Raw genomic sequence first — 281,162 nt, 5'->3', positions numbered from 1 at the left:
TTCCCTGGCGACAGCTGGGCCTCCAAAAGCAGCCTGGTGCCCGAGCTCGAACCAGGGCCCTCGATCCTGCTCTGTGATTCGGGCCTGTCACGTACCGTCTCTGGGTTTCAGACTCCCAAGTCTATACCATAGATAATAATCTGTATCCTGAGGGCTTTGGAGCCAAAGCAGCAAACTTATTCAACCAGTTGAAACCATCCCAGGCTCAAGACAGCCCCCAAAGAGCCGCGGGCCAAGGCGAAGCAGCCGTAGAGAAAGCCGGGGTCCTGGCCCACGATCGCCCAGCGATCACCCAGCGCACAGCCGCGGCTGTCCTGCTTCCTCCTTCCTGCACAGCCTGGCCACCCTGAACTCCGAGCAGAGGGGCAAAGGCCCCGTCTGGAGTGCTGAGTCAGGTTCAGGGCATGAGACAGGGTCCCAGGTTGAGGAGGGGAGCAGGGCAGCAAGGGACTAGGTCAGGCCAGGCCCTGCTGCTGTGGGGGGAGGGGGCGCCTGGCAGGCGCTGGGCAGGCTGGGGTGGGGAGAGGCCTTTGGCGGCCACAGAGAACAAAGAGGCTGGGGTTGCCAGGATATTCTGCGGAGCTGAAGCCGGCGGTGGTGGGGCTGGGAGAGGGGCCGTGGTGGCCGTGGGAACTGTGCCTGCTGCCCCCACGCCAGCTCCCCCACCCAGTCGGGGCCTCAGGGCCAGGCTGGGGTAAGAGAGGCTGCCAGGGGCCTCGACGTCCCCAGAGCTGCATGGCTGTCAGGGCAGAGACCCAAGAAAGGCTGTAGACAAAGACACAGGGCACATCATGTCAGCATCACCGAGGGGGGTCACAGGGCACACGGACACATGACGCCACGAGCACACACCGGGCCGTGTCCCAAGGTCACAGCAGGGTCACAGGCCAGCATCACACACTCACGTAGAATCCCTGATATCCGACCCAGGGCCACACCCACGATGGTCACACAGACACAAGCTCACAAACCACGTGGAATCACCCACCGTCTTGTCACAGGGTCATGCGAGCCACACAGGATTGGCGCGGCCATGCCCAGTGTCACATACTTAGTTGTACGACCGGCTAACACACGGGGTCTGTTACAGGACTGAACAATGTCCCAGGCAATGTCGCAGGACATCCCAAAGCGTGAGGCTGCTGGCACATGCTGGCATGGCCACAGGAGGTCTCAGGGCGGCGGCCTACCCCACCTGGTCGCAGACCCATTTCCATGTCACAGTCAGTGTCACGTACAGCCACACTGCTGCGCAGGGTCTCACGTAGTTGTCAGGGCTTCACACACACCCCTACATGGAAGAGGGCTTGTCTATAGCCCCAGGTACATTCAGTCCCCAACCTCTTCGACCACCCCCTGCCACTCAGGTGGGGCGCTTGAGGGGACGCCTCCCGGGTCACCAGGAGGTCAGGCTCCCCCGCATAGCAGAGGGGAGCTGAGGGCACCCCTCGGGAGGGGAAGTGGACATTTAGCTCCACAGGGGAGCCCGCCTCTCTGTACTTCTCTGTCCGAAGGGACAGCCGCAGGGGTGAGCCTGCCACAGAAAGACACGGAGGCGGGAGAGACAGGAGAGACAGAGCTGGAGACACGAGACACCCGTGGAGGCTGCGGTGTGGACAGATGAGAAAGAGACACACGGAAGAGAGGGACAGGCCAGCAGGGACCACGAAGACAGACCCGGATAAAAAGAAGCAGAGAAGGATGCGCTGGCGCAGGGCCGGCGGGGCTTTGGGTGGGAGGAGGAGGGGGCGGCTTCTTGGTGAGTTTTGGGTGAACAATCGCTTTTAAACAGCCGCACAGGCCCTAGCTGCCCTTGACCGTTAACGCCGAGCCAGGCCCTGCCCTGGCGTGATGTCACTTCATCCTCAGGCAACTTTCTGGGGGAGAGACCGTGAGTGTCCCATTTCCCAGAGGAGGTAACTGAGTCTCATCATGTGTTGGGCCTCAAGGTTCTCCTCACCCCCACCTGCGCCTCCTTCCGCCACAGGGGCTGGCCTACTCTTGCCACAGAGCCCGGTCCGAGGGGCCCAACGTGGAAGAGGTGGGGGGCTTCAAGCTCGGGGCGCCTCTGCGCTGGGGGCTGAGCCCAGGCGCCACGGCTGGGCTGTGGGTTGGCACTCCAAAGGGCACAGGCTGGCTGAGTCACGGCAGCCCCCCTCGGGGCTGGCACCAGAGCTGTCCACCCCACACCTGTAGGCATGCCAGCGAGGGCTGGCCGAGGCCATCTGCGGCCTGTGTGCTGCCAGCAGCCAGGCGGGGGCCTCCTGCCCGGGTGCCCCCTGTTGGCCAGGCTTCCCACTCCCACTCCCCCAGGAGGACCCTCCCCGCCCCCCCGCAAGGTCCTGGAGGTGCTGCAGCTTGCCTCGTGCAGGGGGCGAGGGTGCCCCTGGCTGCAAGCCCCCCTCCCCGCTGGACACCCCCCTTCGGCAGAGCCGCCTGGAGAGATCACAGGCAGCCACATGAAAGGGAATTTTTCCCAGGCAGAGATGAAGTTGAAAGCTGCCTCCCACCGCCCCCGCCTGCCCCTGCTGTGCCAGGCCAGGCTGCTGAGCTCCTGGTGCTCGAAGGGAGCTTGTGACACCCGGCAAGAGCTTGAGGGTCAGAGGCCCCCACCCAACAGGGCTGCTTTTTCTCCTCCCGGGGACAATGGCAGAGATGGCCCGTTTCCCCCACCTCGCCGCCCACTCGGCTTCAGAAGCTGCCCCTCCCCTCGTCCCCGAAGCCCTCACCCACCTGAAGCCAGGCCCCGAGAGCATTAGCAAGCCCCTTCTCAAGTCTAGCTGCATCGTAGCCAGGCTCAAAGCAGCGAGGTGGGGAGAAGGCCTCCCGGTCAAGGGGATGACAGGCCTCGTCCCGCAGGCCGGCCTCTGTGGTGCCCAGGGCTGCCACCTCTTCCTGTTCAGGCTGCCCCGGCCTAGCCCACGCGGACATCTGACCTCGGGGGTCCCAGACAACCTCGTGCTGACAAACGTTCTGGGCGGGTAGGGGCAAGAGTCAAAGCCAAGGACACCTCCAGGAAGGGGCTGTACGTGGGGACAGGGGGGAGCTGTCTGTGTGTGTGTGCCGGGCACAGCCAGGTCCTCGTGAACCTGGCCTAAAACTGCTCCCTGGGAACCCACCGTGCCACAGGACTGCAAGTCTGAAAAAATAAGAACCTGGACAGGTAGCTCCATGCCCCGCCCCGCCCGGACCGTGGGCTGCTTTGCCCTGATCAGACCTGATGAACGGACGGAAAAAGAGGAGGTGGCCCCAGGTGAGTGAAGGTCCCCGGAGGTCCAGGCACTGAAGCAGGGGTGCAATCCAGCAGGTGAGGTGCTCCGGGGCGTGCCAGCTTCCAGATTAAGAGGACTGCCACCCTGCCTGCCAGGCGGGTGGCTCCTGCTCGCCTCCCCTCTGGATCCAGGGCCGTCCCTCTTCCTCCCCAAGAGGAGGGGGGTCCCAGACAACCCCTGCCCAGCAAGAGCCCCCACGCCAGGCCCCCGAGCCGGAGCGCAAGAAGCCAGTGGTGCTTCGTGACACAAACATGCATTCGTTTTATTCACAAAACAGCCTGGTTTTCCTAAAACAATACAAACAGCATGTTCATCAGCAGGAAGCTGGCCATGGGCAAGGAAGGGGGGCCCAGGCCACCGGGGCCCCCTGGGCACCCACGCCCACCAGCAGGGGACCACGCAAAAAAGAAGCCCTTTCTTCTGTCGCCATCAGCAAGGCCAGAAAAAAAGGGGCTTGTATTCTCTAAGGGAAGTAGCCAGGATCAGAACGAGAGACACGGGCCCCCCAGATCTCAGTGGATAAAGGAACAGGACTTTCGTGTTTGCAAAATCTTCCCTGCTGGGGCGGGAGACCCCATCCTGGGGACCGTGGGTGCAGCACAGCTGGCCTGGGCCCGGGTCTGGGCCGGGGGTGGGGTGGGGGGGCTGGGGGGCTGGGCGGGCTGCTCCCTCCCGCGCTGTGAGCCCCTCGTGGCAGCTCCGCACGCGGGGACAGACACAGAGGGGCTTCGACGCGGCGCCATCAACATTCTCCTTATAAACGTGAGTGGCTTCTCCAGGCAAACTATGCACTATTTCATGGTCAGAATCAAAGGAAGTTTAAATGAGGGTGGAGTTAAACTGTGCTAAATTACAGTAGTGCTTATTAGTAACTAGATTTCAAAAGGTTACAGAAAATGTACATTCTCTACACAAAAACTGCATCTCCTGCACAGACAACATCGACAGCGACACGGGGAGGAAACTGATTGTCCATTCTTTGCCCAGGAAGTCTCAGTACTTTATAGATTCGTCGTTACCTCTTTTTTTTTGTTGTTGCTGTTGTGGTGGTTCTTCCGAAAAAGCAGTTACATTTTTTTTTTCTCTTTTCTTTTTCTTTTTATACTAGGGACGTGGAGATGTTAAAACGACAACAAAAAATATATATATAAAAACAGGAATGAAATCTGTGAGAGAATATTTTTGGTTCTAAAGACGGGTGCATCCGTTTTGTCTTCGCCCGAATCCCTTGCCGGAGGCCACACGAGCAGTGACATTGCACGGAGAGGGCAGCTTTGGGTTCCCGCCGCCGTCACTGAAACCACCGGAAGGCGGCTCCCGTCGGAAGCATCACCTTCTGGCGGGGGGGGGGGGCGGGAGACAAAAACAAGGAGAGAGAGTTCCGTCAGGGTCCGGCTGGGCCTGGCGCAAAGACGTTCCCCCGCGGAGCTGGCCGAGGGACAGGCATGGAGGCAAAGCAGCCGCCCCGTGGAGTTCCTGCCAGGCCCGAGGAGGAGCCTGGCCTGCTGGGCCGCCGGAGGGCCGGGAGCACCCTAGGGCCTCCTGAGTCACGGTGCCCAGGAACCCGCCTTCGCACAGGAAGACCCCTCCCCCTGGTCCAAAGGTCACCTGCGCCGGGCAGCTGGGGTGCATCTGGGAGTGGTGTTCCCGTGTCTGTCCGGGGCATGGGTCCGGGCCACACACGAGGATGTGAGCTCTGCTAGAGTGTGGGGTGTTTGGCGCCGTGGTGGAGAGGAAGGATGCTTGCGGGGCTTATTAAGAGGCTGCATCTATAATAAGACTGTACCAGGCAGGATGTGTGTGAGTGTGTGTGTGTGTGTGTGTGTGTATCTGTCTCTAGATGGGAGTGGGTGTGCCTTTACGTGCATACAGGTGTGTTTTCTGGGCAGGAGAGCAGACGTATGAGGTCTGGGGCTCTGGTGAAGTTTGGGGGGCGGCGAGGAGAACCATGGCTGGGAGGCCATTATTGTTATCCAATCATTCTGGACATTTGCGTCAAGCCCACTTGTGGCGGGGGGGACAGGGCAGGGACAGCAGGCTGAAAAGATGCTTTTGTGCCCGGGCCTGGCACCACCGCTAGGCTGTCATGGCTGGGGTCACGAGGACAGGAGGTCCTCCCAGAGGGTGGAGAGAAGACAGCACAGGAACCCTTTGGCCTTCTCAAAGCCAATCCCATAGTGGACAGGCCTGGCCCACAGCCCAGGCTCAAGCCATCCCCTAACCCCAGGCCCACAGGACCTCTGGCCATTAACTATGCAGCCAGACTGAATTCGGAACCCCCCCCAGGCACCCCAAATCTGCCAACTAGGTACCTAGACCCAGGGTTCTTCCAGGCCTCAGAGCAGGGTAGTCAGCACTGGAGCTGCTCTACCCCTGGGTGACCTTGGGGGCAAGGCTGGGTTCTGAAGGGGCAAACGAAGGGCTTATCCCTCAAAGCCACAGGGTCCACTGGACAGAACCCCTCAAATGGGGCAGGGGAGCGTCCCAGGATCTTGGGTCATGGACTGGAAGCTTTACAACACGTCTGAAAGTCGGAGACTCGGGACCTGTGTAGGAGTCTCAACACCTGACCCAGAACTCCAGGAGGGGTTCAGAATGCTGGGGCCGGGTGGGCGTGCGAGGCCCCTGCCTGGAATTCCATGCTTGCCTAGGCGGCAAATTACAACCTAAGGGCATCTCGGGGTGTGGCTGCGACTCTTGGGGGTGGTGATCTGGTGTCTTGGAGCCTGGCCTAGAACCCCAGAGCCCAGGGATGGGCTGGGCATCCCCTCGACACTGGCCCGGGCAGGAAAAGGGGAGGGGGGGATGAGGGCGGGGTGGGTTTGGACTGCCAGACAGACGCAAGAGCCCACACACCTCCCTCTAAGGCGCCGTTACCTCCAGAGCAGCGGAAGGCTTCTTTTTGAGTTCCTCACATTTTCTGAATTTGCAAATCTGATGGCCAGTCTTTCGGTTCCTACAACTGCTGCACTGCTCGCAGTTGATGCGCCGCCGGCAGGGCGCACACATGCCGCAGCGTTTCCGCTTCTTCTTGCCCGAGCTGATGGCCGAGGCCAGCTCGCCCTGCATGGGGTACTCGGCCAGGCCGGCCATGTGCAGCGCGCTCTCGGCCAGGAACACGCCCGCCGGGGTCATGATGAAGAGGCCTGGGTTGATGGGGAAGGCGCCCAGGTAGGGGAAGTCGGACTGGCCATTGAGGGCCTCGGCGCCCGCCACGGCCTCCATGTCGGGCAGGCCGGCGCCCGCCTCGCTCATCAGCGGCAGGTGCTCCTGCACCACGCGCTTGAGCATCTCCGTGGACTGCGCGAACTGCTGCAGTGTCAGCTGTCCCTCGGCGGCCAGCTCCGTGGCCCGCTCTGCCTTGCTCAGCAGGCTGGCCACAGCACCACTTTTGTGCTTTGAGGTAGGGTTGCTTTTGTCCACGGCCATGGCCGCCGCCAGGTCGTGCCCGTTGGCCAACAGGGAGGCAGCGGCTGCAGCCGCCGCCGCCTTCTCGGCAGACTCCCCGCCCAGCACGCTGCCACCGCCACTGCCGCCACTGCCCCCGAAGGAAGAGTAGTGGGAGAGAGGGCGGGAGCGGCGCAGGCTCTTGTTGAGGGGTTCGCTGATGATGCCGCTCTTGTTCCGACGCTCGGGGGGTGGCGCATCATCTGCCACCGAGGCCGGGGTGGCGGCCGCCGCCACCGCCGCACCCTTGTCTGCCACGCCCGCCTTCGGGCCGCTGCCACTGCTGCCGTTGGCGTTGCTGCTGCTACTGCTACTGCCGCCGGTGTCCTGGGGGCCACTGCCGAGGCTCGACATGGTGGGGCCGAGGCCCAGACCCCGCTGCTGGGGGAGCCTGCCAACTGTGGGGGGGTCCCCAGACAAGCACCGGGCCGTGCCGCCCACGACAGAGACGCCTGCTGGGCTTTGCCGCTCAGGGCAGGTACATGGTCAGGTGTCCCCGTGCAAGTATCTTCACTCTGTCGGTTCAAGGAGAGACAGGGTCAGGGCGGCGGTCCCCACCTCCAGCAGCAGCAGCACCACCCCCGCACCCCACTGCTGCCAGCCCGGCCAGGCATTTATTAACTGCCAGCCCCAGTGAGCCATTTCTTTCTTCCTTTTTTCTTTTTTTGGCCACACCCGCAGCATGTGAAAGGTCCCGGCACCACAGCAGCAACCCAAGCACCCAAGCCGCTGCAGCGACGACGCCGGAGCCTTCCTTCATCTGCTGCGCGACAAGGGACAGAAGCTCTCAACTATACTCTCTCACTTCCTGATCTCTCACTGACCCAACTACGGAGAAGAGGGCTGGGGAGCACCTCTGAAGGGCTTGGAGGTGTGGACCCAAAGGTCTGGGGAGCGACCTCGAGATGCTCACCAGGGACTGGGAATACACATCCATTATCTCAAGGCCCTGGCAAGTCCCGCAGGTAAAGGAGACCGGCTCTGCGGAACAGGCTCTGCCAGAGAGCGCACAGAACCCTTATTTCAAGGAGCGTGTACCCTCCTGCTGGAGGGCAGGCCACGCTGGGCCAGGGGACACGCCTTCCCCGTGAGAGGGGGTGGGGACACGCTTGTGCACATGTCAGCACACGCCTCCTCCTCTCTCAAACCCCAGGACCCGCTCTTGTCTCCGCTCAGGCCTCTCTGCCGTGCTCCAGCCTGGCTCCCAGATGGCTGCGGAGGGAGGCCCCAGACAGAGCTGACGGAGCAGCGCGGGCTGTGGGCTGGGGGGACCCCTCGCTGGTGTAAGGTGGGCCCGAGAGGAGGTGCGAGCCTCTAGGGAGCCGAGTCTGTTCTTTGGCCACGTCCAAGGGTCGGAGGTGCCCCTTCCCAGGACAGAGCCTGTTCTGCTCAGGCACCAAGACTAAGGCATGTGAGCAGCCAGGCTCCCCTGGCCCAGAGCTCTGCAAAGAACTGTTCCAGATGGAGCGGAGGGGTCGTTTTCTCATCAGCCCTGGCTCTCCAGCGTCTGCCTGCCGTGGCCCAGCAACCCCCAGGAGAGAGGTGGGAGGACGGGGGCCCAGCCCAAGCAGCTGGCGACTCAAGGCGGAGGAGGCGCACATCTGGCCGGGCCTGTCCCGCCCTGGGCTTGGGGGCGGCACACACTGCATCTTTGTCCCCAGGCAACCCCGCCACCCCCCAGTCACAGGACTCAGCCTGCCCCAGGAAGTCATCGAGTCCAACCCCCTGCCCTTAAAGAAGGGGACATTGAGGCCCCGAGCAGGCAGGGTCCCTGGCTGGCCCAGGACTGCAAGGCAGTGGCCCCGAGCAGGAGGGAGCCCAGGCAGGCATCAGGGGACAGCCAGCCACTCCCTGCCCCTCCCCAGCAGGCACTGCCCACCCAAGTGCCTCCTTAGTGATGGCAGACGGGTGATAAGCAAACTGGCAGATTCTAGGACAAATCCAGGAGGGCCAGGCAGGTGTCCATGGGCTGGGGGTGTCACCGAGGTCAGAGCCATCGTAAGACGAAGGAGGTCACATATGTCCCAGGAGACCTGTGCTCCACCCTCCCTCCTAAAGGGCCAAGCCCGGGCTGGCTCTTGGGCCTCTGTCCTCAGGGATCAACACCCTTCCAGCCATCAGTGGCCCCGCCTAGGTGCTAGGGCCTCTGGTCAGTGAGATGAGGGCCAGATACGGTCATCCCAAGTCACCCAGCCCCTGCCCATCTGAGCCCAACTACCCTGCCCCGGACCACGGCCCCGGCAGCCCCAGACACAGGGTGAAGGGAGAAGACAGGAGAGGCCGGAGCCCTGGGGGCTGGAGGGGGGGCGGGGGGAGCAGGCTGCGCCTCAGCCCCTCCGTGCGCCGCCTCTGCGGCCTGCTGGCTGGTGGCAGCAATCGATAGCAGCATTAACACCGCTCGGGCTCTAGTCCCTCCCCCTCCCAGCTCCGGATCGGGCTCTGCGCATGGGGCGGGCAGGTCAATTAGAAGTCAGCTCCCTCTGACACCGCCCGGCCTGCGTTCAGGGCTGGCGCTCTGGCTAAGTCGCTCTGCTTTTGTCTCCATCCCGCGTCTTGGGGCGGGGGGGGGGGGAACCGACCCTCAGAGGTTCTGTTCGTCTCTGGCCTTCTCTTTGAATCGCTCTGATGGGTCATTTTTCTGTCCTTCCTCACGGACGACCCTCCCCCAGGTCCTGGGACCTGCTGAGCTCGGGACCGGAGGACGTGACATGTCACTGAACAGGTGCTGCACACAGAACACTGGTTTGTCAGCCACAGGAACTGAAAGTGGGGGTACCCAAGGGGGCCTGGCACACAGGGTAACAACTCCGGTCCTCAGACCCATTCTAACATCCAGTCCCCAGCCGGCTCCAAATCTGCCCCGTACCTGGCTCCTCTTCTCCTTCAGACTCTGGGAAAGCTGATGCCCTGGTCTCAGTGGACCACTGACCACAGGGCCTATGGGCCCTACTCACGGAAGGGGAGGACATAAGACATGTTCTCGCGGGCCCCAGCCTTCTACTGCAGGGCACACGGCCACCCCCTCCCAGGGCAGGAAGGGCCTGGCAGTGCCCAGGCGGCAGGGGAGGAGCTGGGGCTGCGTTGAAGCGGAGCGGGAAGGAGCGGGAGGGAAAGCTGGCGGGCAGGCGGGCGGCGGCGGGCGCATCCATCATCGGCCCTGCCAGGAACGCATCCAGCCCCCAAAAAGAAATACTGCGCCTGAGGAGGGACAACAAAGGGCTCCGTTTCATCAGCAATGCGGAGCCAGCGCCCCGCCGCCCCGCCAGCCGCGGTCAGCCCACAAAGGACCCCTTTGTCCATGCAGGAGCCGGGCCGGCCGGGAGCTGGGACCAGGGGCTGACGGGCGGGGACAGAGCCCAGGGGGGCGGGGGGCGAAGCACGCAGGGAGCGCTGGGGGCAGCGGGGGCCAGAAGAATAGAGACAGGTGGTGGGGAGAGAGGATTGGGAGACAGAGACAGGGAGACTGGCAGAGGACAGGGCGAAGGGTCAAGGTCAGAGGACAGAGCAACATGGGGAGCAGAGACTGGGGCGACTGGGCTCAGAGACCCAGGGCACCCAGCCCGGCCTGGAGACTTGAGGGTCTGAGGGACACGAGAACCCTGAGGCGCGTCCCAGGCACAGGGACCTGGGGCGAGAAGGCCGGTGGGCCTGCCGCTGGGAGAGAGTCAGAGAAAGAGGCAGGGGGACGGGTGAGACCAGGCTTGTCTAGCGCCCCAGCCCCCTCCCCGCCGGCCAAGGTCTGGGAGGAAGAGGCGGGAAGGAGGGCCGGGCCCTGGGGCCCCACCTCCTATGGGCTGGAGCTCCTACGGGCTGAGCTGGGAAGTGAGGCCCAGTCAAAGCTGGGGTCCCCCTCTTGACAGTGGGGACCACCTCGACCTCCACCCTTAGGCCAGCCCCGGAAGGCCACCTCGCAAGCCACCAAGCTGTCCTATCCTCAGGCTTCCTAACTGACCAACCCTATCGACTAGCGTCACAGAGAACCTCCTGTCCCAGGCCCTGTACTCGTTTTCCCCCCGCTTTTTTTGGCTGCACCTGCAGCATGTGGCAATTCCCGGGCCAGGGATGGAAGCTGCGCTGCAGCTGCGACCTGGGCCACAGTCGCAGCAGTGCTGGATCCGTAACCGCTGTGCCACAAGGGAACCTCCCCAGGCCCTGGAGTCTTAGGCTTTACACGTCTTCTCTCTGTCCCTGACCCTCCCCAGGACTCAGGAAAATAGGGACTATTTACCAATTTCAGGGCTGAGGATTCGGAGGCTCAGAGAGGTTCAAGGTGTCAGGCCAAGGTCGAACAGCTGGTTCCCAGTAAGGGTAGAACTTGAACCCAGGGCCCAAGTGTTAGTCACCCCACTCTGTGCCACTGTTGTTCTACCAGAGCAAGGTCACCCAGACACCCCGAGGCTGCTCCCGCCCCCCTGCCCCCCGAGGGTTGTTACCATGCCTGCCACCTTTACGTAGTCAGGGGGGCCAAGCTGTCATAGACCCCCAAGGGAGTGTCCCCATCTGGGGGCCTTGGAGATACCCAAGCAGGAACTCGGAATGCTGGGTCAGTGACATCATAATGCCAGCTGCAACAAGGTCACCAGAGAAGGTAGCAGTGTCCTCACCCCACCCTCAGGGCCAGGGAGCCAGGATTCATCCCAAGCAGGGCTCTGTCCTGAGCCCTTCAGGCCACAAGGCAATGGTGGGTGGGAGGGGTGTGGGGCAGACAGGCACGGGGGCCGGGGGGGGGGGGAATGGTGCTGTCTGCACGGGGGCATGCAGAGGTGGCCACAGTGACACGTTCTAGATGTTCGGTTGCACACAGCCTGCACCGTCCACCTGACAGGAGCCCCATGCCCTGTGGTCCTGGGGAGACGGGGCAGGATACAGACCGGGGCCTGCCCTGGAGGAGTTCACAGGAGCTGGGCCTATGGCCACACCAACATTGGGTGTGATACTAGAGAGCGGGAAGGGGACCGAGCGGGGCATCGGGGGCCTTTCTGGAGGAAGGGGCTGCTTAGCCTGTGTGTTAAGGATAAGGAGAGGTTACCAAAGGGGACACAAGCATGAAAAGGGGAAGTGGGTGCGAGGTGTGGCTCTGAGGTTGGCAGAGTCCCAACTGAGCAGGGCCTTGAGGCCAAGGGCAGGATTTTTTTTAACAGCTTTCCTGAGGTATAGTTGACATACTATAAAATCCACCCACTTCTAAGCGTACAAGTCAATGGTTTTTTAGCAAATCTACAGAGCCGTGCAACCATCACCAACACCAAGGGCAGAGTTTGAGTATCCCTCCCCTACTCCTCTGCTGGCGCCAACAGCCTCCCAGCTGTCCCACCTGTCATCAGGGCCTTCGGGCCCCAAGACACTGGCTCAGGAGAGCCTGCCATCAGCGAGGCAGGCCGGGGCCACAGATTTGCACACCCTGGCTCATAGCATCCTCCCCCACACATTCTTGCACACTCCCGACATCCCTGCTACCTCCCCTCACACCCTCCACCCATCGTGATGGGCTGTGTGTCTTAGGGCTCCAAGGGAGGCGGGATGGACAGACTGACGAGAGTGGGCAGGCCGCTGGTGGCGGGGAGGGCAGACCACAGGCTGCAGCGGTTGAAGTGAGTTGAGCTGAGCAACTGGGTGTGTGTGTGGGGGGGGGGGTTTCCATCTCTGATTTCCATGATTCAGCCTGGGGAGTTTCCAGAGGGAAAAAAAGCCCTACTCAGGCCCAAGGAGACACACACAGGGACACTGGTCTTGGCGGTTAGGAGAAATGCCGGCCCTGCCAGGGAGCACAGGGCTCATGTCCAGCTACGGATGGACACACACACACACACACACACACACATACACGCGCACGCGCGCGCGCAAGAGACACGCTGACCACTGGCAGCACCCAGCACATGGCCTGAAGTGGGACATGCCCTCCACACCCCTAGGGTCATCCTAAGACTGGCACCCCAAGGCCAACTGCCACGGACAGAACGGGGAGGGGCCTGCAACATGCTGCTGAGAAAACCTGGGAGCACAGGGGCCTTTAGGTGCGCTTACGGAGCTCCCCAAAATAGCTGGGGGAGATCAGCCCACTTCATGGACAAGAACACTGAGGCCCCAAGCAGAAGGTGTGCTCTGACCTTGGGCTCCAGGGAATGAGATACGACGCCTGAGACACTTCTGATAAAGGCAAGGCCTCCCTCCACAGGCACCTCCTCTGGGCCAGCATCCTTCCCTAGACGAGTCAAAGGCTTCAGAGGGCCCTTTCCTGCTGTGCGACCGCGGCAGGTGACCTCCGAGCCAGTTGCCCCATCTGGACCGCGGCACCATGAGGATGACAGCTACCGTGCGTGGAGGCCTTCTACCATGCCAGACATGCCGCGTAGCTCGTCTCCCGGAGCTCTCGTACCCACTTTCTAAAGGAAGTGCTATTACTGCCCCATGTAGAGCAGGCCATTTGAGAAGCAGTTAGGACCTGGAGAAGACGGCCGTCTCCCCATCTGGGCGCCCCTGGATCTTGGACTGATGTTTTCTACGTGATGCCTGAGCTGACACCAGCCTGGGATCAGAGCCCACACGCTCAGTGAGCACCTTCCTCCCGGAGGGCCTCGCCCCAGGGCAAGCCAGGGAAGCCCAGCTCCGAGATACTTGGGCCAAGGCACAGGACGGAGCGGGGAGGGGTGCAGATCCACAGGACTGGCCAGGAGCCTGGGGTCTGCAGGTCCAGGCATGGGGTTCCATCTCGTTCCTTCCTGTTGACCGTGACTCCTCACCCCACACTGAGCCTCTATTTCTGTCTGTAAAATGGAGCCTGGTTCCTGCCCTGTACCCCAAATTGCATGAGTCATGAACCCAGAGGGGGCCCGTGGGGAAGGAGATGGAGAGATACAGAAAAAAAGACTCCAGGAGCTCCTGCTATGGCACAGTGGGTTAAGAATCTGATTGCAGTGGCCCGGGTCACTGCAGAGGCAGGGGTTGGGTTCCCAGCCCGGAGCAGTGAGGTTGCCATAGACTGTGGTGTAGGTTGCAGCTGCGGCTTGGATTCAATCCCTGGCCCAGGAATTCCCATGTGCCATGGGTGTGACTCCAGAGGGCAACCACCCCCCCGCCCCACCTGCAAATCCCAGGAGGACGGTCCCAGGGGCCTGAACTGCCTCCTGATGTCTGACTTTCAGATGGGGAAACTGAGGCCTGGAGAGAAGGGTTTTGATCAGGCAACAGGGTGGGGACCAAACCCCAGACGATGGGCTTATTGGGGTGAGGGGCAGGCAGCCCCCCTCCCTTTCCTATCTCTCTGGGGGAGGGGGGGGACGACGACATAGCAATAGCAGACCCTAATGGCAGGCACTTACTTTGCCAGGTATTGTGCTAAGCATTTCACACGCATTTCCTCACTGCATTCTCTCTGTAACTCTCCTTTTGTTTGGTGGAGGGGGACTCACCTGTGGCATACTGGAAGTTTCCAGGCCAGGGATGGAATCCAAGCTGCAGTTGTGACCTATGCCACAGCTGCGGCAATGCCAGATCCGTAACCTGCCGCACCACCACAGAAACTCCCTCTCTGTAACCGGCATTAGCCCCATTTACAGGTGAGACTCAGGGAAGTGACGTCACCTGCCTAAGGTCACAAGGTTAGTAAGTGGCAGAGCCAGGATTTGAAATGAGGACACTGACTCCAGGGCCTGGCTCTCCGATACCCATCAAGGGCTCTGAGGCACATGCAGGGAGGGATTCCGGCTGGAGGATGAGGCCCAATTCAGCTCTCAGCCTGGCGGAACCCCCTGGGTTTCTCAGGGGTCCCGGGGGTGGCTCTCAGACTCTGGGCTGCTGTTGCGGATGCAGTCTGCAGCTGGACCCGAAGGCCCAGGAAAAGACAGGGGAAGGGGCTGCGGGTGGGCCGGACGGGCCAGGCTGGGCCAGAGCTCCGGGCATTCCGGCGGCCTCCGCAGGAAGCAGAATGGGACGGAAACCGGCTCCTGCCTCCTCCCCCAGAATCCTGTGGGCAGCCCAGCCGGGCTGCACAGAGGCCCTCTTTGTGCCTGCCCTAACCCGCCACCCGCGGCTGGCCCAGGGTTTTGAGTTTCCTGGGGGGTGGGGACCCCGCCACTGCTCAACCTCCAGCTACCTCCCCCTCTCGGGGGCGGTCACAGCAGTCCACAGCTGGAGGAGGAAGTGAGCCGATGGCCAGGGCTACCCCAGAGACCCTGGGCGGTGTGGGGGGGGGCTGGAGTCTGTCCGCATCTCGTTCCCCCAACATAACACACCCTGATCAGAGGCTCCAAGTGGGGCAGAGGGACCCACAGACAGAGCCGGGGAAGCCACCCCCTGCTCACAGCCCTCAGGCCCATCGTCCCCCACCTGGAAGGCTTCCATCCCACACCATCTCAGTGCTCGTGGGCCCAGGGTGGTGGGCGACCCTGGAGGCCGGCCACGGGGGGCAGGGCAGTTCACCAGTCAACCACCAATTTCGTATCTTCCGGGAGCTCCCCAGACATACAGGGTGCATCAAAGGGGAGGCCTCAAGCTCCCTTTAGCTTTTCAGGGGACAAAAGCCCCTTGCGTGATGCAACTTCTCAAGGAACACGGGGCACCAGGGAGTGTGCATTGTGAGGAGCCGCACTAGAGACAAGCAGATGGGCGTGTGTCCACCTGGAGGGTGCCAGACACCTGTGCATGCTGCATAAACAAGCGTGTGTGTGTGTGTGTGTGTGTGTGTGTGGTCTCAGCTGTCACTCTTTGTGGGTCTGAGCACTGATGCGCACATGGGGCTTAGATCCCAGTGGAGGTCTTGGTGTGACCTCCTTGTGTGTACGAGGGGCGTGTGTGCCATCCACGTCTGTGAATGTACGCAGACACCCGAGGGGGGGGGTGTGTGTGTCCAAGCAGAGCGGTTTACGCGGTGGCTGGATATTTGTGGGTTCTTCTGGTCTGTGAGTGTCAACACATCTTTGCCATGTGTGCACGTGTGTGTGCATGAGCAAGCGTGTGCACTCTGTGAGCTGTATCAGGGCCTCTGGAGGGTGCTGGGGTGTGAGGCTGGGGCCCAAGTGGAGCACGGGGATGGTGCAGACAGGAACTGATGCCCGGTGCTGGGGCCCCTGTGGAAAGAGGAAGCTGCCCACAGGTACGCTTGGGCTGCGGTGGAGGCTGGGCTCTGCCCAGCTCCAGTGTGGCCCCCTGAGAAACCAACCTCGGGTTCCACGAGGCCAGAACCTGCCCTGGCGACGAGCGAGGCACCTGCCTTGTCTGCAGCTCGCAACCCACCAGCTCTGGCCAGCATCGAGCTGCCTGCCTGGTCTGAGCGTGGAAAAAACTGGAAAACAAAAGCCCCCAGACCGCAGGCCCTCCCTGCAGAGGCGTGGGGGAGGCAGGCAAGAGGCGGGAGGCTGAGGGGGAGGGAGGGAGGTGTCGCCGCAGCCCCGGAACACAAAAATAATGAGGCGAGAGGGGCCGTGGGGCCGAGCCGGCTGGTTCCGGAGTCGCTATCTGACCTTGACAGATGCCACAGCTGGGCGCCTGGAGAGGAGCCGCCGCCACAGTGCCGCGGATGGCCCCCACCCGCCACCTCCCCCAGGCCGGGTCGATGGAGGTTCAGGCAGGCCCCGGCCACAGGCAGCCACCCCAGCAGGTGGGAGCTCCAAGTGCAGCCCAGTCAGGCAGTGGGGGGGGGGGCCTGCAGGCAAGAGAGTGGGGGCAGGGCCGCCACAGGGCCTGGGAGGCAGCCGTGGGGTCTCCCGAGGGCACACCGGCCCTCAGGTGTGGCTACGTGTGCGAGAAACACACAGAGTGTGCGATTGTGCTGGGGTAGCTGGGAGGCTGAGGGTGTGTGGCTAAGAGAAGCAAAGTGGGAGTGTGGGCGAGGCAGAGACAAAGATCACACTTGTGTGTGTGTCCGTGGGGGTCACCGATCACTCGCCTGCCCCCTTCCAGACACAGCTGTCCCGGAGGGCACAAGTCACGCCCGAGCCGGGGGTGGGGGCGTGCAAGGAGAGCCACAGGGCCCCCGCGCCACCAAGTTCTGTCACTTGCAGGTGGAGGAGAGGTGTCTGTGGCCAGCCCCGGCCTCTCCTCCCTCCCACCGTGGCGGGGGTGGGGGTGGGGTCCAGGGTACAGTGATGGGTGCGGGGCTGGGCACCACTCCTCTGGGGACACCAGGGAGGGGCTGGGGGGGGTGCGAGCCGCAGGAGGGGATGTCGGGCTGGAGGTGGATTAGCAATTCCGAGCACTGGCTGCATAATTAAAAAATCATTACGGCAGGCGGGCAGGCAGAGCCGAGTGGAGCTCGCGCTCCGAGCGGGTGGGGACACGGCCGTGGTGCTCCCCCGCCCGTCGCCTCCCGGAGGAAAAAGCCCACCTGCTAATATAATTACGGAAAAACACAAGCACAGAAATTCGGTTTCAGCCAACAACATGCCTGAGGGCCCGCTGCTCAGCCCGGGGAGCAGGCGGGTCACCGGTGCCCAGGGCTCCTGGTGGCGAGGCAGGGCCTGCCAGGGTCACATCCCAGACCCCGACCCCCACCCTCTCAACAGCCCCCCCCCCCCGCCCCCGCCGGACATGTAACGCCCAGCGCCCCAAATCCCAACTCCCAAGAGCAAACGGGCCTGTCTGGATGGTTTACAAACGGGGAAACCGAGGCGCAGCGCAAGGTGTTTGTGGCCAAGCTGAGGCAGGGGTGGGGTTCCAGGAACTCGATGGCGCTCTCCCCACTCCCGTGTGTCCCCCCCCCAGCCCCCTCCTCCCCGACTGGGATGCACAGCTCTGCCCTGGCACCGAACGGGGCTGTGCAAGCCGGGGGAGGGGGGGAGGGCCAGGGCGGCGACGCGGGGCCCCGGCCTCCCGTGCAGGGACAGGGCGTCCTGGGCTCGGCTGGGTTAAGCCGGGCCAGCGGGCCTGGCTCCCGCCCCGAGAAAGGCGGCCAGCTCTGGGGCACAGGCCCCAGATCGGCAGGAACAGCCGCCATCACCTCGGGCCTGGGGCGGGCGGCGCGGGGAGCGGAGCCGGGCCTAATGAGTCGGCCTGGGACCCGGGCGGGCGCCGGGGCGGCAGACGCGGCAGCCGGAGCCGCGCGGGCACGTCCGCGGCCCGGAGGCGGCGGGGAGCCGGGAGGCCCCGGCGCCCTGGGACGCGGTGGGACTGGCGGCCTGGGAAGGGCCGGGCAGAGGAGATGCCGCACCGAACAGGCCTGCCTCCCCTCATTCCTCGGTGCCACCAGGCGCAGCAATTAGAGGCTTTCAAAGTTTGTCCTTAATTGGTTTCATTTTTGCCTCATAAATGATTCATGGCCCTGGAGGTCTGCGCGGCGGAGGGAGTGGCAGGGGAAATTTGGGGAGGGTTTCGCCAGGAGCAGGGCCCCCCGACCTGAGGCTGGAGCGCCGGCTGCAGCCTGAGCAGCCTGAGCCCCCCTCGTGACCACGAAAGGGCCTGAGGAAGCTTTGGGCAGGTGGGAACCTCCAGCACAAATCCAAACCCAGGCCCTCTCCTTGGGGCACTGACTAATTAGGAACTGCAACTTCTCTGCAGACCAGAGCTCTGCGTCCAGGCCCAGAGCCACCGCAGCTGCTGGGGCCCTGGGAGGGTGAATAATAATGTAATGATAACAAAATAACTGTGTCAATAGCAATAATAAAGGCGGCGAACACGTCAGGAGTTCTAAGTTTTGAACGTGAAGCTAAGAACAGGGCTTTTTAAACTACACCTCCTCCAAGCACTACCAGGAAGAGCACTACCTGGATACCCATTTTACAGAGAAAGATGCCGAGGCGTGGAGATTAAGGGCCGTTTGTAAAATAAATAAAGCGGGGGCCCATGACCCCGTGCTGACTCTGTGCTGGGCGTGGGAGCTGCGAGATGTCCTGGATCCCGCCCTCAGAGAGCTGCCAGTCTAGGGCGAATACAGACAGACACACACGGAAGGGTTTAATAGAGTCTGTGCAGCAAACTCTGAGCGCTCAGCCAGGGGCCTGCTGGGGGCGGTACCAGGAAGGGCTTCTGGGAGGTCAGATGGGCAGAGGAAGCTTCTCCCCTTTAAGCCCATACACAGCCCACGCAGGATGCTCAGAGAATAGGTGTGGCCCACTTAAACCCAAGACTAGCGGTCAGACCTGAAGTAGCCCAGAGCTACAGACTCCATCAGAGGGATACGGGATGCAAAATGCCCAGCGTGCCCTGCCCAGGGCAGTCGCTTTTATTCTGAACCTCGGGGAGAGAGAGGTGAGGCCTACACAACTCATTGCAGGTCAATAGAGACATCTCGGAGGTAAGGAAATGCACTGAACGAATCGGGGAGTAGATGCCGTACGGACTAACTCCCCCTAGAGGCCCCAGGGCTCTGGGCTGCTCGCTGCTGACTCTTGGGTGTCTCGCAAATCTCACCTCCTCACGTGTCCTCCAGCCCCTGTCCCCACCACGTGTACCAGATTCCCCTCTGAAAACCTGGCTTGCTTGGGCCCTGGCACGCGCACAGTCCCATTGGGCTGCCTGCTCTTCCACCCATCCGGCCTCCACGGGGCAGTGAAACCGTCTGGTACCAAAGTCAGATGCTTCAAGTGGTTATACCTCCCTGTGCCTCACCACAGCCCTGTTTCCCAGATGAGGAAAATGAGGCTCAGAGAAGCTAAAGGACTTGCTCAAGGCCACACAGCTTAGGGGAACCTAGGTCCAAACTTTTTTTTCTTTTTTTCAAATGGCTGCACCTGCAGCATACGGAAGTTGCCAGGCCAGGGACTGAATACAAGATGCAGCTACGAGCTACGCTGAGGCTGCACCAATGACGGATCCTTTAACCCACTGCACCCGTGCCTCTGCAGTGACCCAGGCCACAGTCAGATTCTTAACCCACTGCACCACAGCGGGAACTCCAGGCCCAAACCTCTTGAATGCCCACATTCCTCACCTTGCCGGACTCCTGCAGGCCAGTGGCCAGGGCCTGTCCTAGGTAGGCCCAGCCACCTCTTGCCCTAGTCTCTGTCTAGACAAAGACTGTACAGAATCCACACGGCACACACTAGAATCGAGGCAGGTTGTTGTGGTCCGGGGCCCTGCAGGGAACTCAGGAGGTCACTGGGGTCGCCACCAGGGAGGCCTAGGGGGTGGGGTGTCCAGCCTCAGCCCAACAGGGTCACCCTGAAGATTGGGTGGCGGGGGAGGGAGGTGGGGAAAGCCCCTGCAGGCACACACAGGGGACCACGAATGTCTGGGGCGGGGAGAGGAAGACGCACAGAGGTGCCAGGGTGGAGGGGTTGGCCTTGTTCTCTGGCCCCCTCTGGGTACAGTCAACTTTAAGGCGCCCATCACTCCAACGTGGGAGGGGGTTGCCCGCCGAAGAGTTCCTCCCTTGGGAAGAAGCCGAAGCTTTAGACACTCCCTCCTCCATCCAGCTGGAGAGAACACAGCTGAAGGGCCTGGGCAAATCTCACCCTCTGGGCCTCGGCTGCTTCATCTGCACAGCGGGCCCAAGAGTGTCCCTGGAGCGCGATGGAAAAAGTTTTGAGGTTCAGAGGTTTTCCTTGAGAAAGGGAAGAACGGGACAAAACATTCCGTGGTCTGTGTTGGCTGGGAGCACTGGAGACCCCGAGGCCAGTGTAGACAGTAGGAGCTGGACAGCAGCTTGGTGGAGTTCTCCGGAAGCCGAGGCCACCCCAGCAGGCCCAGGCGACACACCCTTCCCAGGTACCCACTCTGCGCCAGGACACTGGTCTACCCTATGCCCCTCACTGTGCATCTGCCTGTTCCAGGGCTGCCCAGCCAGCTCACTGGGGTCCCTCTCCCCAGCCTGCCCAGGAAGCTGGACGTCTCAGGCGGGTCAGCACTGACGTCAGGAGGACCAGCTGGGCGTGGAGCCCGCCACCTCCGGAACCACCAATTAATTAACTTTTTCAAATTAATTTCCCAAGCAAAATTCCATAATTACATCTGTCTCCATCAGCCTGAGCTGGGCAGGCAAGAGGACCCTGCAATGAGACGGGATGTCACTATACTAGGGGGTGACCCTACCAGCCCCCGGAAGAGGGCAGAGAGGCACTGGGGGTTGGGTTTCACCTGGGCAGCGTGCTTGTCTGGCATCCTTACGGATGCTGAAGGGGAGGAGAGGGGACCAAGAGGCCAGAGCCAGGAGGCGGAGGGCTCAGGGAGATGCACGGCTGCCCAGCTCACCCTGCTCCCCAGCCCCCACCCTGTGCCCCCCAAACCACAGTGGGGCTGGGCAGGGCCCAGTGGCGGCACAGGCACTCAGAGGCTGAGGAGGCCGCGGCTGCGGCGTTCTAATTTCCCAAGGGGGCTGAGATTAATTAGCTCGCACACAGGCGCACAGAGAGAGAGGAGAGTGGGAACAGGGGCGGAGAGCTGGCTGCTGCTCCCCCCTCCCCGCCTGGCAGGCAGTCAGGCGGCCTTGACAGCCTGGGTGCTCTGAAGGTCAGTGGCCAAGCTGGCTGAGCCAGCACACTGGCACCGTCTCCTTCCCAGAAGCCCTGAGACCAAAGTTGAGGGGGGAGGCCAGTGACCAGGAAGACAGCTGGCGGTGGGGCGGTGGGGGGGCCCCCACTGGTCAAGCCTGTGCCACACACCGTCCTGTCTCATTCTCACAGCAGCCCGAAGAGGTTGCTCTGCCCATTGCACAGATGAGAACACTGAGGCTCAGAGCTGCCTCAAGCGTCACCCAAGTGGTGGATGGTGAAGATGAGACGAACATCCAGGTTGGCCCAACTCTAGAGCCCACCCCGGTCCCCCGGAAGCTGTGCTGGCCTGAGGTCTATGGGGGCTCTGGGCCTGTGAGTGTCTGTCTGGCTGTGACTTAGCTCTGCCTCAGACAACATGGGCAGGGCAGACTCTCAGTCATTTCACAGATGCAGAAATGGAGACCAGAAAGGGGAAGTGACCTGCCACACAACACGGGGCCCCAAACCCAGAGATTCTGCTCCTCCATTTAAGGCCAGCGCCAACCTCCAGCAAAACAAACCCGACTCCGTGGCCTTTAGCGAGCCCTGGGCAGGGCCATGTAGCATCCTGGTAGGGGCGGTGTGGGGGCGTCGCTGTGGCTGCCCCTGTGCAGAGAAGAGGAAGCCACCCCCCAGCTCAAGGGTGCTTTCTTCACTCTCCGCAGGGCTCCCCAGAGAGGAAAGGCGTCCCCAGAAAGGTGGACGTGGGGAGGCAGGTGCCCATGAACAGCTCTCACAAGCCTAGCAACTGACTTTTCCAGAACCTGTCTGTCTGCAAGGAGATCCCGGCGAGTCTGAGGTGCCTCCGTCTGCTCCCCGGGGCACCCCGACTCCTCCCCACGGCCAGGCAACCACGTCCCTGCAGAAGCCAAGGGCAACAGGGTTCATCCTCCCCAGGCTGAAAGGGGCAGCAGTCCCAAGGTTCTTGGGTCCAAGATAACGGGGGGGCCCTAGGACAGTCATGGGGCTGGTCATAGGTGGGGAGCGGGCTGGGCCAACTAGGAACATTAGTCCTTGGGTGGGATCATGGGAGATGGGTCAGGAGTCAGTTCCCAGAGGCACGGGTTCAGGCCACGACAGGGGCCAAGATGGGTTTTGGAGTCAGGGTTTCTCTCCTGCTCTGCAGCCTCCCGTCTAGGTGACCTCGGACGGATGGCTTGACCTACCCACGAGGACAGCCCCAGCCCCACCAGGCTCCTGGAGAGGACACAAGGGAGGGTCTCAGCACAAGGCCAGCATGCACAGCGCTCAGGACAAGGAGGGCTGCCTCGTCATTCTCCTTGTCATCATCGGCCAGCACAAGAATGGGCGTCAAGGGCCGCTCAGGCCAGGGCTGTGGGGGAACCTAGGTTGTGGCCCTGGTGCAGGCACTGTTCGCCCTGGAGTCTGAGTCAATCCCTCCTGCCTCAGTTTCCCCAGCCCCTGGTCTGCCCTCTTACTGCAAGAGCACGGGGAGGCGGGCACACAGCAGCCGTCTGAAAGCTACAAGGAGGGTGACACTCGGTTGTCCTGTTCTGGCCACAGAAAAACCCACCTCGACTTCCTGCCAGCCGTTCCTCCCACCTCCCTGGCCCCCCAGCCCTGCCAGCTCTGTGTCAGCACTTTTTGGGTCTCCCACGGTCCCAAAAGCTCTTCCCCGTAGGCGCGTACCCAGGTCCTCACTGCCCTGCAAAAGCTACATTTGCCACCTACAAGTCCCTGCTGGGCTCCAACTTGTGGCCTTGCTGGTGGAAGGTAAGGGACAGAGAAAGTACTGGAACCATGGTTAGCTCTGTTTCCACCCATACTATGAAGCCCCAGGAATGTCCACCCAAGGACCCCAGGTTCCTCTGCCCTGGCTCCAGTCCCAGCCCTCCCCCGCTCTGTGGCCCCAAGGGCAGCCCCTTCACCCCCACACCTCGGCATTCCCATCCAGGCACAGCCCTGGAGAAGGCTAAACCCAAGATAGCGTAATTAAAGAGTCCTGGCTCTGGGGTACCACTCCTAGGGAAATGCCAGCTTTGGTGGAGCAGACAGGTGGGAGAGAGGGCTGGACTCCCTTGTGGCACGGTGAGAACCACACCCCACCATCTCCTGCAGGTCTTGCAGCTTTAAGACACCGCAAAAATGCTCACACCCATTTTTACAGGTAGCAAAACTGAGGTCAGAGGGGTTGGCCGACTGGGCCATGATTACACAGCAGGCAGGGGCCAAGCCGGGTTTGGAGCCCAGGTCCGTTCCACTCCGGAGCGCGTGGCTCAGGGGATATTCGGTCCTTCTGACCGGCCCCTGCTCTTTTGATTGCCTCGGATGCCTAGGCCCCTTCTCCTCTCCCAGACCTCTGTCCAGTGCTTTATGGGGGAGGCGTGTGTGGCCAGGAGATGGAAGCCAGCCTGGACCTGAGTCCTTACAGCCACCTGCCCCTTGACCCCTGCTAGGCTGTCTCAGTCTTATGGGCCCAGACTGATCAGCAGTCTGAGTGTTTGGTGACATCCAAAGCCCTTCATGGCCGCGAAGCATCCCCATTAAACTCAACTCTCCCATCTGCAAAATGGTGTATTTCTCAGTGTGTGAAAAATAGATACACCCCGCTCCAGGGAAGGCAGGCCCCCTCCCCAACGGGCAGCAGGAGCATGGAGGCTCCCTGCGGGCCTCCCTCTAACCCAGCAGCCCAGTCCTTCCTTGTTCTCGGCCAGCTTTGTCCCCATCCTGCAGGCCAGGAGCTAAGTCTGAGTTCTAAGTCTCAGCGTGCTGGTTGCAAGGCAGGAGGGTGGTGACAAGGGGCTTGGACACCGAGAGGACAGAGGAAAGCGGGTGCCAGGGTGAGCAGGGAGGGCGAGCAGACAGACTCCTAGGGCGCAGCCCACCAGACGAAGGCAGTCTCATTTCTCCTGAGCCTCTGGCACCCCCAGCCTCCCAAGGACCCGGCCTCCTGAGTTGGGGGAGCAGCTGGCCACTTGGCGCTCCCAGGAAAATCAATTCTCCATGGCTTTCCTTCTCCAGCCTCTCCTCCTCCCGGCTCCTCTGCATCCCTCCCCCACAGACCTCCAAATGGCTCTGCCTGGGCCAGCGACCCCCACACCGCAGGGCAATGGGGGTTAACTCTTCCGAGCCAGAGACGTGGGCCTCCTTGCCGAGAGGGCCAAGCCAGCCTGAGGGATGGGCAAGTGGCTCCCTTTCCGTGCCCACCTTGCAGAATTCAGCTGACTGCACGACCCAGGGCTGGGCCGCCTCGGTGGGCGCCTACACAGGGAGGCATCTGGGCGAGTGGGGCCCCAACCGTGCTGCAAGTGGGCGAGTGTGTGCCCGGCTGTGTGGGGTCACTGCTCCCGGCCCAGCTCTATCTGGGTGCGTGCTGGGACCGGAGGGCGACTGCCAGAGCCTGTGACAGGACAGAGCAGACATGCAACTGCCTCCCTGGAGCCGTGTGCGGGCTCCCAGGGGCACAGCACGCCCATGTGTGACTGTGCTTGTCCATCTGCCCATGTGTGTTGCCCGTGTGTGTGCCCATGTGTATGTGTGAGCGTCAGAGGCTGGGGCTGTGTGTCCACAGCGAAGGGGACCCAGCCCGGCCTGTGTGTGTCCGCTGTGTGTGCGGGGTCGTGTGGCACGATGTGTGCCAGGGGGCGGTCTGTCCCCAGCCTGTGCCCCCGGGGGTGCCGCGTGGGGCGTGCGTGCGTACGCGCCGCCTGCCAGGCCGCGGGGCCTCGCGGGGCTGCTGGGGATGGGGTGACTCACGTCTCCTGAGCTCATCCCGCCGCCGCCAGCCCGCCCAGCTCACCCGGCTCTGCTGGGCTCAGGGCCGCCAGTGCCGGGCTGGGGGGGGGGAGGCGCAGGCAGATGCGGCGGGGAGGCCGGCTTGATAAATAACCTGCTGCTTCCCCAGGCCTCTGAGAAAGGGAGGCTGCACCCTGTGAGGGGGGGAGGGGGCGGCCCTGGCCCCCCCCCCAGGCTCTGGCTGTCCTGGCCCCCACGGCCCAGGCTGCGGCTCCGGTTCCTGTTTCATCGAAACCTGAGCTGGGAAAAGCCTATCGGGTCATCTTGCCTGTCCCGCCGGCCGCCAGGCCCAGGCAAGCTGCCCCTCAGGGGACAAGCCCGCAGCCTGGCCGCCCAGCCAGTGGGTGGGTGGGTGGGTGGGTGGGGGGAGGATATTTCTGTCCAGACTAAATGCAGCTCTAGGCCTCTGTCTGCCCCCCCCCCCCACCAACAGCTGCTCCCAGGGGCCCCCTGGCTCTGCAGGACTGACTAAATATAGCCCCCCCCACCCCAGCAAACCCCCCATGGTCACCTCTTCCCACTGACCCCACCCACAGGAGGGTAGGGAGAAGGCTGGGGAGCCCACTGTGTGACCCTGGGCCAGTGTCTCCCCGTCTCTGGGCTCTCAGGTATGAGACCTCAAGAATGACTCGGCTCCAGGCCCTGACCTGCCTCACAGGCACCATCAGAGAGAAGATGAAGGTGACTAAACAGGGGTCTTTGTCCAAGGAGGCAGGTGAGGTCCCCTCCTCCAGAATGACTCCAACCTGTTTCAGCAAAAGAATGGCTGGGGGACCCCTTCCCCAGCACCCCAAGTATTTGTAAGCTCATAAACATGGCCCCCTGCACCCTGCCTGTCCCTTGCCCAGGCTGGGCAATACCAGGCTCCTCCAATCTGCCCCAGCCGGACCCTGGCCAGGAAACAAGTGGTGCCAGGCTTGGGGCGGGGGGAGACGCAGAAGCATGACAGCTGCTATTTCCTGGAGGCCACGGTTGGGCACAACCCGGGTTCCTGCCTGGCTCCACACTCCACCAGCCAGCCTCTCCGCGGCTCCGGCCCTCCGCAGGGCACCCCTTCCCCAGTGTGGGCACCGCCAGCAGCCAGAGTCTCAGTCCCACTCCCCCCACTTCACTGGTGCTGGGGGGGGGGGGCGGCAGGAAGAAGGTGCCGGATGCACCTTCTGGCCCCGGGCTGGGGAGAATGGTGGTCTCCGCAGGGCTCAACAGGCGGGGGAGGCAGCCCCAGCTCCCCCTCCTGCCTGCTGCCTGCCCACCCGGCTGCTCCCCCAGCCTCACACGCACCAAATTCCCCACATGCCTGTCTGTCTCTGACAGCTCGCGCAAATACTTGGCTGCGCGGGCACCCGCTGTTCTGAGCCCGCTTCGCCTCCTCCCCTGCCTTCCCCGGGGGGCTCTGCAGACGCAGCCAGGGACGGGAGGGGGGCCAGAGCCAAGACGCTTGGTGGGCAGCGGGGGTGGGGGTGGGGGCGGGAAGCGAAGGCAGGAGGAACCAGTCGCAATGCCAAAGCGCCAGCCTGGCCTGGGGGACCGAGGGAGCCGGGAGGCCGACCCGGGAGGCCACCCGAGCCGGCCCTGGTGGGGCGGCAGCTGCTGACACCCCCGCTGCCCCCCGGAACCTCCCAGGAGGACCTTCCGGAGGCCTCCCACTCGCCTCGGCCGATGAAACAGCATCTGCCACCCCCGCGGCGGCGACAGCCCAGGACGGGGCGGAGGGCACCGCCAGGCCCCTGGGGAGGGCTCTGAAATCTGGACTGTGGCCCGGCCCCCAGCGCGGGGGTGCGTCCCGGCCCTCCTGCCGGGTGAGGGGCACACCCGCCGGGCTGCCACCCGGGCCGGGGACGTGGCCACTCGGACCGGCTGGGGGGCCTCGTCTGCCCCCGGCTCCCTGCTTTCCTGCTCGCCTCGCCTCCCTCCCAGGAGACCAGTGGAGGAAACGCTTCCTGAGAACAGCTGGGATTTTCCGCTGGACACGGCCTCGCTGGCCGGCTCCTTATCTGCCACCCCCACCCTCATTCCTTCTCCCAGAGTCACCCCTTGGGCCAAATCACACTCCCCGCCCTGAAGCCAAGCACCCCCTCCCCTCCCCACTGGCCTCAGCACCCCCAGCGCCCGGCACACACCCCAGCACAGAGCAGACAATGAATGGATGACCTCATGGTGCGACATTCCCCACTTTGCAGATGGGTATGCTGAGGCCAGCACCCCATCCAGGCTCTGCCGGAAGGAGACTCTGACTGCAGGGGGCCCTTCTCTATCAATTTCCACTCGCCAGCCACACTTTCTGCCCCAGGAACCCAGGCTCCTGGAGGCACTGGGGTGGCTCCAAGCAGAACTTCTCAGGGCTCTGGGTCCAGACACCCAGCCGGCTGGTCAGGGCCGCTGGCCCCACTCTCCCACAGCGTAACGGTGGCCTCGAGAAGAATCCCAACTGTACTGTCTTTGTGACGCTAGACTGCGGGGTAGAGCCTCCTCTCCCCATTGCACAGATGGGGCTGCTGAGGCCCCCAGGGGAGGGGGGAGCTGCAGGCGGCCGTGAATCAGAGGGGGAGCTGGGAAGCCGCCCGGCCCTGCCGGCTGTCGCTGGAAGCAACAGCCTGCATTTCCTCCTCACACTGGTGCCTCGGGAAGCGTGGGCAGCGGGCGGGCGGGCGGGCACCGCCGGCAGGACCCCTCCTGTGCCTGCGGGCCAGCCGCATCCCCTCGCTGCCTGCCTGGGCCCACGCGGCCCACTCCCCAGGCCAGCTCGCTCTCCGAAGAAGGGCAGACCAGAGGCCGAACTAGGCTTCTTTGTGCCTAAGGTGCTCATGTCACTCGAGGGCACCAGAGGGAAGCCCCTCCCCCCAGGTCTTCAATGTCTCCCAGCATCAAATGAGATAGAAACGGGACCATTCAGGCCTCCTCGCAGCAGTAAAACCCACAGTGGTGTGATTCTAGACTCCCAACACGACAGGAAGCCCTCAGCTCTACGGAGTCTAGGATTCTACGCTCCTGTGACTACAAATGCCAGACTGCCAAGACCAGACAGACACTGCCTGGAAGAAAGGAGGCCCAGCTCACCCAGTTCCCACCCAGCCTGGGGGGAGCAAGTCAGGAAGCAGAGGGGCTGGGTCTCCCATCTGGGTCAACAGGAACAGGACAGGAGGCCTGTGGGCCTGGCATAGGAGCTGGTCTAGTCCTGGAGGCCAGGCCACCATGTCGTGACAGGCACGGCCACCGAGGCTGCAGCTGTCAGGAAGCCCAGCCCTCAGCAGCACAAGAGGGGAGGAAGGCTTTATAAGCCTGCGTCCCCACCCTGCGGCTCAGGGCGAGGACGGGCGTCAGGTCAGGGCCGGTCTCGCTGCTTCTCGGGTTCCAAGCCAAGCTTCACGCTTCATCTTCCTGCCTCCACCACCCACTGCTTCCCCCTTCCCACCACGACCCCCCTCCCCCGCAGGCTCCCAGGCCAGCCCCCCCAAGCCCATCTGACAGATGGAAAAACCAAGGTCCAGGGAGAAGACATGGCCGGCCCCAAGGGCTCAGCCTCAGCAGCCGACTGGTCTCTGGCGGCATCTCTCAGCCCTGCCCCCTCCACCTCACTGCCCAGAATCCTCCACAGACCAGTCTGAACACCGACACAAGCACATGCCCCATCCTGGTGTCCCCTGAGAGCGCTCATGTCCACAGCTAATGACCTGGTCACTCATTAATTCATTCTTTCATTCACCCGACTGGCCAACCAGCCCATCGCCCCACCAAATGCCAGGCCCTGTGCCAGGGGTATGGGGCCTCGAGAAGGAAAGAGAGCAAGGCCCACACTCCGCAGTCCTTTACAGAGGGCCTGCTGCTTGCCAGGCAGCATGGACCACCCCAGCAACAGCAACCTTGGCCATCCGCATGGTGTTCACAGCCAGACAAGGGCTCTGCCGGGACCCGATCCCACTTGTCAGTGGCAAGTCACAAGCTCTCCAGCCTCGGTTTTCTCATCTGTATATGGGGATGCTAAGAGCCCTCGAATCAGGGAGGATTAAAAAAAGCAAAGGCTAGCAAGCTGTTCACTCAGTGCCTTAGGATGAGTTAGCTGTTGTCATTACCGTTGTTACAACACATTACAATAGTAATAACTGGGGGACAGCAATTGATTCGAGCAGCAGCTAAAGCTCTTCAAACACTTAGCTGGTGCCAGGCACTGGGGGTACGGGAAGGAATCACCGTCACATCCCAGGGCAAGGCTGGCAAGGAGCAGCTTCAAAACTCCCCGAAGCGTCTGATGAGTGAGGGACTCCGTGTCGGGAGGTATGGCCCTGCCTAAAGTAAGGCACACGCCGCGTGTTCACGTGGGCTGCACAGGTATGCATGTGCAAGCATTAGCAATGCACGTGAACGTGTCAATGTGGGAAACCTGGGAGGGTCGTGCAAGTACGCGGGAAGCGGGGCAGCAGTACACGGCGTGGCTCAGCCCCCCTACCCCCACCACTCCTGCCTGTGATCACGACAGACGGGAGGGGACTGTGGCAGGAGCAAGGGCCAGGCCCGGAAAGCTGCTTTGCATCGTTCTGGCCATCAGATCACAAGCCTAGGCCAGGCCCCTGGGTGGGGGGGTGGGGGCTGCCAGGTGCTGTCCCACACGTATCGGGGCACTTGCTGCCTGTCCTGGCAGGGCACACGCGGGTTCCTGCTGGCAGGCAGGGTAAGGCCGCGGAGGTCAGGGGAGGTCACGGGGAAGGGAGGGATGGGTGGGCCCAAGGGCCATGTGGGGTCTGCTGGACGGGGGAGGGTGGGCACAGGGCTCCCCCGGGGCCACCGGGCAGGCCTGGCTCTGCCCTGCTGGGCCAGCAGCTGGAGGGAAGTAAATATAGCGCGGGGCGTCCCGGCCACATTCCTGGGAGGCCAGCACGGCCGCCCGCCCGCTGCTCCAGGCAGAGCGCAGCAGCCAGGGCCCAGAATCGCCGCTGCCCTCTTCCCAAACAAACAGCAAAATAAATAAAACCAGCTCTCACGGCGGCACAGCTGGGGGAGGGGGCAGGAAGGGGTGGACCCAGGAGGGGCGCAGCCGGCGCACCAGTGGCCGCGGTTTCTGTTCTGCTGGGAAGCAGGAGGCCAACAAAAGAGGAAAATGGAGGGAAAGGGCAGGGAGATTGTCAGAGATGAGAGAGACGGGAGAGGACGTGCCAGAGACGGAGGCTGTGACAGGCAGGGGTGCGGGGGAGGCAGGTCAGGAGGGACAGGGACAGCGTCAGGGCCGGCTGGGGGAAGCCAGAGGCAGCCTCGGGGTCCGTAAAGCAGCAATCCAGGGACAGGGATGCCCCCCCTGGCGGGGGGGGGGGCAGCTGGCAGACAAAGGGGGCCTGTAGGCTGGGGCAGGGGGCTGGCTCCAAAGGCCATGAAATATTAAAGAGCCGAGGCCAATGCGTGACAGAGGTCACAGAAGTAAGACGACAAGCCAGGGAGGTACAGGGACCCTGAAGCAGCGCCCCCTCCCCACCCGCGGCTGCGTCCCCCTCGGCCACCTCCAGCAGAGCCGGTCTACCCCAGCTCTGCTCCTGCTGAGGCTGCTTTCCATCCAGACGGAGGATGGGCTGAGGGTGGGAGGGGCCGCGGGGATTAGTGATGGCAGGGGACTCTGCAGTTCCTCTTCCCTCTGGCTGATCTGTGCACAGCCGGCCTTCCAGAGCTGCCAGCCACCCTAGCAAGAAGGCCAGGAGGCCTGTCAGCACAGCCGCTGCCACAGGCGCCTCCTGGGGAAGAAGGGGGTAGACATCCAGCTTCCCCTTTGCAGAAAACAAGCAGCCAAGCCACCACTTTCCACCCAGACCAGCAGGGAGGGCAGGCCATGCCTCACAGCTCAGCTGAGCCAGCGAGTCATCGGGCGAGCCAGTGAGCCAGCAGGCCATCGCCTGGCCCTCCCACCCCACCCGGGCCCCACGAGCGGCCTCATGACCTTGGCCAGTCCTCTGCCCCCCCCCCCCCGCCAGCCCAGGTCTTCCCCAGCCCCCCCCCCATCCCAGGCCTGGTGTGAGGAAGGAAAGATAAGGGCAGGTAATGCCTCGAAAACCTGCAGGGGAGGCTGGGGCGGAGCCTCTGCAAGCAGATAACCGGGCACGGGTCAGGCCCAGGGTTGGTTCCATTTTACAGATGGGGAAGAGAAACCCAGAGAAGCCAAGGGACGTAGCCAAGGTCACACACCTGGCAGTCAGCAGAAGGGACCTAGAAATGCTAACCGGAGCCACGTGTTCTTCTCTTGCTCTTCCCTGGGGGGCCGGGTGGGCGGGGGCAGTGGGACAGGAAATCCTCGTCACCACTCAAGCCAACTTTGATTGACTGCAGGCTGCGGGGTGGCCACCCGAGCCGGGCCCGGCACAGTCTCCCCGTGTCGATCTGAAAATGGCCCTGGGAGCCAGGCGCTCTATGACTTCATTTCAGGGACAAGGGAACGGAGGCTCCCAGCAAGAGCACTGACCAAAAGTCCTCCATCCAGCGAGGCAGCAACCCGGCCGGGATCTGAGCCCGGTCTGACTGGCGAGACAGACGTCACATACACTTGTTGGGTGAGCTCAGGGCAGGTCAGGAGGACCCAGGAGAAGGGAGCTCAGTGACCCAATTGGTCCCTGGTACAGACACTAGGAAAAGGTCAAAAACAAGGTCACAACTGCCATGCCAGGGGGGTGGGCAGCAAGTGCTCTGGGGACAGGAGGTGGGCAGAGCCTGTGGGGTCACTGCCCAGGGGCTGGGCCAGATGATCTGCCTACAGTCTACCCAGAGCCCACGTGCCAGATGACACGAGCCCCTTCCCCAGCACGGGGATACTGAGGCTGGTCCAAAAAAGGTCAGCAGAGCCCTGGCCTACTGTCCCCTAGGGCTGCAGCTGGCACCCCAGAGGTGCCAGGAACTAACCAGCCCCCACCCCCAGAGTCCCCAGTGCTGGCGGAAGGGGGGGCTAGATCCTCTCCCTCCCTCCCAGGCCCTGTAAGCCCAGAGGGAGGCCAGCATCAGAGGCAGGAAATGAAGAAGAATTTGCGATCTAATTGAGCTGGCGGGGGATTAGGCGGCAGAATGCAATTACAGGGGCTGGAGTAGAGCCAGGGGCACTGACACCCCGGGATGTGGCCTAGCCCAGGTGACTGGGCCTAGCCAGTCTCTGGTGAGACACCCTACTGGGGGCGGGGGGTGGGTGGATGGGGTGGGGGGTGACAGGTAGGCACGGAGGAGAGGGGCCAGACGGCGCTTCAGCACACACAGGACTGCAGGGTTCCAGCTCCATGCAACACCCAGAAGCAAGAAGTTTTCCTGAGACTTCTCCCCCAGGGAACAGGCCTGTGGACTCTCCCATAGGGTGCAGGCAGAGAGGAACACACGCCCTCACAGGCGCCACTCACGCATGTACACACGTGTGTGCATGTTCCCAGCAAAGCCCCACAGACGCCTTCGGCCGCATGGGGACAGACTCCCAACCTGCAGACACACAGCTCTGGCCCTCTGCTGCCAATGGCTCCACCAAAGGGGGACAAAGTACAAAACAAAACAAAAAAATACACCCATGACCTTAAAATCCTTTTATTCCCGTAATCACAGGCTGCCATCGCCGTGGATACGCGCTGTCACCCCGGCCCCAGCCTGTCTCCCTCCACGGCTTCCAAAACTCCCAGCAGGCAGGCAGACGGGGAGGCTGCCCAGTTTCTGCCGGGGAGGGCAGGGCAGGGAAGGGCCCGGTGGGAGAGGATCAACGCTACACACGCTCACACACTCGGCCTCCACCGGGGAGAGAGAGACTCTGAAAGAGACTTGCAGACAGAGACACAGAAAAAGAAAGGAACACGGCCACCAGCCATCAAAGACAGACAGAGACCCCTGCCCGCACAGCTCAGATAGGCCCACTTCCAGAGTCATAAGCTTACATAAAACACACAGACACCCACAAATCATCAACATACCCTCTCCAAAATTCTAAGCACACACAACGCAGAATACACACATTCCTAGACTGAGAGACAAATCCAGCTTTCAGACATATACGCTCAGGATCACAAACACACATGTAGACACACGCAACTCCTAGATCCACAGACACACATGTCCTGATTCACAAATACACACATGCGCAGACTCCCACTCCCTAGGATAGACACACACACTCAACACACAGACGCACAGATACGCAGGTCTTGAGTCATTCGCACACACACCGCCCAGATGCCCACATCCCAAACCAACAGAATAGACCCGCACAGCCAGCCACATCTAGCAGCTGACACTGCCCTGGGCTTTAGAGGGCAGGTGGAATGGTTGGAGATGCCTGGGTCTCTGAGGGGGCAGTCCTTTCTCAGTGCCCGCAGCCTGGGAGGTGGGTTCAGAGTTGGGGGGAATAAAGGGAGAAGTAAGAGAATACAAAAAAAAAAAAAAAACTTGAGTGGGATATTCTTGTTGGGCAGTAGCGCGTGAGTAACCGGGGAGGCTTTTTGTGGTCTGGTGAGTTCCAGCTATGAGTGAGAGTTTAACTATTAATACACTTAATCAAGGACACTCCACACACACACACACACACACACACACACACACACACACACAACCACTGCATACACAGGCTAGGACAGGATCAGGTGGTGGGGGTAAGAAAGGGAGAGCCCCAGAAAAAAAAATGGGAAAGCCCCATTCAGGGCCCCAGGGGGTGGAGACAGAGGGCGGAGCTTCTACCCTGGGCCTGCCTCCAAAGCAGGAACAGAGTCAGCGATTGGAGCCGGCACCCCCAGTAGGGTGGGGCTTGACACACAGTAGGGGCTCAATAAATACACACTGGGCCGAGGAATAAGGGAATTAGACATAAAGAGGGGGCAATAATAATACCAACGGGAAGGTTCCCCCCCCATTCTTGGCGCATTAAAGCAGGCTTCAAAGCACAGTGCTGGGGGAGCTCGTCCAGACTTCAGGGTCCAGACAGGCGCTCTAGGAGAGCAGGCCCGGGTCTGGCTCATGGAGATCCTGCCATGCCCCCACCCTATCCCACACCCTGGAAAGTCAGTGGACCTCAGGCCAGCCCACACGCCTCCCTTCCAGAGAGGGCCCCCACTTCTATCCCATTCTTCCCTAAACAGGTGGAGCGCTAAAGAAGGTATCTGATTCCCAGAGACTTGGTCCTCGAGCGAGATGCCAGCCTGCCTCTCACACTCCTATGAGCCTCAGTTTCACACTTGCCAAATGGGTAGAAGGTAGGCACAAAGCTGGAAAGAGCCAGAAAGCGGTGGGGGTCACAGTGGGAACCCAGAGAACACAGGCCTGAGCTGGCCTGGGCCCTGGATGCAGAAGGCTCCCCTCCCCTCCCCTCCCCCCACCTAGCCCAGCCCTGCCGGGTGGACATTCCAGGCCTCACGTGATAAAGACGAGGCCGCTGGCCCACGGGTAAGTCAACAGGCTCTGTCGGGGGAGAGATAGGAGGCCCTGGCCAGGGTCACCTGCTGAGCGGGGGGGGGGGGGGGGGGCAGCCGGGCCCAAATACACACATAAATAAGGCACCAAAGGACAGCAAGTCAGTCGAGGGTCTGCCTTCGGCGGCGGAGGAACCTCTGCCCCCACCCAGGAAAGGGAGGTGGCACGGGAGAGGGAGGGGCAAGCCCAGCTCCTGCCCTCCTGGTAGCGCGGGGCTCCTACCGGGGTTGGAGGGGGGCTTCCACCAGGATCCCCAGGACTCACTGAGCGCTCAGAGGCCAACCTCCCTCAGCTGTTCCCACCCCTTCCCAGGGCAAAAATCACCTCCTCCCCAAGGAGAGAGGACAATTTCCGTTCTGAGAAGGGGGTGAGTTCTGGGAAGGGGGTGACAGCTGCAGAGCGGGCCACTCCCCCCCCCCCCCCCGCAGCTCTTACTTGAGCCTCATCCAGGGAAACTGCTAAATCAACACTACGAAGTAGTAGGTAGCGCGGGCCTCAGTCGCCTCGAATCGCTCTCCAAAGGGCTGTGGAGGAGGAGGCTTCGGGGCGCAGCTCCCGGGTTTCCTCGGTTGGCACCCAAGCTACGGGGGTCCTTCGGGAGCGGGATCAGGGCGCGTTCCGGCCACCCCCTAAGGACGTCTCATTTAAACGCTCTCAGCTGCAGGGACAGCCCCCCCCCCCCCCGCGCCCGCCCGCCCCCGCGAGCCGGGGCAGCTGAGGTGGCGCCGGGCGTTCAAATAGCGCTCCAAACAAGTCCGCAGCCACCGCGCACGCAGCCCCCGCCAGGCGGCCCCAGCGGAAAACTTGAAAGGGACTCTGTTTGCCGGTCGCCCTGGGGCGGCTCCGGCGGGGGCGAGGGCCGAACGACCGCACACGCCCCCTCCCCAGTGCTTCCTGCGCCAACGCGGGGAGGGGACAGCGGGCCCGCCACAAAACCCAGGGCTCGGAACAGCGCCCGCGGCGCAGGGGAGGCGGAGGGCCAGAGGCTGCCTCGCCGGGGCCGCCCCCCCACCCCCGCCCCCGCCCCTTCCATCCCAAGAAGCGACTCTCAGACCACCCAGGGTCAAGGGGGGCCAAGGAGGGTGCGGCTGCCAACCCTTCAGCACCCTCCCCCCCCCGTCGCAGGAGACAAGGGGAGGGCGCGAGTCTTTCCGGATGGGTCCCTACAGAACCCCCCAAATCTGCGGCTGCCTCCTCGCAGCCCGTGGCACCAGCCCAACTCCGCGCACCTTTTCCGATTCCTAAAGCGGGGAGGGGTGGGGGGGAAGGGAGGTAGCAAAAAGCGATCCTAGTCCCTCCTTGGGCGCTTCGGCTCTCCTGACAGGTCCCAGGGGCAGCCCCCCATTTAAAAACCGGGGTCACTCACTTTCTGTTGATCCTACAAATAAACAAAGCCTGGCGCACCCCGCGCTCCCCGCCGGGAAGCAGCCCATTCCGGGCGAGGACAACTTCCCCCGGCAAGAAAATTAACACATTCTTCCCGAGGCGGTGCAGCCCCTCGCTCCGGGGAAGCAAAGGGGAGGGGGGCTGGGGCCCAAACTTCACGGGTAAATTTGGAGCCAGAGCAGCGAGGCAGGCGCCTGGGACACCCGCCTCCCACAGCTCCGCAGCGAGAGGAACACCCCCAGTCTCCCACCCTGGCTTTGCCTGCTGTTTGGCCACGCGGGGCTCGAGAGCCAGCCTGAAAGACTCCCCAGGGCTGGGGAGGATGGGAGAACGAGGCCGCGGGGAGCAGCGGTGGTGGGGGGTGATCCTTTAACGGAAAAAGAAGGTCAAACTTGATCAGCCCGCCAGGCACCCCGCGGGCAGCGGGGGCGAGGAGCCGGAGGGGAAATGTAGAAGTGGCCACCGCCCCCTCAAGTGGAGGGGGAGACTCAGCCACGCGTGGTCCAGGGCATTAAGAGCAGTTACCGTCGCCCCCCAAACACCAGGCTGCGAATGGGGCATGGTGGGGGGAGTGCGCGCCGGAGAGCTCCAATCAGCCGCCCCCGCAGGCGGAGCGCCCGCCCAACACCGAGAGGTGAGGACCCGGGCTCCCGCCGCCCCTGAGCCCTCAGGCTCGAGGACCTGGGGAGGGGACAGGAGCCCCAGCCCCAATCCATGGCGCCCAAGCCGCCGTCCCCGGCCCTAAAACCCCTCTTTTTGTCTGAACTCAGTGATCTGCGACCGAGCTGACTGCGGCTTGGGGAGGCTGGAGTATAGCAGAGGCCACCGAGCGATCCCCGGAGCTCGGGCTCCCAGCCGCCGGGGCTCCCGGGCTCAGGCCACCGGCGCCCCCTGCCCCACCCAAACCCGGACCCCTCCTTCCCCGTCCCTGGCTCTCCGCACCTGAACTTCGGGGGAGCCCGCGCCGCCAAACTTTCCGCCGACTTGCAGCGAACTCCGGCCCCGGCCGCGCACCGGGCCCCGGGGGAGGAGAGGGAGGTAGGCGGGGAAGGGGAGGGGGCCGGCCTCCGGGGGGGTCGGGGGAGGGCCGTGGCCCGACACCTACCGGCTCTCAGAGTCGTCCAAGCCGCCACCGCCGCCGCCGCCGCCGCCGCCGCCGCGAGGCCGAGGGGGAGGGGCGGGGCGGAGAGCTGCGCTCCTCTCTGGGCACAGCCGCCGCGGTGCGCTCCGCTCCAGCCGCGCCGCCCGCCGTGCCCGGGGCCGGAGCCGGAGTCACGCCGCCGCGGCTGGCCGGAGGCGGGGAGGGGGGGGGAGCCTGCAGCACCTGCCCCTCCTCCCCCTCCCCGCGGCCCAAATTAAAAAACAACAAAAAGCAACTAATCACCCCCGAGCGCAGCGCGGCGCGGCTGGCGGAGGGCGCAGCGTGAGGCGCCCGGACTCAGCAGGCGGCGCGCATGGCTGGGCGCGGGCTGGGCAGGGCTGGGACGCGGGGCCCGGCTTCGGGGAACAAGGTCCTGCCGCTCTTCTCGCTCGGCTCCGGCGCCTGCTCTCGCCGCCGCCGCCGCCTCTGCTGCCGCCAGTGCCGCCGCCTCTACATCCCCGCTCAGGCTCCGCCGCCTCTGCCGCCGCCGCCGCCGCCGCGCGCCCGCCGGGGCAGGAGCTCTGAACGCTGCCCGGGGGCTGCCGGCAAAACCCGGACCGGACTCGACGCTCCCTCCCTCCCCCCCCAGCTCCCCTCCCTCCTCCCTCCGCCTCCCTCCCGACGCAGCCCTGGCCACTTGGACGCCGCAGGCTCTGAGGCTGGAGCTGCAGCCACTGCGCCTCCAGCTCTCCGCGCCCTGACCTGGTCGGCCCTGGCTCAGCTCCCCGGCGCGCCCCGTCTTAACCTCTTTTTCCGCAACTTTACAAAAATAAATAAATAAATACATAAGAGGACCTCTCTCGTTTTGTGAGGAGGGCATGCGCTCGGCGACGCACCTGACGAGGAAATCCGCCGCCCCTCTGTCCCCTCTGTTCGGCCGGCCGCCAAGCTGCAAGGACCGGTGGTGCTGAGGGTTTGGCCGCGCCCCGCGGCTCAGCGGCGCGTAGGGTCGGGAACTCCTAGCCGAGCACTCTCGGAATTAGACGCGTGTTCAAGGACTCCTCCCTTCCCAGGGCGCCTTCCCGAACTCGGTGGGCTCTAGTTCTCCGGGAGAAAGGGAGCCGAGGTTCCTGTCCCCATTTCACAGATGAGGAAACCGAGCCGAGGAAGGGCATTTTGTTTCCTGTGCCGGCGCCACCCCAAGCCCTGAGTCCTGGAGCTAAAGCGACTGCATTGTGGCCCTGAGACGGGACCGCGAAGTGTAAACTCAGCCTGAGACAGTGCCCAGCACAGAGCATTGCTCGACAGACAGATACCGGCTGAAAGAGAACAAAAGCCCAGTGGGTATAGATTTGGGCCCGCATATCCTGAGCACCACTCGGTGCCCCTCCATCTGCCCAGCTTGGGCTAATCCTAAGGCTGCAGATGTCCTCTTCTCATCTCTTCAGTGACCCACAGTGCCAGCCCCAGGCCCACTCATATAATCCCAAACTGCCAATAATGCCAGCGTGGAACGTTTCCTTCCCTTCTGTGGAATTCGTGGGGGTGGGTTTGTCTTCCTCTGCTATGCAGAGACAACACAGCCCCCAGACCAACCGGAGACCCTAGTGGAAGAGGGGAAGGACCGTGCAGGAAGTCTGCCTGGGGATACACTTGATAACAGGGAGTTTGCTGCAGAGACCTGGGTGCCACAGGAGTCGCCTCTGTGAAAGAAGTGAAACAAGCTGCCACCTCTCTGCTTCCTCTCCTCTGGGTGGCCTGCCTGGGGAGTGGAGGGCCTGAGGCCTGCGTCTCCCAGGAGCAGCCCGTGGTGCCCACCTTCCGAGCCATCTAAAGGTGGCTTTTGGGACCTTGACCCAGCCAGGGGATAAGGTTGTGAGGCAGGTGTCAGATGGCTCCCCTGACCTCCCAGGCCACAGGGAACGAGCCTCTCGTGGACACTCTGCCCCTTCCACAAATGCCGAGAAGGGTCCTCCCCTCACTGTGTGCCCAGGAATGGCTTCCTAGGGGAGGCCCCAAGCCTCTCCTTCTCCTCACCAGCAGCCTTCCTCAGAGCCACCCCAAACAGACATACCATGCGAGTGAAGCAAGTTACCTTCTCTGGGAACACAGTTTTAAGACAAAGAAACACCTCCAGGCTATTGGCCTCAAACTGCTTAAAGGCAGATATTCTGGGGCCCAGCCCAAGTGTTAGGGACTGTGTTGGGCGCTGACCATACGAGGAAAAGGAGACAGGATCCCAGGCCTAGAAGCTCCAGGATCTCCAAACTCTTGGCCTGCCACCATCTGCTTTTTCTGGGGAAGCTGAGGCCCAGACTGTGACCTGTCCCCCAGGAGTCAGTAGCAGGCCTCAGAGGATTAGGCCCCAAGAGATGAAAGAGTCCTGCAGGGCTGCTGAAGCCTAGGGCGAGGGCAGGATCAGGCCCTGCACCCTGAAAAAAAGCTTCATGGTGAGATCCATGGGTTTGTGTGTGTGTGTGTGTGTGTGTGTGGTTCCTCCCCCCTAGGGAATTACAAGTCCACATTTTCCTCCCAGACCTCTGCCCACCTCCCCAGGTCAGAGGGCAAAGGCCAAGGTTCTGCAGGCGGCCATGGACATGAGTCAGGGGATCCCAGGGGCGACGTTCTCAGGGAAGGGGTGTTGACAGGCGCCTGGCCCGGGTTGGAGGGCAGCTCTTGGAGTCTTCGGCTTCTCCTGGAACTTCAGAAGTGGAAAGAGACCCGGACCCTCACTCCACTCCAGGTCGGAACCACAGAGGAGAGTGGCAGAACCGTCCACACGGAAAATGCAGTAGAACAGGAAATGTCCTGCAAATCATCCACACGGAACTCTCCACCACAACAAGTGAGAGAAGGGGAGACACCCAGGAAGCATTAGGCGGGAGATCTCTGGCCTTGGGGGAGACCATCCCCTCCCCAGCCCCCTTCCATGAGAACTGAAGGGATCCGGGTCCACCACTCCCTCCAAAAAGGAGCAGTGTTGAGTTTCACATTGCTATTCAACCCGTCAGCCTAGATTCAGGAAGCAAGTTCGGTGAGTGTCCAGGCCCCATCCAGGGGAGAAGGGCGGGCCCCCACCTGCCCTGCCTTCTGGGCAGGCCGTGTCTGTCCAGCACCCTAGGTCCTGCTCTCCGGATGGATCCTGGCTCTATTCTCCAGGGTTGGCATTTACAAAGCTCTTACCCTAAGCAGGGCATTGAGCTAAATAGTTAAGGTGCCTTATCTCATTTCATCCTCGCATCGGCCCCAGGAGTACTATCATCCCCCTTTTTTATTTTTTTTAATTAAAAAAATTTTTTTTGGTCTTTCTTTCTTTTAGGGCCACACCCGTGGCATATGGAGGTTCCCAGGCTAGGGGTCCAATCGGAGCTGTAGCCGTTGACCAATGCCACAGCCACAGCCACTCAGGAACTGAGTCGCATCTGCGATCTACACCCCAGCTCACGGCAACGCCAGATCCTTAACCCACTGAGCAAGGCCAGGGATTGAACCCGCATCCTCTTGGATGCTAGTTGGTTTCGCTAACTGTTGAGCCACAACGGAATTCCTCACTCCCATTTTTTAGATGAAGAAATTGAAGTGAGATGAGCACCAAAATCGTTCTCCTGACCCCTGAGAAGTGTTGCTGATCTAGTGAGGCTTCTCACGTAGGACGTGCCCGTGCGTCACTTGTGTCTCATCATGAAGTGACTCCTAAGGGCCCACAGGGCTCAAGTCCGGCCCCATGCCCAGCGTGGCCCGGCTTTCCAAGCGGCCTGTGCCTCCCTGCAGTCCCCAACCTCTGCGGATCAACACCGCTCAACATCACTGGCGCTTCCCTCCCGCGCCCCACAAATCCCCTTGGCGTTTCTCTGGCTTTGCAGGCACTGTTCCCTCCGCCCAGAGGGCCTCCATCGAGCTTACCTTTTTTTTTTTTTTTTTTGTCTTTTCTAGGGCTACTCCCTCGGCATGTGGAGGTTCCCAGGCTAGGGGTCCAATCGGAGCTGTAGCCGCTGGCCTACACCACAGCCACAGCCACACGGGATCCGAGCCGCGTCTGCAACCTACACCACAGCTCACAGCAACGCCGGATCCTTTAACCCACTGAGCAAGGCCAGGGATCAGACCCGCAACCTCAAGGTTCCTAGTCGATTCGTTAACCACTGAGCCACGATGGGAACTCCGAGTTCACCTCTTGAAAAGCTCACCGCCTGAAGGCCTCACGGAAGACCAGGAGGGCGTATCCCTCCGCCTGGAACTTTCTCTGCCGTTTAGTTCCCTGCCTCAGTTTGGCTCCTAACTACAGAGCCGGCACTAGCCTTTGCGCAAATTAGAAAAAGCCACCCCCGGAGTTCCCGCTGTGGAGCAACCGGCTCAGCTGCCTCTCTGCAGTGCCAGGACACAGGTTCCATCTCCGGCCCGGCACAGTGGGTTACAGGATCAGGTGCTGCAGTATTTGGGGTAGGTCACAACTGCAGCTCGGATGTGATCCCCTAGCCCAGGAACTGACCCCTGGCCCAGGAACGCCTTATGTCTCGTCTGGGGGTTGGAACGATAGAAGGAACAAAAGAGAAGGTGAAAGAAAGGAAGAAAAAGCTAGCAGGGGTACCTTTGGGCAGATCTAGGTACCCCCTTTTGGCAGCCGGGCATGAACTGTCAGTCTCCCTAGTTCCCTTGGCCAGGTGCCTTTTCTGCAGTGTATGCTCTGGACGATTGTGCTCTGAGACCTGATTTGGGGGCCTCTCATCTGTCCCCTCCGAGGGCCACACTGACCACACTGCCCAGAATTAGCTCATTTGTCTCCCTGTCCCCTCACTACTACTGCCTATGAAAGAATTTTGAGGGTAAGGGCAAGTCTCCCACCTGCCTTGGGCTGGAAGCCTGGTACTGCATTGGTACCAGTAACAAGGCCTGTGAGCAACTTTTTTCTGAGAACTTTCTATGGGGCTGGCATCACATTAATTGCTTTCTGTGAATATGCTTATTTAAAATCCTGGGACTCAGACAACTGCTTAATGTTATAAAGTAGCAAAACCAGGATTTAAATCCATGCCTTGTCTGAGGGACCACCATGTATTTATCTGCTAAGGTCGGTCGTTGATTAAATACCCAATGACTGGGAATGGCCACCCGGAGAGGAGGGCACAAGTCAGGGTCTCCAGGGGCGACGGCCCAGCCAGAGCCTGGCCTAACATGGTCTCCCCTCTACCCAGACCCCAGTTCCCTGATCTGTATCACAGAAAACGGGAGCCAGGGCATTTGGAGCCCTGCCTCAGGGCAGGGTGCGGGATAGTTTTCAGTGGGGTCACCCTGGACTGTGACCTCGGCCACACTCACAGAGCAGGACTGGGGGTGCAAACACGGGCAGGGGAAGCTTGCCTGCCGGGCGTGGGCCTAAGCCTTTGGGGTCCCAGCCCTGCCCCCACCACCGCCAAAGGGCCAAGAGAACTGTGAAACTACAAGGGAATTTCAAAAAGCCAGGTCTGTTTCTGAGTAGACCAAGGTCTGCCTGTCCCTGAGAAGCCAGTTTGGTGGCCCAGCCTGGTGCTGAGCTGCGTAAACAGGGGGGAAGGGCAGAGGGCAGAAAGGGGCCTGCGGTCCCAGAAGGAGCTCTGGGGTGAGGCTGGGAGGGAGCAGAGACGGGCCAATACAGCCGCTCGCGCTTTGTATCCCCCCTCGCCCAGGTGCAGCCACACTCGTGCCACAGATAACCAGATGTAGCCCCACCCTGGGCCGGGCATGGAAAACTCAGCCCACGTGCGGAGGGGAAAGGGAAGTGGGCACAGTCGGGGGTGTCATGCCCCCTGGCAGCAGCTCTTGACTTTTTCGGGCACGATCACGCTTCACCTGCTTCCCCCGTGGGAGGTGGGCTGTGTGCTCCCAGAGGCTGAAGCTGGGCCTTTCATGGCCTCCAGGGTCAGCAAGAGGGAGGAGGGGCCCCGAATGGAGCCTTGGGGGAGGGGAGGCCCCAGCCTGGCCCAGAGGGAGCGGGGCTCTTGAAAGTGTGCCACCCAAGACCTGCAGGCTAGGCTGGGGTGATACGGAGACAACTTGCTGGCCATGGCGGGCTGGGCTTCGGCCTTTCTCTCACAGATGGAGCCCAAGGAGGCAGAGCACGTCGGTCTTAACGCCCCTCGCACTGACACTTGAAGACAGGACCCCCCCCCCCAAGCCCTGCTTTGCCTTCCCCTTCAGCCTCCGGAAAATGGGGTGCTCAGGCAGTTGCCCGGGGGTAGGCCCAGGACGAACTGCTCTTTGAACTGGCGGGACTGGTTCTGCGTCTAGCCGCCCGGGCGGGCAGTCACGGGTTGCTTGCCTTGCCGGGTCTGTGAGGAGGGAGGCCTCAGGAAGGGGCCCCTCGTAAATCTTTAACTCCCAGAGCTGCCTCCCTGAGCAGCCTAGCGTCCCCGCAGCCCCACCCCCAGTCGTGACTCTGGCACTTAGAGAGCCCACCCTAGATCAGAGTCAGAGGTTAGAGGTCAGAGCCAGAGGTCCCAGCACCTGGACAGATCTCTCCTCCACCTCAGAGGGGTGGGGAGGGGGAGGGTGTCTCTGGGGAAGGGCCTGTCTCTAAGTTCAGAGCTTCTCAGCCTCGTTTGCCCTCCGGCCTTCCTACTGCAGCCCTGACCTTTGCCTCTTGGGGACAGAGTCAGGAGCTCCAGGGGGCCTCCTGGGGCAGCCGCTGGGCAAGCCCCAGCCCCCGCAGCCCCTTACCCTCAGGGAGATAATTATGCCAGTTCCACCCACCTCACTGCGAGGGGGGTCACCAGGACTAGATAATGAATGGGTTGAGGAAGCATCAGATCCGGTTCAGAACTGGGATGGGAACCTCGGCATTGGGTCCCCCAAGGGAAATAATAAAGTCTGCCTTTCTCAAGATACCCTGTCAAACCCTTTACCTCCTGGGAAATCGCCTGAGCGATCCCATTCTTATTGTGCAAATAAGAGGCGGAGTCTCTAAGAGGAGAGGTGACGGACCCAGGCTGTGGCCGCCATGTAGGAGCAGGGCCAGGACTGGAACCAGTTTTGGGCTCTCAAGCTGAACCCTTGCAAGGTTCGGTCTCCTCCTCAAGTTCCTAAGCTACAGGTGAGGAAACACCCTCCAGGCAGGATGGGCTGGATCATCGCAGCAGTGTAACCTGGTGTGGGGGCGGACATAAGGCAGGTAGGCAAGTGTTTGTGGGCAGGAGACTGGCCATGGCCTCCCAACCTCCTCCAGGGGAGCTCCCCTTCAGGTCAAGACGCCCCAGGTGCTGCCACAGGGGAGGCTTGGCTTCTCCTCCCCACAACCCCCAGGAAGAATTCTCCCGACCCAGACAGGCTAAGGAGGGAGGACTGATGGTGCAACACCCTTTTCACTGGGGAGGCATCTCAGAAGCCGAAGAGACGGAGACAAAAAAAAAAAAAAAGAAAAGAAAGAAAAAAAGAAAAAGAAAAAAAAGAAATCAACTTTTAATCGAGATTGCAGATTCAGAAAAGATTCATAAGTGAAATGATTCCCCGAGGAAATATAAAAAGTTACTTACGGCACGGCTAAATTGAGCATGCTTCAATCAGAGGCTGTGGAGAAATCATTAAGATACACAAGACACTTTTTTAGATGTATGCGAACTCCGTCAGGAGGGCCGGCCATCGCTCCAGTTAGAGAGAGAACTGGCCTTGAGCTGGCTCGGCCTGCGGTGCCACCTCCTCAGATCCACGGCTGGGGAAGGAGAGGAAAGGAGAAACCCTACCTGCCAGGCTCCAAGGGCCACTGCCCAGAGGCTGCCACGGCCCCTAGGGGCCCAGAGACTCTGGCCAGGGAGTGGAAGAGAGGAATTATGGTTAGAGCTTCTTCCTGATTGAAGTAGCTTTTCCCCACGTTCCAACCGCATAATGGCACGTGGCAGCCTAGAACTACCTACTTCTCTCGAAAACCTCAAGAGGGGACAGACCCCTCCTTCATATCCCTTTGCCCCTCGCCCTATTGCTCGGGTCAGTCTACCTGGACACAGAGGGACCAGAATGCACTCCCAGACCTATGTCTGAGGGCTTTGCGGTGGGGCAGCGGGCCTTGGAGAAGAGCCTCTCCGCTCCCCATCGCAGCCACAGCCATTTCTGCGCAGGAGGGAGGCTTCTCTGAGGCCTCTCCTGACGCTTGCTTTCCTCATGCCTAGGATCTTTGGGATGAGGCCAGGACACCATCGGTGGAGGGTCTCTGCAGAACACTCATCTCCCTCCCCCTCTGTACTCCACCGGGGCCAGGACTTCTGGGCTTCGAATAGGGTCAAGGCCTTACTCATCTCCATGCTGTCAAGTTCCTGGTCCCTAGTTGGTGTCAAGTACTTACTGAAGAGCAGGGAGGACATCAGGATGCAGCTGGGGCACTCTGTCCCCTGGGGATGGGTGTGGAGAAAGGAGACAGCCAAGGGCCTCATCAGGGGACTATAGTGGGCCTGGAGCCCTTTCCTTAGGCCCATCTGCCTGGGTAACCCCCTCCTCTATCAAATCATCAAGGCAGCCACGAAACCTGAGCTGGACGGTGGTGGCCACAATGCCTTGTGGGTGACCCGAACCCGATCCTGGCCAGGCAGAGGCGCTATTTTAAACCCCAGCTCCAAGCTGCTGCCTCAGACCACTTGGCCCATCTCTGGTTACAAAGTCACTTCCACCTCTCCACCCTGGGACCCCCTAGGCCACTGCCGGGTTCAGGGTGTCTTGGGGCAACCTGCTCTCCGCAGGCCTTGGTCTGTCAGAGGGCACTGATGCCCCTCTGAAAACCCTAGATGTGCCCACTTAGGCAGCCTCATCCCTCCATGCACACAAGGACCAGTGACCTGTACTCTGAAAATTGCCCCGGGGACCAAGGGCACGCCCTGGCCAGAGCATCTGAAATGTTGGTCCCTGACTTTACAGGGGCCAGAGCGTGTAGGCCAGGATAGGGCAGATGCTACAGGAAGAAAGGAAGTAGGTTAGACATAAGTAGGGACTTCCCGGCAGTGAGACTGTGCCCTAGAAAACTTTCCCTTGCCTCGAGGCCTGCTGCCTGCTTGGGCAGGAAGAGGGAGATGAATCCTAGGGGAGTCCCCTCCCCAGTTCTCTGGCTCAAGGGCTTGTTGGGTGGAGCGGGGGGGCGGGGGGGGGGGGTCTTAGGACCATGTAGCGAGCGCCCAGTGTCTTCCGCCCTTCCCTCTTCCTGGGAGAGCTCGGCACTTAGGTGGCCCAGCTGTCAGCTGGCTGGACCCATGGGACTTGTGTCCACAATCTCCTACCCCAGGCTGTAGTCCCCAGTTGGTGGACCCACTCCCGGCCCAGCACTGGCCCAGAGAGGGGCACCAACAGAAGGGAGGAGGCTGATCATTCATGCTGGCTCCCCCCACCTCAAGCTGGCTGGACAGAAGGCTGCCCGGGCAGCCCGAGCACCGCTTCGACTGCCCTCACCCCACCCCCTTCCCATGCCGTGTGGCCTCAGCGGTAAGGTTTTGGCACCAAGCCTGGTGCAGCTGAGCAGTGAGGCCAAAAGCCCTGCCATCTCGGGCAAGCATGGTTCCCCCCAACCTAGCAGTTGGGGCCATGGGGAGGGTGTCGCCTACCCTCCTGGGCCTGAGACCAGCTGGGGACAGAGCCGTTTTGGCAACCTCCCTTTCCGCTACTGAAGAGGATCTCTGGCATCCCCGCAGGGTCCTAGCCCCCCCCAATCCAACCCAGGGGGCTGCTCCTGAGGTCAGACCAGTGGTTCTCAAGTAGGGTCGATTTGGCCTCCCAGGGGACACTGGGCAATGCCTGAAGACCTTTTTGGGTGTCATGTCACAACTGCTGCTACTAGCATCTAATGGGGAGAGACGAGGGAAGATGCTCAGCATCTCACAGTGTCCCGGACAAGGGAATGCATGGCTCCAAATCTCAAGAGTACCGAGGTTGAGAAATCCTGGGAGGAAGTCTCTGACTAATCTGGGAGCCTGGTAAGACGCAGGAGGCGTTCTTCACGTGTACACATAGGGGCCAAGGCTCATCGTCTCCCACACCTACAGGCAGAGAAGGTCCTTGTGCCATTCTGGCTTCAAAGGCCCCTTGTGGCCTGAGGAATGTGGTAAGGCCCTGCCTGCCAACCTGCCCACCCACCTACCCCCTGCCTCCGGGCTTGTTAGAAAAAGCCCCCATGGAGTGGGCGGTGGCCAGAGTCACCTACCCTGGAGGGGAACTTAGACATACCCTACCTACCAAGTAAGCTCTACTGAACCCTCCCCCCAAGAGGCTTCTGAGTCTATGGAAAAGGCAGGGGCTGCCCTGGCCTTCCGGGCCCATCCCCTTGGGCTGGCTGGAAGCTCTGGCCTCCTCCTCCTCATCTCTCCACCCCCTCTCATTGCTATTTAGGAGGCAGCCATGATGGCTCAGCTCCTGTCTCTGGTTTCCTAGGGAGCTCTGCTGAAGCAGCCCAGCCTCCGTGGGTCCATCTGTCAGGGAGGCTGTTCCGCCCCATCGATTGCTGTTCCCAGGGGGCTGTGCTGCTTGAGGGACCCAATGGGGCCGCCAGATAGGAGGGAACCACACTGCTAAGAGGGGGTGGGGGCAGGTTGGCAGCAGGCAGAGAGAAGAAACAAAGCTAGACAGGCATGAGAAATGTAGAGGGCCAGGGGCACCAAGGCAGGAGGCTGGCTGGAGTGACCTCTGAAGCCTGCTGCCACTCTCAGAGTCAGTTCTGCTTTTGGACACACCAAATCCCCACTTACAAAGACAACAACAGTAAGAGCTGACACATGTTGAGCGAGAACTGCGTGTCCAGTACTGGACTGGGGCTGTGCACACCTCTGCTTTCATCTGAGGCTCACACTCATCCAAAGCAGGTGCTGTAATATTTCTCTACAGGGGAGGAAGAGGACCAGAGAGGTTATAGCACTTGTCAGCAGCCACACAGAGGAACTGGGGAGAGGCTTGGAGGCGGGTCAGCCTGGCCAGCGGCTGTGCCCCAGCCCCAGACACCGCCAGGCTGAGGGGGAGGAGGCGTGTCTCACCAGGCAAGAGGCCCTGCCCGTCCTCCCCATGGAGCCGCCTCCTCCCCTGGGCTCTGTGACATCTGCCCTGCTTCCCGGCCAGCCCCAGACAGCTGCCCAAAGCCACGTCAGCACTTCCACTGGGGAGCCTGGAAACTGGCTCTGGCCCCTGGACCAAGGGGGGCCAGGAGGGACGTGAGTCCCCAACAAGGTGGCATTGACAGAGGGTGACCCACTCATCTGGGCAGGCACTGGGTCAGCATGACCTTGGGTTGGGCCTCTCTGAGCCTCAGTTTCCCCTGTTCAGATGTTGGGGGGTGGGTTGAGAAGGTGCTCAGAGGAGGATGCAGCAGCATCTTGGGGGGACAGGGGCAAACATTCCCTTGCAGCCAGAGTTCTGGGGCCACCCCAGGCGTTCTGCGACCTCTGAGGTCCATTCTGGGCGAGGTGGTCTTGCAGCGGGACTCAGAGTGGGGCGAGAGAGGGTGGGGAGGTGTCTGTGCCGGGCTCAGGCCAGCGCACTGGCTGGCTGGGGCCAGAGATAACCGGCGCCTCCCGGAAAATCATTAGCATCTGTTTGGGCCAAGGCAAAGTTGGCCCGCAGGCGCCTCCGCCCGCCGGAAACAGCCCCCACGCCCCCACCCGAGCGCAGAGGCGCACCGACCTGCCCCCCACCTCCACGGCCAGCTCAAACTGGTATAGCGACAATATCCACCCACCCAGGGAAGGGGGGGCCTGGGTGCAGGGCTGCAAGCCCGGCCGGCGGGGGGTCAGGCCTCGCCGTCGGGCGTCCTGGTGCGGTGCGGGCGGTCCGGTCCGCGCTCCGGGCGATCCAGGCCGGCTTTTGGTGGCGTCCGCGCTGGCGGCAGCCCAGGGAGTGTGTGGAAATGACACCGCCAGGGCGGCGGAGATCCCCCCTCCTGACATTGGCTGGAAAGTGGAGCAGCTCGTCAGGGACAATCAATGGCGATCGATCGCTGCACGGCGCGGGCGGGCGGGCTGGCGGGCGGGCGGCGCGGGGGGAGGGGCCGCGGGGCAGGAGCGGGGCGGGGGTGGGGGGTGGGGGGGGGCATCCGCCACTGAGGTCAAACAACACGCAGACCCGAAGAGGGACACAGCGGCCCAGTGGGGTCACACGGACACACAATCTGTACAAGGATGGGCCACTGTCCCCACCAAGGACGCACACTCACCAAAGTTATAGCACACCACCAGGCTGACACAGTTATGACACGAGGTCAAGGGGTCAAACAAATGGTTCCAACGGACACACACAATAGGGTCAGTCACATAACAATACAGTCACACTATCACACAACCAGTCTGCACCACAACCAAAGATCTTACACTAGATACCCACAAAATCACCAAGACACAAAAATGAGTCATAAACTCCACTAGCGGGTCTCAACTACACAACAGAAGGGGGTTACATACTCTGGCTGCAAAACAAAGCCAAAAAGTCACACCGCCAAATGATCTATCAGCCCCATCAATGCAAAGAACATTGTCAAGGTGGGTCTAAGCTTCTAGGACTCCCTTGCATCCGGGGGGCTCCCACTATCCCACTTTCTGAGGGTCCCTCAGAAAGACTTCAAACATTCCCTCATTTTGCCTGGCTGTGTAACACTGGCTAATTCCCCAACCTCTCTGTGCCTAGATTGCAAACTGAGGCATCAGTTCTGAAACTCTTAACACCGCAATGGTGCCCCATATTGGCAACACAACAGGGTAGCGAGCCCAGGTATACAGCAGGCCCCACACCGCCACAAGCTCAACTTGAGCAACTAAGACACGGATGCAGCTGGATCACATCCCCCAACATGAATATAACATGGCACAATAAACACAGTGGCACAGGCAAATCTCGGGGTTCTAACAGAGCCAAAGGAGCTACTGCAGGTTAGGCACTTGGCACAGGGCCAGACACATGGTAAGCACCCAGAATACAGAGGGTACTGGCATCACTTTTAATGTCTGTATACTAGTTAGGTCATATCAATATAATGGTTGTAACTACTTAATAGCAGCACTCTCTCCAGATAGGTCCATTCCTCTCCAGGAACCTGATTCATCCCAGCAGTAAAACTAGCTCTGCCATTACACACACCTGGGAAACACAAGTGTCACAAACAACTCACACTGCTGCACTCACTCAGAGTGGTCACAGACATTACTACCCCTGGTACACTGCCACACCGGCCACATGCTCTGGGACCCTGGTGGGGAAACCACCCCCAGGATCCATCAGGTGCAACTGACCTGGTACAGAGCTACCGGCCCCAGTTCCTGCCACCCTCACAAAGTTGTAGAACCACCCACTCAGCAGAGATTGGCTCAGTTATAACAGGGTCCCAGAACCTTCCACATAAGCTCCCTAAGGACCATCTCTAACCAGTCTCTCTCTCTCCATCCCTCCATTTCTTGTGGAGAAACTGAGGCATCAGTTCTGAAACCCTCAGAGAAGCCCACCCTAGTCCAAATCTAAAGCAGGAAAGAGGGCTGGCCCCTGACCTCAACCGCTGCCTCCACTCCGTCTCCTAGAGGTGCATGTGTGTGGGAACAAGGCTAAGAGCCCTCATTCCTTCAACACACCCCTCTAGGGCACTCGTATGGTTCCAGCATAGGGCCAGCAGCACCTTGACCCCTCATTTCCTCCTGTTAAGGTCTGGGCCCTCCTAGAAGCTTCTAGGACTCCCTTGCATCCGGGGGGCTCCCCACTATCCCACTTTCTGAGGGTCCCTCAGAAAGACTTCAAACATTCCCTCATTTTGCCTGGCTGTGTAACACTGGCTAATTCCCCAACCTCTCTGTGCCTAGATTGCAAAACCTACCTGCTGATCCAAGAGTCCAACACCTCCCTCCTTTCCAGACCTCGTGCAAGCTCACACATGCACAGAGACACTCTTTAGGAGAGCCTGTGAACTGGTACGGGGAAAGCAAGGATCCTGGTCTGTGGGCAGTGCTACCACCACTCAGGTCTCTTCCCTTAGGCAGGGCCAGGAAATAGCTGGGTGAGGTCTGGCCCCCTCCACATCAGCCCCATTCCCAGCTGGCTGGAGGCAGCTCTTCCCAGCAGCCCCCTTCCAGGCTTTTATTTACCAGAAATGGTAGCTGGGTTTCCCTTCTGTCCCCCCCAAAGAAGTAGAGGGACACAAACCTCGTTGTGCAGGGACACACAGGCTGGCCAGGCAGGTCCATCTACCTACCCATTCTGTTTTGGGGCACATTTTCGCAGGCCTTGTGCCCAGGTGGTATGTAAGGCATAGGCCCCAAAGGGGCCCAAGACAGCCTGTCGCCAAGTCCCTGAGTGTCCCAGGAGCCGGTCCTGCTCAAAATCCTCTGGCTCAATGTCCCACTACCCATGCTACTTCCTTGAATGCATAAGTACCCGCAGCCACAACCCTTTAATTTGATAAGCCCATTTTCCAGCACGCATTGACTATGGACCAGGCTGTGGGCCACCTACCCATTTAACAGATGAGAAAACCATGCAAAGTAAAGATAAATTAGAATACACAACTGAGCCCTAAAAGTACACACACACACACACACACACACACACACACTGAAAAGTCATGGGCCTGTGATTCAAATCTGTTTGACTTCTGCTTCTCCAAAAGGCTACACAGCTTAGGCTCACACCCGTATGCATAAGCACTAAGGAATGTTCACGCTCACGATTCTCTCATCCGCTCACAAGTTCCTGCACACATAGGAGCCCTTTCCCGCACAAACTCACACACACAAGCAGACACACACTCTCCCACGCCTGCGGCCTGTCAGCCACATTCTCCATGGCTCCCTCCCTGCAACAGGGACAGGAGCAGGCAGGGAGTCCACATTCCCAGGTTCTGCCCTGACCCTGACCCCCTCTATTTCCCACTCAGAACGTACATTCCTCCTGCAACAGCCAGATAACCAGCCCCAGGGGGAGGCCTGAGAGAAAGCAAGGCATTCTGGGGGCCAGATGCTGGCCCTACCCTGGGCTGCCTAAGCCCTGTGTTATTGCCTGGAAGTCAGCTTTCCCTGCAGAGAGCCCCCACCCCTCTAGCCAGGCTAGACCCCAGGCTTCCCTCCTTACTCCAGGGACTTTCTTAGGCTCAGAGCTTCACAGTCCAAGAAGGGCCCTCAAGGGTGTCCCAACTCACCCTTTGGATGCAAAATCCTTTATATAGTTAGTAACCTGAGCAGGACCTGGGGAGCCTCCAGGACTCCTCTCTCCCACACTCTGAGCCTCTCAGCAGGTGAAATCTGGATTTCAAACACCGGCAGCCCCCAGGCAGTTGTCCCTGTCTGGGGGTAGTGGCGGTTAATTCTCACAGCTCTGCCTGCGGTGCAGCCACTTGGCTGGCTCAGCAAATCTGGAGATATTTGCATACCCAGATGGCCAAGCCTGGAATTTCAAAGAATTCCCCAAGAAGAGGCAGGTGGCTTCCGGGTAGTGGCCCTGGAGGCTCACAGCTGTTGGGCTGAAGACTGGGGCGTCTGGGGCCCCAAAACACAAGATAAGATTGAAGAGGACAGAGGAAGAACATTTTCCAGGCCCTACCACCAGTCCCTAACTCTGTTCCTTCTGTCTTCAGGTTTGAAAAGTCACATTCTGGTTGCCCAGAATAGGTAGGCAGACAAATGAGGCTGGGCTAGCTGGCTAGAGTCACAGGGACTGCCTGCCTTTGGGGAAAGGCAACAGTGGGCAACACAGAGACAGCTGCCTTGTTCACACGAAGCAACAGACAGATCTTTGTCCCTGTGCAACCTGCAGCTAGGTGGGCAAACGCCCTGGCCTGGTCCCTACTAACCTGTCCACACACAGGCATATGACTACTCTACCAGTGGAGAGGGGAAAGGGGAGCTGGTGCCTTGACACTTCTGGCAGGCCTTGGGCAAAAATCCCAACCTGTTCCCTCACTGTGATTAAGGCTATGATGGAGTCCTGACTGAGCTAGGCACCGGGCCATCCAGTTCTGGATAAACAGTAAACAAAGCCAAACCCAAACAGGCCTCTCCACCCCTACAAAAGCCCCTCCCAGGTTCTGTCCAAGCAGATTTACTGACCACCCACCTCATGGCTGTGACAGCTACAGGTCACCACTGCCCTCTGCCGGCCACTCAGGCACTAGCATCCAACTCAAATACTAGCTGACTTGCTACACAAGCAAATGCCTCCTCCATCTGTGGCCAAAGAAACTTAAACCCGTCCAACTGCTACTTAAGTCAGGGAGCAGGAAAAGCAGGGAGGACCTCAGGGAAAAAGTATCTCAGAAGAGAAAATATAAGGAAATTCGCCCCTCTTCCCAAAATTTACATCCAAATCGTCAAAAGAAAATGTCCTTTCCATCCAGCTTAGAGAGTACACCTATACTCATGGAAACAGTACCCAGCCCATAATCTGTTACAAGGCACCAGAACCCCTCTCCTCACCCCTGGTCTTATGCCCTCTGTCCCCTCCAAACAAGGGCCAGGCTTAGATGACTGGGAATCATCCTTTGAAAAAGCACAACTCCTCTGGCAGGTCTGAGAAAGACTTTCTTCCCCTGGTTCCTTCTGTTACACTGCAGCAGGTGCTAAAGGCCCTAGGTGCCCTCTGAAACAAGGCCGGCTCCCCCCAACTCTTAGTGCAACACCCTGCAAGCAGAGCAGCCATACCTTTCACAGATGGCAGTTGCTGTGGACTGGCGGAAGAGGGAAGAAGGACCTCACCAGTATTGCTCCTTCATTAGCCAGGGGAAGCAGCACCAGATGCCCTGATGTCAGGTAGGGTAGCCTAGATTTGCCAGCTGCCTCAAGCATGGAACATCTCATCACTAAGTAGACTCTGAAGCCCAAATGTCAGGCTCTATTTGTGAACTGTTTCTGGAAACCTCTATCTAAGTCAGATGGCATCAGCAGAAGCTTGGGAGCTTCCAAAGCTACCCTCATTTCCTATGGAAAGCTTCAGAGGTAAGAAAGCAGACCAAACCCTTCCTACTCACTCTCATTCTCTAGAGGCCCTACAATTTAGGGCAGGGGAATACCCTTTAAGAGTCAAGATTTTTAAGTACTTAGGAAGAAATTCCAATAGGAGAACAAGTGCTGAGGGCAGAGAGGTGCCTAGGACCCCTCATTTCCTTAGATGTCTGAAAAGGAACACAGCGCACTCACCAAGGCTGGCGCTGCTCTTCTCTGGACGGCAGTCATGGGAGGCTTGGCCTGGGCTACTTGCTAACTTTTTCTTGGCCTTTCTAAAAGATCAACCATTTGCTTTCAGTGTACACAGCAGAGCTATCAGGAGCCCCAGCCCTGAAAAAGACCATTCTACTAATGCCAACTCATATGGGAGGTTAAAAGCAAACAACCTGCAAACCACCCCTGCCCCTGCCACTCAGCTGAAAACTATGAATCGGCTATCCTGGTACAATTCTTCATCTGATAAAAGGCAGATTACATTTTGCCACTGGTTAAGGTGTAACTCCACCAAAAATTCAATGAAAAGTAATCAGTCTGACTGTCTTTTTTTTTTTTTTTTTTTTTGCTACGCCCATGGCCTGTGGAAGTTCTCAGGCCAGGGATGGAACCTATGCCACAGTGGTGCAGTGACAACACCGGAGCCAGAGCAACGCAGAGGAACTTCTCTCCCTCTTCCTTAACCAGCCAGGAGCAGGTAGTCAGAAAGGTCAAAGCTGGCGGGTGATTACGTTACACATACAGCCACCGAGGCCAAAAGTCTTAAAGGCTTTAGTCGGTCCCAACCCTTGAACTTTCCCACTTAAAGAGTAAGGTAAAATGCAGCAAGAATGGAGGACTGTACTTGTTTTAGGTTCACCCTGACAAAGCAATCCCCTGGCCAGTTTTCAAGAAGCTCATCCCAGGAATTGGAATGAAAATATTCAGAGGGGCCTGAATACCAACCATGCATACCAGCTGAGGCTAAGGCTAGAAAAAGGCTATTGGTGGGTACAGAGAACTCAGAGCCACTTTTCATCTAAGTGCACATACAACTTAAGAAAAAATTAAATAGGAGTTCCCTTTGTAGCTCAGTGGGTTAAGAACCTGACGGTGTCAGTGAAGATGTGGGTTTGATCCCTGGCCTTACACATGGGTTAATGATGCGGCATTGCCACAAGCTGCAGTATAGGTCGCAGGCGCGTAACAGATGCGGCTCAGGTACCATGTTGTTGTGGCTGTGGTATAGGTCAGTAGTTGTAGCTCCAATTTGACATTTGGCCTGGGAACTTCCATAGGCTGTAGGTGTGGCCCTAAAAAGGAAAAATAAAATAAAAAGAAACAGGGAACAGGCTCCAGGAGTGTCCCAAAGGAAGTCTATTTTCTCTTCTTGCGTGGATATGACTGTTTATTGATAATTTGCTATTAGTTAGTAGAATCAATTAATTCTCAAGGAATTTTAATTTTTTTGGCCATACTCATGGCATGTGGAAGTTCCTGGGCCAGGGATCTAACCTGTGCCACAGTAGCGACCCAAGCCACTGAAGTGAAAACTCCAGACCCTTAACCCAAGGGAACTCCTGGAGTGGCTTTTTAGTGTTTTCAAAGCTCTGTGTTCAGGATCCACCACATGACAAACTTGACTGGCTGAAAGTTGGACTGACCTCGGGCACCTCCATCTTCCTGGTCTATCTCATCAAACAACATAATGAAGACGTTTTAGAGTATAAAACAAGAGAGGGGTGGGAATAAACTTTTTTATTTTCAGCTGCATCCACAGCATGTGGAAGTCCCCAGGCCAGGGATGAAAACCACACCACAGGAGTGACCCAAGCCCCTGCAGTGACAACACTGGACCCTTAACCTACTGTGCCACAAGAGAACTCCCTCAATAAACTTTTGAAATACTAATAAAATATGCTCCATGTAGTGATTATAAAAGTTCCTCTGGAGTTCCCATCATGGCTCAGCACTATTGAACCCCCCAGTATTCATGAGGATGCAGGTTCAATCTCCAGCCTCGATCAGTGGGTTAAAGGATACAGCATTGCTATGAGCTGTGGTGTAGGTTGCAGACGCAGCTCAGATCCTGCATTGCCCTGGCTGTGGTGTAGGCTGGCAGCTGCAGCTCTGATTCGACTCCTAGCCTGGGAACTCCCACATGCTACAGGTGTGCCCCTAAAAAAAAAAAAAAAAAAAAAAAAGGTTCCTCAGGAGTTGTAAATGTGAGAGAAAAAGTTTTAGGTGAATATATGTTGACTTAGCACTTATGTTTTGCATCATTAAATGAAGGAGAAAAACAAAAACAAAAAACTGCTTTCTCTTATACAAAACATCACACTCACCAAAATAACCCACCATTTGAAATACTGTTTCAAAATGGGAATCAAAAGGAGATGGGTCCCTACCATGAGTGACCACTTCCTGCAGGGGTAATAAAGGATGCTATGCCTCAGTAGGAAGGAAAGGTGTTCATAATTCAGAAAACCTAGGAACTGAAGAAAGCTCTTCCATTAAAACCCAGCCACTGGGTGTTAAGGGGTATGGACAGCAGACTGAAACAAAAGCTACAGTTTCACCTTAACTGCAGATAAGATGCAGTTTATAGGCAATCCAGCCAGTTTAGAAATAACTTATTTCTCCTGATAATCTACCAAGGGCTCAAAATAACTTGAGATAAAAGGAGTGACTCAAAAAGTGGAATACTGTAGCAACTGGAAGCAGACGAATGCCTCAATTGCTAGGTCAGTGCCGAGGACACGGGCCACCCTCTCTGATCACATCCTCTCTAGAGACCTCCCTGCTGCTGCCCACCCTAACAGCCAAGTCTCTGTATTACCCAAAGGGGAGAATCCAGCAGGACAATGCTACCTTTGCCCACTGGCCAATAACTGAGCACACAAGTATCTGAAATCATGTAGTTTTACCAAAAGAGACTACACCAACTATAACTTGATCAAGCATTCATGAATCAAAGCAAAGGGAACCCATGCACTTGACATTGCCTTGAAATCACTGCCTCACCAAGATAATCAAGGCTACTGCAAACAAGATCTCACATGTGATAGAGCCAGAGACACTCCTGTGAAAAGCAACGTGATCCCAGATGAGAACCATCCTGGTGTGCGACTGGGGAAGGTGGCCTCCCTCACCGAGCCTCATTCTGCCCAAGGTACACAGATTGGATTAAATATGCTCCAAACTCAAATGAGCAAGACTCAACTGCATTCCAAGGCCCAATATTATGTGTCATCAGCGAAACCCTTTCATTTGGCACCTGCACATCAGGATGATGATTTTTATGCAGCACTTAAAAATACTTAAAGGCAATCTTGTGAAAATACCTACATTACGACCTAATATACGGTAACGAGCTGGCAGCTCTCTAGGATGACAAAGAATGGGGCTTTCAGGATCTGTGCAACTAATCCATGGTCAACAGTGAAAAACTGATTTATCCCCACTTACCTATGACACTGAGAATTCAGAGTAAATTCAGGTTAGAGCTCAATTCTAACTCCTTCTCCTTCAACTATTAACAGTCAAACCTTTGCAAGGGCAAAGATGCTACAGATGCTAATACTAAGTAGCCAGCAGTTAAAACAGCACTTTAAAAGGTTTCAGGTATCACACTCTGGTTCTGAGATGGGGCAGTAACACTAGAGATAAGACAAATTAAGTTTAAAACCAAAAGCAGCGGACATTTATTCCTCAATTTTGGTGCAAGAGTGTAAAGATGCATTTCAAAGACGCTGATGGTTTACATTTAGATTAGGTGAAGTAGGGGAAAAAAGGAAACTTGCCTAGTTCACATGAACGATGTTTCTGGCAAACACAGTTGTTTACAAGTTTCAAACTACATTTTACTAGAGTCAAGGGAAGACTTCAAAAAGCCACAGACGGTACAATTTAGAACTGGATGAACATCCTGCAATGTGTGTGCAAAGTAATTATAGAGACCCTCCAATACGAGACTGCGTTCATGTTTCCCAGGTTTGGTCAATGTTGCTCTTTTCTACTCACGATCACAGAAGCTCAACTTACCACACAGCAAGGCTTTCGTTTCATGTCCTATGTACCAAAGGAATATCACAAGGTTTTAGTGAAATGCAGCTGAGTTTCAATAATAACGCAAATTTCTTATTTAGTTCAGTAGTCATGTTCCTGGAATACTGCACATATAGGTCTCACGGAAATGCCTTTAAGCTTATGTTCTTATCTTGCTCAGTAAAATTACTTTCAAGATAACCTTTTTACTATGTAAGCTGGAACTGTTTCATGATTTTGAAATGCAACCAATATAAATGAAAACATTTCAGAGGTGGGAAAAAATCCACCACTACACTCAGCTAAACAAAATTCTTAAAAAATCAAAAAGCCTATTCACACAAAATTATATGTAATGACTGTAGTAATCAGTTTATTACACAGATTAATCATTCTTGAACGTACAAGCTCCAGAGGAGCAGTTGGGTCTTTAAATATACACAAGTATTTCCATCAAGTGAATTTTCACCCTTACATCCAGATAGACCTAAGCAGTTAAAAACATAAGAAAAATAAGAGCTATTAGCTATGTATTAACTGAGAAACCACATACAAACCAAAGAATATGGACGAGAGAAAGAGGGGCTGAGGGAGGAAGGGTGAGAGGGGGAGATGTAAAAGAGCTGGGAACAAAGCCCATCACACTTTCTGTACTAATAGCTCCGATCCATTTCAATGTTGACCAGTTAAACTTAGACCTTCAAATACAGGACGTGGGTAGAGTTTAAGCTGGTTGGTCATAACTGTCACCTAAGACGTACGTAGGTCCTTCGGAATAAAAGGAATACAGAAACAGCTTTGTGTTCTTCACCTTGCTTTTCATAACTGTTTTGAGTTTAATAGGATTTCACTTAAAAAACAATCTCCTACAGGTCAGTGGAGCTTTTCTTCCCCATCCAAGCACACACCATACCCACCAACCCTCACCTTGCCGTTATCCAAATTAAGTCAATAAGGAAAGCTTTTAGTCTCACACCTAGGTTATGCCTGGAGAACTGGCTTGTCACACACACACTTCTCTGCTAGGAGGCAATGTTGGTACAGAAGTACAGTATTTCTAGTTTGTGGTTCCAAGTATGTACAACACGCAGCACTGCTGTATCAGGTAAACATGTGCACAGGGGAAGATGAGGCGTGGGCTCATAGAAAGCAGTCAAATGGAAATCAAAAGGACTTTCTCTTTCAGAGTTCCCCTATCTTTATTTGTAGAGGTTATCCAATAATTTCTTTAATTACATCGCATACTTCTGAGTCCATTCCCGAGCTATTCTGTTGTACCTGTACACACAAAAAGAAGCTTGGCTTAACACAGGTGAGGAGTTAGTTCGAAAGCAACAGAATTAATTCATCATCCCATCTAGTAACTTGAGGAGAATAACTTATAGTACACATTCAGGCTAAGACATCTTCCTACTCCAAATTTCCTACAAGCATTTATTCAATAACAGTGGGAAATGTCCTGTAAATGCTACTAAAACAGGACTCTAATTAAATTTTACATTTTCTAGCATTCCCCTTAGTCTAAACCTGATCGATGCATTTCTAGGAGAAGATCTTCAAGCCCTGATTCATTTATTTGGAGCCCTTGAAACAATATAATTCTACATTATATGGTTCTTAAAATCATATAATAATGATTAAACTGACATAATACTTTCCCCGGTATCAATTAAACTATAGGTTCTGGCAGATTTTATTTTAACAATTTGGTTGCTAAAATAAATGGGTTTATCGCTCCAGAAGAAATTCTAGTAGTAAAATAAGCAGGGCAAAAGGTTCTTTTAATTCTTTGATTAAAAATACTCTGCTGGGGAGTTCCCGTTGTGGCTCAGTGGTTAATGAATCCGACTAGGAACGATGAGGTTGCGGGTTCGATCGGTCCCTGGCCTCGCTCAGTGGGTTAAGGATCCGGTGTTGCCGTGACCTGTGGTGTAGGTTGCAGATGTGGCTCAGATCCCGCGTTGCTGTGGCTCTGGTGTAGGCGGGCAGCAACAGCTCCGATTCGACCCCTAGCCTGGGAACCTCCATATGCCGCGGGAGTGGCCCAAGAAATGGCAAAGAGACAAAAATAAAATAAAAAGACTCTGCTGACCACGACCACAATGACTTGAGAAAAACTCTCATAATTGTGGATATTGGACAAAATGGTTCTCTAACCAAAAAATTTTATTTGTAAGGTCACAAATAGAAAAAGGATGATCTAATTTTATTCTAAATGCTGCCAGGAATACACAGCTATAGATACTATTCAGACCTAAATACAGAAAAAACTAAACTAAGAAACAACGGCTGGTAGTGTTCTGCATTCTCAGTGTAGTTCCCTTTAAAACTATTTTATCTATATGCCTAACAAATAATTCAAATTATTATTTACTATATTTTAACTTTAGAAAATTACCCCACTATTTCCTCCCTCAATCTTATTGAGTAATACACAAAAGATACAACTTTCAGTGACTCTCTCTTCTGATACCCTGACCACTCTTCAGTAATTCACAATATAATTTTAAATTATGTCAATTTTATACCAAGTTTTGTTTTAAAGGAAATTTGGGGCTGTCATATCTGTAGCATTTATTCACCTTATTTTTTAGGTTATTCCAAAAGGTAGAAGATCAATTCCCTTTTCCCATTAATTTACAGATACTCACCTAAGACAAATGGGCTCTTGAAGCAAAATGCTTTACATATCAAAAGCCAAGCAGAAGACATAAAGCTGTTAGAAAATATACTGTAGAAAAGTTTTTCAAGACAGTAGGAATTATATGAAACGATCAGAGATAAAATCATCTACTTATGATGATACTCAATGCAAATACTCCTCTCTTCTGTCTCCAGGTGAGTATATTAGGGCTCCATTTTAAGTATCTGATCCATACGCAGCCCTCAGGCTCAAACACCTCTACCCTACCACAGATGCTCTTCTGAATGGAGACTATACTTACTTTTCTCTATCTGTTTTGTAGATCCGAGCAATCTCAGGCACTAAAGGATCATCTGGATTGGGATCACACAACAGAGAACAGATGGACAAGAGTACTAGAATGAAAAAAAAAAAAAAAGTATAAATTAGCAGTGAATAAAAGCAAAAAGGCTGAAAGAAACATGAGATGCCAACACAAGAGAAAACTCTAAGAACCTATTTTATACTGTAGTGCCCAGCAGCTCTGTAAGCTCTAGCTAGCTTTCCAGTAACAGTAATCAACAAAGATTCTAAGATTTCTTTATGCTTAAACCTCTAAGGAAGCTGGCCCAGGCTGGTGAAGTGTCTTGACCAATGTCCCTGGTGAGTGAATAATTAAGAGTGGAATTAGAATCCAGGTCTTTCAAATCCTAGGATAAATGGCTTTCAAAATTCCAAAGACAACCACACTCTGAATGCTTTTAGTCAGAAATGCAACAATCACTGCTTTCTCAATGGCAGGTATTATACTCAGATGCAATGGATCTGTTTCATTTTTAGATGAAAACAATTTAGTTTAAGAACCTAAAGGCCAGTACTTGGCCCCCAAATAGGGCTGGTCACACTTAGCACAAAGGATACAACATATCTCTAACTAAAGTCTCAAATTAATTTCAGTAATGAGTTAGAATCTAAGCCACTTTTTTAGCAACAACCTGGAATGTAGAAGACAAATCTCAGTCGTAGATCTCGACCTCTGTTCCAATTTGTTAAATTATTTTTTAAATGCTTTTCATTTTTTCCATTCATAGCTGGTTTACAGTGTTCTATTTTCTACTGTACAGCAGGGTGACCCAGTCACATATACATATATACCAATTCATTTACTTATTATTATTGTTTTTTTGCCTTTTCTAGGGCCGTTCTCATGGCACATGGAGGTTCCCAGGCTAGGGGTTGAATCGGAGCTGTAGCCACTGGCCTATACCAGAGCCACAGCAACGCTGGATCTTTAACCCACTGAGCGAGGCCAGGGATCAAACCCTCAACCTCATGGTTCCTAGTCGGATTCATTAACCACTGAGCCACAACGGGAACTCCCCAATTAGCTTCTTCTATATACTCCTTATTGAAAGCAAAGAGGAGGCCAAGGCCACTTACTGCATTAAATCCAGTGGCCTCTGATATGCTGAAATAAATTCCAATACTTCTATTCTGATGCTAACAGAACTCAGCTATCTTACTTCTCTCTAATGTTCTGTGGCAAGAGACGATTCAGAAGCTACTTTACTCTCAAAATATCAAATTCAGCACGACAAAGATTTATTCATTTTCCTATCCAATCTATTCTACAGAGATCAAGGGCTTCTGAGAGATAAAGAAAGTTTACATGCCCTTTATCATTCAGTTGTTAACAAAAAAGCTATTTCCTTGCCTTAAGAGTATACGGAAAATAAAAAACATCAGGAAAGATGTTTTCTGACTCTTCATTCCTGTTGCCCACAATTCTGGCAGATGGCATTCCCAAAACATCTTCTCTTCCCATTGTCAGGTGTATCACCTGATGCCCTCTTCAAGCACAGAACATTCTAACAGCAATTAGGAAAGATTTCATGTATTTCCTGGAAATGACAACAGGGATTATAGATTTTTGAATGTTCATGAAAATTATTGACTAAAGAAGAAACTTGTCTTGCCTATTTAGTTGGCAAGAACAGAACTGATTCTTCACCCAAAATTAGACACATTACCAAATTAGTATGTGTTATAAATTCCCTTTACTTATTACTCTTCCAACTACTTTAATAACGCAATTTTTAAAAGACAAAAAAAAATTTTAATTAAACTATAGTGGATTTACAATGTTGTGTTAGTTCAGGCATACAGCAAAGTGATTCAATTATATATGTACATATTCTTTGCATTGTAGTTTATTATAAGATACTGAATATAGGTCCTTGTGCTATACAGTAGCACCTTGTTGTTTATATGTTTCATATATAGTAGTAGGTACCTGTTAATCCCACACTCCTAGTTTACCTCTCCCTGCCCTCTCACCCCTCTCACCTAACCATAAGTTTGTTTTCTATGTCTGTGAGTCTATTTCTGCTCTGTAAATAAGTTCATTTGTACCATTTTAAAAAGACAAATTTTACTTTTTTTAAAATTTTTATTTTTATTTTTTTTTGTCTTTTCTAGGGCCACACCCTTGGCATATGGAGGTTCCCGGGCTAGGGCTCTAATTGGAGCTGTAGCCGCCGGCCTACGCCAGAGCCACAGCAACGCAGGATCCAAGCTGCACCTGCAACCTACACCACAGCTCACGGCAACGCCGGATCTTTAACCCACTGAGCGAGGTCAGGGATCGAACCCGAAACCTCATGGTTCCTAGTCAGAATTGTTAACCACTGCTAAGTCGGGAACGCCTAAAAAGACAAATTTTAAATAAATAACTTTTCTCACTTTCTTTCCAGAAAAGGAAGGTAAGACGGTGGTTATCTGGATCTAGTGAAAGGATTCTTCCTTTCTTTCTTTCTTTCTTTTTTTTTTTATTTTTTAGGGCCGCACCTATGGCATATGGAAGTTCCCAGGCTAGGGGTTAATTCAGCGCTGCAGCTGCTGGCCTACACCACAGCCATAGCAACACCGGATCTGAGCCGAGTGTGACCTACACTCGGACGTTGGATCCTTTAACCCACTGATCGAGGCCAGGGATAGAACGTACATCCTCATGGATACTAGTCAGATCTGTTACATCTGAGCCACGATAGGAATTCCTTTTTTGTTCCTTTAATTAGTAGAATATTGATTTTGGCTCACAATGCATTATGCTTTTCTCTATAAAGAGAATAATTTCTATATGTACAGCCTGCAGAGAGTCCTCACGGAAGTGACTGTATTTTCACCGATACATACATTCTACACCAGTACACACACATTTTCATTAGTGTCGTAACCCACAGTCACTTCCAGTTCTAAGAAGTAACATCAAGTGGCTTTATAGTGTACTTATCTGCTTCCAAGTTTTTTGTGTATTTAGGTCCCTTACCTATATACAATCAAAGTGGAGCAAATTTAAGGTCAAGATCATTACCCTCAAAAACAGACTATGTAAGAGGGATAATTAATATCACACAAAGGATTCAGGCCTGCTTACCCATACATTTAATTTACATAAGAGTCCTTAAAACACTAAATCTAAGTATCTTGATATAACCAAATTCAACAAAATGGCACTGCAGTTATTTTCAAAGATAGCTATTCAGGAAAAAAAAAAAAAAAAAAGATAGCTAATCAAGTCGAATAAATTAACAGCCCTTATGATTCAGAATAACTGAAAAGTCAACACCAGGTACAAAAGGGGAAGGAAAAAAAGCTATGTTAACAATTTCAGCTATCTAGACCTCCCCCCCACTCCCCAACACACACACACACAACCCCACATCTCTTGGCCCCATTTATATCTAGATTAATATCGCCACTGCTATTTAGTAAATAAAAGAAGAGTGACCAGGCCAGGGAATCACAACAGTCATATGAAACTTCCACAAGCAGACTGAATTGCAAAGAGGCCTACAAAAAGAAAAGGGGCCACTTACCTAGAAAATTATTTTAGTCACAATTTTTTTTTGTCTTTTGTCTTTTTAGGGCCACACCTGAGGCATATGGAGGGTCCCAGGCTAGGGGTAAAATTGGAGCTGTAGCTGCCAGCCTACAACAAAGCCACAGCCACACCAGATCCAAGCCACATCTGCAACCTACAGCACAGCTCACAGCAACACTGGATCCTTAACCCACTGAACGAGGCCAGGGATCAAATCCGTGTCCTCATGGATACTAGTTGGGTTCGTTAACCACTGAGCCACGATGGGAACGCCTTTAAGTCACAATTTTAAAAAATGTGGTCCCCTGATTTTTTTGTTTGTATTTTTGCTCAAGACCCCAGAAATTAATTAATTAATTTTAGGGCCACACCTGCGGCATATGGAAGTCCCAGGCTAGCAGTAGAATCAGAGCTACAGCTGCCAGCCTACAGCACAGCTATAACAACGTGGGATCTGAGCCATGTCAGGGTCCTACACACTAACTCATGGCAACGCCAGATCCTTAACCCACTGAGTGAGGCCAGGGATCAATCCTGCATCCTCACAGAGACTATGTAAGGTCTTTAAACTGCTGAGCCACGACAGGAACTCTGAGGGCCCCAGAAATTTAAATTTAATGCCCCAGAGTTTTTGTTTCCTTCACAAAATTAACTTGCTAGTGTATACAAGCCTTGACATGATTATAACATGGCAAATATCTAAAATTTTTTACAAAAATGCCTTTATTCCAATTATTTAGGTGCTTACAAGGAACTTAACTATGCATTTTTGCTTTCAAAGCCAGATCCAAACTGCATCTGCAACCGATACCACAGCCCGTAGCAACTCTGGGTCCTTAACACACTGAGCAGTGGCCAGGGCTCAAAGTCATGTCCTCACAGATACTAGCTGGGTTTGTTACTGCTGAGCCACAACAGGAACTCTCTAAACTATTTCTTTCTAGCTACTTAATGTACTTCCTATACAACTCAAATTACAATGGATAATGTTTTGTCACTTTTATGCTATTTTCACTATACCTTCCGATTTTCCACAATATTTATGAGGATGAATAATACTCTTGAATGCATATGCCAGAACCAATACATTTTTTTTCCTCTACTGTTGAACCTATACATAATTTCTAATTTTCAGAAATAATGTCACAAACGCAGGAGTTCCCGTCGTGGCGCAGTGGTTAACGAATCCGACTAGGAACCATGAGGTTGCGGGTTCGGTACCTGCCCTTGCTCAGTGGGTTAACGATCCGGCGTTGCTGTGAGCTGTGGTGTAGGTTGCAGACTCGGCTCGGATCCTGCGTTGCTGTGGCTCTGGCATTGGTCGGTGGCTATAGCTCCGATTGGACCCCTAGCCTGGGAACCTCCATATGCTGCGGGAGCGGCCCAAGAAATAGCAAAAAAACAAAAAAACAAAAAACAAAAAACAAAAGCAAATGCACTTGCACAGAAAAGTGCTTTTAGCATTTGGGCTTGTTTTCTTAGTACATATGGGTCAAAGGGTATTAAATGATTAAGTCTCTTACTATCTTTAACTGGCAAACTGGACTATACAAATCTATACTTCTATCTATATAAGCATTCATTTTAAAATACTTCATAAACATTTATCTTTGATGGATTAATATCTTTAATATCCAATATTTGTTAATTTAAAAGATGAAGAATGAGAACTTATTTTAATTTTCATTTCCTTGATTATTTTGTTCCTTTCTGGCCGTTCATCCACTGGGATCTAGGTTTTTCCGCTTACTAATTTAAATGTTCTTCATGACTTTTACTTTTTTATTTTTATTTTTTAGGGCTGGCAGCACATGCAGGTTCCCAGGCTAGGGATCTAATCAGAGCTGTAGCTGCCGGCCTACGCCAGAGCCACAACAATGCCAGATCCAAGCCGCATCTGCAACCTACAGCACAGCTCATGGCTATGCCAGATCATTAACCCACTGAGTGAGGCCAGGAATCACCTCATGGTTCCTACACAGATTCGTTTTCACTGCGCCACAATGGGAACTCCTGTTCTTCACAACTTTTAAATATATTAGCCCATTATCATATTTGCACCTATTTCTTGTATTTGTATTTTGACAACATTTAATCCACTTGTGATTTCATTTGGATATGATGTTGAGTGGTTGCACAATCTCAAATCAACAAATAAGATAATGTTTAGTTCAGGGATATAAAAAAATGCCCAACCTATTCATATAAACAGGTCTTATTTAGAATAACTACTGGATCTTTCATCACAAAGTCAGAAACTTTACATGTTTTCAAAAACACATACACAGAGGACAATATACTAAAGATTAAAATAAGCAAACAAAAATTTATATTAAATTGATTATCTTAGAAGATGATTCTGGTCCTGACAGAAACCATAAAGAGTGAATATGAATTCACCTATACTTTATTCTTCAAATGTTTATAGCACAAGCATTCCTCTACAAGAGCTGTTATTTCCAACTCTGGAACATTCATGAATCTCAAGATTGTAAGAGAGATTACTTCTTTTCCACTTTATGCTCTGAAGAAACACTCATACCAAATGGCTATATTCCAACCTATGCCTGAAAAGCAAAAACAACGGACAGAGCAGTCACGACACCAAGGAATACCTAGGCTTGAATATCCACCTCTCACCAGTGGCCTAAAGGCCTACCCACGAATAAGGGTAATTACTACCTCCTCGTAAAAGGAATACCCGAGTAATCTTTTCAAAAGTAAACTTTTTTTTTTTTTAGCCACACCTATAGCATGCAGAAGTTCCAAGGCCAAGGACTGAACCTGCACCACAGCAGTGACCTGAGCCACAGCAGTGACAATGCCGGATCCTTAACCACTAGGCCACCAGGGAACTCCAAAAATAAATAATCTTAAAAAGACAAAAATCACCATTGCTTTATCTTGACATCAAATACTATTCCATTACCTTTTGAAATAGTTAGTGCTGGAGACCACTGTGACCGTAGAATATCAAGACAAATGCTGCCATTACTGTTAATATTTGGATGATAAATTCTTGTTGTAAATGCGACCTATCAAAACAAGGAAAACTTTTGGTAAACTGTTTCATTAGTATTGTAGAAAGCAAATGAAAAAACAATTGCCATATCCCAATTACCTTAGGTGGTTTGAAGGGGTAATCTGTTGGGAAATGAATTGTCAAGAAAAATACTCCACCCTGATAGGGACTGTCATTCTGTTGATAATAAGAAAAGATGGATTAAAATGAGCAAATTACATAAACTACTTATTCTGAAATTAATCTGAATACTTACTGGCCCCATTATTGTAGCTTGCCAATGGAACACTGAAAAAGAAAACAAAACACCACCATGAAGCAATATCCACAAGTGTATCTACACCATAATAATTTGTCATTTCCCATCTACTCTCAGTTCACTTATAACCAATAGGATGAGTGCTGGGCAGGGTGAGGAATCTAAATCAAGCTGAAGTCTGAACAGAGAAAACAGAAATTCATGTCAGGGAGACAAAATTCTTGACATCTGAAGTCTCACTTTTTTTTTTGGTCTTTTTGCCTTTTCTAGGGCCGAACCTGTGGTATATGGAGGTTCCCAGGCTAGGGCTCTAATTGGAGCTGTAGTTGCCAGCCTACGCCAGAGCCACAGCAACTCGGGATCCCAGCCACATCTGCGACCTATACCACAGCTCATGGCAATGCCAGATCCTTAACCCACTGAGCAAGGCCAGGGATTGAACCCGCAATCTCATGGGTCCTAGTCGGATTCATTAACCACATCGCCACAACGGGAACTCCTGAAGTTTCACTTTTAAATCAGCATTTCCTTACCTCAAAGGGTAAAAAAAAACCCCACAAGATTCAACTCTTTGACGTGTTTTATCATTTCCTCAACACACTTAAATTTAATACACTCCTTTTATAATACTGGTATAGAGCAGAACAGTAAATTTTCAACACTTCTCCTGTGTAAGTCTTTAGAATTACCACTACAATAATAATGAAATAAAGAAAACATCAGAGGTCCTGCGGTGGCTCAGTGGTAATGAACTGGACTAGTATCCATGAGGACAGGGATTTGATCCCTGGCCTTGCTCAGTGGGTTAAGAATCTGGCATTGCTGTGGGATCCTGAGCTGCTGTGGCTGTGGCGTAGGCCAGCAGCTGTAGCTCCGATTCCACCCCTAGAATGGGAATTTCCATATGCGTGGGTGTGGCCCTAAAAAGACAAAAAAAGAAAAGAAAACATCATCTGAAAGTCTCAAGGTAGACAAAGATTACAAACTCTAGGGATAATCCAAATAAATTATAAACTCATTTAATAAGGAAATGTTGTTTGTTTGTTTGTTTTGCCACACCTGTAGCACAGAAGTTCCTGGGCTAAGGATCAAATCTGAACTACAGCTGTGACCTATGACCCAGCTGTGACAATGCAGGATCCTTAACTGGCAGCAGGAATTCCTATACCTGCATTCTTCTTAAGGGTTGTTAAGAACCAATTAAGGAATTAAAAAAGAGGACTAAAGCACTTAGATAATAAAAATACACAAATATTGAAGTGTATTTAAAAAAAAAACCCTACGTTAAAATTTTCATTAACTATTTTTATTTATTTATTTATTTATTAGGCCTTTTTTAGGGCTGCACCCGCACCATATGGAGGTTCCCAGGCTAGGAGTCTAACTGGAGCTGTAGCTGCCAGCCTACTCCAGAGCCACAGAAACACCAGATCTGAGCCTCGTCTGCAACCTACACCACAGCTCACGGCAACGCCTGATCTTTAACCCACTGAGCAAGGCCAGGGATAGAGCCCACAACCACATGGTTCCTAGTCGGATTTGTTAATCATTAGCTTTTTTCTAAGTCCTAATTTTATCTGACAAGCTAGTAACTAGAACATTTACAATTATAGAAAGGACACCCTTCCTAAAAGAAGATGTGAAAAGATCAATAAGTAATAATGTAATCTCTTTCATTATCTGGCACTCCAGAAAGTTCAAGATAATCTAGTGTATTTGGACAAGACTCTTGTTGTTGAGAACTCTATAAGCAACATCAACAGACTACTGCATTCAGCTGTAGCTCATCTCTAGGTTAGTAAATCATATTTGCCTAATATTCCCCAATACAATTAAACTTATATAAAGCATTAGCATTCAAAGTTCTAAATAAAAACCAATTAACACTCAAATGCCAGCTTTTATTTACTATTTGTCTTCACCTTTATAAAGGGTCAAATACTGTCCCTGAAAAAAAATGAGCAAGAGGATATTCACAGGGCTGTCATTTTTTGGCCTCGCCCTTGACACATGCAAGTTCTCTGGCCAGAGATCAAACCCATACCACAGCAGTGACCCGAGTCACTGCAGTAACAATGCCAGATCCTTAACCTGCAGCGCCACAAGAGAACTCACATAGGGCTGTCTTTAAAGTAAGAGTGAAAGGAGTTCCCTGTTGGTTTAATGGTTAAGGATCCAGTGTTGTCACTGTTATGTAACTGGTTCAATCCCTGCCCAGGGAACTTCCACACACCTTGGGTATGGCCAAAACAAGTAAAATAAGAGTGAGAGGCAGACACAGAGAACAGACTTGTGGTTGTCAAGGGGGAGGGATGAATTGGGAGTTAGGAATCAACAGATGCAAACTATTATATACAGAATGGATAAACAACAAGGTACTACTGTATAGCACAGGGAACTATATTTGATATTCTGTAATAAACCATAAGGGAAAACAATGTAGAAAAGATTGTATGGGAGTCTGCTGGTGGCTCAGTGGGTTAAGGATTCAGCATTGTCACCACTATCATGTGGTTCAATCTGACTTGGGAACTTCTGTATGGCAAGGGCATAGGCAAAAAAAAAAAAAAAAAGGAAAGAATGTATGTACATTACTGAATCACTTTGCTATACAGCAGAAATTAACACTGTAAATCAACTACACTTTAATAAACTAAAAAAAGTAAGAGGGAAAAGGAAGAATGAAACTGCTAATATAGCAACTGAGATCACTACGTCTCTTGTTAAAATGATCTAGACTGTTCAATACCAACAAAAGGTGAGAAAGACAAAATAAAAATACATTAACTTAATTAGTGAAAATGTCTCAAGACCTACCATTTAAATCTTCCATCACACTGGTTAAATACAATACTCATTAGAATCACTGACTTAGGTCTTCCTCTGGAGCTCTCCTAGACTCCTAGCTCTCTTAAGTGGAAGTAAGTGTTTGTTAAATTTAGTCTTTTGTCGTTTGAGGGCCATACCGAGGCATATGGAGGTTCCCAGGCTGGGGGTCTAATCTGAGCTGTAGCCGCCGGCCTACGCCAGAGCCCCAGCAATGCCAGATTCGAGCCAAGTCCTCGGCCTCCACCACAGCTCACAGCAACGCCAGATCCTTAAGCCACTGAGCGAGGCCAGGAGTGGAACCCGCAACCTCATGGTTCCTAGTCAGATTTGCTTCCGCTGCGCCATGATGGGAACTCTGGAAGCGCTTTTTAAAAAGTAAAAAAGGGAGTTCCCTGGTGGCCTAGTGGTTAAGACCTTGGTGTCGTCACTGCTGTGGCTCATGTTTAACCCCCGGCCCAGACCTCTGCATGCCATGAGTGCGGCCAAAAATAAATAAATAAATAAATAAATAATAAAAAAATAAAGTAAAAAAGTTACTGAGAGAATATCTTACTTGCATCAAATTACAAAGTTTTGTATATAGTCCAACCCCTACAGGTTCCAAGTGGAAAGAACTCCAGAAACAGTTACAGGGTAAAATATTTGGCCATAAGCATAGACATTACGGCAGCACCCGTGGCATATGAAAGTTTCCAGGCTAGGGGTTGAACTGGAGCTGCAGCTGCATGTCTACAGCACAGCCACAGGTAGGCTGGATCCAAGCCACATCTGTGACCTATGCCACAGCCTGTGGCAATGCCCAGATCGCTAACCCACTGAATTGAGGCCAGGGATCAATCTTGCATCCTCACAGAGACTATGTTGGGTTCTTAACCTGCTGAGCCACAAAGGAAACTCCAACACTGCTATATTTTAAAAGAACATCTATTTAAAAAAAAGAAAAAGCATTTAAGGATCAGTCTTAGGAACTTTTTGAAAATAAAAATTCACTCAAGTTTTTGTTTTTGTGTGTGTTTCTTTTTAGGGCCATACCCAATCCATATGGAGGTTCCCAGGCTAGGGGCAGAATCTGAGCTGCAGGTGCCAGTCTACACCACAGCCACAGCAGTATCAGACCTAAGCCATGTCTTTGATCGACACCAAAACTCATGGCAACGCTAGATCTTTAACCCACCAAGCGGTGCCAGGGATCGAACCTGAGCCCTCACAGATGCTAGCTGAGTTCACTACTGCTGAGCCATGACGAGAACTATGGCGTGAGCTGTGGTGTAAGCTGCAGACACGGCTCAGATCCCCTGCTGCTGTGACTATGGTGCCGAGTGGGAGCTGCAGCTCTGATTCAAACCCTAGCCTGGGAACCTCCACATGCTGCAGGTACGGCCCTAAAAAAGCAAAAAAAGAAAAAAAAAGAGTAAAAAACAGTAACCAAAAAACCTCCCACCAACCACCTTACATTTGATACTGTTACACAAACTGAAAGCTACAAACCCCTTTTATGAGAGTTTATTTTTATTTATTTTTGGCTGCTATGGTGACATGTGGAAGTTCCTGGGCCAGGGATGGAACCCACACCAGAGTCGCAGCCTGCACCATAGCTGTGGCAATGCCAGATCCCTAACCTGCTGCAACCTCCTCTTTAATGAGCATTTAAATGAGAAGTGTACAGTTCAATGGTTACTCTAGCATCCTTAACGATAAAGCTTTGAGGTTAAACAGAATAGTGGGGGAGTTCACTGGTGGCCAAGGAGGTTAAGGATCCAATGTTGTCACTGCTGTGGTGCAGCTTCAGTCCCTGGCCTGGGAACTTCTGCAGGCATGGACAAAGAAAAAAAAAAAAAAAGGAATATTTGTTATAGTTTGAGACTACACAAAATTTTGTGCACAGTTTGAGACTTTTAAGAGACCTACATTTGGGAGTTCCTTCAGTGGAGCGATGGGATCAGCAGTGTCTTGGGACCTCTGGGACACTGGTTTGATCCCCAGCCTGACACAGTGGGTTGGGGATCTGGTGTTGCCGCAGCTGCAGCTTGGGTTGTACTATGGCTCAGATCTGATCCCTGGCTTGGGAACTCCATATGCCTAGGAGTGGCCAAAAAAGAAAAAAAAAAAAAAAAGAGAGAGAGAGAGAGAACTACACTTGAATTCAAGGAGATCTCGAGAGTAGCATTCAGTAAGTGTTCAAAATAAAACAAATTATACAACTAATAAATCTTCAGTTTACTTCTTCCAAGAGGCAAGCACACTTTTTTCCTGCTTGACACAGCTTTGCAGAAAAGTGGGGAAAAATTCAGTGGTATGTTAAAATCTGCATATTTTAAAAAACAAGCACAAGTAGTGTCCCACTTTATTCTTTTTTTTTTTTTTGATCTTTTTGCCTTTTCTTGGGCAGCTCCTGCGGCATATGGAGGTTCCCAAGCTAGGGGTCAAATCAGAGCTGTAGCCGCCGGCCTACGCCAGAGCCACAGCAACTTGGGATCTAACCAACGTCTTCGACCTACACCTCAGCTCACGGCAACGCCGGATCGTTAACCCACTGATCAAGGCCAGGGAACGAACCGCAACCTCATGGTTCCTATTGGCATTCATTAACCACTGAGCCATGATGGGAACTCCAGTCCCACTTTATTCTTAAACTAAGCATCAATAACAACATGTAGTGCTGAGGATCTGAAAGCTCAGATAGTGAAAAGGAGCTCCAAAAGTTACAAGTTGGCTAACAGTCTCTCTATTCTGCCTAAGATTAAATTCTGTCTTTTAATAAAAGGTGACCATTAGCTAGCCAGTTACACTTTGTTTTGTCCTAATGTAACTCATCAAGAAGACCTGATCAAGACTTTCTGATGGCAGTTTATCCTCAAATGTTTTCAAATACTCAGAACATTTTAAAGTATAACATCAGCAAACATTATCTAGATAAGGAAGTTAAGGAAGTTGTTCTGTCTCTAAGGAGGAGTTTTTTCCTTATTTTTTTTAGAAGGTAGGAGATACTCCACATACAACTCACCCAATGAAAGTGTTTTAATTCAACAGTGTTTAGTATATTCAGAGGTGTGCAACCATCACAATTTTAGAAGATTTTCATCACTCCAAAAAGAAACCCCATATCTATTAGCAGTTATTACCTGTTCCCCCCAAATCTCCAGTCCAAGCCAACCATTATCTATTATCTGTCTCTATGAATCCGCCTACTCTGGCTATTTCATTATAAATGGAATCATGCAATAGGTGGCCTTATATATCTGACTTCTCTATGTTTCGCATTTTTTTTAATTTTTAAAAATTATAGTTGATTTACAATGTTGTGTCAGCTTTAGGTGACTCAGTTTTACAGTTTTCAGATTCTTTTCCATTATAGATCATTATGATATACTGAATATGGTTCCCTGTGCTATACAGTAGGACCTTGTTGTTTACCTATTTTCTATATAGTAATGTATATACATTAATCCCAAACTCCTAATTTACCTGCCCCTCCCTTTCCTCTTTGGAAACTGTAAGTTTGTTTTCTGTTAGTCCACTGCTGTTTTGTAAATAAATTCATTTGTATCATTTTTTCAGATTCCACATATAAGTGACATCATATGATATTAGTCTATCTGATTTATTTCACTTAGTATAACAATCTCTAGGTTCCATGTTGCTGCAAATAGCAATATTTCATTCTTTTTTATGACTAATATTCCAGGGTGTGTGTGTGTGTATACATACATCTTCTTTATCCATACATCTGCTGATGGACATTTAGATCGCTTCTGTATCTTAGCTATTAAATAGTGCTGCTATGAACACTGGGGTACATGTATCTTTTTTTTCCCTTTTTTCAGCTGTACCTGTGACATATGGAAGTTCTCAGTCCAGGAATTCAACCTGAGTCACATCTGTGACCTACATCACAGCTGCATCAACACTGTGCCAGGCTGGGGATGGTATTGGCAATACCACAGAGACAAGCCAGATCATTAAATCCACTGTGGAGAGGGAACTCCCTGCATACATCTTTTTTTTTTTTTTCCTTTTTTGGCCACTCCTTGGCACATGGAGTTCCTGGGCCAGGGATCAGATCCAAGCGGCAACTGCAGCAACCGGATCCCCAACCCACTGTGTCAGGCCGGGGATCAAACCTGTGTCCCAGCAATCCCAAGATGCTGCCAACCCTGTTGGGCCACAGTGGAACTCCCTGCATGTATCTTTTTGAATTAGAGATTTCTCTAGATCTATGCCCAAGAGTGGGATTACTGGATCATATGGTTAGCTCTATTTTCAGTTGGTTTTCTTTTCTTTTCTTTTTCTTTTTTTTTGTCTTTTTGCCATTTCTTGGGCCGCTCCCGCAGCATATGGAGGTTCCCAGGCTAGGGGTCCAATCGGAGCTGTAGCTGCCAGCCTACGCCAGAGCCACAGCAACTCGGGATCCGAGCTGCATCTGCAACCTGCACCACAGCTCACGGCAATGCCGGATCCCTAGCTCACTGAGCAAGGGCAGGGATCGAACCTGCAACCTCATGGTTCCTAGTTGGATTCGTTAACCACTGCGCCACGATGAGAACTCCAGTTTTCTTTTTTTTTTTTTAAGGACTCTCCATACTGCTTTCCACAGTGGCTTCACCAATTTATATTCCCACCAACAGTGTTCACTCTTCTCCACACTCTTTCCAGCATTTATTATTTGTAGACTTTTTAATAATGGCCATTCTGACTAGTGTGAGGTGATACCTCACCATAGTTTTGTTTTACATTTCTCTAATTATTAGCAATATTAAGCATCTTTTCACGTGCCTATTGGCAATCTGTATGTTTTCTTTGGAGAAAGGTGTGTCTAGGTCTTCCGGTAACCTTTTTAAAAAATATTAAGCCGATGATACATCTTGAAAATTAATTCTCTGTCGGTTGCATTCTTTGGAAATATCTCCTCCCACTCCATAGGCTGTCTTTTCATTCTGTTTATGGTTTCCTTCGCTATGCAGAAGATTTTAAGTCCCATTTGTTTATTTTTATCTTTATTTCCATTACTCTAAGAGGTGGATCTAAAAAGATATTGCTGCAATTTATGTCAAAGTGTGCTCTGCCTATGTCTTCCTCTAGAAATTTTATGGTGTCTAGTCTTACATCTTTAACCCACTGTGAGCTTATTTTTGTATATGGTATTAAAGAATGTTCTAATTTGATTCTTTTAGCTCTCCAGTTTTCCCGCCATCGCTCATTTAAGAGACTGTCCATTGTATACTCTTGCCTCCCCCACTGTAAACTGACCAGAGTGAGTAAGTTTGTTTCTGGGTTTTCTATGCTATTCCATTGATCTATATATCTGTTTTTATGCCAGCACCATACTGTTTTGATGACTATAGTTTTATAGTATGGTCTGATGTCAAGAACTGTGATTCCTCCAGCTCCATTCTTTTTTCTCGAAATTGCTTTAGCTATTTGGGGTCTTCGAAGTTTCCATTCAAATTCTGAAATTTTTTGTTCTAGTTCTGTGGAAAATGCCACTGGTAATTTGACAGGGATTGAAGTAAATCTGTAGACTGCCTTGAATAGTATGATCATTTTAAGGGTACCTGTGCAATCTTCAGTTTCTTTCATCAGCATCTTATAGTTATTTCACAGTACAGGTCTTTCAGCCTAATGTTTTAATTTTGTTTTGTTTTGTTGTTTTGCAGTGCCTACAGCAGAAGTTCCCTGGCCAGGGGTCAAACCTGAGCCACAGCAGAAACCCAAGCCACAGCAGTGACAATGCCAAGTCACTACTAGACCACAAAGGAACTCCTAGCATAAGGTTTTTTTGTTTTGGTTTGGTTTGGATTTTTACATGACCATACTTGCAGCATATTAAAGTTCCAAGGTCAGGAAACAAAGGATTATCTTACTTCGAGAACAGTAGCAAAGATAAATAAATAAATAAAAATTAAAGAAGGAGTTCCCGTCATGGCTCAGTGGTAATGAACCTGACTAGTATCTCTAAGGATATGAGTTCAATCCCTGGCCTCACTCACTAGGTTAAGGATCCAACATTTGCTGTGAGCTGTGGTATAAGTCACAGACACAGCTTGGACCCTGAGTTGCTGCAGTTGTGGTGTAGGCTGGTAGCTGCAGCTCCCATTCAACCTCGAACCTGGGAATTTCCATATGCTGTGGGTGTGGCACTAAAAAAAAAAAAAAAAAAAGCCATAGCTTGTTGTAGATTAAAGTTCAAATATTCTGACCCAGGGAAATACCCAGAAGGAACAACGGATAAGTAAGAAGGAGCCAAGGTAACGACACAGACAATGTCTGACGGAAGAGGTTCAAGATGTAATAAATAGTACAGAAGATGATGGGATACACATAAAAGTGCACCTTTCATGGGCAAGTAAGGGTAACTACTGCCTCTTTTCTACTGCATAATTATCTCCTCATACAAAATAACCTTGAGCGCCCAGAGGTAGACTGTTATACCATTTAATCTTTTATTCTAGCCTTCCTTTTAGATACTTACTATCATCTCCAACGGGACCTGCTGAACACTGTGCTGGGGGGTCCCGTGCCAGGTCGTTCAATTCCTTAAGGAGAGAAAAAAGAAATGTATTCAACATAAGTGTAACTTTTAAGCATTAATAAAACTGTTTCTATTACCAATAACCAATAATATTCTCTGTCCCACCAGTAAAGCTCCTTTGTTTTTAACTTAAGGAGCACCTTTTCAAGTCAGAGAGAGGTAGCCTGATGAAATATTTAAAGTATTCTTGAATGCAAATGCATGTTTTAAAAAAGTGGACAACTTTTGCTTCAAATGTTCAGAGCTTAGGGGGTATTAAATATAAGAAAGGTAAACAGGTATAATGTACTAAAGTATCACAAATTGTTTTATTTTTATTTTTTTTTAATATATATGTTGTTTTATTTATTTATTTTTAGTTTTTGGCTTTTTAGGGCCCACCTGGGGCACAAGGAGGTTCCCAGGCAAGGAGTCGAATCTGAGCTACAGCTGCTAGTCTATGCCACGGCCACAGCCACAGCCACAGCCACGTGGGATCTGAGCCACGTCTGCAACCTATACCACAGCTCATGGCAATGCCAGATCCTTAACCCACTGAGCAAGGGCAGGGATCAAACCCGTATCTTTATGGATATTAGTCGGATTCATTTCACTGTGTCACAAAGTGAATTCCTGTCTTCTTTAAAAAATTTTTTTTAAATTAAACTATCGTTCATTTACAATGCTATGTCAATTTTTGCTGTACAGCAAAACACAGAAACTGTTTTAAGGTAACCTTCGTTTACTAGTTTTTAGATCCATAGCCAGCTTTTGTACCTCAGAACTATTAGTTTACACTTGAGACAAGCACTTGAAGTCACAGATGTTCCAATCTATATGAGACCACCTGACAAGATGCTGATATGTTTTCAGCTCATATCCAACCACCAGAGCTTCAAAAGTAGTAGAAAAAATTTAAAAAGGGATATATTACAAAGACTGGCTGAATATAACCCATCAGTTTTGTAATCAGAGACAGATCTACTTGGAGTAATGCTCTACAACTAGCTGCCAGCTTCTTTGCTATTTTAACACACGAACCCCACAAACTTGAGATCTGTTATTGGGTGGGGATGCCCAAAAAGCCACAAAGCAAGAAATCATACTATATTCCCTTTCCCCTTGGCTTGGCATTTGAGATAAAAACAAGTTCTGAGGAAAGACTAGTTTTAATTGCATTTTAAGACTACAACAGTATAAAGAGTAAAAATCCATTATTTTAAAAGCACAATAAAAACTATTTCAGGAGTTCCCATTTTGGTGCAGAGGAAACAATCCGACTAGGAACCATGAGGTTTCGGGTTCGATCCCTGGCCTCGTTCAGTGGGTTAAGGATCCTTCGTTGCCGTGAGCTGTGGTGTAGGTCACAGACATGGCTCAGATCCTGCGTTGCTGTAGCTGTGCTGTAGGCTGGCAGCTGTAGCTCGGATTCGACCCCCTAGCCTGGTAACCTCCATATGCGGTGAGTGGGGCCCTAAAAAGCAAAAATCAACAACAACAAGGAACTATTTCAAATCTCATTAATGAGTTACATAAATATACTTAATTTGCAGCATATAGATATTTCTGTAAGCCCCTTCTTCTGAGTTAACTTATTCAACCAGTCATTTGGGTACATCAATTACTCCGTTTTATCCTGTCTGTAAGCCTGGAGGGCAAAGCATAAAATAGAAAAATAAAGTCCTGTTCTGTTTTGTTTGGCTGTGCATGCGGCATATGGAAGTTCCCAGGCCTGGGACAGAATCTGCACCAGAGCAGTGACAACACCAGATCCTTAACCCACTGAGCCACCAGGGAACTCCAAAGTCAAGAGTTTTTGTTTTTGTGGTCTTTTGTCTTTTTAGGCCCGTGCCTGGGACATATGGAGGTCCCCAAGCTAGGGGTCCAATCAGAGCTACAGCTGCTGGCCTACACCACAGCCACAGCAACATGGGATCCGAGCCGCATCTGCGGATCCGATCCGCATTTGATCAAACCTGCAACTTTATGGTTCCTAGTCAGATGAGTTTTCACTGTGCCACAACAGGAACTCCCCAAGACAAGTTTTAATAGTTCTGAATTTTGCCATATAGATCAAGGATCTTTGGTAGTAATAATCAGGATGAGAAGATTTAAGCAGAGATTATGATTCACAGCATTAGTCCACCAATCATAATTTCAATAAAATTAATTTTTTATAAAAAAAGACACGAAGTATCTAAAACAAGGAAAATATGTAATTAGTAATTAGAGTGTTTTATATGTTCTACTATATCATGCTTTTAGTATGAATCTAAAAATATTAAAAATGTACAAGTGAGAATGTTTGAGAATCTAAATATTGCCCAGGAAATTAAGCTTAACTTCCTTTAAGAAGAATGACCTGCAGAGAGTTCCCTGGTGGTCCAGTGGTCAGGACTTGGAGCTTTCACCACTGTGGCCCAGGTTCAAGCCCTGGTCTGGGAATTCAGATTCCCACATCAAGCTACTGCACACCATACGCCCAAAAAAGGAATGAACTGCAAAGAAAGAACAGCTAAACCAGGAGTAGTTCTCAAAAATGAGGTCCTGGCAAAGCATCATCATTATCACAAGAAAACTTATTAGAAATGCAGATTCTCAGGCTCTAACCACATCTACTGAATCAGAAACTACAGAATAGCCTAACAATATGAATTTTAACAAGCACCCCAGTAAATTTTGATGTATAAGAAATTCTGACTGCCTTTATATCTGACAAAATTAAGCATCAGACACAAAAGATAATGCTAGAAAACTGACTACCGGAAAGACAAAGTGTAGGGAAGGTGAAGGGCAAAAGGAAGCACAAAATGAAATCAAGAAAAGGGTGAGACTTAGAAAGATAAGGTGTGCTCCTTGTTTTCAAGACACACTGAAGGGAAGCAGTCTGTCACTACCACAGTATTGAATTCTCCTTGCCCCACTCCTATCTTACCAGAGTTGCAACAGAAATGTTAACTTATGTGTCCAAATACTTGAAGCTAGTATTTTAAAATAACTGCTAGGGTATTTAGCAGTACCTGCTGTGGCTCAGTGGAAACGAACCCAACTAGTATCCACGAGGATGTGGGTTCAGTCCCTGGCCTCACTCAGTGGGTCAAGGTATGGTGTTGCCCCTAGCTGTGGTGTAGGTCGTAGATGCGGCTCAGATCCCAGGTTGCTGTGGTTGTGGCGTAGGTCAGCAGCTGCAGCTGCAATTCAATCCTAGCCTGGGAACTTCCATACGCAGTGGGTGCAGCCTTAAAAAGCAAAATTAATTAATTAATTAATTAATTAATTAATTAAAGTAAATAAAAATAAGTGCTAGGGCATTTAAAATTACAAATTTTTAAAACAGTAAATATAGTAACTCAGTTATCTATAATTTCTGACAGTATAAAATTAAAGAATCTCAAATTATCAGGTGCTGATAGACTTAATCCCTTTGCACACTCAAAAAAAATTTCTTTTTTAGTCTTTTTAGGGCCACACCCATGGCATATGGAAGTTCCCAGACTAGGGGCTGAATCACAGCTATAGCTGCCGGCCTGTTCCACAGCCACAGCAGTCACACAGGATCCAAGCCACATGTGCAATCTATACCAAATCCTTAATCCACTGAGCGAGGACAGGGACTGAACTCACATCCTTAAGGATACTAGTCTAGTTCACTGCCACTGAGCCACAGTGGGAACTCCTCAAATATTTTCTTTTTTTTTTTTTTGTCTTTTTTGTTGTTGTTGTTGTTGTTATTGTTGTTGTTGTTGCTATTTCTTGGGCCGCTCCCGCGGCATATGGAGGTTCCCAGGCTAGGGGTTGAATCGGAGCTGTAGCCACCGGCCTACGCCAGAGCCACAGCAACGCGGGATCCGCACCGCGTCTGCAACCTACACCACAGCTCACGGCAACGCCGGATCCTTAACCCACTGAGCAAGGGCAGGGACCGAACCCGCAACCTCATGGTTCCTAGTTGGATTCGTTAACCACTGCGCCACGACGGGAACTCCTCAAATATTTTCTATTTACCTTTCAATAACACTGCCTTCTATTTTAAAGACAAATTGATGGAGGAGTTCCTGTTGTGGCACAGTGGTTAACGAATCTGACTAGGAACCATGAGGCTGTGGGTTTGATCCCTGGCCTTGCTCAGTAGGTTAAGGATCCGGCGTTGTCGTGAGCTGTGGTGTAGGTCACAGACATGGCTGGGATTCTGCATTGCTGTGGCTGTGGTGTAGGCCAGCAGCTGTAGCTCTGATTTGACCCTGAGCCTGGGAACCTCTATATGCCGCCAGTGCAGCCTTAAAAAGACCAAAAAAAGGAGAAAAAAAAAAAACTCAAGTCAACTGAAAGTATAGAAAATACCTACCACAAACCCAAACCTATCGCCTAGCTCTGGCCAATCTAAACAGTGAATTCCCTGGTGGCTCAGTGGGTTAACAACATGTCACTGCCATGGCTCAGGTCACTACTATGGCACAGCTTGGATCCCTGGCTTAGGAACTTCCCCTGCCATGGGTGTGGTAAAAACAAACAAACACTGCTATATTCTGAATCTTTTTTGGTCATACCTTGGCATAGAGTTCCCAGATCAGGGACTGAATCCGAGCCGCAGAACTGACATACTTTTTTTCCCTTTCTTTTTAGGGCCACACACGCAGCATAAAGAAGTTCCCAGGCTAAGAGTCGAATTGGAGCTGCAGCTGCCAGCTATACCACAGCCACAGCAATGCAGGATCTGAACCGTGTCTGCAATCTACACCAAAGCTCACAGCAATGCCGGATCCCCAACTCACCAAGTGAGGCCGGGGACTGAACCCACATCCTCATGGAAACTAGTCAGATTCGTTTCCGCTGAGCCAAGACAGGAACTCCCATGACCTACGTTTTAATACCTGATTCTTTTTAAAATTTTGTCTTTATTTGCCTTTTGAGGGCCGCTCCTGCAGCATATGGAGGTTCCCAGGCTAGGGGTCGAATCGAAGCCGTGGCCACTGGCCTACACCACAGCCACAGCAACGCGGGATCCAAGCTGCGTCTTCAACCTACACCACAGCTCAGGGCAACGCCGGATCCTTAACCTGCTGAACAAGGGCAGGGATCGAACCCGCAACCTCATGGTTGCTAGTCAGGTTAGTTAACCACTGCGCCACGATGGGAACTCCAATACCCGATTCTTAACCCACTGTGCTGGGCATCAAACCTGCACCCCAGCTGGGCCACAACAGAAACTTCAACTCTGGATCTTTAAGAAGTCTCCTGTGCATTCTCTCCAAAGTAATGATTACCTTGAATTTAGTGTTTATTATTCCCTTTTTTAAAAAAAACTAGCTAAACATTTTTAATCTTTAAATTATATGTAATGTAAATCATAAAGATTTTACAATTTTTACTATCATCTAAAGATAAAACAGTCAGCAGACAAAACCACATATAGTCCATTAAAACTGAGGTTTTGTTATATTCTGTGTTGTTACATTTTTAAAAGCAGCCACCACCACTAAACACACTATTTCTTAAAGAATATGATAAAACTTTTAACAGAAAAAGCCTATTCTTATACTTAAAAGCTTACTTATACTTACTTAAAAGTTCCATCTAAGACATTATTCACTCAGATTTTTCTAATTTATTTGCAGAGTAAGCTTTAATCTTCAAATGCAGAATAATTCAAGTAACTTAAAAATTGAGGTTTCTAGAGGAGTTATTCATTATAATTCTCTTATTACACATATATGTTAACATATATATTCAATTACACACACACACACATGCCACATATATACCATACTCTATTTTTATGCTTGCATTGGTGTGGTCCATTTGTTACAACTGATGAAACAATACAGGTATATTATAATTAACCAAATTCCAAGTTCACATTAAGCTTCACTCATTCTTTTGTACACTGGATAGACTTGACAAATGTTTATTCAATTGGATTCACCATTCCAATTTCATACAGTGTGGTTTCTGTGCTATATTTTTATTTTTTAATTTTTATTTATTTATTTATTCTTTGTTTTGCTTGGTAGAAATTTTTTTTTTTATTACTCAAATGATTTGATCTCATCTGTACTTGTATAATGATTGTAACAGTCTGATTTCATACGATTTCCATCCCACAGCCCAAGCACATCCCCCCACCCCCCAAACTGTCTCCTCCGGAGACCATGTTTTTCAGTGTCTGTGAGTCAGCATCTGTTCTGCAAAGACAGTGTTTATTATTCTCTTAACAGTCTTTTTTGTTATTGTTGTCTTTTTAGGGCCTCACCCAAAGCCTATTTAGTTCCCAGGTTAGGAGTCAAATCGGAGCTATAGCTGCCAGCCTACACCACAGCCGCAGCCACGCCTGACCCTCAAGCCACGGAGTGAAGTCAGGGATCAAACCCAAGTCCTCATGAATACTAGGTTGAGTTTGTTTCCTGCAGCGTTACAGGGGAACTCCTATCATGCTTTTAAACTTTTATTCAAAAAGCGTTACATTGTATACTTCGCTTTTCCCTCAACATATTAAGACGTTTTTCCACCAAGATCTAGTTTTTCCCTTTTTACTACTGTTCATTTTGCTAGTGGATTTTTTTTTTTTTGGGGTCTTTTTGCCATTTCTTTGGACCGCTCCCGCGGCATATGGAGGTTCCCAGGCTAGGGGTCGAATTGGAGCCGTAGCCACTGGCTTACGCCAGAGCCACAGCAACGCGGGATCCCAGCTGCGTCTGCAACCTACACCACAGCTCGCGGCAACGCCGGATCGTTAACCCACTGAGCAAGGGCAGGGACCGAACCCCCAACCTCATGGTTCCTAGTCGGATTTGTCAACCACTGCGCCACGACGGGAACTCCATTTTTTGCTAGTGGATGTTTAAACAATGTTTGCCTTCTTTAGGTGACTGAAATTTTATTTCCTGTATTTCACTATTATAATGGTAAATATTGGTTATACACACATTCTTGTATACCCCTGTGTTTTTCTAGATAAAACACTTCCCCAATTTAACAAGTACCCTCTCTCCTTTTTTAACCACACACTGATGCCTTTTATTACGTATGGGTTTCAAAAATTATTTCCTCAACCCATATATATAGGCAAAAATAAGTGTACTGCTCAACACTGGAACTTGAAAACCTGATGACTGCCTAGAGAAGGGAAAATTATTTCTAGAACATGCTTCATCAGGAGGCCAATTCATCTACCAACCTCCAAGAACATGAAAATGAACGTGACAGACACTATCCTCCATGTGAATCTTCATTTACTGCCATTCGACAACCCTTCTTTGGGCCCAGATCAGCAGCACGTTTCTTGCCAGAATCACTAAATGTCCAAGAAGACTTTCCTCACTATCATCTGCTACAGAAATCTGGGATATTATAAGTTCCTTCGCTATCACCAGAGAAATATGTTGGTGCTTGAAGGGAATCCCTTTTTAATTATAATTTTATCACTAACTCTATAGTTAATGTTTCATACAACTTATTTGCTATTTATTAAACTGTTGTGTTTCAATGATCAAAGAGGAAACGTCTTTAGAATGTAGAAATGGATGGCTCTTTTCTAAGTTTATAAAACAAACGAACAAACCCCGTGAGGGTTTTTTTTCCTGTTTTGGCTATCCCTCAGCATATGGAGTGTCTGGCCAGGGATGAGACCCCAGCTGCAGTTGTGACCAAAGCTGCAGCTATGGCAACACAGGATCCTTAAACCACTGTGCTGGGCCAGGGATAGAACCTGCTTCCCAGCGCTCCCAAGACACCGCTGATCCCACTGTACCACAGTGGGAACTAAGTGTCCTTTACTAGCTGGTCCTACCAAAAAACTGCAGAGGTTTTTATACTGTAAATTTTGGAAACTAACCATTTTCATGTGTAATTATGTTAATGAAAATAAGTTTCCACAAGAATTGTTAAGATTATTCCATAATATGTTCTTGCTGATATGAGCAGGAGCAATAGGCCAAATCCAGTTCTTCCAAGTCTTAATATCATTTGATGTTTTCTCATTATTCTGCTCTTACGTAACTTGAAGCAAGTCACTCACTTTCTTCAGATCAGAACATTCACATCTATAAAACAAGGAAGTTAAACTAAACAGCATGATTTGGTTACAGCTCTGATTTGACCCCTAGTCTGGGAACTTCCATATGCAAAGGATGAGGCCTAAAAAGACCCCCCCCCAAAAAAAAAAATTCAAGGTTCTAAAGAATTCCTGCATAAAGAAAACACTACTATTTGGACACAAAACCAGGCTCTGCTCTTTTCTCAGCCCATTCAACCAATGCTACATTCCTCAACCAAGAGTTTATTCTCACAAAACGCCTAATGTCTGTGGGAAAAGTCAGAAGTAAATCTGAAGGAACCAAGAACATTCTTTTATCCCAAAGAAACATTACTGATTTAGAATAAAAGATTTTGGGGAGTTCTCTGGTGGTCTAGCAGGTTAAGGATCCAGTGTTGTCACTGCTGTGGCTTGGGTCACTGCCACAGTTTGGGTTCAATCCCTGGCCAGGGAACTTGTGCATTTTGTGGGGGCAGCCCGAAAAAAATTTTTTTAAATAAAGCATTTTTAAGCATGACAGAGAAATCTACACAACATGGCTAATATTGTCCTAAGTTATTTCTTTTACCTATATGTTGTCTATCTGGACTATAAATTATTTCAGTATTTTTTTTTTCTTTATGTGGTAAAGGACACATAACATAAAATGTACCATCTCACCTATTTTTAAGTATGTAATACAGTTCAGTGGTATCAAATACATTCATAATGTTGTGTTCAAAGTGTTTTAAAAGAATGTTTACATCAAGAGAAAGCCCATGTATGAGCAGCTTTTCAGATATGGTTTCCACAACATGTTTCTATTAATTTTCAGAGACAGTTTTTTTTTTTTTTTTTTAAAGTTACGTTTGCCAAGTTCCAGGAAATCCTTACAAGCACTATTTGTGTGACAATGCTGATAGCTTTCAGCAGTGATCGAATATATAGCTGATATGTTTCTGGCTTAAAACAGTTTCTCAAGATTAAAAAGGGGAAAAAACCACTTTTCTCATGAAACAGGTATCTTTTTTTTTTTTGGTCTTTTTAGCTATTTCTTGGGCCGCTTCCGCGGCATATGGAAGTTCCCAGGCTAGGGGTTGAATCGGAGCTGTAGCCACCGGCCTACACCAGAGCCACAGCAACGCGGGATCCGAGCCGCATCTGCAACCTACACCACAGCTCGGCAACGCTGGATCGTTAACCCACTGAGCAAGGGCAGGGACCGAACCTGCAACCTCATGGTTCCTAGTCGGATTCGTTAACCACTGCGCCACGACGGGAACTCCAAAACAGGTATCTTTTAAAAGGGAAATTATATGCTATATAAAGATATTAGCAAAATTTGTCATTTATATAATCCTATCTGTTGTACTGTAAAATTTCAAACACTGAAAGCTTATATTTATACCACAACCTAGAAAGTAAAGCTAAGCAAGGTACTTATATTTATAAACTACATATGATCAAGGGAGTTCCTGTCATGGCTCAGTGGTTAACGAATCTGACTAGGAACTATGAGGTTGAGGGTTCGGTCCCTGTGGCTTGGGTCACTGCCACAGTTTGCCCTGAGCTGTGGTGTAGGTTGAAGACATGGCTCGGATCCCACGTTGCTGTGGCTCTGGCGTAGGCCGGCAGCTACCGCTCCGATTCGACCCTTAGCCTGGGAACCTCCATATGCCACAGGAGCAGCCCTGGAAAATGCTAAAAAATAAATAAAAAATAAAAAATAAATACATATGATCTAAAATTCCATGTAACAAAGGAAATCCTAATTATCCTAAAGTAAAATAAGGAAATCAAAGAATTTAAAAATTTTAAAGAAAATTCTTTCCATGGATGGCTAATAGGCACATGAAAAAATACTCAATATCATTATAAGAGAAATGCAAACCAAACTACTATGAGATTCCACCTCACAATGGTCAGAATGGCCATGATTAACAAGTCAACAAATAAATGCTGGAGAGAGTGTGGAGAAAGGGGTATGCTCCTTTAGTGTTGGTGGGAATGTAAAATTGGTACAATCACTATGGAAAACAGTATTAAGGTACTTCAGAAAACTAAATATAGAACTACCACATGATCCAGCAATCCTATTCCTGGGTATATATACAGACAAAACTTTCATTGAAAAAGATAAATGCACCCCTGTGTTCAGTTCATTGCAGCACTATTCACAATAGTCAAGACATGGAAACAACCTAAATGTCCACTGACAGATGAATGGATTAAGAAGATGTGTTACTGGAGTTCCCATTGTGGCACAGTGGTTAACGAATCCGACTAGGAACCTTGAGGTTGTGGGTCTGATCCCTGGCCTTGCTCTGTGGGTTAAGGATCCAGCGTTGCCGTGAGCTGTGGTGTGGGTCGCAGACGCGGCTCAGATCCCATGTTGCTGTGGCTCTGGTGTAGGCCGGCGGCTACAACTCTGATTCGATCCCTAGCCTGGGAACCTCCATATGCCACAAGAGCGGCCCAAGAAAATGGCAAAAAGACAAAAAAAAAAAAAAAAAGATGTGGTACATATATACAATGGAATACTACTCAGCCATAAAAAGACTAAGATAATGTTGTTTGTGGCAACAAGGATAGAACTAGAGATTCTCATACTAAGTGAAATCAGAAAGAGAAAGACAAATACTATAGGTTATTTCCTGGATGTGGAATCTAAACTATGGCACAGATGATCCTATCTACAAAACAGCAACAGATTATGGGCATGGTAAAGGGACTTGTGGTTGCCAGGGGGGAACGGGGTGGGAGTAGGAAGACCATCAAGTTTGGGGTTGGTGGATATAAACTGTAACATTTGAAATGGATAGGCAATGGGCTCCATTGTATAGCACAGGAAATTGTGTGTGACTGTGTCCTTCTGCTGTACAACAGAAATGGAAGAAACACTGTACATCAACCATACTTTAATGGGGGAAAAGAATCTCTCTTAATCTGACTGCAGTGGCTCAGGATCCTGCAGAGGCTCAGGTTGGTGCAGTCATAAAATTTAAATAAATAAATGAATGAATGAATTCTTTAGACTCAATACTGACTAATTATGCAACTAGGCTACATGTTAATAAAGGGGCACAGGGAGGGAAGACAAGGGGGCTGGAATCAGGAAGTCAAGAGAATAACGCAGTCTATATTCAGAAAGTGGGAAAACTCAACTACAGGAAAGAAGTTTTAAATAAAAGTGAGTTCAGACTTATATGACTTATATTTCCATAAAATAAATTACAGTTGAGCTATAAGGCATTCATATTGCTTGGCATGCTTAAAGTTTCACAAAGAAGAAACCAACATGAAATTCTGACAATGCATATTATTAACCGAATTATGAACCTGAGGTTAAAAATTGTTTGACAAAAGCTAGACTACAGTTGACTTTCAACTTTCTTCACAATAGCACATTCATGCTGTTGAAACACATCCACGTGGAGTTCCCGCTGTGGCCCAGTGGAAACGAATCCAGCTAGTATACATGAGGATGAGGGTTCATTCTTGGCTTTGCTCAGTGGCTCAGGGATCTGGCATTGCCGTGAGCTGTGGTGTAGAGTGCAGACCAGCTTGGATCCCTAACTGCTGGGGCTGTGGCGCAGGCCTGCAGCTGTAGCTCCAATTCAACCCCTAGCCTGGGAACTTCCATATGCCACAGGTGCAGCCCTAAAAAGCAAAACAAACAAACAAAAACAAAAAACCACACACACACAAAAACCATATCCATTCAACATCACTCATTATTAGAGAAATGCAAATCAAAACCACTATGAGGTACCACCTTACACCAGCCAGAATGGCCATCATCAAGAAGTCTACAAACAATAAGTGCTGGAGAGGGTGTGGAGGAAAAGGAACACTAGTACACTGTTGGTGGGATTGTAAATTGGTGCAACCACTGTGGAAAACAGGATGGAGAACCCTCAGAAAATGAAAAATAGAACTACCATTTGATCCAGCAATCCCACTCCTGGGCATCTATCCAGAGAAAACCACGACTCACAAAGACGCATGTACTCCAGTGTTCACTGCACCACTATTTTCAATAGCCAAGACATGGAAACAACCTAAATGTCCATCGACAGAGGAGTGGATCAAGAAGATGTGGTACATATACACACAATGGAATATTACTTAGCCATTAAAATGAACGAAATGCTGGCATTTTTAGCAACATGGATGGACCCAGAAATTATCATGCTAAGTGTAGTCAGCCATACAATGAGACACCAACATCAAATGCTTTCACTGACATGTGAATCTCATGTGGAATCTGAAAAAAGGACAGACTGAACTTTGCAGAACAGATGCTAACTCACAGACTTCGAAAAACTTATGGTCTCCGGAGGAGACAGTTTGGGGGGTGGAGGGATGTGTTTGGGCTGTGGGATGGAAATCCTGTGAAATCAGATTGTTATGATCATTATACAACTACAGATGAGATAAATTCATTTGAGTAATTAAAAACAAACAAACAAACAAACAAAAAAACAACCAAAACTCTTACAACCTTTCTGGACCAATACAAAACAAAACAAAACAAAACAACAAAAAAAAAACATACCCACCCTAAACACCTTCCAATGAAAAAGACTGCTGTTCACATACTGTTTTTTTTAAGATGGAAAAAAAAAATCTTTCTTATTCCCCAAGGATTTCCTTCTTTCTCCAAGCAGCTTATTTATTAACTATTATACAAATCTAGTATCACATATGGTTCTTTACAGTAATATTTTACCATCAATTTTTTTTATCTACAACTATCAAAAGTTAACTTGTTACCCTTATCTCTACCCCTTGAAAGCTTAATTCTAAATTCCCTAAGTTAGAGACAAGGTATATCATATTCTTTACTGAATTTTCCAGATTAGAACATATTAGACACTCAAATGTCTGAATGAATGCCTACCACTGTATCAAAGAGAACTGGTGCTCAAACACCTGCAAATAAGATAATAAACAAAAGCACATAAACAACTTCCAAGGGGAAGTTCAGTCCAGTTGGGCCTCATCACCTACATTATAGGAAAGAGAAAGTCTATAGTGACATACAGAGTATATTAAGATTTAATTACTGGGAGTTCCCGTCGTGGCTCAGTGGTTAACAAATCCGACTAAGGACCATGAGGCTGTGGGTTTGATCCCTGGCCTTGCTCAGTGGGTTAAGGACCCAGCGTTGCCGTGAGCTGTGGTGTAGCTTGCAGACACGGCTCGGATCCCGAGTTGCTGTAGCTCTGCCATAGGCCATCGGCTACAGCTCCGATTCCACCCCTAGCCTGGGAGCCTTCACATGCTTCAGAAGCGGCCCAAGAAACGGCAAAAAACACCAAAAAAAAAAAAAAAAAAGATTTAATTACTGAATGCAAATAGAACAGGTGTTTTGGGGTAAGGGTGGATAGCACCAGAGAACATGGAGTTCATTTCTCTAAGTACTTCAGCAGCAATCACTTAGAGGGAAATGTTCTGTTAAAAACAATAGTCTTTGTTCATTACTGAAGATCAAAAACCTTTCCTAGACCTTATTTTACCTACATGAACTAACTTTTACTCATTTCAAAACCTTTTCTTTTTCTTTGACCACGCCACAGCATGTGGAAGTTCCTGGGCCAGGGATCAAACCCTTGCCACAACAGCAACTGGTGCTGCCGCAGTGACACTGGATCCTTAACCCGAACTCTTTTTTTTTTTTTTTTTCTTTGTCTTTTTGCCATTTCTAGGGCCGTACCTGCAGCATATGGAGGTTCCCAGGCTAGGGGTCCAATAGGAGCTGTAGCCACCAGCCTATGCCAGAGCCACAGCAACACAGGATCCGAGCCACATCTGCAATCTACACCACGGCTCACAGCAACACCAGATCTTTAACCCACTGAGCGAGGCCAGGGATTGATCGAACCTGCAACCTCATGGTTCCTAGTCGGATTCGTTAACCACTGAGCAACAACGGGAACTCCTGAACTCTTTTTTCTTAATTAGTGAGCTTTTAAATTTCAACCAGCCCAAGACTAGGAACCATTTGCCTGGAATACGCTGGCACCTTTAGCCTTCAGTTAAATGTCCTTAGAGACAAATTTCTTAGAGGACCTTCTCTCCCATTTCCATTCCATTTCCTGTTAAATACTATGATGGAAAAGTCTAAGTTGCTTTAGCAACTCAGCATGGTTTATATTATTATAACGTGTAATTATTTAGTCTTTTGACTCAATGACAAATAGGAACCTGACCTCCAACGTATGTGTACCTAGTAAACATACGTTCAAGAACAGATTGTTACAATTACACACAGTAATTTTAAGTATCTAGAGAAAGATAATACCATCTTTCACTGATGATAAAACTTTAAAAAAATTAAAAAAAATTCCTGAAATCAAACTGCATATTATAATCAATGGTATGTCAGCTTAACTGGCAATCTTTTTTTTCTTAGTAGTACATCTTCCAACTGACAATATCTTGGATTCAATGAGTATGGCACTTGGAAAGGCACTAATAGTCTGATACTGCAGCACAGGATCATATACTTAACAAAGAACAAGCTTAGAATTTTGGCAACCAAGGCCAAAGTAGAAAATGACTAAGTAAATGACAGAGTTAGGATAGGAAAATCACAACTTCTACAAAACTACTTCTACAGAAAGTAAGGGGACAAAAACATGAGAGAGGGACACATGGTACCAAAAGCAAAACAGGCAAAGAGCTGTTCCTTGCTAACAACTCCCAGAGTCGGCTGTCAGTGGTAGCTAAGCTGTCAGGGCAAGTGAGACTCCACAGAGAAGCTCTAACAGAATCTGAAATTACCTCTCCTTTCAGTTACTAAGGCAGTGGTCAGTGCTCTTCAACACTATTTCCAAAATGAGGGTAAAAATAGCCAGGGAGATGGGAAGAGTCTATGCGCTAAAAGGAAGATGGTGGAGTATCCATGCCAAAAGTTTCCACCACTCACTAAGATCTGAAGAAAATACTGAAATGCTGAGAAAACAGCTCCCTTCCTGGTATTTGAATAACCAGGATCTACACCAGCTGATTCTATCTCAGCAGGATCTACACCAGCTGATTCTATCTCAGTTAACAACTACATAGAAAACGAGTAAACTCTTAAAACTAGTAAACCGAAAGAACTCTTCTATGGCATCAATCACCAGGTACCACAGGCCCAGGATTGAGAAAATGCGGAACTAGTGCTACCATTATCTTGGTGTGCTTCTGGGCTACTTAAAGCAGCAGGACAATGAGGACCTCAAAAAAAGATAAAAATGACATCCTTTTCCCATTATATCCTATAAAACTATGCCCCCCTCAAAACCCCCCACACATATATAATATTTTTAGTAAATAGCATATGTTTACATTTTTGTACTCTCATGTTTTGAAATGTATAAAAACTGTAAATCCTTGAAACTTAAAAATAACACGTATCGTGAACTTTATTCTTCATTTTCCCAAAGCACAGTTTCTGTTTTTCAAGTTCTCCAACACTAATCTAAGGAGTTCAAGACGATGAATCTGCTCGCAGTTAAAACCAGTCTTCCTATGGACAATCTCTCTAAGTGCCCAAGAGTTAAGTGTTAAATTTTACTATGCAAGAAGACTTGCTACATACTTGGCAAAGCTGTCTCACGTAATGAGTCAAAGCACAGAAAATACAAGTTTTTTATTTATTTATTTTTTGCTTTTTAAGGCTGTGCCTGCAGCATACGAAAGTTCCCAGGTTAGGGATCGAACTGGAGCTGCAGCTGACGGCCTATGCCAGCCACAACAATGCCAAATCCGAGCCACATCTGCAACCTACACCACAGCTCACGGCCATGCCAGATCCTTAACTCACTGAGCAAGGACAGGGATCGAACCTGTATCCCCATGGATACTAGTCAGGTTCATAACCCGATAAGCCACGACAGGAACTCCCAGAAAAAACAAGTTTTTTTTTTTAAGAGCCAATTCTCAAGCCTGAGATTATATTTTTAGAAGGACTATTCAAAATACCCACTGATAGATTTTTCAATTGCCCTGGAACAGTTCAACCTCCGAAATGAGACACTAAACGGTATTAACAAAAACGTGAATAGGTACATCTGAAGACATGTTTTTTCAAAGTTACTTTAAGAAAGCTTAGAGATAGTTCTTTCTTCACAGTGACATCACTTAAGATGCCATTTAATCAAGTATCTTCTATACAGTAATAGAAACATATACTACTGTCTTGGGGCAAGATATTACAGTACCATGACAAGAAGACAAATGAACAGTCTCTATTTTCCTATGATGAAATTCACAATCTAAAAGGATATCCATTTCATCTGCAGCAAAGGCTGGGGGAGGGCCAGACAGAAAATACAAGTCCATAGTTAGGCTGGAGAAAGGTTTGGTATTACATGTTTCAGAAACACTTTATACTTCCCAATATTAAGAACAAATCATAGTTCTTGTAAGCAGTTTTTTTTTTTTTTTGTCTTTTTGCTATTTCTTTGGGCCGCTCCCGCAGCATATGGAGGTTCCCAGGCTAGGGGTTGAATCGGAGCTGTAGCCACCGGCCTACGCCAGAGCCACAGCAACGCGGGATCCGAGCCGCGTCTGCAACCTACACCACAGCTCACGGCAACGCCGGATCGTTAACCCACTGAGCAAGGGCAGGGACCGAACCTGCAACCTCATGGTTCCTAGTCGGATTCGTTAACCACTGCGCCACGACGGGAACTCCGTAAGCAGTTTTTGATACGGCAGATCTGACCAATTATAACACCTATATATCATAACAGGGTGCTACTTGAGGATTCCAAGAGCACTCTGCAGGGAGGAGGGGGCACACACTTGCGCAGCATGTAGAAGTTCCCAGGCCAGGGATCAAACCCTTGCTACAGCAGTAACCAGAGCTACAGCAGTGACAATGCCAGATCCTTAACCCGCAAAGCCACCAGGGAACTCCTGAGAGTACTTTTGAGATTAACAAAGAGGTGGCAGGCAAAGAAGCTGTTTTTTGGTATGGTAGTAGGAAAAGTATGAAAACATTATGAATCAAGTGAAAAAACCACAGCCTAGTCAGCCTCATGTGTGTTATCAAGACCATGACTTATATGAGGGTCTCGGGAAGAAGGCTAGCAGCATAAAATTCTTCCTATGACTCAATTTCACCCAACACTTTCCAGAACTGATAGGGAACCAAGAAAAGAGCCACCTCTCTGGTCTTCAGGTTTTTAAATTCTTATAGGTAAAATTTAAAAAATAGAAGGTAAAAGAGAAAACAACAACAACAACAACAAAACAAGATAAAAGAACCCAGTAATTATATTTTAATGCTACAAGAAAGAGTTCTTTGGGGGGGTTGCTTTTTCTTTTTTTGGGGGGGGGAGCCCCTTAGGTCATGGCATGCACAAGTTACCAGGCCAGGGAGCAAACCTATGTCAAAGCTGTAACCAGAGCCAAAGCAGTGATAATGTCGAACTCTTAATCTACTGAGCTACTAGGGAACTCTAAGAACGAAACTGTTCAATCTCAGTACATACATGGATTTTTTTGAACACTATATCCTATCTTTTTAATTCCTTTTTCTTAGTCTCTAGCACTATGCTGAACAAAGCAACTTGGGGATGAGTGGGGAATAGGAGAAATGGGGAGATGTAGATCAAAGACTACACACTTCCGGTTATTAGATAAGTTGCAAGATCTAACGTACAGCATGGTGACTGCGGTTAGTAATACCGCATTATTTATTTGAAACTTGCTAAGCAGGTAGCTAAGCAAGAAGATCTTAAAATGCTACCACTACAAAAAAGAAATACTAATTATGGAGTTCCCATCATGACTCAGCAGTAAGGAACCCAACTAGTATCCAAGAAATACCAATTACAGGACATGATGGAGGAGTTAGCAAACATTATGGCGGTAAACACTTTGCAATATCTAAGTATCAAAGCAACACTGTATAAACTTACACAATGTTATATGTCAATTATATCTCCATACAGTTGGGGTAAAAAAGAAAAGATACAAATAAAAAAGACAAGACAGGATCCTGGCACAGGAGAAATGAATGTGACTAGGAACCATAAGGTTGCGTGTTTGACCTCTGGCCTCACTCAGCAGGTTAAGGATCCTACGTTGCTGTGGCTGTGGTGTAGGCCAGTGGTTTCAGCTATGATTGGACCCCTAGCCTGGGAACCTCCATAGGCCGCAAGTGTGGCCCTAAAAAGACCAAAAAAAAAAAAAAAAAGATAAAGACAATGTTCAAGAAAATAGCTACACTTCTTCTCAAAACAATCACATTATTTATTTTATTTTTCATGGCTGCATTCGTGGCATACAGAAATTCCTGGGCCAAGGAATGAATCCAAGACACAGCTGCAGCAATTCCAGATCCTTTAACTCACCGCACTGGACTGGGGACTGAAATGGAGCCTCTGCAGCAACCTGAACTGCTGCAGTCTGATTCTTAACCCACTGCACCATAGCAGGAACTCCAAAACAAACATATTTTCAGATTTTACATCCAACAAGCCTTCCCCTTATCCTCCACTCTTCTTCCCTATTGACTGACCAAAAAAAGTCCTCAGAAAAAATTTCTTTCAATTAACATTTGGGAGAAAATATTAACTTAATTATTACCCAACCATTAGAATAGCTTTTTTTTTTTTTGTCTTTTTGCTATTTCTTGGGCCGCTCCCTCAGCATATGGAGGTTCCCAGGCTAGGGGTCGAATCGGAGCTGTAGCTGCCGGCCTACGCCACAGCCACAGCAACGCGGGATCCAAGCCACGTCTGCGAGCTACACCACAGCTCACGGCAACACTGGATGGTTAACCCACTGAGCAAGGGCAGGGACCGAACCCGCAACCTCATGGTTCCTAGTCGGATTCGTTAACCGCTGCACCACGACGGGAACTCCTAGAATAGTTTTTAATGAATCCAAAGAAGCAAAATTCTACTACAGAATTAAATTTATAATATATGATCTTATCCAAGAAGTAAATATGTTTTGTTTTTTTTTTTTGTCTTTTTGCTATTTCTTTGGGCCGCTCCCACGGCATATGGAGGTTCCCAGGCTAGGGGTCCAATCAGAGCTGTAGCCACTGGCCTACGCCAGAACCACAGCAGCGTGGGATCCGAGCCGCGTCTGCAACCTACACCACAGCTCACGGCAACGCCGGATAGTTAACCCACTGAGCAAGGGCAGGGATCGAACCCGCAACCTCATGGTTCCTAGTCGGATTCGTTAACCACTACGCCACGACGGGAACTCCCAAGAAGTAAATATGTTACTAAAACAATGCTTACTACAATTTCCCCTGCAGTAAATAATCTCCAAAGATGGGGGCCAAGAAGCGCTCCCTCCCTGTAAGAACATACCTCTTCTATCAAGAAGTAGTTGATTTCCTTTTCCCTTGAATCCCAGCTGGTCTTGTGTGCCTCTTGCTTGACCGAAAAAAAATTATGCAAACATAACACTGTGTCAAGTTACAAGTCTAGCATTTAAGAGGCTTGACAGCTTTTCTTCCTGCTCTCAGAGCTCTAAGCCACCACATAGCAGGTGCAGGCTATCTTGCTGGAAAGGCCATCTGAGGGGCAGAAGCACACATTCCAGTCAATAGTTAGCATCAAGGTCCCAGGCCTGTGAGAGAGGTCTTCTTGGACCTTCTACCCCTGATGCCAGCTGAATACAGCCATAGAATTAACCCTGCTGATAACACATGAAACAAAACCAAGTCAACCTGCAGAATCCCAAGGGAAAAAAAACGTTGCTTTAAGTTTTGGGTTGTTATGTAGCAAAGCTAACTTATAATACCCCTATGTAGTGTTTAAACAGAATTGGACTTAATAACAGAGCCTTCCAACAATTATAACCATAGCAGTTTTTCAGCAAAATAACAAATGTCTAATTCTACAAAACACTAAAAAAATAAAAACAAACACACAAAAAAATCCCCCCTCAAACTATCTGTTACTGAAAGCCCAAGAGAAATATTTTTAATATTTAAATTTAAATATTTTAATATTTAATATTTTTAGTATTTTAAAATACCATTGGAAGTTCCCTTGTGGTTAAGGATCTGGGGTTGCCGCAGCTGTGGCACAGGCTGCAACTGAGGCACCATGGGTTCGATCCCTGGCCTGGGAACTTCCACATGCCCAGGTGTGGCCAAAAAAAAAAAAAAAAAAAATACTATTAAGGGAGGAAGATCATGATAAAAGTATTTTATTTCAGGTGATCAACATCTCTTCAGATTTGACATCCTGGTATATTGCCCAGGGTCCTTAAAACACCAAATGATACTTAATCTTAGCAGGTATAAATAGTTACCTAAAACCTCAAATGAAGTAAATAATAGGCTAGCCGCCTTAGCTAAATTTAAAGATAGCAGCTATTTTTTTTTTTCTTTTTCGGCCACCCCCACAGCACATGAAAGTTCCTGGGCCAGGGACTGAATCTGAGCTGGAGCTGTGACCTATACCACAGATGCAGCAAGGCCGGATCCTTAACCCCCAGGCTGGGATGGAACCGGTGCCTACACAGAGACAAGCCAGATCATTAAAACTACTATGCCACAGTGGGAACTCCAATGGCAGCCATTTTTAAAGGTTACATATTAATCTGAGAGAAAATCATGAATTATTTTTATTCTTTTTAATTTTTTTTATGGCCACACCTGCAGTATATGGAAGTTTTCAGGCTAGGAATAAAATGCCAGCTGCAGCTGCAACCTATGCCACAGCTATGGCAATGCAGGATCCTTAACCCACTGCACTACAGTGGGAACTCATGAACTATTTTTAAAATAAGTAAATTCCAATACTTTTTTTTTGGTCTTTTTAGGGCTGCACCTGCCTCATATGGAAGTTCAGGCTAGGGGTCAAATCAGAGCTGCAGCTGCCAGTCTACACCACAGCCACAGCAATGTGGGATCCAAGTCTAATCTGTAACCTACACCACAGCTCACGGCAACACCAGAGCCTTAACCCACTGAGTAAGGCCAGGGATTGAACCTGAGTCATCATGGATACTAGTAGGGTTTCTCACCACTGAGCCATGATGGGAACTCCATCTTTTTTTTTCCTCCAATACTATTTTTTTTGGTCTTTTTGTCTTTTTAGGGCTGCACCTAGTAAAAAAAAAATTTTTTTTAAAGTGCTAGTTCTTTTATAATTCCTACAAATATAAATTGTGGTATAATGCAACAATAGCATGTGTTTAGAAACATACATAGGAAGAACCACTGAAAGTACCTCAAACTTCCAGGCAAAGCGACAGAATGAACATACAACTTTTACTCTCCCTCAAAGTCCTATTAAAATATGACTGTAGCTCCAACTTGACCCCTAGCCAAGGATCTTCCACCTGCTGCAGGTGTAGCCCTAAAAAGAGAAAAAAATTCTATGAAATTAAGAATCAACAGATTTTTTTCAAGACAAACTCATAAATACAAATAACGGGAGAGGAGACAACAGTGACAAAACTTCTGGAAGGTAAAAAGCAGATTGATAAGTGACAGTGACTTAGCAGTCCCAACAAGGTGAATCTTAATTCATGAGAAAAACTTAAGAAGGAACCAAATTTACAAAGGCTCAGAAATTGATGGCACAAGCAATTCCTGGAAGTAGAACTAAAAACAGGACTGCTTACAAATCTTTTTAAGTAGACGAGTATATAATCAGTAAGATCTAGAGATTGTGGACACTAAACAGGACATGAGACCGGTCTTATTCAACAAAAAAGAAAGCTTGACATATAGCACTGGGAACATCTAGTCACTTACAATGGAGCATGATGGAGGATAACGTGAGAAAAACAATGTGTATATATATGTATGTGTGACTGGGTTACTGTGCTACACGGTAGAAAACTGACAGAAAACACTGTAAACCAGCCATAATGGAAAAAATAAAAATCATTTTAAAAAATAAATAAAAATAAAAACAAAAGTGTAAGACAAAAGGATACCTATATATTATCAAAGACTTAAAAGACATCAACCAAATGCAATTAGTTGACTATACAATACTGATTCAAACAATTCAAATGTAAGAAAGAATAAAACCTCACTTGAAAGAAAAAAATTTAAATGGATATCAAGAAATTAATGTTCATATTTTTAGATGTGATAACTGTATTATTGTGTTGTATGTGAGACTTTTAAAAAAGTCCTTATGTCAGGGTTTCTCAATTTGGGGTAGAATAATTATTCATTTTGAGGGGCTGTCCCATGAACAGTTGGATGTTCAATAGCTCCCTAGCCTCTACCTACCAGATGCCAGTAGTACCTAGTAGCCTCCCAGCTGTGACAAATAAAGTGATTACAGTGCCAAATTTCATCCAGTGGTCAAAACTGCCCCTACTGAGAACCACTGCATTACCTCTCAGTAATATATCCTGACTTATTTAGAGATAAATGATACGACATTTGGAATTGGCTTCAAAATAATGTGGAAGTAGTTGAGAATAAACACAATGGGTGATGGGGCACATGGAAATTTGTTACAGATTACTCAATGTCTGGATATGCTGAACATATCCACTTAAGTTTATTGGATATCTCTTTTGTACACTTTTATATAACATGTTATATTCATAATAATGAAAAATTTTAAAGAAAAGTTAACTAGAAATGCTCAAATCCTGTAGTTGGGTGTCTAAAAACTTTGCCAAACAATCTAGCAATACTTTACAAAAATAAAAAGGTTCACGCTCTATAGCCAATTTTACTGACTGTAAAGAGAAATTCTTCTATGCACCAAGAGACATCTATACAGATACTGATGCTTCAGTATTTGTAGCAGCAAAACTTGGAAATGTCTGTTATGGGGGGAATAAATTTTAAAATATGTATTGGCATATCTGTGCTCATTGAAAATTCATGTTACTTAAAATGTATATACATTTCCATTACATACATGCAAAAAAATTTTTTTAATGAAAGCTGTCAATGCTTTTGTATATTTTAAAAATATGATTGGCGTATAGTTGACTTACAATGTTGTGTTATTTTCAGGTATACAGCAAAGTGAATCAGTTATACATACATATATCCACTACATCTACATAAATTCTAACAACATCCAAAACATCATTACATGTTGTTTGGGAGTACAAATCTTAAAACTAATAAAGATAAAAACCTTAAAACTAGAGTTCCCATTGTGGCTCAGCAGTAAGGAACCCTACTAGTATCCATAAAGATGAGCGTTCAATCCCTGGCCCTGCTCAGTGAGTTAAGGATCTGGCATTGCCAGCAGCTGTGGTGTACGCTGCAGATGAGGCTCGGATCTGGTGTTGCTGTGGCTTTCAACAGGCAAGATAAAGATCAAAACAAACTGAAGAAAAAAAATAGGAGAAAACAAAGATCATGAAAGAAGAAAACGTCAAAACAGAAAACTGAATATGCTTAGTCGAGAGAATGAATATCCTTAAAGCTAAGAGAAGTTATTGCTTCTATGGAACAAGAGCGAAATCCTCAAAACAAACAAGCAAGCAAACCTTTTGGGAATAAGGAAATCTTTCAAAAAGTAAATAAAAAACAAAGATGGAGGGAGTTCCCGTTGTGGTTCAGTGGAAACGAATCTGACAGCATCCATGAGGACCCAGGTTTGATCCCTGGCCTCACTCAGGAGGTTAAGGATCCAGCATTGCCGTGAGCTGTGGTGTAGGCCACAGACATGGCTTGGATCCAGTGTTAGTGTAGCTGTGGTGTAGGCCAGCATCTGTAGCTCTGGTTTGATCCCTACCCTGGGAACCTCCATATGTTGTGGGTGCGGCCCTAAAAAAAAAAAAAAAAAAAGAGTAGAATAAAATAAAATAAAATTCCCGTTGTGGCTCAATAGGCTACAAACCCAACTAGTATGCATAAGGACGAAGCTCTGATCCCTGGCCTTGCTCAGTGGGTTAAAGAGCTGAGTTGTGGTGCAGGTTGCAGATGCGGCCGGGATCCTGTGTCTCTATGGCAAAGGCCAGGCAGCTGCAGCTGGCCACAAGTGTGACCCTAAAGCTAAAATTCACATGGGAATGCAAGGGATTCAAAAAGCCAAAACAATTTTAATACAAAGCTACAGTATTCAAGACAGCATGGTACTGGCGTAAAAACAGACATACATAACAATGGAACAGAACTGAGAATCCAGAAATAAACCCATACATCTATGGCCAGTTGGTTTTTGACACTGCTGTCAATAATTAAATGTGGAAAAGAATAGTCTTTTCGGAGTTCCCATTGTGGCACAGTGGAAACGAATCTGACTAGGAACCACGAGGTTGCGGGTTCGACCCATGGCTCACTCAATGGGTTAAGGATCCAGCATTATCGAGAGCTGTGGTGTAGGTCACAGACGCAGCCCGGATCTGGTGCTGCTGTGGCTCTGGCACAGGCCTGCAGCTGTAGCTCCGATTAGACCCCTAGCCTGGGAACCTCCATATGCCATGGGTGTGACCCTGAAAAGCAAAAAAAAAAAAAAAAAAAAAAGAATAGTCTTTTCAACAAATGGTGCTAGAACAACTAGATAGTCACATGCAAAAGATGAACTCAGTAAGCCACCTCATAATATATACAATAATTAACTTGTAAAATGGTATGTCACTGTGGAAAACAGTATGGCAGTTCCTCAAAAATTCAAAATAACCATATGATCCAGCAATTCTACTTCTAGATATACACCCAAAATAACTGAAAGCAGGATCTTGAAAACATACACTCATGCTGACTGCAGAATTATTCACAATAACTAACACATGTAAACAATCCACGTGTCCAACAGCAGATGAAAGGACACATATAAAGGAAGAGTAAATAGACTTAAAAAGGAAGGAAATTCTGACAACCATGGATGAACCCTGAGGATAATGTGCTAAGTGAAATAAATCGGTCACAAAAAGATAAATATTGTACAATTCCACTTACATGAGGAACCTAGTCAAAATCAGAGAAAGTACAAAGGTGAGTGCTAAAGGCTAGTGAGAAAGATGAGAAGTCACTGTTTAATGTGTATAGACTTTCAGGGGTTTTTTTGGTTTGTTTTTTTTGTTTTTGGCCATGGCCATGGTATGCACAAGTTCCTGGGCCAGGGTTCAAACCTACACCAGAGCAGTGAAAACACCAGATCCTTAACCTGCTGAGCCACCAGGGAACTCCTAGACTTTCAGTTTTGAAAAATGAAAAGAGTTCTGTAGATGAACAGTACCAATGGCTGCCTAACAATATGCATGTACTTAATACCACTGAACTGTATATTTTAAAATGGCAAAAATGGTAAAAAATTTTTATGAATTTTAAAGTAAAAATTGGAAAAAACAGACCAAAGATCTAAATGTAAGAGTTGAAATTATAAAACTCAGAGTTCCTCTTGTGGCTCAGCAGAAACAAACCCAACTAGTATCCATGAGGATGCAGGTTTGAGCCCTGGCCTCAATGGGTTAAGGATCTGGCACTGCCTCGGGCTGTGGTGTAAGTCACAAATGCAGCTCAGATCTGGTGTCACGAAGGCTGTGGTACAGGCCAGCAGCTGTGGCTCCGAGTCAACCCCTACACTGGGAACTTCCATATGCTGCACCTGCAGCCCTAAAGAAAAAAAAAAAAATTGTAAAATTCTTAGAAGAAAACGTAAGTGTAAATCTACATATCCTTGGATCAGCAATAGTTTTTTTGATATGATACCAAATACACAAGCAACAAAAGAAAAACTGGGTAAACAGGACTTTATCAAATTTAAAATTTTAGTACATCCATGAAGTGAAAAGGCAAACTTACAAAAGGGGAGAAAAATTTTGGAAATCACATTGTCTGTTAAAAATTAAGTATCCAAATATAAAAGAATTCTTACAGCTCAACAATAAAAACACAATCCAATTTGAAAACGGGCAAAGGATATATATACTACAAAGAGAATATGTAGAGAAAGCCAATGTATCACATGAAGAGATGTTCAACATCATTTAGACCTTAGAGAAATGCAAATCACAACACTATGACGTATCATTTGACACCTACTAGGAAAGCTATTAATAAAATAACAAGCATTGGTGAGTATCAGAAACTGCTGATAGGAATACAAAATAGTACAGCCAGTTTGGAACAGTCTGGCAGTTCTCAAAAAGTTAAACAGAACTACCACATGTTCCAGCAATTCCACTCCTAGGTATATATCCAAGAGGAATGAAAACATATAGTTCCTATTGTGGCACAGCGGAAACAAATCTGACTAGTATCCATGAAGATGTGGGTTCGATCCCTGGTCTAGCTCAGTGGGCAGGGGTGCCATGGGCTGCAGTATAGATCGCAGATGCAGCTCGGATCCTGTGTTGCTGTGGCTGTGACCTAGGCCAGCAGCTGTGGCTCCGATTTGACTCCTAGACCCCTAGCCTGGGAATGTCTATGTGCCTCAGGTGTGGCCCTAAAAAGCAAAAAAAAAAAAAAAAAGAAAGAAAGAAAAGAAAATGTTCATAGCAGTATTATTCTTAACAATTAAAAACAGAAATGACCCAAATATCCATCAACTGATGAAGGGAAAAAGAAAATGTGATTTATTCATACAATGGAATATTATTCAGCTATAAAAAGGAATTAAAGAAGTTCAACACCAGATCTGAGATGCATCTGCAACCTACACCACAGCTCACAGCAATGCTGGATCCTTAACCCACTGAGTGAGGCCAGGGATTGAACCCACAACCTCATGGTTCCTAGTTGGATTCATTTCCACTACGCCAAGACAGGAACTCCATATGTTTCCATTTATATGAAATATCCAGAGTAAGCAAATCCACATAGAAGATTCAACAAGACCAACTGACCGTCAAGTAAAATAAATCCACACCACCAAACATCATGAGATTTCACAACACTGGGAACAAAGAAAACCATAAGCTTCCAGAAAGGGAATTGGTCACATACACAGGATCAGGAATTAGAACAGTTTCTGACTTAAGAGCAATGTTGGAAGCTGGAAGACAATGAAAATACCATGAAAGTAAAAAGACTGCCACAATGGTGGTCCTACCTCAGATCTGAGATTAGAAAAACCCTGTTCATGATCCAAATGCCAATTCACTGCTAGCTTCAAGTTGTTCCTCAAAGTCTGAACTATCTTCTTAACCTTGTATTAATGTGGCATATGACCTTATACAATTTAATTTCCATAACGAGCTACAGGTTCAACAACAGAGGTTACATACACCAAAAAAATTACCGCATAAGCATGTTTTGGGATTGCTACTCTAAATTAAAACAGATTTTTTATTTATTAGAGATTTTCATTAGACAAATCTCTAATGACAAAAATAAAGGGTATAACTATTTCTCTTTCAAAAGAAATTCAAACTGGGGGGGAGGACACACCCTCAGCATGTGGAAGTTCCTGGGCCAGAGATTGAACCCAAACCGCAACTGCAACCTGTGCCACAGCTGTAGCAACACCAGATCTTTAAGCTGTTGCGCCACAGGGCAAGTTCCCTAAATTTTTGTTTTAAACCAATTTAATCAGTGTTTTATTTATTAGATTGTTTGTTTACTGGCTGCAACCACTGCATGTGGAAGTTTCTGAGCCAGGGATCAAACCTGCGCCACAGCAGAAACCTGAGCCACAGCAGTGACAACACCGTATCCTTAACCTGCTGAGCGCCCAGGGAACTCCCAATCAGTGTTTTAAACATGTGGTAAATGTATTCAAATCAACTTTGAAATGGATATAAACATCACAGCAATTCACAACTTTTTTTTTTGTCTTCTTGCCTTTTCTAGAGCCACTTCCTACGGCATATGGAGGTTCCCAGGCTAGGGGTCGAATCAGAGATGTAGCCGCCAGCCTATGCCAGAGACACAGCAACTCAGGATCTGAGCCACAACTTTTTTTAATAATGATTTTTATTTTTTCCATTATAGCTGGTTTACAGTGTTCTGTCCATTTTCTACTGTACAGCATGGTGACCCAGTCACACATACATGTATACATTCTTTTGTCTCACATTATCGTGCTCCCTTATAAATGACTAGACATAGTTCCCAGTACTATACAGCAGGATCTCATTGCTTATCTATTCCAAAGGCAATAGTTTGCATGTATTCACCCCAAATTCCCAATCCATCCCACTCCCTCTCCTTCCCCCTTGCAATTCACAATTTTAAAAAGAGCTCATGGAGTTCCTGCTATGGCACAGTGGGTAAAGGATCTGGAATTGTTCCTGTAGCAGTGCAGATTCAACACCCAATCTGGTGAAGTGGGTTAAGGACCCAGTGTTGCTGCAGCTGTGGCACAGGTTGCAACTATGGCTTGGATTCGATCCCTGGCCCAAGAACTTACATATTCCTTTTCCCCTTTTTTGGGGGGTGGCCAAAAAAAGGGAAAAGGAGTATCAATACTAAAAGGAAAAAATATAGGGTGGACCCTATGGTACCAGATTGGAATAAGGTACCAGTATGAAGTCATAGTTTCTGATATACAGATATAAAAATAAATATGGAAATGTCTATGTGTGTACTTATTTACATATACACATATTCCTTAGCTATATCCACTGATTATACTGAGAAAGCCTCCAAACAGTAAGATTACAAAAGCCGATGAGCATATCTAGCATCCATATCTTGGTTTCTAAATATTATACACCACTAAAAAGAACAAGGGATCCATGAAGTTCCCTGGTGGTGCAGCAAGTTAAGGATCAGGTCACAGCTATGGCGTGGGCTTGATCCCTGGACCCAGAACTTTCTCAAGCTGTGAGATGACAAAAACAAACAAAACAACAAGAACAAGGGAAAGCAGAACAAAAAGCACAAAACATCTTTTTGTGCCAAAACATAAAGAAGTACTCATCTTTAAGTACTTCTTAAAGTACTTAAGATGGGGGGGTGGTCCCATCATGGCGCAGCAGAAACGAAGCCGACTAGGAACCATGAGATTGCAGGTTCAATCCCTGCCCTCACTCAGTGGGTTAATGATCCAGCATTGCTGTGAGCTGTGGTGTAGGTCACAGACGAGGCTTGGATCTGGTGCTGCTGTGGCTGTGGTATGGGCCGGCAGCTGTAGCTCCAATTAGACCCCTAGCCTGGGAACCTTTAAGGCAGATGCGGCCCTAAAAAGCAAAAAAAAAAAAAAGCAAACTGGGGGACAATGTACTAAAATAAACTGTTATAATCCACATGAATAAAATAAGAAATCATGAGTTCAAACAAAAAAAAATTTTTTAATAAGTTAAAAATTTTGAGTAATAGGGAAGTTCCCATTTGGCTCAACAGTTACAAACCCGACTAGAATCCATGAGGCCTTGGGTTCAACCTCTGGCCTTGTTTAGTGGGTTAAGGATCTGGGATTGCCATGAGCTGTGGTGCAGGTCACAGACACAACTAAGATCTGGTGCTGCTGTGGCTGTGGCATAGGCTGGCAGCTGCAGCTCCAATTCAACCCCTAGCCTGAGAACTTACATATGCCACAAGTGCGGTCCTAAAAAGCAAAAAATAAAAAAATTAAAAAAACTTTTTTTGAGTAACAGTGTAGTACCCAGACCCCAACTTGGTTCCTAATGATCCCTGACTCCTAGTATTCACACCCTGTGTGGTCCTCTCTCCCACACTGTACCAGGGGTAGTCTATGAGGCCAGCACAAATATGGTGAAAGTGATGGTACTGTGCTTCTGCGATTAGATTATAAAAGATACTATGGGCTTTCATTTGGTTGCTCTTCCTCCCTCAGATCACTCTGAGAGAAGCCAGTTGCTATGTCTTAGGCACACTCAGGCAGCCCTATGGAGAAATCCATGTGGGGAGGAAATGAGCCCCTCAGTCCAACAACCCACAAGGAACTGAGATTTGCCAACAACCACAAGAGGAACCTTGGAAAGGAGGGAGCTGGGAAGGAGATCCTCTAGCTTTTAAAGAACTGCAACCCCCAGCAACAGCATGGCTCCAACCTCAAAAAAGACCCTGAGCCAGAACCACATAGCTCTAAGCCATTCTTAGTTTCCAGATATTCAGAAACTGTGATATTAAGTGTTTATTGTTTTAAGCAGCTAAGTTTTAGGGTATTTTTTATGCAGCAATAAATAGATAATACAAACAAGATAAGTGTATCTATTCAAAATGCACCCCAACAAATTATTTATTCATTATAAAGGAAAAAGTAACATTACAGATGGTATGAAACCCTGGTAGACATCACCTTAATCAAGTAATGGAAGTGAAAATTCTCAGTGATGGGTCAAAGTGAAATTGCTTACCACCTGACAGGATGGAATGAAAAGAATCCAACTAAAACCACACACCACTTGATAGGCTGCAGAGAGGGACAGAGCATTGCTTCTGTGACAGTCCTACCAAAGATGCATGACCTAAATCTCATCACAAGGAAATATGAGAAGAACAGAAACTGAAGGACATTCTGCAAAATAACTAAACTCTAACCTTTAAAAGTGTCAAGGTCATAATCAACCATACTTTAATTTTTTTAAAAAAGGGTCAAGGTCATGAAACAAAGATTAAGGAATTAAAGGCTAAAGATAGATAGCTAAATGCAAAAATGGACTGGATCCCTTCCTATAAAGGACATTATTGAAACAAATAACAAAACTTGAATTGGGTCTGAGGATTAGATGGCAGTAATATCGCAATGGAAATTTCCTAATTTTGATGGTTATATTGCGATTATGTGGCAGAATGCCCATGCTTTAAGAAATACACATTAAAGTATTTGGGGCTGGTGAATCATCATGTTGACACCTTAGTCTGAAAGATGTTCTAGGTATTGTATTTGCAACTTTCCTGTAGGTTTGGGATTGTTTCAAAATTTTAGAAAGTTAAAAACAAAATCAAAAAAGCCCAAAAGCAATTACAGCAGTCTCTTTATTAGAATTTGGGGATTAGATGGTATGTTGGATTGAACAACCCCCAAAATGATAAGTGGCACATATTAATTCCTGGGACTTAAAAATGTTACCTTATTTGGAAAAAAGGCCTTTGTAAATGTAATTAAGCACCTTGAGGTAAGATCATTCTGGATTACCTGAGTGGACCCTAAACAGAGTATCAAGTGTCCTTACAAGAGATTAAAAAGATGCAGGCGTTCCCGTTGTGGCTCAGTGGTTAACAAATTCAAATAGGAACCATGAGGTTGCGGGATGGATCCCTGACCTGGGCTCAGTGGGTTAAGGATTCAGCGTTGCTGTGAGCTGTGGTGTAGGTCGCAATAGTAGCTCGGATCCCTCGCTGCTGTGGCTGTGGCGAAGGCCGGCGGCTACAGCTCCAATTACACCCCTAGCCTGGGAAGCTCCATGTGCCTGTCTAGGGTGCGGCCCTAGAAAAGACAAAAAAAAAAGCAAAAATAAATAAATTACTAAAAAGAAGATGCACACAGAGAAGGTAGTGTGAAGATGAAAGCAGACACTAAAGTGATGTGGCCACAAGCTAAGCAAGCCAAGGAATGCTAACAGCCACGAGGAGCTGGGAGAGGCAAGGAAGGATTTTAGCACAGAGCCTCCAGAGGGAGTGTGGTCCTGCTAGTATGCCTTTTGGCCTCCAGCACTGGGAGAAGAGATTTCTGTTGTTTTAAGCCACTTAGTTTTTGGTAATTCATTACAGCAGCACTATAAAACTAATATAGATTGTATAAATGAGAACATTTAGTCAAAAGACACTCCTATTAGTATAGTATTATTTTAAGAAACATTTCTAAACTGGTATCACTGTGGCTTCTGTGAACTTTGGCTCTGATTTCAAATTTTTTATCTGATATACACCCTTAAAAGTTGGCAGATTACCCATGCAATCCTGCTGTGTAGCACCGGGAACTATGTCTAGTCACTTATGACAGAGCATGATAATGTGCAAAAATAGAATGTGTACATGTATGTATAACTGGGTCACCATGCTGTACAGTAGGAAAAAAATTATATTGGGGAAATAACTATTAAAAATAAAAAATAAAAAAAAGTTAGCAAAGGAGTGGTATCACTTACAGAAGCATGATGCTCTGCAAGTGACAGGGGGATGTGCTCAGAGGACAGTAGTAAATATTTCTATTACAAGGTAACGTTAAGAGAATTGTTTTCACATCTAGGCTTAGAAAAATATGACATACATTGGAAACATATTAAGATAACAATAGTTTGAAGTCTGTTGAAAAAATTTGGAATTCTATCCCTTTTTCCCTTGAGAACTAATAGAAAACCTTACTTTTACAACATGAGGGTGTATTTTTTTTCTTTTTTTGCTTGGGGTGGCAATGAAGTGAAATGCTAAAAAGACGCAACGCTGGAGTTCCCGTCGTGGCGCAGTGGTTAACGAATCCGACTAGGAACCATGAGGTTGCGGGTTCAGTCCCTGCCCCTGCTCAGTGGGTTAACGATCCGGCGTTGCCATGAGCTGTGGTGTAGGTTGCAGACACGGCTCGGATCCCGAGTTGCTGTGACTCGCGTAGGCCAGTGGCTACAGCTCCGATTCGACCCCTAGCCTGGGAACCTCCATATGCTGCGGGAGCGGCCCAAAGAAATAGAAGAAAAAAAAAGACAAAATAAAAAGACACAACACTGACACCTAAGATTTTAAGATTCTACCAATTCTATGGGTCAATATTACTGGGTAGTTAAGCCAGTAGTATTTAATGTTAAAAACTATCTTTTATATAGTCTACATATTTTTTCCACTCATCCCCTTCAGGCTTGCACAGTGACACTATTCCCACTCTATAAGGAAGAAAGCAAAGGCTAGGGAGATCCCATTGTGGATCAGTGGATTAAGAGCAAACCCAGCAGGTTAAGAATGAACCCAACCAATAACCATGAGGAAGCGGGTTTGATCCCCGGCTTCACTCAGTGGTTTAAGGAGCCAGTGCTGCCACAAACCACGCTCTAAGTCACAGGTTCGGCTCAGATCTGGCCTTGCTATGTATGGTTGTGCTGTAGGCTGGCTGCTGCAGCTCTGATTTGACCCCTAGCCCAGGAACTTCCATATGCCACAGGTGTGGTCCTAAAAAGACAAGAAAGGGAGGGAGGGAGGGAGGGAGCCAGCCGAGGCTAAAGAAAGTCAGTGAACTGACTTGCTTAAGTAGGCCTGTTGCTCCAAAGCCTATGACTTTTTCCCACCACCACTCGCTGCTGACATTCACTAAGTGCCTACAATGGCAAAAAACTGAATGCCTACAATGTGTCAGGTAATGAGAATACAACGAATAAGACAGGAACTTTGCCCAGATGAGCTCAGTTCAGGGGGGGCATCATCAATCATGTCTACATACTACAATTCTACAGTGAACCCTACTGCCTGCATGCCCAGAGAAGCTGCTGGATCTCCAAAAATGAAAAAAGAATTCAGAAAAAGGGGGTGAGTTGAGAAGACATTCTCTGTATAAGGAAAAGCACAAAGACTAAAAGAAAATAATTCTGAGAAAGATCGATTAGAACTGTTTCAATTACAGTGGTATACCTCATGAGATGCTAGCATGTTATTATAGGAATAAAGGTGGCAATATTTTTGTCCTAAATTTTATCTACTTTTAGCATATGTTTTTAAGAAACACTACACATTTCCGCAAATTTACAGCAATATTTTTTTTGGCCACACTCATGGCATGCAGAAGTTTCCAGGCAAAGGATTAAACCCATGCCACAGCTGTAACCAAAGCCATGGCAATGGTAATGCCAGATCCTTAACCCACTGAGCCACAAGGGAACTCCTTAAAGCAATAACTTGCCTCAAGAAACTCATACACCACAAAGCAAATTATGTCTGTGTTCTGATGCACAAACAGCATTTCACCATAGATACTATCTATCTGACTTCAATGATCTAGCCTGTTTCTTATCATAATTCAATATGAGAAGTTACTTAATCAAAACCTACTAAATACTAAATATTTCTACTATACTAATACATTCCCCATGGACTTATAGCTGGAATATGGAAGTGGTTTTTTTTGTTTTTTTTTTTGGCTTTTTAGGGCCGCACTCGCGGCACATGGAGGTTCCCAGGCTAGGGGTCTAATTAGGGCTACAGCTGCCAGTCTACACCACAGCCACAGCCAAACCAGATCCGAGCCACGTCTGTGAGCTGCACCACAGCTCACGGCAACGCCAGATCCTTAACCCACCGAGCAAGGCCAGGGATCGAACCTGCAATCTCATGGCTCCTAGTCAGATTTGCACCATGATGGGAACTCCCTGAAATATGGAACTTCCCTGAAATACGGAAGTTTTAAATGAAATGCAGAGTCCTTTGATTCTTAAACCCCCAAAAAAACCAGATTATTTTAAAATAAACATAAACGAAGCATAGACTTTTTAAAAAATTGTGCTATTATTATTATTACTTTGCTTTTTAGGGCTGTACCCACGGCACATGAAAGTTCCTAGGCTGGGGACTGAATCAGAGCTGCAGGTGCTGGCCTACGCCACAGCAAAATGGGACCCCAGCTGCATCTGTGACCTAAACCACAGTTCACAGCAACACTGGATGCTTAACCCACTGAGCGAGGCCAGGGATAGAACCCACATCCTCTTGGACGCTAGTTGGATTCATTACCTCTAAGCCACAATGGGAACTCCAACTTTTTTTTTTAATTAGGTGATGTGCCTGTCCATGAGACAATTAATAATGTTGGCAGTACCCTAATTGCATTAATAATGCAAAACACGGTTTGTATTCTTTTGCAACAAGGCACCTTTTTGAAACAAATTTTGCCTTATACTGTAATGAAAACAATACAGAGTAACACATTTAATGCAGCACCTGATAAGGATCCTTTTTATTTTGTTAAAATACTATTCTTGCAGTTCCTGTCATGGCACATTGGAAACAAATCCAACTAGGAACCATGAGGTTGCGGGTTAGATCCCTGGCCTCACTCAGTGGGTTAAGGATCCAGTGCTGCCATGAGCTATGATGTAGGTCACAGACGTGGCTCGGATCTGGCATTGCTGTGGCTGTGGTGTAGGCTGGCAGCTATAGCTCCAATTGGACCCCTAGCCTGGGAACCTCCATAAGCCATGCGTGCGGCCCTAAAAAGATAAAAGACAAGGAAAAAAAATACTGTAAGTGTTTATTGCTTTATAGCAAGATGACAATGAATAACATTTCCTCATAATTTACCTAATTTTGTGCTTGTGATATTATATTTTGATTATTTATGTTAATTAATTTACCTGGGGCCATTTCTGCCGTCCTAGTGTGCATTATTTCATGACCTCTTGTTTGTATCCATCAATAATATTAGTTTGAAAAGTGTTTTTTTTTTTTTTTTTTTGCTTTTTAGGGCCAAACTCGCAGCATATGGAGGTTCCCAGGCTAGGGGCTAAGGGTCAAATCAGAGCTGTAGCCGCCAGCCTATACAACGGCCACAGCAACACGGGATCGAAGCAGTATCTTCGACCTACACCACAGCTCACGCAATGCCGGATCCTTAACCCACTGAGCGAGGCCAGGGATCGAACCCGCAACCTCATGGTTCCTAGTCAGATTTGTTAACCACTGAGCCACAATGGGAACTCCAAACGTGTTCTAATGAAGTTAGGAAATACTGGATATGAGGAAGGAGGAGACAGTCTGTGAGAAGCTAAGGGAAATTAGTAACAATCACATTAACTGTTTTAAAAGTTAAAAAAAAAAAAACCTGAGTTATCCACAGAATATGGCAATTAAGTAATCACCAGTGACCTTACTGAACAGTCCCAGAACAGTGAATAGACTATTCTGCCAAGAATTTTGGCACTGAAATGCCAGAGATGGAGGAATAAAGAGGAAAAAATTAGTTCTAGTAGGGGAGGGGAGGTAAAGAGTTTTGGGTTTTTTTTTCCCCTTTGGATGAGCAAAGTCTTATGTAAGTTTAGAAGCTGAGGGGAGTCAGAAGAGAATGGGAGAGCAGGAACAATTACTAGAGAGCAAGGACCTGGCAGAAAAAAAGAGGACGAAAAGCAAAAGTTAGCGTGACAAAGCACAGCTTCTCCAGAGACAAGGAGGAAGAGGAGCGATGACTAAAGTATACTTGGAGCAATGGCTGGCTCCACAGTCCAGGCTGCATGCATCTGAATCCTGGCTCCTCCTATCGAAGCCATATAATCACAGGCAAGTTGGTTTACTTCTCCAAGTCTCCATTTGCTCATCTAACTTGGGGAGAACAGAATTCTTAAAGGGCTGTTCCAAAGATTCAGTCATTCTGACAAGCAATGAGTATTCTAAAGATAGTAGCTGTGGGGTTTGGTTTTTCATTTTTGTTTTGAAAAGACTCAAAGGAAATTTGAAAGAACTCACACAGGATATTTCTATTTTCTCTACAGAATAGGTAATTGGGTCACCCACTGAGATTAAAAGAGTGTTTAAGGAGGTGGGACAGTGATTCTTAATCTTTTTGAGAGATTAAAAAACCCATATGACTCTGATGAAAGATATACAGAAGGAGGAACATCCAAAATGTGCATAGTTTTAAGAAAGTTGATAGAAACCTCTTCAACAATAAAAAGAGGTGTTGAGGAAAAGATCTTCTGATTCCAGGACACAATTTAAATACCCAATTGTTTGAACAAAAGAAAAAGATTCCACCCTCTGGATTTATTTACATACCTAACAAATATATGAAGGTACAGAATCTGCCAGAAAAGATACTGGGCAGTCAAGAAATCCAAGTCGTTTATCCAGCTCTATTAAGTCATATGGCCTTTTTAGACAGCAGCCCTGTAGAGATGATGCAGTGCTAAAATTTTATGATTCTATACTTGAAATCTCACTTGACTGTGTAGACAAAAGAACACTTTATTTTCCTATGTCATAGTTTAACATGATTTTGAAGGGTAGCCTGGGAACCTAACCACCAAAATTTATTTCTACAGAAAAGTAAGTGCGCTCCTTCATTTCTGGGATGAGGCTGCAGAGGTTGTTGGCAGCATCAGGCATGAGTCAGGTATTCCTATCCTGGGAACTGCCTAGGATATTTTAGCGTTCCTCTCTCTGGACTAAAATATCCAGAATTGGACTTTGTCAGTCAGCAGTACAATAATACACACTAGAAGACTTTAAAGAAAACCTAGATTTATTAAATTAATGACGGCTGTTTAAATTACATTTAAATAGTAACCTACGAAGTTCCCTTGTGGCACAAGTTCAATCCCAGGCCCAGGAACTTCCACATGCCACAGTGCAGCCAAAAAAAAAAATTTTTTTTAGTAACCCAGAAGAGCCAAACGGAGTTTCCCAATTCAACGAACCCTTGCAAAGCAAAGAATCATTTTCTAAAGGGAAAAAAAAAAAAATCTTCCCAGAGATTTGAAGAAGCTTATCTTTTTTTTTCTTCCGCTTTTTAGGGCCACACCCCTGGCATATAGAGGTTCCCAGGCTAGGGGTCGAATCAGAGCTACAGGTGCCGGCTTAGGCCACAGCCACAGCAACTCGGGATCCAAGCCGAGTCTGCAACCTACACCACTATTCACGGAAACACCAGATCCTTAACCCACTGTGCGAGGCCAGGGATCAAACCCACAACCTCATGGTTCCTAGTCAGATTCATTTCCACTGTGCCGTGACAGGAACTCCTAGTACAGTATTTTAAAGTAATCTTTTTAAAAAAATAGTTCTGTTAACAATGTTACAACTCCTTTCCCATACCCTTAAAAATCATCCTTTGGTAACTTCCAATCTAAGACATTAAAGAAAGGATGTAGTCTACAAAAAGAGGATTCATAACATGAAACAGATCGTAATGAAGGTAAATGTAAGATATAAACTTCTACCATGGGATCAATGCAGCTACTAAATTGGCTTTCTCTACGACCTAACCACACAAAAACTCACCAAAGAATTAGAAGTTTCCAAAAAACTACTTAATCATGCCCATCTACATAAAGCAATACCTTGAAACACCTAAAAGAGAGAGGGTATGGTTTAAGTGATTTAATCCTTACACTGCTGTTTATTTGCTGAAACATTTAAAAGACAGAAGGTATGGCTTAAATGATTTAATCCTTACACTCCTGGTTATTTGCTAAACCTCAATCTTTTGTTATTTTTAATTCATGTATTAAACAGGCCTACCAATCTACCAAAAAAAGTGCAGCAGTGTCTCTGGTGTTGTTTTTAACTTGAATCGGCTGCCAAAAATCTGGATTTGTGACTTTCCAAAAAAAAAGAAGAAGATCTGGCAACTTTGGGCACAGATCCTGGCAAGAGTAACATTTGGAGGGAGCTGAATAGCTGAATAACAGCTGCCCCCTTCTAACAGCACATGCAGTATCTAGGTCCCTCCAATTCTCCTTGCTCACTTTGGTTACCTGCCTGGTCTTTAGAGTCATCAGAGTTTGAAATACTTATTTTACTGGAAAATTAATTGACTGACTGGTCTTTTCAGGGGTCTTAAGAATCTGTAATCACAGAAATACAATAAAGCAAGTGATGGTCCTAACACCAAAGCTATGTATACCAAACATGAACCGGAACTAGCAGGACACCATTAAAATGTACACGGCACTGTTATGGTTAAGAGCTTTTAGTATCCTAACTTTGCTCTGTCTTCGACTCCTCAAAGAATCATGATATTCGTTACTCTTCCTCAAAATAAAGAAATGAACCCTATATTTCAATATCCTGACACTCTAAGAGCAACAAAAAGCCTCCTGCATCTGTATAACAAAAGTAAAGAAGAAAAACAGGAAGCAAAAAAGGTCTCTGATCAGTCAAATAGACCACAGTTCACAGAACACATGAAGCCCTCTTCACTCAGAGCCTACTGGATCTTATTTTAGACATAATTTTAATAAGCTCAGTGATCTGGTTTCCCAGCCCACAATAGATGAGAGGCAGCCAACTGTAAAAGGGCTGGGGGTGGTGCTGCTAGAGGCAGACACTCAAAGCATCAAAACCAAAGCTAAAGACCTATAATGTCAGCAGAAAACCTCAAAACTTAGTAGGCTGGGGCCATTTGGTGTAGATACAATCCCCAAAAGCCTCCATCCCTGCATAGAACTATAATGAATTTTCTATATACTCTGTTAAAACATAGCACAGCTGACCTTAAAGTACATATGAAAATAAAACCCATCAAAGCTTTTTCCAAAAAAGTCATGGCATTTAGGAGTTCCCTTGTGGCACAGCAGGTTAAGGATCTGGCATTGTCACTGCAGCGGCCTGCGTCACTATGCCCCAGGTTTGATCCCTAGCCTAGAAATGTCCACATGCTGTGGGCACAGCCCAACACCCGACCTCCATACAAAAAAAAAAAAAAGTCATGGCATTTAAAGGACAGTCAGATTCACACAACACTACTTCTCTTGGTCAAAGATACTGAATTCTTAAAGATGCCACATTTCAAAAATATTTGTTCTTGGTAAAAATTTTATTAGAACCCAGATGCAGTAGTCCATGATATTTGAAGTGGAGGTAATTAAGCAGAACTATTTTTTCAGAGAATTCTAACTGGGAAGGTTCAAGGCCAAGACCAAGTATATAAGCCAAGTCTGTCTTGTGGGGATTCCATCACAGACACATTACCAGGGCTGAGGGTAACAAAGGACTGGTGTTATCCACACATAGGTTAAGTCTATAAATTCCATTTAAAATTCATGTTATACAAACAGTTTGGGAAGTCCTCTTGTGGTGCAGCAGGTTAATTTCTGTTTTCACAATCTTATTGACTAGTATGTATACCAAAAAAAAAATTTATTTTTTTCTAATCCATGGTAGTCTCAGAAGTTGAGTCATACTTTGGAGGAGTGTTCTAGGTTATAAACTAGGTGAAAAAACGTTAATACTGAATTTTAAAAGTTCAAATTACTGTCTGCACTTAATTTTACTAAAATTTTAACAAGGTCACCTTTTCGAGAAAAATCTAGAGAATATGTGGTATCTCAAAAGAAGTATTACTGGAGGCAAGGACATGAGAAGATTAAGATGCCATGTTTTGAGTGCTATTTCCTTCTCTGAAAAAACCTTCATAACATATATACCAATCAGAGTAGAGATTCAAGGCTACATTTCTTGATCTGTAGACTATCACACGTCATACGCACTCCTCTTCAATCTTTTACAGGTATAATCTCAAGTTGATAACTTCTCAATTAGTCTTTAGGAACCTATTAACTCTTTAAAGCCTTAAAAATGCATATACAGTATTTACTTGGATGACCTGTCCTCAGTGTGCTCCTGGTCCCTTTAATGGTTAAGAGATGGTTGCTTAAGGTTCAAGCTTGTTTTAACAAATAACCCACTTCATTTTAGTACAAGTACTCTGTCTAAAGTCTGCCCTTTTTCACTTGATAAAAACCAAAGTCCAGAGAAATTGGTGAGGATCTAACCTAATTTACAGAAACCACTGGGATTAATTCCACATTAATGGGTTTTGATCAAGAATGAAGTACGGATCAACGGCTGAGCTGTGTTTACATTGTCCAAATCTGCATTTTCATTGAGTTTAAGGCAAGATGAAAATTGGTTCTCTTCCTCTTGCAACTCCATCCCATCCTTCAGGATGGATAATCTCAGGATCTACTTCTTACTGCTAGAGGTTTAATACACCTTCTCCAAGTAAACAAGTGAAACACCAAACAAAAAGCGCTTTCCCACTTCTAAGGGGGGGGGGGGGAGACAGTGAGAGCTACCAGCAGGTTACAATATTAGAGAGAAAGGGGAAAAAATCCTAAACTTTAAGCCAAGCACAGAAGCACTGTTACTCTGGAAGCAGGATTAGGAAAACCTCTGTTAAGACACCTAAATGAATAACTCGTCACCTTAAAGGGCAAATAAATACTTTCTATGGGAAAAATCTAGCAAAATCCCTTCTACATTAAAAGGCTCTCCCCGAACATATCACCTAATTTAAGCGTTAAAAACCACCTTGCGAAGAGACTATAACAGCAACCTTTGTGTCATTTTCTCCAGCGGTTTCCAACGTTCAGGTTTCTACCTCTACTCTTCACAATTTAACAGCTTTCCTGTTAAATCCATTCCAGCCGACGGAAGTGGTAGTTTCTACATTTACATTTGGTAACCTCAAGGAATTAAAAACGCTTCTCCCTCGACTTCCCTCCTCCTTCATAAAAATCACGTTACTTTCCTTCTGAACTTCCTACTCTTAAGTGTCTGGACGAGCAGAGTGGACGTGAAGAGTGCGGCCGCTAAAAGGCAAGTGAACTCAAAAAATACTCGTGGATCGGACAAAAAGGCTTCCTCAGTCCGCCTGAGACACGGGCTCCAAGCTCAGGCGGTTCTGCGGAGGTGGGGGTACGAGGTGCCCGGCAGGGAAGGGGCATGGAGCCCTTTCGACCTCCGTCGACGGGGCCGCCCAACGCCCCAGTCCCAGCACCCGCTCTCAGCACAGCCGGACAATGGCCCTCTAGCACAGCAGTCCCAGGCCGGGAAGAGGCCCTGGGACTCCACAGCACGCGAGGCCTAGAAAGAAGGCCAGGAAGGAACGCTGAGCCGGCGAGCATACCTCCGGCCTAAGCGCGGTCAGCGCGCCGGGGCCTCCGCCGGCGCCATCACTGGGAGTGGGGTAGGAAGGCCGCCCGGCAGGGCCATCGCCGGCAGCCGGGTCCGAAGAGGCCGCGAGCCCAGCGGAGACGACGGCGGGAAGTGCAGGCCGCAGCCTGCTCAGCTGGCAGGCCCAGCGGCCCGAACCCACAGCCGACCTCTGGCCGCTTACCTTGTGGATTCTCTTCAGAGCCATCGTGGGAGGCGGGTGGCGGCGGCCCCCGGGGTGGGGACGGGGGCAGGGGAGGGACGGGGAAGGGGCGAGGGGTGCGAGGCCGCCTCGGTGACCGCGGGCCGGCCGGAGAAGATGGGGAGTTCCGAAGCGCGGGTCCGGCGGGACAGACTTAGGGCCGGGGCCCACTCGGCTCCTGAGCCTGCCGCAGCAGTCACCGCATCACCCGGCGGCGGCCCCTTTATGCGCTGCCGCCGCCGCCACCGCCGCCGCCGCCGCCACCACCACCGCCGCCGCCGTAGCTGCCTCTGCCTCCCAGGCTCAGCGCCGCCTCCTCAGCAGCCGCGGATCCCTCCGCCGGGAAGCAAGAGCCCAGCCTCGGGCTCGGCCGGCGCCTCCCGGTCGGACAGCCAGAGGGACTGCCTGCCGCAGGTGGACCGAGGGACGCGCGGGCGGGTGACGCTGCCGGGGTGGGGCCGCAGGAGTGCGGGGTGGGCCCAGGCCGAGGGGCAGGTCGGGAGAGCGGGGATTGGCGGGCCTGGGGAGGGAGGGCCGGGCCGCGCCGGCGGCGGAGGGATACGGGCCGCCCCTCTGAGTGTCTTACGTGCTGTCGCCGCCGCCGCCACGGCCGCCGAGAGGATGACGCCGCGACGCCGGGAGAAGATCTCGCGAGATTTGTGCCGGGGTCGTGGAGGCTCGTTCGACGGCCGAGGCTCGTACCCCGCAACCCTGAGTCCTTTGCCCCTGGTTCCCTCTTAGATATGTAATCTGAGATCAATAAGCTTTTTAAAGGCGAATGTATTCTAGGTCACCTGGCCGTCCACATAGCGGAGGCTGACCCAGGAAGAGCCCTTAGGTCCATTACAACTTTCCAGAAGGAGGAAAGGACTTGTCCAAGGTCACACAGCTCCACGGTGGCGAAGCTGGGAGTTCCCTGAAGCCAAGAGTCTCGTGAATTCTCTCTCTAGTAGCCGCGTGGTAACATCCTGGGCACCTGCCACAGGCAGCACCGAGATGGTCTTTGTAAGGAAGACATGGGTGACAAACTTGAATGTCTCTCAGCCACTGGCTTGTCAGCCCTAGGAGAGGTGCTCTGCTTGGTGAATTGTTATGAGCAATATACCAGTTACCTCAGAAAAAAACTTGCACAGTGTGTGCTCCAGTAATTAAAAACCAACCTTGTTGTCAAGTGGGAGGGGAAATGGGGGAGGGATGGAGTGAGAGTTTGTGGTTAGCAGATGCAAACTATTACTTAGACGATGGATAAACAATAAGGTTCCGAGCTCCCATTGTGGCGCACTGGGTGAAGAACGCGACTGCAGCGGCTGGGGTTGCTGGGGAAGAGCCGTTCTATCCCCAGCCCAGCACGGTGAGTTAAAGGGTCCCGCCTCACCGCAGCTGCTGTTAGGTTGCAGCTACGGCTCACATTCAATCCTGGCCTGGGAACTTCCATATGCCCTGGATGCAGCCATTAAAAGAAAGTAAAGAAAAGGAAAAAAAGGCCCTACTCTAAAGCACAGGGAACTATATTTACTATCCTGTGATGCACCCAAGCGGTAAAGAATATGAAAAAGAATGTACATACGTGTAACAATCACTGTCGTACAGTAGAAATTAACATGTTATAAATCAACTATACTCAAAAAACAAAAACCTGGTGTTTAGAACACCATCAGAAGCAAACTTAGAAAACCTATTCTGGGGATGTTTTTAGGAGGGATGGAGACGGAAAGCAAGTTCACTGTGTATTGGGTGTGGAGCCCTGCACCAGGACCAGCAAACTACAAGGCTCGCTGCTTTTAAAGGGCCTGTGGTGGGAGGTGCTTTTTATCTGGCTGGAGACACATGGAAAAACAGTAAGGAATATTTTCCTGGGAGGTCATGCCCACATTCTCAAGTTCTCCTCAAGATTTTCTGATTAAATCTGTGTTCTTTCCTCTATCTGAAAGGGGCCTTGAATATCATTGATTCTAACTCTTGAACTGAGAGAGGAGAAACTGGAGCGCCCCTAAGGAGAGGATCTGGCCAAAAGGCACACAAAAGGCCAGCAGCATAACTTGTACCGCCTTGTATGGTAAGTAGAGGCTGGCCCAACTGGGCAGGGCCACACTGGACTCCTGAGCTGAAGGAAGGAAAAGCTGTATCCAGTTGCCCCAGGGGGTTATGTTTTGGGTTGGAGGTGAAGAAAAATATACCACAGTCCCAAATCTTTCCTTCCTAAGAACTGTGATGGAAAAGGTATAAAAAGGCCTGTTGCAGAGTTCCTGTTGTGGCTCAGTGGTAATGAACCTGACTAGTATCCATGAGGACATGGGTTCAATCCCTGGCCTTGCTCAGTGGGTTAAAGATCCGGCACTGCCGTGAGCTGTGGTGTAGGTGGGAGACGCAGCTCAGATCTGGTGTTGTGGCTGAGCTGCAGTTCTGATTTGACCCCTAGCCTGGGAACTTCCCAAAAAAAGACGGGGAAAAAAAAGAAAAAAAAAGCCTGTTGGTCAGATTTAAAAAAATTTTTTTTCAGCAATAATTTTCTTGGGAATTCCCATTGTGGCACAGCGGAAACGAATCTGACTAGTATCCATGAGGGTGTAGTTTCGATCCCTGGCCTTGATCAGTGGGTCACGGATCTAGCGTTGTTGTGAGCTGTGATGTAGGTCACAGAGGTGGCTCGGATCTGGCGTTGCTGTGGCTGTGGTGAAGCCCGGCAGCTAAAGCTCCAATTCGACCCCTAGCCTCTGGGAATGTCTATATGCTGCGAGTGTGGCCCTAAAAAGCAAAAAAGAAAAAAATTTTTTGTATTAAAAAGCAATATATATTTGTTGCAAGAGATACAGATAAGCAAAAGGCAAAAGGAAGGAAATAAAACTCAACCATACTCCTATCATCCAACAATTTTTTTTTTTTTTAATTTTTAGGGCCACACCCGAAGCATATGGAAGTTCCCAGGCTGGGGTCCAATGGGAACTGCATTGGATGCCATCCTTCACCACAGCCATAGCAACTCAGGATCTGAGCCGGGTCTGCCACCTATTCCACAGCTCACAGCAACGCCAGATCCTTTAACCCACTGATTGAGGCCAGGGGTGGAACCTGTGTCCTCATGGATACTAGTCAGATTGGTTTCCCCTGAGCCAGGACAGTTACTCCCCTAGATAACCAAGTTTAAACATTTTCTTTTTTCCAGTATAAGCGCTGTCTAATAAAGCATTTAAAGTGCACCTTTTTTGGGCTATATCTTACAATTCTGTAATACTTTGTTTGCATTTTACTTCAGTTTAAAATGGTTTCTAGGAATTCTCATTGTGGCTCAGCAGTTCTGATTTGACCCCTAGCCCAGGAACTTCCATATGCTGCAGGTGCAGCCCTAAAAAAAAAAAAAAAAAAAAAATTTCTAATTTCTCCTATGATATATTCTTTGACCAAGGGTTATTTTCAAATACTTTGGAATTTATAGGTCATCAGGGAAATGCAAATGAAACTCATAATGAGGTACCATTTTACACCCTGGCTAAGTGGGTAAAATCAAAAACATTGATGTTAAGTGACCAAAAGTGAAGATAAGGAAGTATAGCAATAGCAGCGTCACACATGGCAGATGAGAGGGTAAAATGGCACAACCAGTTTGGACAACTTTTTGGTAATTTGTTATAAAATTAAACATACATCTACCATATGACCCAGCAATTCTACTCTTAAATATTTATTCAAGAAAAAAGAAAATACAGGTCCACAAAAATGCTTGTACACATATGTTCATAATAGCCTTATTCATTTATAGCCCAAGGTGGAGACAGCCCAGACAGCCACCAACAGGATAGTGGGAAGGCAAATTATGGCAAGTCATACAATGGAATTCTACAAGAACAAAAAAAAGGATGAACCACTGATGCAACAACATAGATGAATCTTAAAGCAATTCAGCAAAAGAGAAGGGATACAAAAGAATATGAACAGTACAATTCCATTTATGTGAATTCCAGAAACAGACAAACTAATTTTTGGTGTCTGAAGTCAAAAAAGTGCTGTTGTTGAGGAGGCGAATTAACAAGAAAGGGACTGAAGATATTTTCTGGGATAACAGAATGTTCTACGTATTGTTTTGGGTGGAGGTTATACAAGTACGTATATTCGGTTGTCAAAACTCAAATAAAAATCATTACAAAATAGAAAAAAAAACCCTCAAAAATTAAAGGTCCAGGATTTTACTATATGCAAATGTATGTATTTAAAATAAGGAGTTCCCGTCGTGGCACAGTGGTTCACGAATCCGACTAGGAACCATGAGGTTTCGGGTTTGGTCCCTGCCCTTGCTCAGTGGGTTAACGATCCAGCGTTGCCGTGAGCTGTAGTGTAGGTCGCAGATGCAGCTCGGATCCCGCATTGCTGTGGCTCTGGCGTAGGCCGATTGGACCCCTAGCCTGGGAACCTCCATATGCCATGGGAGCGGCCCAAGAAATAGCAAAAAGACAAAATAAACAAAATAAAATAAAATAAAACAATATTAAAATGTTAAGAGTTGGCAGAATTTTTAGATCTTCCTATGTGATAGATTTCTCCTTGCGGTGATTTTTTTTCTCCCACTTACCCTACATGGATCTTAGAGCCTCAGTTTACCTTCCATTGTCCTGCTGAAATCGTGAGCACATGGAAGAGTCTTGGAGTTTGATTTCCACTCTTGGTTGTTAACCCAATACTACAAGCTCCATAGTATTTAAAGGCTTTCCCTGGGCTAAGGTGTTTCCAGAGCTGAAAGCTGTGATTAAATAAGGAGGACAATCTCATTAACATAAATAGGCAGAGGATTGCTGTGGGCTGAGTAAAGAGTAAGCACAAATAATTTGGGAACTCCCTATTTTTGGATCTCGGCAACCCTGTAGGAGAGTTCTTTGTGTCTCATTAGAATAACTGAGGAGGAGTTCCTATCATGGCGCAGTGGAAACGAATCAACTAGGAACCATAAGGTTTTGGTTCGATCCCTGGCCTTGCTTAGTCGGTTGAGGATCCCGCCTTGCAGTGAGCTATGATAGTGTAGGTTACAGACCCAGCTTGTATCTGGCGTTGCGGTGGCTGTGGTGTAGGCTGGCAGCTACAGCTCCTATTTGACCCCTAGCCTGGGAACCTCCATATACTGCGGGTGTGGCCCTAAAAAGACAAAATGATCATAATAACTGAGTAAGGAGTATTAGGTAAATCAGGAATTGATTTTTTAGCTGCATCAGTATGATGCCTTTTTGTGATATTTTCTAAGGAGTAGATTTAAAACATAAGAACATCCCCAAACATTCCAGACTCTAAGATAGTACCGCTGTTCGAGGCTATTTGAAGTAAACTATTTCCTAGGAAAATTAGACTTTGTGAGTTTGAAGTAGCTCATTTTTTCATGATCAACAATCAGAACAGTGGTTTACCCAAAGAACTGTACTCGATTTTACATTCTTTTTGCATAGCCACTCTCTCTTGTTATATATAATTTGGGCTGTGTCCTGCCTACCAGCATTTATTATATTGTTGGGACCTGGCCCTATATTCATGCCTTACTTTGGAAGAATTGCTAACTAAAGAAATGATGCTAACTTTGCCACCTGACTCCTATAACTTTCTTAGGTTTGTCGGCAGACTGGTTCAGCCTAAAAATCATCTTTCGGGAAGTTTTCCTGACCAGTCGCCCCAGACTAGGTTAGGTGCCCTTGGAGTAGAGTCCTGCCATCAGAGATTAATCACACTTTGCTGGACAACTATGTCATTCAATAGACTGTCAGTTTCTGCAGAGCAGAGATATTGTCTCTTTTGTTCCTCTTTGAGTCCTCAGTGGCTGGCGTATCAAAGACAATTGTTGAGTGAATTCATGAATGACTGGCCAAGTAAAGCAGCTCAAGAAAACCCTCTTTATACTCACAAGTTTTGGGGGAAGACAGAAGAGCCCTTAAACAAACAAACAAACAGCAAGATCCCTTGTCAGGCAGTGGGTTAAGGATCCGGTGTTGCCGCAGCTGCGGTGTAGGTCAAAACGGGCTCGGATCTGATCCTTGGCCAAGGAACTCCATACGGTGCAGGGCAGCCGAAAAAGAAAAAAAAAAAAAAATTTAGCTATGATATGATGATCACTTTTCTGAGAAAAGCAGTATTGTAAAAAAAAAACTGGTCCCAGGTATCCTTTTTCCCTTGAGAGACGTCTACAAATTCAGTTTCTGTGAAGCTGAGATGGGTTCCCAAGAGTCCTCCACCACTGCTCTTGCCGTGAACGCTGTGGCTAGGATGACAGTGTTATCAGCAAAGTGTGGGTGGCTTCCGGCAGGCTCAGAGCACACCCCATCGCCCTGGAGGAACAGGTGAGGGTCTAAGGACTATGAGACAGGGCAACGTGGACAGCTGAATGAAGTCCCCATGCCTGAGGACTTGGTGGTGCTCATAGTCTATAGCTTAAAAGGGCCCAGTCCCTTCACTGCTGGAAAGGAAATTAGGACCCAGTATGGCCTCAGCAGCAAACATGATACATAGTATAACCTTATTTATTTCTCCAGTAGTTTACAGAGACGACACAACATAGAGGATGTATGTGCGGGACACAGAGAAGAGCACCTGCATTCATGGCTTCTCAGAGAGGATTATGGAGGACTTCTGCTTCCTGAGCCATACATTTCTGAAATGTTCCATGTTTTATGTTAAGCCCATATTATTCTTTCATAAAGAAAAAAAAGTCCCCTTAAAGTTTTACAATCTAATAACACGTAACAGCAAAAAACTATTCATCAACTAGGAAAGATTATACTGAAATTCACACTACAGAATACTATGCCACCATAAAAAGAATGTTAGCTGTCTATGTCCCATTGTGGAAGAACTATCACAATATTGTTGAGATTTATATATATATATATGTATATATATAAGAGTTCCCTAGTGGGTTAGGGATCTGGTATTGTCACTGCTATGGCTCAGGTTGCCACTGTCTCTTAGGTTCGATCTTCTGGCCCCACAAATTATGCATGCCACTGATCAGGGAAAAATAAAACCAAAAAAACAAAACTGTAGCAAACTGTAGTTGATATAATTTCATTTTTGTGGGTTACAAAAGGTCTCAATGATATATACACACATAAAACTCATGATGCTGTTTACACTTGATATTTGCACAATTTATTCTAAGTAATAACCCAATGAAAGTTTTTTTTTTCAATCTTCATGATATTCTGGTGGTGTGTGAGTGTGTGTGTTAGAATGTGCATGGAAAAAGATCTAAACAGATGAAGACCAAATTTTTTTTTTTTTCCACCAAGGTAAGCAGCAGCTTAATGTGGGATCTCAGTTCCCAGACCAGGGATTGAACCTGGGCTGCAGTGGTGAATGCACTGAATTATAACCACTGGACCATCAGGGAACTCCCAAGACCAAAATTTTGACAGTAGTTGTTAACTATCCCTGGGGAATTGCATGAGAAAAATGAGAGAAGTTATTTGCACGTTTGCTTTACATACTCCTCTATATTATTTACATTTTAAAATAATAAGCATGATTTGCTTTTGCTATTAAAAATAACAATAAATAAAAAAATAAAATTCTTTCTCTTCTATGGGCTTCCCTAAATAACTCCACTGATTTCAAGGATATTTTTGCTGTCTTCCCTCTCAGTGGGTAAAGAAAATGAAGTAAGGGGTTCCCATGGTGGCACAGTGGAAATGAATCTGACTAGGAACCATGAGGTTGCAGGTTCAACTCCTGGCCTTGCTCAGTGGATTAAGGATCTAGCATTGCCATGAGCTATGGTGTAGGTCGAAGATGGGGCTTGGATCCTGAGTGGCTGTGGCATAGGCTGGTAGCTGTAGCTCTGATTCAACCCCTAGCCTGGGAACCTCCATGTGCCATGGGGGCAGCCCTAAAAAGCCAAAAAAAAAAAAAACCACATTCCAAAGACTTCAGGTGAATTGTATCCAGACCAGATCACAGTATTGCTGATTTCCCTCTAATTTTTACATTAGAGAAATTGAACTTCTGGTTGAAGTAAGTCTCTCATTTAAAGGAGAAAACTGACAAACTTTATTTAATGCTATGTATGGTCTCATGACCTTTTAACATTAACTCTGTTCCCAGGAAAGAATTGGAATTTGGCAGCAAGGTTCTGCGTGAATATTATCACTTTTTCAACATCTATTTTTACTGATGCTCTAGAAGCATTCTTTTGGGAAGGTTCTTGTTCCAATAAAAGTTAACCAATGGGAAACAGGCACGGGTCTGTTTTGAGACTCGTCAGCCCAGAGAAAGCAGCAGGTACAGCCAGGCCACTCCCTACATCGCTGGTGCTGGTGTCACTAAGGGGGCAGCTGCACCGGGTGGGGCCGGGGACCAAGCGGAAGAGTGTCCTTCCTCTGCAACCAGCCCCACCCAGGTACAGTTCAGGATCTACGCAAGTTTAGAGGGATGGCTGGACCCAAAGGAAGCAGAATGGTCAGAGATGAACACAAAATAGGGCAGGGAACTGGGGATGTCCTAACAGAAGCTTGGGGCTCACCTGCCAAGCTTTATCTTTCAGAATTAGGTTGTGACTATTGTAGCGTAACCCAGATCCATCATTAGGGCATGGAAGGGGGGGGGGGGTGCCTCGCTAGCTCTACCTTTTTTCCCTTAACGTGAAATTTTCTTTTAATATTTTTGTCTGATTATAAAGTCACATATGTTTACTATCAAACAATACAGAAACCTAAAGAGCTGAGAATTAAAGCCCCCTTCCCTAATTCTACCTTCCCAGGAATAAGTACCATAACAAATGCTGTGTGTCTCTCCAAACTTGTTAATGTAAACATTGTGTGTACACACACACACACACACACACGGTACACATAGAGGTTAAGAACCCAGACTGGGGGGAGGTCCTGCTGTGGCACAACGAGATCAGCAGCCTCTTGGCAGCTCTAGGACACAGGTTGAATCCCTGGTCTAGCACAGTGGGCTAAGGATCTGGCATTGCCACAGCTGCGGCTCAGTTCCAGGCTCAGATCTGATGCCTGGCTCAGAAGCTCCATGTGACACGGGGTGGCCAAAAAGAAGATAGCCTGGGAATTCCCCTCTGGCACAACAGGACTGACAGAATCTTGGGAGTGCTGGGATGCAGGTTCAACCCCCAGCCCTGCACATTGGCATAAAGGATCCGAGGTTGCTGCAGCTGCACCTTAGGTCAAAACTGTGGCTTGGATCTGATTCCTGACCCATGGACCCCATATGCTACGGGGTGGCCAAAAAAAAAAAAAAAAGAACACAGGCTGACTTTGACAATCAACCCTTATCCTGGACATCAGTTTTCTCAAATATACAATGAGGATAATAATAAATAATACCTATTTTAATTTTTTTTTGTCTTTTGTCTTTGTAGGGCCACACCCGCGGCACATGGAGGTGCCCAGCCTAGGGGTCTAATCGGAGCTGCTGCTACCAGCCTACACCAGAGCCACAGCAACATGGGATCCGAGCTGCGTCTGTGACCTACACCACAACTCACGGGAACGCTGGATCCTTAACCCACTGAGCAAGGCCAGGGACCGAACCCGCAACCTCATGGTTCCTAGTCGGATTCGTTAACCACTGTGCCATGACGGGAACTCCTATTTTTTTTTTTTACAGAAGTGAACTCATACTTACCTTCTGAGACTGACCACATTCTGCTTATGGAATGTGTATCACTCTCAATAAAAATGCGTTCACTTTATTAAGACAGCCCCTGTTATTCCTTCGGGCAAGAAGCCCAGGAACCACCCAAGACCTGGGACATGACCATCCTCTCGTGCCTCATTTTCCTGCCGCCTCTTTACAAAGGAAGAGGAAGAAGGTGATCTTCCTCCCCTCCCCACTTTTCCTTTGATCATCAAAATGTAGCCCACTTAGTTCTTGGGGCAGAGCCCTCGTGCCTGCCAGCCTGTAGCCTTTACAAGTGTCCTAATATATTAAAAAATCTACTTCTTATCAGTGGGGAAAAAAAAAAAAGAATGGACTCACAATACATATGAAGTTCTATAAATATACTGTTTGAAATATACCTTAGAAATACTTACAGACTTAAAAAGAAGGAGGGAGTTCCTGTGGTGGCTCAGCAGTAACAAACCCGACAAGCATCCATGAGGACATGTGTTCGATCCTTGACCTTGCTCAGTGGGTTAAGGATCTGGTGTTGCCATGAGCTGTGGTGTAGGTCACAGAAGACGCTCCAATCTGGCGTTGCTGTGGCTGTGGTGCAGGCCTGCAGCTGCAGCTCCAATTCTACCCCTAGCCTGGGAACTTCCATATGCTGCAGGTGTGGCCCTAAAAGAAAAAGAAGCAAATACTTACAGATTCACAGGAAGTGGCAAAAATAGTACAGAAAGTTTCAGTGCGCCCTGCATTCAGCTTCCTCCAATAGTTACATCCTACATAATGGTAGTACAGCATCAAAACCAGGAAACTGATGTTGGTACAATGTGTGTATGTACTTTAAATGTCATTTAATCACAGGGGCAGATTCCTGTAACAGCCACTGGAATCAACACGCAGAGCTGTTCCATTCCTACAGTCATCGTGTCACGGTACCTGTTTACAGCCATGTCTACCACCTGCCCACCCCAACATCAGTAACCTCTGGCAATTACTAATCTACTTTCCCTTTCTGTAGTTTTGGCAATTTGAGAATGATATATACACGGACTCATAGAGTATGTAAGAGCTCTGAGACACCTTTTGAGACCGGCCTTTCTCACTCAGCATAATACCCTCGAGATCTATTTCAGTTCTCTGTATCCACAGGTGTCCTTTTTTATTACTGTGTAGCACTCCATTCTATAATGTACCTTACATTTTTCTAAGAGTTCCCTTATGGCACAGCCCATTAAGGACCTGGCATCGTCACTGCAGTGGCCTGGGCTTGATCCCTGGCCCAGGAACTTCTACATGCTGCAGGCATGGTCAAAGAAAATAAATTAAATGCATTTGTAAAATTTAAAAAATGTTAATTGTGGTAAAATACAAATATGGCGAAAAGTGCCATATTAACGATTTTCAAGTGTACATGTCAGTGGCCTTAAACACATTTCCATTGTTGTACAACTACTACCACCATCCATCCACAGAAATTATTTTCATCTTGCAAAACAGAAATTCTGCACCCATTAAACAATAACTCCCATTTCCACTCCCCTCAGTCCCCAGCAACCACCATTCTACTCTCTGTCTCTATGAACCTGATTACTCTAGACAGCCCCAAAAAAGTGGAACATACAGTATTGATCCTTTTGTGACTACCTTATTTCACGTAACATAATGCTCTCAGTGGACAGCCATGTGGTAGCATGTGTCCGAATGTCCTTCCTTCTGAACTTAGCTGGATAAAATTCCATTGTGTGTACACCTATTTATCTGTTGATGGACATTTGGACCTTTGGTTATTGTGAATAATGCTGCTACGAACATGGATCTTTTAAAATGTACTTTTGCGGAGTTCCTGTCACGGCTCAGTGGTTAACGCATCTGACTAGGAACGATGAGATTGCTGGTTCGATCGCTGGCCTTGCTCAGCGGGTTAAGGATCCGGCATTGCTGTTGAACTGCGGTGTAGGTCACAGACTCAGCTCGGATCCCACGTTGCTGTGGCTGTGGCGTAGGCCATCTGATTAGACCCCTAGCCTGAGAAGCTCCATATACCAAAAGACAAACAACAACAACAACAACAACAACAAAAACCACAAAAAAGAAAAGGGAGTTCCTGGTGTGGCTCAGTGGTTAACGAATCCGACTAGGAACCATGAGGTGGTGGGTTCGATCCCTGGCCTCGCTCAGTGGATTAAGGATCCGGTGTTGCTGTGAGCTGTGGTGTAGGTCACAGATGCGGCTCGGATCCCGAGTTGCTGTGGCTCTGGCGTAGGCCAGTGGCTACAGCTCCGATTCGACCCCTAGCCTGGGAACCTCCATATGCCATGGAAGCGGCCCAAGAAATGGCAAAAAGACAAAAAATAAATAAAAAATAAAATGTACTTTTGTTTGTCAAACCTGTATTACGCCACCTGTTAACAAAATAGGAGGCAAGGGTAAATGTCTTTTGATAGAAGTATTCCAGCTTATATATATATATATATTTTTTTTTTTTGGTCTTTTGTCTTTTTAGGGCCACACCCACAGCATATGGAGGTTCCCAGGCTAGGGGTCGAATCAGAGCTACAGCTGCCAGCCGACGCCGCAGTCATAGCAGCATCAGATCCATGCAGAGTCTGTGATCACAGCTCATGGCAACACCAGATCTTTAACCCACTGAGCGAGGCCAAGGATCGAACCCACCACCTCATGGTTCCTAGTTGGATTCGTTTCTGTGGCACCACGACGGGAACTCCAACTAACATTTTAAGAAGAAATGATAGAATATCAGCATTTTGCAGCCTCTAGGAAATTAATTGAGGCATGAAGCATAGATGGCTGCAAACTTTTTTTTTTTTGGCCTTTGTATGGCCGCTCCTGCGGCATTTGGAGGTTCCCAGGCTATCGGTCAAATCAGAGCTGCAGTTGTCATCCTACACCACAGCCACAGTAACACACGATCCAAGCCGCAACTTCGACCTATACCACAACTCATGGCAACACTGGATCCTTAACCCACTGAGCAAGGCCAGGGATCAAACTTTTGTCCTTATGAATGCTAGTCAGATCTGTTTCTGCTGAGCCACAATGGGAACTCCAGCTGCAAACTTTTTAGAAAGAGACAACCAGACACTATTTGCCTTCTGGTAGAAATACATCTCACCAACTATGAATGAGTGTTTATTACCATCAGATTTCTTCATCCAACTATGAAGTAACAGTTGAAACTACACCTTGGGGAGTTCCCGTCGTGGCGCAGTGGTTAACGAATCTAAGAACCATGAGGTTGTGGTATCGATCCCTGGCCTCACTCAGTGGGTTAAGGATCCAGTGTTGCCGTGAGTTGAGGCGTAGGTCACAGACACGGCTCGGATCCAGAGCTGCTGTGGCTCTGGTGTAAGCCGGCGGCAACAGCTCCAATTGGACCCCTAGCCTGGGAACCTCCATATGCCATGGGTGCGGCCCTAGAAAAGACAAAAAGACAAACAAACAAACAAACAAAAAAACCTCGGAAGTGCAAACACAAAATTCAGATTGTGAGAATAACAACATAGTTTCTTTGGCAAATAAATTGCAAGTGGAGTTCCCATTGTGGCTCAGTGGTTAACAACTCCGACTAGGAACCATGAGGTTGTGGGTTCGGTCCCTGCCCTTGCTCAGTGGGTTAATGATCCAGCGTTGCCGTGAGCTGTGGTGTAGACTGCAGACGCGGCTCGGATCCCAAGTTGCTGTGGCTCTGGTGTAGGCCGGCGGCTACAGCTCGGATTAGACCCCTAGCCTGGGAACCTCCATATGCCATGGGAGCAGCCCTAGAAAAGGCAAAAAAAAAAAGACAAAAACAAACAAACAAAAAACAAATAAACTGCAAGTGAGAATGCTCACACATACACAAAAATCCACACAGAGAGGAAACTTATAAATCAAAAGATATTTAAGAATCCACACCAAAAACTTGTATAAAATATTCATAGCAGCATTATCCATAATAGTAAAAAAAATGGAAATCACCTAAATGTTTATCAATGAATGAATGAGTATACACAATGTGGTATATCCATGTGGTGGAATACTATTCAGCAATAAAAATGAATGAAGTATTTGTACATGCTATGACATAGGTGAACCTTGAAAAAATGCTCAGTGAAATAAGTGTCACAAGGGCCCACATACTGTATGATTCCATTTATGTGAAATGTCCAGAACAGGCAAATCCATAGAGTCAGAACGTAGATGCTGGGGGATGGGGGAGCTGTGGGGGCAGAGGTTACTTTTAAGGGGGTGAAAATACTCTAAAATTGGTTGTGGTAAAGAATGTGCAACTTTGCACATGCACTAAAATGTACCAAATTGCACTCTTTAACGGATGACTTATGTGGTATGTGATTACATACTGATAAAACTATTAAAAATTATTTCAATCTCAGTATGTGGACCTTATTTATATTTTGATTCAAACAATTAAAAATAAAATGTATGATACAATTAGAAATGTGAGTACTGGCTAGATTTGAGGATCTTAAATAATTTATTACTATTTTAAAAGTGTGATGATCCTGTTTATTTTTTTATAGAGCTGTGTTCTTTCAGAGACATGTATTGAAATATTTTACAGATGAAATAATGTCTGGAATTTGCTTCAGAATGATACAACCAATAAACAGGTGGAGGTTCAAATGAAATATGATTTGCCTATGACATAATAATTATTTTTTATTTTTTTGGTCTTTTTTGCCATTCCTTGGGCTGCTTCCATGGCATATGGAGGTTCCCAGGCTAGGGGTCTAATCGGAGCTGCAGCCGCCAGCCTACACCATAGTCACAGCAACGCGGGATCTGAGCCGCGTCTGCAACCTACACCACAGCTCACAGTAATGCCAGATCCTTAACCCACTGAGCAAGGCCAGGGATCGAATCCGCAACCTCATGGTTCCTAGTCGGATTCGTTAACCACTGCGCCACGACGGGAACCCCGACATAATAACTATTGAAGCTGGGTAATGGATACATGAGGGCTTATTTTAATCTAGTCTACCTTTGTATAAAAAATGCATATCAATGAACATATTTCCATGTCAACATACAGAGACCTATTTTATGCTTTTTAAGAGCTGCATAGCCTTCCATATTTGTATAACCAACTCCCTAATAGAGGACATCTGGATTATTTCCAAATATTCAACATTCTAAACAGTGCTGCAGGAAATATCCTTGTATAAATGTCTCTGCCCCATTAGTTATTTCCTTAGATTAAATTCCTAGAAGTGAAAGTACAAAGGATGTGAATACTTTAGATTTTTCTATACCTAGACAGTTTTGCAGAAAAATCCTTGCAGTTACCTATTTTTTCATACTTCCAATAAAGCACTGGTCATTAGTCATCCTTTTTTAAAAGCTCTCTTGCATTATAACTTACACAACAACAAATGCACTCAAGTGTACAAATCAATGATTTTTAGTATATTTCTAATGTTATGCAACTATCACCACAAACTGATTTTGGTTTTTTGTTTGTTTGTTTTTTTGTTTTGTCTTTTTGCTATTTCTAGGGCCACTCCCGTGTGGCATATGGAGGTTCCCAGGCTAGGGGTCCAATCGGAGCTGTAGCCACCCGCCTACGCCAGAGCCACAGCAACGTGGGATCCGAGCCGCGTCTGCAACCTACACCACAGCTCACGGCAACGCCGGATCCTTAACCCACTGAGCAAGGGCAGGGACCGAACCCGAAACCTCATGGTTCCTAGTCGGATTCGTTAACCACTGCGCCACGACGGGAACTCCACCACAAACTGATTTTGGACCATTTCCATCACCTGTAAAGAAACCTTGTGCTCTCTCACAGTCCCTCCTCAGTCCTAGTCCCTCAGGCCTACGGAAACGGGAATTGACTTCTTGCCTCTACAGAGTTGCCTTTTTTGGACATTTCATATAAGTGAAATCATACAATAGGTATCCTTTTTTATTCTTTTTTTTTTTTTGGTCTTTTTTAGGGCTGTACAAACAGCCTATGGAGGTTCCCAGGCTAGGGGTTGAATTGGAGCTGTAGCCGCCGGCCTACGCCTGAGCCACAGCAACACCGGATCTGAGCTGCGTCTGCAACCTACACCACAGCTCTCGGCAACGCCGGATCCTTAACCCACTGAGTGAGGCCGGGGATTGAACCCGCAACCTCATGGTTCCTAGTCGGATTCATTAACCACTGAGCCATGACGGGAACTCTTGTTTTTTGTTTTGTTTGTTTTGCTTTTTTGGCTGCACCTGCAGCATGCACAAGTTCCCAGGCCAGGGACTGAACTCACACCACTCACACTCACCTCCAGTGAGTGACTGGAGCTGCTGCAGTGAGAAAGCCTGATGTGTTCTTTTGTGTCTAGTTTCTTTCACTGAGCATAATGCTTCTGAAGCTCACCCATGTCCTATTCTGTATCAATATCCTTTCCTTTTCATTACTAAATAGTATTCTATTGCTTGGATATGTTACATTTTGCTTATGCATTCATTAGTGGATTGATAAACAACCCCAAAGGTGTTTCTACTTTTTAATCTGTTGTGAATAATGCCACTGTGAATATTCATAGGCAAGTCTTGGGGTGGGCTTGTGTTTTCATTTCTCTGGGTAGATACCTAGGAGTAGAATTGCTGTGTCATATGAAAATTCCGTTTAATGTTTTGAGAATCTGTTTTCCAAAGCAGCTGCACCATGTTACCTTCCCACCTGCCGTGCATGAGGATTACACTTTCTCCCCAGTCTCACCACCCCCTCCCTCGGCCCCAGAATCTGCACCTTAAGCTTTACTCCTGGGGATTAAAATTTCTCTTTTAAAATATAAATGGGGAGGAGTTCCCGTCGTGGTGCAGTGGTTAACGAATCCGACTAGGAACCATGAGGTTGCGGGTTCAATCCCTGCCCTTGCTCAGTGGGTTAATGATCCGGCGTTGCTGTGAGCTGTGGTGTAGGTTGCAGACGCGGCTCGGATCCCGCGTTGCTGTGGCTCTGGCATAGGCTGGTGGCTACAGCTCCGATTAGACCCCTAGCCTGGGAACCTCCATATGCCGCGGGAGCGGCCCAAGAAATGCCAAAAAGACCAAAAAAAAAAAAAATATATATATATAAATGGGGAGGAGTTCCCGTGGTGCAGTAGAAACAAATCCGACTAGGAAACATGAGGTTGCAGGTTCGATCCCTGGCCTTGCTCAGTGGATTAAGGATCTGGCTTTGTCCTGAGCTGTGGTGGACGTGGCAGACGAGGCTCAGATCTAGCATTGCTATGGCTGTAGCAGAGGAATGGATAAAGAAGATGTTGTATACCTACCATGGAATATTACTCAGTCATAAAAAAAGAATGAAATAATGCCATTTACAGCAACATGGGTGGAACTAGAGAATATTATACTAAGTGAAGTAAGTCAAACACAAATACCATAGGATATCACTTATACGTGGAATCTAATAAAAAAATGATACCAGTGAATTTATTTACAAAACAGAAACAGATTCAGACACAGAAAACAAACATGGTTACCAAAGGGGAAAGGAGGGGAGGGATAAATCAGCAATTTGGAATTAACATATACCCACTACTATTTATAAAATAAACAAGGTGCTACTGGTACACCTGAAACATGGTAAATCAACTATACTTCAATTAAAAAAAAAAAAAAAAAGAATGAATGGCAATGCTTGTGCAATTCCTGTCTCCTTACCCAGACCCCATCCCCCCACGCCCTCAAGATGAGAGCCTCCCATGTGATGGCTCCCTTTTTGTTTTTTTTTGTTTGTTTGTTTTGTCTTGTTTTGTTTTTTAAATGAGAGTTGCAACGTTTATTTCAGGTTCTCTCTTGGTTTTTTTTGTATTTTTTTTTTTTCTTTTTTGCCACACAGGCAGTATGTGGGAATTCCTGGGCCAGGGATTGAACCTACGCCGCACAGCAGCAACCAGAGCCACAGCGGTGAGAACACAGGAGCCTCGACCCGCTAGGCCATCAGAGAACTCCCGGTGGCTCCCTTTTTGAATAAGGCCCCTGGTCCTGAAGGCAAGACACTGGGGACTTCTGCTGAGTGGCTTATGAGCCCTCTTTGTAACTCGATGGAAGCCCCCAGCTAATGGTACCCAGTGATCAACAGCATCCACAGCCATCAGGAATCCTAGGTGACTCAACACCACAAATTAAACACAAGAATCCCTGAAAGGCACTGGGGGGCGGAGGAGGCTCTAAATTGGGGCCACCGCCCCCCCCCCCGAAGGTGGTTGTCCAAGAGGCAGAGCTGCCCACTGGATGGAGGTTCTGCCCACTGCCATTAACTCTGCGGAATAATACTGGGTCAGGGGCTTCCCCAGCTCTGAGTAGAGATTCTTCATCTGGGGATAATAATAACACTGACTCAATGGGATTATTGTAGGACATGGGAAGCTAATGTACTAGGCACCGGGCACCTAACTGGGCAGTTATCATTCTTACAGATCTCCAAAAGAGGGTTTCTAACCTAGCTCACTCAACACTGCTGTCTGTAGGCAAATAAAATCCCTCTCGCCGTCTAGTCTTTGTCCCTCCTACTGCAGGTTGGGCTCACTCACCTGCCTTCAGAAGCGAGGGGAAGTTATTTTGCAAACCCTCTGTAACTTCCTCTCCCCGGCCCAGTTCCAGGCACAGTCGGTCAAACACTGTGGGGAGAGAAGGAAGTAGGGGGTCGGGGGGTGCTCACGGCAGCACCTCCCATTCTTTACCCGCATGCTATCAGCTGGCAGGAGGAGCGACGAGAACATTCTCACCTGGCCCGGCTTCTCTGCGTGGCTTTCTCCGGGTTCCACCTGCATCTTTAAATGTCTCTTGCCAAGGCCGCAGAGGGATCGCTGGCCTCTTCCAGGGAAGGAGGAGGTGGGTGATTGCGCCCAGCTTGGGCTTGGGTGCCTGCCCAGGCTTCATAATCATCACAAGGCCTTCCTGGGGGAGCCTTGGAGCCTCGGGCAGGGCTTTCACCTTCAGGATCCTCAGGCCCCCTTTGATCCCTGGACCTCCAGAGGTGGCCCGGGAATACATAACAATGGCCTCTTGTTACTGAGCACGCAGCACACTCAGACCGTCTCTTTAGGACTTGATAATAATAATTGCTAGTATTTATCGAGTGCTTAATAGGTCCCAAACCCCGCAGAACTATTCTGGAAAGAACAGTCTGTTACAGACAAGGAGAAGAAGGCGGAAGGTCCTTAACGGCTCCAAGAGATGGCAACAAAAGGGCCGGGCTGGCGCCTAAAGTCCTGCTGGGACGCTGAGCCTGGTGCACCCTCCCTCCAGGCCAGCGGTGCTTCCAAACCCGCCGTTCTGGTCCTCTCCTTCCTGCTGGTGCTTCCCCGAGCTCCCCTTACCCTACGTTTTTTCCAGGCCCCTCTCTCACCTCCAGGCCATCCACTGGGATTCTCAATACCCTCCATCATCCATCACTGCCTCTCCAATCATTTAAGACTCTCCTGGGGTCACAAAGGGATTAGCTCTCCCAGTCCAGCCACCCCTCCATCCCTTTTGGGGTGCGCACACACCCCCTCTCACCCCCTCCCGCCATGACAAATTGTGCAGCCGAAAGTTTTAGTGACAGAAGCAAAGGTTCAGAATGTACTTTGTCATATTTTTGAGGAAAAACGATACAACTTATTATACCAAATATTTCCTCTGGTTGTTTATCTGTGGTTTCTAATTCATGTGCAAATGAGCATGTATTAATCCTGTAATGAAGGGAGAAAAGCCCATATTTGGCAAAACTTGGGTAGTGATAGGCGTTGATGGCCTCTAACTGGGGCTTTATTTATTTATTTGGTCTTTCTGTCTTTGGGGCCGCACCCAAGGCATATGGAGGTTCCCAGGCTAGGGGTCCAATCAGAGCTGCAGCTGCTGGCTTACACCACAGCCACAGCCACGCAGGATCCAAGCCTCCTCTGTGACCTACACCACAGCTCATAGCAGCACCGGATCCCTAACCCGCTGAGCAGGGCCAGGGATCAAACCCTCATCCTCACGGATGCTGGTCAGGTTTGCTAATCACTGAGCCATGCCTGGAACTCCCATCTCCCCATTGCCCAATAAAGTTCAGAGTAAGAAGCCCTACAGGAAATCTAAATGTTTGGGTCAAAAGAAAAGCAGGAGCAAGAAAGACGGCCCGAGCACTTTTGTGGCCTCCTTTTGGATACTCTTTGGCATGAGCAGTTGTGTCTTTGACGATCTGAAGAGTTAGGGACAGGATCCTGGCAGCGCCAAGGTGGCTGGGAGTCCCTTCTCTTCCTTTGATATGGATAATTAAGCTTTTTTTTTTTTTTTTTCTTGGCTGCGTCCACAGCGTGTAGCAGTTCCTGGGTCAGGGATCAAATCCAAGCCACAGCAGTGACCAGAGCCAGAGCAGGGACAATGGTGGATCCTTAATCCACTAGGCCGCCAGGGAACTCCAATGCTTTTTCATTGTTACGCAGATAGACCTCCAAGATAAATTTCCCAGGGGCCCCCTTCCACAAAATGGGCCCTTGGTGTTCCCTGGTACCCCAAGGGCCTGAGCTTCCTCCTCCAGAGGTTCCAGCCCCTCCCCCCATCTTGCTCCCATTATCCTCCTGCTGTTTCCCCTGGCCTCCTCCTTCACTGTCCTTTGTTCAAGAGATGAACCCAGGTCATCCGTGAGTGAAGCAAGGTGCTCTTCCTGGCTCAGAGGGACTGTGGACAGTAGCTACAGAGATTCAGCAGGAGTAGTTCCCACTTGTTAGGGAGAGGGCAGAAGGCTAACAGGATGAGCTGGCCCCTAGACGTCTGCATCTTCAATAGCCTCTTGGGCGAGTGGCATCAGGTAAATATGTATTGATCACCCCCTACATGCCATGTGTGGCGCTAAGCACTTTTACAGCATCAGCCATGCCAGTCTGGGTCTCTAACCACTGCGTGACATGGCTTGTTCTTAGTTCTCTTAATCCTCTCATGGTACTTGTCACATCTTGTCCTCATGGTTTACTCATCTCCCCAGTAGACTGTGAGTGAGTCCCAAGAAGGCCCGAATGACACTGTTCTATCTGCCGCATCTACCCAGCACTGTTTAGCCCAAGGTCTGGCACGTAAGTATTGGGGAAGGATTGAGATGGTTGGGAAGAGGTTTTATATTCTGTACTCACCGGGTTGGCCCGGTGGAGCAGAGGCTTTTGATTGGATGACCTAGTTGGGGGCCAAAGGACATTGGGCCAATTATTTACAAAGATCTACAGGGTTCTAGATTCCCCACAGAGGTTGCCAGCTCAGACCCTCCATCAGTTTGAAGTGCCCCAGATCTGGCTGGCTCTTCATATGTGTTTGCTTCTGGTTTTCAGGGAACCAGATGCCAGTGGGCAGGTGATTCAGTGGCATCTATCCCACACCTGGAAAAGTCGCTCAAATGAGTGTAGAGAACCTGCCTCCAAGAACCTATAAATCAGTTCTGTTCAAAAGACCTGCATTGGCTCCTGAGGAGGTAGCCTCCTTGGGGTCTGGGCACCAGCTGGGCTAAGGGGTAGGGGAAGCTCTTTTTTTTTTTTCAGCCTCCCTCATCTTCTAATTTTCCAGCTCAGTCACCTCCCCAGCCATTTTTGTCCCTAAAACTAAGTACAGAGTGCTCAAACATGTTTATCATCATGGCATACTGCTCCTTAGTCTTTCTATTTTGTTTCTAATAATGTCATTCGAGAAATCTTAACGCTTTGGGATCACTGTAAGGTATGTGACAGAAAGGCTTTTGAGATAGGTCTCAAACGGTGAGAGGAATTTTAGCAGGTAAGGAAAATGGAAAAAGGGTATTCAGGCCAGGGTACCGAGGAGTCTATGATAAAGCTAAAGGACGGGAGGAAGGAAGAGATGGAAAGTGACAGGAAAAGGGAATGAAAGGGCGTTGGAAGCCAAGCTAAAGGTTGGCACTGGATCCTGAGCACAGTCAGAAGCCATTGAGGAGGAGGCTTGTCATGACTCAGTGGGTAACGGATCCGACTAGGAACCATGAAGTTGTGGGTTCGATCCCTGGCCTTGCTCAGTGGGTTGAGGATTCTGCGTTGCTGTGAGCTGTGGTGTAGGCCGGCAGCTACAGCTCCGATTAGATCCCTAGCCAGGGAACCTCCATATGCTGCAGGTGTGGCCCTAGAAAAGGCAAAAAGACCAAAAAAAAAAAGAAAAAAAAAAGAAGCCATTGAGGAGTTTGGGCCAGTGAGTCTATTCCAGCAAAGAGAAATGAGAAATGTTAAACAGCTGATCATTACTGACCACTTGCTTGGTAATGAAAAAGATTATTTAGTCCTAACAACTATTTTATGTCCATCTAATTTTAAGGGAAACTAGAGCACGGGAAAATGGTTTCCTCAAGTCACCGCTAGCAGTTGATCCTGGAGTCTTTTTTTTAATTGTCATGCCAGCGGTTTTGAGAAAGGGCAGGGGTCAGGGAAGGGTCCTAAGGGACAGTTTGGAGACCCCGTGCCCCCCCCCCGCCGCCCGGTGTGGGTGTGAGGATGAGGGCGTTCTCAACGATGGTGCTTAATTCTCTGCTTTACGCACCTGGGAGAAGCGTGCAAAAACACCGACTCTCGGTGCAAAAGCGCTGAGATGGGAGCCAGCGGCAGCTGAAAAGTGGCTCCAGTTCCGAAGGGCCGAACGCAGCCGCAGGGCGGGCCCGAATCAGCCCCAGAGGCGGCGCTACGGCCTGAACCCGCGACCCCAGGGCCTTCCGGGTCCTTCCCGGTCCTTCCCCATCCTTCCGGCGCCCGCCCAGCGGCAGGCGGGGCCTATCGGGATGCACGGAGCAGCGCCATCTAGCGGACGCCGGGCCCTTGGCAACGGAGCCCGGGAGGTGACCGCCCAGAAGCATGCCGGGAAAGGCAGCCACTGGGGCGGGTCACCCGCCGGACGGAGGAACCAGTATGGACCTAGCCGCTGGCTAGGCGTCTCCGGTGGTCTCTGACCTCCTGTGGACTCAGGATGCACCAGACTGTGGGGTCTCCTGACTCTGGGGTCTCTGACCTGTGGTACCTTCCTTCTCTCAGCCTGTGTTCTCAGGCAACAGGCGTGGCTGCGGTGCGCTGACCTCAGACCCTTTAGATTCCGTATTGGATTCGGTTATTACCCGCTTGGGGTCCGCTTGCCCGAAGTGCGGCAAAACCAATCTCCTGACACTAGATTGTGGTGAAGGAAACTACAGCGTTTACTGCAGGGCACCAAGCAAGCAGAGCCAGGCAGCTTATGATCAAAATGCCTAAATGGCTTTCGGGCAAGGGGTTCTGAAGGCAACATTCGGAATGAGGGTGGCAGGAAGCAAGCTCAGCTCCTGGACATTTTTCTGACTCCTCCGTGATGAGGTAATGGGGTGATGCTTCAGGAAGCTTAATCATCAACCTTCTAATTCCGTCCGGTCTGGAGTCTATATGCTTGTCATCAGCGTGTCCTCACCATCCTTCACTGGGCAGGGGTCTTAGTTTTGGCAGAACAACTCACATTGTTATCTATGTACCCTCAGGAGGAACACTACTTACTGCAATTATTAACTGCCTGAATCTGCTCTTTGGAACTCAGGGAAAGCCCAACAAGAAGCTGGGGACCCAGAGGGGCTTGTCCCTGGGAAGGTCCCCTAGGACCCTGCTCAAGTTGCAGGCCCCCCTTTTCTTTGATATTCTCCAGTCCTGAGGGGAACAGGGACAGGCCAAGAAAGGGAATAAAGTTTTAGACGAGAAATTAATCATAACTTTGGCAGGGGAACTCGGTTTTAGGGGGTTCCTTACACCCCAACTTCTCTTACCAGGTTTTGGCTCCTCGTCACCCATTCCCTTGCCCTCTGGCTGCCTCCTTGCCCTTATCTCGCAGCCCGCACATCACCAGGGACTTTGAATGCTCCTGTGCCTACTCTTCCCCCAAGTTCCTAGGTTAGGGGTGGAATCAGAGCTCCAGCCTATACCACAGCCACAGCGACACGGGATCCAAGCTGCATCTGCAACCTATACTGCAGCTCACGGCAGCACAGGATCCTTAACCCACTGAGCGAAGCCATGGATGGAACCCGTGTCCTCATGGATACTAGTCGGGTTCTTTACCGCTGAGCCACAACGAGAACTCCTCCACTGCCTCTTTCTTTTTTTTCTTTTTTTGGTCTTTGCCTTTTCTGGGGCCGATTCCCGTGGCATATGGAGGTTCCCAGGCTAGGGGTTGAATCGGAGCTGTAGCCACCGGCCTACGTGGGATCCGAGCCGAGTCTGCCACCTACACCACAGTTCAGGGCAACGCCAGATCCTTAACCCACTGAACAAGGCCAGGGGTCAAACCTGCAACCTCATGGCTAGGGATCGAACCCGCAACCTCATGGTTCCTAGTCGGATTCGTTAACCACTGTGCCACGACGGGATCTCCCACTGCCTCTTTCTTAATTCAAGTCAACATCCACTCCAGGCTGGAAGGCCACACTGTCCAGCAGTCCCATCCTCTCCAACCACTTTCTACACTGCAGCTAGAGAAGGATCTTTGCAAAGATTCTTGTTCCCTGGATGAACGTTCTTCAGTGGCCTTCTGATTCCTTTGGTATAAACATTAAATTCCTGGGTCTGACCCGCCAGGCTTTTACAGCCGAGCCCCTGCAGTCTCCAGCCCATCGTTCACACAGCTCCCTTACATGTTGTGCCTCATCCCACCTGCAGCAAAATCACTGGTGGAGCTTGTTAAATATGCAGAGTCTGGGTTCCCAATCCGGGTCCAGGAATCAGAATCCCTGGGACAAGCACCCATATTTAACAAGCCTCCCATGGTTGAGAGCTACTTCTTGTGGCTATTCGAAATACCAGGGCTCTCTTTCTTCCTGGCCTGTACACAGGTTCCCCTTGCCTAGAGACTATACCACCTCCACTTCCTTCAAATTGACGTTAAGGGTTACCCTCGTCTTGCTTTTCCCAAGCCCTGGGCATACTCCTAACCCTGCACTTGTGGGCATTCCTGTCGTGGCTCAGCGGTTAATGAACTCGGCTAGCATCCATGAGGACTCGAGTTTGATCCCTGGCCTCGATCAGTGGGTTAAGGATCCCGTGTTGCTGTGAGCTGGGAACCTCCACATGCCACGGGGGGCAGCCCTAAAAAGACAAAAACAAAAAGCAGCACTCGTGGAGTTTTGCCTGACATGGTTCTTTGTCTGTTCCTCCAACCATGATGTAAGCTCCTATGGCAAGATGTCTGGCACAGAGAAGGGACTCAAGAAATACTTGTTGACTACTGAGTGAATGAATATCTGGGCATATGCCAAGCCCCAGGATCTGACATGGTGGGAGGAGAAAGAAGAGCAGCTAAGAATAAGCTAGCCCTGAGGGTGGAGGAGAGGGAGGCACTGGGGTGGGGGTCGGGGTGGGGGTGGGGTATCGGAGCCTTCCAGTTCCCCTCAAGCTGTCACCCATGAGGGTCTGGTTTAGGGATACACCCACCTCCCAAGGATGCCAAGGAGAACCTGTGCCTGTAGATCAGCTTTCTTCTCTGTGGCCTCATGGATCTATGCCTGCTTCTCTGCTGGGGCTTTCGAGTGCCCCCTGGTTCATCCAGGGCTGCTGGGGACAGCATCTTTGTACTCCGGCAAGTTTGTCTCGCTTGGCTTTTTGAACCATCAGAAAAATCCCAAGCCCATTCGAAACAAGGGGCCCATTACAGTCTCTAGGAAGGAAAGCTAGAAAGCCAGGCTCGGAGCAGGGCCAGGCCCTGCCCAGCCCACAGGGAAGGTGCCAAAGGAAACCAGCCAGCAGATGCCCTTTAGAGCCAACACAGACCATCACCGTGTCATGGATCTTCTCTGGATTGGGAGTGGAGGTATTCTGCCCTCTGCCCTCAAGGATGTCTCCATCTAGCTGGAGGTTGTGGGGAGGACTTCAGGAATCTTAAGCAGAGTCCTGCCCCCTCTGGGCCTCCATGTCCTCTCTCTGAAAGGAGCCTCATCTAGGGACTTCCAACCCAGCCCATGGTCTCTATTCATTGCTCAATTAAGCTCAGATGCAGAGCAGCTTTTAATTAACTTCAGCCTTTTTCCCAAATAGATCCTTCCCTCACCTTCCAGGAGCCACAGGGACAGGCACAGAGGAAGGAAGCAAAAGAGACCCTTCCGTCTGCACATCCTGGAGTGGCGGAATTGTCTGGCCCCGTCCTGTGGTCCTGGTTGGTCCACCTGGTTATATCTCTAGGCCCGGAGAGCCAGCATCTTTTCTTCCTCTTCCTCTTTACAGTCTGTGTCCACCCACCCACCCATCCATCCATCCATCCATCCATCCCTTCCTTCCTCAAAGGGGGGGGGGTCCTACTCTGTGCCAAGCATTGTCAAGGCTCTGGAATGAACCAGAGGGGCCAGAACAGGTCGATGGTCGGGTTGCCTCTGTTCTAGTGCAACTGGCCACCAGGTGTCACCAGTGCCAGCCACACAGCGGCTCTCAGGTCTGACTGAGAAGGAGTCGGGCTGCGACGACGGGAAGTGTGAATGGGGGAGCCCAGCCTGAAAGAGAAACAAGTTCCTCAAGTGGAAAAGAATAATCCACTCCCCCCTCCCCCACCAGAAAGACACCCTCCTGACTTCCCCAGCGACCCAGCTCGCTGGGAATCCTGGGAACTCATAACTTCTGTTCCGTCTGGAATTCTCCCTGCAGCCCACCCCTCACAGAGAGCCCACCAGCCTTCTTGCAAAGCCCTTTGGTAACAGCAGCTCACTACGTCAGAGGTGAGAGAGGAACATGGGACCCTTAACTACAGTGCTTGCCCCTGAAGAAAGTTCTTAAGCGACAGAATACCACGAAACTATAAAGGACTAGCAATAGTTGCATGCATGCACAGTTGAGGCAAGTTAAAAACAAGATACCGGAGTTTCTGTCGTGGCTCAGCGGTTAGCGAACCCGACTAGTATCTAGCCTCGCTCAGTGGGTTAAGGATCTGGCGGTGCGTGAGCTGTGATGTAGGTTACAGACACGTCTTGGATCCCGCGTTGCTGTGGCTGTGGCTAGGGCAGCGGCTGCAGCTCTGATTGGACCGCTAGCCTGGGAACATCCATACGCCGCGGGTGCGGCCCTAAAAGACCAAAAAAAAAAAAAAAAAAAAAAGAAGAAGAAGAAGAAGAGAAGAAAAAGAAAAAGAAAAAAAGAAAGAAAAGGAACAAGATACCAAACCTGTCATTTCTGAGGTGCCAGGAGCAAAAGTAGGGAACTAAGCAGGATCCCTGCACCCAGCACCATCCAGGGGGCGGGCAGACCCCCTAAGCCACGCCTCCAGCCTGATCTGTGGACCCATCCGTTTCCTGACCCTGTTTAAGGGACAAGCTGCCCCCGCTCCTCGGAGAGCAAGTCAGACAAACTCTTACTGTTTTCATTCGTCTTGTGCTAGAGCACGAGTCCCAGTAAAGCCCTGCTTGAATTTCTTGTCTGGCCTCATATCAACTTCTGTTGATCCAAGCATCCAAGAACCTGGGTTGGTAGCACAGGCAGCCTATATTATTATTAGATCTTTCTGGACCTAGAACCAAAACTTGACATTGACTTTGATTCGTCCTCATTTTGCCTTCTATAGGCAAAAAGAGGAAAGCTCTTCTGCCCCCTATAGCACTTGAGACACTTGAAGAGATGGCTCAGATCTCCTGGCTTTGTTCATCATTCATGTCTATATACAGAGTATTTGCTGTGTGCCAGGCCTTGGGGCACAGCAGAGACGAGCACACTTGAGGCCTATCCTCCCAAGAGATCGACAGCCAAACCACCCGTATTGATAAAGCTTGCCCAAGCCCAAATAGGAGAGATTTGGGCGGACAGGAAGCAGGAGGTCAGGCCCTCAGCCAGTGTGGGGCCTGGGAAGACTTTCTGAGATCTTCCTGTGGTCAGGCAAAGGCTGAACAAATTCAATGCCAGTTGACATCAAACTTTATTTATTTATTTATTTATTTTTTTGTCTTTTTAAGGCCTCACCCATGGCATATGGACGTTCCAGGCTAGGGGTCTAATCAGAGCTGCAAGTGCCAGCCTACACCACAGCCACAGCAACGCCAGATCTGAGCTGCATCTATGACCAACACCGCAGCTCACAGCAATGCCAGATCCTTAACCCACTGAGTGGGGCCAGGGATCGAACCCACATCCTCATGGATACTAGTCAGGTTCGTTTCCGCTGAGCCACAAGCCTCAACATCAAAGTTTTTAAGAAAAATCGGGAGAGTTTTGCTGGTACCCTGAGCTCAGTCTGCTCTTTAGAAAATGCAGCATCATGGGGAGGGATGGGACTTTGAGGGGCAGGAAGAGCCATCAAGGCAGTGGGAGAGTGTAGATCATCTAGGGGGCTGACAAAGCCCAGTCTTGCTGGAGCACAACTGAGGAAGGAGCCGTGAGGCAAGAGGGCTTCAAAGAAGCCAGAGACACTTAAACGTCTCTCTCTTTAGGCCTTTCAATGCTTTCTGGACATCCGTGTCCAATGCCTAAATCTGGTGTGACATGGGGCCTGGGGGAACCATGAGGTCACCTTCCTTGTTGCAGAAACACACCACCTTCCCATGAGCACAGGATGGGAATAAGATGGCAGAATGGAAGGACGGGAGCTCAACTTCTTTCCTAAAAACAACAAAATTCACAACTAAAGGCCGAGCAAGGAGTTCCCATCGTGGCTCAGTGGTTAACAAATCCTACTAGGAACCATGAGGTTTCGGGTTAGGTCCTTGGCCTTGCTCAGTGGGTTAGGGAGCCGGGGTTGCCCTGAACTGCGGTGTGGGTTGCAGACGCAGCTCGCATCCTGAGTTGCTGTGGCTCCGGTGTAGGCTGGCAGCTACAGCTCCGACTGGACCCCTAGCCTGGGAACCTCCATATGCCACAGGAGCGGCCCAAGAAATGGGAAAAAGACTAAAAAAAAAAAAAAAAAAAAGGGCGGAGCAATCTTCAACCAAATGGACCGGAAACCTTCAAAAAAATATCCTACTCCAGAAGACAAAGAGGAGGCTACATCAAGAGGTAGGAGGGGCGAGACAAAAAAAAAAAAAAAAAAAAGGAGTTCCTGTCGTGGTGCAGTGGTTAACGAATCTGACTAGGAACCTTGAGGTTGCAGGTTCGATCCCTGGCCTTACTCAGTGGGTTAAGGATCCGGCGTTGCCGTGAGCTGTGGTGTAGGTTGCAGACGCAGCTCAGATCCCACATTGCTGTGGCTCTGGCGTAGGCCTGTGGCTACAGCTCCGATTTGACCCCTAGCCTGGGAACCTCCATATGCCGCAGGAGTGGCCCAAGAAATGGCAAAAAGACCAAAAAAAAAAAAAAAATCCACTATCCAAAGGCATAATCAGAGTTTACTGGAACTCATCAGTTGGAGAGCTTACCAGTCAAGGAGTCTGTAATGAAAGCTGCAGTTTCCCTCTTTCCTATGGTTTTTAACAGAAAAATCAATGACTAAGAACTTAATATTGGATGACAAATCACATCCACAGTTAGTTAAATAGCCTCACAGTTAAACACATGTGAAAGACCAACCAAATCAGTATTTACACTTTAAGACACCGTTAGACAGTTTATCTATCTCTTCATTAAACAAAAGAGGGAGCTGCATCTGATGGTGGTGGAATGAAATGAAAAAATTAAAAACACCTGTATCGACAGCGGATCACTCCTTTACAAATAAAGAATATGAAACTGCAGTTATCTTTAAGGGTAATGAAAAATTGAGGTGATTTACTCAACCACAGTGCTTGGAGTTGGAATAAAAATCTATTGGTGCTTGATTTGTTTTTGTTTCTGGGTTTTTTTTTTTTTTTTTTTTGGTTTTTAGGGCCACCCTCCTGGCATATGGAGGTTCTCAGGATAGGAATTGAATCGGAGCTACAGCTGCGGGCTTACACCGCAGCCACAGCCACACCCACACCAGATCCGAGCCGTGTCCACAACCTATCCACAGCTGAGGGCAACACCAGATCCCTGACCCCCTGAGCAAGGCCAGGGATCAAACCCACAACCTCATGGTTCCTAGTTGGATTCCTTTCCGCTGCACTACAACAGGAGCTCCCTGTGGGTGCTTCTAATGTGCCAGTAGTGAAACCACTTTCTGTTGGAGAAAGTCCAACTGCAAATATGTGCATAAAACACATAGAACACAGGGCAAAATTGCTCCAAACGATTCAAGTCAGTTTATCTGTCGTGGATATTCTAATCATGAGATACATTACGAAGACATCCTGGCAAAGAAAAAAATGTTACAACATTTTCTGGTTGATTTTTATAGAACATTTCCTTCCTCAAAGTGTCATCTTAAAAACAAATCTCAAAAACTCGTTCTTCCCTTGGTTTACAAGTCTGATGAAGAGATGTGGACAGCTGAATTTTCCATGTGATTACCTAATGGGGAAAGAAACAAAACATAACAAAACAAAACAGCAAAATATTCAAATTTAAAAAAACACACTGGGTGAGCAAGGCGCCACAATTATCCATGTAAAAACAAATGGTCCGTAACCTTTTAAACCAACATGACATTTCACCGTCGGTCAACAAGGTAAAAAATTAACATGTTCTGGAGTTCCTGTCGTGGCTCAGTGGTTAATGAATCCGACTAGGAACCATGAGGTTGCGGGTTCAATCCCTGGCATCACTTAGTGGGTTAAGGATCTGGCATTGCCCTGAGCTGTGGTGTGGGTCACAGACGCGCCTCAGATCTGACGTTGCTGTGGCTCTGGTGTAGGCTGGCGGCTACAGCTCCGATTAGACTCCTAGCCTGGGAACCTCCAAATGCCACGGGAGCGGCCCTAGAAAAGGCAAAAAGACAAAAAAAAAATTAACATGTTCTCAAACTGACCTAAGATGAGGAAGTACTCCTGGGAAAATGATGACCAGTGGAAGCAGTGGTACCATCCAGGGGAGGTGGCGCTGGCCGCTGGGCAGGATCCTGAAGGGGAGGCTGCAGGTGTGGGCAGGTATGGAGCTGCCCACCCAGGGAGGACTCTGCTCAGGCTTTTTTCCAGCACCTTTGACTTCCTTTGACCCTTTGTGAGTCAATCGTAGGGAAGAAAAAATGTAGGGAATTCTCTCCATTTTGAGGTTTGTTTGTTCATTTGTTTTTTGTATTTTTGCTTTTTAGGGCCTCACCGCAGCATGTGGAGGTTCCCAGGCTAGGGGTTGAGTCAGAGCTGCGGCTGCCAGCTTACACCACAGACACAGCGATGCCAGATCTGAGCCGCATCTATGACCTACACCACAGCTCACAGCAATGCCAGATCCTTAACCCACTGAGCGAGGCCAAGAATCGAAACTGCATTCTCTTGGATACTAGTTGGATTCGTTTCCACTGCACCACAACAGGAACTTCCATAGAAAATTATTATTATTATTTTTTTAACGAGAGAGTTCTCAGGAAGCCTCCTTGCTCCTGGGAGGCCCAAGGCATCTATGAAGCCGATGTGTCTTCTCATGTCCAGTTGCGACGTGGGGAAGGATCTAGGCAGGAAAGGGCCGCGGCTGCTCTGTGGCTGCCACCCCAATCCCATTCCCAGGCCGGCCCCTTCCTGGAATCCAATCAGCCTACCAGTGTGCCTGGGAGAGGCCAGAACACTTCCCACCCCAGGGAAAAGTATGAGCATGAAACCTGATCCTGGCACCTTCCACTCCTTTCTGGAAAATCAAGGCGCCAAGCCAGCTGGCCTTTGGAGCCACCCACCTGGTTCGCCTCCCCACTTCCTCCTCTGTTAGCCACGATGGGAGGGGGGCAAGTCAGTTCACCTCACTGCAGAAAGTCCTACAGCTTCCTGACAGGGTGGCTGCACAGATTAAATGAAAGAACATGAGCAATTCTCGGCATAATGTCTGAAGCCTGGTAAGCACTTTGTTGTTGTTGTTGTTGTTATTATTATTATCCACGTGATTGCCTTTTTGGCTGGATGTACCAGGTGCTCTCTGAGAAGCCACCGCCTTGCCACTTCCCGGGGAGAACTGAAACCCCACCCTTCTGCAGGTCTTTTGCTCCCAATAAGCTTTTCATTTTTTAAAGCTTTGGCTTTGTATTTTTATTTATTTAGTGTGTGTATGTGTGTCTTTTTAGGGCCACCCCCCGCAGCATATGGAGATTCCCAGGCTAGGTAGGGATCTGGAGCTGTAGATGCTGGCCTACGCCACAGCCAGCCACCTACACCACAGCTCATGGCAACATTGGATCCTTAAGCCACTGATCGAGGCCAGGGATCGAACCCGCATCCTCATTGATGCTAGTCAGACTGAGGTTCCTCCTAGCCATGATGGGAACTCCTCCAAAAGCTTTTTACTCAAAAGTTGTTGTTACAGGAAATCAAGGTTCATTTCCCCACCTCCAGCCTGATGCCCCGGCTTCAGAGAAAGAGGATCTGCTTCTGGAAATCAGAATGAAACCACTCAGGCAGGGCAGCGTGTGCGCTTGGCTGGGTGTGGGCCGTCTCCCCTGGGTGTTGGTAGAGGGTGTTTGATTGTGGAGCCTTGAGGGAGTTGGAGGGAGTTTCTGAACACCCTCGGGTTGGGGGATGGCCGGGGGCACTGCCATGGGAGACTCGACAGCATCCCTCACCCCAAACTGGGCGTGGCTCCCGAGAGGCCTTGGGGCGCTTCCTCCCTCCTCGGAGGCGGGAAATAAGCTCCCCAGCGCCGAGCCTGGAGGGATGTGGTGGAGAAAGCTGTGATTGTTTTGAATCTTTCGTTTTCGGGTTGCAGCCTGAAAGGCCCCGTGGGGCTGGGAGCCCTCGGGCAGGACCTTCTCCCCTTGCCGTCTTCCAGAAACAACCTGCGGTCTGGGAGGCAGAAGGTGAGATCGGCAGCAGCCCAGCCAGAGCTCCAAGGCCGAGGCTGCTGGGGGTGAGGCCTCCGGTGGTGCAGCGATGGGTGGCAGCTTTCCGGCTGCCCTGCCCCCACCCCTGAACTGTGGTTTTCAGATTCGCTGACTAAGGTCCTCCCTGGGGGACCTGGGGAGAGGGAGACTCCAGCCCCTGAGGGTCCGGTGGGTGGTGCGTCACAGACACCTGCGGGTCTGGGTCTGGGATCGTGGCTCACTTCCTTCTTCATTGCGCCGGCGGTCTCGCTGAGGCTTGGGTGGGGTGTTTGTCGGGGGTGCTTGCATTTCTTTCTCCACTTGCTCTGTGTTCAACAAATCTCTATCGAGCTCTGGGATGCTACGTGCCCAGCCTGTCCCCTAGAAGTACCTCCAGGAGCAGCCTCTGGCTCTGGTTGGGTACTAGGCAAACACAGAGCTGGAGGAAGTGCCCAGCCAGGGCCTTAGTCCCGAAACGGTAGGAGAGCGAGGGAAGGACAGCTGTGGATTTCTTGGTTCCTACAGATGCCCTACTCCAGCCTGCATCCATCCATCCCACAGCCCAGGGGCCTCAGGGCTCAGAAGGCAGCCTTGGTCCTTCTAGGTGCCTGCCTGGTAGCCCTTTGGGGGCTGGGGGAGCTGCCAGAATACACGCTCCGGTGGCTGGTGCTCCACCTGGCCTCCCAGCAGATAGGACTGCTGGTGAAGGGGCTCTGCAGTCTGGCGGAGGAGCTGTGCCATGTCCACTCCAGGTGACTCCTTGTGGTACCCAACATGCTTTACTCCCTTGACTCCCCCCCACCCCGGCCTGTCTCGCCTTGAATCTCTCTGGCTGAGCTGGGCTGGGACCTGGGGCTTGGCTGTTGCCTGCAGGTACCAGAGCAGCTACTGGCGGGCTGTGCGGGCCTGCCTGGGCTGCCCCATCCGCTGTGGAGCCCTGCTGCTGCTGTCCTGCTACTTCTACTTCTCCATCCGAGACAAGGCTGGCCTGCCCCTCCCCTGGATGCTGGCCCTCCTGGGCCTCTCGCAGGCCCTAAACATCCTCCTGGGCCTCCAGGTATGACGCAGAGGGAGGTGGTGGGGCTGGCCAAGGGGACATGTGGCTGCTGGGACCTACTCTGGGCTCAGTCCTGAGAGCGGGACGAGTGTAGAGGTTGGTCCGTGGAGGAGAGCCTGCGATGTTCTGGGTTCAGTGACGGCAGAGAAAGGAGCCAGTTGGCAGCAGGCCGGGAGAGCTTCCTGGAGGAGGAGGGCTCTGGCTGGCCTTCATGGAGGCTCCCTGGCTCCACTCTGCTTTCCACAGCACCTGGCCCCAGCTGAAGTCTCTGCAATCTGTGAAAAAAGGAACTTCAACGTGGCCCATGGGCTGGCCTGGTCTTATTACATCGGGTACCTGCGGCTGATCCTCCCAGGTGGGCCATCCTCTATGCCCCATCTTCAGATTATAAGACAGACAACAGGCGTGGCTGTGGCTGTGGTGTAGGCCTGCAGCGGCAGCGCCGATTCGACCCCTAGCCCAGGAACCTCCATATGCCGCGAGTGTGGCCCTAAAAAGAAAAAAAAAAAAGAGAGAGAGAAAGACAGACAATAAGGCACCCCATCTTGTATTTCCAGGACTTACTGTATTTTTCAAAGCATTTTCCTGTCTGACAAACCATTTGATTCCCAAAGCAATCTCATAGGTGTGAAGGCTGTTATTATTAAGCCTGGTTTACAGGATGAAATAGAGGACTGAGAACCATTAAGTGACTTGTCACAAGTCACCCATGAATTTTTTTTTTTTTTTGGCTTTTTTGCCATTTCTAGGGCTGCTCCTGAGGCATATGGAGGTTCCCAGGCTAGGGGTCCAATCGGAGCGGTAGCCACCGGCCTATGCCAGAGTCACAGCAACTCAAGATCTGAGCCGTATCTGTGACCTACACCACAGCCCATGGCAACGCCGGATCCTTACCCCACTGAGCAAGGCTAGGGACCGAACCCACAACCTCATGGTTCCTAGTCGGATTCGTTAACCACTGAGCCATGACGGGAACTCTTTTTTTTGTTTTTTGCTTTTTTTTTTTTGGCTTTAACCCATGAATTCTTGCAATAAATATTTGCCACATGCTCTGGGCCCTTCATATGCATTTTCTCATTTAATTCATACCCTGTAAGGAAGGGAAAATCATTACTCCTCTCTTATTTTATTTTTTTATTAGAGTATCGTTGATTGACAATGTTATGCCAATTTCTGTTACACAGCAAAGTGACCCAGTCATACCTATGTTCTTTGTCTTATATTATTTTCCATCATGGTCTGGCCCAAGAGATTGGATATAGTTCTCATTGCTTATCCCATTCTAAATGTAATGATTTGCATCTACTAACCCCGAACTCCCAGTCCATCCGACTCCCTCCCCCTCCCCCTCCTCCTCCCCCTTGGCAACCAAAAATCTGTTCTCCATGTCTGTGAGTCTGGTTTGGTTTTTTTTGTTTTTGTCTTTTTGCCTTTTCTAGGGCCGCTCCCTCGGCATATGGAGGTTTCCCAGGCTACGGGTCTGATCAGAGCTGTAGCCACCGGCCTACGCCAGAGCCACAGCAACGCAGGGGATCTGAGCTGCATCTGCAACCTACACCATAGCTCAGGGCAATGCCGGATCCTTAACCCATGGAGCAAGGGCAGGGATCGAACCCACAACCTCATGGTTCCTAGTCTGATTCGTTAACCACTGCGCCATGATGAGAACTACCTGTTTCTGTTTTGTAGATAGGTTCATTTGTGCCATATATTAGATTCCACATATAAGTGATATCATATGGTATTTGTCTTTTTCTGACTTACTTCACTTAGTATGAGAATCTCCAGTTGCATCCATGTTGCTGCAAATGGCATTATTTTGTTCTTTTTTATGGCTGAGTAGTATTCCATTGTGTATATATACCACATCTTCTTAACCCATTCATCCGTTGATGGACATTTATTTACTTATTTATTTTTGCCTTTTCTAGGGCTGCACCTGCAGCATATGGAGGTTCCCAGGCTCGGGATCTAATCGGAGCTGCAGCCACCGGCCTACGCCAGAGCCACAGCAACACGGGATCTGAGCCACATCTGTGACCTACACCGCAGCTCACGGCAATGCCAGATCCTTAAACCACTGAGCAAGGCCAGGGATCGAACCCGCAACCTCATGGTTCCTAGTCGGATTCATTAACCACTGAGCCACGACGGGAAGGCCATCGATGGACATATAGGTTTTCCGTGTCTTGGCTATTGTGGATAGTGCTGCAATGACCATTGGCATCACCCCATTTTATTTTTTAATTTTTGGTCTTTTTTTTAGGGCCACACCCACGGCATATGGAGGTTTGCAGGCTAGGGGTCAAAGTGGAGCTGTAGCCGCTGGCCTACTCCACAGCCACAGCAACGCCAGATCTGAGCCATGTCTTCGACCTACACCATAGCTCATGGCAATGCCGGATTCTACCCACTGAGGAAGGCCAGGGATCGAACCTGCATCCTCATGGATACTAGTCAGATTCATTTCCACTGAGCCACGATGGGACCTCCTCACTCCTATTATAGAGATAAGAAAATTGCTGTTCCAAGAGATAAAGTAATACGTCCAAAGTTACACAACTTAGTTAGAGGAGGAGACAGGATTTTATACCAGGCTGGTCCAGTTTTGATTTGCATTCTTTTAATGAGTAATGACGTCCCACGGGGGGAGCACGGGTCGTGTCTCCATCCTCTGACGTGCCCCCCAAGGCTACGGTTCTTCCTGTATCATAGCTGCCCTCCCTGGACGCCAGGGCTTCCCCTAGAGGCCTGGCTCAGGGCCCCTGGACTTGCGGGGGGGGGGGTCACCTCCCGGGGCTCTGCCTGCTTCCGAGAGCCCTGACAGCTGTGGTGGGAAGGAGTGGGGCTGACGGAAATCCAGACAGAGATCAGGGGAGGTGGAGGCAGGGGCGATGGGAGCAGGCGGAAGGGCGGGGAAGATGCCTGTGCTCCGCCCTGCCCGGCCTCCCGGGCCCTGTGAATGGACTTGTCCCTCATTTCTCTTGCACCCCCTCCTTGATGGGACCAATATCTGTGTCACTGTCCTGGGTTGGCTGGGAGACAGCGTCGGTGGCAGTGACTTCTTGGGCCTCTCCACCCCAGGGCTCCGGGCCCGGATCCAAGCTTATAATCAGCGCCACAAGAACGTACTAGGGGGCACAGGGAACCACCGGCTGCACATCCTCTTCCCGTTGGACTGTGGGGTGCCCGACGACCTGAGCGTGGCTGACCCCAACATTCGCTTCCTGCACGAGCTGCCCCAGCAAAGTGCCGACCGTGCTGGCATCAAGGGCCGGGTGTACACCAACAGCATCTATGAGCTTCTGGAGAACGGGCAGCCGGTGGGTGTGCGCGGAGGCGGTGCCACGGGTGGGGGTGGGATCAGGCCTAGAGACCCAGAAGTCGGGGCCCTGGCCAAGCCCTGAAAAAAATTCACTGCCAGCCTCTGAGAGTTCAGTTTCTTCAATGTGTCCCAGGGCTGGGCAAGACCGAACCCTGAATGATAACCCTAAGTGACATTTACTGAGCCCTTCGTGTGTGCCAGATGCTATTCTGGGTGCTTCATCTGACCGCCTCATCGAATCCTCACCCCTGCCCTGTGGGTTGCGGGCTGTGCCGATCCCTGCTTTAATGCAGAGGGAACCGAGACTCAGGAACCAGGGACAAAGTGAAGGATTTCAACCCGAGTGGACCACAAAGCAGCCCTAGATGAAGGCCCTGGATTGTCGGAAGGATTTCGTGTGGGCTGGGGGGAAAGCCAGTCAGAGGTGAACCCCAGAGCCCCGTCCCTGGACTTGACTTCTAGCTGGAGCCATTGACAGCCTAGCTCAGCGAGCCTTGCTCTGTTTTGTTTTCTTTCTTTTTTCGCTTTTTAGGGCTGCACCCCAGCATACGGAAGCTCCCAGGCTAGGGGCTGAATCGGAGCTGCAGCTGCCAGCCTCCCCCACAGCCACGGCCACAGCCACACCAGACCTGAGCCGCGTCTGCAACCTACGTACGTTGCAGCTCGCAGCCACCCCGGATCCTTAACCTACTGAGCAAGGCCGGGGATCGAACCAGCATCCTCATGGATACTAGGCAGGTTTGTAACTTGCTGAGCCACAGTGGGAACTCCTCAGCAGGCCTTGCTCTGGATCCCAGGAGGAGGATCTAGGAAGGGTAAATTTAACACAGCCCTAGCCCTGATTCGAGGAGTGGGGTGTCCGAGGCTGAGGCCACTCCATTCCTGCACACTGGCTGGTGAGGCCGGGGTCCAGAGTCTGCCTGGCTCCTGGTTGAGTCGGGTCCTCCTCTCACCTCCTCCAGGCAGGCGTCTGTGTCCTGGAGTACGCCACTCCCTTGCAGACCTTGTTCGCCATGTCACAGGATGGCCGCGCTGGCTTCAGCCGGGAGGATCGGCTCGAGCAGGCCAAACTCTTCTGCCGGACCCTCGAAGACATCCTGGCAGATGCCCCTGAGGCTCAGAACAACTGCCGCCTCATCGTCTACCAGGGTGAGGACTCGACAGGCTGGAAGGCAGGACGAGTCGGGGGCGGGGGGGGGGGGGGAGGTCTCTGGGGTCCCCCAGGGGGTCAGCAGGAGATAGGGCAGCAGCATGCCCTGGGCCTTCCTGAGCGGTCAGGGCATTCAAGCCTGGCCCCTTCCTCCCCTGGGAGAGGTCCCACCTCCCCATGGTGGGACACCTGCCTGCTGTCTCGGGTCTTTGGCTGTGTGTCCCAGGTGGAGCGGGAAGAGGCAGGCTCTTGGGCCCCTCATGTCATCTAGGGGTGCCGGAAGAAGCAGACAGCCCCAGGCCAGGGGCTGAGCCTCAGCCCTGCCTCTCCCTGGCTCTGTGACCTTGGGAAGCTCTCTGCCCCTCTCTGGGTAGCATCTCTAAAAGCAAGGTGGGAGGGTTCTCTCATCTCTAAAACCACCTCTAGCTCTGGGATTTCATGGAACTCTGGCCCAATGGCTAGGGGTGGGGAGGAGACACAGGGGTAGGGGGATCCACCCAGCACATTCTCTGGGCGCGCTGGAGTGGGCCTGCGTGAGTCCTCACCCCACTGCCTACCCCCACATTCCCTGCCCGTGTTCCAGAACCCACAGAGGGAGGCAGCTTCTCCCTGTCGCAGGAGATTCTCCGGCACCTTCGGCAGGAGGAAAGGGAGGTTACCATGGGCAGCGCGGAGACCTCAGTGGTGCCCACTTCCTCCACGCTGTCCCAAGAGCCTGAGCTCCTCATCAGTGGCATGGAACAGCCTCTTCCACTCCGCTCAGATATCTTCTGAGGCCCAGGGTCCCCTTGCCTGAGCCCCCGGCCATCGCCAAGAATCTGGATCAGGGGCTTTCTTCAGCAGCTGAAGGCCTAGCAGAGGGCCTCTCAGAGAAGGTCCCTGGACTTGACAGCTCACGATGACTCCTGCGACCAGTTCCCGGGCCTCAGTGTCGGTGTCTGTGAAATGGGATTGTAAGCATCGCCCTCCCTACCTCACAGGGCTGTTGTGAGGACCTAGCTACGTGGAAGTTTTTATAAACCCTACGTGGCAGCGCAACCTAAGGGATGGCCCAGGTGTCTCTCATTGGGCCCTCGGACCTGCTCTCCAGCTCTCTGCCTCCCCTGTGCTGGGAAGGCCTCGACAGGCTCCCTTGGCCTCTGGCTTCTGGTCACGTTCAGTCCAAGGCAGAGCCTTCGTGGGAGTAGGGTGGGAGGGGAGGGGGAGGCTGGGCTGTGTGTTCCCCAGGCCCCTCCCTGCAAGTATCAGGAGGGTCACTGTGGGCTCTTGGCTCTGCAGACCTAAAGTCACCTCTGGAGGACCCTTTCAGTAACCTGTCTATCTCCGGATCCCTCCTCCCCGTGCCCCTCCAGGCCTGGCGGCTGCATTGGCCCCTCACCGGCGCTCACCCTGGAGCACTCACTCTCGCTTGCGGTTTCCTTCACACCTGCCCTTTCTAAATAACCCTCTTTGCAAACATGCCTCGGGTTGCTTTTTTGAGTATGCCATCTTTTCTTTTCTTTTCTTTTTTTTTTTTTTGCTTTTTAGGGTCACACCTGCAGCATATGGAGGTTCCCAGGCTAGGGGTCCAGTCAGAGCTACAGCTGCCAGCCTACGCCACAGCCACAGCCATGCAGGATCCAAGCCACGTCTGTGACCTACACCACAGCTCACAGCAACGCTGGATTCTTAACCCACTGAGTGAGGCCAGGGATCAAACCCGCAACCTCATGGTTCCTAGTCAGATTCGTTTTTGCTGCGCCACAGCGGGGACTCCTGAACGTGCCATCTTCTTCTGGCTGGACTCTGATACAAGCAGTTGGCCCTTCTTATCTCCACTGTCCAAATCTGCCTGCAGACACATGTCCCTCCTCATCCTAGGACAGGGCCGTGGGTGGCAGCTAGCCTTGCAGTATGGACAGAGCCCACCAATCAGGCTGAGGGCACCCAGCCGGGCAGCACCCCTCAATGCACCCATCCTTTCAGCGCCCTTGTCTCCAGCAGGCTAGCACACAGGTGCCAGGAGGGGTACACAGCAGTGTCCTGGGCAAGGGGCTGCTCAAAGAGGCAGGGGCCAGGGAATAAATGTGCCCAGATAGAGAGTCCCCTGGAGAAGAGCGGAAAGAGGGTTCGTGTGAGGCCACGGGATGGACCCTGGGGACCTTGAACAACACGGCCACCTGCCACATTCCGTGCCATGCCTGTTAGAACTCAGCCACTGCACCAACACTGTGGGGGTAAATCGGCCCCCACGTGGGAGGCCAGACAGCCCCTTTCTGCCAGTTCCATCCGTTCCCTCCAAGACTCGTTCCCTCCCACCCTTTTGTTTACATCACAAACACTCGGCAGCAGTTGCTGAGTATGGCATCACTGTGCAGAAGGATTCCTCCGACAGACACACGTTTGCCAGAAGGAACCCACTGCTCCCAAGGAGGACAGAGCCAAGGGAGTGATGGGGAAAACGGTCCCCTCCCGTCCCCCCTGTGACAGCCGTTCCGCCTCGGAGGCCAGAGGATCCCCCACAACGCACCTGTCACGCATATACCTAAAAACCAGCCCAGAACCAAGTCCTCCCAACAGGACCTTTACCTACCCACTCGGCCCCAGTTTCAAATCCCAACCCCACCACGTCGTACCTGTGTTCTCTGGGGTGTCTTGATATCCCCAAGCTGTAAAATGGGGATAATGTAGCTCCTTCTCCCAAGAGGAGTAAACAGGATAATACGTGGAGGTCCAGGGACGAGCCTGGAGCCCAGCACATAGTGGGCCCAGAAGAAGAAAGTGCCATTAAGATAGAGCTGCCTGTTACCACTCCCAGCCAGTCCTCTGCATACATTACAATTTCCGTTTCTATTTTCTTCTTCTTTTTTTTTTTTTTTTTGGCTTTTTAGGGCCATACCTACAGCTTATGGAGGTTCTTATGCTAGGGCTCGAATCAGAGCTGTAGCCGCTGGCCTACACCACAGCCATATAGCCATGCAGGAGCTGAGACGTGTCTGCAACCTACACCACATGCTCACAGCAATGCTGGATCCTTAACCCACTGAGCGAGGCCACGGATCGAACCTGTGGCCCCATGGATGCTAGTCAAGTTTGTTAACCACTGAGCCATGATGGGAGCTCCCTCAGGGCTCAGTTGTTGCCCCCAGGTGTTCTCCAAGGTAAAGCACCCAGAGTCCCTCCATGCATGTGTGTCTGCATGTTCTCGACTGCACAGAAGTGAAGCTCAAAAGTGTCAGGACAAAGGGTGCTTTTCCCGAGAGCCCCCGCGAGACTCAGCTCTGCCGACCTGGCCTCCTGCGTCTTCCCGCCCCCCATGTCCCTCCCTCTGCCATCTCTGCCCACTCCTTCCTCCTTTTTTCCAGACAAGCTCCCTGGAGCCCCTTTTCCTTGCCTGTTTTCCCACCAGCTGGAAGGTTCTGGGCCTGGCAAATGTCTTTGGGTAAATTCTAGGCTGGCTCCAACAGGCCAGCACACACAGAAAGTGGGAGGTAGTGAGAGGCCCCAATTTCCCCTATCCCATCCAGGAAGGCAAGAGAGTCTTGCTCCATGAGAGTGGGGACCCTTCACAAATAATTTGGGGAGTTATAGTTGGCGCTTGGGGCCTTTAAGAAACTTGGAAGTGGTTGGCAAGGCTTGGGTCCTAACAGCCAAAGGATGTCCCCCCCCACCCCCAGCCCCGTCAGGGAAGGGCCACAGATTTGCCTTGCTTTCCTGAGTCCCAGAGGAGGCAGACCCCTTAGCGCTTCCCTTGGCTTCCCGGGCTGGCCCTCACGGGACCTGGGGGCTGCACAGACAGGGCCTCTGACATGCTTGCCCAGGGGTGGGGTAGGTGGTGGAATCTTCCAGCCTGGACTCACTTTGACATCAAAAGAGGAGGAGATTAGGGTGGGAGAGGGAGTCGGAACACAGAGAGGGAGGTTCGGGGGTCGGGGGTCCCTGAAGAGGAGGGAGCAGCTTTGCAAGGGTGGCCTGGGCCCCTGGAAATGCTCACAGCGGCATGTTTCTGGGCAGGGCCCTCAAGCTTCTTTTATTCTCCTGCTCTCAGTATGCTCTATAAATATTCTGCAGAGAGGGCAGCTCCAGCTGAGTCCATGCATGCGCTTTCGAAGCTCTGAGGCTCAGGCCCCAATTTGCTTTACCCTAATTCTCTGTCCAGGTTCTTGTTCTGAGCCAGGTCCAGCTAAATTTCCAGTCTCTTGCCTACAGAAATGTGATTTCATCAATGCTGAACCGAGGCCCATCTGGTCCAGGGCAGGAGCCAGGGACAGGAGGTCCCTGCTGGGTGTCTTCGTGACGGGCCTGAGGGCCCAGCACTCGCCAGTGGACGAGGTAGATACCGCCCTCCGGCTTTGGGGACGGTGGCTCTGTGGCGAGAGAGACATGGCCTTTGTGTAAGCTTGGCCCAAAGTGAACTGTCACCACGATGCAGACGGCCAGCAGGACAAAGACGGCAACGATGACCGTGAGCAGGGGCAGCCCGGCCCCTGGAGGCGGTTCCCAGGCCCCATCCAGCACCTTCGGAACCTGCCTCTGGGGCTCCTGCCCTGCGGAGCCGTTCACAGCTGGAGAAAGCCAGGGGTGGTGGCTGTCCTGGGGGGGAAGTGGCAGAGGGAGAGGGTGACATGGGCATGGACCCACAGAAAAAGAGCAACACAGAGCGAGACAGACACCCAAAGGGAACAGAGAGACAGAGACAAAGGAGGGAGACGGTAGAGACACGACGAGAGAAACGGAGGCAAACACGCAGCACAATGGAGAGAACAAAAGAAAATGACAGAGGGGGGATGCAGAGAGAGGGAGAAGGATGCAAAGAGAGGAAGAGAACAAGAGATACCAAGACAGATGTGAAAATAGATACAGAGAGACAGAGGGACAAAAACAGAGGTAGGGAGACAAAGTCATTCAGAAAAGGGAGAGAAGAAAAAAAAAAAGAAAAGGGAGAGAAGAGCTTTATTGCAGCCTCGCATGTGAAGTCTGTCGCCCGCCCACCTCCCTCCCCCCCCTATGATCCCCCGCCAAGTACAGCGGGCAGCTATTCCTTTTTTTTTTTTTTTTTTGGTCTTTTTGCCTTTTCTAGGGCCACTCCTGAGGCATATGGAGGTTCCCAGGCTAGGGGTCCAATCGGAGCTACAGCTGCCAGCCTACACCACAGCCACAGCAACGCAGGATCCGAGCCGCGTCTGCAATCTACACCACAGTTCACGGCGACGACGCCGGATCCTTAACCCACTGAGCAAGGCCAGGGATCGAACCCGCAACCTCGTGGTTCCTAGTTGGATTCGTTAACCACTGAGCCATGACAGGAACTCCCGGGCAGCTATTCCTTAACGCCCTGGGCAAAGGGAGTCATTGTGTCCAGCATCTCAGGTTCCCGCCCCCTTCCATGCACAGGGTGGGAGGGGGGCTGGTACCCCACGGGGGCAGGAAGAGGCACGGGGTGAGGCAAGAGCCATCCCTCACCCCATAACGGTCCCCCCAGGATCAGGCTCAGGGGCCTGGAGGGGAGGCAGTGCCCAGTGTGGATTCCTGGCTCTGGCCGGGTGGGACTGAGGAGACCTCATGCCAGCCTCTACCTCTTTCAGGGACCCGGTGTTCTGCCAAAAGCTACAGGTCGTGATCCCTCCCTCTGGGCAAATCTGTCCTGCTAAGCACTGAGTCGGGGGTTCCAGGAGCTGCCGTCAAACGAGCAAACCTCTGACGTGTCAGCCCCAGAGTTGGTGAGGTCACCACAGGCTCAGGAAACCATCTCCCTAGGCTTCCCTCCCCCTGCTGACCTTGAGGGTCAGACCCTGGGGATGCAGCCTCTCCTCTCACCTGAGCCGTCAGCCTGGCCATCCCCGTGGGTGGGCAGCGGGGATCCAGCGGGGGTGGGCAGGGCAAACCCACTCTCTTTGGTTCCTGAGAATGACGGTTCACCGCATCCACCCCTAACTCTTGTCACACATGACACTTGCATGTGGAGCGCCCAAGAGCCACCTCCCCACCCCCACTTGAAAGTCTGAGCTCTCTGGAGCCGGGGCCGGGGAAGCAGCTCCGGATGTACAGGGGAAAGGGTAACACAGACGGTGAAAGACTTGGGGCCCCTGGGCGGGGAGCCCTCACCAGCCTGGTGAGAGGGTGTGAGCAGAGAAAATCTACCTGGTGCATGGTCCGGCTGCTCAGGGCTCCCTCAGACGGGCGGCTGGGAGGCAAAGGAGGGCCTGCCACCCGAGCTGGGTCCCTACCCGGAGCTGCCACGTCTGTGGGGCTTACAGGGCACACACCCTCTGCACACACACCCTCACCGCTCTCTCGCTCGTGCTGAATTTCACTTCCGTGAACGAACATCTGGACGACCCAGCTTAACTCCGATCTTGCGCTTAGATCTTACTCCTGGACACACCTCCTGTCATGCCCCGCCTGCCCGGCCCCCCCTCGCCCAGCTTCAGGAGCCTGGATCTGCCTGCCCCTGCTCCAGATCCTAGACACTAGGCCAGCACCCTCACCCCGCCCCCACCAGGACTTGCCAGCTTGTCATCCCTGCTGACTCCCTGAGGTCATTATCCTTTGATGGTTTTGTAAAAAGCCATTCCTCAAATACATTGGAAAGTGTATGCAGATGCTACTAGCCTAAATCTGTGGCCCAACCTCCACTTCTGTTCATCTCAGCAGGTTGTCACATTTATTTCAAAAAAAATTTTTTTTTTTTTTTAGGGCTGCACCTGTGGTGGTTCCCAGGCTAGGGGTCGAAGCAGAGCTACAGCTGCCGGCCTACACCACAGCCATAGCCATGCCAGATCCGAGCCACGTCTGCGATCTACACCACAGCTCACGGCAACGCCAGATCTTTAACCCACTGAGCAAGGCCAGGGATTGAACCTGCAACCTCATGGTTCCTAGTTGGATTCGTTTCCCCTGCGCCACAATGGGAACCCCTCAAAAATGTTTACGAACTAAAACATTACAGATAAAATAGAAGCCCACTCCCTGAGCCCTCCTCTCCCTCTCACCCTAGGGATAATCATCTTGTCAAATTAGATGATTACCTTTCCTATTCAAGGCATTCTGTTCTCCTTGGGTTTTTTTCTTCTTGGGCTTCCACAAACATGAATCCCATCGCCTCTCTGCAATTGCCTGTAACTTCATTTCTCGAGAATGTATGTGCTTTAATGTAGCCAAGTCACAAAAATCACCCATCGGTTTCTCTTCTTTCTGCAGACATTTTATAAAAGATAACTTTTTGGTCCCAACTAACTCCATGGGACCAGCCATCCATCATTCTTTCTTTGCTGTGCAGGCACTACTCTCTCTTCCTGTCTGGAGACCTTGAGACCCCAGGGGACTCCCTGGTCCTGCCTAGGGGGTTGATCCCCAGAGGTGAGATGTAGCTTCCTGATTCCTGTTTCTCAACTCAGCTGCTACACACCGTGACATTTAGGGACTCTGCTCAGACCGCCAAGCTCACCTAGGCCTGGTCATTGGGCTGCTGACCTGGCCTGCCAAGTAAGTGAGACCCGTGGCTGGCTGGCCTTGAGGCCAGCTAGGAGTCTGACCCCCTCCCCAGGTGATCAAAGGCCATCCTCTCCCTCCCACCTTGGTCCACTTAGACCTCAGCCAGAGGTCTGAATCTGGAGATTCCAGAAAACCTAGGATCTGTCACAGTCAGAGCTTCCGGCACTGCTGTCAGACTCCTGCCTCCTCAAGACACATGTTCCACTTCTCTCACAGGTACCACCCTGGGGGCGCCAGTCCCTGAGTCCGAAAGCCCAATTTTGGATCCTTCTGACGGCTAATTCTTCCCTTTTCCTCCCTCATCAATCCTGGATCTAAGTCCAAAGGGGTTTCAGAAAGGATAAGGGGTGGGACCTCTGGGATCAGATGGCTGATCCTGCCTTCTGTCCCTTGTCCATCTCCCCACCCACCGCCATGACCCTTCCCCATTCTCAGCATCTGAACCTTAAGCATCTTTTACGGCTTAATTCAAGCGGCACCTCCTCCAGGGATGGGTCCTTCAGCCCACTATACTGAAGTAGCTTTCTCTCTTTTCCTTAAACTCTGTAGCAGTAGGTTTGTCACCTCACTCCTGACATGTGTCGCGCTTTGTCCACGTGCTGTGCGGGGGCTCGTTTTTCTTCCTAGCCTGCGAAGCCCATCAGGGCCTCCCTTTCTGTGTCCCAAAGGATCCCAGTACCTGGTACTACATGGCAGCGGCTGACAGAATTTGCTGAATAGAACTGGAACCTAAGAATCCCCCACCTCCATCCCGTCCTCAGACTGGCAGCTTGTAAGCAAGCATCCTTCACCTGGGGAGGGCACTTCTGCACCATGATGAGTGTTCACTGACTCTCTCACTCCCTCTGTCTCTCTTTGGCTTTTTGTTCTCATGGAGCCTCTTGGATGGATGGGGGTAAGATAATCAAGAAGCTGCTTGTATTTTACAGGGAAGAAAAGCTCCGGCTTTCAAGATTTGAACACCAGAGGAGTTCCTGCTGTGGCGCAGCGGAAGCGAATCCGCCTAGGAACCATGAGATTGCAGGTTTGATCCCTGGCCTTGCTCAGGATCCCGCATTGCTGTGAGCTGTGGTGTTGGCTGCAGACGTGGCTCGGATCCTGCGTTGCTGTGGCTGTAGAGCATCATGGATGGGGCAGTCTGTTGGCAATTTACTCTCAAATGGTTCAGTGGGAAAATTGTGGGTAATGTACTTCCACCTTTTCAGCATATTTGTTATTGCTTCCAAATAAAATATTCATGAAAAAATAAAAAGGAAGGGAGAAAAGGACACCAACCACCTATCTGTTTGTATGTGCATCTTGTCATAGGCTGGAAGGCAGAAGCTGGAAGGAAATCCACAACGATAGTAATTATATTAAGGAAGATGGTGTATAATATTTCTCTGCTCTTTTTTTTTTGTCTTTTTGCCATTTCTTGGGCCGCTCCCGCGGCATATGGAGGTTCCCAGGCTAGGGGTCTAATCGGAGCTGTAGCCGCCGGTCTACCCCAGAGCCACAGCAACGCCAGATCTCAGCCGCGTCTACAACCTACACCACAGCTCACAGCAATGCGGGATCCTTAACCCACTGATCGAGGCCAGGGATCGAACCCGTAACCTTATGGTTCCTGGTCGGATTCATTAACCACTGAGTTACGATAGGAACTCCAACATTTCCCCGCTCTTGAGTTTAGTTCACTAAATACGTGCTTAGGACCTGTGTTCCGTCAGGCATTGCGCGGTCCTAGGAATACTGAGAAAAGCTGACGGTGCTGACCTGGGTCTGCAGGGGAGAGCTAAGGACAGCATGGGGCTGGGGCGCAGGCACACCTGACCCCAACGGAAGGGGAGGGCTGAGGGATGGATGCTTAGAAAGGGGTCTTCTTGTTTTTCCATTCAGAATAACAGCAGTGTTTGTAAAGGCCTCCCTGGATGTTGTGGGGAGCCCCATCTGCATGGGGAGCCCCGAGGAGGGAGAGCTGTGCAAAGGATTCGGAGTCGACAGAGTGTGGGCAGCAGCAGGCCCAGGATTGGGGCTCCATGAAACACACTCCAGGAAAGCCTCCAGGCTGTGTGTGGAGGGACCGATGGACCCCTCGGAGGGGAAGAAACAGGACCAGGGGCCAGGTCGCCATCACAGGCTTTTGTGCACTGGCCCTGGAGGAGACACAGCAGCCCCAGCCCAGGCCATGAGTGGCTGGCGCTCAGGCCCTGCTCTTGCAGCCTTACATTCTCAACGGGGCTGCCGGGCTGAGCTGGGCCCCTGGAGCCAGTCCCAATCTGTTTCCTTCTATTCTTTGACAGGAAGCTCCTGGAGAGCCAGCCCCCACCCCCCACCCCGCCCCAGCACTCCCTCTCTCTTGACCGAGATGGACAGAGCCTCCACACAGCGGCCGCCAGCCTGCCACCGTCCCAGCTGACATGGGGAGCGTCAGAGAAACGCAGCTGTGCTGGGCCATCCTGGGCTTCCTCCTGCTCCAAGGTAAGAGGCACCTGCCACTGGCCTTCAGCAGTTCCTCTCCCGCTGCCGCTGCCCCTCCTCCAGGATACACGCGCCGCCACGCTGGGCTTTCCCGGATGGAAATTCCAGAGCCTTTGGGGATTGCTTGGCTTGAGGGGTGGTCATTGCCAGGCAGGGGTAAAATGGAGAGATGCAGTTAAACTCTTTTGAGGGACACTTTCCAGGGTGAACTGGGCCCCTCTCCCCAGAGGCTGGCCTCTGGAAATGGGGGAAGTGACTGTCTTGGTGTGACATTGAGGCTGGAAAGCTCCTTCCTGGGTGTCCTGGCACAACATTGTCTGTACCCTCGGCTTTACAGGTGATCCTTTTTCTTCTTTCCCACGAGGAGTACCCACCTGGGATTCCCAAATCATGACTTTTGAAGCTCAAATCGCTGTGCGAGGGACTTGGGTTAGAGACAAAGAACCGTTTGCCAAAGATGTCCCCATTTCAGCGGGGGGGGGGGGGACAGATGGCATGGCCTCCAGAGGAGACGGCTTGGGGCCAACACCTCTCAGAGAGGGCTCTGCTTGCTGATGGGTCGGAGGCCCCTCATAAGGGGTCCTCTAATTAGGGAGCGGTTGCTGGGAATCATGAGAAATCCAGGAGATTCTGACTCACGGGGCAGCCACTTCCCTTCTGTCCTCCCTTCCCCACCCCCACGTCGCCCTCCACACGTCCTTGGTGGGATGTATGACCATGTGCTCGGAGCAGCAGAAGGGAGTTGAAGATGGCTGGGATGCGGAGGGAGGGTGGCCCTTCCTCGGTGGTGGGCCAGAGGGCCTGAGGACCCGCACACTGTCTCCTGGAGAGGTCAGACATTGCTCTAGAAGCCCAAGGTCGGGGTGGAGGGTACACCTCTGACCAGCCCCTTCCTCTCTCCCCTCCCCCACCCCAGGAGGCTAGAGTCATACATTTGACCCGGGACTGGGGGACTGGGCTGCTGTAGAAACAGCAGACGTGGGTGGCCGCTGGAAGAAATTAAAAGGGGAGACTCTTGGAGTTCCCTTCGTGGCGCAGCGGAAGCGGATCCGACTGGGAACCATGGCGGTTGAGGGTTCGATCCCTGGCCTCGCTCAGTGGGTTATGGATCCAGTGTTGCCATGAGCTCTGGTGTAGGTCATGGATGCGGCTTGGATCCTGCATTGCTGTGGTTGTGGCATAGGCTGGCCTGGGAACCTACATATGCTGTGGGTGTTGCCCTAAAAATTAAAAAAAAAAAAAAAAAAAAGGTGAGACTCTTGAGGGGGTATTTTCACCACCCTAGGCTTCTCCCGTCTTCCCTAGCTGCTGTCCTGTCCCAGGCAAGCACTAGGGCTCGGAAACCTGAGCCACAATCATCCCGCTAGAAGCCACGTCCTTACCGCTCCTCCCAGGATCCCAGAGCATTCACTCCTTCCTTCGCCTGGTGGACCGAGGAGGCTTTTTTTTTGTCTTTTTTTTGTTGTTGTTGTTATTTCTTGGGCCGCTCCCGCGGCATATGGAGGTTCCCAGGCTAGGGGTCGAATCGGAGCTGTAGCCACCGGCCTACGCCAGAGTCACAGCAACGCGGGGTCCGAGCCGAGTCTGCAACCTACACCACAGCTCACGGCAACGCCGGATCGTTAACCCACTGAGCAAGGGCAGGGACCGAACCTGCAACCTCATGGTTCCTAGTCGGATTCGTTAACCACTGCGCCACGACGGGAACTCCCAAGGAGGCTGTTTGAAGATATTCAGGTCCCCAAAGAGACTTGACTGTGGAGACTTGAAACTTGGAAGCATTGAGAGAAGGGGGCAAAAATAAAAATGTCTAGGATTTTTTGAGCACGAAGAGCCAGGCACTGTGCTAAGGGCTTTCTATGCATTTTCTTATCCTCACCATCAGTTATGGGGGCACTAAAGTCACCTGCATTTTAAAGAAGAGAAAACTGAGGCCCAGGTCTGACAGTAAGTTACAGAGTCAGGGCTTAAACTCAAGACCCAAACTCCAGGAGTTCCCATTGTGGCTCAACAGAAACAAATCCGACTGGTATCCAGGAAGACGCGGGTTTGATCCCTGGCCTTGCTCAGTGGGTTAAGGATCTGGCGTTGCTGTGAGCTGTAGTGTAGGTCACAGACACGGCTCGGATCCAGCATGGCTGTGGCTGTGGTGTAGGTCGGCAGCTGTAGCTCTGATGAGACCCCTAGCCTGGGAACTTCCATATGCCGCAGGTGCAGCCCTAAAAAGCCAAAAAAAAAAAAAAAACCTCAAACTCCAAAATCCCTGATTTTAACTACTAAACTATGCTGCTGAGGAAAAGAGCCTGGTGGCGGTGAGAGGGGGAAGAGAGAGGATGGAAGGGATTAGGGAGGGAGAGAGAAGAGTAAGAATTCCCGGGGCCAGTGTCCTTCCAGCATCTGCGTTCCCCGTGGACAGAGGCCCTGGCCAGTCGAAACAGATGCTCCTGTGCTCCCAGAGGGGTCCGCAGTTGACAGAGTTCCTGTGGGGGGAGGGCAGCCAGGAGCCAGAGAGAGAGCAGGCTGCTGGGACCTGGTCCTGGTGGCTTTGGATCTCCTTCTAGAAAAAATGCAGGAAGGCAAGGAACGGTGATTTACCCCTAAAACCTAAAGTTATAACCTTGTAGAGCTAAGATGATACCTCAGATGTGTTTGACCAATAACTGAGAGTATTTTTTTACGACATGCTTCCTATTGAATGTATTTGCCCAGGGTCCTTCCCAGCTGGGAAGAGCTCTCTCTAGGCTGGGGCACCCGGCAGTGTTGTTTCCCTCTTGACGCCCCCACCCAAGGAAGAAATGGGGCTTTGAGGGATGAGGACCCGGAAAAACAGGGCCCAGGGTCTGGGCAACCTTGGGCTTAACAATGAATTCCGCTCTCTCCAAGCGACAGCCTCTGGAGGAAGGCAGTGGCTAAAGAAAATAAACAGGCCACGGGCCGCCCCAGGCTGGGCGGGCTCCTGGGCCTCGGCCGCCTCTCTTCACCGGGGAGCCTGGACTCCCAGGCTTGGCGCTTCCCTGATGCCGAGGGGCTGAGGGAGCAGGAGGGCCCGGCCTGCCCCGGCTGATGGAGGACGGGAACCCGGCTGGGCGGCTCCACTTCCCCCGCTGTTTTCCTTTCACATTGTTCACAGGTTTCCAGAATGATTTCATTGTGGAAAATGAGCAAACGCACCCTGACCTTTCAGGTCCCACAGGCGCAGAGAACATATACCCGGGCAGATACACAGACACACACACACAGACACACACACACACATAGAGACACACACACACATGTCTGTGTAGAGGCCAGCGGGCCCGCGCATGTGCGTCCACAGAAGTGACTGGGGCCTCCAGGTCATTTCTCCTCCCTGGGTTTGGCTAACAGTCCCTATTTCTGAAGCCGCTCCTACCTGTTAAATTGGCTGAGTTTGGGAGTTATTGTCGTGGCGCAGTGGTTAATGAATCCAATTAGGAACCCATGAGGTTGCAGGTTCGATCCCTGGCCTTGCTCAGTGGGTTAAGGATCCGGTGTTGCTGTGAGCTGTGGTGTAGGTTGCAGAGCGGCTTGGATCCCGCGTAGCTGTGGCTCTGGCGTAGGCCGGCAGCTACAGCTCCGATTAGATCCCTAGCCTGGGCACCTCCATATGGCGCAGGAAGCGGCCCTAGAAAAGGCAAAAAGACAGAAAAAAAAAAATTGGCTGAGTTTCCCCACCTCCTGTATGTACCTCAGAACTGGCTTCCTGTGCAGGCCCCCACTTCTAGCTGGAGGAAGGCGGAGGCGGCCCAGGCACCAACCCCAATCCCTACTCCCCACCTTATTCACCCCATCTTTCCATCCCCTTCCCTTAGGACAGGACCTGGATGACAGTATTCCCAGAAAAGGGATGGTTCTCTGGCGAAAACGTCAGCTAGAGACCTGGAGTTCTGGGTCCTCGTCCAGAGGTGGCAGGCCACTGGCCCTCTGTCCTTGGACATGTCATTACTTTGAAACAAACCTTGCCCTGACCTTGGGCCAGGTTGGTATATAACCCATGTGGGACTGAAGAGACAGGAAAGGACTCCGGGACACTGAAACATGAGGTGCTGGGGATGGGGTGACCGACTCAGCGTCTCAGAGGACGGCCAGCCCCATGAGCTGGAGTCACGCCCTCTGCCCAGGTGTCTACCTTCTAGCATAGCAGGCCGGGGAAGCCAGAAGGCCTGTGTCCTTCCCCTGGGGTACCTGCTGGAAAGAAGATTCATCAAGCTGTCTATGTATTCTGTTCTCTCTTGCAGGCCACGGCTCCCAGCTCACAACACCTAGCCCTCAGGGTAAGCCCAACCGCACAGGGTCCAGTCCAGCATTCAGGCCTGGGACCTTAGGAAGGGTGGGAAGAGCTCTAGGGCCATTTGCACGCATCTGTAACATGCCTGGAGAGGGGAGAGAGGCGAGTGGTTGGGGTTGGGGTGGGGTAGGGAGAAAGACTGGAAAACACCAGCTATAGGGAAGAAGAAGAAGAGATGGAGCCGCGGAGCCTTGGTGTCAGATGATCTGTTGCAGGGAGGTTCCGCAGTCCAAGTCTAACCACAGAGCCAACGTCCCCCAACACCGATGAGTGAGCGTGGTTGCCGAGGGGCCAGAGCCTGGCCCTTGCCCAGCCCTCTCCCCAGCCCTTTAGATCTGCTTGGAGCCCAAGGGTTCTCAGGTGGAATAAGGAGTGTGGGGTTGACAAGCCTGCTCCACCTGCAACTCCCCTCACCTGTACTTGCAGGAGAGAGTCCTTCCACAGAGTCCAACAGCTCAAGCCCTCTATCCAGCAGCACCAGCAGCAGCAGCACCAGCACCACAGGTACTCTGTGCTCAGATTACACATGCCATCCAGGGAGGGTCCAACAGGGAGGCAGTTTCCGGTCTGGAAGACCATACAGATTAGTAGGTGACCTGACAAGTAAATGGGATGGCACATGGACAGTTCCCAAGCAAGTGTGAGAAGGGCTATGATGGGCATAAGCAGAAGATGCTGTGGGAACCCAGACAGCGACAGCCACTCCAGACTTGGGGGCCAGACATCCCAGAGTGAGTGGTCTCCAGAGCTGAGGCCCAAGAAGGAGTCAACCAGCTGAAGACTGTGGGTGGAGGGCGATACAGGGTATATTCCAGGCAGAGGAAACTGCCAAGATCAAGGCCCAGAGGAACCAAAAGCAGATTCGGGACTAAAGAGCCCTCCTTGTGCTCATGCTGGCTGAGGCCTTAAGCAGGCTGTGCATGCTTCCTAATCCACAGCAGCTCCAGAGAACCCCTCACAGGTCCCCCTGGCAGCCAGTAAACCTGTGACTCTGAGTTCGAGCACCGTAGATGGGCACTTGATGGGCATGGATGGGCATTCCCCGTCCTTGCTGAGCCTGGCTTGGTCCCAGCCACAGAAACACCTGTCAGGACTCAGTGAGTAGCTGGAGCTTGGGTGGAAAACACTGGGTCATGTCTGGCTGCGTTCTTTCTTCCCCTCTCCCGGAGGCCCGGGTCCTGCCCCACAATGAGGGGTCTCAAGGCCAGGATCCACATCAGAGGTACCCTGCTTTGAGAGAGATGGAGAGTGGTTGTGGGACAGGGGAGCCAGGAACTGGTCACAGTGAAGGGAAAAGGAGCCTGGACTCAGGACTGATAAAGAAAGGGATGGGGTAAGGGAGGGTAGGAGAACCCAAAATGATGGACAGGGAGGCAGGAAAGGTTGGGAAAGGGCTACGCGCTTCTCCAAGCAGGTTGGCCTTCACCCAGCAGCATGGGAGAAAACGGGGCAGGGGTGGGACACCTTCCACGTGGGTCCTGCTGGTTCAGGTGCAGGCACAGGTGTCCCAAGCAGCCACGGGAGCAGTGGCAGCACAGGTGGAGGTAGGTCCTGTCTGTGCTCGCAGCCAAGAGTGCCCTGACTCTTTCTCTCACCCTACTCCTTGGCGCTGGGGTTTGTTCCACCCTTCCAGGCTTATTTAGGAGCGGGGCGAGGATGAGGAGGTGCAAGAAGAATCAGGCCGGCAGTCCAATGTGTTGAAGAGGGGCAGAGAGGGATGCCCACACCACTTTTTAAGAGCACTGGAAACTTGTGCCCATTGACTGGCAGCCTGGCTCGTTAGATCAGTGCCTGGGGACAAACATCCGGTGCCCTTCCTTCATCCCACTTTCAACCTTTGGCAAAAGGATGGTTCTCCTTTGCGCAGTCTGGCTCCCCATCTCTGCTGCATAAATCCCTTTCCTCTGGGCCCCTGGGTGTGGGGGGAAGGGCATCAGGAGGGAAGCATCCTGAACCTTCTGGAGTCCTCTGGCACGAGGAACTTGAGCAACCAGCCGTGTTCTTCACGTGATCCCACGGCAGCCAGTTCTGTCCTCCCACGTCATGGGATCGGGTTGGAGGAGGTCTTTCTGGCAGGGCAGGCGTTCTCGCTGTGGTTGCCTACCTGGGGCAGTGGGAGGGGGCCGGCATTGTCACGTCGGTCCCTCACGGATGCACCCCTCCCTCCCCCATTTCAGACACCCCTCACAACGGTACGTCCAAGTCACCCACCATGAATCCGAGAACCAGAGAAGACCCGACCGTCCTGCCCAGCCCCACGTCAGAGACGGTGCTCACGGTGGCCGCCTTTGGTGAGACGGACATACCCCCCTGCTCGCCCCTGACCTGACTTGGACTCTGGGTCCAGAAACACAAGTTCAAATCTTGCCCTTTTGTTCTAGGAGGGTTTGGCTGCTGAGGAAGATGCTGGTGGGAAGGGGCCTCCCCTGGCCCTCCACCCAGCTCTTCTGGGCTCTGCCAGGCTCCAGACCCTTAAGAGAGGGCAGGGCAGGGCTGTGGAGCCCATTCTGGCCATGGGCAGTGGGCTGAGAGCTCATCCCTCAGCAGAGGAGGGCAATTCACTTTGCTCCCAGAGCCTGTCTACACAGCACCTGGCTGGGAAGGGAATTTGGACTCTTGTTGCCCCCGTTGGTCCTTTTTTTTTTTTTTTTTTTAGGGCCACCCCCACGGCATATGGAGGTTCCCAGACTAGGGGTCAAACCGGAGCTTAGCTGCTGGCCTATGGCACAGCCACAGCAACTCAGGATCTGAGCCACATCTGCGACCTACACCACAGCGGACGGCAATGCCAGATCCTTAACCCAGATCCTTAACCCACAGAGCGAGGCCAGGGATTGAACCTGCGTCCTCATGGATGCCGGTCAGATTCGTTTCTGCTGAGCCGCGACGGGAACTCCCCCCTTTTGTCCTTTCCTCTGCCCCTCCTTCACCCCATCCTTTTCCCCGTGCAGGTGTCATCAGCTTCATTGTCATCCTGCTGGTTGTGGTGATTATCCTGGTTAGCGTGGTCAGTCTCAGGTTTAAGTGTCGGAAGAACAAGGAGTCTGAAGGTACACGCCCTGACCCTCGGGGCCGCCCTTCGTCTCTCTTTGTTGAGGGACCCAGAGCTAGATTCTGGGACTGACACCCACCCTTGAGGGAAGGAATGGCACATCAGCACGACTGGGGGCCCAGGGGACAGGCCCTTTGGGTAGGCTTTGAGAAGCAGATCAAGGCTTTGAGTTCAGATGTGACCTCGAATCTGTGCCTTTGGATTTTTTTACAGATCCCCAGAAACCTGGGAGTTCGGGGCTCTCTGAAAGGTAAGACTGTCAGAGGTTTAAGGGAAGCATCATCTATCTGGAGCTCCCGTCATGGCGCAGTGGTTAACGAATCCAACTAGGAACCCTGAGGTTGCGGGTTCGATCCCTGGCCTCGCTCAGTGGGTTAAGGATCCGGCATTGGTGTAGTTCACAGATGAGGCTCAGATCCCGCGTTGCTGTGGCTGTGGCGTAGGCCAGCGGCTCCAGCTCGGATTCGACCCCTAGCCTGGGAACCTCCATATGCTGCAGGTTAAGGCTCTGGTGTTGCCATGAGCTGCAGTGTAGGTTGCAGTCGTGGCTCGGATCTGGCATTGCTGTGGCTGGGGTGTAGGCCAGTGGCTACAGCTCCAAATCGACCCCTAGCCTGGGAACTACCATGTGCCATGGGGTGGCCCTAAAGACAAAAAAAAAAAAACAACAACATATATATATATATATATGTCTTTGGGGCTTCAAAACACATAGTCATTTCATTATGGTTCACCACCAAATAAAGGTTTATGAGAACAGAGGTCTGTTTGAACACCCCCCCAACAGTCGCTTGCTCCCCATTGCCCTCCTCTCAATAAGCCATGTTTCCTTTCTTCCCAAGCTGCTCCACAGCCAATGGAGAGAAAGACAGCATCACCCTCATCTCCATGAAAAATATCAACATGAATAACAGCAAAGGATGCCCCTCAGCAGAGAAGGTGCTTTTTTCCAGTTCCTCCCACTCTTCTCCCTCCTCCTCCTCCTCCTCCCTTCGGCTCTGCTTCCTTAGCCACAAAGGAGATATTTTTCGAAGACTCAGGCTCTTCTCTGCCATTCTCCACCCCCTCGCTCCAGAGCAGTTCACCCATCCTCACCATGTATTTATTTTGCAGGTCCTTTAAAAGCAACCTTGGGTCCCTGGGGATCTGACAATGATGCAGCTGCCCTGTGGCTGAAAGGAGGAAGGCAACAGGATCAGGAGAAGCAATGAACCAGATATAAATTATTTTATTGTTTCACATCTCCTCCCAGACCTAAAGGACATTAGCATTCCGCCAGATCTGGGAGCAAACTGCCAGCATGAGAGACTCTTTCTCGTATGGACCATCCCTCCAGAAACACAGCCTGCTCCTCCCACCTTCTCAAAGTCGCAGGAAGGAGGAGCCTAGAGAGCCAGAGCAAGGAAAATGACGAAGCGAATTTGTCCTTTCCACTCTGCATTAAAATCGTTTTCTGGCCTGCAGTCTTCTTTTCTTTGAAGGTCTAGGCTCCCATGGTTAGTTTTGTTTTTTGTTTTTTGTTTTTGTCTTTTTGCTATTTCTTTGGGCCGCTCCCACGGCATATGGAGGTTCCCAGGCTAGGGGTCCCATCGGAGCTGTAGCTGCCAGCCTACACCAGAGCCACAGCAATGCGGGAATCCGAGCCGCGTCTGCAACCTACATCACAGCTCACGGCAACGCCGGATCGTTAACCCACTGAGCAAGGGCAGGGACCAAACCCGCAACCTCATGGTTCCTAGTCGGATTCGTTAACCACTGCGCCACGACGGGAACTCCTCATGGTTAGTTCTTAACAGGGTTCTTTCTAGCAGCTCTGTGGCCTCCTTTGGAGACAAGGAACATGAGCAAGTTTCTACAAAGTTCTCTGAGAAATTGGGGAGGTGGAGAGAACTTTTGGTCAGGTCTGCCTAGGTTTACCTGGTTTATTAGGTAGTGATAAGGACTAACCACTTCAACAGAAGGGAGCGAAAAGGAGCTGGAGGAGTTCTGGGTGTTGTGCAGCGAAAACGAGTGCCACTAGTATCCATGAGGATTCGGGTTCAATCCCCGGCCTTGCGCAGTGGGTCGGGGATCCTGCATTGCCCTGAGCTGTGGTGTAGGCTGACAGCTGTCGCTCCGATTCCACTCCATAGCCTGGGAATATCCCATATGCCATGGGTGCAGCTCTAAACAGCAAAAATAAATACAAATAAAAGCTATTAAAAAAAAAAAGAAGAAGAAGAAGAAGGAAAAGAAAAGGAGCCGTAAGCAGTGAGAACATGGGAAGCACAAGACATCCTGACTAGGAGACTCGGGTGGTGAGAACTGCATGAGGTCAGGACACATGTTCTCTGCCGGCCCCAGGCAGACCCTGTGTCACGTTGGTCCCCGCTGCGGGAAGAGCCTGGGGAAGTACAGGTCTGTGACTTCAGAAACCACCCCCCCTTTACCCCACAGAGCTACGATCTTTGTGTCCAAGAAACAGAATGAAGGCTCACAAATACTGTAAAGTCATTCCAAGAGAATGAGAAAAGGAAAGCAGTTACCTGTCTTCTTAGGAATCTTGACCATGACTTTGGTGTGGAAATGAATCTTGGTTGAGGCGAGCCAGAGGCAGAGATAAGCATCTGGCCGCGGGCAGCTGAGAACCCCCGCCTACCCACTCGGGAAGTGACAGGATGCCCTTTTCTTCTGGATTTAGATGCTGCGAGATGATGGAAAGCCTAGAACAGAAAGTTTCACTCTACTTGTCTCTGTGAAACGATTAACGGGGCGAGAAGAAACCTACTGGGTTCTAAAATCCTTTAGGGAAGGGCCTGTCACCTGCTCATACCCGTAGCTGCTGCGTGTACACGGTGACCAGCACATCAGAGGTCACGGACGCTGGTTCTCATGGGCAGGAAATCTAGTCAGAAGCCTGGGCTCTGCCACAATCTTGCAGCTTGACTTTGGCAAAATCATCCCCATCTCTGAACCGATTTTCTCAATTTATTTATTTGTTTTTTTGATATTAGTTTCTTTCTTTAAAAATGATTTTTATTTTTTCTATTATAGTTGGTTTACAGCATGCTGTCAAATTTCTACTGTATAGCAAGGTGACCCTGTCACACATACATATATATATTCTTTTGTCTCCCATTATCATGCTCCATCATAAGTGACTAGACATAATTCCCAGTGCTGTAGAGCCGGATCTCATTGCTTATCCATTCCAAAGGCCAGAGTTTGCATCTACTAACCCCAAATTCCCAGTCCATCCTACTCCCTCCCCCTCGCCCTTGGAATCCACAAAGTCTGTTCTCCAAGTCCATGGGTTTCTTTTCTGTGGAAAGGTTCACTTGTGTCATATATTAGATTCCAGATATAAGGGATATCATATGGTCGATTTTCTCACTTTCAAAATGAGGTGGCAGGACTGCTTGGTCTTCACTATATTTTTTGGTTCTTATGGTCTCCAGTTCTACCTATGAACACAATCTTTTGAGTAGAGATTACTCTTGGGTGGCAGCCAGAGACAAGTCTTGGGTGACTAGGTTTTCCCATGTGTTAGTGTGTGTGAATGTGGGAGAATGGGTCCTACCTGGCCCTGTCTACCTCGCAGGCCATGTGGAAGGTAAAATGGGATAGTGAATGTGGAGACACTTGGGAAGCAACTGCCAAGCAGACAACGTGGAGAACTGCCACCCAGGACCCACTTCCCCATCAAGATCCTCCCTCTTGAGTTGCTGGGAGCGTTGGCTGCTGAAGGCTCACAGCTGATTGATGACCAGTTGATGGGGGTGGGGGGTGGGGGGTGGGGATGAAGACCTGGGCCCCTTGCCTCAATTTCTCCCTCTGCTTAATCCTGCTTCCCTTATTCCTCACAGCTGGAGTTCCCAGGAGCACTCACCCTTAAGCCTTCAGCATGCACGTCTTGGAGTCGCTACTTTCTGAAGTACCTAACTCATGACAGCAATACTACAGCATTTTAAAAAATAATTCAGACATATTTTATTTAAGCCACAATGCAAGAAAAAAAAAATCACACCATTTCCTAGGCAGTTCCAGTACAAAAATCCAGCACTGGGATAGAACTCTCCAGGTGACATAACAATGTCTAGAACTGGATTCTGGATTCTGCTTGAGTTATTGTTATTCTGCCTATCTTGAGTCCTTAGCTCAGCTGCTTATCACACTGGACTAATTAGGTCAAGGGCATGGGTTTCATTGCAGGTGACGCAATTGATGTCTTCATGACGCGGTGCCTTCATTATCCTGCCACACATTTCCCCTTGACTCTGGACGATGCCCGGCAAATATGAGCTGTTTGTCCTAAGGTATTTATATGTAGGAGAGACAGAGCGAGCCTGTATTACTGTGAGAGTGAAAGGCTTTTACCCTGACATGGCATTGCAATACCACATCAGTCATGCTGATGTTCCTGTTGCCAATTAACTCTCCTTCGAGAGGGGGTGGAGGATGAGTTCACTTAACGCTGATTTCTGCTCTCTGGCAAACTATATTAGAGGGGCTTCTGCTGGAGGAGCCTCCTCTTTATTGTAAATACAAGACCCCACCTCTGGCAGGAAATCCAAGTATAGCCTTTCCCTGCAGCTTCCTTGAGACCGTATCTCTTCCTTAATGTCTAGACAACAGGATGGTGGCAATTTACAAGACGGCTTCCTCCCTATTCTAGCACAAGACTACAGGACCCCAAAGCAGGAACAGGTGGTAGGGGTGGGGTGGTGGCTGTAGCGTGTCCTTCTCTTGCTTCTCCCCCTATCCTATGGGAGGGCAACCAAGAAGCCAACAAAGGATCACGGCTCCAATCCGACAGAGGGATTATTTACTCAGGATCTTCCTTCCAGGGCCGGATGGGGCAGCATCTCAATCATATAGGGCAGACAGCAAACCTCAGGATCACCAGGAAAAATTCCCTACGGTTCAACATTTTTTTCTAAATGTCAGTATAGAAAACTGGATGCTGGGAGTTCCTGCCGTGGCACAGTGGGTTAAATGATCCGGCTTTGTCTTGGTGGAGGTGCCTGTTCAATCCCTGGCCTGGTGTAGTGAGCGCAGTGGGTTGAGGATCCAGCGTTGCTGCAGCTGTGCCATGGGTCAGAGGTTCAGCTCAGATTCGACCCCTGGCCCCGGAACATCCATATGTTGTGGGGGCGGCCGAAAAAACCCCTGAGGCTGGCTCTAAGTAAAACGGTTTAGCAGATGAAGAATCATTGCAGGCCCCCCTGCCTAGTTTGTGCACACAATTTCCCATAGCCAGGCTAGCGCTACTCAATTCTCTTTGAATCTGCTGGAAAACATTGCGTGGCTCTGCTCAGCTGTTCCCCCCTGGATTTGTGGACGTCCTTTCTCAGCTCTTTGAACTTTCTGCACCTACCTCTTGGGGAATTGCCCAGGTCTCGGCCCTATTTCCTTCCCAGGTGCTCTCACTCTTCCTACTGATGGCTTTCCCCTGGCACCTCCATCCTGAACCCTTTGAGCCCACAGCTTCCTCTTTCACCAAACGCAGAGACTGAATTCACCAGTGGCAATTGTTTTTGTTGCGTGGTTGGTATGCTTAAGCAAACACTGGCGCAGAAATATTCTAAATGGTGAAGTTTGGAGTTCTAAGTTAGTCCTGGTGCTACAATCATAGAACAATTTGTCCAGAAGTGTTGGGGTATAAATGAGCTAAAGGATATATTTGCATGTCAATATCTGTGAAGGTTGCAATGAAAAACCATTTTTTAAAAATCCAGTCTAGGAGTCAATGAGCCATCTAGAAGAGGAGGAAGTGAGGCTTCAGAGGATGACGAAATGTTGTTGAAGGACCAGACATTCCCAAGAGGGTCCAGCTTTCCAAGTTCTTTTTTTTTTTCTTTTTCTTTTTACAGCCACACCTGCGGCATATGGAAGTTCCCATGCTAGGGGTCGAATTGGAGCCACTGCTGAGGCGTATGGCACAGCCACAGCAACACCAGATCTGAGCTGATCTGTGACCTGCCACAACTTGAGGCAACACCAGATTTTTTTTTAACTCACTAAGCAAGGCCAGGGATCAAACCCACATCCTCAAGGACACTATGTTGGGTTCCCAACCTGAGCCGCAATGGGAACTCCCAGTCCCAAATCTTGTCTAGCATTCTTCAACCTGGATTCTAAAGTAGCCTCATAATTCATGGCACCCCTTCTCAATCCAATTCCCCCCTACAGCACTCTAGCACCCCCATTCTCAATCAGGTACCTCTAACTTCATGGTACTCTGACATTTTTTTTCTTTTTTTCTTTTTTTTCTATTTCTTTGGGCCGCTCCCGTGGCATATGGAGGTTCCCAGGCTAGGGGTCGAATCGGAGCTGTAGCCACCGGCCTATGCCAGGGCCACAGCAACGCAGGATCCGAGCCGCGTCTGCAACCTACACCACAGCTCACGGCAACGCCGGATCATTAACCCACTGAGCAAGGGCAGGGACCGAACCCGCAACCTCATGGTTCCTAGTTGGATTCGTTAACCACTGCGCCACGATGGGAACTCCCTACTCTGACATTTTTTGAGAACGTTCAGACCTTAGCCCTGTGCCTCTGGACTTCAAGACATACCCCGCCTTCCTCTGTCCCTCTTCTAGAGCTGTGTGTTTAGCTTCCCCAAACCAAATAAACGTCCTTCTTATTTTCAACAACATAAAGGATGCCCCTGATCAGATCCCTTGTCTGAAGAGCACAAGTGGCTTCCGCAGGACCCAGCCTTCTGTGAACACACTGATACTCATATACCCTAAGGCCATGACTGCACGCAAGGGATGGAACTGCATTTTCTGGAGGCTTTTACCCTTTCAGTTTGTGTCAAGGGCTGTGTATCTTCTTCTTCTTCTGTTGTCTTTTGTCTTTTTAGGGCCACACCTGTGGCATAGGGGTCCAAGCAGAGCTACAGCTGCCAGCCTATGCCAGGGCCACAGCAACGCCAGAGCCGAGCCTCGTCTGCGACCTACATCACAGCTCACGGGCAATGTTGGATCCACAACCCACTGAGCGAGGCCAGGGATCGAACCCACAACCTCAGGGTTCCTAGTTGGATTCATTTCCGCTGCGCCATGACGGGAACTCCACAGGCAGTATATCTTCTTACCCCATTCTAAATACGTAAGCAGCTGCTGGTTGATAACATAATTGATATAATTGACTTGGTCTTCCTGAGTCAGATCTCAATGAATTCCAGGTAATTTTTTGTTGAGGATATACATGGTTGTTTTTCACTTTTGCAGACCTGATTTTTCGCCATCCCAACTCAACTGCAAGGATTAGTCAGTAAGGACTCTGTACTCATACACTTATGAAGAATTGCTTTTTTTCTTTGCTAGCCTCCATGCAAACCTGAGTGGGGAAAAGCAAAAGTATTTCTTCATTGCCGTTTTTACTAAGCTCCTAGGGCCTAGTTCTTCAAAAAAAGAAGGGAATGGACCAAGGAAACGAATGGGGGGGGATGTCGGTGGAAGAGAGGCGATGTCTCAGAGGGGCTCTGGAGTAGGACGCGATGGATGAAAGATAACGAATGGCAAAGACAGAGGATCAAACGCCAACTCCAATACCTGCCCTTTTCTTCTTTCTCTACCCCTGCCTCCTGTTGGTCCCTCTATCGAAGCTATGCAGGAGGGGCCGCCCTTTAACCACATTTGTCTATCTCATTTTTCTAGGCTCTTCCCAGGCTTGGGTTCGACACCACCAAAACCCGTTCAGGACCTAGCACGCACTTTGCAGAAAACTGGCATCAGCGTATATTTTTAAAGGCCATTCCTGGAGTTCCCGTCGTGGTGCAGTGGTTAACGAATCCGACTAGGAACCATGAGGTTGCAGGTTCGGTCCCTGCCCTTGCTCAGTGGGTTAACGATCTGGCGTTGCCGTGAGCTGTGGTGTAGGTTGCAGACGCGGCTCGGATCCTGCGTTGCTGTGGCCCTGCCGTAGGCCGGTGGCTACAGCTCCGATTCGACCCCTAGCCTGGGAACCTCCATATGCCGCGGGAGCGGCCCAAAGAAATAGCAAAAAAAGAGACAAAAATAAATAAATAAATAAATAAATAAATAAATAAATAAATAAATAAATAAATAAAATAAAGGTCATTCCTGAGGAGAAAAATAGTCATAATGTGACCTTCTATCCCACAGTTTGCGAAGCCTTTCCTAGGCTGGATCTCATCGCGCTTCCTTGAACGTCCCAAGGGTTAGGCGGGGATGAAGCCACTATCCCCCCTCTACAGATGAGGAAAAGCGCGGCCCGCGGCTGCCGCAGTTTCTGGGCTGTGACCCGCCAGCTACTCAACTAGCACCAACGCACATTCCCTGGCTTTCCTTCCAAAGGTCGCGTGCTCCCCTTTACCAGATAGCATCTGAGACCCCTGGCGCTATGCCTGACGGGAATTGTGGTCCAAGGACCCGCGGCTCTTCCGGATTGGACTACAATGACCAGAATGCTCCGCGCTTTTTTGCCCCCTTCCCTTTCAGCCTCGGGCGCGGGGGAGGCTCCGCAGACCTGCTGACTGGGAACCGGTATGGCCGCGACGCTGGGCAGCGGGGAGCGCTGGACCGAAGGTACCGCGTCCTCGCCGGACGGTGGAACAGGGCAGGGTCAGGGGGAAATCAGGGATGGGGCTCCTGACGGCTCTCTGAAAGGGCTGAGCTCTTGGGCCTGAGGCGAAGGATGGAGGCCTATGAGAAGATGCTGGGCCTGAGTAGGGTTCCCGGTGGCGTGGGGGACCGCCCAGTGCAGGGGGCCGGAATTCAGAAGCCAGGAGCGCTGGCTCACGCCGAGGACCCAGCCGGGTACCAAGAGTCACCAGTGACGACTTGTTGCCTCTGGCCCCCCAGCCCCGCCCCAGCCCGTGCCCCGCCCAGGGCCTGCAGCGGCCCGGCCCCGCCTGCGCCAGGGTCCGAAGGTGACGCGGTCTCCCGCAGCTTCCTCACCCGGTCCTTATCCTCGCCTCAAAACTGGGCCGCCTGCCCTTCTGCCTGGGTTTGGTCTTGTCCACGCAGCCAGCATCGGGGTGAACAGGCCGGCTTTTCCCAACCTACAATCAAGCAAAGAGTACCCATCCAAAACGTATTGTGTACCCTGCATTATGCTGCTTCTGCAGTGGGGATTTGACAGTCGTGGGCCCCTGAACCCACAGAATTCTCAGTCTGCTGAGGGAGTTTCACAGGGAAACAGTCAGTTACAAAACAGGGCCAGAATGGCCTGGGCTACACAGCAAGGTCGTAGGTCTGGGGGGTGCATACTGACAAGGCACTCAATACAGCCTGGGTGTCAGAGGAAGCCTCCTGGAGAACGTGTTTACTTATCATGACATGAAGGATGCCAGGCCTACCTAGAGGAAGAATTTTATAGGCAGAGGGAACAGCCTGGGCAAAGGCACAGAGAAGAGAGAGCGTGTTGCGGATCTGAAAGGAGTTTGATGAGAGGAGAGCAGAAACTACAAAGGAGCTTGTGGTGGGAGATGAGGCTGGAAAGGCAGGCTGGGCCTGTGATGAGAAATTTGGATGAGGAGCAGTGAGTCGTCAGCTAAGAGGAACAAGGAGGTGTTTCAAGTCTTGCCCAGATCCTCCAGACAAGACATGAGTACTCTGCTTTCTTGACTAGATTGCTGTGGCCTTCTTGGCATTCTGTAGGTGTTATGATTCAATTCTCTTCTTTTATTTTTATTTATTTTTTTTGGCTGCACTCAGTGCATACCAGCCAGGGAATGAATCCCAGCCGCTGCTGCAGCAGTGCCAGATCCTTTAACCCCCTGGGCTGGGCCAGGGATCAAACCATTGTCGCCAAGGAGAGAGTGCCACATCTTAACCTGGAACGCCCAGTCCTCTCCCTTTAAACTCTAATGTCTTTGTAGTCAGGAGTAGGTCTTCTCAATGTACGTAGCCAGACGTCTTGTTCATATTAGTTCTGTAATTGTTAAGTTTAAAAAGCTGAACTCATCTTTACTTTAAATTTTAGTGGTAGGAGGCATTGCATCAAAAAATGTTTCATGATCAGTTCACTCCAGACCATGGACCACAGGGAAATAGGCTTCCCTGTGCTGCCCTAAAGGCAAAGTATTGGGCAGATACCTCCTTTTTTTAAATTAATGTGTAATTGATTTAGGCGCTCCCATGGTGGCTCAGTGGTTAACGAATCTGACTAGGAACCATGAGGTTGCAGTTTCAGTTCCTGGCCTTGCTCATTTGGTTAAAGATCCGGTGTTGCCGTGAGCTGTGGTTTAGATTGCAGACGCGGCTTGGATCCCGAGTTGCTGTGGCTCTGGCTTAGGCTGGTGACTACAGCTCTGATTTGACCTCTAGCCTGGAAACCTCCATATGCCGAGGGAGCGGCCCAAGAATTGGCAAAAGCAAAAAAAAAAAAAAAAAAGACAATGTGTAAATGATTTACAGTGTTGTGCCAATTTCTGCTGGACAGCAAAGTGACTCAGTCATTTATATATATATATATATATATCTCCCCTTCCTCTATTTATCTTCCTTCATAGTCTAACTCTTGGGATTGGATACAGTTTCCTGTTCTATACTGTAGGACCTCATTTTGTATCCATTCTAAATGCAGTAACTTGCATCTACTAATCCCAAATTCCCAATCCATCCCACTCCCTCCCCTCTCCCCCTTGGCAACCACTAGTCTGTTCTCTATGCCTATGAATCTGTTTGTGTTCTTGTAGATAGGTTCATTTATGTCATATTTTTGATTCCATATATAAGTGATAGGACATGGTATTTGTCTTTTTCTTTATGACTTGCTTCGCTTAGATGATAACCTCTAGTTGTATCCATGTTGCTATAAATGGTATTATTTCATCCTTTTTTATGGCTGAGTAGTATTCCATTTTATATATGTAGCATATCGGGATCAGATCAGAGCTGTAGCTGCTGGCCTACACCACAGCCACAGCAACACAGACCCAGAGCTGAGTCTGCAGCCTACACCACAACTCACAGCAACCCTGGAGCCTTAACCCACTGAGGGAGGCCAGGCGTCCTCGTGAATACCAGTCAGATTTGTTTCCACTAAGCCAAAACAAGAACTCCCTCTACCACATCTTTTTTTTTGTCTTTTTTTTTGCTATTTCTTGGGCTGCTCCTGTAGCACATGGAGGCCCCCAGGAGCTGCAGCCACCAGCCTACGCCAGAGCGGGAGAGCAATGCAGGATCTGAGCCGCGTCCGCAACCCACACCACAGCTCACGGCAACGCCGGATCATCAACCCACTGAGCAAGGGCAGGGACCGAACCTGCAACCTCATGGTTCCCAGTCGGACCCGCCAACCACTGCGCCACGACGGGAACTCCAACACATCTTCTTAATCCATTCTTCTGTCAGTGGACATTTAGGTTGTTTCCACGTCTTGGCTATTGTGAATAGTGCTATTGTGAATGTAGACGTACCTGTATCTTTTTGAATTATTCGGGTAGTGAGTCTACTTTAACAATATTAATTCTTCCAATCCAGAAGCATGGGATATCTTTCCATTTCTTTGAATCCTCTTTAATTTTCTTGATTAATTTTTTTATAGTTCTCAGTGTAAAAATATTTTACCTCCTTGGTCAGGTTTATTCCTAGGTGTTTAAATTTTTTTTTTTTGGTGTGATTTTATTTTATTGCTGACAGAGCAAAAGACTTTTATTGGGTAGGGACCCCTCGGTGGAGAGCAGCAGGATAGGGGAACCCAGGAGAACTGCTTTTGGTGTGATTTTAAAAGGTATTTTTTTTTAATATTCCTTTTCTAATATTTCATTGTTAGTATACAGAAATGCAGTTGATTTCTTTCTTTCTTTCTTTCTTTCTTTTTTTTATCTTTTTTTAGGGCCACACCTGAAGCATATAGAGGTTCCCAGGCTTGGGGTTGAATTAGAGCTGCATCTGCTGACCTATACCATGGCCACAGCAACACAGGATCCAGGCACATCTGTGACCTACACTGCAGCTCACATCAATGCCAGCTCCTTAACCCATTGAGCGAGGCCAGGGATTGAACCTACATCCTCATGGATACTAGTTGGGTTCGTAACCTGCTGAGCCACAACAGGAACTCCAAAATGCAATCTATTTCTGAATGTTAATCTTGTATCCTGCTACTTTGCTGAATTTGTTGATCAGCCTGAGTGGTTTTTGTGTGGAGTCCTTGGGTTTTCTATGTACAGTATCATGTCATCTGCGTTTAGTGTCAGTTTTACCTTTTCTAATTTGGATACCTTTTATTTCTTTCTTTTCTTTTTTAAAATTTTTTAAATGTTTTATTTTTTGTCTAATTGCTGTGACTAGGACTTCCAATACTATGTTGAATAAAAATGGTGAGAGTGGGCATTCTCGTCCTGTTCCAGATTTTGTGGGAAGGCTTTCAGCTTTTCTCCTTTTGAGTGTTAGATTGGATATGGGTTTGTCATAAATGGCTTTTATGATGTTGAGGTATGTTCCCTCTTTACCCACTTTGGTAGAGTTTTTAATCATGAATGAATGTTGGATTTTGTCGAAAGCTTTTTCTGCATCTATTGAGATGATTGTGTGGGTTTTGACTTTTTGTTCATGTGGTGTAGTACATTGATTGATTTGTGTATGTTGAACCATCCTCTGAACTTGGAATGAATCCCACGTAGTTGTGGTGTATGATCTTTTTTATGTGTTTTTAGATTTGGTCGGCTACAATTTTGTTGAAGATTTTTGCATCTATAGTCATCAAAGATATTGGCCTGTAATTTTCTTTTTTGGTAGTATCTTTGTCTGGTTTGGCTAGTAGCATGATGGTGGCCTCATAGAATGTCTTTGGGAGTGTTCCTTCTTCAACCTTTTGGTTGGGTATAAGTTCTTCTTTGTATGTTTGGTAGAATTCACCTATGAAGCCATCTGGTGCTAGACTTTTGTTTGTAGGGAATTTTTTTTTAATTTTATATTCAATTTCATGTCTTGATTGCTATGTTTAAATTATCATTTCTTCTTAGTTCATTTTCGGTGGGCTGTATATTTCTAGAAAGTTGTCCATTTCTTCTTTTTGTCAAATTTGTTGGTGTTTAATTGTTCATAGTATTGTCTTATGGGTTTTTTTTGTATTCTGCAAATATTCATTGAGATTTCTCATTTTTTGTTTCTTATTCTGCTTATTTGGGTTCTCTCTCTCTTCTCTTGATGAGTCTGGCCAGAGGTTTGTCAATTTTGTTTACCCTTTCAAAGAACCAGCTCTTGGTTATATTTATCTGTTTATTTTGTCTTTTTGTCCTTTTTAGGGCCACACCTGTGGCATATGGAGGTTCCAGGCTAGGGGTCTAATCAGAGCTGTAGCTGCCAGCCTATGCCACAGCCACAGCAATGCCAGATCCAAGCCACATCTGCGACCTATACCACAGCTCACAGCAATGCTGGATCCTTAACCCACTGAACGAGGCCAGGGATTAAACCCGAAACCTCATGGTTCCTAGTCTGGTTGTTTCTGCTATGCCATGAAGGGAACTCCATTGGTTTTATTGATTTTTTTTTTCTATTTTTTAAATCTCTATTTTATCAATTTCCTCTCTGATCTTTATGATTTCTTTCCTTCTGCTGACTTTAGGTTTTGTTTTTTCTTCTTTTTTTTTTCCTTTTCTTTTTTTTCTTATTAGGGCCACACTTGCAGCACATGGAAGTTCCCAGGTAGGGGTTGAATCGGAGCTCCAGCTGCTGGCCTACTCCATAGCCATAGCAATGACAGATCCAAGCTGCATCTGTGATCTTTGCCACAGCTTGTGGCAACACCAGCTTTTTAACCCACTGAGCAAGGCTAGGGCTCAAACCCAAATCCTCACGGATACCAGTCAGATTCTTAACCCACTGAGCCACAATATGAACTCCTGTTTTTGTTTTCTTTTCCTAATTCTTTTAAATGGTAGGTTAGGTTGTTGATGTGACATTTTTCTTGTTTTTTTGGGGAAGCCCTGTGCTAGGAAGTTCTCTTTTAAGAATTGCTTTTGCAACATCCCATAGATTTTGTATGGTTGTGTTTTCATTGTTGTTTGTCTCAAGGTATTTTGTTAATTTCCTTTTTGATTTCCTTGTGGACCCATTGGTTTTTTTAGTAGCATGTTGTTCAGTCTCCATGTAGTCAGTTTTTTTCTTATTTCTTTTCCTGTGATTGATTTCTAGTTTCATACCATTATTGTCAGAGAAGGTGCCTAAAATAATTTCTATGCTCTTAAATTTTGGTTAGTTTTGTGCCCCAGTATGTGGTCAATCTTAGAGAATGTTCCATGTGCACTTGAAAAGAATGTATATTCTTTTTATTTTATGTAATATCTTGAAAATATCAATTCAGTGTAACTTTTCTGTTGTATCATTTAGGATCTCTGTTGCCTTATTGATTTTCTGTCTAGAAGATCTGTCCATTAATGTGAGTGGAGTGTTAAAGTCTCCTACTATTATTGTATTCCTATCAGTTTCTCCTTTTATGTCTAATAGTATTTGTTTTATGTATTTGAGTGGCTCCTGTATTAGGGGCATATATATTGACTGTAACATCCTCTTCTTGAATTGACCCTTTTATCATTAGTGTCCTTTATCTTTCTTTATGAACTTTGTTTTAAAGTCTGTTTTGTCTGATATGAGTATTGCAACTTCCACTTTCCTGTCATTTCCATTTGAATGAAATATCTTTTTCCATCCCCTCACTTTCCATTTATATGTATGTATCCTTTGTCCTATGATGGGGCTTTTATAGGCAGCATATTTTAGGCTCTTGTTCTTTTATCTAGTCTGCCCCTCTGTGTCTTTTGAGCATTCAGTCCATTGACATTTAAGGTAATTATTGATAAATATGTTTTATTTATTGACATTTTAAACCTTGTTTTCCAGTAAATTCTATGTTCATCCTTGTCTCTTTCTCTATTTTTGGTTGGATGATTTCCTTTTATTTTATGCATATGTCCTCCTTTTTTACAGTTTTTATGGCTGTATTGTTTGTTTTTGATTTATGGTTGCCATGTTTTTTAAGTATGTTAACCCCTTCCTATAGCTGCTTGCTTTAGACCAATCATCATATAGGCTCAAACACATTTTTTTAAAAAAGTCCAGGGCAGTTCTCTTTGTTTCTCAGAGGTTAACAAACCTGACTAGGATCCATGAGGATGCAGGTTTGATCACTGGCCTCACTCTGTGGGTTGGGGATCTGGCATCATTGTGAGCTGTGGTGTAGCTCATACATGTAGCTCGAATCCCAAGTTGCTGTGGCTGTGGCACAGGCCAGCACCTATAGCTGCAGTTGGACCCCTAGCCTGGAAATCTCCATATGCTGTGGGTGTGGTCCTAAAAAAAAGCAAAAAAAAAAAAAGTCTAGGTTTTCTTATTCTCCTTCCCCACAGTTTATGATTTTGATGTCCTTTTTCACATTTTCATGTTTATCCTTTTGCTGTTCCTTGTGTTTATCATTGTTTTCACAAATGGGGTTATTTTTCTTTTTGATCTGTATGCTGTTTTATTTGCATGGTTACCTTCCAGTTGTGATTTTCTTCATCCTATATCTATTTACTTCTTTCCTACTTAGAGGAGACTTTTCAGTATTTCTTCTAGAATGTGTTTAGTGTTGTTATATTCTTTTTTTTTTTTTGGTCTTTTTGCCTTTTCTAGGGCCGCTCCCATGGCCTATGGAGGTTCCCAGGCTAGGGGTCAAATCGGAGCTGTAGCTGCCGGCCTACGCCAGAGCCATAGCAACGTGGGATCCAAGCTGCATCTGCAACCTACACCACAGCTCACGGCAACGCCAGATCTTTAACCCACTGAGCAAGGCCAGGGATTGAACCTGCAACCTCATGGTTCCTAGTCAGATTCATTAACCACTGCACCACAATGGGAACTCCAAGTGTGTTCTATTCTTTTAGTTTTTGTTTGTCTGAGAAATTTTTCATTTCTCCTCATTTATTTTATTATTTTATTTTTTATTTTTTTGTCTTTTTAGGGATGCACCCACGGCATATGGAGTTTCCCAGGCTAGGGGTTGAATTGGAGCTATAGCTGCTGGCCTATGCCACAGCCACAGCAACACCAGATTTGAGCTGTGTCTGCAACCTGTACCACAGGTCATAGCATTGCTGGATCCTTAACCCACTGAGTGAGGCCAGGAATTGAACCTGTGTCCCCATGAATACTAGTCAGATTCATTTCTACTGAGCCACAAAGGGAACTCCCTCTCCTTCTATTTTAAATGATAATCTTGCTGGGTAGAGTATCCTAGGTTTCAGATTTTTCCCTTTTAGAACTTTGACTATATCTTTCCATTTTCTTCTGGCCTGTAGAATTTCTATAGAGAAATTAGCTGATAGCCTTATGGGGGTTCCCATATAATTAACTCTTTGTTTTTCTCTTTCCGCCTTTGGAATCCTGCCCTTATCCTTTAACTTTTGCTGTTTTTATTAAAATATGTCTTGGTTTAGGTCTCTTTGGGTTCAGTTTGTGCTTCCTGTATCTGAATATCTGTTTCCTTCTTTAGATTTGGGAAGTTGTCTGCCATAATTTCTTCAAACATATTTTTGATCCCCTCTTCTTTTTCTTCTCCTTCTGGAACCCCCATTATGCATAGATTGGTGTGCTCTATATTATCCCATAGATCTCTTACATTGCTTTCATTTTTTTTTTCATTTTCTGTCTGCTGTCCTAATTGGGTGATTTCCATTATTCTGTCCTCCAAGTCACTTATTTGTTCTTCTTCATTATTCATTCTGCTCTCCAGTGCCTTTAACTCAGATTTTGTCTGTGCAAATGAATTTTTAGTTTTTCTTGGCTCCTCCTTATGGTTTCTAGTTCCTTTTTAAAGTAATCTGTGTTACTGTTGATATCCATTCTTAATTCCTTCAGTATTTTCATTATTGCCTTTTTTTTTTTTTTTTTTTTTTTGCCATTCCAAAACATATGGAGTCCCCAGGCCAGGGATCAGATCCAAGCTGCAGTCGAGACTTAAGCTCATTACCTCCTTTTTGAACTTAGTGTCTGTTGGACCACAGAGGTCTGTTTCATTGTTTGTTTGCTTCTATAGGGGAATTCTCTTGTTCTTTTTACTGGGAGTGCTTCCTGTGCTTCTTCATTTTACTTACATTATTCTTACACTCTGAATTAAGGGAAAACAATTATCTCCTCTAGTCTTAGAGGGCTGTTTATATTCAGGAGCATCCTTGGGTAGCTTATGAGAGCTTACTTTTTTTTTTTTTTTTTGGCTTGGATGGTCGCTCTCTCTTTCCTCAGTGTGTGCAGGCCATTATCCCTTGATAGGTGGTGTGAAGGTGTACGGCCTGTGGGTGCTTCCAGGAAGATGGGGGCAATGGACAGACCTGTAGGTGGCACCTGGTCACCAAGCCCTTAGCAGTGGAGAGGACCCACGGGGAGTTGGGGTGGCAGTCTGCTTCTGGTTGCAGGGACCTAGGCAGTGGCAGTGACCCTCAGGGAGAGGGGGACAGTGCTCAGAGCCTTTGGCAGCAGCAGTGGCGGGGCATGTACATTTCCAGGGAGGTGAGGGCAATGGGCAGAGCTCGGTTGCAGGGCTCTCCAAGGTGGTGACCCCTGAGGTGACTGGGGCTGCAGGCAGTGCCTGTTCCTGGGACCCTTATGGTGGCAGGCCACGCCCACCTCAGGAGTCCAGGATGGCTGCAGCCGTTTGCACCTGCGCCAGCCTGCACAAGAGGCATTGGGCAGATACCTCTTGAGCCCCTTTACTGGCTCTGAGTCAAGATTATTTGCTCACTGACGACTGTAAGTATGGTGGACATTATTATGCCTCATGTTTCAGACATTAAAAGGTTTTCATGGTTGCCTCTGTATTTTCTGTGTTGTTTTCTCAAGGAAGATGTTTTTTCAGCTTTGTATGGATGCTTAGTATGACATCCGTAGCCTGGCCCTCACATTCACTTGCCTGCAGGCACCCTCCCAGATGGCTAAGGCCAGTAGCAAAGTTGACTTGCAGCTTAGACTGAAGCCTCATGCAGGTGCTGTTCCTTTGCAGCTTACATTGATGCAGTTAGAAGAAACAAATACCCAGAGGACAGACCTCCTGAAAGTCATGACCCCTGTGGTTGCTGTAACTGCATGAAGGCACAGAATGAAAAGAAGCCTGAGAATGAGTGGACTCAGACCCGACAGGGTGAGGGGAATGCCACTTACACTGAAGAGCAGTTGCTTGGAGTACAAAGGTGAGCCTGTGGTGGGATTAAATGATTTTATGTAGAGGGCCTAGAACTGATGATGTGCTGTGTGAGTATTGACTCTCGTTATTGTTTTTATTACTGTTATTAAAACACAGTAGTTTTGGGCCTCAGAGGCAAGGCTAGGTCGAAATGGAGTGTTAGGGTGTGATCTGACCCACCTGCCCTGCTTCTGTTGTAAGAGAGGCAGGGAAAACCAGCTTAACATAACAGACATCCTTAGAACATTCTATCCAGCAGCAGGAGAATATACATTCTTCTCAAGTATACATGGAACATTATCCAGAATAGGCCATATGTTAGGCCATAAAATAAACCACGATAGATTTAGAAGGATTAAAATCAAATGCTTGTATGTTCTTTGAAATCAACAGCAGAAGGAAATTTGGAAAATTCACAAATATGTGAAAACTAAGTAACATTCCTCAATAACAAATAGGTCATAGAAGGAATCACAAGAAACATTAGAAAATACTTGAAAATGAATGAACATGAAAACACAAAATACTAAAACATGGAATGCAGCAAAAGCAATACTTAAGAGGAAACTTACAGCTATAAATGTTTATAAAACATTAAAAAAAAATCTCAAATCAGTAACGTAATCTTATAGAAAAAGAAGAACAAACTAAATTCAAACAAGGAGAATGAAGAAAATAACATAGAGCAGAAATAAATGAAATAGAGGCTAGAAAAACAATAGAGAAGATCAATAAAACCAAAAGTTGGTTTCTGAAAATATGAATAAAACTGACAAATTTTAGCTAAACTGACCAACAGAAAATAGGGAGAAGACTCAAATAACTAAAATCAGGAGTGAAATAGGGGACATCACTCTCCATCTTACTAAAAAAATGATGATGTGGAGTTCCCGTCTTGGTGCAGTGGAAACGAATCCGACGAGGAACCATGAGGTTGTGGGTAAGATCCCTGGCCTCGCTCAGTGGGTTAAGGATCCGGTGTTGCCGTGAGCTGTGGTGTAGGTCGAAGACGCAGCTCAGTTCTGGCATTGCTCTGTGGCTGTGGCATAGGCTGGCAGCAACAGCTCTGATTCGACCCCTGGCCTGGGAACCTCCATATGCTGTGGGTGCAGCCCTAAAAAAAACAAAAGACAAAAGAAAAAAAAAGATAATGTAAGCAAATACTGTGAATAATTTTACGACAGCAAATTAGATAAGCTGAATGAAGGGGACAAATTCAGTTTCCCACAAAGAAAAGCTAAGACCCAGATAAATGTTAGTAGCGAATTCTACCAGATGTCCAAAGCAAAATTAATCCTTCGTTAGCTGTCACAGAAAATACCAAGGAAGGGAATACTTCCCCAGTAATTCTATGAGACCAGGTTTACCCTGTAGCCAAAAACAAAGACATCATGACTTGGGTACAGCTTCCAGCAATATATAAAAATATAAAAAATGTATAAAAAGGGTTGTATATCTTGATCACGTGAGATTCATCCTATAGAAATGCAAAGTTGTTTAACACAAAAATCAAGTAATGTAGTACACCATTTTTTAATGATTTTTATTTTTTCCATTATAGTTGATTTACAGAATACACCATTTAATTAAATAAAAGAAAAAAGGCAGAGTTCCCGTCATGGCTCAGCAGTTAACGAACCCGACTAGTATCCATGAGGACGCAGGTTCAGTCCCTGGCCTTGCTGGGTGGGTTAAGGATCCGGCGTTGTAGTGAGCTGTGGTGTAGTTCACAGACACAGCTTGGATCCCACATTGCTGTGGCTGTGGTTTAGGCCAGTTGCTACAGCTCCAGTTGGACCCTTAGCCTGGGAACCTCCATACGCTGTGGGTGTGGCCATAAAAAGACCAAAAAAAAGGACAAAAGTCATATAATCATTTTAGTAGGTATAGAAAAAAAGCATTTGACAAAATCCAATACCCTTTCATGATAAAAATATTCAACACCCTAAGAATAAAAGGGAACTTCCTCAACCTGATAAAGTTCATCTACAAAGACATTCACAGCAAAAAAAAAAAAAAAAAAGTTCCCATTGTGACGCAGTAGAAACGAATCCGGCTAGTAACCATGAGGTTGCAGGTTCGATCCCTGGCCTCTCTCAATGGATTAAGGGTCCAGTGTTGCCACGAGTTGTGGTGTAGGTCGCAGACACAGTTCAGATCCTGCATTGCTGTGGCTGTGGCATAGGCCAGCAGCTGTAGCTCTGATAACGACTCCTAGCCTGGGAACCTCCATATGCTGTAGGTATGTACCTAAAAAGCAAAACCAACAACAACAACAAAACAAAAAAACCCCACATAGTCGACATCAAACTTAATGGTTAATGATTTGATGCTTTATAAGATCAGGAATAGGGCAGGAACAAGACAATTATGTTTACTCTAGCCATTTCTGTTCAGTGTTGTGGGAGAGATTCAAGCCAGAGCAGTTAGGCAAGAGCAGGAAGTAGGAGCCATCCAGATTAGAAAAAAGTAAAACTATAGTCACAATACAGTTTGATGTGATCTGGTATAGAAAATTTTAAGGATTACGTACACTCAAATTATTAGAATTAACAGGTGAGTTTAGCAAAGTTCAATGTAAGATCAATCTGCAAAAATTATTATTTTTCTACGCACTTAGTGAACCATCTGAAAAGGAAAATAATTTCATTCATAATATCCCCTAAAAGAATAAAGTGCTTAGGAATAAATTTAACAGGAGAAATGTAAGATTGTACATTAAAAATTACGTCATTAAAAGAAATTTAAGAAGACCTAAATAGGTAGAGTGGGTTAAGGATCTAGCTTTGTCTCTGGTGGCTCGGGTTGCTGCCAAGGCACAGGTTTGATCCCTAACCTGTCACACTGGGTTAAGGATCTGGTGTTGCCACAGCTGTGGCGTAGGCTGCAGCTCAGATTTGATTCCCGGCCCTGGAACTTCCGTATACCCTTCAGCCAAAAAAAAAAAACAGAAGAAGAAGAACTAAATAAGGACGATGGCCTGTGTTCATGCTTGATATTGGCAATAAAGTAATACTCCTCAAATTGATCTGCAGATGCCACACATTTCCTATCAAATTCCCAGCTGCTTTTTTTGCAGAAATTGATAAGCTGATCCTAAAATTCATATGATAATGCAGAGAAGCCATAGTAGTCAAAACAGTCTGGAAAAAGAAGTGCAAAGTTGAAAGACTCAACATTTCCTAATTTGAAAACTTACTACAAAGCTTAAGTAATGAAGATACTGTGGTCTAGCATAGCATAGGCATGTAGAGTGATGGAATAGAATTGAGACTCCAGAAATACACACCCTTATGTATATGGTTAATTGTTTTTTTTTTTTTTTATTTTCCCACTGTACAGCAAGGGGGTCAGGTTATCCTTACATGTATACATTACAATTACATTTTTCCCCCAGTGGTTAATTGTTTTTTGACAAAAGTGCCAGGACAATGTAATGGGGAAAAGACTAGTCTTCAACAGAATGTTTTGGGACAGCTGGATATTCACATGCAGAAAAATGAACTTGGACCCGTTCCTCACACAAATGCAAAAACTAATTTAAAGACCTAAGTAAAACCTAAATGTAAGAATTAAAACTATAAAACTCTTAGAAGAAAACATAAGTGTAAAGCTTCGTGACATTGGATTAGGCAGTGAGTTCTTGTGGACACCCAAAGCTTAAGTGATACAAGAAAAATAGGCAAACTGGACTTTATCAAAATTGAAAACTTTACTACTTGAAAAGATACCATCAAGAAGGTGAAAAATCAGCCCACAAAATGGGAGAAAATATCTTCATATTATTTATCTGATAAGAGACTTAGGTCTAGAAAATACAAAGTAGTCCTGCAACTCAACAGCAAAAAGACAACCCAATGGAAAAATGCACAAAGGGTCTAAGCAGGCATTCCTTCAGAGATGTGCACACAGAGAGAGCTGCCCAACATCATTACTCATTAAAAGAATGCAAATCAAAACTGCAATGAACAGGAGTTCCCTCTGTGGCACAGCGGGTTAGGAATCCAACTGCAGCAGCTTGGGTCACTTTGGAGGCATGGGTTTGATCCCTGGCCTGGCATAGTGGGTTAAAGAATCTGGTGTTGCTGTGGTTGCAGCTCGGATTCAGTCCTTGGCCCAGGAACTTACATATGCCGTGAGTGTGGCCGTAAAACATAAACAGACAAAACCAAAAAACCACAATGACCATAACACCTCACACCCACTAGGATGGCTGTAATCAAAGAGGTGGCTGAGGAACCTGCTGTCTAGCACTGGGAACTATGTTTAGTCACTTATGATGGAGATAACGTGAGAAAAAGAATGTATCCATGTATGCGTGACTGGGTCACTTTGCTGTGCAGTAGAAAATTGACAAAACGTTGTAAACCAACTATAATGGAAAAAATAAAAATCATTAAAAAATAAAAAAATTAAAATTGAGAAAAGGTGGACGAGAGCAAGTGTTGTTGAGGACACGGAGGAATTGGAGCCCGTGTCTGGTTCCCGTGGGCATATAAAATGGTGCAGCTAGTTCGGAAAGTAGTGTGGCAGCTCCTCAGACGTTTAGACATCGCATATGACGGAGCTGTCATTAGATAGATGCCAAGCGAAATCAACACATACTTCCACACAAAAACATGTATATCAGTGTTCATACAGCATCCTTCTTAAAAGCCCCTAAATGGAAACAACCTAGATGTTCGTTAACTGATGAACAGAAAAACAAAATGGGGACTATCTGTACAGTGAACGCTTTGGTAATGGAAGTAATAAAGTCCCGATACATGCTGTGACGTGAGGGAACGCCACAGCAAAGTGGGCTCCGAGTCGCATGGTCCAAGCTGCGTCTGCGGCCCACACCACAGCTCACAGCAACGTCAGATCCTCAACCCACTGACCGAGGCCAGGGATCGAACCCACGTCCTCATGGATACTAGGGATACTAGTCAGTTCGTTATCTGCTGAGCCACAGTGGAAAATCCTGTGTAATTCCTTTTATATGAAATGGCAAGAATAGGCATTTATAGAGACACAAAAATTAGTGATTGCCAGGCTTTACAGAGCAGAAGCAACCGGAGGGTTTCTTTTTGGGGTGATGAAAATGTTCTATGAGTTCCCGTCGTGGTGCAGTGGTTAACGAATCCAATTAGGAACTATGAGGTTGCAGGTTTGATCCCTGGCCTTGCTCAGTGGGTTAAGGATCTGGCGTTGCCGTGAGCTGTCATGTTGGTCACAGATGCAGCTCAGATCCTGCGTTGCTGTGGCTCTGGTGTAGGCCTGTTGCTACAGCTCCCATTAGACCCCTAGCCTGGGAACCTCCATATGCCATGGGTCTGGCCCTAGAAAAGGCAAAAAGACAAAAAAAAAAAAAAGAAAAAGAAAAAGAGAAAATGTTCCAGAACTATATAGTGGTGATGGGTGTACAACTCTGTTACTATGCTTAAAAAAAAAAAAAAACACTAAATTTTACTTTTTTTTTGTCTTTTGTCTTTTTAGGGCCGCACTCACGGCATATGGAGGTTCTCAGGCAAGGGATTGAATTGGAGCTGTAGTTGCTGGCCTATGCCAGATCCGAGCCATGTCTGTGACTTACACCACAGCCCAGTGCAACGCCAGAACCTTAATCTACTGAGCGAGGCCAGGGATCAAACCTGCATCCTCATGGATACTAGTCGGGTTCTTTTACCATTGAGTCATGACTGGAACTCCTAAATTTTATGCTTTAAATGAGTGAACCATCCACTGTGCTTCAATTTGAAAGAATGAACTTTGTGATATGTGAATTATATCTCAGTAAAGCTGTTATTAAACAAATAATAAGTTTATAAAAGAAAGAGAAAGAGAAGCAGGGGAGTATCTGCCATGGAACCAGGAATTGGAAACTAAGGGGTTGCTCCGTGGGATTCCCCATGGGCAGCTCTCGGGGAAGGGCCCCAGCTGACATTCCAAACCCTGCATTACAGCCCTCACTGTGTCACTGACTTGCCGTGAAGTCCTCCACAGGGCTTGGGGCCACTGCCTGCCTAACTGAATGGTGTGGTAGTAAAAACCTGGAGATACTTTAAACACCCAGCAGTAGGGAAGGTACACGCATCCATAAAATGCCAGAATATGCAGCTTTTTATTTTTTGATTAAAGCGTAATTGATTTATAATGTTGTACCAGTTTCTGCTCTACAGCAAGAATATGCAGCTTTTTAAAAGAATGTGGTGTGTGTGTGTGTGTATATATATATATATATTTTTTTTTTTTTGTCTTTTCTACGGCCACTTCTGCAGCACATGGAGTTCCCAGGCTAGGAGTCTAATCAGAGCTGTAGCCACTGGCCTACACCAGAATGACAGCAGCGCGGGATCCAAGCCACATCTGCAACATACACCATAGCTTACAGCAATGCTGGATCTTTAACCCACTGAGCAAGGTCAGGGATTGAACTCACAACTTCATGGTTCCTAGTCAGATTCGTTAACCACTGCGCCACAATGGGAACTCCCGAATGTGGTAAATTTTTTTATATTGGAGTATGCAGTTGATTTACGATGTTGTGTTGGTTTCTGGTGTATAGTGAAGTGACACATAGATATATTTCCTTTGCAGATCACTTATTTATGTATTTATTTGTCTTTTTTTTAGGGCCACACCCGTGACATATGGAGGTTCCCAGGTTAGGAGTCGAATTGGAGCTGTAGCTGCCAACCTACACCACAGCCACAGCAACGCGAGATCTGAGCCTTGGTGGCGACCTACACCACAGCTCATGGCAACTCTGATCGTCAACCCACTGAGCAAAGCCAGGGCTTGAACCTGCATCCTCATGGATACTAGTCAGAGGTGTTTCTGCTGAGCCACAAGGGAAACTCCTCATATTCTTTTTCGTTATAAGTTATTAGCAGATAGTGAGCATAGTTCCCTGTGCTATTCAGTAGGACTTGTTGTTTATCTGTTTTATATAAAAGAGTGTATATCTGTTTATCCCAAACTCCTAGTTTATCCCTCCCTGTCCCTTCCTCCTTTGGCAGCCATAAGTTTGTTCTCTATGTCTGGGAATCTGTTTCTGTTTTGTAAGTAAGTTCATTTGTATCATTATTTTAGATTTCACGTATAAGTGATAGCAAGTGATATTTGTCTTTCTCTGCCTGCCTTGTTTCACTTTGTGTGATAAGCTCTACTTCTATCCATGTTGCTGCAAGTGGCATTTCATTCTCATTTATGGCTGAATGATATTTCACTGCATGTATATTCCACATCTTAGCCGTTTATCTGTCAGTGGACACTTAGGTTACTTTCATGTCTTAGCTGTTTAAATAGTGCTGCTGTGAACGTTAGGGTGAGTGTATCTGTTTTTTTTTTTTTTTGTCTTTATTTAGGGCCGCACCCACTTCATATGGAGGTTCCCAGGCTAGGGGTCAAGTTGGAGCTGCAGCTGCAGGCATGCACCACAGTCACAGCAATGTGAGATCCAAGTCGTGTGTGTGACCTATACCACAGCTCACAGCAATGCCGGATCCTTAACCCACTGAGTGAGGCCAGGGATCTAATCTGCATCCTCATGGATGCTAGTCGGGTTTGTTAACCACTAAGCCATGACAGGAACTCCTGCATGTATCTCTTTGATTTAGAGTCTTCACCTTTTCCTGATAGATGCCCAGGAATAGGATTGCTCAATCATATGATAACTCTATTTTTAATTTTTTAAGGAACCTCTGTTCTCCATAGTGACTGCATCAATTTACATTCTCACCAGTAGTATAGGAGGGTTTCCTTTTCTCTGCACCTTCTCCAGAATTTACTGTATTTGTAGACTTTTTGGTGATGGCCATTCTGACCAGTGTGAGGTGATGACTTATTGCAGTTTTGATTTGCATTTCTCTAATAATTAGCAATATTGAGCATCTTTTTATGTACCTATTGGTCATCTGTAGAATGTGGTAGATTTTTAGTCATAGCCAATATTTACATCATGTCAGATGCTGTCAAGCATTTTAATGAATACTTCATTTAATTTCAACAGCTCTGTGAAATACAGGTGTAATTATTAGCCTATTTTGGAAGATAGCACTCAGACACAGGGTCAAGTCCACAGCAAGATCAGATCACAACCAAGATGTTTTGACTCCAGAGTTTATGCTCTAGTTCATCCATTCTCACAGTGTGGTGTGGGAACCCCAAGATCCTTGGGGAGCTTGTCTGCAAGTTCAAAAATATTTTCATGGGAGTTCCCATTGTGGCACAGTGGAAATGAATCCGATTAGTATCCATGAGGATGTGGGTTCAATCCCTGGCCTCACTCAATGGGTTAAGCATCTGGCATTGCCATGAGCTATAGTGTATGTAGGTTCGAAGATGTGGCCTGGATCCCGAGTTGCTATGGTTGTGGGGTAGGCCAGCAGCTCTAGCTCCTGATTTGACCCCTAGCCTGGGAACTTCCATATGCAGTGAGTGTGGCCCTAAAAAGAAAAATAAATAAATAAAATAAAAATATTTTCATAATACATGTACATTTGCCATTTTCACTCTCATCTCTTCGTGGTTATATAGTGGAATTTTTGAGAAGCTGTGTAACATGCAGTTATGTCATCCTTCCATGTCTTTAATTTTTTTTTCCTTTGGCCGAGCCTGCAGCATGTGGAAGTTCCCGGGCCAAGGACTGAACCCGCACCACAGCAGTGACCTGAGCCACAGCAATGACAGTGCCAGATCCTTAACTACTAGGCCATTAGGGAATTCCCATATTTTAAATTTTTTTGTTTTCACTTCTAGTATGGTAAATATTGATAGATATAACCTTTATAAACAAAATCTCTTTTGGGGTCTTCAATAATTTTTTTTTGCTCTTTTTGCCATTTCTTGGGCCGCTCCCGCAGCATATGGGGGTTCCCAGGTCAGGGGTTGAATCACAGCTATAGCCTATGGCCTACGCCAGAGCCACAGCAGCGCAAGATCCGAGCCGTGTCTGCGACCTACACTACAGCTCATGGCAACGCCGGATCATTAACCCACTGAGCAAGGGCAGGGATCGAACCCGCAACCTCATGATTCCTAATCGGATTCGTTAACCACTGCGCCACCATGGGAACTCCTAGGGTCTTCAATAATTTTTAAGAGTGTAAAGACTTCTTAGATCAAAAAGTTCAGTACTGTAGGAGTTCCCATGGTGGAGCAGCGGAAACGAATCCGACTAGGAACCATGAGGTTTCGGGTTCGATTCCTGGCCTCGCTCAGTGGGTTAAGGATTTGGCGTTGCCATGAGCTGTGGTGTAGGTTGCAGACATGGTTCGGATCTGGCATTGCTGTGGCTGTGGTGTAGGTCGGCAGCTGTAGCTCCAATTTGACTCCTAGCCTGAGAACCTCCATATGCTGTGGGTGTGGCCCTGAAAAGACCAAAGACAAAGGAAAAAAAAAATTCAGTTCTGTCACTCTGGTGGTCTAAACCATTATCCCTATTCCTCTTACCTGTGTAAGTTATGTATCAATCTCCAAGTTGTTAGTTTTACAAAAAAGCAAGATGTGGAATGGTGATTATAGCATGCTTCTGTTTAGGTAAGAAAAAAAATGGGGCAGTCTCTCTATATGTACTCCCTGTGTACCTAGGTTTCACAGCAAACTTCTTTTTTTTTTTTTGTCTTTTTGTCTTTTGAGGGCCGTACCTGCTGCATATGGAGGTTCCCAGGCTAGGGGTCGAATCGGAGCTGTTGCTGCCGGCCTCCACCAGAGCCACAGCAACGCCAGATCTGAGCCATGTCTGTGACCTACACGACAGCTCACTGGATCCATAACCCACTGATCCATAACCTGCAATCTCATGGTTCCAGTCGGATTCATTTCTGCTGCACCATGACGGGAACTCCCATAGCAAACTTCTTATACTGGTTAGCCATCCTTAGGGTGGGAGATGGGGGCAGGGAATGGGGAAGCAGGAAGATTTTTCACTATATATAGTTTAGTACTATTGGATATTTTCCTTCTACCATGTGAATATGTTACCTTTTTAAAGCAAAGTTTAAAAAGATAGTCATAAGGAAGAAGCAAGGGAGAAAAAAGGATGATGAGGGTATTTCTTCTGGCCCTGCTGTCTTTTTCAACTCTGACAACCTTAGCCTGGACCTTAACATAAGGGTTAGTATTTTTGTTCTACCCACTTGCAGGAATCTAGAAAGAATAAAATATTAGATGTAAAAATACTGTGAATACTCTGAAAGGGTTTAAGCTGTCCTCGGGGGGAGGGCATTGTCAATAAATGGAACGTCTCATCAATGTGCTCACTCATTGTCTTTCAGGTTTGTTTTACAGCTCACAGATTGGAGAGAGGGTCAATTTACTATCTTGCAGTTTGTGCAAAGCAACCTTTGTAGACATACCAAAAAATGTTTCTGATTTGTGTTTTTAGGATCAAGAAATGCAGAAATTACTATGAAATTCTGGGAGTTTCACGAAATGCCAGTGATGAAGAGCTTAAGAAAGCGTACCGAAAACTTGCCCTGAAATTTCATCCTGACAAGAACTGTGCTCCTGGAGCTACAGATGCTTTCAAAGGTCTAATCCTAAATTAATGCTTGAAGTTTGGTCACTGCTGGTCGTTTTCAGCTGCCCTGTAATTGCTTTTTAAGTCCACAAGTGGGTTTTTTTTCCTGCCACACCTCTTAGATCGTGATTATTAGCATAGCTCTCCCCCATCCTCCTTCACTTACCTTAATTTATTTTGGAAAGAATATTTAGTTTCTCTGTAATACCTTTTGGAACCTTTCGTTTCTTTTTCTCTCTTTTTTTTTTTTCTTTTTACAACCGCACCTACAGCATATGGAAGTTCCCAGGCTAGGGGTCACATCGGAGCTGCAGCTTCGGGCCTGTACTGCAGACACAGCAACATTGGATCCAAGCTGCATCTCTGATCTGTGCCATAGCTTGTGGCGGCGCCATATCCTTAACCACCGAGGGAGGCCAGGGATCGAACCTGCATCCTTGCGACACTCTGTCAGGTTCTCAACCCGCTGAGCCACAACAGGAACTTGGAACATTTCATTCCTTAATTCAGCAAAATATTCACCTGTGTGCCAGCTGAATAAAACTGATGGGATTTCTCTTGTGGAACGTATAGTTGGAGGCCCCTTGCGAGTAAGGGCCTAGATAGCACTTCTCACTTCTTTGACCGTGGAACTCTTTGCTCAGGAAACCTCTGATATTAACATGTTCATAGAAAAAAGCTTTATAAAGCTTTGTAATAAGCAAAAACAAAGTAATAGATCAAATCTTTTTTCCATTGATTTCTGTGACACTTTAGAAATATATTTCCAGCCACACCCATGGTAATAAAAGTTCCCAGGCCAGGGGTCAAATCTGAGCTGCAGCTGTGACCTGTGCTACAGCTGTGGCAATGCCAGATCCTTAACCCAGTGCGCATGGCCAGGGGCCTAACCAGCAGGCACCACAGAGACAAGCTGGCTCATTAACCTGCTGGGCCACAGTGGGAACTCTCAGAAATATAGTCTTAAAAAATATTTTGGATCCAGAGTGCCCCTCATGGCTCAGCAGTAACGAACCCAGTTAGAATCCTTGAGGACACAGGTTCAATCTCTGGCCTAACTAAGTGGGTTAAAGATCCAGTGTTCCTGTGAGCCGTGGTGGAGATCAAAGACTTGGCTCGGATCCAGTGTTCCTGTGGCTGTGGTGTAGGCCGGCAGCGACAGCTCCAATTCAACCCCTATGCTGTTCGTGCGGCCCTAAAAAGACCCAAAAAAAATTGGATCCAACACATAAATAAAAATAAAAATGTTAAGTCCTTCACCCTCAGGGGCATCACTGGTGCAGGCAAGGATTATCACTGGATGCCAAAAGCTGGCTTAGGTTGTTGTTGAACAGGATATTCACGTTGATATCCGGAGTATCACCCCACAGAATACTTACTCATTCCACAGGGAAGATTTTCCTTAAAACAGAGATAACTAGTGGTCCAACTTATCATCACCAATATTAGGACAGCCTAACATGACATGTTATAATCCCATGTAGTATTCTTGCCAAAATGTTTAACCCGAATCTAGTAAAGAGGAAACCATCAAAATATGGGACATTCTACAACATCACTGAACTATTCTTTAAAAAATTCTGTTTAATGAAAAGCAAAAAAGGTGGGGAGACTATTCTAGGTTAAAAAGACTAGAGAGGGAGTTCCTTTGTGGCTCAGCAGGTTAAGGACCCAGTGTTGTCACTTCTGTGGGTCAGGTCACTGCTGTGGCACAGGTTCCACCCCTTGGCCAGGAACTTCCACGTGCCGTGGGTAGAACCAAAGCAACAAATAAACAAAAAAATAGCTAAGGAGACGTGAATCCAAAAGCGGAGCATGAACCTTGCATGGGTCCACTGGGTGATAATGAATTGATGTTCAGTTTTCTTAGCTGCGAAGAGAATTGTGATCATGTAGGAGAGTGTCTTTCTCCTTAGGAGATAATGTGCTGAAATATTTAGGGGTGAAGTGTCATCATATCTGAGGCCTGCTTTCACATGGTTTAGCCAAAAAAATGAATGTATATGGAAAGAGTTGAGGAAAGCAGTGTGGCAAAATGCTAACAATTGGTGAATTAAATGCAGGCATTTATTATGTTTTTTTTAACTTTTCTATAAATATGAAATTTTCAAAAGAAAAAGTAAAAAGTGATAGGTCTGAGAAATTTTTTAAGATGAGCATTTACCTCCAAGGACCAGCCGGCCTTTGTGGCTGTGCCATTGCGAACCTAGCTCTCCACACAGTTTCTACAGGGAAACAAACAGATACCCCACATTCTTGCCACACACGCGCACACGCACACGCACACACAGCACCTCAGACAGCGATGATGTGGTTCTGAGAAACCTGCCAGATGGCAAGGGAGGGAATGTTTCAGCGACTCTGTTTAGGTTTTTCTGTTTGTTTCTTCTGCTTAGCTGTTTTATTGCTCTAAATATTTAATGCAGTTCTCTAGCTAGAAGAATTATAGGGGAATACTCCTTCTATATTTCTGACAGTGTTGACTGAATGAAAAGTGGGGGAGTGAGGATGTCTTAAAAGATTTTTTACAAGCTCTCTTTGATCATTGGTACTGATTGTATGTTGAAATGATGCTGGACACAGTTTGCATGTTTGTGCATAGGAGGAGGGGCGGTGCTGTGCAGGTGGAGTCTCTTCAGCCTTTGATCCGCCCTTGAGACACTGAAGATACATATCTTAAGTTTTTGTAATGATTTGTATTTTTTCCATTATAGTTGGTTTACAGTGTTCTGTCACTTTTCTGCTGTACAGCAGAGTGACCCAGTCACACACACACACACACATATATACACTCTTTTTCTCACATCGTCCTCCATCATGCTCCATCACAAGTGACTAGATCTAGTTCCCTGTGCTATACGGCAGGATCTCATTGCTTATCCACTCCAAATGCAATAGTTTGCCTCTACTAACCCCAAACTCCCAGTCCATCCCCCTCCTTCCCCCTCCCCCTTGGCAACCACAAGTCTGATCTCCAAGTCCATGCATTTCTTTTCTGTGGAAAGGTTCATTTGTGCCGTATATTAGATTCCAGATATAAGTAATAACGGTTCCCAAGCTACAGGTCCAATTGGCTGTAGCCGCCGGCCTACACCACAGCCACAGCAACGCCAGATCCGAGCTGCGTCTGCAGCCTACATTGCAGCTCAAGGCAACACTGGAGTTTTAACCCACTGAGCGAGGCCAGGGATCAAACCTGCGTCCTCATGGATACTAGTAAGATTCGTTTCTTCTGAGCCACAATGGGAACTCCACCAGCTTTTTTGGGGGGGCTGTACCTACAGCATGTGGAAGCTCCTGGGCCAGGGATTGAATCCATGCCACAGCAGTGACCTGGCCACTGCAGTGACAATACCAGATCCTTAACCTGCTGAGCCACAAGGGAACTCCTAAAGACGTTTTCTTCATTTTAAAAATTTTATTGAAGTATAGTTGATTTACAATGTTGTCATAATTTCTGCTATACAAAGTGATTCGGTTGTACATGTATACACACCCTTCTCTTTCAGATTCTTTACCCACATAGATTATCACAGAATATTGGGTAGAGTTCTCTGTGCTACACAGAAGGCCCCTGTTGGCCAGTCATTCTGTATACCTCAGTGCGCATGTGCCAGTCCCACACCTCCAGCCCATCCCTCCTCCCTCCACCTGTCCCCTTTCTGAAGACCATTTTTTTAAGTCAGCTGAGACAAGACTCATGAGTGAGGACTTTGCTTTTAGCCAAGCAGGAGAATTTGTGCTGATTATTTTATTCCGGAGATTGTTTGTGACTTTGTGTTAGAATACCATTGCTTAAGTATGAACTGTTTCCAGCCGTAGACTATTGCTGTCAAGTAAAATAACACATTTTTTTTTTGTCTTGTTGTTGTTGTTGTTATTTCTTGGGCCGCTCCTGCGGCATATGGAGGTTCCCAGGCTAGGGGTTGAATCGGAGCTGTAGCCACCGCCCTACGCCAGAGCCACAGCAACGCGGGATCCGAGCCGAGTCTGCAACCTACACCACAGCTCACGGCAACGCCGGATCGTTAACCCACTGAGCAAGGGCAGGGACCGAACCCGCAACCTCATGGTTCCTAGTCGGATTCGTTAACCACTGCGCCACGACGGGAACTCCTAAAATAACACATTTTTGATGACTGAAAACAGTCGTTCTTAGTTTATCTTGAGTCTCTTGTTTCTGGCTTATGAAACTAGATCGTGGGAAATTTCAAGGGCAGGCACTTGGGTGAACATTCCAGGCCCATGTAGCTCTCCTTGGGTCACTGTGGAGTTGTCGCACCATTCAGTTCTGGGCTCTTCATTGCTGCTGCTGTGCTCACCCAAAGCTGCAGCAAGGAGTATGTACTCAGCTTTTCTTTGTTTGATTGGTCTCTTTTTATGCTTTTTGTTTTGTTTTCCTTTTTAGGGCCGCACCTGCCGCATATGGAGGTTCCCAGACTAGGGGTTGAATGGGAGCTGCAGCTGTCGGCCTACTGCCTCAGGCACAGCAATGCCAGATCCAAGCCATGTCCACACCTACACTGCAGCTTGGGTCCTTTAACCCACTGAGCAGGGCCAGGGATCGAACCCACATCCTCGTGGAATATTAGTCAGGTTCTTTACTGCTAAGCCACAACAAGATCTCAGGTGCTTTTTGTTTTTGTTGCAGCGATAGGAAATGCCTTTGCAGTCCTGAGCAATCCTGACAAGAGACTCCGCTATGATGAATATGGAGACGAACAGATGACTTTCACTGCCCCTCGAGCCAGACCATATAATTATTACAGGGACTTTGAAGCAGACATCACTCCAGAAGAGCTGTTCAACGTCTTCTTTGGAGGGCATTTTCCTACAGGTTAGTGTCCCAGAGTTACTGCTTAAAAAGTCGTATGTATTTTGAGGATCTGTTTGAAGATCTGAATACAGGGACCACAGTATAGCAGAAACAACAAGACTTTGGATCCAGATGAGCTAGGGTTTAGGCACATCTCTAGCCTCCTACTACGCATAATTTTGATTTTATCTGGTCTTGTTTCCTTACCTGAAAAACAGGGCTGGTAAGACCAACCTCACAAAGCTTTGTGACGATTGGATTTTTTTTGTCCTTTTTGTTTTAGAGCTACACCCACGGCATATGGAAGTTCCCAGGCTGCAGTCAGATCTGAGCTGCAGCTACCAGCCTACACGACAGGCACAGCAATGCCAGATCTGAGCTGCATCTGCGACCCACACCACAGCTCACGGCAACACCGGATCCCCAACCCACTGAGTGAGGCTGGGGATCAAATCTGCATCCTCATGGATACTAGTCATATTCATTTCTGCTGCACCACAACGGGAACTCCCAGGATTGGATATTTTTAAGTGTTTTATAAATTAGAAGCAAAATGCCTATATTATTATTATTATTGTAAAAAGAGCCCCTTACATAAAGATGAAGGTGAGAAAAGTACCCCCAAAGCGTTGGAAGCTGGAATGATTAAATGCCTAGAAAGAAAGCTAAATTTTGTGAGTTGCTATTAAAGATACTAGTGACATAATCTGTTATTGGGCAAGGAGCAGGCATGAGCGTGGGGACAGGCTTCATGGCCCAAGTGCTCTTTCTTCATCCGCTTCTCTGTCACTGGTTACAAAGACTGTTTAAATAGGGGCAGGAGAGCGGAGCATGTCCCATTTTCAGCTGGTTCACTTGACATCCCTACTGTCTTATTTTTCCTGGGTAAAGTGGGGTAGTCCTATGCCCTCGGAGAACCTAGCTGGAAGCAAGGGCCTTGGAAAAGGCAAGGAAGGGACGTTCGCTGTGTCACCTACTGAGTGTTTTTCTTTCTTTTCCAGGAAACATTCATATGTTCTCAAATGTGACAGACGACACTCACTATTACCGCCGGCGGCACCGACATGAGAGGATGCAGACACGGAAGGAGGAGGAAGAAGATAAACCTCAGGTACCCAGGGAGGACAGGACAGCTGCTGCCCATGAGTACTTGTATGAGCGGACCTATTTGAAGGTCACCTTGAAGTGTGTCACTAAAACATGCTTTATGAAAGCAGAGGCACAGTAAAAAGAGATGGACAGTTGGCCCAAAGAGGCCAGAATGCACCCCTCTTCCCCACCCCTTCTTTGGTGATGATCCCAGGAAATCTGTGGGGCTGTTTTGATCAGGGTTTTCTTGACAGCAGAGAATAGAAACTCTCTTCAAAATACTCAAAACTAAAGGGGGTTTAAGGTAAGGCATCAAGAGAGTCTCATGAAGCTCAAGGGCAGGAAGCAGCCTGGGCCTTAAGACAGGCGGGAACCAGGAACTGGGGTGCTGTCAGGCACCCACGAGCTGTGCGCCCCATGACTCTTGGGGCCAGCTGTCTCCAGTTCTCCCGCCTCTCTTCATCTCCTTTGTTCTTTAAGCGGGCTGGCTTTCTGCTTCCTCTTGCCCATCTCCAGTGCCTCAGAGGTGTGTCCTTTCTTCTGGTGATTGCCTAGCAGTGGGTGGTCATGAATCTCAATCCCAGATCTTCAGGAAGGAGAGTGTGATTATTTCTGCTACAGTTAGATGTCCTCTAGATGTCTCAGTCTGTTCAGCTGAGGCCAAGACAACAGAGTTGCATAGTAACGAGACCTTGTGAGAGGCACAGTTTGGGCAGTCTCACAAACAGGTGTCTCTGCCTCACTGTTCTTAGAAAAGGGGGCTGCAGAAGGATGACCGGGTGTAAATCCAGGTTGTGAGTGGGCCTCCTTCAGCCTTTTCAGGCTGACAAAGCAGAGTTGTCTGGTACTTCTCAGCAGTAAGGAACAGCCTTCCCAGAAAAGCCTGGAGCTCTGTGCAGTGCATCGGTAATTGGTATTTTCTTTGGGAAAACTATCCTGTTTTCACTAAGCTGCATGTGGATGAACAACACTTATACCAAATACTTTCTCTTTTTCAGACTACATATTCTGCATTTATTCAGTTACTTCCAGTTCTGGTGATTGTGATCATATCTGTGATTACTCAGCTGCTAGCTGCTAATCCCCCGTATAGTCTGTTCTATAAATCGTAAGTCAGATGCTGATAAATCTTTCTTAACAATCTAATGAAAGACTTGCAGTTTTTGCTGGTACATTACTAACATTTCCTTTCACCTTGTATTGTAGAAAACACTGAGTTTGCGTTGACAGGAACAGATGGGTAGTAATAATGCAAAAGTACCATAGGCCGCTCCGCCCAGCCCTCAGGACCTGGATTGTTTTGTTCTACAGCGACACCATCTGGTCAGCTGCAGAACAGCACGAGCTGGCTTCTGAAGGATTAACTAACTCCTGGTTTAGATTAAATCCTTATCATTACCATCTTAGACTTAGAAAAAGGACCTTACCGAGCTTGTGATAGTATCGCTGGACCCCTGTAGGTCTGAGAACATAGCAACTAAGACCTGGTGATTATTTCCAATTTAAGAAATTGCAAGAATAAGACATCTATTCATGATAAGGCTGTACGGTCAAACTGTAGTATCTCATTTCTTTGCTTTTGCTGAAAATATAGAAAGTCATTCTAAAGTTTGCATTGCATGGAAAACACGAGCTCTGATAGGAATTTTTAGATTTAGTAATGAATTTTTTTAAGTCATTTCTCAGAAGTTTGGTCCCTGATCAGCATTAACTGGCAGCATGTAGACGTGCAGACTCTTAGGCTTTACTCCATATCTGCTGAATCAGAAACTCTGCAGTGAGAACCAACAGTGTGAGGTTTGCCATGCCCTCTACTAAAGTTTGAGACTCATTGGATTCATTACTTTTTAAATTATTAATGGGAAATGAGGTTTTGCTCTTATAGCTTAGCAGACAAAAATCCTTTCCAAATGTGGACTCCATGGAACAATACCTAACAGGAAGAGCTCTTGTTGGTGATCATTGGGCTAAAGACTCTCAGTCTGGATCACTAGAATGATCTAGAGAGAGATTATTGCTATCAGGTCATGCCGGCCTGATACCCCTCTATTTACTGACTTCCTCTGTGTACGTACCACTGGTACCCCTTTTCTGGTCAGGCCAGTGCGACAGGCAGGAACCTGCCCTGCCAACAGCTTCTCAGAGGGAAGTGAGAGCAGTCGAGTGGCCTGTGTTCTTAGACATCCAGCAAGATCCCCAAGGTGAGAGGTCAAAGGAAAAGGCTGGGAAAAGGTCAAATAAAGCCCATTTAAGATGGATTTTGTCCAGCTTGAACAAAATCAGCTTGAATTTTGTACATCACTGTCACATTATATTAACTTGAATTTGAGCTCCCTTCTATACTTTTTTTTTTTTTTTGGTCTTTTTAGGGCCACACTCGCGGCATATGGAGGTTCCCAGGCTAGGGGTCCAGCCAGAGCTACAGCAATGCTGGGTCCGAGCCATGTCTGCAAGCCTACATCATAGCTCACAGCATTGCAAGATCCTTAACTCACTAAACAAGGCCAAGGATTGAACCTGCGTCCCATGGATACTAGTCAGGTTCATTACCACTGAGCCATGAGGGGAACTCCTATACTTTCTAATGGCTGGACTTTAGTTAACTGAGACCTGTTAATGTTTCCGAACACCAGATACCATTGGGGATCTTAAACCCACTGAGCATTAGCCTGGAGGTATCATTGAAATCTTTTTTTAAAATGCTACTGACATGTAGTTGATTTACAGTGTTATGTTAATTTCTGATGTAGGGCAAAGCAATTCAATGATACATATACACACATATCCACTCCCATATAGGGTATCACAGAATCTCGAGTAGGTTTCCCTGTAGTGCACAGCAAGTTCCCATTGACCATTTATTCCACGTACAATAGTGTGCCAATTCCAAGCTCCCAATCCGTCCCTCCCCCCTCACTGAAATATTTGTCACAGTTTTTGGTAGTTCTCACCCCACGACTGTGTGTGAAGTACTTTTTATCATGACCTCACAATTGGAACTAAGTTGGTATGAGCTGTCTGGTTATTTGTAAATCGTTTACTGTAACATTCATTTCGTTCAGCCAAATTTATCAGTAGCCTGCTCTGTGCCAGGTGCCATGCGAGGTCCTGTACATTACAGAAATTGCTCTTATGCATGCAGAGATTTACTTTTAGCCTCGAAAGAAGCAGTCTGACAGAGGGGAACCCAGACAGCTGCGCCGCCATGTTCCGAGCAGTGTATACACAGTAGTCAAGACATGGCGACAATCTGAGTGTCCATCAGTGGCTGAATGGGCGAAGAAGTTGTGGTCCATGTATATTCAATGGAGTAGTATTACTCAGACATGAAAATGAGGAAATCCTCCCATTTGTGAAAACAGTGATGGACCTTGAAGGCATTATGCTAAGTAAGCCAAAGAAAGACAAATACTGTACAATCTCACTTACAAGTGGAATCTAAAAAAACCCCAAGCTCATAGAAAAAGAGATCAGCCTTGCGGCTACCAGAGGTAGAGGGGGAGGGAGGGGAATTGGAGGGACTAACAGTTCTCAGGTCAGTGAGGAGGAGGGATCCGATGTACAGCGTAGTGGCTGCAGTAAACGCTGCTGTGTGATAGGAAGTAAGAGGAAAATTGTTGAGAGGGCACATCCTAAGAGTTCTCATCACAAGGAGAAAACTTTTTCCTTTGTTTCTTCTTTCGTTTCTGTTGTTATGTAGACGAGAAGCTAGATGTTAGCTGAACCTGTTGTTTGATCATTTCACAATATACGTAAAACGGCATGTATAAATCATTGTGCTGTAGGCCTTAAACTTTTTTTTTTTCTTTTTAGGGCCTTACGTGCGGCACATGGAAGGTCCCAGTTAGGCATCGAATCAGAGTACAGCCGCTGGCCTACACCACAGCCAGAGCAACTCGGGGTCTAAGCCATGTCAGTGACCTACACCATAGCTCATGGCAGTGCCGGATCCTTAACCCACTGAGTGAGGCTAGGGATTGAACCCTCATCCCCATGGATACTAGTTGGATTCATTTCCACTGCGCCACAACAGGAACTCCTGTGTATCTTAAATTTAAAAAGAGAGAAGAGAGGGAGGTAAATCCCTGAAGGGAATATATGTGCTGAGACTGAGTCCATTTGAACATTCTCACATAATGGCGACAAGGGTGACATTACATTTATTGCCTTGCTTGGGAGATAATAAATATTAGATATATTAGAAAATGATATGATATCTGTTAGTGATAGTAGATATGATATGTGTTAATGAAAAATTTTTAAAAGGAAATGACATCTGCATCTGCCCTGTGAGGAGGACTGTGACGTTGCTTGCGAGGCAGGTGCTAAGAGTGATGTTGCTGAATAGAACAAGCTCATGGGCGCCTCTCTCTCCTTGTTTCAGGACCTTGGGCTACACCATTTCTAGAGAAACCCAAAACCTACAGGTGCCTTACTTCGTGGATAAAAACTTTGACAAGGCCTACAGAGGAGCCTCTCTGCGTGACCTGGAGAAGACGATAGAGAAGGATTACATTGATTACATCCAGACGAGTTGCTGGAAGGAGAAACAGCAAAGTAAGATGCCCTAAAAGGGGCTTCAGCTGGTGGCCACGCTTCCAGCCTGAGGCCTCCCCGGCTTCCGGATCCCTCCTCTCTCCTTGTGTGCGTTGCTCTTGTTGATGTGAACAGGGACAGGGCGGAGGTTAAACCCACAAAGGGAGGTTTCCTAATGGGACGCATGTGGCCCCGGCTTGGCGATCTTAGGAATTTGGGCAGTACTAGTTGCCAGCCTGTCTCTGAGTCTCCCTTCTCTCTGCCAACTGCCTTCCTTTGCTTCTTTAAGCTCCCCCTCACGGCCTTGATTTGCATGGTTTCTTTTGGTTGCTGCCCTCCTCTTCACTCTCCCACTTCCCTAACCTCACCAGTCACTGGCCTCTTTGTGCATCACAAGCTTCCTCTTGAGGTGGCCAGCTGATTTGGTCCAGTTTCCTAATTCCATATTTCTCCGAAGGAAGTCTGATTCATGCAGCCTACCCTGCGTTTTGTAGGTTGCTGGGACTGGGTTAGGTGCCCCTTCTCTTCCCCTCCAATCAGCTGTGGCCACCAGACCAGAAGTGACCATCCGTGGAGCAGAGCAATTCTTCCACGCTGTTTCCCTCTCTGGAGACAGTGGGGTGGCAGTGTTGCCACTTGGCTTACACATCCAGAGAGTGTTGGCGAGGTGTGCTGAGCAAGGGCCACCCCGCCTCCTAGCCCACAGGCTCCCTTCTCATGCCACCTGAATTACACACACACACACACACACACACCCGTTAGTAATTGTATCTTATAAAACTTGGCTTTGGTTAATTTATAAAAAGCAAGACTCCTTTTTAAAAACCTTATCAGCGGGTATTATGAAACATCTAACGGTGTCTGATAAAATTAGATCCCTGGTCATGGTGCTGCTAAGCCCTCGCCACCCATCTCGCATCCCAACCCCACCCCGAGTTAATCTCTCCTTCCTCTTTGTTTTTAAAGCGCCCTGCTCATCCTTCTCTCTCAGTGCCACCCTCAGTGTTCGTGTTCTCTGGGTACATGGCAGTCTCCCTGCTAACTCTGGGCTCTCTGAGGACAGGAGCCACGTCTTACTAATTTTGTGTCCCAGGCCCTTGGCACGGTCCTTGCTTGAGAGCACATGCTCAACAAATGTCTTCTGAAGAGAGGATTCCCAGGACTGGAAAAGACTGAAAATGCCCAGAGTTAGGAGCCACCGAGCAGGGCTAGTGTCCAATCCTGGCCCCAAAGGACCTGGTCTCTGCCCTCTACTTCGTAGGGCAGAGCCCACCTGACCTCTCAGGTGCATTGGGAGCTTAGTGGGCAATGACGCAGGTGTAAGGGGGGATTCAGCTGGAGGAGGAAGTTGCTTTTTTAGTTAAAAAAACAAAACAAAACCGAGTGGTTGGGAAATACCCCCACCCCATTGCTAAGTTAGGTTTTGCATGTTTCAAAAATGGGGATAGAATTTTGGAGCAAGATGGAAGCCTTAGACTTACAGGCATTATAAACGTGGATCCAAATCCGGTGAAGGCCACAGTGTATGTCTAAAAGTCTCCATTGTTTTAAGCCGCGAGAAGGTTTTAATTTATAGCTTCATGCAAGAAATTGATGAAAAGATCTATTTCACATTCTTCAAACACACATGCATGCACACGCACACACACACACACAGACCAGCTGGAGCTATACAAAGAGCTCATGGTACGAATTATACCTAAGGTGGCTTCCAGGAGATTATCCCATCCTCCTGAGGCCTCCTCTCAGGGCTTGGGTGCCCTCCAGATACGAACATCCAGTGGGTGAGCACGTTGCATGTACCCACAAGTTCAGCCCAGGGGTTATCAGCACACACCCCTTAAAAATCTATTTCAGGCATTTAAGGATGGTGGCTGTTGAAGCCTCCACACAACCCAAGTGCCATTTGAGAACCAGCAGCATCTGCCCTCCGGATCCAGCAGCAAGTGCAGCCAACAAGGTTAAATTTAGCACATGGAGGTTGTAAAAATAAACCCACTTGAGAACAAAGTTCACTCTTGGCAAAATACCGAATGGAAACTGTTTTTAGCAAAGTTAGCCATTGTCTTTTAAAATCTTCTGTTAATTTCTTTCTCTGCTCTTCCTTAGACTGCTTCACCGGTGTGAACTGTGTGACTGAGCCCTTGCTATGAACCCTAATTGCCCTGTTTACGCCTTCACAGCTGCCCCTAGATAATAAACCCAGTGTCGGGAAGCGGCTGTGCCACTGGACTGGGAGGGACCCAAGTAACAAGTAGGAAGCCTCCCGACCTGGCTGGGCTGAGCTGAGATCCCAGCCCTGCCCGGCAGCGGAGAACTTCTTTCTGTGCCCCAGAGCAGGGTAGCAGAGTGGGTAGAAGCTCAGGCTTTGAAATGCAGATAAAATGAACTTCCTCCCAGGGAGACCCTGTGGATTGTGGAGGATGGTAGGAGGGCAATACTTAGCATGCTGTCTGCCATGTAGTAAGTGCCTGGATCCTAACGAGTCCAGACCTTGCTTGGCCTTGCCGACTGCATGCAGCCCTGTCTCGTGGGGCTGGATCGTGAGGTGAGGGTGGTTGGGACCCGTCGAGGTCTCCAGCGGTCAGGGCTCCGACCTGGGCTCGTGTGCAGAGTGTCTTTGGAGAGGCTCTGGAGTCTGCTTCTCTTGGCCGTTTGCCTGCATCGGTTTACCCTGAAGGCTCAGTGCTGCATCCGTCTCTCACACTGGCCCTCAGGGCAAGGGAAACATTTCACAGGAGTTCCCTGGAGGCCCAGTGGATTGAGGATCCAGCATTGTCCAGCTGAGGCTCTGGTTACAGCTGTAACACAGATTCAGTCCCTGACCCAGGAACTTCTGCATATCATGGGCATGGCCAAAAAAAGAGAGAGAGAGAAACATTTTGCGGAGAAGAAACGATGTTCTCTTGATCCTGCCTCTGCCAAGAGTTTCATTTTTCCTTAGAAGTTACTGAATATTAACAGAATTTGTCAAAAGTAACATATTCATTGCATTGACCTTCTGTTCATTGACGTGCAAAGGGCGGGGGGGGGGACGTGGTTCCTTGAAACACTGCCTTTGTTCACGGTCATTGCTTTGGACCAGCCGGGGGTCTCAGTCTCTGGAGCATAGAAACCTGGTTTCTGTGAACTTTGTGGAAAGCAAAAAGGGACGTGATGTATCGTGATATATATACATATATATTTTTTGGGGGGGGTCTTTTTAGGGCCTTACCCACGGCATATGGAGGTTCCAGGCTAGGGGTTGATTCAGAGCTACAGCTGCTGGTCTACACGGCAGCTCACAGCAACGCCAGATCCTTAACCCACTGAGCAAGGCCAGGCACCGAACCTGCGTCCTCATGGATACTAGTTAGATTCATTTCTGTTGAGCCACGACAGGAACTCCAGCCATGTGATGTTTTGAGAAACACATTCCTATGTATGCAGTTCTATTTCATCAGCTTATTACAATGGTTGGCGGTGTAGAGAATAGTAAGAATCATTAGCCCTTAATGTTTTTTGGAGTAAGATTTCAGGCAGTGAGACCCTTGGATAAGGTCAGTAAACAAGAAACTGAAGGAATTCATTTCAAGGAAAAATAGCACCACAGAATCAGCTTTATCAGTGGTGTAGCTGTGACTCCAGAGCACCAAAGGTATAGGCTGGTTTCCCAGAGCCCTCCTGAATAGGTCTCCATGTGCCAGAGAAGCCAGAGAAATGGAGGCAGTGCCGAGCTCTGGGCAGAACGGAGGAGCCACGGGCTTTCGTTTGAGTGGACGCATGATCCTCCATGAAGCCGCATCATCTGCGAGGATGCCTGTGCCAAGGCAAGCTCTGGTTGGCACACACGGCAGGCCCCGTGCCATAGGGCGAGGGCACATTGTTCTGGAGCCTAGGAGACCCACTGCCTGCCAAACAACTGCCCAACCAGGGCCCAGGCTCTGAGCCCCCATTGTAGAGGGTGGGCGTTCATGCCTACCCACCACTCACCCCTACACTTCATCTGCACTTTGGGCCTTACTTGATGTAAACAGAATCATTGTGAGAAGAAAGGCCAGTTTTGTGTTGGTAGAGACGTATTCAGAAACTGATGCCGTTGTTCCCCCAGCTACGTAGTAAGTCCTGTTTCCAGGCAGTTTGCTGATTAATCGGACAGGTGCCTCTCGTTCTCCCAAGAAAAAACTCTGCCAGCAAGATGATTAAGAATGGATAGACCTATTTCAGAATGATTAAAATGGCATTTTCGCAAACATGGTCCTTTAAACATGGAGTAGCTGCCTGCTCTTGGAGGCTCCAAGAAGCCACACAGCCCCTGCAAGCACGCCATCCTGTGACTGCGCAGCACGTCTCTGGAGGTGCTGGCCAGGCATTCCTGCCTAGGGATGCCTCTGAAACTACACAAAAGAATAAAAAGTAGAGGCAGCCAAACCTCTGCTGAATCCGAGAGGACAGCAGAGATTATATTCTGGTTAAAAATAGCGTGACCTTCTCCCCCATGAAGAGAAAATGAAATACATTTTGCCAAGGAGACAGAGGCCACTGGATCCAGATGATTTCGCTTTTAAAAGAGCCCAGCTGCCTTTGGCCTTTGCATTCGGGGCCCCACATGCAGTGAGGGGGTAAGAAAGCCTCCAGCACCCTGGCTCCTGGGGAAGGCAGGCGTGCCCAGCCGCCCCGGGGCCGTGTCAGTCAGCATGTGAGAGCTGCGATCCCGCCAGCCACGTGGGGGGGAAGGTTGGAGCAGCTGTCTTTGTTTCAGATGACAGGAGCGGGCGATGGGCCTCCCTTCTCCCCCGACTGCCATCCGAATACCATTGGTGGAAAGGCCCCGAAACACAATCTCCTCTTACTGCACGCGTGCAGGTTTCCTAAGTCTGGTGCCAAATGTTCTATTGATAAGAACGAAGTCCGGCGCGTTTGTCACACAGCTCAGACACCGTCGGACTCCAGGACCACAGGTGTCACTTAATCCTCAGCACCTGGTGGCCGCCCACGCGTGTTTCTTGAGTCAATGAGCGTTTCTTAAATTTAACCGAAAGAAAGAGCATTAACGTAAAAGGAGCTTTGCTTCCAAAGTACCAAAAGGAAACAAAGGCGCTCGGCCCTCCTGATGAATTGGTTACCTCTTTTATCTTTCAGAGTCGGAGTTGACCAATTTGGCAGGATTATACAGAGATGAACGATTGAAGCAGAAAGCAGAGTCGCTGAAACTTGAAAACTGTGAAAAACTCTCCAAACTTCTTGGCCTACGCAGAGGGGGCTGAGAGGAGGATGGTCCCACGCAGGCTCGGGGTTTGCCCCTTGGTGCCCTTTATGTTCCTAATTCCATTTTATAAAACACAGCTAGGAAATGATGAACCTTTTCCACTTGGCTAACTTTGTTTGGTGGGCAGAGTTGGAGGCGCTTCAGCACGGAGCCAGACTTGGCATCACAGAATCCTTCCTGGGGGTTGGCTCAGGGGCCAGGAACAGGTCATCGAGATGGAAGGAGCGGCAGAATGTTAGACTGAGCCCCCGCTCCGCCCCTGCCCTGCCTCTGGGAATGTCGGTCAGCCAGAGCGGACTGACTTTCTTCCTCCTCCACCGAAGTCTCCGTACGCAGCCGTCCCCAGGCTCAGCCAGAGCAGCTTCCTGTTGGTTGGTTACCGTGTGCGCCGGAATCGCACCTCTCCCTTCATTACAGTCGGTCGTCTCCCCGCTGTATTCAGCTGTTGGAACGCGCTCCCAGCTCCCCTGTCCCTTTCCTGTGGGGAAGGTGGAGAAATGTCAACTGTTGTGGCCCTGAGTTTCCTGTTTGCCCGATCGCTGTTCGGCGTCCCTGGCATTCGCAGGCTGCCTGGCTTGGGATGCCTTGCTTCCTTGGCCCGCCCTCTGATAGAGGGCCCAGACGTTAAGAGCTTTAGTGGTACAGCTCCCTGGACACGGGGAAGTGGGAGCCAGAGGTGAAGGTCGAATGCCAGACCGAGTCTCAGCTGCTCAGCGCGGGTCCCCTAGTCCCTCGTAGAACCCAGAGAATGTTCTTTCTGTCATGTTCCTTTGCAGCGTCACACTTGAGCTGTGTCCCTGCACCCCACAGAGGTACAGTGGCCAGACCGAAGGGGAGGCATTGCCAGCCAGCTGGGCTGTTTGCTCAAGCCTAGAGGCAGAGAGGAAAGCCCCTCTGTCCGTGGCTGTCGGGGTCTGACGTTGGCCCCAGGAGTCACTCTGTTCACCCCAGTGCCCTGTAGTTTATGACAACATTTATCGAGTGTCTGGCATGGAACAGAGGCCCAGAGAGGGTGCACGGTTGACCCGGGTCCCTCGGCTGTTGTGGCAGAGCTGGATGGTGGGCCGATGACCGAGTAGCAGGTGGGTGATCATCTCCATTTCTCAGAGGATCCCCCCCCCCTCCCACCTCTCAGCCTGGGACCCTGTATCCTTTCTGTGACAGTCCTGCATCCACTCGGGACACCTCTCTGCACCAATTCTGTATACAAAACAATAGCAGGTGGCTCTTCCCACCGGTGACAAGGCAGAGGTAAGTTGCTGCCCAGGCTGTGTGGTTCTGGGCCTTGCTGTGGGGAAGAGCTAGCAGGATTATCATCTGGGCCCAGATTCTGTCGTGAATCTGAACCTGGAAGCATCAAAGGTGACTCTTGTCTACACTTCATGTTTCCTTCAGGATGGCATAAAGTTCCTGTTAGAAGGAAACTAAAACTCGTTTCCAAAGTAGAATTTCTCCTTTGAGCTGCACAGCTGTGATTTGGGCCAACACGTCCAGCATGGTTCCCGTGTGGGTGTTGCACCCCAGGGGTGTCCCCCAGGGTCAGGAGTTGAGTCCAGAGGTGAAGAGGGGGGCTCTGGTGGCTGGTGGGGACATCTGCTCAGCTTTGGGAGGGAGAACAGTTGCCAAGATAGCCAAGTTTTGTCACCCAACTAGGTCTGTCCTCCTGGGTTTGGGGGTCTTCCTTGATCCCCTCTGAGTGGCTGAGGGGATTTATGCAGTAGAATGTGTCTGAGCCAAACAGGCTTTGGAAAAATTGTTTTCCCACACACATAAAATCAAAGCTCTCCTCTCCTCACCCCAGCTGCTGGAAAATGGGCCATAATTAAACTGACCTGACAGATTAACCCCCTGTGCTCGATGCCCATGAATAGTGTGGTCCCACAGTTGATGGGTTTCATGGCAGAGATGAGTTATCTGCGATGATATTATATTAAATAGAGTCAAGACTAACTCACTTCATTAAATGGCAGGTCTGTTGTCTGCTTTCATAGCACTGACAGTGCTGTTTTATTTATTACCTAATAGACGGCAACACTCACATCTGGTTTTCCTCGAGGGAATGGTATTTGCTTTGGGGTGAAGGATAGTTTAATCGATCGGGTACTGTCCGGAATATTGTTAAACTCTAATTTCCTGGGTTGCATCTTAGATGGGTCGTCTGCATGGCGGTAAAATAAGCGTTTTCCTCTTGCCTACGTCATTCGGAAGGTGGTTTTTTTTATCATACATCAACTCTTTAGGTATGGCTTTTTCTTGCTGTCAGAACTTGGCATGCAGCTCTAGACTTTCTGTGAACACGGATGCAGACTGGAGACTCGCGGGGGCAGTGGGGCTAAGAAACCGGGCTTGAGGCTCGAGCGCGAACTGAAGCTGTCCTTCATGAGAGTGGAAGTGCCGTCTGCCCTGCATGGCAGCAGTGAGGAGGGGAGGGTGAAGAGCCTTCTCTCCACCCAAGGACACTGCAGTTCGGAGGAACCTGTGTCCCCAGCTTAGCAACCCTGGGGTTCATCTGCTCAAACCAGATGACTTCTGAGCTTCCTCCATCTGCGCCCATCCTCAGGGCCTAGGCGATGTGACCCATGAGAAAATGCCATTGTTCCTCTTTCAGTTGGGAACTCTTAGAAATGACGCTGAATGCCAGACGCCACTGCAACGTGGAATCCCAGCAGCCCAGCCAAGCTGCGCGTTACTCTCCTTTACGTCCTCACACTCAGGACTGGCTTTGTGAGGAAGCGCCCTTGGGATTCCAGAGCTTTCTGTTACAAATGGTCACACTTGCGAGTTCATTGTCTGCATGCACTGTTCCTCACAGGAGCTAGCTCTTAATTCGTATTTATTTTGGGTTCATTTAAAGTGTCAGCTTAGTGTCCTAATATATTTACTTTTGGAAAGGACCAACTTGCCATACATCTTATTTTTGAGCCTGCATTGTTGATACCTCGTGCAGTGACCACCAAGTAACTATATACCCGCGTGTTCGATACTGATTACATCATTTGCATCACGTTCAGTATTTGAAATTAAAGATGTGAGTGTTCTCTGACCAGACGGGTTTGACACAGATAGAACCAGCTCCCAGTGGTGTAAGAATCCTGAAAAATCTGGTCACCTGCTCCACTGCATCTGGATTGAGTGTATTTTAACAGAGGAAGAAATTAAACAATTTTCTATTAAGAGAATGGCTTTATATTTTTCCTGTGTTCTTTCCCCTTCGCCCATGGCCCTCGGGTTCTACATATTACTCACTCCTCGGAGCCACTTAAGGCTAGACAGGCTGTTGATCTCTGCTCCAGGGCTCCCTCATGCCCCAGTAGAATTATTGATGTTCAGAACAAGAGAAAGCATTGATGGCATCACCCGTTCTCTGCTTATTTCCCAACAGAGAGCGGCAGCTGCAGCTTCCTACAACCAGTGTACACATCACATCCACTTGGCATATGAACATCAGTGGTTATCCCAGGTCCTTGCGAGTTTTGCCCCTCATGGTCCTCAGTGAAGGTAGCCTTGGTTTGGAAGTATAAGACATAGTTCAGTTGGGCTCGCAGAGCCCAGCCGGTCACAATCATTCTTGTGAAGAAAGAGGGAGATAAGATTCAGCAAAGATGGAGAGTTAAGTGTGTACCAGATGGGCCGCGTTTTGGAGACGGGGGTCGGGAAACAAGTGAAACCCAGCACCCAGGTTCTTGGAGCTCACATCTCATGGGGAAGCCAGTTAGACAGTGCTCCCCAGTGGGATGATTCTCAAAGAGGAGACCAAAGGAAACTTGGGAATCCATAACAAAGGGGTTTAGTCTAGGATGAAGAATCAGTGAAAGCAGTTCTGAGGAGGAGAGACTGGAAATATAATTATCTTCATACCGAGTGTGGTGAGTTTTTTTTTTTTGAAGGAGATAGGAGAACATTGTTGGAATGCTCCCATTTCCACGAATCGCACCACCATCCATCCAAGTATGAAGTCAGAAACCAGGGAGACTTTGTGTGGTAGACTTAATTTAGTGTCTCCCAATGGACCACACCTAACATTCATGACCTTGTGTAGTCCCCTCTCTGATGTGGGCTGGCCTTGATTCTTCACTGATAGAATGTGGCAAAACCCAGCAGCTTCCATTTCTGCACTTTGAGGAAGCCACTGCCATATAAGTCCCACCACCCTGAGACCACTAAGCTAACCACACAGAGAAGCCATGCAAAGGAGAACCAGACAACTGAGCTGGCAGCAAGAATTGAACCCAGGCACATGATCCATGCCAAGCAGGTTATGCCACCCCCACTGATGATCATAGCAGAAATGAGCTGCCTGCCAAGCTAGTTCAAACTGCAGAGTCATGAGCAAATAATACAGTGGCTGTTTTAAGCTATGGCATGTGGTAATCTGCAGCAGGGGACAACTTGGCTCTCCTTTTCCTATATCCCCTCCATCATTAAGTCCTATCAGTTTTACTTCCAGAACATCCTAAATCCATCCACTCTTCATCTCTGACCCGAACAATCAAATTACCATCCACTCTCTCTGACAGAAGCCCCTGCAGTAGCTGCACCAGCATAAGTCTCCATGCATCTGTTTGGGCCCTCTCGGATCTGTACACCTCTCTGCAACCAGGGAGATCTTTTCAAACCATAAGTTACAGCATGTCACCCTCTTGCTTAAAATATTTCCGTACCTATCTTGCCTCCAGAATAAAAGTCAGCCAAGTCTTCATCTTGACCGAATGCTTGACCAAGCTCAACCGAGTTTCTGGCCTCTACCCTTGCTTGTCCTATTCATCTTTTTCTTTTCTGCTGTACTAGCCTTTTAGTTACTACACGCTGGCAACCCTTGTGCCCAAGGTGCTTTTGTGTATACTGTTCCCTCTTTCTGGGGCCCCTTCCCACTCACCTGGCCCTGCCCCCCTTGCTAAGTGCCTCCCAGTCACCTTAATAGGTCTCAGCTCAAATGTCTCTTCCTCACAGCCTTCTCTGACACCCCAGATTGGGCTCTTTTAAATTTCTCTCATTGCTCTCTTTCTTGCACCTGTCATAGCTATAATGTTATTTACTTGAATAATGACTTAAATTGGGATTTATGTGGATGTTTAGTTGATGATTATCTGTCTCCCCAAGTTCTAGTCTGATTTTATCTGAACTGAACCTTGAAGGAAATGACTTGTCACCTGTCAGGACTTCTCTGGACCTATAGCTCAAATTCTTTGAAACTACTCCCATCAAAAGGTAGGATGGAGAGGAATTCCCATCATAGCTCAGTGGAAACAAATCCAACTAGGAAACATGAGGTTACGGGTTCGATCCCGGGCCTCACTCAGCGGGTCAAGGATCCGGAGTTGCCGTGAGCTGTGGTGTAGGTCGCAGACACAACTCGGATCCCACGTTGCTGTGACTCTGGCGTAGGCCGGTAGCTACAGCTCCGATTTGACCCCTAGCCTGGGAATCTCCATATGCAGCAGGTGTGGCCCTAAAAAGACAAAAAAAAAAAAAAAAAGGTAGGATGGGGAGTTCCCATTGTAGCTCAGCAGTATCGAACCCAGCTAGTTTTCTTGAGGACACAGGTTCAATCCCTGGCCTCACTCAGTGGGTTAAGGATCCGGCATTGCCTGTGAGCTATGGTGTAGGTTGCAGATAAGGCTTGGATCTGGCTGTGGTTTAGACTGGTGGCTGTAGCTCCTAATCGACCCCTAGCCTGGGAACCTCCATATGCCACATATGCAGCCTTAGGGAGAAAAAAAAGTTGGAACATGTCCCCTCTGCTCTGTGGTTCCTTGACCAATAGAGTTGTGCAGAAGCGACATGATGGCGGTTTTTAGGCCCAGGCCTTAAGGAACACAATTTCCATTTCATCACTTTGGATGCCTTTTTTTTTTTAATTTATTTATTTATTTATTTATTGTCTCTCTCTCTCTCTCTCTCTCTTTTTTTTTTTTTTTTTTTAGGGCCGCAGCCACAGCACATGGAGGTTCCCAGCCTAGGGGTCTAATCGGAGCTATAGCTGCCAGCCTACGCCACGGCCATAGCAATGTAGGATCTGAGCCGCATCTGCAACCTACACCACAGCTCCCAGCAACGCCGGATCCTTAGCCCACTGAGCAAGACCCAGGATCGAACCTGCAACCTCATGGTTCCTAGTAGGATTTGTTTCCGCTGCGCCACGAAATGGAATTCCTGCATGCTTTCTTTTAAACTCGGTTGTCATACTCTGTGCAAGCCCAAGCAGCCCATGAAGAGGAACCCAGAACCTCAGTTTTGGGTTAAGCATCCAACTGCAGCGGCTCAGATCACTGCGGAGGCATCCTGGGCAGTGGGTTAAAGGATCCAGAGGTGCTGCAGCTGCAGCATAGGTCACAGCTGCAGCTGGGAATTCAGTCCTGGCCAGGGAACTTCCATATGCTGCTGATGTACCCATAAGAAAACAAACAAAAACTTGGACTGTGAAGTCAAACTGCCCATCAAAACCCTGTTCCAAGGCTCACTAGCTTGGGTGACCTTGGCTTGTTGAGTTATTCATTCTCATAGAAGCTGCATTTTCTCATCTGTAAAATGGAGACATTAGAAACTACTTTACAAGGTTATTATGAAAATCGCATGAAATACTAGTAATAAGGCATAATGGGAGTTCCCCTCGTGGCTCAGTGGTAACAAACCAGGCTAGTATCCATGAGGACATGGGTTTGATCCCTGGCCTCACTCCGTGGGTTAAGGATCTGGCGTTGCCATGAGCTGTGGTGTAGGTCACAGACGTGGTTCAGATCTGGTGTTGCTGTAGCTGTGGTGTAGGCTGGCAGTGGTAGCTCCAATTCGACCCCTATCCTGGGAACCTCCATATGCCACAGGTGTGGCCCTAAAAAGCCAAAAAGAAAAGAAAAGAAAAAGAAAAAGGGCATAATGATGTCACGAAGAGTCAATACTTAATAAATATTAGCTCTGGTTTACCCCAAGCATAATCTTATTTGTCTTTCAAAAAAAGCCCTCAGTAGGCATTGACGGAGATGTGTGATCATCTTATCCTTCCCTGCTTCCATTTGACAAGTCTCCTGCTCGCCCACTTCAGTTCTCATCTCTTCAGGCTCTCCAGGGCCCTCCCCAGTGCCTTGACATGGCCACACATGGCCCCAGTGTGGCTGCCCGGAGCCTAGTACTGGAGTATGAGGAATCTTTTTTTTTTTTCTTTTTAAAATGTATTTATGTCTGTCTGTCTGTATGTATATATGTATTATTTTCGGCCTTGCCAGCAGCACGCAGAAGTCCCCAGGGCCAGGGATGGAACCATGCCACAACAGTGGGTTCTTAACCTGCAGAGCCACCAGGGAACTCCAAGGAGCCTTATTCTAGGTAAAGCCACTCTCCTTTTCCATTCTTGAGCTCCACTTCTTTGCCTAGACTCAGGTCCACTAAGTGCTAAGTGTATTCCCAGGAGGAAGAGGGATCACAGGAGGCCGGAGGCTCCTACAATAAGGGGAATTAGCGATTAGAGTGGGATGATGAGACGTATGAAGCTAAGGATGCAGTGGTTGCCTTAGCTGACTCTTGCTTTGCGGACTTGCAGTTTAATGGGCCCAGGGGAAAGGCCAAGGGGCTGGTATCTAAGGGTTGCCTGCTCCTCAGCCCTTACAGTAAGTATAGGTCGGGCCTGCCTGCTCCTCAGGCCTGTGTGAGAAACACCGTATAATACATGTTCAAATACTCTATAAACTTCGATTACGAATGGTGTTAGTTCTCTGCCCCATGTGCCGCCTCTAAGTGAACGGCTCCTTTAAGAGGCGAGCCCTACCGCTGTTAACAAAGGAAGTCCCCGCCCCCGGTTGCCAAGGTGCTCTGTGGCGTCGCATTCTCATTGGTGGGCGACGGACGTGAGGCTGCCCGCGGCAGCCATTTCCAACGAGCTGGCGGGGGCTAAAGATGGCGACGCCCCTCGGGTGGTCGCAGGGGGGGTCAGGATCGGTGTGTCTCGCCTTCGATCAACTGCGGGACGTGATTGAGTCTCAGGAGGAACTGATCCACCAGCTGAGAAACGTGGTACGCAGCCAGGAGAGCTGGGGGAGGGGCCAGACTGGACGCCTAAATGGTGGGGACGGGGCCAGACCCTGTTCTGATGCCAGGGGCGTGCCTAGAGCACCTTGCCAGTGGCGTCATCAGAAGGAGGCGGGGCCCAGTTGTGTTCTGGCTGGTAGGGGTGGAGCCAGAAAGGGGTAGTGTCTCATGAATATTTACCAGGGAATTTTAGACCTAACCAAGTTCTAGGGAGTTCCCCTCATGACCCAGTGGTTAACAACCCGACTAGTATCCATGAGGACGCGGTTAGATCCCTGGCCTCGCTCAGTGGGTTTCGGATCTGGCTTGCCGTGAGCTGTTGTGTAGATCGCAGAGGGCTGGATCCCGTGTTGCTGTGGTTGTGTTGTAGGCTGACAGCTGCAGCTCTCATTCGACCCCTAGGCTGGGAACTTACGTATGCGCATAAAAAGCCCCCCCCCCGCCCCAAAAAAGTTCTCTATTCTCATTGCCTGGTTGTACAGGGCCTGGTAGATATGCCTGTCTATTCGCTGAGCTTCGGTTTCTCCATTTCTTTCTTTTTTTTAATTTTAAAATTTTTTCTTAGGGCCACTCCTGCAGCATATGAAGGTTCCCAGGCTAGGGGTCGAATCGGAGCTACAGCTGCCGGCCTACGCCACAGCCACAGCAACACCAGATCTGAGCTGTGTCTGCAACCTACACCACAGCTCACAGCAGCGCCAGATCCTTAACCCACTGATCAAGGCCAGGGATCAAAACCGTGTCCTCATGGATCCTAGTTGGGTTCCTTAACCACTGAGTCACGAGGGGAGCTCCCAGTTTCCCCATTTCTAATTGGAGGGGACTTCGATGACTTCTCAAGGCCCTTATGTGCAAAGAACCTATACATCCTTCCTATTAGGGAATCCCCTCCCTGCGCTGAGTGCAGTAAGCACAGAACTGGCTCTTCACATGTTGACTTACAGGCTTCCAACCCCACTATGTACCTTTGCTTTTGCCTTATCAATCAAACCCCAGTTCTTGGGTGCAAAGCTTTGGAGCCACAGATTGCCTGGACAGGCATGGTAAAGTCCTGGCCAGCTAAAGTCCATGGTTTTTCTATTTTTGGTTTTTCTCGTGATAAGAAGGCAGAGACAGAATAAAACTGACTTCACACCTGTTTCTTGCTCTGACAGTTGTATGCAGTTCTGGGCACTGAATTAGCTGGGTACTTGGGTACCCAGGTCTTTTGGTTGGCAGCTGGCCTTTGCATATGTGTCCCCACTCTCTGGAACACTTTTCTCTTCCCTCCTTTTCTTCTGGCCCACCCATATTTAGCAGTCAGATACCAGGTGGACATCTCTTTCCCTCGAAACACTTCTGACCCTTCCCCAGGCCGGGTCCGGGCCCTCCTGTGGCTACCATGGCCCTCTGTACTTCATCATGGCCCACACCGCACTGGAAGGGCTGGCCATGGGCTGCCTTCTCCATGAGACCGGTTGCTCCTCAACCCAGAGCTGAGCATCCATGAATCTTGTGGAACGGAACTCTCCCTTCTGTGGGCCCCAGTGTCATCCTAGGTGTCCTGGGCTTCACTCCATTCTTTCTCCTTGGTCCTGGTCCCTAGAGAACACCCCTGTCACCCCAGCCCCAGGCCTCCCCTGAGCCAGGCTCTGTTGCAGATGGTTCTCCAGGACGAAAATTTTGTCAGTAAAGAAGAGTTCCAGGCAGTGGAAAAAAAGCTGGTGGTAAGTGATGGCCCCTGTCAGCTTCTGATCTTCCCCCGTTTCCCAGGATCCCTGTGGTTGGGCAGAATCCTTGAGTATTGCCTCTGAGAGCCTCGAGCCCTGACAGTAAGAACTCAGTCTTTCTGTCCCCTGGCTTCTCTGTGCTGCCCTGAGAGAGAGGGCTGATTAAGGGAGCCCAGGAGACCCAGCATGGCTTGGGGTAATGAGGTTACCACTGCTGCCCCTGCAGGAAGAGAAAGCTGCCCATGCCAAGACCAAGGTCCTCCTGGCCAAGGAAGAGGAGAAGCTGCAGTTTGCCCTCGGAGAGGTAGAGGTGCTGTCCAAACAGCTGGAGAAAGAGAAGCTGGCCTTTGAAAAGGCGTGAGTGGGCCTCGGTAGTGGGGGATGGCGTGGGGGGGGGGTGTCCCACCTGCCCATCGGCCTTCCCACCCTTTCTTATCTTCTCCACGCAGGCTCTCCAGTGTCAAGAGCAGAGCCCTGCAGGAGTCCAGCAAGAAGGACCAGCTCATCACCAAGTGCAATGGTAGGCGGGAGGCCCGCGCTCCCTCCCACGCTTACATACATGGGCTCCTCCCTACCAGCCCGGTGCCTGTGTCCAGGGCAGGGTTCCACCCCAACTTCTGTCCCCGGCTGAGGATACAGGCAAGCCCAGCCGGGCCACACCTCCGCAAAGGCCTTCAGGGACCAGGCAGGCCACGGAAATGAGGGAAGCGGTGGGTGTACGATATTCCTCGTGGCCATAAAGGAACGGGCTCGCTCCCATTTTTCTTGAAACATGCGACCTTCTTAGTCCACCTTTTTGTTTTCCCCCTTTTGGTGACTATTAGAAATAGTGCGAGTTCCCGTTGTGGCTCAGTGGGTTAAGAACCCGACTAGTATCCATGAGGATGTGGGTTTGATCCCTGGCCATCTCAGCAAGTTAAGGATCCATTGCAAGCTGCAATGTAGGTCTTGGGCGCAGTTCGGATCTGGCCTTGCTGTGGCTGTGGTGTAGACCCACAGCTGTAGCTTTGATTCAACCCCTAGCCTGGGAACCTCCATTTGCCACAGGTGTGGCCCTAAAGAAACGAAAAGAAAGAAACAGTGTGCTTTACTGATAACTCTGTTACCAGAGGAACAACAGAACAAGCACAGTCTATTTGGAAGCTGACCCTTAGCCTCAGGGTTGGGGACCCAATAGGGAGGAGTGGCGACTGTGGAATGTGTGGAAAGCCATGTCCCCTCTCAAGGGCCTTCCCCCTCTGGGTGAGGGCGGTAGGGGCCCAGTACTGTCAGATCTCTAAAAAAGAGACTGCAGGAGTTCCCGGCGTAGCTCAGTGGAAATGAATCCGACTAGGAACCATGAGGTTGTGGATTTGATCCCTGGCCTCGCTCAGTGGGTTAAGGATCTGGCATTGCCACGAGCTGTGGTGTAGATCGCAGACGCGGCTCAGATCCCACGTTGCTGTGGCTCTGGCTGGCGGCTACAGCTCTGATTAGACCCCTAGCCTGGGAACCTCCATATCCCGCTGGTGCGGCCCTAAAAGGACAAAAAGACAAAAAAAAAAAAAAAAGAGAGAGAGACTGGAAATCAGATTTTAATGGAAGCCTTTATGACTTCTTAGTGTTGGTAATTGGTTTGGAGATGTTGTAAGTATTGTCTGGGCGAAGGGAAATATGTCTGTGGGACATTAGTTTTCAGCTCTGCTCTCTGCAGATGCCTGTGGACACTTGTTGGCTCAATTGGTCCTGGGAGTTGTGGGGCCCTTCAGTCAGCTCCCCAGTGGCTCAAGACCTTAGGAATCCCTCCCATTTCCCCAGAATGCTCACCGCCCCTTACTTAGTTTAAGAAGTAGCCATGAATTCCCCATGCACCATCTCCTTCACCCACTACATTGTTTGTTTGGAATAGGCCAGAGTTCAAGCCCAAAGGAGGTTCAGGGTCTCTCCTGATGGGCCCCCACTTGGAGCCTCAGGCACCCCCTACCGACCTGGCCCGCTTTTCTCTCCCTGGTGCGTACTCTCACTGGTAAGATGCCAGCAGGCTGCCATCCTGATCTGGCCAATTGGACTGACAAGCCTCACGGTTGTTTGATCGAGGGCTCCTGTTAGAGCCTCCTGGGGCGCAACAGGCAGTCACTGCCTCCACACCCAGGGGTGCTGGTCCCCTGGTCCTCCTCCTTTCCCTGGGCATCGCCCTGCTCTCCTAAAAGGATCTTAGGGTTCTTTCCTAGTGGTACCAAAGGCCCTTCCTCCAGGGCGTTTTCTAGAGATCAGACCCGGCCTCAGGGCTCTGTGTGTATTTGCGAGTCATGGGGAGGAGCTGGGCTACCTACCGCCAAAATGTCCTGAACTCCTCCAGCCGGGCACAAGGCATCACCTGAGCAAGTCTGGGGGCCTCAGCCCCCCGCTGGCCTATCCCCTACCCCCTGCCTCCCTCTGTGTGGTTTCTGTTTACGATGGTCCTCATTCTTTCCAAAAGTCTTTTCTAACCACTCTTTCATTGGGTGCCGTGTATGTTAAATTTACCTCTCACTTACTTTAAAAGATTGAAACACATTTCTGATGCTTTTTGCCCATAAGAACTTCACGAGCAATCGGTTTGGATTAGCTGGATGACCGGGGGCAGGAGCTTCAATAGTCCTGGTCCTGAGACCCAGCGAGCTCTTGTCATTCTCTTCCTTCCCCCTGGGCCTCTCTGCGCGTGGGCCTTAACTTCTTACCAGATCTTCTCTTCTGAAACCTTAAAGGCGTCAGCATGTCTGCATGTTCAGAGTTTATGTTGTAGTTAATCTTTGTCCAGCCTTTAAAGGCGATGGGATTTTCTTCCTTGGAGGATCAGGATTTTCCAGGGCTTCCTGAGGGACGCGGTGTAAACGAAGCAACCCCAGGTCCCTACAGCCTCATTGGACTTGAACCCCAGACACAAAAGTCATCCTCGCATCTAACGAGCACTTAATCTGGGGGTAAGCTTTGCTGCTCCTGCCTCCTGGGTGTCGCCCGCACCAGCCCATGGAACAGGAGCCCTGTCTTCTCCCCCAAAGCCGTAGCACAGGGCTGGGCATCTGGCTGGCCCTCGGTAGGTCTGGCTGGACTGAGATGACTGAACTAGGTGATGTTTCTAGGACCTAAACCCCCAGGGGCGAGCCTGCTCATGCCACAAAAAAATGCATGGTGCATGGACTCTGTGCCAGATGCTGTTTTAAGCCTTAGAGTTAAAGCCACGAATAAAACAAAAACCCATGTCCCTAATAGGGAGAAGACAAATGAGTGAAGCCTATGGTGTGTGAGCTCTAAATGCTGAGAAGGAAAGCAAAGCAGGAAAAAGGGATGTGACGTATTGGGAAGGGCTGTAATTTCAGACCAAGGGAGTGATATCTATAAAGAGCTGCTGGCATTGAGAGCAGGAGCCATTCATCCTCCGGCCTTTGGGCAGGGCTGCTCCTCTCTCTCCAAGGGCCTTTGCAGGCCCTCATGGAGCCACCCACTTCAGAATAGAGGTGGGAAGTCACTAACACATTTGTCAAGATGCTGTGCCCCCCACCCCGTCAAGGACGCCATAATACACTCATTCTTAGTAAGGTATTGGCAGCTACTCCTGGAGAGCCCTTGGGTGGGGGAAGCCACGTGCATCTCAGGAAGGAGCCCATGGGGTGGGAACCCCTCCTCCTCCCTGCCTCTCTCCCCCACAGAAATTGAGTCTCACATTATAAAGCAAGAAGATATACTTAATGGCAAAGAGAATGAGATTAAGGAGTTGCAGCAAGTTATCAGCCAGCAGAAAGAGATCTTCAGGTGAGGGCTCCGGGCCAGGCTGGGGGATGCTGATGGAAGTGGGGAGCCAGACCTCTGGCCCCCACCCTGGGCTGTCCCCAGCCCACGCCCAGCCGGCTCCGTTGCAGGAATCACATGTCTGACTTCCGGATCCAGAAGCAGCAGGAGAACTACATGGCCCAGGTGCTGGACCAGAAGCATAAGAGAGCCTCAGGGACGCGTCAGGCCCGGAGCCACCAGCGTCCCAGGGAAAAATAAAATGGTTGTCGCCTTCCCGTTATCTGGCTGTAATGCCCAACCTCTGCCTTCTCTGCTGCGGGGGTCCCCGTCCTGACCCTTCCTGTCCCTGTGGGTTCCTCCCTCAGGCCTCACAGCGCCCGGGACCCCAGAAGAGAGGCAGGGTAGGAGGCAAAAGGCACTCTCCTTCCTGCCCGCCTGCCTTTTGGGCCACCAACCCACCAGGCCACTCCCGGACCCAAAAGTCTGAGGATGCTCCCCAGGTCTCCAGCCCCGCTACTGCCCGCCCTCCCTCGGTCGCCGTCGGGGGCTGTGGGGGCCCGGGGCTGTGGTCAGGGAGGGATTACTTGGTTGTCTAGTAGGCACTGTCCCTTCTTACTCTCGGTTTGAAATTACTCCTTGTATAAACAGCCCTGTTACCCTAGTGCCCTGGTAAATTTAACTCTCCCAAGTTGAAGAGCTCTGTCTGTGTGTGTTGTGAATGTGTCTGTGAGAAGCCCTGACTGGAGAGGACAAAGACAGTGGGGGGGTCCCTGCTGTGGCTCAGTGGGAACCAATCTGACTGCGATCCATGAGGACGCAGGTTCCATCCCTGGCCTCACTCAGTGGGTTAAAGATCCGGCATTGCCGTGAGCTGTGGTAGGTCGCAGACGTGGCTCAGATCTGGTGTTGCTCTGGCTTTGGTGTAGGCCAGCCGCTGTAGCTCTGTAGCTCGGATTCAACCCCTAGCCTGGGAGCCTCCATATGCCGCAGGTGCGTCCCTAAAAAGATACACACACGGGAAAAAACAAACAAACAAACAAACAGGTCCTGGAGCCAGGACCACAATGAATTTGGGAAATCGGATTCCATCACATAACAGGAACATTATACCTGTGAATCACATTTGCACCTTCTTACACGTCTCCAGAACACAAGCTCAGTAATCTGTTTAGATGGAGGGAGGGGACGATGCTACATCTTTTTTTTTTTCTTTTTTCTTTTTTCTGCTGTTTCTATTGGTCAGGTGGGGTAACAGTCTGTGAAGGGGCAATGACTTGTTCAAGTCGCATATGCAGGGCTGGATGTGATGGACAGGCTCCATCCTCTCAGAAGGCACACTAATGTGCCCTAAGGTGATCCTGGGCACACACCCAGGCAGGTGGGAGGGAGGGTGAGTTAGGGTTGTCAAGTGCAGCCTTTCCTGGGTCAGGGTGAGGATAAGTGCGCTTGCTCCCGGGCCAGCTGGGGCCTGAGTCATAGCAGGACCTTGAAGCCAGAAGTTTAAGGGCAAGTGGTACCCATTGTCATTGTCCCAGGATAGTGACAGGTGGTGGCTGCCTTCCCATCAGCACTTGTTCCCAGGGCAAGTCCTGAGGGGGCGGGGGTTGGAATGAGGGCCTTGTCAAGTGCCTAGGGGAGCCCAGAGCTAGTCTTGCCTCAGAGGGGCTTTAGAGGAGGGACCACCGCTACCCTAAAGGTTCCTAAGAGACCCCACATCAGCCTCTGGGACTTGTTCTCATGGTCAGGGCAGCCTCCAGCCTCTTCCAATAGGTTTCCATTAAGAGCAGCGGGTCCAGCCAGGGACAGGCACTTTCCCGAGGCCCCAGTACAACTTTTGGAGTAGGGGGGAAGCCCTCCAAGACACGCTCCTCTATCAAAGGTGAGAGGGGTGAGGGGTCCAGGAAGAGAGCAGGGGGCGCCCTTATGAGCTCTCGCTGGGACAGGCTACAGGAAGGGAGGAGGGGGCTCTGCCGTGATGGGAGGATGCTGGGAGCTGACGAAGATGAAATTGCTGGCAAGCCTCGTGTCTTCTTGCCCCCGGCGCACACTCCCAGCTACACACCATAGTCCCTGACCTGGGGCAGGTGCCCACGTAGCCTCAGTTCCTCACCCGTGATGGCAGAGTAGCGCTGGGCCCAGCTCCTCCGTCCAAGCAGGACACCTGCCTGCCTGCCTTTCCCTCACCTTCCCGTCGACCAAGGCCTAGAATGCCACCCCAAGCGCCCCTGTCTGCGCCCAAGAAGGGGTCCGGGAGGGTAGGGCCCAGGGCCCCAGGTCTCTCCGGCCGCAGACGCAGCTGGCCTCCGGGGAGCGGACGCGGCCGCTTTAAGGCGCGGTGACCCCGCGGCACCCGCGGGCGGGGCGGGGACTGTGCGGGCGGCCCGGGCCCGGCGGAGGCGGAGGCGGAGGCAGGGAGCTAGAGCGCAGCGTGCGGCCCCACCATGCTGACCGCGTTCGCCCCGCCAGCCCTGCTCAGGCTCCCCGGGCGGCTGCCCGCGGGCCCCGCGCGGCGCCAGGACTCCTCTGGTTCGTCTGGCTCCTACCACACGGCTCCAGGTTCTCCAGAGCCCCCGGACGTTGGGCCGGACGCGGAGGGCTGGGCGAATTGGCCCGGGGTGGCCCCTGCGCTGGGGGCGGGCGTGCAGCCTCGCCTGTCCGTCAGCGCCCAGAATAGCCGCCAGCAGCTCGGGCCCGGCTCGGGTTTCCCGCAAGGCCCGGGCTCGGGCCCGCAGCCACCCCGGCCCCAGCTGCGCATGCTGCCGTCGGGGGAGATGGAAGTCATCTTCGGCGCCGGGCCCCTGTTCAGCCGCTCCGACGCGGAGGACAGCGAGGTGCAGCAGCTCACGAGCCCGGCCTTGGGCAGCCTCCCTCCGCCAGAGTCCGTGTCTCCCGGCGCTGCGGAACCGCAGCCTCAGGGCCCCGACGGTGGCTCCCGCTGGGCCACCTACCTGGAGCTGCGGCCTCACGGGCCGAGTCCTGCCACTCCCGCGCAGTTCGAGTGCGTGGAGGTGGCGCTGGAGGAGCGTGCCGCGCCTGCCAGGCCCCGCACGGTGCCCAAACGCCAGATCGAGCTGCGCCCCCGGCCTCGCAGTCCCCCGCGGGAGGCTGGCGCGCCGCGCCCCCGTCTGCTCCTACGCACCGGCTCCCTGGACGAGTCCCTGGGCCGCCTACAGGCTGCTGCGGACCTCGTGCAGACGGCACTGGCCAGGAAACTGAACCCCGCGACCCCTACGCCAAGCAGCGCCACCTTCGGACCCACGATACCGCCGGAGCCTGCGACCCCGGAAACGCCCCGCAGTACTCGAGTGGCCCTGGAGGAGGCCAGGTCTCGGCCGCCCCGTGTGCAGTATAGTCCAGCCCCCGCCAGGGCCCCAAGACCGTGGCCTAGCCTCCGCGAGCGCGCAATTCGGAGAGACAAGCCTGCGCCCGGGACCGAGCCGCTGGGTCCAGTTAGTTCCAGCATCTTCTTGCAATCAGGGGAGAAGACCCAGGAGGCGCACAACCAGGACCCCAAGCCACGAGAGACTCCGGATCGAACCGGCCTGAGGGCACAGAATCCGCCCTTCGAGTCTCGGGCCCCCTGGGAGATTTCGAGTGAGGCTGTGAGACCGAGGAGCCCGTCCCCGCTGTGGCAAGGCCCAAATGGGACCTTGCGAGGTCCTCACTGCCCTTCCCCGCCCAAGCCGTGCCCATGGAATCGGGCTGTCCAGAAGGTGAGTCGCTCATCGCTCCCGGAGGCATCCTCCACAGGGGGAAATCAGGATGCTGCTGTCACGGAAACTGTCAGCAGAAAGAGTCCTTCCCCTCCGACCCTTTCCCAGTGGAATCAGGGTATTGCCGGGGCAAGAAGCCCATCCCCCGAAGCGCCTTCCTCGTGGGAGGGTCCGCGGCCGGCAGTGTCGGAAAGAGTTGAGGAGACTAGGAGTCCGTCCCCGCCGGTCTTGTCCTCATGGGAGGCGCCAGATCGTCCGCTGCGGACGTGGAGCCCATCGCCCCAAGAGACTTGGGACCCCTCAGGGCAGAGTTCATCTGTAGTATCTACGCGGGAAGCTGTGAATGGCTTAGCCCAGGAGGAACTGGTGCCACCCACGCCATCTGCACCCGGGACTCCAGAGCTGGCAGAGGAGCAGAGTCCGTCCACGCGGGAGATGCGGGATCTTGCCTTCCAAGGCAGTCAGCTGTCGCCAGAGGTGGCTTCACCCCAGCCTCCCCTCAGTCGCCTCGTGGGCACCCCGGATGCCTGTGCGCACCCGGAAGCCTTGGGGCCTGGAGACGCGACCTCGGGACGCCCGCGCGTGACCATCCCACGGCCCCGCGACGTGCGCAAGATGGTAAAGACTACATACGCCCCAAGCTTCGCAGCAGGCACCTCAGGCTCGGGGCTGCCCGCGCCCCCTGCGGACCCCGGCGAGGAGGAGGGCGACGCATCCAAGACCCGAGAGATTCAGGCGTTGGGACCCCCCGCCCCGGCTCACTACACCTCGGTTTTCCTCAAGGACTTTCTGCCGGTCGTGTCACACCCCTATGAGCCCCCAGAGCCGCCTCCAGACACAGCCCCTCGGGACGTCACGCAGCCCAACGGCGTGGTACGGCGAAGGGCAGAGAACAGCACGGCGAAACCCTTCGCGCGCACCGAGATCCGTCTGCCCGGTGCCCTGGCCGTAGCCCGCCGGCCGGAGGGAACCCGGGGAGTCCTGGTGCACTGTCCTGGCGGAAAGGATCGGGATACCGAGCCCCAGCGCCTGGTCCCCGACGACCGGGGTCGCACGAGCCCTCTAGGCGGCGCTCGTACCCCGCCCCCGCGGTCGCCCGCAGGGTCCGCAGGGCCCCAAGCTCCGCGGCCGCCCCGCCGCCGCTCCCCGCAGGCGCCGCCGAGCCCGAGCCTGGGAGGAGCGCGCAGACGGGAGACGCCCGCTCCGGCCCCCGAGCCCGCGCTGGCGGTCCAGGCGCCCCTCCCGCGGCAGCCCCAGGCGTCGGCGCCCAGAGCGGCCCCGCCCCAGCCCCGCGCCGCCTCGGCGCCTCCCATGGACCGGGCCCCCGAGGGCCCCTCCCAGGGGGCGCGCCGGCTGCCCGGGGCCGCGCACCCGGGGAAGGTCCTGGTGGACCCCGAGAGCGGCCGCTACTACTTCGTGGAGGCGCCGCGGCAGCCGAGGCTGAGGCTGCTCTTCGACCCCGAGAGCGGGCAGTACGTGGAGGTGCTGCTGCCGCCTTCGCCCTCGGTGCCATCCCGTCGCATATACACCCCCGTGGCCCTGGGGCCCGGCCTCTACCCGCCGGCCTATGGGCCTGTCCCTGGCCTCTCCCTGCCACCGTCCCCGGGTCCGCCGGCCTTCAGCGGCACCCAGCTGCCCTGGGCCTCGGAGGCGGGGGCCCTGGACGGCATGTACTACCTGCCAGTGAGTGGGACCCCTAGCCCCGCACCTCCTCTGCTCCTCTGTGCTGCTCCGCCCTCCAGCTTGGGTCCCGTCCAGCCCAGCAAGGGCTCCCTGTTCCCTGTGTGAGGCCCTAGGGCCTGATCGCCATGGTGTTGGGGCCTCCCGATGGCCTTGGAGGTGGTGACATCCAGCCCTCTGCCCTCTTTTCCTTTTTTCACCTCTTTCTTTTCCACCATCTCCTGCAGTCTTCAGACGGGAAGTCACCTATAGGATATGTTTCTGAGACGCCCCATGATTGGCGGAGCTGGAGCTCAGGAAATGGGTGCCTACTTCCTCCCCAACAAAATCTACACCCCTTCCCCAAGCATCCATTCCCAGAGTGTGGTGTGCTGGTGTGTGTGTGTGTGTGTCTCACCTAAAAAATGCACAACGTGAGAGTTAGGGGTTAAGTTTTATTTGGAGCAAGATGAGGACTCTAAGCTTGGGAGACAGCCCCTCTGATCGCTCGGAAGAGGTGGGGGGGTCATTATACATGTGATTTTGGTGAAGAGGGATATATGCATTCAAGACACATTTTGCAGAAGGCTGCTGCTCGTCTCAAGGAGCAGATGTCTCTGTTCATGATGTTAGTGCTTTTCTAGGATGAGATGATGTAAGACCCTGGGCTCAGAAAACCTCCTCCGAAGGCCTATCCCGCTAGTTTTCCCTGGAGCACAGGGCGCCTCCCTCCTGATCTCCGCTCTGAACTCCTTGCCGGATGTGCAGAAAGCCAGCGACTGCAGCGGCTAGTGACTTCGTCCTTGTAGAGGGAGATGGTGCATGACACCTTTTAGTTGGAGTGTAAAAGTGACAAGTCCCTGACCTGAGGGGGTGACCGGGTTCTCCGGGCGCAGCAGGAAATGAAGCTGCAGGGGCCAGGGCTGCCCCTAGAGGAGTGAGCTGTCTGTCTCTCCCGGAAGTGTAGACTAGTGAATGCTGGTGGGATGGAGAGAGAAGGACACTGGCCTTCTTGGGAAGGGATCTGAGCCTTGGCCCGGGAGGCCTGGGGGAAAGTGGATGAGCGAGGCTCATCTGAGAAGGGGCGCTGTGGGGACGGTAGGTGGAGGTGGAGCAGGCAAGTCAAATAGGAGAGGCCGTGGAGGGTCAGCCTGGGACTTGAGGTGGGGGTCCCCAGGGGAGGTGACTGCAGTCTCCAGCTGGGAGGGCTGCCCCACATTCTCCCCTCAACCCCAGCCTCTGACCTGGCTTGTCCAAGCCCTCAGAGCCGAGCTGGCTCATCTTGGGGTCAGGAGTGGGGGCTTCAGCCATTCCCACCCCGGATGGGGGGGCAGATGAGTAAGTCAGCAGGAAAGACTTGGGAGCAGGGAGGGCTGCTGAGCTGTTGTGCCAGAGGAGACGCTCGACCTCCCTGGGCAGGGTGGAGGGGGGGCAGCCCCCTCAGCTGGTTCCAGCCCCCCCAGTGGCAGATGTGGCACCCAGGCCTAGAGAGGGGCTGGCTCTGAAGCCGGTCACAGCAGAGGAAGAGACAGGACCCAGACCCCCTGTTCCAGTTGCCTTGAGATTCCAGGAACCGCAGAGGAGCGGGGAGGGCGACGCATGGGGAGGAAGGGGCTCTGCGCGGGGTCTGCGTGGAGTTGTGAGCGACGTGGCGGGGCCTTGCTGGGCTGGAATGTGATGTGATGAGTTCAGGAAAGAACAGTTATCGTTAGGAGCAGGGTCAGGGATGGGGTCAATGCCTTCCTTAGGTTCCAGGCCACTAGGGACGCCCAATCCCTTGGCGGTACTGCCCCCCTGCCTTGGACTGGAAGCTGAGAGAACCTGGCCATCTTCCTGTGGCTAGTGATGCTGGTTGCGACGGCAAGGAGGGCCCTGGGCCGCCTCCCCCTCGTCGTGGTGTGTAATAAATCGCTGACCTGGTGGCCACGATGGCTGGAAAGACTGGTGTCAAGAGTCTGATTTCCTGCTGTGGTCCCTCAACACCCCCCCCCCCACAGTTACCTTCCAGGCCTGGCTGTGCCCTGGGGCAGGGGACCCTGCGTATCGTTCATACGCGGTGGCGTCCCTGCCTCAGCGAACTGCCTCTCGGGGAGGGAGCCCTAAGCTGCCAACCATGCCCGTGGTCTCATTTTTCCTGGTGGCTGAGAGGCCGGGACTCCTTGGGGTCAACCAGGTATGGAATTCCAATCTCAGCATAGCCCCTCTCGCTGTGTGGCCTTGGAGTTGTCACTTTTCTCTGAACCTTTGTGTCCTGGGGGGCGGGGGTAGATTAAAGATGACAATAAGCAATCATCCTGCCCCCACGGAACTTAGCACAGTGCCTGCCAGGTGGCCAGGTCCCAGGATGAGAGAGGTGTCCGCCCCCAGGTGTCCTTGCCCAGGCCCAGCCCCTCTCCTGGCCTCATTGTTTCCTCTCATTGCAATGGAGCCGAATTTGCTGGCGCCAGGGTCCCGTTAGAAGAGGTGCCTACGTGGCGTCTCCAGGGCCTGGGTGGGGGTGGGGAGAGAAAGGGAGGGTGAGATGTCAGTTCCTCATTGGTCTGGGGCGGCCCCCACTGTGCACATGCACCTGCACCCCAACCCCAGCACATGCTCACTGAGCCGGCTCCACAGACCATGAGGCTGTCACCGCTGCTGCTACTGCTGCTGGGGGCCTGTGCCATCCCGGGGGGCCTTGGGGACAGGGCCCCACTCTCAGCCACTGCCCCCCAGCTGGATGACGAGGAGAAGTACTCAGCTCACATGCCGGCTCACCTGCGCTGTGATGCCTGCAGGGCCGTGGTCTACCAGGTGAGTTCTCCTGCCCCCACCGGGGCCCCTCCTCAAGCCAGACCCCTTCTTCTTCCTCGGATTCCAGCACTGGCCTTTGATCTCCCCCCCACCACCACCCGCTGGGCATCAAGCTAGACTCAGCCTGCCATGGTATTGCCATCTTCACCCCCTGGAACCTCCATGCCTCAGTTTACCTGTCTGCCCAACAAAGAGCAGACCATCTAGGGTGCCCCACGGTATCCTGAGACTCCAGGGAGTCCCTAGCTTGTCCTCTCAGATGCTTCCCTTTCCAGGCTCATCCCTAGGTCTGGACTCCTTCCCAGAGCATGACCAGGGAGCACTGGCGTATGTGCACACGTATCACGTTTGAGTTCATGGATACACGAGTGTGTGTGTGTCTTGAGTTCACATACAAACCTGCCGAGCTGGTCTGAGTACTCGTATGTGTATGTGTGTGTGTGTGTGTGTGTGTGTGTGTGTTTGCGTGCACGCGTGCGTGCGAGCAGGGGCGATAAGTACACGTGTCACTGAAGACTGGGCGGTTTTTTCCTTTCCTTGTTCTTGTGCTTTAAAATAGCATATGCTGATGGGCAGGTGTACCCTGGGCGGGGGAGCCCAGTGCGCAGGCCTGACCTCCCACCTCCTCCGTCCCTCCCTGGGCAGTGGAGCTCATCTGCTCACAGGTGCTTCCTGTCCAAAAGGCTGCACTGCCTCCTTCTTCTTCAAAGACCCAGCTTCCTGCCTTCCCTCCCTTCTCCATCCCCGGTCCCTGAGACCTTCTCAAGCCCTGGTTCTCAACGCCTCTGTTCCAGATGCAGCAACATCTGACAAAGGCAGAGGCCAAGCTTCACACCCTGGACTCCGAGGGCCATCACAGGCTGAGTGAGTCTGTATACACAGATGTTCTGGATCAGAGCTGTTCCCAGACCTGGCAGGAGTGAGTTGAAAACCTGGCCCCTCCCTCCCTCCCTTCCTCCTCCAGGGGCCAGGCTGATGGGGCGGGGGCGTGGTTCACCCTCTCACCCACACACCGCCCACACTCTACTAGGGCTCCAGCCCGAGGCGGGGGACTGGCCAGGACAGAGTCTGAGCTCTGTAGAAGGGTAGTGGCCAGGGGACACGGTTGCTCTGGGACTTTGGGCCAGGGGCTTCTGCTTTCTGGTCCTCCGTCTTCCATCAAGGAGGATCAGAATCTGGGCACGAAACTCGGTAGACGCCCAGTGTGTGCAGCTTCCTGTGGGGACAGTCCCTTGCTGGCCGGGCTCCACTCTGTGCTGTCTTCCTCCCCTCCCCTCCCCTCCCCTCCCACTGCCTCCAGCTACGGAGTTCGAGAAGTAGACCAGGTGAAACGACTCATAGGCCCAGGACTTAACAAGGGGCGGGAGCCGAGCATCAGCGTGATGATCATGGGGGGCCCGTGGCCCGGCAGGTGATGGCTGGAGGGCTGGGGTGGGATGGAGCCCGGGCGGCCTGGGTCAGCCCCGTTGTGGGCTGGGCAGCGTCTGATGCTCCTGCCGGGCGGCCCTAGGCTCGCTGCCACCTGCTGGCACTACGTGGGGGAGTTTGGAGAAGACCAGATCTATGAAGCCCACCAACAAGGTGCGGAGGCTCTGGAGGCATTGCTGTGCGGGGGCCCCCGAGGGGCCTGCTCCGAGGAGACCCCCCGCCCACGGGCAGAGCTCTAGACCCGCTCCTCCTGTCCTTCCTGGTCAGCCCAGAGGAGCGCCGGGCTTCCTCCGGACCTGCCCCCCTACGTTCTGCAAGCTGCCTGGAAGGCTGTCGTCTGTGCTGACACTCTCTGTCCCCACGCCCGCTTGGGGGCCCTGGGGCCCGGGTGGGGGCCAAGGTCTGCCCCCTGGACTCAAATAAAACCTGGTGACCTCGGACCCTCCTGTCTGCAAAAGGTGCTTGGGGGGGCTGGGAAGATAGCATTGCCGTTTCTGCTGACGTCCCTCCGAAAGAGGGCCAGGGACACGTCTGCAGGGCTTCCCGGAGGTAAGTGAGATCTGCTACGGTTGGAAATCAGAGGGACCTGTCAAAGGCATAGGGAACCAGTTATCTGAATGGTTGAAACTCCAGCTCCATCATGGGAGAAAAGAGAGGCAAAGCCAACTCTGCAAGAGGGCCGCCGGTGGACGCCTACTGCCACCACTGCCGTGTGCCCGGTGCCCCGCCCGGAACCCTGGTCTCCCTGGGCCTACACCCACGGGCCGCTCACTTTCTAGATTCTGCTCCAACCCCAGCTGGCATGGTTGGGCCCTAGGTGCCTGCAGGTTCCCTGGAACAGGCTGGCTTCAGCTCTGGGCTCTGTGCCCTGCTCTCCCCCCAACATCCTTCTCACCTGAGGCCCTTTCCGTAGCAACAGAGATGGGCTCTACGCCCGGGGCCTTCCTGGGTCTGGGTATCTGAGTTCAGGTGGCACTACTGCCGGTAGTTTCCTCTGTGAGGCTCTGATGGGCTGAAGCCCTGGGAGGTAGAGCAGACACTCAATCCCCAGTTGACAAATGCAGAAACCAAGTCTCAGACAACAAAACGGCTCAGGCAGAGTCCCAGGCGGACTCACGTGGCTGGGCTGGGAGGGGGTCCAGTTTGGGGGGTGGGGTGGGTCAGGGCTGGAGGCCAGAGGCTCTGCCCGGGGGGGGCCCTGACCACCAGCCCAGCCTCTACATCCCTCAGCTGCTCCCCATCTGCCCGAGGCTCCTCCTCCTCGCAGCCCTCACGCCAGGGGAGAACTCGCAAGCCGAGCACAGGAGCAGGGGCGCGGCTGGGAGCCCGCGGTGTGGCCCCGTGTTCGCGTGGAGTGGCTTAGCCCCGGCCTCAGAGTCTGGGCGCTGTGGGTCCTTTGGGCGCCTGTGTTTCTGGGCCACGTGGCACTTCCTGGCCTTGTCTCTGCGTGGGGTCCGTGTCTCTGCATGGACACGGTGTGCGAGGGGTGGGGCTGTCCCCCCAGTCCCCGGGGAAGTGCTGGGGAGGGGCCGGGAGGGAGGAGGAATGTGCTGAGGAGCAGCGGCTTCGAACTGGTCAGACGACTTGGGGAAGCTGGAAGCAGGAGCCCAGAAGGTGGAGGAGAGGACAGCAAAGGTCAGAGGGACGGACCCGAGAGCGCGGCCAGGCCGACTCAGGGCGGTGACATGAGGCTGCTCCCTGGCTGGACAGCGGTGGTACCTGTGAGCTCTCGGGGCAGGGCCTGGCCGTGGGCACAGCGACCCAGAAGTAGGTGGACGCCTTTAAGGGGTGTGGGGCTGGGGCCGCCCGGCAGGAGCAGAGCCAGGACTTGAGGCCCAGCTCCCGCCAGCTGAGGAGCCTCAGTCCCCGGGAGTGGGGGACAGGCCGGCCGGGGGCTGGCTTTAGGGCGTCCGTGGCGGTCACACAGGGGCTCACAACTCTGCTTAAGGCTCTGCTGTTTCTCTTTTAAAATGTCTAGTACTTCTGGGTCAGGGCCCCCACGCTTTCATTTTGCACCGAGTGCCACGGATTGCACAGCTGGTCCTGGTCGCAGGGGGGATTCCTGTCCCCACACAGGGGACAGGCAAGACGGGGCCAGCCTCGGCAACTCCTGCTCCGGAGGCCCATCTGTCAGGTGTCTCGGGAACCCTGACGGGGCGAGCAGTCGGCAGGGCGGTGGGGGGCGGGGGGGCGGGCAGAGGGCAACCCCCTAGGGCCCTTAAGGTGTGATGAACAGCGTGGCCTTAGACGTTCGGGCCAACCTGAATTTTCTTTTTTTTTTTTTGGCCGTGCCCGCAGCCCGCAGCAGTTTCCAGGTCAGGGATCAGACCAGAGGCACACCAGGGACCACGCCAAACCCTTAACCACGGGGACGTTTTCAGAATGGTTTTCTCAAACCTTGCCACCTGCGTGGCCTTGGTTCCCCGCACCGCTTAAATCGCTCTCCTCGGCTCTCAAGCAGGTTAATTGCCCACAGCGCTTGGGGTTAAAAACCCATGACAGTGCGCAGATGTTGCTTGGCTCGTAATTGCTGCTTCATAAGGAGATGGGTTATGATGATGATAATGATTAACTTCTTATTAATGAATGGGGAGAGCCTCCTCCGGGGGCTGACAGGTGCCCATTTTCCTCTCGCCCCACCCAGGGCTTGGTAAACTTCCGAGGCCGGCCGCTCCGGCCCTCTCTTGGAACACAGCCGTTCCCGTGCCCAGGCTCGGGTGTGGGCAAGGAAGGGGGTGCTCAGGAGGGAAGCCTGAGCCGAGGCCTGGGTGGCCTTTTCCGCTACGGCCGGGGTTAATACGTTACATTGGCCTGGGTCCTCTTTCGCAATCGAAGCTTCGGGAGCTGGTTACAGATTGACTTCGAACAATGCCTGATACGTGGAGTAAAGTCCTCCTTGGACCTGGTAAAGCCACCCCCTCTTCTCCGCAGGAACCGCTCACACACCTGTGCCCCAGAGATGAGGGCCTGGGAGGACGCCGAGGGCCCGACCCAGGTGCTGGGCATGGGGCCGGGGCGGGGGGCTGAGCCCTGGGCACGCAGAGGGCAAGGTTCTGCTCACCAGGCTCAAGGGTGACGGTCCCAGGCGGACTGTGGCCACTGGGGGACAGGGAAGGGGCAGCAATAGGGGTGAAGGAGCCTGTGGCTTTGGGACCGGCTGACTCCAGCTTGAGGGCCAGCCAGCAGGGGCCCAGCCTACCACCTGCTCGTGATGTCCCAAGGTCCTCCAAGGGGCAGAGGTGGGGCCAGAGTGGGCCCAGGCCTCCAGCCCCGCTGGCCTCCTCGCCTGGTGTCCCGCCTTCTGACTCACGGACCCATTTCCTCGGCGTGAAGGCCCAGGACCTGGGGGCTTCAGGAGCCAGCACAGTGGGGCCCATCGCTGCACAAAGCAGCCCGATGTGGGGGCTGTGTAGCCAGGCCGAGGGGCAGCTGGGTGGATGGACCTGGGTGGAGGTGGGCGACTGCATTAGGCCAGGCTGATGGGCCTACTTGGTTCTGAAGAAGGACGGACTTTGCTGGTTCCCATCACCCCACGCTGAATTTCTTCTCTCTGCCGCCCCCAGCACAAGTCCCTGGGCTCAGCAGGGACCTCCACGAGGGAGCCCCCAGGGACCCTGCCCACAGAGCCCAAGTCTGACATGTTGTACAAGCTCGAGGACGTGCCACCCTGGTACCTGTGCATCCTGCTCGGCTTCCAGGTGGGTGTCTCCCCGGGGCCTTCCCATCCCTGCCCTGCACGCCCATCAGGATTGCAGTCCCCTCCCTGGGCAACGAGGGCACCTTGGATAACAGGAAGAGGAACCTAAGGTCAGCGGCCGTGACTGTCACCAAGCAGGGGTGGGGAAGAGGCTCAAGTGAGCCTGAAACAGGTTTGCACCCCCGGGACGATGCATCGCCTGCCAGGCGGCGTGCCGGCCACAGGGAAGAGGGCCACTCCACAGAAGCTGCAGGAATAACTTGGGGGCAGATTAGTCACCCCAGAGAGGTGAGCAGTCCCTCTGTGGGACCCCTGATGGGAGCGCCAGTCCTGGGTGGGCACGGCCTCAGGGCCGCTGAGGCAGGCGTGGGGACTTGGGGGGGGTGCCCCCACTTCCCTGGGCTGCGCGGGCCCTGCCTCATGCCCTCCCCCCACCCCGCCCCCAGCATTACCTGACCTGCTTCAGCGGCACCATCGCTGTGCCCTTCCTCCTGGCGGAGGCGCTGTGTGTGGGCCGTGACCAGTACATGGTCAGCCAGCTCATTGGCACCATCTTCACCTGTGTGGGCATCACCACCCTCATCCAGACCACACTGGGCATCCGGTGAGCCGCCCTACCCCACCTGCCCACAGACAGACACCCAGGAATCCGCAGGGCAGGCACAGTCCCAGAGCAGCTTGGGGGACAAGAGAAGCCCCTCCTCTCAGCCCCCACCTGCCGCTCCTGCTCCCAGGCCAGCCTTAGAGCTGGGCAGCTAGTGTCCCACTCTCGACCCCCGACCCCCGGGGGCCCCTCAGGACTCTCCCCCGTTAAGCATCACTCCGGGTAATGGGGAGCCCCCACTCCCCTGCTTCCAGGGCCTGCATGGGACTCTTGAGTGGTCCATCCTTTTGGCGACCCCCCTGCCTCCACGTACACAGAGCCCTGGGCCCGGGGCGGGGGGCCAAGACTGGGTGGTCGTGTGGTGGAGGATGGAGGAAGGTTGTGAGTGGGGCTTGGTGTCCACGACTGTGCCCGTGGCCGCTCACAGGGCAGGAGCTGGCGCCAAGAAGGAAAGGAGGTGCAGGGAAGGCCAGGGCTCCTTTGTTTTCCTTCTTAGGCTCCTAAATGTGGTGGAATCTGCCTGAGGCCTCAATGGCTCGCCGTTGCTCTGTCCCTGTGTGTGATGCCCCTGTCCTCTTTCCGTGCCCCCCGCCTCCCCGTCTCCCTGCCTCTGCGTCTCTGCCTCCCCACCTCCCACCCTGTGCCCCCGGCTCTGTGCCTCTCGTTGCAGGCTGCCGCTGTTCCAGGCCAGCGCCTTTGCATTTCTGGTCCCAGCCAAGTCCATCCTGGCGCTGGAGAGATGGAAATGCCCCCCGGAAGGTGGGCACACTTCTGAGGTCTGCACTAGAGGGGAGACCCAGGAGCCTGGAGGTCCGGGCACCCATCCCGGGTCCAGACCCCAGGGCGCATTCAGGGCAGCAGGTTGACTTTATGTCTCTCTTCCGTGTGTGTGTCTGTGTCTGTGTCTGTCTCTGCCTCCAGAGGAGATCTACGGTAACTGGAGCCTGCCTCTGAACACCTCTCACGTCTGGCATCCACGCATGCGAGAGGTGGGTTTGCTCGTGGGTGGAAGAGACCTGGCCCTCAGGGTGGGGCTGGAGGGGAGGGAGGCCACTGTTGCGGTGGGGGATGTGCGGATGTAGCCCAGGAACGTTTTTGAAAGGCAGAGGTCACGGTTTCTCCACAGGGACCTACAGCTGATCTTTGTCCTTCTAGGTCCAGGGTGCAATCATGGTGTCCAGCATGGTGGAGGTGGTGATTGGGCTGACGGGGCTGCCTGGGGCCCTGCTCAGCTACATTGGGCCTCTTACAGTCACCCCCACTGTCTCCCTCATTGGCCTCTCTGTCTTCCAAGCTGCTGGTGACAGAGCTGGCTCCCACTGGGGTATCTCAGCTTGGTGAGTGGCCACCAGGCCTGATCCTCGCCCAGCCCCAGGCCCCCTACCCTTTCGTGTCCTGCACCCTTCGCCTTGGCTCCTGCCCCCTGCCCAGGCTACCAGCCATCTCCTCTCTGTGCTTCTGCCCCCAGCTCCATTCTTCTGATCATCCTCTTCTCCCAATACCTGCGAAACCTCACGTTCCTGCTGCCTGCCTACCGCTGGGGCAAGGGCGTCACTCTCTTCCGCGTCCAGATCTTCAAGATGTTTCCTGTGAGGAGCTGACAGGTGGCTCGGGCTGGATCTATGTCCAGGGCCAAGGCTGCAGGAAAGGCCCAGGGCAGCAGGGGCGCTAGAGGCAGGCCAGAGATGAGTTTCCAGCCAAGGATGGGGGCCAGGGTCTGAGCTGGGGCTCAGGTAGGAGTGGGTTAGCCTGGACCCGGACCTCCTGGGGCCTCAGTGCACCCTCACCACCCGCTTCAGATCGTGCTAGCCATCATGACGGTGTGGCTGCTCTGCTATGTCCTCACCCTGACGGACGTGCTGCCCCCCGACCCCACAGCCTATGGCTTCCAGGCACGAACAGACGCCCGAGGGGACATCATGGCTCTTGCGCCCTGGATCCGCATCCCCTACCCCTGTGAGCAACCCCATCTGGACCCCTCTGTCTCCAAATGAGACCATCCCGGAGCCCCCGGGTGACCCCAGTGCAGCTGATGTCAAAACAAGTACGAGCTGCACATTGATAGCGTGCCAGGCAGAGTGGTGCTGGACTCGGACCAAGCCCCACTCCAGCTTTAATGACTGGCGATGCCAACTGTATTCCTACAACTGAGCAGCGCCCACCCCAGCTTGAGCTCCCTGTACCCCTTCCCCTGCTCCACCCATGTACTGCCCGGTCCGCTCCCTGCCCTGCCTAGGAACATTCATTGCATCCATTCTCCCATCTCCCTGTGAACTCAGGTCAGTGGGGGCTACCCACAGTGACAGCAGCTGCCGTCCTGGGGATGTTCAGTGCCACGCTGGCGGGCATCATCGAGTCCATTGGCGATTACTATGCTTGTGCCCGCTTGGCTGGCGCGCCACCCCCTCCAGTACATGCTATCAACAGGTAGGCCCACCTTTCCTCCCATTCGATCCCCTCAGGGGCCACTTGGGAAGTAAAGGGAGGGACAGGGTTGCGACCCGGAGGTGCGGAGTTGGGCGAGTCCTTCGCTCCCCAGATCTCGCTCTCCTTCCTTACGTAACGGGGGTGCTCTCCTTACCCTGGGTTTTGAGCAGCTGAGGGGATAATGAAGTCTGGGGGCAACAGCCGTCGCTGACACCCTGCCATAGGCCATCCTCTTAGGCCATCCACGGAGGGCTCGGAACAGACAGGTGCTCTGAGCAGCCCCGTCTTACAGAGAAGGAAACTGAAGCCCAGAATCGCCTAAGGATTAAGTGCCAGGGCAGTGGGACCGAGTGTGCAGACCTGGGCTCCTGGCCCCCAGACCCACCCCTGGCCTGGAGCGGGGAGGGTACGAAGGGCAGATAGGTGCAGCTCGGGCAGCCCCAGAGACAGGAGAGGCCTGGCCAGGGCGGTGGGAGGACACAGGCCAGGGCAGAGCAAGGACCAAGGCCCTCGCCGCCCTTTCCTTACAGGGGCATCTTCACCGAAGGCATCTGCTGCATTATCGCAGGGCTGTTAGGCACGGGCAACGGGTCCACCTCATCCAGCCCCAACATCGGCGTCTTGGGGATCACCAAGGTGTCGCCACGGGCTGCCGCGGCACCACGCCCCGCCCCCATGCCCCTGGGCGGCGGGCCCCACCCAGCCTTTGAGAGGCCCCGCCCCATAGCTCTTGGGACAGGCCCCGCCCACCACCAGGCCCCGCCCCTCTCGAAACCAACCCCGCCCGGCCGGTCCCCCTGGGTGTGTCGCCCTGACTCCTGGCTCCCTGGCAGGTGGGCAGCCGGCGCGTGGTGCAGTACGGCGCGGGCATCATGCTGGTCCTGGGCACTATTGGCAAGTTCACGGCCCTCTTCGCCTCAATCCCTGACCCGATCCTAGGCGGGATGTTCTGCACCCTTTTTGGTGAGTGTCGCGTGTGCCCCTGCGGACGCCGCGTGTTGGAGCCCGCCCAGCCTGCGCAGCGCCTTCAGCGGTTCTCTTGTGTCCTCAGGCATGATTACGGCCGTGGGGCTGTCCAACCTGCAGTTCGTAGACATGAACTCCTCCCGCAACCTGTTCGTGCTTGGATTTTCCATGTTCTTCGGGCTCACCCTGCCCAATTACCTGGACTCCAACCCGGGTGCCATCAACACAGGTGCCTCCACATCTCTGGGTCGGGGAGGCGTGCTGGGCTGGACTCTTGAGTGTAACCTCTTCCTTTAAGGCTCTTCACAGAGCCGCAAATCCTGCCCACCTCTGGATGCTGAGCAGCAGCAGAGAAACTGCTTAACAGCTGTCTTTTACTAAGGCACTTTCTTTGGACAGGTAGTGAGCTTTACCTGTGCTCATTTAATTTTCACAACTCCGGGAGACAGGTACGGCTAAATCATTTTCGTGTGACAGCTAAGGAAAGTGCAGCTCAGAGGGGTTAAATGATTTGTAGCAAGACAAGCCGCAGCTACCAAACCTGGCATTTGTTTTATGGAGGTTCCCAGGCTAGCGGTCAAATCGGAGCTACCGCTCCTGGCCTACACCACAGCCACAGCCACAGCCACATCAGATTCAAGCCGCATCTGCACCTACACCCACAGCTCACAGCAACGCCCGATCCTTAACCCCCTGAATGAGGCCAGGGATCACACCTGCAGCCTCATGGTTCCTAGGCGGATTCCTTTCCACTGAACTCTGGGATTTGAATGCAAAGATGGGAGAGGAGATTTGAATCCAGGGCTGGGAGAGGCAGAGGTGTATAATCTTGCAAGTCAAGGTTTTGGGCTGCTGCATCTCCATGCCTGCCTAAGAAGGTCAGCAGGCTGCACAAGTGGAGAGAAAGTCTCTGAGCTCTATTACGGAGCTGCGGCCGTGACACCACCTGGCCTTTGGCCTCTTCCACCCACAGGTATTCCTGAACTGGACCAGATTCTGACTGTGCTGCTGACCACGGAGATGTTTGTGGGTGGGTGCCTCGCTTTCATCCTGGACAACACAGTGCCAGGTATGGGTCAGCCTTGGGAGGGAAATGTAGAACTAGGTTGGACTCGTGGGCACTCCAGCAGCATGTCTCCTGAGCTGGAGCTGTGGCCAGGTCACATGCAACAAAAGCCCTGCTGGGTGAAGCAGGAACAGGTGGGCTGGAGGGGCTGACCGCTGGCTAGGCAGAGGCACAGGCTTGCCTCTTGGTTTTGAAGAAGGTGTGGCTAGGAGTCATTCTGGAGCCCTGTGAATTGTTTCCTTTCCATTTTATTTTTAATTAAAAAAATTTTGGCCACGCCCACACCATGGGAAGTTCCTGACCCTGGGATTGAACACAAATCATAGCAGTGGCAATGCTGAATCCTTAACCACTTAGGCAGCCAGGGAACCAGGGAACTCCTACTTTCCATTTCTTTCTTTCTTTTTTTTTTTTTTTGTCTTTGCCATTTCTTGGGCCACTCCTGCAGCATATGGAGATTCCCAGGCTAGGGGTCAAATCGGAGCTGTAGCCACCGGCCTACACCAGAGCCACAGCAACACAGGGTCCAAGCCACGTCTGTGACCTACACCACAGCTCATGGCAACACCGGATCCTTAACCCATGAGCAAGGCCAGGGATCAAACCCGCAACCTTATGGTTCCTAGTCAGATTTGTTAACCACTGAGCCACTAAGGGAATTGCCTCCATTTCTTTAAAAACATTTTTTATTATAGTTGATTTATAATGTTCTGTCAATTTTTGCTATAAAGTGATCCAGTTATACATACATATACATTCTTTTTCTCACATTATCCTCCATCATGTTCCACCACAAGTGACTACATCTAGTTCCCTGTGCTATACGGCAGGATCTCATTGCTTATCCACTCCAAAGGCAATAGTTTGCATCTAGTAACCCCAAGCGCCCAGTCCATCCCACTCTCTCCCCCTCGGCAACCACAAGTCTGTTCTCCATGTCCATGCATTTCTTTTCTGTGGAAAGGTTCATTTGTGCCGTATATTAGATTCCAGATAAAAGTGATATCATATGGTATTTGTCTTTCTGACTTTATTTAGTATAAGAGTCTCTAGTTCTATCCATGTTACTGCAAATGGCATTATTGTGTTTTTTTAATGGCTGAGTAGTATTCTCTTGTGTAGATATACCACATCCTCTTAATCCAATCATTTGTCATTGGATGTTTAGATTGTTTCTGTCTTGGCTGTTGCAAATAGTGCTGCAGTGAACACAGAGGTGCATGTATCTTTTTCAATGAAGGTTTTGTCTGGATATATGCCCGGGAGTGGGATTGCTGGGTCATTTGGTAGTTCTATATTTAGTTTTCTCTCTCTCATTCTGTTTGCCATAGTGGCTGTACCAATCTGTATTCACAACAGAGTAGGAGAGTTCTCTTTTCTTTATACCTTCTGCAGCATTTGTTATTGGTGGACATTCTGACCAGTGTGAAGTGATACCTCATTGTACTTCTGAATTGTATTTCTGTAATAATTAGTGATGTTGAGCATTTTTTCATGCGCCTGTTGGCCGTCTGAATGTCTTCTTTGGAAAAATGTCTATTCAGGTTTTCTGCCCGTTTTTCAATTGGGTTGTTTAGTTTTTTGCTGTTGAGTTTTATGAGTTGTTTGCATATTTTGGAGATTAAGCCCTTGTTGGTTGCATTGTTTGAAACTATTTTGGAATTCCCATTGTGGCTCAGTGGTTAACGAATCCGACTAGGAACCATGAGGTCGTGGGTTCGATCCCTGGCCTTGCTCAGTGGGTTAAGGATCTGGTGTTGCTGTGAGCTGTGGTATAGGTTGCAGACGCGGCTCGGACCCCATGTTGCTGTGGCTCTGGCATAGGCCGGCGGCTACAGCTCCGATTAGACCCCTAGCCTGGGAACCTCCATGTGCTGCGGGTGTGGCCCTAGAAAAGACAGAAAGACCAAAAAAAAAAGAAACCAACTATTTTCACATTCCATATGTTATCTTTTTTTTTTTTTTTTTTTATGGTTTCCTTTGCTGTACAAAAGCTTGTGAGTTTGTTAGGTCCCATTGGTTTTGTCATTTCTATTGCTTTGGTAGACTGACTTAAGAAAAAACATTTGTGGTTGATGGTAGAGAATGTTCTGCCTGTGTTCTCTTCTAGTTTTATGGTGTCTTATGTTTAAATCTTTAAGCTATTTTGAGTTTATTTTTGCACATGGCATGAGGGTGTGTTCTAGTTTCATTGATTTTACCTGCAGCTGTACAGTTTTCCCAGCACCACCTGCTGAAGCGGGGCCCCCCCCCCCATTTTATATTCTTGCCTCCTTTGTCGAAGATTAATTGACTGTAGGTGTTTGGGTTTATTTCTGGGTTCTCTATTCTATTCCATTGGTCTGTATGTCTGTTTTGGCACCAGTGCCACACTGTCTTTTGATGACTATAGCTTTGTAATATTGTCTGAAGTCCGGGAGAGTTACCTGCTTGATTTTTGTTCCTCAGGATTGCCTGGCAATTCTGTGTCTTTTATGGTTCCATATAAATGTTTGGATTGTGTGTTCCAGTTCTGTGAAAAATGTCACAGGTACTTTGATAGGAATTGCATTAAATCTGTAGATTGCTTTGGGTAGGACGGCCATTTCCAGGAGCAGTGGAATATCTTTCCATTTCTTTGAATCCCTCTTTAATTTCCTTGGTTAATGTTTTATAGTTCTCAGCATATAATTCTTTCACATCCTTAGGTTTATTCCTAGGTATTTCATTTTTGGGGTGTGCAATTTTAAGATATATTCCTTTTCTAACATTTCATTGTTAGTATACAGAAATGCAATGCAATTGATTTCTGAATGTTCATCTTGTATCCTGATACTTTGCTGAATTCATTGTTCAAGTAGTTTTTGTGTGGAGTCCTTAGGGTTGTCTATAAATATAGTATCATGTCATCTGCGTAGAGTGACAGTTTTACCTCTTCTCTTCTGGTTTGGGTACCTTGTATTTCTTAATTTGTCTGATTGCTGTGCTAGAACTTCCAGTACCGGAAGTGTCGAATAAAAGTAGTCAGAGTGGGCATCCTTGTCTTGTTGCAGATGTTAGCAGGAAGGCTTTCAGCTTTTCTCTGTTGAGTATTATATTGGTGGTGGGTTTGTCATAAATGGCATTTATTATATTAATGTATGTTCCCTCTATACCCACTTTGGTAAGAGTTTTTATCATGAGTGGATGTTGGATTTTGTCAAATGCTTTTTCTGCATCTTTTGAGATGACCATGTGGTTTTTGACTCCTTTGGTTACTGCGGTGTATTACATTAATTCTAGGGCTCTGTAAATTGTTCCATTTTTTTTTTAAGATAAATTTTTTTTGGCCATGCCCACAGCATGGGAAATTCCCGGGCCCAAGATTAAACATGAGTCATAGCAGCACCCATGCCAAATCCTTAACCACTAGGCTGCCAGGGGACACCTCCTTTCCATTTCTTGATAGCCAGTGTTGAGAGGTGTCTTCGCTTTCTTTAGGTAGGACAGATAGAAATGTAGCGTTGATATGTTGGCAAAACCCACTCCATATATGCCAGCGACCTGTCATACTGGCCACTAAAATGTTTCTCTGTGGCATCAGGGCTTTTTTTGGTAGGGATCATGGGAGGATATTTTGTGGGGTCCCTGAGAATCCTCCTGGCTCATGTTTATGTGCCCGGTTAATATATTAAAAACCAAATGTTACCACTTGTCCTAACTAGTAACAAGAATAGTTAATATTTACCAAACTTTTATGGGTCAGGAATGGAGCTAAGTGTCTCATTTTATCCTCAGAAACTATCCTGTGAGGCAGAGACTATCAACATGATTTTATATGAGGAAATAGAATCAGAGGTGAGGTGACTCACTGAAGGTCCCATTTGCCGATTTAAAATGTCACAAAGTTGGGATTTTAACAAAAGTCCATCTAATTGAGTTCGTCCATGGCCTGTGTCCCAGCCAGTCCACCACACTGCCTCTGCTAGAGTTTGAGGGGAATTGGAGGATCAAGGACAGTTCCTTGGAGACGGTTAGACTGCAAGAGTCCGGGGAGGAGAGATAGGAATAGCAGCATGACAGCTGGCCATCCTCTGCCTCCTACCAGCCTACAGAGAGGTGCGGGGCCCATGTGCTTTCTTCTTCATTTATTTATTTATTTATTTATTTATTTATTTATTTATTTATTTATTTATTATTTTCCCACTGTACAGCAAGGGGATCAAGTTATCCTTACATGTATACATTACAATTACATTTTTTCCCCCACCCTTTGTTCTGTTGCAACATGAGTATCTAGACAAAGTTCTCAATGCTATTCAGCAGGATCGCCTTGTAAATCTATTCTAAGTTGTGTCTGATAAGCCCAAGCTCCCGATCCCTCCCACTCCCTCCCCCTCCCATCAGGCAGCCACAGTCTCTTCTCCAAGTCCATGATTTTCTTTTCTGAGGAGATGTTCATTTGTGCTGGACATTAGATTCCAGTTATAAGTGATATCATATGGTATTTGTCTTTGTCTTTCTGGCTCATTTCACTCAGGATGAGATTCTCTAGTTCCATCCATGTTGCTGCAAATGGCATGATGTCATTCTTTTTTATGGCTGAGTAATATTCCATTGTGTATATATACCACATCTTCCGAATCCAATCATCTGTCGATGGACATTTGGGTTGTTTCCATGTCCTGGCTATTGTGAATAGTGCTGCAATGAACATGCGGGTGCATGTGTCTCTCTTAAGTAGAGTTTTGTCCGGATAGGATGCCCAAGAGTGGGATTGCAGGGTCACATGGAAGTTCTATGTATAGATTTCTAAGGTATCTCCAAACTGTTCTCCATAGTGGCTGTACCAGTTGACATTCCCACCAACAGTGCAGGAGGGTTCCCTTTTCTCCACAGCCCCTCCAGCACTTGTTATTTGTGGACTTATTAATGAGGGACATTCTGACTGGTGTGAGGTGCTTTCTTCTTTTGAAGATAGAACTGTCTATTCAAAGCACGAGAATCAGAGGCTGTGCACAGCTGGTGGGTTAGTTTGGGCAGGGGAGGGCCAGGCTCCCTGGCACTTTGAGGGATTTGAGACAGCATCAGATGAGGGAGCTCTTGGTAGCAGCTTTTCTTTGAATGGATGGGTGGTACCTGACCATGGTATCTACCCCACTGCCCCCACCTCCTTCACCATCTAGAGGAAGCTGGGATGTGGCCTGGAGCAGCCCATCCTGTGGACATGAGACAGGGAAGTGGCCACCTTGGTGCCTAAAGAATCCAGGGTGATGGAAGGCATGTGGGGAGGCAGCTGTATGAGGGGTTTGGTTTGGGCAGCTGGGTTAAGCTCCTCTGATGTTAAGAGCCTCCGAGTGCCCGAGTTCCTCACTTCCTATGCCTCATCCCAGCTGCCCACGGGCAACCATTCCTTGAAGCCATCATCGTATGTATTAGGCTACATCTCTTCAGCAGTCTTTCCATGTGCACTGAGGAGGAATCTGAGGCTCAGGTGGCTACATCACTTGCCTAAGGTCACACAACCTGGATTCAAACCCAGCTCAGGCTGGCTCAGAACCCAGTCCTCAACCATGGAGCGTACGGCTCTGTTCTGCAAGATGGATACACTTTGCTGAGGGCCCATTTGGCGTTTGTTCTTGGTCTTGACCTCTGCCCCCATGGACCAACCTTAGAGGGGCCAGCAGTTTCTTTAGCTCAGCAAGTGCTACTGGGGCCTAGCAGCCTGGCCTTGAGATAGACAGCACATCAAGATAGAAAGTTAAACTAGGCTGAAAGCAGTTCAGAGCAATGGAGTGCATGAGCCTGGGCTGGAGTCGTCCGGAGGGCTTCCTGGATGATTCTGGGCGGGGCCGAGGAGACGGGCACTTGGAGAAGCTGAGAAGGAACCACAGGTCGAGATCGGAGGGTAGGCTAGGAAGCCCGGGACTGGCTGCTGTGTGGTAGCGGTGAGGGGCAGGGCGATCAGACCCCTTGGTGTCCTGAGCCACAGCTGCTCCCTGTCCCCTCTAGCCACCTGTGCTCTCGCGCAGCTGGGCCCAGCTCTCCACTGGCTGGTCTTCCCAAGGACCCTAAGCCCTTCTTCCCTGCTGAGATTCTGGGACACGTTTAGTTGCTCACCGCATGGGGGTTTTCAGCCTGGGCTGCCCATGTGTGGACGTCTTTACACTGGATTTACATGGCGTCAGCCTTTGCCAACCTCAGCCCTCCTGTGAAAACCTCAGACTCACACACCCTCCCATACCTTCCAAAGAATTCCCCTAGTTGTAAAAAAAAAAAAAAAAAAAAACCTTTTGTGTATGTCTACCAACAACAAAGATTTTACTTAGCTTGACTTAGAGGTTTGTATTATAAAAACAAGTTTATTTTCCAGATAGGGAATCATAATATTGAATACTCATACCGGATTAGAGTGTTTCAAAATATACCTTCCTGCCCCCACGGCAGCACAGCAGAATCTGAGCACGATTATTCGTTGCTCACTGAACACCACACCCCAGCCCCATACTCAGGACGGAGGTGGACGTTTCCCTAAGCTTCGGCCTGCCTTCTTCAGCATCAAGGTTTATAGGACGGTGCCTAGGTACCTCCCCAGGTGTGCTTCAAAGACAGTAGATAAGGAAACTCAGGCACCTGGCCCTGGGCCTGGCATCCTGTGCCTGTGCAGTAACCAATTACATATAACCAGTATCCTTGAAGGCTCCTCAGCGCTCTGGCCAGGTTAGGAGCTGAAAGATGAGCGACTCGACTTTTCAGGACCCGCTCATCACGGAGAATCAACACAACCCCGCAAGGCGACCTCCCGGCTTGGTTATGGGAAGGGGAGGGAGCAGAGGACCGCTGGCCCTGTTAAGCGACCCCGCCGTCCTCTTCCAGGAAGCCCAGAGGAACGAGGTCTGACACAGTGGAAGGCAGGGGCCCATGCCCACAGGGAGATGTCTGCCAGCCTGAGGAGCTACGACTTGCCCATCGGGATGAGCGTGGTGAAGAGAACTGCCTTTCTGAAATACGTTCCTATCTGCCCCGTCTTCAAAGGATTTTCTTCAAGATCAAAAGACCAGCTTCCAGTTCCAGCAGATGCCCCAGAAAATACAGACGCCAGGTCTGTGTGCACCAAGGTCTGAAAAATCACTGCCAGAAAAGGTAGGATGTGTGTTCATCTACGGCTTTTGTGGGAGGGTTGGAAAAACTCACATTGTTTTGCCTTCATCAAAAAGAAAACAGACTTTGCTCCCTTTGCATTTCTGTGACCTATTTCAATGACTGGCTAAGAAGCCCACACAGGCGCTTGAGGGGGGACTCCTTCGCCTTCACAGTGAGGGCACCTTCCCCAGGGGTGTGGGCCATTCGCCTCACAGGCGGGTATTTTGCCCAGATTCAGACCCCTCCTCCTCCTCTGGGCATCCTCCTGGAGCCCAGGAGTTATGACCTCCAGCAGAGGCAGCCTCATTCTTTCTCTCTAGTGTGACAAACCACACGCCAAGCACACGGAAAGGGGTGAGAAACAGCCGACACGGCTCAAGAAGAGCAAAAGTTCTCTCACCTAAGCTGCCTTGTTTCAAGAGTTACTAAAATAAAAACCCCACAAAAGAGAATGACTTCAGTTACCCTAAAACTATGGCACACAGGGCCTTGACGGGGTGATCCTGTGGCCCGAGGCGTTAAAAAACAACAACAAAAAAAGAAGTTTTAGTGTGCATATTCCCGCAGGCAGACAAGCTCCCACAAAGTGAGAGCTTAACCCAGATGACTTTTTAATAGTACTAAGTCCCTTAAATAGAACTTTCTAGTGCTAGGGACTGTCTTCAGTGCCTGATGTGTATTAACAAATCACACAAAATCCTAAAATAGATACTATTATTACCACTTTAATGAGTGTGGAAACTAAGGCACAGAAAGGTTGATGCGCACACAATCTCACTGGATTCACATCCAGGAAGGCTGGCTAGCCTTTGCTATTACTCACTCGGTTATAACGCCTCTTTAATGGAAGTTTATAATCTCTAATTGTATTGCACTATGATAATTTGGCAGTATGTGAAATGAACTCGTCTGCCCCAGTCTAGCTAGGCTCAGAGAAATGATCTGTAAGCCTCACACACTTGGCAGCCTGCTGTGCCACTTGTGATAAGAGAACAGAATGGACTGGTGACATTATGGCTCCAAAAGTCCAGTCCAGTCAAGCAGGCTCATCTCTGCTTCAGTCTTAAAAACGCCGTTTATTAGTTTGTTAAGGTAGCTATTAAAAACACCGAGCAGAGACACTCAGACCAAAGGACGCTCAGGAAGAAGGTGAACAGGAACCGACTAGATGGTCTTCTCCATCTCGAGCCCCCCGTGCTCAAGGCACAGCACAGGGAACATGACCAATGACAGGAGGGCCACGAGGCCACATTTTACATGGACCAGGAAAGTGCTAGTTGGTTGACGGCCTATCTCAAATCGAGATGAGCCACACACATCTAGCAAATTAGCTTGTGAAGGGAAAAGGGGGAAGGTCCAGGCCAATCAAAATAGCAAACCTGTCCAATCAGAGTCACAACAGTATGTGAAGGGCAAAAGCTGATGCAAGGGACACTAAGGGAGGTCATCATCATACTGTCCATCCAGCAGTTTCTTCACATGGATACACACAGCTGCCTGACACTGCAGCCCACGGGGATCAAGGTGGGCTACGGGCTTTATTTTACTGCTCCATTTTGTCCTTTTTTTCTGCTTTTTAGGGCCACACCCGAGGCACATGGAAGTTCCTACGCTAGGGGTCGAATGGGAGCTGTAGCCCCTGGCCTACGCCACAGCCACGTGAGATCCGAGCCACATCTGCGACCTACACCACAGCTCATGGCAACGCCGAATCCTTAACCCACGAAGCAAGGCCAGGGATCAAACCCGCATCCTCAAGGATACTAGTTGGATTCGTTTGTGCTGTGCCCCAACGGGAACTCCTGACTGCTGCATTGTGGGCAGATATTTACATAACATACTCAACACTACGGAATCTAATAAAGCGTGTTCTCAGCACATCCTGCCAGCAAGGTTGTTGTGAGGGACTGAGCCCATGCCAAAAGCAGTATCACCACTGGAGAGTCTGGTCCAGCGCCAATAAACACAACCAGCAGCTCAGTTCTACTATTATTTATTTTTTTAAATATTTTTGAAAAAATATACTTTTTTTACAATATTTTCAACTTAAACACTATTCACACTGAACACGTATGGCAGCTTAACCTACCCAAATATGAAGTTTAAGAAGCCAAAACTGTTCTAGCTTTGTTAAAAGAAAAGTTGTGCTGCAGACTATTGTAGTGATGGTTAACAAAGCAAGGAAAAGCACCACTCAAAGAATGCGACTCCTTTGTTCAAGTGGATTAGGGGTCGGTCAAATGCTAGACTTTACACAGGTAGAGCTGTGATGCAGGGACTCCTTAGGAGAGGATGCAATTCTCAAATCGCATACTTTCTCAGATGTAACAGGAGGAGCATTTAATATGTCCTACGTGGTAACATAACGTAAAAGCCAGGACTTCGGTTCACTACCTTCTAACCTCAGTAACCAAAGACAAACCTGTCTATGATAAATTAGTTCAAATCAACTAACACGCCTTCTGCAGAAAAAGGAGATTGTTTTTGATGGGGACAAATGCAAATTTAAGTCTGAACTGAGAAATTCTCTGAACAACTAGAACTTAATTTAAATTTAAAAGAAGTGTGGACATTAACAACTGTCAGCTAACCCTAAAGGACCAGTTTCATCTCAAAAACGACAATTCACTAAGATTTAGAGGTCTCTGGATTTGGTGCTTTGACACAACTTGACTGGTGCTTCTTTCCTCGCTGTCTTTACATCAAGCTATGGGGCCAATTCTATTTTCAGTAAACGTTTGACAGCTTTTTACTTAATAACAGTCTCAGCACTTTTATTAAGCATGCAAGACTAACAAAACTTTGGCAATGCATAAGTGTAACACAGTGACAAGAGAGAGCTTTTACAATTAAGTCTTCTAATACTGCCTTCACAGTGTGGAAATTGTGCTACATCCACCAAAAGAGGGCCCCGTCTACTCAAATATTTTAGTACTTCACCCCAGGAACAAACTCCTTTGCATTTGGATTCAGATTGCTCTTGACCTGGAAAATAAGTACATAAAAAAGCAAGTTCATTAACGAATAGCTACACATACTCAGAAGTATTCAACCCAGATCCACATGCAAAAATATCTTCCCAAAATACAAAAGCAAGAATACAGTTATAACGTCAAACCTAAGTCAAAGCTATAGCAGGGAAAGGAGGAACCGGATGTAAGCTATGTACACTGTATCAGATTTTATCAACTCTCTAAAAAGAAAGTGGGAATTGAAATTCAATTCCAGAAACCCACTAACTTCATCATCAACCAAAGTGTCACAGAACAAGGAATTCTGTTCATCTTATACTTTGTTTCAACAGTTCCCCACTATGTCTAATAACAAGTGCGTTGAAACGATTAAAGTGGCTAGGGAATAGTTTATGGATTAATTTTACTTTATGCTACTCCTTGAAACTGTAGAGTTGTCTTTCTACAACTGCTGTATTCTAATTCCCACAGGAAGCATGGTACATAAAAGGAAAAGAAAACCACATGGGGAGTCAGAAGACCTAAGCTGAATCCCAGCTCCGCTAGCTTCCTCTGTGGGCCTAGATAAGGCACTGTCTCTGGGACCCTGCTCTCCCATCAGTTAAGGGCAGAACAGACCAAAGGCCCTAAATAAGAGCCTTAGAGATTTGTACCACCATTATTCTACGTTTCTAAATTACTTTCCTAAGTAGATGTGTCGGCACATAGGGAACGGCTGGAAATTTTCCTCAACCGCATCTCAATGCAAGTTGATAAAGACAAAAAGAAACCAGGATGGATTCCAGGGGCTGAAATGTAGGTATGCTCGCAGGCTTTTAGACTGAATCTAAGCCCCCAATGTCACTTACTTCAAGACCAAAGCATATTAAAATTAAACAGTGTGTTGGAGCAATAATTTGTTTCATAATTTACACCAATCGTTCCCTTTTCTTAAGGGGAATACAGCCAAACTTTAAAAGTCTGAGGTTTAAATTAAAAAAGCAATGTTCTTGAATGTATATTCGTTTGGCAACTACAAAAGAATAAGAAAATCTCGAATAGACTTGAATCAGATCAGTTTCTAGACAATGGAATTCTACTTGGTCCACTTAAAAGTATATGCTATACCCAGCAGAAGGGTTCACTCCTCAGAGCAACCAGGACTGCTGGGGGAGTGACAAATGCAGCCATAAGCAAGCATATCCCAACAGACTATTCACACAGCACCTAGATGTTTAACTGGGTTACTGCAATTTACTGCAACAAAAGTTATACGACAATGTAAATTTCAGTATTCTCTATACAGCCCTTGAGAAGAGTGGTTTCCAAATGCCTGATGCGGCAGGTTGGCAGTATCCTCTGGGAGTGCGCTTAAAGTCAGCATGCCTAGATGATTGATTCTGCAGGTCTGGGGTGATGCTGAGAAAATTAAATTCCAGAAAACAATCTTATGAAATCAACTGGAGACTGTCCATATGGACAGAAAGTTTAATATTCTGACCTGAAATCATTTCCTCTTAATTTTAGTGAAGGACTCATCAGGGTTTACCCCAGTCCTAGTGCTTAGTTAACACAATTCCTGAAGAAACTTTTTTTTTTGTCTTTTTGTCTTTTTGCTATTTCTTGGGCCACTCCTGCGGCATATGGAGGTTCCCAGGCTAGGGGTCTAATCGGAGCTGTAGCCGCCGGCCTACGCCAGAGCCACAGCAACGCAGGATCCAAGCCGCGTCTGCGACCCACACCACAGCTCACGGCAACGCCAGATCCTTAACCCACTGAGCGAGGCCAGGGACCGAACCCGCAACCTCATGGTTCCTAGTCGGATTCGCTAACCACTGCGCCACGACGGGAACTCCTGAAGAAACTTTTTACTACAACTGTACCATCAGTGATGAGATGATAGGAACTGAAAATAGAAATAAATAGGTTTGTGTTTCTTTTCTGTCAAGTGCTTATAGAAGTCCTGATTAATCACAGTTCCAAACCAAGTTATGGTAACGCAATGAAAATCCTGGGTCATGAAAAAGCCTCCAAAATTTTATCTTTTAGAAAAAATCTGCACTTTCATCAACTACTTAAGACAAAATTAAAGAGCAAAACCTCTCCATCAAACTACTTTTGTATAGGCCAGTCGCATGAACATACTATGAACTAATGCTTTCAGACACTTGCATGTCCTAAGGCAACATCGCTATCAAAGCTAAAAGCAGTGGCAGGAAGTCTGTCAGCAGCCTCAGACTAGCTCCACAGTGCTGCCAGACCTCACTCCATGGCCTAAGTGCGACTGGGAGGCCTCTGCTTCCACAGTAAGCAGCAGTACCATTTCTGAAGGGGAAGAGATGGAGAACTCTTCTGAAACAGATGACTGCTGCTTTTCCACTTACGGGAAAGATGAGCTAGGTTTTAAAAAGATGAAAAATAACTCTTTACCACAAGATCTTCCAGGGAAGAGCCATCACTGATAACAAGGTCATTAAATTGGTCTTGGATTTGGTCCATAGTTTGTGGGAGATCTCGAGCTGGAATAAACCACTCATGCTCCTCTTCTTCTTCCAGCATTTCTTGGAAACAACGTTCAATAAATTCTTCTTCCCATAACTCCTCTTCTATCTGGATTTATAATAAAAGATAATTTTATAGCACTCTTGGTAAGATGTCACTAGGAAAGGCTTAACATATCTTGAAGTAAACCATTTAAAAACACAATGCTGTACTTCCTCCTCTGTTTCTGGGCTAAGGAGAAAAAAAAATCTTCTCCACAAAACCTGGGAAGATCTGATTAGGGTTTTGCTACATCTTTACTTCGCAGAGTATTCTGTTCTTTCCCTGAGGGTGGCGGGGAGGAAATAACAAAGAAGTGTTCTCATCAAGGAATGTGTATCAGAATTACCTACAATACTTCTCGAACTATACAAACCCTGAACCCACCCAAAAATGACTGGGGAAAAACACTATGGCTCTGAAGAGGGTCAGGTCAGGGTATGCGTTTTAAAAAAAAAGCAAGTTGATTCTCACTGAAATAAGACTGTATGGCTTTACTCTTGAATATGTATAACTGGATACAGTGAAATCAAGCTGGCTACTGATTACCAAAGCCACGATCAGGAAGAAACTAGGCGAAAGATGGAAACGGGTACTAGAAATATGGGAATAAAAGACATCTATCGGAGTTCCCGTTGTGGCGCAGTGGTTAATGAATCCGACTAGGAACCATGAGGTTGCGGGTTTGGTCCCTGGCCTTGCTCAGTGGGTTAAGGATCTGGTGTTGCCATGAGCTGTGGTGTAGGTCACAGATGCAGCTCAGATCCTGCGTTGCTGTGGCTGAGGCATAGGCTGGCGGCTGCAGCTCCGATTAGACCCCTAGCCTGAGAACCTCCATGTGCTGTGGGAACAGCCTTAGAAAAGGCGAAAAGACCAAAAAAAAAAAAAAAACATCTATCAATGTATGAGAGTCCTTTACAGAGACAGGGGTGTCACACTTTGAGGCTGATCAGAATGAAAACCTTAGGTGAAAAACGGTACAATCTGTACCCTGGTACCTGTGCCCATTTGTTTCTGATTCCTGTTCCCTTGACTTCCAGGGCAATAGAAGTCTGACAGGTAAGGCAGGTAAGGCAGTGGTTTCAAAACCGAGTCAGAATCATCTGGGAGCTTATTTATTTATTTATTTTTTAGGGCTGCACTTGCAGCATATGGAAGTTCCCAGGCCAGGGGTCAATGCTGGATCCTTAACCCACTGAGCCAGGCCAGGGATCAAGCCCTTGTCCTCATGGATACTAGTCGGGCTTGTCACCGATGAGCCACAAGGGGAACTCCCCATCTGGGAGCTTTTAAAAAACAAGTTTCCCAGGTTCCACCCTACTCCTCCCGAAAAAAGCTCCCTAGTTTTATTTCAACGAGTAGTCAAACCTGGTAGTAATCATCAAATAAAATAGGAGTACTAGAACACAAATCCACAGATTTCATGTAAGACCAATAAAAAACACATTTCAGGGCTAAGTACACTCATATTATCATTATTTTCTCCTTTTTAGGGCTGCACCTGCAGCATATGGAGTTTCTAGGCTAGGCGTCAAACTGGAGCTGTAGCTGCTGGCCTACACCACAGCCATGGCAACACCAGATCCAAGTGGCATCTGTGGCCTAGGCTGCAGCTTGCTGCAACCTCGGATCCGTTCATCTACTGAGCGAGGCCAGGGATTGAACCTGTGTTCTCATGGATACTTGTCAGATTCTTAACCTGCTAAGCCACAATGAGAACTCCTAAAATTACATTATTTGAAGGCTGTCATGGGCTAAAAAAAAGAACATGCTTATACACAAAACTAACTTGTCTGTTGAATTCCTCTTCATTTTCCATCCACATGTATTCTGCAAATGGATTGTCATCTTCATGAGAATGACCGTTAATAATCACATCTTCATTGATGATGCTTGGGCTAGTACTGCTGCGACTTGGATCTTTCATGGTTGGCGTTAGATGTAGTTTTTAACCTTAAAAGAAGAGCAATACAGTTAATATAGTCAGTCATTCTTTCAGTTCTTAGTGAGCATCTGTTAGTATCAGGTGTCATGGTTAGGCACAGGACATATTAATGCACATGATAAAATGAGCAACTGGAAAGCTCCATTTTTATCCCATGTGATTTTAATGTTTAAGATGTTTAAGGAATAGGGAGTTCAACCAGCTATAAGGAAAAAAAAAAAATCAAAAAAAAAAAAAGAGGGAGTTCCCATTGTGGCTCAGCTGTAATGAACCTGAGTTCATAGTATCCTCGAGGATCTGGATTCAATCCCTGGCCTTGCTCAGTGGGTTAAGGATCCAGCGTTGCCATTAGCTGAGGTGTAAGTTGCAGACGTGGCTCAGATCCCGAGTTGCTGTGGCTACAGCTCCAATTTAACCCCTAGCCTGAATACTTCCATATGCCGCAGGCACAACCCTAAAAAGACAGAAAACAAAACAAAAAAAGTTTAAGAAATAGATGAAAATTGAGTTCCCACTGTGGCACAGTGGAAACGAATCCAACTAGGAACCATAAGGTTGCAGGTTCGATTCTTGGCCTCGCTCAGTGGGTTAAGGATCCTGTGTTGCTGTGAGCTGTGGTGTAGGTAGTGGATGTGGCTCGGATCTGGCATTGTTGTAGCTCTGGCATAGGCCAGAGGCTACAGCTCCGATGCAACCCCTTGCCTTGGAACCTCCATATGCCACAGGTGCAGCCCTAAAGAGACAAAAAAAAAAAGTAAAAAGAAATAGATGAAAATAGCCTAGCTTCATCTAATAACAGTAAACAAAGGCATTCACGTGCTTAACTGGAATCTCCAAACCATCCACTTTTTAAAAAAACTGGATATCCCGTGCTTTATAAAACAAGCATAGTCTGGAAGACTTAAGTCATCAAGAGATTTTATAAAAAGCAAATTCTACTTTTTAAAACTGATGTTAAAAAGCCCAGAGACTGAAAGTGAAACTTTTAATAATTCTTAGTTTCTCAGTCACAAGGTAAGCTCTGGCTCTCAACTTAATAGCCCATTCTCTATTTGCTTTATTTTTGGGTCCATGCTGAGGTCCTGTATGCATGGATTTCCCTACTGTCCAGTGAGCTTCAGGCACCTAATCTCATACACTAGGTCTGGTTTCTTATGCTCTATTCAATAGGTAAATACACGATCTAACCTAATCGATATATTGTAGGATAAAGTTCAAAGCATAAAGTTTCAGATTCTACAACTGTCTACCAATTCATGAACTCTGCTAAAACTGGGTTTACATAAAGCAAGAATCATTTGTACATAAATCCAACATGGGTGTGACTTGTGCCAAAGGAAGGAAAAAACATACCTAATTTGAACATACAGTCAAAAAAACCTTCAGGCCTTCTTACTCCAAAGTTATCATAATCAAGTAGAACATTCAAACCAAAATCTCCTACCAGAAAATTTTTTTGGGGGGGGGGTTATGGTTTAGGAAGAGACTTGTTCTATGTATGTTGCCTGGCCCTTTAAATTCATTTTATGGACTTAAGAGGATTTAAGTGTAATAAAAATGTATAGCTGTTCCTATAACATGAATTTAGTCTCTAAGCTGGGGTGGGGGTCCTATCCTGACACACACATGCATTTTCCTCAATACTGAATACTAATGACAATCATGGTGGTAACATTTTAAATTGTTAGGCCCCAAATTAAAAATTGCTGAGACCTTCTGCCTTACTTGTTGTATGTACAGGAAAGAAAGGCAGAGATGGTCTGAAATTTATGTGCTAGGGTGTGGGTAAAAAACATGACAGCTGTCTCTGATGTTTTTATTTATCATTAATTTTGGATTAAATAAACCCCTTTATTTTGACAACAAGTTCTGATTAAAGTGCAACCAGTTTCTCTAAAGAAAATTACTTATTCTTTTCCCTTTTTTTTTTTCTTTTTAAATTTTATGGCCGCACTGATGGCACATGGAAGTTCCTGGGCCAGGGATTGAACGCAAGCCACTGCTGAGACAACACAGGATACTTAACCTGCTGTGCCACAGCAGGAAAGCCTAAATGCAACTTCTTTAAAAGAAAGAAGTGTTTTCCACACATTTCATGATCATAACCTTATGTAAACAATGAAAAATCAACACCAGCAAATTCTATAGTCTGGAAATCCCCAGGGACTCACTCTCCTTCCTTGTTTGATGCTAATTAGTAACAAAATATAAACAGTGCTTAGCAAAAAGGGCCCAATCCCTGCATTTGACAAGGCTCTAGATCAGCTTTTTGCCCATTATCACCTCGTCAAACAACCTGTGGCTTTGGTATAGATCCCAGTGCAAGAGTCTATGAGGGACAGTAAATGAAATTTCACTGTCAAGCAGTATTTGGGAAACAAACCATAACAGAAATCAACTGGTACCTGGGCGCCAATCTTCGTAATTTAGATAGCTGAAGAAAGAACAACTGCTGACCAGACTTCTGCTACAGCCAGCCAAGTGACAAGCCAGAGGGTAAGGATCATTTACTTTCAGAATGGTGACAGACCTACATTTACTGAGTGCGAGGTGTTCTAATATAAGTAAGGTATTGTATCTGATTTAATTTTCTTCCATGACCTGTTCCTGGTCCTTCTCAAGAACACTCTTTATAGTGTGTCCTTTGTGTTTTGCTCTTTTAAGAAAGTGAGCACATGTAGTTCAAATACAAGATTAAAAGTGTTTGGCATCTGTCAAAAGCAGTAAAGGCAAATGTAGGAGCGAGTGCCAGCAAAGAACAATAACTGGGGCAAACAAGAGACAGAGCAAAAAGCCTGGGAGGAAAGGCTGGCCAAGGAGATGGTTTCGAACAAAGGCTTTGAGAAGCTCCTGCATGCTCTGGGAAACCAAAAAGGCCACGGGCGTGCCCAGTGCTGGGGGCCCACTCCGAAGAGACCTACGAAGGCCTTATACTCATCAGACTTCAGGCTATGCACATAAAAAAAGGCTTAAGAAAGAGATGCAAACTGCCTGAGTGTTAAAGGTGTGCCTCAGCTACAAAAAAACCCAACGGCAAAGACCAGGAGAGTTTACGGAGTTCCCGTTGTGGCTCAGTGGCTAACGAATCCAACTAGGAACCATGAGATTGAGGGTTTGATCCCTGGCCTCGCTCAGTGGGTTAAGGATCCGGAGGTGCCATGAGCTGTGTGTGGTGTAGGTCGCAGACGTGGCTCGGATCCCGTGTTGCTGTGGCTCTGGTGTAGGCTGGCGGCTACAGCTCCGATTTGACCCCTAGCCTGGGAATCTACATATGCCGTGGAAGCAGCCCAAGAAATGGCAAAAAGACAAAAAAAAAAAAAGACCAGGAGAGTTGTATTTTTCCCTTATGGGTATTTAATGAAATCTCTTGTAAATAACTAGCTGACAACTAAGCTAACGGAACAGAGACGTCAGTGGCCATACAAAAAATAAAACAAACTTTTACCCAATTAATTCAGAAAGGTCACCAAACAAACAAGCAAAACAACCACCTTGAAGAGAGGGGAGAATGTGATTTCACAGCACTCACAACATTCAGTTTTCAACAAAAATTATGAGGCATGCGAAGAAATAAGAAAGTATGGCCTATAAACAGGAAAAAATAAATTAATTGAAACTATTACTGAGGAGGCCTAGACATTAGGCTTGTTAGACAAAGACTAAATCAGGCGGGGTTTTTTTTTTTTTTTGGATTAACTTGAATCCATATGAAGAAATCAACAATGATAATTACATAGGTAAATACAAAAGTCACTAATACTGTATTTTTTTGGCTTTTTTTTTTAAAGGCAAATTTATTTATTTATTTATTTATTTGTCTTTTTGCTATTTCTTGGGCCGCTCCCGCGGCATATGGAGGTTCCCAGGCTAGGGGTCGAATCGGAGCTGTAGCCACCGGCCTATGCCAGAGCCACAACAACTCGGGATCTGAGCCGCGTCTGCAACCTACACCACAGCTCACGGCACCTCCGGATCCTTAACCCACTGAGCAAGGGCAGGGATCGAACCCGCAACCTCATGGTTCCTAGTCGGATTTGTTAACCGCTGCGCCACGACGGGAACTCCTTTTTTGGCTTTTAACTTTTTCTCTCTCTCTATAAAACTAAATTTGTATGAGTCCATTCTTGTTACAAAGATGTTAGTTGTAATCCCCAGTGTAACCTCTAGGAAAACAATTTTAAAAAATACAGTAAATGGTTTCTTGCTGGGTCTTATCGCTTCATTAAAAGGCAGCCCAAAAGAAGTAACTTCAAAATTCCACCAGTCAATGAGCTCAAATTTATATGTGTTAGTCTCTGTGGCAGAAAAAAAGCTTTTCTCTAGAATAAAACCAACAAAAGTTTAAAGAGGAACTCCTGGCAACACAACAGGAGTACCTATATTGCTTAAGTGATGTCTGTGGGCACAATGTAGATAATGACAAGTATTATAAATAAAACATCTGGGAAGTAAACCATACCAATCTGCTGCTATCTTTTCTTTGTTCATGCTTCAATAAAAACCACTTTAAAAGTGGCAAAAATAAACTGAGAAAGCCAATAAATTCCCCCCCTTGGGGGCTGAAGGTGCAGCATATAGGATTTCCCAGGCTAGTGGTCAAATGGGAGCTGCAGCTGCTGGCCTACACCACAGCCACAGCAATAGCAATGTGGGATCCGAGCCACGCCTGAGACCTATACCACAGCTCATGGCAACAGTGGATCCCCAACCCACTGAGCAAGACCAGGGATCGAACCCTCATCCTCACGGATACTAGTCAGATTCGTTGCCATTGCGCCACAAGGGAACTCCCATACTTAACTTTTTAATGGATACAGCAACAATTACTCAACCACTCCCCTGTGATGCACGTTTATATTTCTAGTTTTTTCACTTCAGTCCCGCCCCCTTTTTTTTTTTTCCGTCTTTTTGCCATTTTTTGGGCCGCTCCCGCAACATATGGAGGTTCCCAGGCTAGCGGTCCAATCGGAGCCACAGCTGCTGGCCTACACCAGAGCCATAGCAATGTGGGATCTGAGCCGCATCTTTGACCTACACCACAGCTCATGGCAACGCTGGATCCTTAACCCACTGAGCAAGGCCGGGGATCGAACCCGCAACCTCATGGTTCCTAGTTGGATTCGTTAACCACTGAGCTATGACGGGAACTCCACTTCAGTCCTGCTTTGACCACACTTGAGTATTGTGCTATTTCTACTGGTGCTTTCTGCAGGATATACATTCTCATGAATAGGAACAGCCAGGTCAAAGGCCATATGCACTTGTAGCTTTAAGAAAGATTATTTCAAAAATACTGTGGTAATGTACATTTCTGTAATACACTGAGTGCTCCCATTTCTCTGCATCTTCAACAATTTAATATAACCATTATAGCAAAAATGTTTCATTTTTTGTTTTTTTGCAAAAACATAAAAAACTTTTGCAATCAGATGGGCTTAAAAAGAATCTCGGGGGAGTTCCTGCTGTGGCTCAGTTAACGAATCCGACTAGGAACCATGAGGTTGCAGGTTTGATCCCTGGTCTTAGTGGGTTAAGGATCCGGCATTGCCGTGAGCTGAGGTGTAGGTCACAGATGCGGCTCAGATCCCGAGTTGCTGTGGCTCTGGCATAGGCTGGCGGCTACAGCTCCGATTCGACCTCTAGCCTGGGAACCTCCATATGCCACAGGAGTGGCCCAAGAAATGGCAAAAAGACACACACACACACACACACACACAAAAAGAATCTCAGAATTTCCCTTGCAGCACAGTGGAAACAAATCCAACTAGGAACCATGAGATCCCTGACCTCACTCAATGAGTTAAGGATCTGGTGTTGCCATGAGCAGTGTGGTGTAGGTTGCAGACCTGAGTATCACCTGTGATCTTCACTTCACTTCAGCTGATGGCAATGGCAATGCTAGATCCTTAACCCACTGAGCGAGGCCAGGGATTGAACCCGAGTCCTCATGGATACTGGTAAGGTTTGTTACCAATGAGCCTCAATGGGAACTCTTGGAATTGTTTTAATTCATTAAAACATAAATGAATCAGGACTTCTTTTTTACCAATAATGGTGGGATAGATTATTTGGACCAGTTCCACTGCAAATTAAAAGTGCTGGATAATAAATTCTTAAACAAACACTTAAAAAGCACTAGTGATGAAAGTAAAGTGGGAATTCAGAGAGCAAAGCGGAAATTTTAAATACTGAAGTTGCCTCTGCACTGAGGGCTTCTGTTCATTTGGTTTCTTAGGGTTGACTGTCAATGCTTCATGGAGCAAGAAGTATAGAGGTCAAGGTGGAAAACTGAATAGGAGAGCCTTTTTTTTTTTTTTTGTCTTTTTGCCATTTCTTGGGCTGCTCCTGCGGCATATGGAGGTTCCCAGGCTAGGGGTCCAATCGGAGCTGTAGCCACCGGCCTATGCCAGAGCCACAGCAACTTGGGATCCGAGCCATGTCTGCAACCTACACCACAGCTCACGGCAACGCCGGATCCTTAACCCACTGAACAAGGCCAGGGATCGAACCTGCAACCTCATGGTTCCTAGTCAGATTCGTTAACCACTGAGCCACGATGGGAACTCCAAGCCTCCCTATTCTAAGCTTCGACCCTAAAAGGCTACACACACAGGTGACAGAAAACAACTCCTACTCTCTCTGAGCACATCAAAAGAAAAGGTGGAAGGGAACAGATGCTATGACTCTGGCTGGTCTTCCTGTAGGAAGAATAAATCCTCATCACCTGGGAGGTCCACACCATCCCAGGTCATGAACCGAGTATGAAATGGTCCTGAATTGGTAGTGTCCTTAGTGCCAGTGTCTGGCAAAAGCAAATGTATAAAATCCTTGGCTGGACAACATCTTCATTCTGAGCCTTAAGTTCCTCAAAAAATAACTTTTCAAGGGCAATGAAGAGTACAAAATAATAGACAACCAAATCCAGGGAAAAAAGCAAGAAGCAGTGGAATTTACAGAAAGCATAATCAGATCCATGTGTCAAACCCACACAAATGACAAAACAAATGATTATTATATATCAAGCTTAAAAATACCTTCAGAAAACAGCAAAGTATTAAAAAATGCACAGTAGATCTATAAAAGAGCCAAATAAAACTTCTAGATATACAGAAATCACAACACAAATAAGAATGTAATAGGTCTGGCAGCATATGAGATACCATGGGAGTTCCCTGGTGGCCTGCTGGGTTAAGTATCCAGCATTGTCACTGCTGTAAGCTCTGGTTACAGCTGTGGTGAGAGTTTGATCCTGGCCTGGGAACTTTTTTTTATGGCCACACCACTGGCATATGGAAGTTTCCGGGCCAGTGACTGAATCCAAGCTGCAGCTGCAGTCTGTGAGGCAGCTGCACCAAGGTCAGATCCTTTTACCCACTGTGCCAGCCAGGGGTCAAACTCGTGCCTCCACACCAACCCAAGCCACTGCAGTGAGGTTCTTAACCCACTGTATCACAATGGGAGCTCCAGCGGCCTGGGAATCTCTACTTGTCTCGGGCACAGTCCCCCACCAAAAAAAAATTAAAAACAAACAAAACAGAATTAGAAGACAAAAGAAAGTATTCAGAAAACAGCAAAAAGATGGAAAACAAAAGATGGTTCAAACAACATAGAGGTCTCAGTGGTTAACCCAACGGACTAGAATCCATGAGGAAGAGGGTTCAATCCCTGGCCTCGATCAGTGTGTTAAGGATTCAGCGTTGCCATGAGCTGTGGTGTAGGTCACAGACACAGCTTGTATCTGGTGTTGCTGTGGTGTAGGTTGGCAGCTACAGCTCCGATTTCACCCCTAGGCTGGGAACTTCCACATGGTGTGGGTGCGGCCCCCAAAAGACACACACCCACACACACACAAAAACCTCTAAGAATCACAAAGTGAGATACATAAAATAAATAAAAACCAAGATACAAATATAATCAAACTGCAGAATATCAAAACGAATTCTAAAACCAAAAAAAGACACTATTTTCAAAAAAAGCAATAAGAAAAACCAAGTGCTTTTCAACAGTAATAATGAAATGCTAAAGACCACCCTCAAAGAAAGTAACTGCAAAACCAGAGTGCTAGAACCCTACAGAAAATAGCTTTCAAGCAAATGAACTAGAAATTTTCCATCCTTACATTCAGCAATCATTTGGATAAAAGAATTATGGGATTCCTGAAGATAAATGAATCAAAACATTTTAAACTAGTATATGACTAACAAACTTTTATCTTTCTCTTTTTTTTTTGGCCACATCAGCAGCATGTGGAAGTTTCCAGGCCAGGGAATGAACCCACACCACAGCAGTGACAATGCTGGATTCTTAACCCACTGCACCACTTGGGAACTCCTAATTTTGTTTTTCTTGTTTCGATTGGTCTATACAGGTTTTCTACCTCTCTGGTTAACTACAGTAATTTATATTTCACTAAAATTTCATTTCTTCAGATTTCAATTTTGCTATAATAGAAGCTATTCTAACTTCTCCTATATTACAATTGGTTTGACTATGTTTCTCTTTTCCTCAATTAGGTCTAATATGGATTTATCAAAAATTTTCAGCTTTACAATTTGCAGACCATTGAGTGTAATAAACTCTTTATATATAAAAAAGAGACGGATATGTGTGTATGGCTACAGTTTGCAAATGCACAGAACCTCTGGAAAGATAGAAAAGAATATGAGAAGCAAATTATATCTGATAAGGGACTTGAACCTAGATTATACAGAGAATTATTACAACTCAATTAACAGAAGGACAGACAACCAATTTAAAAATGGGCAAAGGACTTGAATACAGTTCTCTAAAGGCCGATAAACACATGGAAAGATGTTGAACATCCTTACCCATCAGGGAAATGCAAATCAAAACCATGAGATACCACTTTATTTATTTAGCCACACTCACAGCATATGGAAGTTCCTGGGCCAGGGACGGAATCTGAGCCGCAGATGCAACCTATGTCGCAGCACGGCAATGCTGGATCCTTAATCCACTGAGCTGGGCACTGAACCCACGCCTCCGCAGAGATAATGCTGGGTCTTTACCGTGATGCACTAGAGTGGGAACTCCGAGATGCCACTCTACATATTAGAATGGCCCTAATTAATAAAAGATAGTAACAGGAGTTCACTTGTGATGCAGCAGTTTGAGGATCTGGTGTTGTCACTGCCTCAGTTCAGGGTGCTGCTGTGGTGTGGGTTTGATCCCTGGCCTGTGAATTTCCACATGCCAGATGTGGCCAAAAAAAGGTAGTATCAAGTATTGGTGAAAACGTGGAGAAACTGGAACCCTCATTCACTGTGGGTAAGAAGATTAAAATGGTGCTGCTGCTTTGGGGAACAGTCTTGCAGTTCCTCAAAAGTTAAACATTAAACCTTATAACCCAGCAATTCCACTCCTAGGTATACAACTAAGACAAATGTAAATAAATGTCTACACAAAAACTTAAAATTCACCAATGTTCACTGCAGTGTTATTCATAGCCAAAAAGCAGATACAACCCAAAGGTCCACTAGCTGATAAATGGACCAACAGTGAACACACTACTCGAAATGAAAGAAGCCAGTCAGAAAGGAACACACTATCGTATGACAGGTAATGGGTACAACACTTCTTTTTTGGGGTAATGAAAATACTCTAAAATTGTCGTGGTGGATGCACAACTCTGTGAATATCCTAAAACCCATGCTACTATACACTTTGAATGGGTAAACTGCAAGGTATGTGAACTATAGTTTATTAAGAGCTACTAAAAACAAACAGGGATGAGAACTACATGGCTAGGGATATTTTTTGCATTTTCTGAGTTTTGAATGGATTACCTATTATAAATTCAACATTAAGAGTTCCTGCTGTGGTTCAGTGGGTTAAGAATCTGACTTCAGTGACTTGGGTTTGATCCTGAGCCCTGCTCAGTGGGTTGAAGGATGCGGGCTTGCTGCAGCTGCACTGTAGGTCGAAGCTGCTGCTTGGATTCAATTCAAGCCCAGGAAATTTTATATGCTGAGTGTGGCCATAAAAAAAAATAATAAATAAATATTCAACTTTAATAAATAAAATTCCTGCTTTTGGTTTTATCTATTTTTCCTATTTTTGTTTATTGTTTTCTTACATTATTTTCTCTTCCTTTCTACATAATTTCAATTTATTGCTCTTTGTTTTTCAAGTGGACAAATAATTTTCAACCTTTCACTTAATAAAAATTTTCCCTAGAAGTTTTAATATACAGTTATAAATTTTAGGTAATTACAATGTACTTAGAGTGAGCTAGAAATTGTTCAGAAGAATGTAGTTTCCAAGTGATTAAGGTTCTTTTGGTTACCTCTTTACTTTTTTTGGCTGTGCCTGTGGCATGGGGAGGTTCTGGGGCCAGGGATTAAACCCAAGCTAAAGCAGTGACAATGCCAAATCCTTAGTCCAGAGTCATCAAGGAACTCTTCTTTCGGCTGCCTTTTTGTTTTTTGTTTTTTTTTAAGGGCCGCACCACTACATATGGAAATTCCCAGGCTAGGGGCTGAATCTGAGAATCTGAGCCACAGCTGCTGGCCTATTGTAGGGCCACAGCTATGTGAATCTGAACCGAGTCTGAGACCCACACCAGTTTAAGGAAATGCCTGAGTGGGGCCAGGGATAGAACCTGCAACCTCATGGATACCAGTCAGGTTCATTACCACTGAGCCACAACAGGAATGTCTACTTTTTTTTTTTTTTAAAGGGCCACACCCAAGGCATATGGAAGTTCCTGGAACTAGGGGCTGAACAGGAGCTGCAAGCTGCTGGCCTATGCCACAGCTACAGGGGATCCAAGCTGGACATGCTGTGGCAATGGCAGATCCTTAACCCACTGAGTGAGGTCAGGGATTGAACCTACATCCTCAAGGATATGAGTTGGGTTCTTAACTCGCTGAGCCACAACACCACAAACTCCTTTTGGTTACCTTTTGATACCTAATTTCTAGTTTTACTATGTGAAAAACCTGTGACTTCTATTTCTAACATACAAAAATGATTTATATATATTAGGCTGATCTTTTCAACTTGGTTAATTTTGAAAGTGATACATTCAAGACCTCCATTCCCCCCCTCCTTTTTTGGCTACAGCATGTGGAAGTTCTGAGGCAAGGAATCAAACCCCTACCACAGCACCTATCCAAGCTGCTGCAGTGACAAGTCCAGACCCTTAACACAGATCCACAAGGGAACTGCCCAAGTCCTCTACTTTAACAGCTAGATTATTTAAACCAGTCTGAGAATATGTCTCATAGAAAATTTTTGGTAACTCATGCTTGGGTTCATCTTCCATCAAAAATTCATGTTTGGAGTTCCCATAGTGGCGCAGTGGTAACGAACCCAACTAGTATCCATTAGGACACAGGTTCGATCCCTGACCTTCCTCAGTGGATTAAGGATCTGGCACTGCTGTGAGCTGTGGTGAAAGTCCCCGATGCGGCTCAGATCTGGTGTTACTGTGGTGTAGGCCAGCAGCTACAGCTCCGACATGAACCCTAGCCTGGGAACTTCCATATGCCGCCAGTGTGCACCCCCCTCCCCCCATAAAAGACAACAAAACAGAACAAACTTCATGTTTATGTTTCTTACAGCTTCTTTTTACCTTCTATTCCTGTAGTGTTTATTTTCCTATTTTAAGCAGATTAAAAAAATTAAACTTGATTTTCTATAACTCATCAACTACTGTGGAATCTGTTGGGTTTTTTCCTCCCCAGTTTGAGATATAATTGACAGGCAGCACTGTATAGGTTTAAGGTGTACAGCACAATTATTTGACTCAAAACTATTATCAAATTAGTTTCCTCTCAATTAAAAACGCTTTTCCTTTCTTCAACATACTCAACTCAGTCCCTGATCCCAAACAAAGACCTTCAGAATGATTTTTCTTACCCACTTCCTCTCCCCACCCCATCTCCTGAGTTTTGTGGAAATAATTCAGCATTGTTAGATCTTCACTATTAGCTTTTCTCAGAGTATATATAAATATAGATATATAGATATTTTAAAGAATCATCTTCCCCTAACTTGACATCTTTGTTTTGGCTTACTATTTCTTCAAAATATTACCTGAGGATATAAATGTCTGAAACTGCCTTTTGTTTTCATACTTGCGGGGTTTTTTGTTTGTTTGTTTGTTTGTTGTCTTTTTTTGCTATTTCTTTGGGCTGCTCCCGCGGCATATGGAGGTTCCCAGGCTAGGGGTCGAATTGGAGCTGTAGCCGCCAGCCTATGCCAGAGCCACAGCAACGCAGGATCCAAGCCGCGTCTGCGACCTACACCTCAGCTCACGGCAACGCCGGATCGTTAACCCACTGAGAAAGGGCAGGGACCGAACCGGCAACCTCATGGTTCCTAGTCGGATTCGCTAACCACTGCGCCACGACGGGAACTCCAGTTTTGTAAATTATTTATTTTGCTTTTTAGGGCTGCACTCAGGGCACATGGAAGTTCCCAGGCTAGGGGTCCAATCGGAGCTACAGCTGCCGGCCTACACCACAGCAACATAGGATCTGAGCCTCACCTGAGACCTACACCACAGCTCATGGCAATGCCAGATCCTTAACCCACTGAGCGAGTCCAGGGATTCAAGTCCTGGTGCTGCAAAGACGCCACCAATCCTGTTGCACCACAGCAGAACCCCCAGATCTCCAGATTTAGACTCTTGTCTTTTCAGTACTCTACAAATATTCCAGCTTTCACCGTAGAAAATGTGTTTACTTTCTTTTGTAAAATGCTGTTTAGCTGACAGCCTAATATGAGAGCCTCACACTTAAAATTCAGAAACTTCAAATTTTGTTTAGGTGAGAGCGTTTTTTTTCCTATTAGCACTGCCAGGCACTTTCAATCTACAAACTATTTTCTTTTTTTTTGTCTTTTTTTTTGTTGTTGTTGTTGTTGCTATTTCTTGGGCCGCCCCCACGGCATATGGAGGTTCCCAGGCTAGGGGTTGAATCGGAGCTGTAGCCACCGGCCTACGCCAGAGCCACAGCAACTACAAACTATTTTCTTCAGCCATTTTTTCCCTCCTGAAATGCCTCTTACACAAACTGATTTCCAGCAGTGTCCATCCTTTTGAAGTTCCAGAAAATTTAAAAATATGGAAATTTGTTTTTGTCTTTTTGCCTTTTCTAGGGCCACTCCTGCGGCATATGGAGGTTCCCAGGCTGGGGGTCCAATCGGAGCTGTAGCTGCCAGCCTACACCAGAGCCACAGCAACGCGGGATCCGAGCTGCGTCTGCTACCTACACCACAGCTCATGGTAACGCCGGATCCTTAACCCACTGAGCGAGGCCAGGGATCAAACCCGAAACCTGGTGGTTCCTAGTCGGATTTGTTAGCCACTGAGCCACAACGGGACCTCCCAGACCACATTTTCTTATTCCTCTGGACTCTACAGTGAACTACTGTAAATGCAACCTTATTTATACATACATATATATATTTAATGTATAAAACACGTATGTATTTTAGTATACTTGTTGTCCCTCTAGGAATTAGTAAGAGAGGATAAAAAAAATTTTCTGCATCAGCCTCTGTTTTCAATTTAGAAGTTTGTGAGCAGCATCAAATTTTTGGTTTTAATATTCGGCAGTATAAAGCATGGGCTATGGAACCACGCTGCCTTTCTAAGCTGTATGATGATGGGCTAAGTTACTTAACCCGTGTCTCAGGTTCCCCATCTGTAAAATGGATATTAATAAGCATATCTTAGAGCCTTGCACATACTAGTGTTATCTATCTTGGTGCTTATTAAACATTTAGAGCAATTAAAAAATTGCTAGAGCAAGGAATAAGGTAAAAGTAACAGGTCCAAATACTTGCAGGAGTGAAACAATGCCACAGAAAGATCCCAAAGACTATAACCCTAGTCTCAACCGTAGTGTAACCAGGATGGTCAAGTGAGAATAAGGACGGCTCGACACTGCCTATCATCACTGCTGATGGAAACTCCAAGCACATCAGAAACACCATTCTTATTAAAAATGATACAAAAGTAAGAAGCAAAAGCAATTCAAATAAACTCACATTACACACCATGGAGGCCACCAGCTACATATATGTTCATATGCATATATGGCTGTTTAAATGAAAATTAATTTTAATACAATTAAAATTTAAGTTCTTCAGTTGTACTTGCTACCTTTCAGGTGCTCAATAGAGATGTGCTTAGTAGCACTGGACAGCACTGCTCTGAATAAGGAAATTAAGAAAAAAAAAGACTGAGTTACTGGAACTGAACCTCAGTCTGTATCATATACAAATTATTAATCCACCAGTGCAACAGGGTGATCCAGCACATGAAGACAACTTGGTTAACTTTAATCTTGATCTGGGTTCAAATCCCATATATGCCACTAAATCAGAGGCAAAACACTACAGTGGTTAAGAGCACATAATACCTGGCAGACCTGGATTTGAATTTCAGCTCTCATTAGCTGTGTAATACTGGACAAGTTACTTCACATCTCTCATTTACAATCTTCATTTTCCGGGAGGACTTACTGACTAAAGATGTGGAAGATTCAATACTTGTAAAAGCTCTCTGAACAATGCTTGGCATTACAAGTGCTACAGAAGTATGTGCCTAATAAAATAATCTCTTAAGCTTCTATTTTCTCAATTTCAAAAGGAGCAAAATAAAACTTGCTCTGCTTATTTCACAGGTTGTTATAATATATATGAAAAGTTTGTAAATCACAAGAATACATAAATGCACAAAAGGAAAGTGACAGAAATTTTTCTTCCCATCTTCTTTCATCTCCCACAATATCCATGAAATTGCTGTGCTAATAGTGGACATTTTATAAATGTTTATCTCTTCACTAAAATGGAGCATCTCTCTCCAGAGTCATAAAGGCGTAAACCTGAATAGTACACAGAATGCTTACTCAAAGAAAAGCCAACTAACTAAACTTACTGTTCCAAAGACGGAAGAGATAACCTACTTCAATTTGAGCTCTTAAGGAGGAATAAGCAATATACCATAATAAAAATGCCTATTATCTCAATAAAATTTAAAGAAAAACAAAAATGCCCAAGCTCCCAGCTTTTAACCTTGAGTCTCTACTGCCTACTCCCACGCCTTAAAGAAACAGTTAAGTAGGCTATATTTTTGGGAAAATTACCTTTTGTCAGACACTCGTGAAAAAAAAATTTAAGTTCTGCCCAAGTTCACAATTAAAAAGTAGCATGAATAGGCTAATTTACCCCAAATAGCCTCTTACAAACTGGAAACAAAAGCACAAAACAGCAAACACTGGGAACCTCATTTAAAATCCTTACAGAGACCCTTATTTGCAAACATAACCTACAGCCTGTAAAATTTCAAAAGGCATTTAATGAAAATGCAAAACAACATCTGGTCAACTGCTCAAATGCAATTTGTGAAAAATCATGCCACCAGGTTAATAAGGTAAGATTAGCCAGCATATATGCAAGATGGGAATTTATCTTCTGTTGAAATAAATGTCAAAAGCTGTCAGCTTCTTCCACGGCATATTGGAAGCCAAATTCTTTCTAGAGTTTGCAGTTCCTGTGAGGTGTTGGAGTTGCAAAACCAGGGAAAACAAGACAACAAAAGGAAGCAGAAAAGGCCCTTTTTTTGGCAGTTACTAGAAAATACTACTGCCGGCTGCTTCAACAAATGTTTAAAAAAAAAAAAAAAAGCTTCACCACAAGCCGTACATTTTTTTGATAATGGGGAAAAGCCCTGGAGAAAATTAAGAGAGAACCCAAATCAAAGAATGTGAACTGGATGGGCGCTCAAAGTTCATCTGGCTCAAAACAGTTCTGGAGTAGGAGTTCCCAGGACGCCAAAGGCCTTCCCATCCCAAGCACAGAATACAAGGTAACTAAAAATAAGGGGAAGAGGAAGGCGAAGAAACCGGAGAAAAGCGATCATCGGAAAGGTACAAGCCCGTGGACGGTTACAGAATGCTCCCCTAGGACGCTCGCCAGCCCGCCACTCCCTCCGCCCCTTTCTCTTCCCCCACCCAAGCTTCAGGAGGAGCGCGCAGGCGCAGCTAGTACGGGCTGCGCGTGGCGACGCGCAGGCGTAAAGTGGGGAGAAACAATGAGCTTTGTTGCCGAGGCGGCCGTGGGGGGCAGGGGGAAAGGAGACGGGGGGCGGGGTGGTGGTGGTGAAGGAACTGGGGGGGGGGGGGAAACGACGCGAGAAAGTGCTATCCCAGGAACCCTCGCGCGCCACCGAGGACCCGGATAGAGAGCTGCGAGATCCAAATCATAAATAATAATGACAATGAAAAAGAAAGCGACGGCCATTTCTCAGAGAAGAAAGAGACCAAGTCGGTCCAAGACCATCCCTCAGACTCGGCTGGAAGAGGCAAGGAACAACGGAGGCCGTACAGGCTTGGGGGCCAACAACCCGAGGTACCCTGTAGGCCCCTCAGCCGTCGCCAAGGGGCTATCCCTCGACGGCTGGGGCCGCCGCGCCCTTCTTGCCGCTCTGCCCGAGGGAACCCCTCACCCAGTGCACGGCAGCGGGGACGGCAGCCAACGAATCCGGTCGGCCTCCGCGGATCTCCACAGGCAGCGCCGCTCCCCCGCTCGACGCGCGCTTCGCCCGCCGCCTCCCTTCTCCAGTCCAAACAAACACCCCAGCCCGGAAGTGACTTCACTTCCGCCGCCGCAGGCCCCGCCTCTCGTTCTGTCTGCACTGCTCCCCGAGGCCACCAGGGGGCGCGCAAGAGAACCGGCGACCCCAAAGTTCTGGTCTCCCAGGCTGCACACGTGTGCATGCGCAACGGCCTTTCCTGCGTACCCTGGCGGCCGCGGGGAACAGTGGAAACCCTGTCTGTTCTCTCAGGAAAACCGGAGTGGGGCTGGGCCAGTGTCCCCACACCCGCCCATCCTTCAAGAATAAAAGGAAACCGCGAGTAGGGGAGCCGAGTACTGAGTGCTCAAAGAGACAAGATATACAGACGACTACTACAGATGGCAATGGTTA

General features: G+C 49.5%; 11 protein-coding genes, 3 long non-coding RNA genes and 1 other non-coding gene across 30 annotated transcripts; 10 read left to right on the top strand and 5 right to left on the bottom strand.

Moving 5' to 3' along the window:
* Nucleotides 1–3,509: 3,509 nt before the first annotated feature.
* Nucleotides 3,510–36,889, bottom strand: CXXC5 (CXXC finger protein 5). 3 transcript variants are annotated; one of them, XM_047778784.1, is made up of 3 exons: nt 36,765–36,889; nt 6,150–7,234; nt 3,510–4,608 (listed from the first exon to the last, which is right to left on the bottom strand). In XM_047778784.1, the coding sequence occupies exons 2-3, from the start codon at nt 7,071–7,073 to the stop codon at nt 4,564–4,566; spliced, it is 969 nt and encodes a 322-aa protein (XP_047634740.1). In that variant the 5' UTR covers nt 7,074–7,234; nt 36,765–36,889; the 3' UTR covers nt 3,510–4,563. The 3 variants fall into 3 exon arrangements, with proteins under 3 accessions (XP_047634740.1, XP_047634743.1, XP_047634741.1); XM_047778787.1 differs by having other exon boundaries at nt 3,510–4,605; XM_047778785.1 differs by lacking the exon at nt 36,765–36,889 and adding an exon at nt 36,602–36,686.
* Nucleotides 18,339–23,689, top strand: LOC125126410 (uncharacterized). The gene is made up of 3 exons (XR_007134623.1): nt 18,339–18,945; nt 21,787–21,920; nt 22,248–23,689. It is a non-coding gene; the product is annotated as an uncharacterized LOC125126410 (long non-coding RNA).
* Nucleotides 36,890–58,007: 21,118 nt separating the features above from the next.
* On the bottom strand, nt 58,008–119,016 carry UBE2D2 (ubiquitin conjugating enzyme E2 D2). 2 transcript variants are annotated; one of them, XM_047778782.1, is made up of 7 exons: nt 118,363–119,016; nt 76,747–76,810; nt 67,446–67,477; nt 67,289–67,366; nt 67,097–67,202; nt 60,607–60,700; nt 58,008–58,939 (listed from the first exon to the last, which is right to left on the bottom strand). In XM_047778782.1, the coding sequence occupies exons 1-7, from the start codon at nt 118,384–118,386 to the stop codon at nt 58,894–58,896; spliced, it is 444 nt and encodes a 147-aa protein (XP_047634738.1). In that variant the 5' UTR covers nt 118,387–119,016; the 3' UTR covers nt 58,008–58,893. The 2 variants fall into 2 exon arrangements, with proteins under 2 accessions (XP_047634738.1, XP_047634739.1); XM_047778783.1 differs by lacking the exon at nt 118,363–119,016 and adding an exon at nt 118,153–118,356.
* On the top strand, nt 79,159–79,230 carry TRNAE-UUC (transfer RNA glutamic acid (anticodon UUC)). The gene has a single exon. It is a non-coding gene; the product is annotated as a tRNA-Glu (tRNA).
* Nucleotides 119,017–119,963: 947 nt separating the features above from the next.
* Nucleotides 119,964–125,383, top strand: LOC125126407 (uncharacterized). Its single transcript, XR_007134621.1, has 3 exons — nt 119,964–120,218; nt 120,312–120,436; nt 124,881–125,383. It is a non-coding gene; the product is annotated as an uncharacterized LOC125126407 (long non-coding RNA).
* Nucleotides 123,477–140,669, bottom strand: LOC125126408 (uncharacterized). Its single transcript, XR_007134622.1, has 3 exons — nt 140,482–140,669; nt 136,518–136,604; nt 123,477–124,999 (listed from the first exon to the last, which is right to left on the bottom strand). It is a non-coding gene; the product is annotated as an uncharacterized LOC125126408 (long non-coding RNA).
* An 8,959-nt stretch (nt 140,670–149,628) lies between these two features.
* STING1 (stimulator of interferon response cGAMP interactor 1) lies at nt 149,629–157,277 on the top strand. Of its 3 annotated transcripts, XM_047778781.1 has the most exons (9): nt 149,629–149,745; nt 150,210–150,312; nt 150,609–150,699; nt 151,228–151,454; nt 151,576–151,759; nt 152,006–152,114; nt 154,844–155,082; nt 156,047–156,233; nt 156,818–157,277. In XM_047778781.1, the coding sequence occupies exons 2-9, from the start codon at nt 150,287–150,289 to the stop codon at nt 157,006–157,008; spliced, it is 1,254 nt and encodes a 417-aa protein (XP_047634737.1). In that variant the 5' UTR covers nt 149,629–149,745; nt 150,210–150,286; the 3' UTR covers nt 157,009–157,277. The 3 variants fall into 3 exon arrangements, with proteins under 3 accessions (XP_047634737.1, XP_047634736.1, XP_047634735.1); XM_047778780.1 differs by lacking the exon at nt 149,629–149,745 and having other exon boundaries at nt 150,182–150,300; XM_047778779.1 differs by lacking the exon at nt 149,629–149,745 and having other exon boundaries at nt 150,182–150,312.
* A 2,939-nt stretch (nt 157,278–160,216) lies between these two features.
* On the bottom strand, nt 160,217–162,529 carry SMIM33 (small integral membrane protein 33). 2 transcript variants are annotated; one of them, XM_047774501.1, is made up of 2 exons: nt 162,355–162,529; nt 160,217–160,806 (listed from the first exon to the last, which is right to left on the bottom strand). In XM_047774501.1, exons 1-2 carry the CDS (start codon nt 162,361–162,363, stop codon nt 160,417–160,419), a joined length of 399 nt encoding a protein of 132 aa, XP_047630457.1. In that variant the 5' UTR covers nt 162,364–162,529; the 3' UTR covers nt 160,217–160,416. The 2 variants fall into 2 exon arrangements, with proteins under 2 accessions (XP_047630457.1, XP_047630456.1); XM_047774500.1 differs by lacking the exon at nt 162,355–162,529 and adding an exon at nt 162,031–162,346.
* Nucleotides 162,530–166,034: 3,505 nt separating this feature from the next.
* Nucleotides 166,035–174,983, top strand: ECSCR (endothelial cell surface expressed chemotaxis and apoptosis regulator). The gene is made up of 8 exons (XM_047778777.1): nt 166,035–166,167; nt 170,424–170,459; nt 170,900–170,977; nt 172,651–172,764; nt 173,425–173,523; nt 173,739–173,775; nt 174,368–174,464; nt 174,639–174,983. The coding sequence occupies exons 1-8, from the start codon at nt 166,107–166,109 to the stop codon at nt 174,645–174,647; spliced, it is 531 nt and encodes a 176-aa protein (XP_047634733.1). The 5' UTR covers nt 166,035–166,106; the 3' UTR covers nt 174,648–174,983.
* Nucleotides 174,984–181,953: 6,970 nt separating this feature from the next.
* On the top strand, nt 181,954–221,015 carry DNAJC18 (DnaJ heat shock protein family (Hsp40) member C18). Its single transcript, XM_047778776.1, has 8 exons — nt 181,954–182,063; nt 191,464–191,650; nt 202,013–202,158; nt 206,799–206,984; nt 207,965–208,074; nt 209,051–209,160; nt 212,437–212,609; nt 217,710–221,015. Exons 1-8 carry the CDS (start codon nt 182,024–182,026, stop codon nt 217,832–217,834), a joined length of 1,077 nt encoding a protein of 358 aa, XP_047634732.1. The 5' UTR covers nt 181,954–182,023; the 3' UTR covers nt 217,835–221,015.
* A 4,652-nt stretch (nt 221,016–225,667) lies between these two features.
* SPATA24 (spermatogenesis associated 24) lies at nt 225,668–232,008 on the top strand. Of its 3 annotated transcripts, XM_047778773.1 has the most exons (6): nt 225,670–225,840; nt 227,496–227,561; nt 227,791–227,921; nt 228,014–228,084; nt 231,233–231,335; nt 231,443–232,008. In XM_047778773.1, exons 1-6 carry the CDS (start codon nt 225,724–225,726, stop codon nt 231,570–231,572), a joined length of 618 nt encoding a protein of 205 aa, XP_047634729.1. In that variant the 5' UTR covers nt 225,670–225,723; the 3' UTR covers nt 231,573–232,008. The 3 variants fall into 3 exon arrangements, with proteins under 3 accessions (XP_047634731.1, XP_047634730.1, XP_047634729.1); XM_047778775.1 differs by lacking the exon at nt 227,496–227,561 and having other exon boundaries at nt 225,668–225,840; XM_047778774.1 differs by lacking the exon at nt 231,233–231,335 and having other exon boundaries at nt 225,669–225,840.
* A 611-nt stretch (nt 232,009–232,619) lies between these two features.
* Nucleotides 232,620–238,625, top strand: PROB1 (proline rich basic protein 1). The gene has a single exon (XM_047778760.1). The coding sequence runs from the start codon at nt 233,756–233,758 to the stop codon at nt 236,813–236,815; it is 3,060 nt and encodes a 1,019-aa protein (XP_047634716.1). The 5' UTR covers nt 232,620–233,755; the 3' UTR covers nt 236,816–238,625.
* Nucleotides 238,626–239,240: 615 nt separating this feature from the next.
* MZB1 (marginal zone B and B1 cell specific protein) lies at nt 239,241–241,344 on the top strand. Its single transcript, XM_047778771.1, has 4 exons — nt 239,241–239,476; nt 240,271–240,395; nt 240,777–240,887; nt 240,987–241,344. The coding sequence occupies exons 1-4, from the start codon at nt 239,276–239,278 to the stop codon at nt 241,141–241,143; spliced, it is 594 nt and encodes a 197-aa protein (XP_047634727.1). The 5' UTR covers nt 239,241–239,275; the 3' UTR covers nt 241,144–241,344.
* On the top strand, nt 241,344–260,632 carry SLC23A1 (solute carrier family 23 member 1). Of its 8 annotated transcripts, none has more exons than XM_047778765.1 (17): nt 242,063–242,671; nt 242,883–243,038; nt 243,203–243,899; nt 244,468–244,602; nt 245,048–245,205; nt 245,876–245,964; nt 246,127–246,194; nt 246,361–246,542; nt 246,674–246,794; nt 247,005–247,161; nt 247,485–247,632; nt 248,163–248,268; nt 248,466–248,595; nt 248,684–248,827; nt 249,572–249,667; nt 256,499–256,765; nt 260,209–260,632. In XM_047778765.1, exons 3-16 carry the CDS (start codon nt 243,864–243,866, stop codon nt 256,744–256,746), a joined length of 1,818 nt encoding a protein of 605 aa, XP_047634721.1. In that variant the 5' UTR covers nt 242,063–242,671; nt 242,883–243,038; nt 243,203–243,863; the 3' UTR covers nt 256,747–256,765; nt 260,209–260,632. The 8 variants fall into 8 exon arrangements, with proteins under 8 accessions (XP_047634723.1, XP_047634724.1, XP_047634721.1 ...); XM_047778762.1 differs by having other exon boundaries at nt 242,063–243,038; nt 243,203–243,365; nt 243,836–243,899; XM_047778767.1 differs by lacking the exons at nt 242,063–242,671; nt 242,883–243,038 and adding an exon at nt 241,344–241,453 and having other exon boundaries at nt 243,836–243,899.
* Nucleotides 258,743–280,818, bottom strand: PAIP2 (poly(A) binding protein interacting protein 2). The gene is made up of 4 exons (XM_047778772.1): nt 280,683–280,818; nt 264,047–264,210; nt 262,147–262,326; nt 258,743–259,750 (listed from the first exon to the last, which is right to left on the bottom strand). The coding sequence occupies exons 2-4, from the start codon at nt 264,182–264,184 to the stop codon at nt 259,694–259,696; spliced, it is 375 nt and encodes a 124-aa protein (XP_047634728.1). The 5' UTR covers nt 264,185–264,210; nt 280,683–280,818; the 3' UTR covers nt 258,743–259,693.
* Nucleotides 280,819–281,162: the final 344 nt, after the last annotated feature.

This window comes from Phacochoerus africanus, chromosome 4 (assembly GCF_016906955.1).
Source record: "Phacochoerus africanus isolate WHEZ1 chromosome 4, ROS_Pafr_v1, whole genome shotgun sequence".
Lineage (NCBI taxonomy): Eukaryota > Metazoa > Chordata > Mammalia > Artiodactyla > Suidae > Phacochoerus > Phacochoerus africanus.
This window is presented reverse-complemented; position numbering and strand designations above follow the sequence as displayed.

Coding starts and splice junctions, on each gene's coding strand:
- CXXC5 (XM_047778784.1), bottom strand. CDS start 7,073: ATGTCGAGCCTCGGCAGTGGCCCCCAGGACACCGGCGGCAGTAGCAGT. Junction 4,609..6,149: donor AGCCTTCCGCTGCTCTGGAG/GTAACGGCGCCT, acceptor CCCCCCCGCCAG/AAGGTGATGCTTCCGACGGG.
- UBE2D2 (XM_047778782.1), bottom strand. CDS start 118,386: ATGGCTCTGAAGAGAATCCACAAG. Junction 67,478..76,746: donor AGGTCCCGTTGGAGATGATA/GTAAGTATCTAA, acceptor TTTCTTTTTCAG/TGTTCCATTGGCAAGCTACA. Junction 60,701..67,096: donor AGCACTAACTATTTCAAAAG/GTAATGGAATAG, acceptor TTTTCATTCTAG/TACTCTTGTCCATCTGTTCT.
- STING1 (XM_047778781.1), top strand. CDS start 150,287: ATGAAACCACTCAGGCAGGGCAGCGT. Junction 151,760..152,005: donor ACATCCTCCTGGGCCTCCAG/GTATGACGCAGA, acceptor TGCTTTCCACAG/CACCTGGCCCCAGCTGAAGT. Junction 156,234..156,817: donor CCGCCTCATCGTCTACCAGG/GTGAGGACTCGA, acceptor CCCGTGTTCCAG/AACCCACAGAGGGAGGCAGC.
- SMIM33 (XM_047774500.1), bottom strand. CDS start 162,051: ATGGCCAGGCTGACGGCTCAG. Junction 160,807..162,030: donor TGGCCAGGCTGACGGCTCAG/GTGAGAGGAGAG, acceptor CTTCCCCCCCAG/GACAGCCACCACCCCTGGCT.
- ECSCR (XM_047778777.1), top strand. CDS start 166,107: ATGGGGAGCGTCAGAGAAACGCAGCTGTGCTGGGCCATCCTGGGCTTC. Junction 170,460..170,899: donor CACAACACCTAGCCCTCAGG/GTAAGCCCAACC, acceptor CTGTACTTGCAG/GAGAGAGTCCTTCCACAGAG. Junction 173,776..174,367: donor AGTTCGGGGCTCTCTGAAAG/GTAAGACTGTCA, acceptor TTTCTTCCCAAG/CTGCTCCACAGCCAATGGAG.
- DNAJC18 (XM_047778776.1), top strand. CDS start 182,024: ATGGCCGCGACGCTGGGCAGCGGGGAGCGCTGGACCGAAG. Junction 191,651..202,012: donor CAGTTGCTTGGAGTACAAAG/GTGAGCCTGTGG, acceptor TTGTGTTTTTAG/GATCAAGAAATGCAGAAATT. Junction 208,075..209,050: donor AGGAAGAAGATAAACCTCAG/GTACCCAGGGAG, acceptor TCTCTTTTTCAG/ACTACATATTCTGCATTTAT.
- SPATA24 (XM_047778773.1), top strand. CDS start 225,724: ATGGCGACGCCCCTCGGGTGGTCGCAGGGGGGGTCAGGATCGGTGTGT. Junction 227,562..227,790: donor CAGTGGAAAAAAAGCTGGTG/GTAAGTGATGGC, acceptor CTGCCCCTGCAG/GAAGAGAAAGCTGCCCATGC. Junction 228,085..231,232: donor GCTCATCACCAAGTGCAATG/GTAGGCGGGAGG, acceptor TCTCCCCCACAG/AAATTGAGTCTCACATTATA.
- PROB1 (XM_047778760.1), top strand. CDS start 233,756: ATGCTGACCGCGTTCGCCCCGCCAGCCCTGCTCAGGCTCCCCGGGCGG.
- MZB1 (XM_047778771.1), top strand. CDS start 239,276: ATGCTCACTGAGCCGGCTCCACAGACCATGAGGCTGTCACCGCTGCTG. Junction 240,396..240,776: donor TGTTCCCAGACCTGGCAGGA/GTGAGTTGAAAA, acceptor CACTGCCTCCAG/CTACGGAGTTCGAGAAGTAG. Junction 240,888..240,986: donor GGGGGCCCGTGGCCCGGCAG/GTGATGGCTGGA, acceptor GGGCGGCCCTAG/GCTCGCTGCCACCTGCTGGC.
- SLC23A1 (XM_047778767.1), top strand. CDS start 243,864: ATGAGGGCCTGGGAGGACGCCGAGGGCCCGACCCAG. Junction 245,206..245,875: donor CAGACCACACTGGGCATCCG/GTGAGCCGCCCT, acceptor CTCTCGTTGCAG/GCTGCCGCTGTTCCAGGCCA. Junction 245,965..246,126: donor ATGGAAATGCCCCCCGGAAG/GTGGGCACACTT, acceptor CTCTGCCTCCAG/AGGAGATCTACGGTAACTGG.
- PAIP2 (XM_047778772.1), bottom strand. CDS start 264,184: ATGAAAGATCCAAGTCGCAGCAGTACTAGCCCAAGCATCATCAATGAA. Junction 262,327..264,046: donor AAGAGGAATTCAACAGACAA/GTTAGTTTTGTG, acceptor TTATAAATCCAG/ATAGAAGAGGAGTTATGGGA. Junction 259,751..262,146: donor CTTCCCTGGAAGATCTTGTG/GTAAAGAGTTAT, acceptor CTTATTTTCCAG/GTCAAGAGCAATCTGAATCC.